This window comes from Fundulus heteroclitus, chromosome 21 (genome assembly GCF_011125445.2).
Source record: "Fundulus heteroclitus isolate FHET01 chromosome 21, MU-UCD_Fhet_4.1, whole genome shotgun sequence".
Lineage (NCBI taxonomy): Eukaryota > Metazoa > Chordata > Actinopteri > Cyprinodontiformes > Fundulidae > Fundulus > Fundulus heteroclitus.
The window spans coordinates 25,250,534-25,538,891 of NC_046381.1; the positions used below are offsets into that span (position 1 = coordinate 25,250,534).

General features: G+C 42.2%; 3 protein-coding genes and 2 long non-coding RNA genes across 9 annotated transcripts; 3 read left to right on the forward strand and 2 right to left on the reverse strand.

The window, feature by feature from the left end:
- Positions 1-16,391: 16,391 nt before the first annotated feature.
- Positions 16,392-19,730, forward strand: LOC118556814. The gene is made up of 2 exons (XR_004927388.1): positions 16,392-16,610; positions 19,359-19,730. It is a non-coding gene; the product is annotated as an uncharacterized LOC118556814 (long non-coding RNA).
- Positions 19,731-22,192: 2,462 nt separating this feature from the next.
- Positions 22,193-26,966, forward strand: LOC118556813. Of its 2 annotated transcripts, none has more exons than XM_036125188.1 (6): positions 22,193-22,227; positions 22,602-22,864; positions 23,359-23,549; positions 24,715-24,808; positions 25,174-25,376; positions 26,233-26,966. In XM_036125188.1, exons 1-6 carry the CDS (start codon positions 22,195-22,197, stop codon positions 26,424-26,426), a joined length of 978 nt encoding a protein of 325 aa, XP_035981081.1. In that variant the 5' UTR covers positions 22,193-22,194; the 3' UTR covers positions 26,427-26,966. The 2 variants fall into 2 exon arrangements, with proteins under 2 accessions (XP_035981081.1, XP_035981082.1); XM_036125189.1 differs by having other exon boundaries at positions 25,177-25,376.
- Positions 26,624-29,104, reverse strand: LOC118556977. The gene is made up of 5 exons (XM_036125759.1): positions 28,755-29,104; positions 28,238-28,431; positions 27,692-27,839; positions 27,017-27,221; positions 26,624-26,928 (listed from the first exon to the last, which is right to left on the reverse strand). Exons 1-5 carry the CDS (start codon positions 28,857-28,859, stop codon positions 26,624-26,626), a joined length of 957 nt encoding a protein of 318 aa, XP_035981652.1. The 5' UTR covers positions 28,860-29,104.
- Positions 29,105-40,393: 11,289 nt separating this feature from the next.
- On the reverse strand, positions 40,394-200,157 carry LOC105920646 (E3 ubiquitin-protein ligase HECW1). 4 transcript variants are annotated; one of them, XM_036125185.1, is made up of 30 exons: positions 199,600-200,153; positions 166,336-166,393; positions 151,275-151,596; positions 147,093-147,200; positions 138,559-138,653; positions 128,065-128,140; positions 125,167-125,336; positions 112,439-112,581; positions 112,203-112,303; positions 107,122-108,041; positions 105,400-105,976; positions 101,659-101,757; positions 98,214-98,367; positions 96,924-97,009; positions 96,413-96,519; positions 95,758-95,943; positions 92,822-92,956; positions 92,136-92,250; positions 78,632-78,728; positions 78,292-78,375; positions 76,342-76,448; positions 65,896-66,010; positions 65,687-65,800; positions 65,443-65,595; positions 58,980-59,078; positions 58,490-58,619; positions 57,411-57,557; positions 54,930-55,044; positions 54,645-54,843; positions 40,394-43,784 (listed from the first exon to the last, which is right to left on the reverse strand). In XM_036125185.1, the coding sequence occupies exons 2-30, from the start codon at positions 166,360-166,362 to the stop codon at positions 43,673-43,675; spliced, it is 4,893 nt and encodes a 1,630-aa protein (XP_035981078.1). In that variant the 5' UTR covers positions 166,363-166,393; positions 199,600-200,153; the 3' UTR covers positions 40,394-43,672. The 4 variants fall into 4 exon arrangements, with proteins under 4 accessions (XP_035981078.1, XP_035981077.1, XP_035981079.1 ...); XM_036125184.1 differs by lacking the exon at positions 166,336-166,393; XM_036125186.1 differs by lacking the exons at positions 101,659-101,757; positions 166,336-166,393 and having other exon boundaries at positions 199,600-200,154.
- LOC118556815 lies at positions 45,045-48,409 on the forward strand. The gene is made up of 2 exons (XR_004927389.1): positions 45,045-45,162; positions 48,120-48,409. It is a non-coding gene; the product is annotated as an uncharacterized LOC118556815 (long non-coding RNA).
- Positions 200,158-288,358: the final 88,201 nt, after the last annotated feature.

Below are 288,358 nucleotides of genomic sequence, written 5' to 3' on the forward strand. Positions count from 1 at the left end.
AGGGCCCCAGGAAACCCCCAACAGCCACAGTTGTCAAAGCTCCCAGGAGCTGTGGTGAGGAGCCCACGGCAGCCAGGTACGCCAGAGCGATTCCAGCTATGGGCTCATAGACCTGAGGCCCAGAGGCACCCCGCCCCCCAGTGGAGCCCCAACAGAGCCATGGAACCCAGGTCCCTCAAAGCAGCCGCCAGGAGTGAATCAGCACACACCCGAGCCCCAGACACCAAAGACCACCAACGTAGCAGCAGGTCAAGGTGCCAGCCAATGGAGGGGAGCCGGGCGGGGGGTGGCGGTTTTTGGCTCCACACTTAATGGAGACCTGAGATGCCACAGCAGAGGGGGCAGTCCAAAACCCAACCTGACAAAAGAAAAACAGAAAACCAGCTAAACAGTTACATTCATGCGTTCCCACCCTAGTGCCCCCACATGCAGACACAAGAATTTTTTTATTCAAAAAAGAAGCTCTAACCCCAGCCCCAGCTGACCCCCCGGACCAAACACCCATCCCCAGCCCAGACCCCGGCTAGGTGGCCCGCTCCTCTTCCAGGCGTCAAACTCCAGATTGCAATCGAAGAACAGGGGTGTGAAAAAGATCCTAGGTCTGCCTCCGCCTGCTCAAATGTCGTGTTGTTGCATGTTGTTGTCAAGTGCATTAAAAACTGAGAGGGCTGAAAGGTGCAGCCCACAACCTCTGCGGAGGGCAGACAGTGCCAGCACATCCCTCCACATACCCTACCCAGAACCCTCAGTGTCTAAATCCCCCCCCCCCCCCCCCCCCCACACACACACACACACACACATCCTCCCCATTCCCCAGCAATGTCCCCACTCTTCAGGGTCCTATATATGTGGCAACGTGATGGAGCAGGCAGAGGGAGGCGCCTGGGGATGAGGAGGAAAGGACTGGGGAGAAACATATACTCCCAGGAAGCCAGCTCCCCCGCTGACTCCAAAACAGGGTGCCTACCTGGAGAGGGAAGCACCACTAGCTGCGGCGCCAAAATCTGCAGGGTATGGGGCTAGAGAAAAGCATCAAGGCCCGAGAGCCAACCGCAAACTGGAACCAACTCCCCAGGCTAATTAATAGCTTTTACTCAGGCCTATTACAATTTAGATTTTGCATCCTCTTGATGACCAGAGAGCTTAAGGTTTTATCAATTGTTCATGTATATGGACTTGTTAGGTGTTAGCAGAATGTGAGTCTGCTTGGGTTTTCATTTGCTCCTTTTACACTCCTGTCATGGTGAGAAAGGCTCACAAGCAACTGCATTTCATCAGACTGCTCAGGAAGGCAGGCTGAGCTATCACCATGCTGGCCTGCAGAGAGTTGGTGGAAAATATTGTTACCACTGGTATCACAGAGTGGTATGGGACAGGTAGAAAGGAAGGCTCTCCAAAGGATCAGCACTACAGCAGAAGGAATGGACTTCCATCCACAGACATTATACATGCAGACAGACAGATGCACAAAGAGGCTAGACCACATCACTGTGGACAAACTTCATCCTGCTCACTTTATCTATAAGCATAGACCTCACCATGATCAATCTGAGGAAAAGCAGAGCAGACGTTATCATCGCTCACACAACTAGCTATTTTGCTGACAGAGTTAGACTGATGGCTGTTATGACTTAGGATTTTTTTTTTTTTTTCAACTTTCTGGACTTGTAGTTTAAGCTCTGTCACCTCCCTGTCCACACTTCGGTCAGCTCAGTCGTCAGCCCACACCAGTTCCACTACCAGTAATCAGTGCTCACTGGTTCCCTAGCCTTCTTATGCCTGCCTGCCTGCCTCACTCACAGATCCTCTCTGATCATTTCACAGCACTTCACATCTCCTCACTCATGCCCTGCTGCAGTTTGAAGTTTGAATATGGAGATAAATTTCTGCCAAAACGTTGCACACAAAAAAGAGTTTTGCACACAAAACTTGTTTTGCACACAAAAAGATGTTTCACACAAAAAAATTGTTTTGCAAACTGTTCGCCAACCTTGCACTCAAAATATCATTTATAAGTTTTCCTCGAGTACAAAACGGTCTGTGCTCGAACAAAACGGTCTCTGCATGCACAAAACAGCCTCTGCTCGAGTACGAAACAATCCCACTACCGCTGCGGTAAACTTGTGCCAAAAATCACGTGATGCATTGAGTTGTTGTTGTTCAGACATCCCGACAGCAGGGGGCGCACCCGAAAGAAACTGAATTGCGTCAGTTTGGCTGAGGAAGAAAGACGTGATATCACAGCTAACAGCATCAGCCATAGACATCGGCCGTTTCTCAATTCACGAGAACGCGAGTCCGTACTCGCGTTCTCGTCAAGTCTGTTCTCGGTAAGAACACAGGAAGATCGGACTTGACGAGAACGCGAGCACGCAGCACGTATTGTGCATTGGAACAGAAGTATAATCGTGACGTCATCACACCCGCAGCGCTTGAGCATTCCTTTAACGTTCAAAACTATTTATACACTACACCATCATATCTTATTGAAAACGTTTTTTTTATTTAAATTAATTTCTAAAAAGTATAAAAAATATCTAAAATAATTACAGAACTGTGGGTATAAAACCAGCAATAGCGGGAATTTCTTTGTTGGGAGTTGTAATCGTTGTAGTTGCAGAGGCGATTGAATCTTCTTTAAAAATCAGCACTTTGTAGAAGCAAAATGAGCAATACGAGCAATGTTGCTGTTGCTTCGGTCGTTGGTCAGCTTTACCAGCAGGCTGAAGAGGAGGTGATGCAGTTGAGGAGGAAAATCCGAGCAAGGAGAAGATTGATGCAGCAGAGGCTCAGAAGGCAGGCTTTGCTCACCCATCTATTGCCATCTGGTAGGCATTTTAAGATTGACAGCCTATTTCCTACTTTATCTTTATCTTAAAAAAACCCCATTGATGATGATATTAAAAACGTGATCAGGTTGAAATTGTGACTATTTTTCCTATATTAATAAAAATGAAGACCCAGTTTTAACATTAATAACAGTAGGGTTAAGCTACTTTATTGTACCTCCTGACCTTCACAGCATTGATCATTAAGAAAGGAAAAAAAAAACATTTTTATGTCTGTCCACCTTTATATGGAGGACCAAGTCTTCCATAATTAAAAATAAATACAGAAATAAATAAATGCTCAATAAATAAATATGCATACAATTATGTGCCACCAAAAATATAATAAACAAATAAATGTAGGTAGAAAATAAATTATACAGTGAGACAAAATGTATATATCTCCTTTAATTAGCCACTTTATTTATTAATTACTTATTTTTTTAAGTATTTATTTATGTGAATGTTATAATATTTTTGTCTGTTTTATTCTTTCTTTGTATTTTTTTGCCCTATTTATTTCTCCGATGCTATTTATTTCTGTTTGTCCTTTTTACATTTCTGTTTGTCGTTTTTACATTTCTGTCTGTCCTTTTTACATTTCTGTTTGTCGTTTTTACATTTCTGTCTGTCCTTTTTACATTTCTGTTTGTCGTTTTTACATTTCTGTCTGTCCTTTTTACATTTCTGTCTCTCCTTTTTACATTTCTGCCAGTCCCTTTTACATTTCTGTATGCATTTCTGCCTCATTATGCAAATGAGGAGGGCTGTGTCTTAAGGGCTCAACTTCTTCCCATTGGTTGGTTAGCATTTTATTGCATCGGTCAATCTACATGGCTTTTCCAAGCACTAAAGAATTGTTTAGTAATGTCAAACTCAACTTTTCGGTGGTTTCAGATTCGGCTTTCCAGATCAATAACTCATCGGCGGATGATTTATTCTACAAAACAGACACCTCTCCGCAACCACCGCAAGGCAGACACTGAGCTACAACCGTAGTTTCCTCAGAACGAGTCCGTGGGCCAGAATCTGTGGGACGTCTCCTTAAAAAGTTTCGTATGAATTGTCCGACGGCAACTTTCTTGCACTTGGATAAGTTGCTACACATAGCAGTGATCTCAAAACACCAATAATCCCACGTTTTCACTTGCACATTAATAAGTTATTGCTGATAAAAAATCTAAACGGTTGCGCTCCCGTCCGAGAGGTCACGTGATTCGATTTTTGCTGCTCAGCCAATCAGATCGCTGTATTGTCAGCTGAGTGCGTTCAATCTGTAAGGTGTAGTGAACATTTGTTTCCAGACGAGGAAAGCCCAATAATAGCATTTTCTGGCACCAGTTGGCAAAGATCTTGATGGCAAGGAAAAAGAAATAGCCCAGACCATCCATCATCCATTTTCTAACACGCTTATCCCTGCTGGGTTCGGATCGGTGCCGATCTCCAGCTGTCAATGGGCGAGAGGCGGGGTATAAACTGGACAGGTCGGCAGTCCATCACAGGGCAGAAATAGTCCAGACTTTTTCTCATTTTGCTGTGATATCACCAAGACCTGCTGCACTAGGATAGCACAGCCAAACGACTTATCCCCGGCAGAATTTGGATCCGTTTTTGTTTTCCATTTTCTGTTCACTCTGTTTTCCCAGATATATATCTAAAAAAATTCTCCCCTACAAAAATAAAGTTCCACACACAACACACCGTTTCATAAATGTTCCATTTATTGACTATGAGGTGTTAAAGGGGAAGTCCGGTCAACAAGGAAAAATCAGGGTATCATTAGCTATAACTAAAACTAATACGTTTGTGGTTATTTAATGAACTTATCTTTAATCAATAAGAAAATAAAAACATAAATTGTCGTCTGAATCACTGTGTATGGGGGCTGACATTACTGCCCATATTTGGGCAGTAAGGGGCGTTTGACATCACATCCTGGGGCGTGGAAAAGCGGAAGCGGCGACAGCATTTCTCTCCGCTTTCCATGCAAAGTCAATAGGAGCCGTTCTACACAGCTGCGATCATCAACAATTTTTTCGGATTTCCAGAGGACTTCACCACTGACATTCCCAAGAGCTTTTGCTGAAGCAACAATGCCCACGTGCATGGCCATCGGATGTTCCAACACAACTGGTAAAAGTGGAAAAAACATTGCTTATTTCAAGAGCCACCGGGCTCGGCGCTGGATTGCCAACTTGAACAGAGCGGATTTGCCATCTAACTTCTGGCCAGAGAGAAAACACGTCATATGCAGCGACCATTTTGAAGAAGAATGTTTTGAACATGACATGAGAGCGAGGATTTTCGGTAAGTTATTTTTTATTTTAGAATTTTTTATTTAGAATTTGCGGGGATGGTTACCGAGCAGAGGGGCGGAGGGATACCACATGTGATGTGGTATCCCTCCGCCCCAGCATGTGCTGGAACGCTCTTATATTTTAATATTTATACAATAATGACCACCTGCCCTACTAGAGGGCAAATATATAACTTAAGTCACTTCAGCGATCTCTCCTCCGCTGTGTGTGTGTGTGTGCTCCGCTGCAGCGCGGGCAAAGCCGTGCTGCGGCGGAGCGTGCGCACACACACACACACAGACACACACGCGCGTGTATACATATGTACTGTAGGACCCGACTGAGCTTGCACTGGAAATAGGTACGCTGGATTCCGTCAAAAGTCCGGTTTCTGTCAAGAAACTCTTCTAAAAAAATCCATATTGTTATCAGATGATGATAGCTCCACGGAGCTCCCATCACTGTCACTTAGTACTTCATCACTCTCTGCTTCGTACAGAGCACCAGTCGTCACCATGTTGGAAAATAGTGCGCCGTGACAAACAGAGCGTTGAAACTTGCTCAACTGCGGGTCCGCCGAGTGACGTCAAAAAATGGGAGGTGACAGTACTATTCTTGACCAAGATGGATTCCTCCACATAAACATGATTAAATGAAAATTATTCATAATTACAAAAACTTATAATTTTTTGCACAGTATGTAGTAGTTTTATAATTAAAGTACTTTCAGCAGTTTGAATTCTGATTTTGACCGGACTTCTCCTTTAAAATACGCTGGATATGGTGATTAACTGTCACATTAATGAACAGCGACATCTGCTGGTCGTTTAAAATACCTGTCCTGAGTGTCTGTCCTGCCGCAGTTAAATCTCTCTGACACTCAATAGATGACTTTATTCCGAGTAAACCCTTCGTCCGTCCGTCCGTCCGTCCGTTGTCTTCCGCTTATCCGGGGTCGGGTCGCGGGGGCAGCAGCTTCAGTAGGGAGGCCCAGACGTCCCTCTCCCCAGCCACTTGGGCCAGCTCCTTAGGAGGAATCCCAAGGCGTTCCCAGGCCAGCCGGGAGACATAGTCCCTCCAGCGTGTCCTGGGTCTTCCCCTGGGCCTCCTCCCGGTGGGACGTGCCCGGAACACCTCACCAGGGAGGCGTCCAGGAGGCATCCTGACCAGATGCCCGAGCCACCTCAACTGGCTCCTCTCGACGTGGAGGAGCAGCGGCTCTACTCTGAGTCCTCCCCGGATGACTGAGCTCCTCACCCTATCTCTAAGGGAGAGCCCAGACACACTACGGAGAAAACTCATTTCAGCCGCTTGTATCCGGGATCTCGTTCTTTCGGTCACGACCCAAAGCTCGTGACCATAGATGAGGGTAGGAACGTAGATCGACCGGTAAATCGAGAGCTTCGCCTTTTGGCTCAGCTCTCTCTTCACCACAACGGATCGGTACAGCGCCCGCTTCACAGCAGATGCTGCACCAATCCGCCTGTCGATCTCCCGCTCCATCTTCCCCTCATTCGTGAACAAGACCCCAAGATACTTGAACTCCTCCACTAGGGGCAGGACATTCTCCCCAACCCGGAGAAGGCACTCTACCCTTTTCCGGTTCAAGACCATGGTCTCGGATTTGGAGGCACTGATTTTCATCCCGGCCGCTTCGCACTCGGCTGCGAACCGCTCCAGTGAGAGCTGTAGATCACGCCCTGATGAAGCCAATAGGACCACGTCATCCGCGAATAGCAGAGACGCAATCCTAAGGCCACCAAAGCGGATCCCCTCAACACCTTGGCTGCGCCTAGAAATTCTGTCCATAAAAGTTATGAACAGAATCGGTGACAAAGGGCAGCCTTGGCGGAGTCCAACTCTCACCGGAAACGAGTCCGACTTACTGCCGGCAATGCGGACCAGACTCTGACACCGGTCGTACAGAGACCTGACAGCCCTTATTAAAGGGTCCGGTACTCCATACTCCCGGAGTACCCCCCACAGGATCCCCCGGGGGACACGGTCGAATGCCTTCTCCAGATCCACAAAACACATGTAGACTGGTTGGGTTGCCCCCTCCAGAATCCTGCTGAGGGTATAGAGCTGGTCCAGTGTTCCACGGCCAGGACGAAAACCACACTGCTCTTCCTGAATCCGAGATTCGACTATCCGACGGACCCTCCTTTCCAGAACCCCTGAATAGACCTTACCAGGGAGGCTTAAGAGTGTGATTCCTCTGTAGTTGGAACACACCCTCCGGTCCCCCTTTTTAAATAGGGGGACCACCACCCCAGTCTGCCAATCCAGGGGAACTGCCCCCGATGTCCACGCAATGTTGCAGAGCCGCGTTAACCAACACAGCCCCACAACATCCAGAGCCCTAAGGTACTCAGGGCGAATCTCATCCACCCCCGGAGCCTTGCCACCGAGGAGCTTTTTAACAACCTCGGCAACCTCAGCACCAGAGATGGGAGAACCCGACCCAGAGTCCCCAGGCTCTGCTTCCTCAATGGAAGACGTGTTGGTGGGATTAAGGAGGTCTTCGAAGTATTCCGCCCACCGACGCACGACGTCCCGAGTCGAGGTCAGCAGCACACCACCCCCACTGTAAACAGTGTTGGTGCTGCACTGCTTCCCCCTCCTGAGACGCCGGATGGTGGACCAGAATCGCTTCGAAGCCGTACGGAAGTCTTTCTCCATGGCCTCTCCGAACTCTTCCCACGCCCGAGTTTTTGCCTCGGCGACCAGCCGAGCCGCCTGCCGCTTCGACTGCCGGTACACATCAGCTGCTTCCGGAGTCCCACAGGCCAAAAAAGCCCGGTAGGACTCCTTCTTCAGCTTGACGGCTTCCCTCACCGCTGGTGTCCACCAGCGGGTTCGAGGGTTGCCGCCACGACATGCACCGACAACCTTGCGGCCACAGCTCCGACTAGCCGCCTCAGCAATAGAGGCGTGGAACATGGTCCATTCAGACTCAATGTCCCCCGCCTCCCTCGGGACGTGTTTAAAGTTCTCCCGGAGGTGGGAGTTAAAGCTCCGCCTCACAGGGGACTCCGCCAGACGTTCCCAGCAAACCCTCACAGTGCGTTTGGGCCTGCCCGGTCGGACCGGCTTCCTCCCCCGCCATCGGAGCCAACTCACCACCAGGTAGTGGTCGGTGGAGAGCTCCGCCCCTCTCTTCACCCGAGTGTCCAAGACATGCGGCCGCAGGTCAGATGAAACGACAACAAAGTCGATCATTGAACTGCGACCTAGGGTGTCCTGGTGCCAAGAGCACATATGGACACCCTTATGCTTGAACATGGTGTTTGTGATGGACAATCCATGACGAGCACAGAAGTCCAACAACAAAACACCACTCGAGTTCAGATCAGGTGGGCCATTCCTCCCAACCACGCCCCTCCAGGTCCCACTGTCATTGCCCACGTGAGCGTTGAAGTCCCCCAGCAAAACGAGGGAGTCCCCAGGAGGGGCACTCTCCAGTACCCCTTCCAAGGACTCCAAAAAGGGTGGGTAATCTGACCTGCTGTTTGGCGCATAAGCGCAAACAACAGTCAGAACCCGTCCCCCCACATGAATGCGGAGGGAGGCCACCCTCTCGTTCACCGGGGAAAACCCCAACGTGCAGGCACCGAGATGGGGGGCAACAAGTATGCCAACCCCAGCTCGGCGCCTCTCACCATGGGCAACTCCAGAGTGGAAGAATGTCCAGCCCCTCTCAAGGAGACTGGTTCCGGAGCCAGAGCGGTGCGTCGAGGTGAGTCCGACTATCTCTAGTCGGAACCTCTCAACCTCCGAGTAAACCCTGTAGCTATAAAAATTATAAATATATATTACATCTAAATATATGTATATATTTATATATGTATTAGTACTGCTTTAATTTAAAACACAGAAGTTTCGATGAGGGCAGAAAATACAACGAAAGTTTCTCCATGCCATGCCTTTATTTTGAAGGGCACCGGACCGGCGGGCTTGAAAGCCACGCCCACTTCTGAAACCGAAAATTGAATGGTATTTCCGTTTTGGGGGCGAAAACAAAAAAAAAACAAAATCAAGCCATTTAATGGATTTTGGTTTTATGTGCAGAAACCACAAAACGAGAAAACGGCCGTTTTTGTGTTTTTTCTATGTTGAATTATACCGTTTAATCAAACTGATAAAAAGTACCTTGGTCAAAAAAACGGCCCGTTTTTCGATTTCGCCAATGCTTTTTTTCCATTTTCTTTTTAAGATTGAAAGACGAAGACGCTTTCACGGCTGGCCCGGAAGTGCAGGAAAATATTTCAAAATAAAAGCCTAGATGTACACGTAACATAATACAAGTCTGAAGAAAAATAATGAAGCGGAGAGATTTCTTTTGAATAAAAAGAGGACCTTTTTAGGTTGCAACATGATAGTTTATTGTAGATACGTGAGCTTTATTACATTATTGTGTGTTTTATTGGTGGAACATGAAACACAAAGGCTGATCAAATGCTGTATACAAAAATATGGAAGCAAAGTTTATTTGAAGATTTTTCTCATCAAGCAAAACCCACCTTCACATAGGATTACTGTCTATATGTGTCTTGTTTTTAGTGAACAGTATATATTGTTGAAGCTAACAGAGAAACTGTGAAGGTATCAGTAATGTAATTGGTGCATTACGTAGTCATTATACTATATACAGGAAGTAACGCGAGAGTTCACGCGTCAGATAGACGAGAGTTGTAACATGTAAGTTCATGGTTATGTGTGTGAATAAAACCTGACGACAAGTCGAGTTCAGTAAGCTGTGTCGGCCAACAGTTTATTTGACATGGTGTCAGAAGTGCTCTAGGAGAGAACACAAGCAATGGCAAAGTTCAAGCCTCCGGATAATTTCAACTTTGAGAAACCGGGAGAGTGGACGTCGTGGAGACAGAGGTTCACGCGATTCAGGTCGGCTTCCAAGCTAAGCCTGGAGGATACAGACGTCCAGGTTAGCACGCTAATATATGCAATGGGCGATGAAGCCGAAAATATTTTCAAGACGTTTACCTTTACGGGTGAAGAGGATGAAAATGATTATGAAACGGTGTTGGACAAGTTTGACGAGTATTTTATACCAAAACGAAACACAATACACGAAAGGGCATGCTTTTACCAAAGGCAACAGAAACCAGGGGAAATGGCGGAGACGTTTATCCGAGCCCTGCACGAACTGAGTGAGAACTGCGAGTTTGGCGATAAGAAAAACGAACACATAAGAGACAGATTGATCGTGGGAATACGGGATAAAGACTTGTCCAGAAAATTGCAGTTAACTTCGGATTTAACCCTCGAAAAGGCAGTGCTTATGGTGAGGCAAGCTGAAGAGGTGGCACAACAGATAATGCAGCAAGAGCAGCAGGCTCCACTGGCGGTGCAAGCAGTGAAACAAAGGAGGTTCGTGAAGAAAGGAGGGAAACCGCAGGGAAAGAGGAGAGAAGGACAGCAGCACGGCTACCAAGGGGAGAGCAAGTGCAGTCGGTGCGGTAAAGAAAAACACAAAAATGCAGCCAAATGCCCAGCATCGGATTCTGAATGCAGAAAGTGCGGGAAGAAGGGGCATTGGGAAAGAAAATGCTTCACAAAGACTGTGAGGGAAGTAAACCAAGGGAACGAAGAGGATGAAAGTTTCTACTTAGGTGCAGTGAGTAAACAAAAACAAAGCAGTGCAGAGCAATGGACAGAGCAGATCCATATAGGGTACACACCAGTGCGATTTAGAATAGATACAGATGCTGACGTCACTGTAATGAACATGGAAACATTCAATGCACTTAAACCAGAAAGAAAGCTGGAGCCACACCATGGCCCATTAGAGAGTCCAGGAGGAACATTGGACATTATGGGACAATTTACAGCTAGCACATTACACAAACAGAGAAAACATATTTTCAATATTTATGTAGCTAGAGGGCCTACAGTTAATAACTTACTGGGCAGGGACACAGCAGTAGAGATGGGGCTGGTAAAGCGAGTACAGCAGGTGAAGGCAGCAGCCGTCCACCAGGGCACGATGAAGACGGAGCCGGTGAAGATTCACCTTCGTGATGACGCTGTGCCACACGCTGTACACACAGCCAGGAGAGTCCCACTGCCACTCCTACCCACAGTCCAAGCTGAGCTACAGCGCATGGAGGAACACGGCGTGATCGTCAAAGTGACACAACCCACAGAATGGTGCGCACCAATGGTGCCAGTCCTGAAGCCGTCAGGTGCCGTCCGAATCTGCGTAGGGCTCCAGAAGCTGAATGAAAATCTGAAGAGAGAAACTTACCAGCTACCTACCACAGATGAGACGCTGGCCAAGCTGGCGGGCTCCACCGTGTTCACATCCCTCGACGCTGCCTCAGGCTTTTGGCAGATACCGCTGCATGAAGAAAGCAGAATCCTAACCACATTCATCACACCTTTCGGGAGGTACTGCTTTACCCGCCTTCCGTTTGGGATAAACATAGCCCCGGAGATATTCCAGCGCAAGATGCATGAGCTACTCGAGGGCCTGGAAGGAGTCGCCGGGTACATGGATGACGTGATTGTGCATGGAAAAGACAAGGCCACACATGACAGACACTTGCAAAGCACACTTGAAAGGATGAAGCAAGTAGGCCTTAAGCTGAATGAAGAAAAGTGTGTCTACGCACAACCACAGTTACGCTTCCTGGGCCACATCGTGGACGCCAACGGGGTTCAAGCAGACCCAGAGAAGGTGAGCGCCATCAGGGAGTTAGATGCGCCCACCAATGTACATGAACTGAGAAGTGCATTAGGCATGATTAATTACATGAGCAAATACATTCCAGACATGGCAACCGTAGCAGGTCCACTGTACGATCTCCTAAAGGGGAAGATGGCCTGGACATGGGATCAGCCACAGCAGCGAGCGTTTCAGCGCTTGAAAGAAGCCCTCGTCACATCGCCTGTACTGGCCCACTACGACCCACAGAGACCGACCACAGTGTCAGCGGATGCGAGTAGCTACGGGATGGGAGGAGTCCTGCTCCAGCTGTACGGAGAGAGCTGGAAACCGGTAGCGTACTGCTCCAGGAGACTATCAGACGCGGAAACCAGGTACACGCAAATAGAAAAGGAGTGTTTGGCGGGAGTATGGGCCTGTGAAAGGTTCCAGAAGTACTTGGTAGGCATGGACAAATTCAGACTCATAACAGATCACAAGCCACTGGTGCCGCTGATAAACAGCAAAGACTTAGACACGGTGCCTGTTAGGTGTCAGAGACTCTTAATGCGGCTTATGCGCTTTAATGCAAAGGCAGAGTATGCACCGGGCAAAACGTTGGTCATAGCCGACGCACTGTCACGCAGCCCGCTGAAGGAGAGACACAGCACCACAGAAGCGGTCATTGCGTGCCACGTGAATGCAGTGACCCACAGCTGGCCTGTCTCGCAAAGCAAGCTGGACAGGATCAGGACAGCCACGCAGGAAGACCCACAGCTCCAGCGTGTGAGAAAGCTGATCAGGGATGGATGGCCGAAACGAGTGAGTAGCACTTCACACAGTGTTAGAGACTTCTATGAGATGAAAGACTCACTGTCTGAGTGTGAGGGCCTGATCACGCTAGGCTGTCGCATTGTAATTCCTCAGGCCTTGAGAAAGGAGGTGATAGACCGCATACACGAGGGACATCAGAGCCTGTCTAAGTGTAGAGAACGTGCACAAGAGACTGTGTGGTGGCCAAAGATGTCAGGGGACATTAAAAGAAAAATTGACACATGCCACTTTTGTTAGACAAACAGACGCACTCAGCGCAGGGAACATTTACTGTCAACACCCCTGCCTGAGAGACCTTGGCAAAAGATAGCCACAGACATTTGTGAATACAAAGGAAAACAATACTTAGTGATATCAGACTATTACTCACGGTATCTAGAGATACTACACTTACCTACCACAACTACAGAACAGGTAGTGAGGTCAATGAAGGCTACGTTCGCCAGGTTTGGCATTCCTGAGCTGATAGTTAGCGATAACGGACCCCAGTACACCAGTGATGCTTGGAAAGAGTTTTGCAGGCTGTACGACATTGAACATTCCACATCCAGCCCGCACAACCCTCAAGGTAACGGGCATGCAAAACAATGACTGAGGTATGACCGGATGGCTTGTGGTCCACAAAGGCAGTAAATGAGCGGCCCTCCAGAAAATATCTAAAATGGCGTGTAGCCAGGTAGAGAGCGAGCAACTCTCTATCAAAAACGCTGTATTTCCGTTCATTGTCCCGCAAAGTACGGCTGAAAAAGGCAAGCGGCTGCCAAACACCAGAGACACGCTGCTCCAAAACCGCCCCCACAGCCACGTCAGATGCATCAGTTGTCAGAGCGATCTGAGCTGACTGGGAAGGGTGGGCCAGAAGAGCAGCGTCGGCCAAAGCAGACTTGGCGCCACCAAACGCCTGGAGGCGTTCAGGGACCCAGTCGATGCTGTCGGTGGCTTTTTTCTGTTTGAGCGCACCGTAAAGCGGCTGCAGAAGTTGTGCTGCTTTGGGGATAAAGCGGTTGTAAAAATTAACCATCCCCAAGAACTCCTGCAGGGCTTTAACCGTCTGGGGGCGGGGAAAATCGGCCACCGCCTGAACTTTCTGTGGCAATGGGACCGCACCACTGGCAGAAATGCGGTGGCCCAAAAAATCCATGACCGGCAACCCAAAGTGGCATTTTGCGGGGTTGACAATCAGGCCATGTGCCGCCAAACGTTGAAAAACCTGACGTAGGTGGGACATGTGCTGTTCGGCCGAGCTGCTGGCCACAAGGATGTCGTCCAAATATACAAAAACGAAGGACAACCCACGCAGAACGGAATCCATCAACCGCTGAAATGTTTGAGCTGCACCTTTAAGGCCGAATGGCATGCGTAAAAACTCAAACAGGCCAAACGGAGTGATCACCGCGGTTTTAGGGATGTCCTCAGCTCTCACAGGAACCTGGTGATAACCCCGCACCAAATCCACTTTAGAAAAAATGGATGCCCCAGAGAGATGGGCAGAGAAATCCTGGATGTGGGGGATAGGATAACGGTCATTCTCTGTCACGTTATTTAGACGACGGAAATCCCCACAAGGCCGCCACTGGCCGTCCGACTTGGGCACCATGTGCAACGGTGACGCCCAGGGGCTGTTGGAGCGCCTCACGATCCCTAAACGCTCCATGTTGGCAAACTCCTCCCGCGCAACCGCCAGCTTTGCCGCGTCAAGGCGGCGCGCGCGCGCAAACACTGGAGCGCCAGTTGTGGGGATATAATGCTCTATCCCGTGCTTTGTGTCTGTGTTTGAAAAATTGGGGAGAGTCAGAGAGGGAAAATCTGACAATAAACGCTGGAACGCGTCCCCTGAAGCTAAAAAATTAGTGTGTACTAACGGCCCAGCTCCTCGCGTTATACAAGGCAGTGAGGAAAAAGACACAGCGTCAATTAAACGCCGGTTTGCAACGTCCACAAGCAGGCCGTGAGCACAGAGGAAATCAGCTCCTATGGTGGGGACAGAGCTCGCTGCTACTACAAAGTTCCACTGGAAGTCACGTCCATTGAAACAGACAGTCACCAACCTTTCTCCGAATGTTCTGATGGGAGAACCGTTAGCGGCGGTCAGCTGGGGACCGCAGCCTTCAGCAAGCCTGTCGGAGCCCGCCGGGGGAACGAGGCTCTTCTGAGAACCTGAATCCACCAGAAAATGCCTCCCCGATCGCGAATCCTCAATAAAGAGCAGCCTCTCCTTATCGCCAACGGCTGCGGCTGCTAGCAGGCGTCGGCTTGGTCGTTTCCCGGCGGCTTGAAGCTGCAGGGCGGGAGGCAGCGCCGCGCCCTGACGCCGAAGCGCTGATGGTAGAAACAAAAAACCGGTCTCTGGCGTTTCCTGGTGGCGATCGCTGCCATCACCGATGGCTGATCGACCGCTGAAGCCGGCAAAGGCTCAGAAGAAGAAGCTGTAGTTTCCTTGGCCAGCGACTGGATGGTGAAGGTCCTGGAAGCCAGGAGGATGCGATCAGCTTCCTCAGCCAGCGAGCGGTAATCCTTCTCCCGCAGCAGGGACGAGTTAGCCAGAGCGATCCGCACCGGAGCCGGGAGTTGTCGCAGGAACAGGTGGATGAAAAGAAAACCGCCTTCGTCGTCACCCAGCAAGGACAGCATACTTTCCATGAGCTCCAAAGCTGAGCCATCTCCTAACCCCGAGAGAGAAAGCAGCTTCTCGGCGCGTTCTGCGTCGGACAGGGAGTAACGGCGGAGAAGCAGGTGTTTGAGCGCGCTGTACTTTCCGTCCGCGGGAGGGTTGCGAAGCAGGCTCATCGCGCGCCTGGTGGATGGTGGATCCAGCGCTGAAACCACATAGTGGTACTTTGTGTCGTCCGATGAACGGAAATACAGCGTTTTTGATAGAGAGTTGCTCGCTCTCTACCTGGCTACACGCCATTTTAGATATTTTCTGGAGGGCCGCTCATTTACTGCCTTTGTGGACCACAAGCCCCTCATCTTTGCCATGTCCAAAACATCCGACCCCTGGTCCGCACGACAGCAACGCCACCTTGCCGCCATTTCTGAATTCACGACTGACATTCAGCATGTTGCTGGCAAGTCCAACTTAGTGGCTGACTGTCTGTCTCGTGCGCTGATCTGCCCAGTTTATGTCGGTATCGATTTTTCTGCTATGGCTGCAGACCAGCGCAGTGATGCAGACATCCTTGCGCTACAGACTGGGTCCACGGGCCTCCAGCTGGAGGAAAGACAGATGCAGGAAGGTGGTCCTCCTCTGATCTGCGATGTTTCTACTGGCTGTCCCCGGCCTCTGGTTCCTGTTTCGTGGCGCCGCCGGGTTTTTGACACGTTACATTCCCTCTCGCATCCCGGCATTAGGGCCTCCGTCAAACCCCTGTGAGCCAACATGTCCACATCTGATGGCCTGCCCAGCTCCAGACAGCCGATCGCTGTCTCTGGTGGACCTCCACCGGCTTCTTTTGCTGTGGCCGTTAAGATTCCGGATTTCTGGCTACATGATCCGCAATCATGGTTCTTCCACGTCGAAGCACAGTTTGCTCTTCGTGGGATCACGTCGGGGTCACCAATGTGGAGGAGTGAAAATGACGACACAAAGGATGTAGGTTTGAACAGCTCTTTACTCGACTCCAACTGAGAGCAACTGTACAGAAACCGTATATATATACACCAACGAACAAACATATTTCTCATCACTACAACTTCTCCACTGAGTGAGAGTGGAGCCCCCTAGTGGTCCGCCACAATAAGACAAAGTTCCACTGAGATTCTCTTTTGTCCAAATTATAGAAAGATCACAACAAAAATGTTCTGTGTGCTTTCTTCTTAGACTGGCTAGTAATTTTTTTTAATTCATATTAATGATTATTTTTATCTGTGTATGACAAAAAATATTTAGTTTCCAATACATTGAGAAACCTAATATACACTATATTGTATTGTATAAGTATTCACTCACCTGCCTTTGACTCTTCTGGGAAGGCTGTCCACAAGGTTTAGTGAATATATAGCGAGATTTTGAAGGGCTTTCACTTTGAAATTCCACATCAGATGTGGATGAAATTTGTTGCGCAACATCTGGAGGTGTTCTACTGTCAGGCTGAAGTGACAGTATCCCCTGAAAATGTACCGTTTAGTAACAACATTGCCAGAAACTTATGTGAAATTGACTTAATGTAGAGATTTTGGAGGGTTTAATTTAGAAATTCCACATCATGTATATGGATTTTGATGAGTAACATGTCAAGATCCTAATCTGTTATCTGTAAGTGAAAGTAGTCACTTAGAAAAACCAATTGTTTTAATATCCCTGTGCAAATTTTCACTTATCTGAGTCATTGCAACAGCAAGCCTGTTTAAGGCTGTTGGCTATTTTTTTTTAGTAATTATTCAGGCTAAACAGTGACTATGACCAAAATATATATTTCCATATTCACCAGCAGGCTTGAATAATAAAGAAGTATTACATAAAGCTGTGAGAAATTATTTCAACTAACTGAAGTCCACATGTGTAACAAAACAAAGAATAGAATAGGTTGATACACGTCAAACACATTGCTTTTATTTTGGAAAGTAGTCTCAGGCATTGCTACCGTAATGCATGGTGTTCGCATGACCTTCAAAATGAAGGGAGGGCTGGCATGACTGCCGTGTCCACAGTGGCGGCTGGCTTGACCGCAGTAAACTCAACCATGTTCATTGGAAAATCGCCTCACTTTTCTTAGAAAATATCTTACTCCCCCTCTCACCTGGGATATTTGCGCTGAGATTTGTATGGATGACAAGCCTTGTTTTGTCGTGTCTAAAATCAAATCTGCGTAAGGTTCTTAAGACATTTTATTCTGAAAAATGTGGTGCTTTTGCAATGCAGAAGTGACCACTTCCGGTCTCGGAATATGAACAAACGAGCCTCTTTTTCGTTTACGTTTTAAACCATTTTTGTTTTTTCTTACCCGAAATGGAAAATGAATTCCAAATAATTTTTCAAATTTCAATTTTCGCTTATGGACAATGAAAAAGACAAACGCTTTGTATTTCGATTTTCTTTTTTGTATTTTAAAACAAAAATCAAATGGCCATTTGTTTTTGTTTTTTCAATTCCTGCTTCTGAAACGAAAATCCAATGACCAAAAGATACACTGACCGTACACGGACCCTTGCGGTGGTTGCGGAGAGGTGTCTGTTTTGTAGAATAAATCATCCGCCGATGAGTTATTGATCTGGAAAGGCGAATCTGAAACCACCGAAAAACATTTCAGATCCCAAATGGTCCGTGTATCTTTTGGTCATTGGATTTTCGTTTTAGAAACAGGAATTGAAAAAACAAAAACAAATGGCCATTTGATTTTTGTTGTAAAATACAAAAAAGAAAATCGAAATACCAAGCGTTTATCTTTTTCACTGTCAAAAGGGGAAAAGTAAAATTTGAAAAATTATTTGAATTTAATTTTCTATTTTGGGTAACAAAAAACAAAAAAGCTTTTAAACAGAAACGGAAAAACGGCTCGTTTGTTCATACTCCGGAAACCGGATGTGGTTCCTACTGCCTGAGACTACTTTCCAAAATAAAAGCAATATGTTTGACGTGCATCAGGGTATTTTATTATTATTATTTTTTACACATGTCGACTACAGTTAGTTTACATAATTTATTTCAGTTTTATGTAATATTCCTTATTATTGAGGTCTGCTGATGAATATGGAAATATATGTTCTGGTCATAGTCACTGTTTAGCCTAAATAACTACTAAAACAATAGCATACAAGCTTAAACAGGCTTGCTGTTGCAATGACTCAGATAACTGAAAATTTGCACAGGGATATTAAAACAATTGGTTTGCCCAAGTAACTACTTTCACTTACAGATGACAGATTAAGATCTCAAGATGTTACTCATCGAAATCCATCTACATGATGTGAAATTTCAAAATAAAAGCCCTCCAAAATCTCCATGTTAAGTCAGTTTGACCTAAGTTGCTGTCAATATTGAATGGTTTTTAGTGTATACTGTCACTTCAACATGACAGTAGAACACCTCCAGATGTTGCTCAACAAATTGCATCCACATCTGATGTTGTCACTGTTAATATTCTGAAAGGGTAGCATGCAGCTATTGTTGAACAAGAATGTGATCAATGTAAAACACACCTTAACATTCAGGTTCAATTAATACTTTTCTTTTGATAACAGATTTGTTACTTTTAAAAATGTGAAAGTGGATTAAAAACATAAAACAACCGTAAAGTTTATCAAAATTATGTGTGTGTGTGTCCAAAAAAGCTGGACGATGCTCTTATGTTGTAGTTCAACAAGCCCGATATTCATAAAACTTTGGTCATCCTTTGTGATATGGCTTCTCATATTGAAAATAAGAGACAGAATCTAACTGTTGTATCTTAGAGTCATAGGCCTACTTACTTTCGCTGATTCTTGGACATCCTTCTTTCCCGGAAAAACAAGGCTTTATGCGATACATTCATTCAGCCAATAACAAATAAGACAAAGTTCCACTAAGAGTCTCTTTTGTCCAAATTATAGAAAGATCACAACAAAAATGTTCTGTGTACTTTCTTCTTAGACTGACTAGTAATTTTTTTTAGTTCATATTAATGATTATTTTTATCTGTGTATGACAAAAACTATTTAGTTTCCAATACATTGAGAAACCTAATATACACTATATTGTATTGTATAAGTATTCACTCACCTGCCTTTGACTCTTCTGGGAAGGCTGTCCACAAGGTTTAGGAGTGTGTTTATGGGAATTTTTGACCATTCTTCCAGAAATGCATTTGTGAGGTCACATACTGATGGTGTACAACAAGACACGGCTCTCAGTCTCCACTATATTTAATCTCAAAGGTGTTCTATCGGGTTGAGGTCAGGCTCTGTATAGGCCAGTGAAGTTCATCCACATCAAACTCTTCCATCCATGTCCTTATGGACCTTGCTTTGTGCTCTGGTGCTCAGTCATGTTGGAGGAGGCAGGGGCCAGCTCCAAACTGTTCCCACAAAGTTGAGAAAATGGAATTGTCCAAGATGTCTAGTCTGTGGAAACACTCAGAGCTCCGTTCACTGGAACTAAGGGGCCAAGCCCAGCTCCTGAAAAACAAACCCACACCATAATCCCCCCTCTGCCAAACTTTACACTTGGCACAATGAAGTCAGACAATCACCATTCTCCTGGCAACCGCCAAACCTAGACTCGTCCATCAGATTTGCAGATGAAGAAGCGTGATTTGTCACTCAGAAGAACGTGTCTCCAATGCCTTGCATTGCACTTAGTGATGTATGGCTTGGACGCAGCAGATCAGCCATGGAAACCCATTCCATGAAGCTCTCTGCACTGTTCTTGAGCTAATCTTAAGGCCACATGAAGTTTGGAATCTACGCTGTATGCACTTCAGTATCCACTGAACCCGCTCTGACAGTTTACGTGGACTAACACTTCGTGGCTGAGTTGCTGTCGTTCCCAAACATTTCCATTTTCTCATGATACAGCAGTTGACTCAAGAATATTTAGGAGCGTGGAAAGTTGACAACTGGATTTTTTGCCAGCTGGCATCCTATCACAGCTTCATGCTGGAATTCACTGAGCTCCTGAGAGCAACCCATTCTTTCACAAATGTTTGTGAAAACAGTCTGCATGCGTAGTTTTTATACACCTGTGACCATGGAAGTGATTGGAACACCTGATTCTAATAATTTGGATGGCGGAGCGAATACTTTTGCAATATAGTGTATATAGTTATTTTGGAACATCATATCAAATCTTAATGAGCTTTGTTGAGCAGCATCTGGAGATGTTCTACTGTCACTCTGAATCAAAAATTTTCACTTAAAACGTAAGGGTTAGTAGCAACATTATCAGTAACTTAGGTCAAAGTGAATATATAGCGAGATTTTGAAGGGCTTTCACTTTGAAATTCCACATCAGATGTGGATGAAATTTGTTGCGCAACATCTGGAGGTGTTCTACTGTCAGGCTGTAGTGACAGTATCCCCTGAAAATGTACCGTTTAGTAGCAACATTGCCAGAAACCTATGTGAAATTAACTTAATGTAGAGATTTTGGAGGGTTTAATTTAGAAATTCCACATCATGTATATGGATTTTGATGAGTAACATGTCAAGATCCTAATCTGTCATCTGTAAGTGAAAGTAGTCACTTAGAAAAACCAATTGTTTTAATATCCCTGTGCAAATTCTCACTTATCTGAGTCATTGCAACAGCAAGCCTGTTTAAGGCTGTTGGCTATTTTTTTTTAGTAATTATTCAGGCTAAACAGTGACTATGACCAAAATATATATTTCCATATTCACCAGCAGGCTTGAATAATAAAGAAGTATTACATAAAGCTGTGAGAAATTATTTCAACTAACTGAAGTCCACATGTGTAACAAAACAAAGAATAGAATAGGTTGATACACGTCAAACACATTGCTTTTATTTTGGAAAGTAGTCTCAGGCATTGCTACGGTAATGCATGGTGTTCCCATGACCTTCAAAATCAAGGGAGGGCTGGCATGACTGCCATGTCCACAGTGGCGGCTGGCTTGACCGCAGTAAACTCAGCCATGTTCATTGGAAAATCGCCTCACTTTTCTTAGAAAATATCGTCTTACTCCCCCTCTCACCTGGGATATCTGCGCTGAGATTTGTATGGATGACAAGCCTTGTTTTGTCGTGTCTAAAATCAAATCTGCGTAAGGTTCTTAAGACATTTTATTCTGAAAAATGTGGTGCTTTTGCAACGCAGAAGTGACCACTTCCGGTCTCGGAATATGAACAAACGAGCCTCTTTTTCGTTTACGTTTTAAACCATTTTTGTTTTTTCTTACCCGAAATGGAAAATTAATTTCAAATAATTTTTCAAATTTCACTTTTCGCTTATGGACAATGAAAAAGACAAACGCTTTGTATTTCGATTTTCTTTTTTGTATTTTAAAACAAAAATCAAATGGCCATTTGTTTTTGTTTTTTCAATTCCTGCTTCTGAAACGAAAATCCAATGACCAAAAGATACACTGACCCCAAATGTACAGCGTTCTAATTCTTCCAGTCTATTAGCAGCTTCCCGTAAGAGGTCGGACACTGAACGTCTGCCTGCTGAGTTTGACATTACTAAACAATTCCTTAGTGCTTGGAAAAGGGTCCGTGTATCTTTTGGTCATTGGATTTTCGTTTCAGAAACAGGAATTGAAAAAACAAAAACAAATGGCCGTTTGATTTTTGTTTTAAAATACAAAAAAGAAAATCGAAATACAAAGCGTTTCTCTTTTTCATTGTCAAAAAGGGGAAAATAAAATTTGAAAAATTATTTGAATTTAATTTTCCATTTCGGGAAACAAAAAACAAAAATGCTTTTGAACGGGAACGAAAAAAGGGTCGTTTGTGGTCGTTTGTTCATATTCCGAGACCGGATGTGGTTACTTTTTTGTGGCAAAAGCGCCAGTGAAGTTATAGCTGCCCGGGGGAAAATAAATACTTGCTGCTGCGTAATTGAGCTTAAGCAAGGACATGGAGCCATATGTTGTTTTCAGAAACAATAAAAGAGTCTCTCTCAGAGAAGAAGACATGACTGCAGAAAAACTAAGCCGGATTTTTCAGGTAAAAAATATTTTCAGATGTTGCTAGCTACGAGCTATCGCAAACGTTAGCTAACTTGTGGATGGATTCTTGTTCGGCTTGGGTGTTACCTATGTTTCAGCCGTGAAAAGCCGTAAACAGCAAACATGCTACATGCTCAGAAATCCTACAAATTATTTGGTGAGGCTTGCCTAATGTTAACCCCATTAAACTTAGTGGAGGTGTTTGCATTTACTTTACTGAACAGTCAGAAATCCATCTCATCGTGGATTATCCCTTAGCATTAAATACTCTCTATATATTTAACATTTATGAAGCTGTCCTCTAAGTAGTTACTAAAAAAATATTAAATAAAAAAAACACTTCACATATTGCACTTATGGGTTTCTTCACAGGTCACAGCTCATAGTCTTTACATGACTGACGATGCTAATGTGGCAGTTTTTCCTGGAGCTTCTGGTGCATTCAGCACATTGGACCTTAGTCCAAGAGGTCACTATGAGGTTCACGGTGAGGAGGACACCTCATGTGCTTCACCATCCACTCAGCGCTTCACATTCATGCGAACCTCTGCAACTACTCCTGGTCCAGCTTTGGAGCGTGCTGCCTTAGCCCCACCACCGCCACCCAGAGCCACTGCCTCAAAAACTTTTCAAAGGTAACTTCTTAGATGATAAAGATGCAATATATAATTTTAGATGTAACAATTACAGTAAATGGAATAAAAAAATATTATTTGCAAAACAGGTGCTTCACTCTGGATGATATGATCAGCTCCAGTTACCCTTGTTTGTATACTTTTTACTTATGGTGCAATAGTTATTACTGTATATTTCATTTATAACACACATTTAAATTTCCTAACCTCGGCCCAAACAGTGGCCGAGGTTATGTATTTCCATTTTCTGTCATCAAGCTTATGCAAAATGTTATCAAAGTGTTTATATCAAACTTTGTGTATTATTTGTGCCTAATCCAAGGAAGAGATGATTACCTTGTCACAACAATCAACCCTAAGATACTATAAAAACCGAATGCATTTTATAGTTATTGTTGCAATACATAAGACCATCACTGTTAACTAGGATTACAAATGTTACTTGTGTCATAATAACATTTCATATTTTAATATTTCATATTTTATTCTTCCAGATCAATTTTTCTTGCTGAGGTGGTTGGTGGGAGGTTGAGTCCGAGCAGAATGGTGGTGGTCCGGTTTTTGGAATGTGAGGCTACCCTTCAGGGGATCATCGGAAAAGTGCAAGATGCGATAGGAAGTCATGACCCCATCGTATTGACTGATGCACAGGGCAACGCAATCCTGGAGTCTGAAGGAACAACAGGTGGGAACATTAATTTTATTTTCAATAAAATTTTATTTATATAGCGCCAATTCATGTCATGTCATCTCAAGGTACTTTCCAAAGTCAAATTCAATCAAATTATCCAGATTAGGTCAGATTTTACAGATTAGTCTGAAAGTTTACTCTCTAAGGAAACGCAGCAGGTTGCATCAAGTCTTGACAAGCAGCATTCACTCCAACTGAAGAAGAGCCACAGCCTTTCCATGTGTTTGATATTCAGGAAGAGCCACAGTGGACAGTCGTGTGCATTGTTGATGGTTTTGCAGCAATCCCTCATACTGAGCATGCATGAAGCTCTTAAAAGCTGAATGATGACAAGCAATGCAAATTGGAGAACAGTAGAACTCAGTTGAGAGAGAAATAGGCCCTGATGTCCTCCAGCAGCCTTAGCCTATAGCAGCATAACTATAGAGGTAGCTCAGGGTAACATGAGCCACTCTGATTATAAGCTTTGTCACAAAGGAAAGTTTTAAGCCTAGTCTTAAAAGTAGACGGGGTGTCTGCCTCACGGACCAAAACTGGGAGTTGGTTCCACAGGAGAGGAGCCTGATAGCTAAAGGATCTGCCTCCCATTCTACTTTTAGAGACTCTAGGAACCACCAGCAGACCTGCAGTCTGAGAGCGAAGTGCTCTGTTAGGAACATACGGGGTAATCAGACCTCTGATATACGATGGAGCTTGATTATTAAGGGCTTTATACGTTAGAAGAAGAATTTTAAATTCTATTCTTGATTTAACAGGAAGCCAATGAAGGGAAGCTAAAACAGGAGAAATATGATCCCTCTTGTTGATTTTCATGAGATTCATGATACATGTCATCTCAAGGCACAAGTCAAATTCAATCAAATCATACAGCTTGGTCAATAACGTTTCCTGTCTAAGGTTTTAAGTAAGACTTAATTGACTTAATTTAATTTATAACCGCAAAGTTACATTGATCAGCTGATTCATTGATTTTTTTTCCATAACATGAAACTATAATATGAATAAATAAATAAAATGAACAAATGCCTATAATATATTAGATAAACTGTTTACTACGTCTTTTGTGATTTAAAATTTGAGTGGACTTGATTAGTAATGACTACTTAATCAATACTCAAGTTTTAATGTTTTTTTCCTGGTTTTCACCCCCACTGTTAAGGATCACAGTACTGGAAACAAAATGCACGAAAGATCCTTGCAGTACAAGAACAGAGCTTCCAGGTGTTGCAGGGCAACAAAAGGAGGAGAATGAGGTAATCTTGAGTATTAATTTTTCTTATCTGTCCAAATATCTAAATGCAAAGCATTTTTTTGTTTTTAACTTGTATATCTTCTAACTTTTGTTATTCAGACTAATGAAGCTTACCGACTCTTTGGCCTTTAATGATTTTGTATCTTAGTGGCTTCTATAATGTTTAGGAGAAACTTTGATTTTGCTACCACCATAAAAGCTGCTGAAGCACAACCTGTGTGTGTGTGTGTGTGTGTGTGTGTGTGTGTGTGTGTGTGTGTGTGTGTGTGTGTGTGTGTGTGTGTGTGTGTGTGTGTGTGTGTGTGTGTGTGTGTTAGAGGGCGGGTGAGAGACCATGGTTGTTCATATAAACATGTTTCCTTCTAGTAGCAGCCGAAAAGATGAAGAAGCTGCAGGTATTGGAGAGGTCACTGAGAAGATAGAAGAGCTTCTACTGGCATCACAGAATCTACCTGATGTCACTGCATCAATCAGAGAACTCACCAATCTAGCTGCCACTCAAAAAGTAATCCTGACTCCTTCCCAGCTACATACCATCAAACAAGGGTTCTGCTGTGTTATTTGTATGAGTAAGTACACAATAAATGTATTTGGATGCTTTTTGTGCAGTGTGTTCCAGAGTTAGAATTTTCCAAATACTTATGAATTACTATATGTTCTAGTTATGGCCATCTAAAAAAGAAAGCATTGTCCTCCAGTACATCAATAACATTTTAACCCAAGGCTTAGACTGACTATGGTGCAAGTTGCGGTCCTGATCCAAATCCGGCTTTCCACAAACCCCCACTCACCTGGAACGCTGGTTGCTGAAAAGGCTCTTGTGAGAACAGAAGTTTATGTGGTCCTTTCCTTTATGTGTTGGCTATTCCTCATAAATGATTAAATACAGCCATGGTTTCCATTCTTTTAGGTTTCCATTTTCTTTAGGACAAAACTCGTTATCCGTATGCACAAACATCCTATTTCATACTCCAAAAGCCTGTCTTTCCTTGTGTTTCTGTCTTGAGGTTTTGTTCAAATTAATCAAGCTACCTAAGTTGGTGGAGAAAAACTTTATTGTGTCTGGTGGCCAAAGTTTCCTGTTTGGCTTGTGAAGTTTAGGAGCTCGATCCACGGAACGCTACGGTGTCTTGTCAAACCCCTGTCTTGCGTAATTTACTTTCAGCGCCATACAGCCTCAGTAGCCGGACCCGCAACCACATGCAACTGATAGTTTGATACATTGACTTTTAAATATTTGGGCTCCTTGTGTTGCCGCAAACGTGTCTGCACCGTATTCAGTGTGAGCCTTGCATAATGTCTTATGGACACACATACACCAAATGACTAGTTATTCTATTTTTTTCTGTTTATGTACAGCACTTTGAATCGTCTTGTTACTCAAAAGTGCGATATAAATAAACTTGCCTTGCCTTTGTCTTTCAGAGTTCATTGAGGAACCAGTCTTCACACAGTGTTGCCAGAGCATTATTGGCTGCAAAACATGTGTGGAACAGTGGCAGGAAACCTCGGTGCACTGTGCAAAATGTAGAGTGAACACTGCAGGCAACAACATATTGGAAGTGAATGGTCTGTCAGAGGCATTTTCTGTTCTGAGTTCCCTTTTTCAAGAGGAGTAACTATTTGCACTTTAACACCCACCAATAGGTTGTAAAACACGTTTATTACAGTTTTTTTGCAAAGATTAAAACATGTGGGTCAGAGTTTTAGTAATGATGACAATTGAATTACACGCTTCACTGTTTAATGTCATATAAATGTTTATTGTTCTTATTACAAATTTACAGTCTCTAAGTTAAATAGAGCTACTGGCTTTTCACACATTGCGCTGAGTTGTTGTTATAAGACAGAGCAATGCCTGTTTGTAGGGAGCAAAATCATTGTTGACTGCTCGAGACATTAAGTTGGAGATATCAGAATATTGTTCAGCAAACTGGTGCTCAACTGTAATCTTCTCCTGTTCAGTTGAAAATGGATCAACTCCAAAAGTTGAATGTCTCGTCAGTGAGGTTCCAAACTGCAGATTGTAAAGGTCTGCTGCTTCACCCGAACGAGGCAACAGCTCCTGTGGGATTTTTCTGGGACACCCACAGCTAGCCAAGTTATTTGGTATACCTTTATCTGAAAAATAAAGAACATACAGTTGGTCTTGAAGTTTATGAATGCTGTTGTCATTATTATAAATCTTCAGAACACTGTCTTATTTCACCTGGAATGCGATGAGCATTCCATGACTCCACCAGCCTTGTAAGACCAATCTCACACAAGCGGCCAGTCAGGTTGGACACACAATATCGCACAAGACTGTCATTCATGTCTATTTCCTCTTGATCCACCAACTGCAGAAGAGCTGTCTTCAGTGGATAGTTGACACGATTGTTGACTTCTGGCCATATTCGTTCAACTATGTGATTCTGAATTTGCAACAAAGATGTGTAATCAGTCAATTTGTTCTTGTGGGTAAATCAGTCAGAAAGCAATGGTAATGAAGAATTACCAGTGAATCAATAGATTTAACAACTCAGCACACATTATAGTCATTGACCGCTGAGCCAATGATTTTATCAGGAATTCACTTTAAGGACCATTTTCCCAAATGGACTGTAACATAAAAATCACAGTGCTTCTCAGATAACTACAATATAAAGGTTGAATTAAGTCCAACGCTGTTGCCACTGCAGTTGTGTATTATTAAGCTGTAACAAGATTTACAAAAGAAACTTCTTTCGACCATAGATAATTTAATGATTAATTACCCTAAAATTGGGAAAAGTAAGTCTCAATTTGTCACGTATGCAAAAAGATAGTTTGCTGCTGATGAAAATCTAATAATAAAATCACACTCAAGTGTATGGTAGCAACCTAAAAAACTATTGAACTAAACCTGTGTGGATGAAGTCTGAAGATAAGGCATTCGCTCCTGATTGTGGCGGTGAGATGACAAAAGCTCCTGCATGAAGAGCGTCAAATAAAACTCCTTGCCATGATCCACTCTCACCTGGTCCCACATACCATAATCAAGTACTGCAGGCCTATTGGATGAAAAAAAGTTTCTTGTATTTTGTGTAAAAACTTTTCAAAATTAACTGTTGTCAGTTATTCTTAGCATAATATACTTCATAAAAATGCAAATGTTAAACAGTTATTAAGATAAGATAGAACTTTATTTATCTCACAATGGAGGTATTTACTTGTGACATTGGCTCTTATAAGCAACAGAAGGTGCACACAGGAGGAAAAGGTGCATGAAGAATATACTGTACATCCAGATATATAAAGTGGACAGGAAAATAAATAAATACAATTTCAGAATATCAAATAGTTATTGCACAGTTGCACAGGGTATCAAATAAAGTTACATATTTTTGTATGAATAGTATTCATGTGTATGTTATCCCTTTAGTTTCCACTATAATGCATTCGTCATTACCTGAAAACATCTTCATAGATAGCAAGGTTGTTTTTTATAGGCATTGTGGAATGAGCAACAATCTTTTTGCTGAAACCATCGATGGCTAAAACATGGGTCACCCCAAACATAGCCAGTTTTTCATTTTGGTCCATATGAATCTTGTGACCCATGTAATCAGCCTGGTATGGTATGGGGTTGAGATTGCGGGCACCCTAGAGAGAGACAGGAAAAGGATGTAACTATTTCACAAAAAAAAAAAAAAAAAACATTACTCCATATACACTACGTCAGCTGCAGAGTTTCCAAACATGTTTGAATGTCTTTTTGTGTCTCTGTCAAAAAATAACATATTTAGGGCAGCCTGTTCTGATATATCTGTTTATTATAAATAGCTGTACGATTTCAATCTCATGCAAGCCAAGTACCTGCAGCTAAACACACAGCAATAAAGTTAAAGAAATGAACATGCATCGGCTAATAGTTACACATAATTTGCACATGTGTATGTAAAATATTAAAGATGGGATAGTAAGACCTGACGTCTTGCTTCATGGTAAGGCTGATGCATAGTTCTGAGTGCTGATCCAATTCGTGTCTCTGCAGCATGCATTCCTTTCATGGCAAGATATCCCTTCATCATCCTTCTTCCATATGTAGGTCCAGTCTAAACAATAAAAAATAATTTGCACATTCCAAAATCTTACCAACTGATGTATCATTAAATTAGACGCCACATTTTCCATTTTGTATAATGGAATTGATCAGTTATTCGGATGTTGATAGTCACTATAAATATTGGAAGGCTGAGGCACTTTGTTTACTATTTGTAATACACAGGGATAAAAGATGCCAGTCAAATTTGATAAGACACAAATCCTAGACATACAGTAGAGGTGCGTGCGTGTGTATGTTACTACTTGTTCCTTCTCAAATTCTTTCTCTCACATCACACACACATCCTGTAGCAAAAGGGAAATAAAGCAGGATCATACCTCAGTTATAGCTTTTGCCACCTCCAACTCCAAATGTGCGTCAGGGAGTCCTATCATACTCAAGCCATTTTCATTGCAGAATCTCCTGACGTTTCTTGCAGAACATCCTCTAGCTCCCCCACTCACCTGGCCTATTTGCGCTGCGATTTCAATGGATGACAAGCCTTGTTTTGCCATGTCTAAAATCAGATCTCCGTAAGGTTCTAAAGACATTTTGTTCTGCTTTAACACTGGCAGCCTGAAAATTTTGGCGCTTTTGCCACAAAAAAGTAACCACATCCGGTCTCGGAATATGAACAAACGACCACAAACGACCCTTTTTTCGTTCCCGTTCAAAAGCATTTTTGTTTTTTGTTTCCCAAAATGGAAAATTAAATTCAAATAATTTTTCAAATTTTATTTTTCCCTTTTTGACAATGAAAAAGAGAAACGCTTTGTATTTCGATTTTCTTTTTTGTATTTTAAAACAAAAATCAAACGGCCATTTGTTTTTGTTTTTTCAATTCCTGTTTCTGAAACGAAAATCCAATGACCAAAAGATACACGGACCGAAAAGCCATGTAGATTGACCGATGCAGTAAAAATGCTAACCAACCAATGGGAAGAAGTTGAGCCCTTAAGACACAGCCCCTCCTCATTTGCATAATGAGGCAGAAATGCATACAGAAATGTAAAAAGGACTGGCAGAAATGTAAAAACGAGAGATAGAAATGTAAAAACGGCAAACAGAAATGTAAAAAGGACAGGCCGAAATGTAAAAAGGACAAAAAGAAATGTAAAAAGGACAGACAGAAATGTAAAAACGAGAAACAGAAATGTAAAAAGGACAGACAGGAAAGTAAAAACAACAAACAGAAATGTAAAAAGGACAGACAGAAATGTAAAAAGGACAAACAGAAATGTAAAAAGGACAGGCAGAAATAAATAGCATCGGAGAAATAAATAGGGCAAAAAAAATACAAAGAAAGAATAAAACAGACAAAAATATTATAACATGCACATAAATAAATACTTAAAAAATAAGTAATTAATAAATAAAGTGGCTAATTAAAGGAGATATATACATTTTGTCTCACTGTATAATTTATTTTCTACCTACATTTATTTGTTTATTATATTTTTGGTGGCACATAATTGTATGCATATTTATTTATTGAACATGTATTTATTTCTGTATTTATTTTTAATTATGGAAGACTTGGTCCTCCATACCTTTACAGTGATTAATCTACAAATTATGTGCAGTTAGTTCAGCCCATTTTTTCAGTGAAATGGTAAAAATACCAGAGAAGGGAAGCCATTTGTTACATTTACTATATATTTTACCTTGTCTTTCTTGAGAACTATAATAATCTGCATGTTAAACAGGTATAGTTTTATGCATAGAAAAGGTGACAAAAAACAATTATGGTAACATTTGGCATTTTTTATTTACAGGAAGAAAAGGAAACAAAATATGTGAGGATAAACACTTCTGTGCCAATCCTCCAAATATTTTTTAATGAAGGGGACCTGAAACCAGCCTTCTAGCTAAACAGGGCCACCATCGTCCTCCTTCAGCTGCTGCCCATCAGAAGGTCCATGGATGGCCACAGGAGATAGAGGTGCTGGTGACCCTCTACTGGCTGGACTGTGGCGCATCATATAGGGAAACAGCTTGCCAGTAAGATCTCTTACCTTCTTGTCCTTAAATAAAGCCAGCAATGACACACAATTGATAGATGATATTAATTGGATAGAAGATTAAGACATATCAGCATATTACCTAAATTACAAGTTAATTTTATATTTGGTACAGGTCAAGTGGAGGCATGCTACAACAGGCACCATGCCAAGGCGAGAAACATCACTGAGTGTGTCTTTGATGGTCTGAAGACACGGTGGCGTTCCATCTTCTTCAGGGTGCTGGAGGTCCGCCTGACGTTTGCCCCAAAAGTAATCACCGCCTGCTGCATCCTCCACAATATTAGTATAGAGGCAGGGAACCAGCTAGACGTGGAGGATGAGGAGGTTGATCCAGAGGAGGATGACCATCCGGCGGCTGAAGACAGGGAGCTGCTCCAGCTGGCTGCATGTTTAAGTGAACATGACTACATGTGACCTAATGTAGATCAGTTGTAGTAGTCATGTTCACATGCTGCTTCATTGAATTTTTTTTCACCACCTGTAAATATACATAAAATAATGAGTAAATTAATTTCCATTCCAACTATTTTTAATTGTAAGTTTATAGGCATTGTCTGTTTGTATAAGATCTTAATGAGTTATTTCTTTGTTTTAAACCATGTTAGTAACTGTTAATAATTTGTTGAATATATTACACCTTCATTCTGTTCCAAAGATAAAACATTTGTATAAAATAAATGTCTGTTTTTTCATATACTATTATTACTATTATTTTCTTTCCCTCTTTCTCCTCTCAATTATTCGTGTCCTGACTCAGAAGAAACTCACTTAGATAAGAAAAACATTTGTAGAATGTATTTATTTATTTATTTTATATGCTGCTGTCGTCCTAGGGAGACATTTACAATTTATTCCAGCAAGTATTGAGTTAATAAAGCAACACACGTCAGTCAGATAAACACAAAACAAATAAATCATAACCAGCGGTATTATGCACACTACTTTTTTTAAATTACGCACTAACTCTGTAAACAGGCCACATAGGGAAGCTTAAAAGTATAATGTTCTCGCCTCAAACGATCTGAAAACGTACTTTTGAAGAACAGCAGCAGCAGAAAAGGGAATTTTTAACTTACCGCTGTGCGCTCTGTCTGCGCTGTCTCGAATCAAGCTGCGGCCGCGGTGCATTCTGGGCAAGCGGACAGTCTGAAGAACGCACAAGTCTGCTCTGATGCATGCTCGATAAAGAGGGCGGGCGAGAACAACATCCGGGGAATTCGTCGCGTTCTCGATTTGGCGTTCTCGGCAATGGAACAGTGCTCGGGCTGAGGCTGATGACGTGTCACGAGCACACGAGAACGCTCAAGAACGCATATTGAGAAACGGCCATCATATACGTAGACGCCCCATTGTACGCTGCCGGCCGCTAGGCCGACGTGCCTACAGGGCGGCCATCTTGGGTCAGACCACAGATCAGACATCTGCTGTAAAAATGAATAGGAGGCAGCTCAGATCTCATTTTAATCATATGTGCACAGTAATCGTGACCTTTCAGACAGATTACACATAATTATTCAGAACCAAAACTATTTAAACTGAAGTCAAACTGGATGAAAAATGTACACGCACTTACATATTTTGCAGTTACATATTAATCTAATATACACATAAATTATACACACATAAATATCTCTCTCTTTCTTCCTATATATATATATATATATATATATATATATATATATATATATATATATATATATATATATATATACACACACACACTGTATATATAGGCTATATACACAGACACCGATCTACAGACAACAGCACTGATCTACATAGGAGCCAACCTATATACAGACAAGTGAGAGCAGAGGTGCCCATAACAGCATTTAAAAATTGTATAATACAAACCGCAATCATCACTAAAAAAAATAAAATAAATATATTATATTAAAAAAAATCTGGGGGAAAAAAATCAACAAAAAACCTAATAACGCATCTTAGAATCAAACACATTACAAAATCTTAGCAAAAACTGTATAATCTTTTTTTTATAATCTTTTATCTCTGATCTAAAAATGCTGTGTAACGGACTTTTGAAAAATAACATGTTTAAACCATGATTTAACTCTCCTTTCAGAATTCAACGTCTTTGGAGAGACGTGTGGTGCGCAGGAACTAACATATACAACAATGTGCTGCACTCAGGAAAGGACAACAGTTTGCTTGACCTGTCAAACATGTTAGATAACTTCTGTTATCGCTATTTATTTGTCTCAAGACTACAACTAAGTTTTCACACCATCAGCAGTGGCTGGGATGACCATTCACTCAGAACTAAGGGGAATCTAACAATCAGTTATGGGAGATGGGAAGCAGAACCAGAAATCACAGAGGTAAGATGGATTTTTTTTGTGCTTGCTATTATACAGTTTCTCACATTAATGCGTATATTTCAAACCAGAAATGAATTTATCTGATCTCTCCAATACAACAAAACATTGAATACATCAGAGAGGTGGCATTGAAACTGTTTTCTTTGAAATGTATTTCTTATTAAAATTAATGGATTTTGGAGTCTTTTTTTTTCCAATCCTTAGCTCCATGAATTAAATTATATTCAGTAAGTTGTAGCAACAGAATCATGGCCTCTTTTTTTATTCTCTATATATCTCCATCTTTCTTGCAGGGACTCTGCCTGCCTCATATTGACTGGGACGACAGTGGACTGCTGGATGACCCACACTGTGGGGTCATTTTTCCTGAAACTGGCGAGATAGATATATATATATATATATATATATATATATATATAGATATATATATATATATATATATAGATAGATATCTATATATATATCTATATATCTATATATATATATATATATATATATATACTATAGAGATCTATATCTATATCTATCTCTCTATATCTCTTATTATCAATAATTCTCTAGCGAGCGCGCGCGCGCGCTCTACTCTCGCGCTCGCGCTCTCTCTCTCTCTCTCTCATCGCCTATCTCTCTCTCTCTAGACGCTGCGCCTCTCTGTTATATCCTCTATCTCGCTCGCGCTCGAGCTCCTCTCTGTCTCTATGTACCCCAGCTACTCTCGCGCATCGCTCTCTCTCTCTCTCTCTCTCTTCTCTCTGCTCTCTATAACATCTTTCTCTCTCTCCTCTCTCTTCTCGTTCTCTCCTCTCTCTCTTCTCTCTCACTATCTCTCTCCTATATCTCTTCTTCTCTCTCTTTCTCTCTCTCTTTCTCTCTCTCTTCTCTCCTCTCTCTCTTCTCTCTCCGCTCTACTCTCTCTCTTCTCTCTCCTCTCCTCTCTCTCTCTCCTCTCTGTCTCTCTCTCTCCCTCTCTCTCCTCTCGTCTCTCTCTCTCTCTCTCTCTCTCTCTCTCCTCTCTCTCTCTCTCTCTCCTCTCTCTCCTCTCTCTCTCTCTCTCTCTCTCTCTCCTCTCTCTCCTCTTCTCTCCTCTCTCTCTCTTCTCTCTCTCTCTCTCTTCTCTCCTCTCTCTCTCTCTTCTCTCTTCTCTCCTCTCTCTCTCTCTTCTCTCCTCTCTCTCTCTCTCTCTCTCTATCTCTCCTCTCTATCTCATCTTATATAATATATATAGAGTGAGAGCAGGAACAGGAGCAGAACCAGAACCACAGCAGGTGGGCGGAGATGATGGGAACTCGGGCTGGTAAGGAAAAGGTAAGGCGAGCAGTCATGAGCAGAAGTTAACGGTAACCAACAGAATGAACCAACGAGGAAGGACTGAATGCAGGGAGCTTAAATAGGGAGGATGACAGGTGTGATGAGTTCTGGCTTGATTAGTGGCTGACAGGTGTAGATGATTACTGAGGTGGAGAGGAGACTGGGATGTATGGAGGGTGAACAGTGCCCTGAAATGTCCATGGTGCAGCAAGCAAAGCTGCAGCATGACAGAGGGTTTACCGCAACATGACATGTTTAATTAACAAAGGGTGGCATTTGTTACATTTTGTCTGATCAGAAAGATTGTCTGGATAAGCAGGATGTTTACAGATGTTGGCAGCTTCATAGCTACTTCTGCTGGAGGGAATGTGGAGAACTCATGGTGAGTCACGCCTTGGTCTTTCCATCCATCCTGCCCTTCTGGAAGGATGTGGATGTAATTATTTCACAAACTCTGCGTATCTCTAGTACCAGCTTGTGTCTCTATACCTCAGGTGTAAACCAGAAAATATGATACCTAACTTCTGAAGGTCGATTAAAAATGTTGGCTTTGAAAGCACATAACCCCAACATTTTTCAAAGTTGTTCAAAGACATAATTCTTATTATTATTTATTCATTATCTCTTAAAACAGACTTTTTTTAAAGAACGGTTTTTATACATCTTTATTTATTTATTATCATCATTATTATTATTTTTTTCTTCCTTCAAATTTTTATTGTGAATATAATGTAACATGCTCCTTTATGTGTCTATTTATTGTCTTATAATGGAATTTTTATAGTACTGTTTTTTGTGTGAATGCAGTGTGACGCATAGTTTGGACTATGTAGCAGCCAGAGTCTGTAACCCAAATCAAATTTCCTTTGGGACAATAAAGTTAATCTAAATCTAAATTCATCTGCTCCTTTTGTAACATCCAGGACCTCTTGTTCTGTTGGCTTTTATGTTCTTGGTTTCATTCTTTTTATCAAACAAAAGGAGGAATTGTGAACTTAGATAAAAAGTAAAAATAACGAAAGAAAAAAAAAATCAACAGTGTATTAACAACTGAAATTTTCACAAAGACTGCCTTATAAAACACATTTTCTTATGAGGAAAATGTTTCCAAGGTTAGGGTTGATTATTAGGATCCTACCTGGTTTCACATGTAAAATAAATCCCCAGAGCAGCAGTGCAGTAACAAAGTGATCATTTTATTAAGGTTCATAAACAGTTATATGGTATGGTGGAGCGTTAGCACAGCCTGAGTATTTAGCAACCCGTAGTCACTCATTTTAGAACTGCACCTTTCAAAAATCTGTACAGATACATAACAGAGGAAAGTAGAAACATAGGATTCTGCATGTCACCTCCCACAAATATTCTATCCATTTAGTCAGGCTTTCTTTAGTTGAATTCTGATGTTGAAAAAGTTAAATGAATAGTAAATCAATAAAGTAATGGTGCTACAATTATCCATCCCTTTACCTTACTGTAGAAACCCCAAATGCCCTGTAGCTTAAATATTTATTGTCAAAGCGTGTACAGGTAACTGATAGAGGTAATCACTCTTTGCCCACAATGATTATAAGTGTTCATGATATGCAATGTGTGTATTCAGCATATGAACATTTCAAAGACAAGGCTTTGTTTTTTTACATGGTCATCAAAGAGCATCCATTCATCTCTATTGAATACCTCAGCTGGATTTGCAGTAGTGAGAGCTGGGACAAAATTAGACAACTCTGACATAAAGCCCCAACAACACAACTGAAGGTGCCTGCAGTGAAAGCAGCAAACAACAGCAGTAGATATCTGAGAGCTGATTACAAAAAACGACCAATTCAGCACAGAATAACGAGAAAAGACAGACAAAGGAAAGGCCAACTCCTCTGAGCCTTCTAAGTACATCAGCATCAAAAACACAGCAAAGAAAACATTTGAGGGGAGTTTCAGGACTCCCCCTAATTCTATTTACCAATAAGTAGAAAAGATTGTAAGACAAAAAGACGAGCAATCCAACAGGATCGTAGCTTTTTTCTTGTGGATGTACAGTAGATGTGCATTGATAAGGCCTTAACAGCCATCAATCACAGCAAGAAGGTGTGTGTGAGATTCGTAAATGAGCATTTTCCAATTTTCATAAGCGCTTGACCTAAAATAAAACATGATTTGATAAAAATATTTTGAATATCGTATTTATACCCTCCAGTAGCCCTAATTTTAAAGTGCATTCCCACTTTCTGCTGCGGAGAAGCAAACTAAGCCTCCTCCCCTGCCAGCTGCTCCCTGGGCAACAGGTCAGATGATCCATTTTTGGACAAAGGGCTCATCAATTGAACAAATCTGGCTTTGTGTCTCTGCATCTGTACACAGCGACAACAGTGTGGTTCAGGTCGAATAAACTGATTGTCATCATGCTAAATACAGCGGGAATTAGCTGTCTATATGAAGAGGTTATTAAATGCCTGATTAAAAGAAACCAATGGTAACAGTAGGGTGTGATGGAAGGCAAACTAGCCGTCTACCACAACATTTTTGGCAACACAACCCGACCACTCTAAGGGCCAGACTAACTGTCTGCCTGGGACAGCTGAGTTGCTCTGGCATGAGTTTTTGACTGGTTGTATTCTCATAGTAGTCTTTTTGAGTAATAGGCATCCTCAAAAAAACATGAACATCAATATTGTTGAGGAACATTCTCAGTTTACATTTTTCTGAATTAGAAACAAGTTCAACACCAGGATGGGCACCTCGTGGGAGTGGTCCACTTTAAGGAGCTGACATTTCCAATCCAACCAATAACGAGACGTCAGTCGTAGCATTCACACTGCTCAAGTTAGAAAATGTCGGGCTCAGTACGGAAGGATGCTCATGTTTGGCTGTCAGAATCCTTAATCGGCTGTTGGTGAGCCTGTCTCACTGAACCAGATTCTAGTTAACCACAGAAGACTGGCTTACATTTCTTTTACTAGGAAATATTTTTCTGATGAAACCCTAGGACAGAGTAAACCACCTTAATGCGTAGCCTTTGGAAAATCTTATAATTTGTTAATCCAAGTCAAAGCATTAATCTAGGGATTTCTTGGCGAGTTGCTGTTTAATCTTAGAGACGTTGCTTTCAAACCATTTAATCTCAAACTAGCTCGGTACCCAGTCTTTTGTGAAAACACTTTTTAAGTTCCTGACCTAGCTGTGCTTTCACTGTATTGTCTATAAAAACTGGTAGTACACTGTGATAGGCAGGGAATTAGATGCACCAAATCAGATAATGGTATTGGCTAATTGACAGGCGTCAAGTAGCAACTGACCAATCAGTGATCAAAATTTGTCACACAGTGAAATGCCTCTTTCCTGCAGAAGCTGCAGGCTTCCCCTGATAACATGGCCAGAGCTTTTCATTATGAACTCATTGCTCTCAGAGGAAATTTGTCACAATTTGGGTTTTGTCTTGGTTCAGGTTATCTGTTTTATTTTAGTTTCTGCTTTTGGGTTCTTTCTTGTTTTGGCTTTGGTTTAGACGTGTTGTTCTGTTTAGATTACCTGTTATTTACCTGTCACTTTATTCAGCTCGGTTTGTTCTTCCCTCAGCAATCAGTCAGCTCCCTTGCCTTGATTAGTTCCACCTGCTCACTTATAATTAGTCTTCACTCCTGTTCACCTGCTCACTCCCCTATATAGTCCTGACACAAACCTCTGCAATCTGCCAGATCATTAACGAGCCCACGGTGAGTTTTGTTCCCGCATTCCTTTCATTATTGACCTGTTGATGCAAACCTGAGAGCCTTTTTGATTCTGAGCCAGCCTGTCCCCTGATCTGTTTTGTCCTGCCCTGTCTGACTGATTGCCTGTTTTGCCTACCCGAATCTGCCTGAGGAATATCCTAGCTTGCTTTATCCCTGTCGGTACTTCTGCCTGATTTTGGACTGCCTTTTGTGTACCGGATTTTGGACTGCCCTGTTGATTGTTGAGCCTGCCTGTCCCTGTTTCATTATTAAAATCCTGTTTTTGCTTATACCTCGCTTGTTTGGTTGAATACTGGGCTTGCCTGATTCACGTTCCTGACAAATTTAGTTAAAAAAAACATTGGTAAAAATGGTTAAACGTTGTCAATGGGGACGTGTTATCCTAAATGTCTATAGGGTGAATTACCGTTTATTCTTCTTAAAACGAAAAAGGAGTCTAGAAAAATATAAAAGATGGATAAAGACCCGCAGCTGATTACAACAGTGATTGGTGGGAACTACTGCAAAAGAAAACAAAGAACTTCAGCAAATTTGTATCTAAACACACAGTTTAGATGTTTTGGGTTTTGTTTTAATACATGTGAAGCACAATGGGGAGTCTGCGGTGAGATTTAAAGCTGCTACCTCCTTCAGAGAACTTCCAGTCTTTTAGACTGCCACTCTGGCCTTCTGTAATAAAATAACGTCTCTGCAAAGAATATGTACTGAAAAGACAATTGACTACCACTAAATAAGGAGACATTTTCTAGCGTTTTTTTTGACAGACTTTCAGACACACCACTGATGCCCTCCACTGCCCCATCTAGACATACCAGCACTGTGAAAACTGAATCAAATGCTTATGTGGATGCTTAACATGGTGCTAAGATTTCACACCATACATAACAACATGTTGCCATGATACTGTGTAAGGAATAGGCACCGACGCTACTTTGCATTATGTAGCCACCAATTGTGCAACACTACCACCAATCTAATTTGAATATCTTGGCGGAGCTGTACATAACCCTTCAAAAGTATCATTACCTCCTTGGTCTTGCACAAGGTTGGCCCATTAGAAATCTCTTGGCTCAGCTCATGTTTTCCTGTCCTTTATAAGTGACAAAGAAAGTGTTACAAAAAACAAACAAACAAACTGGGTTTCAGTTTGAAAATGTTTCCTTCCTGCCAATTACATCTAGATTAGCTAGTTTAAGGGGAATGCGCAGCAGTGGCACCGTGACACGTCTCATCAATAAATGCTTGTCAAATAGTGCCTTTAACTTCCACAAGAGACATAGTGCTGAAGTGTTTCATGACAAGACATGGTGTTTGACTCCAGATGCTTTTACACCTTTTAGAAGACACAATTTATGTTCCTCAAGCAATGCTCTTTCAAAAATCTGACTTTTCTTCCTAAGAGCAGTTAGCTATGTTAAGATGGCTTTCTTTTGCTTTGAAATGCATCCCTGCATAATTTTTAGGGCCACGCAAAACATCTTTTTACATTGCTGCAACTATTTTGGGCCACTTTACTATATTTCAAAATCAAAAGCAGTTAGAAATACACTATATTGCCAAAATTGGTTCACTCATCCCAATCTCTGAATCAGGCGTTCCAATTCTCTCTATGGTCACGTGTATAATGTTCAACACCAAGGCTTGCAGTCTGCTTCTACAAACATTTATGAAAGAATAGCTCCCTCAAACAGCTCAGTGAATTTCAGTTAGTTACTGTCAATAGGGTCCGGTGCAATAAGGCCAATCCACAGCTAAATATTCCCAAGCCGCTATCAGTGGTATCAGAACAAATTGTATGTTTATAGTGGGCAGCTGAACTTTTGCAAAGTCAAGAGCTATAGACCTTCAAACATTGTGCCTTTCAATTAGCTCAAGAACAGTGCACAGAGAACTTCATGGAACAATTTGACTGAATTTGACTTTGTATAGTGCCTTGAGATGACATATATCATGAATCGGCACTATATAAATTTAATTTAATTGAACTGAATGGGCTTCCATAGCTGAGGAGCTGGTTCCCTGGGTTTGGACATTGTCAGAAGAACAGTACTTGTCTGACAAACATTTTATAAGTGTATAGTTTGGTGCTGAAGGGATTATGGTGTGGGGCTGTTTTTTTTTAAGAGTTGGGCTCAGTCTCTTAGCTCCAGTGAGAGAAACTCGTAATGCTTCAAGACAGCAAGATATTTTGGAAAATGTGATGCTTCCAACTTTGTGTGAACCAGATGGCCCTTTCTTATCCAACATTACAGCACGCAAGTGCACAGAGCAACTGGACCGTCCTGCACAGAGTCCCAACCAAAATCCATTCAAACCACTTGGGACGAGTTAGACCAGAGACTCGACCCTTGTTGTCCAACAGCAGTGTCTAACCTTACAATAGCTCATCTGGAAGGATAGTTAAATATGAACATATCACATAAACTCAGTACGAACATTGAGGAAATCCTTCCCAGAAACAATGAAGCCATTTTAGTTTTAAATGCCATTTATAATCACGTGTGTGAAGGCAAAGGAGCAAATACGTCAGGCAATATAGTGTATTTTGGGGACAAAGAGCTACAGATTTACCAAATTCAACTTATTGACTTAAGTCCAACTCAAATAAACTTCAGTGAGATGAAGAATATCAGTGATGCGAATGACACATGGACATCTGAAACTTGAAAAGACCCTGAAGGGAAGCCATTTTTCTTTCCAGGCCCTCTTTGCAATGTGACTGTAGGATGGTGAGTTCACTTTCTCTTCATTCCTGAGACCATTAATGAAGGTTCCCAAGAACTTTACATATTTAAAGCATTAAGCTATAATCAGGCATGATGGATAAAACAAGTACTCACTAGAGTCGAATTCACCCGACTTGTGTGGCAGAATAACAAGACACTCCCAATCAAAATAAGCATATGAAATATGTGAACCAAGACGCACGTTATGACAGGTTTGAAAACCCAGTAACCCCCCAGACCACATTTGAGGCAGTAAGTTACTGAGGCACAGTTTCATTACTCAGATAAACATGTAAGCAAAAACCTGGGGAGGAATGCAGGGGCTACACCGCAGTCAGTCACTTTCGGAGACAATATCAGCAGAACAGTTGGAGGAAAGATCCCCGCCGTTGCATATATTACATTGGTTTGTCCACAAGCCTCTGTCCATGGTGGTTGAGATTAGAAGGTAAGACCAGTTCAGGAAGTATGCCCATTAATCTTGAACATTTGGGCATTCACATGCAGCTTTGTAAGAGTTCAAAACATCTGATATGAATTACATGTTGGAGGACCTGCTCCATGTAGTGAGCATCATCAGTCTGAGTTTAAACAGTCGTCTGTGGAAGACCATAACGTGAATACAAAGGGTTCCCAGTCAAACAGCGAGAGCAGAGAAGCTTCTTGTTCATGGTTTCTGATGTTCCCAGAGACAGCTTGGGATGGTGCATAGGAACATTCACAGCCATCTGCTTACTTGGATGATGTGATCCCCCGAGATTCTATAGAAGGTCTCAGAAGCCCTTTAGTTGGAAGTGATGGCTGCTTTTATTGATAAGAGACATGATATCATGGCCCCTTAGAGGAGGACCGTTGCAGAGGACATAATATTACTGCTCCCTATTTAGACGGAACCAACAAAGATGATCCAGAACCAGAAGCTGCGTGTTCAGATATAGATCTTCCTGCTTGACACCTGTTCAGCACATGAGCTTCAACAGTGGGTGTATAAGTTGGGTTCGTAACCATCCATGAAGACCAACTATAACAGACGATGTAAAAAAGCCTTTTCCTGAATGGGCATCCATTTCTGACATAATAGGAGCAGATGGATGACTATAAGTGTGAACCAGAAGAGAGGGTTCAAATCTGAGAGGAAATCAAATCTGAGAGCAGAGAGAGCAGGGCATGTTCAGGATTCTTTTAAGAGTCTTGAGTGAGATCAGAGAAAATATGGATTTATGCTTCTAATTTAAAATGTGTTTTCCTGCATTTAGACGTATATGAACGTCCATGTACCAGGATTTGGCCTTTTGATGTATGTCACTCAGTAAGACTGTTCTGTGTCATATATTCATGTCTGTCTAGGATGTTGCTCCTTCTGGTGTTATTGGCTGTTGCACTGAACCTCTTAGCATACTGACAAGACTTAAAACCAACATTTGATCGCTAACTGGGAGCAGAACTAGGGAGAAGGTCTGTTAGGGTAATCCCAGTTTTCCAGGGATTTATTTTAGGATGGATTTTTCTTCATGTTTAAAGCGCCTTTCAGGATGAATTAATTTCCACCCCAGTTTTTTTAAGAAAATAATATATTTATTTGGAATTCTAAACTAATTAGTTCCTTTTATTTAGAATATGTAGCGACGTACACCTTAACCAGACTCTAAGTAAACTCAGGGGCACTATAAATACCTCTAGTCAGTATGATGCTGAAGGAATATTCATTACACTGCTAAGTGCATTATCTCTGCTGTGCAATATCAGAGTAAAATGAATGTCTTTTTATAAGTGAAATCCGAAGCTCTGCATATATGATAGCCTGAAGTTTACATCTTCTACTGCTAGGATAGAGAAATGGTTCCAGTTTTCCACCTCGGTTCCTGTTTGCAGTATATTTTCACCAAGGAACAACAACTGAAGCTTGCCCCGGTTCAACAGTATGTGGACATTGCAATAACATTTGCAATCTGTTATTAGTGTTCAGTATTCTTTCCTTTTTTATATTAAGCATTTGTTCAGTAAAATCTGATCGGAGATGTTGATATGAAGAGGAATCTTGACATTTTTTCTTTATATTTTTCTTTTCAGCTTTTTTTCCTACCCTCTGATATATTTTTCAAACCATAAAATTATTAATAATTTATTATAATTTATTATCAAATTTTCTGAATATTAAAGATACATTCAAACACATTGTATGGCAATGTCAACAATCTCAGATTTGTAAAAGGCTTGTCTGAGGCCTCTGATGATAGTTTTTAGAGATATATACATGCTCTCCTCCTGTTTTTCACACCATTGTTTGTTCCCGTGAGTATTTTGGTGCTTTGCATTTTGGTTCATGCAAATAAAAATTTCTGATTCCCCTGTACAAAGCTACTCACTGGGAAAATATGGACTGAGTGAATGTCATATAAACAGCCAGTGAGGTGTCTCATTCCCTCTTGCATACACAGACCTGTGGTCCTGCTGTGACGTCCCGTGGCTGCAGTCAGGAACGTCCTCCTACTGAACTGATAGACTAACACGAAGAACCCTAACAGTGACGTACATAGATCCACATCACAAAACTCCTGTTACACCTCACAAATCTTTACAAGACCGCAGCCAGCATGGGCCGCTTTTCTTCCTTCAGCTTCCGGACCGAGCCAGCGGTACACAGAGAGGGGGCACACTGTTTGACTTCTATGGGTCACTCCAGGCCAAAAGTGCTTGTTTCCTCCACAGCGATGAGCAGTTTCTCATACAGCGTGGTGTATGATGGATAAGGAGGCAGGTCGAGGCGGTTGAAACAGGTGTGAGCCCTGAGAAAGGAAATGAAAGACAGACAGCAACTGGCATTAGAGATGGCTAGGAGTTATTGTTGATTCATTCAGAAGAACCTACACGGTGATTCACTACACTAGGGGGCGACAGTGCCGCAGGAGTTAGGGAGTTCGTCCTACAATTAGTTGCCGGTTTGATCCCCCGCTCTGACTGTCTCAGTCGTTGTGTCTTTGGGCAAGACACCCGAATTGCCTGCTGACGTATGGCAGCCTGGCCTCTGTCACTCTGCCCCAGGGCAGCTGTGGCTACTAACATAGCTCACCGCCGTCAGGGTGTGTGAATGGGTGAATGACTGATTTTAGTGTAAAGCGCTTTGGGGTCACCGGACTAGTTAAGTAAGTAAGTAAAATTTATTTATATAGCACTTTTCACAGATAAAAATCACAAAGTGCTTCACAGTAAAATACAAATACAAATACAAAAAAAAAAACAAAAAAAAAAACAGTTTACAGCAATACTAAACAGCATTTTAAAACAAAATGGAAAACATACAAACGAAACCATAAAACCCACATGTCTAATCAAAAGCCTGCTTGAATAGCAGCGTCTTTAGTTGCGTTTTAAAAGAAGCAACAGAGTTCAAACAACGTAAAGAGAGAGGCAAAACATTCCACAGCCTCGGAGCCACTGCCTGGAATGAGCGATCCCCTCTAGTTTTAAAATAAGTGCGTGGGACCACTAACAATGATTGGCTTAATGACCACAGACTATGGATCGGAGTATGGAGCTGTATCAGCTGAGAAATGTAGGGAGGAGCTAGACCATGCAGGGCTCTGAAAGTAAGGTCACGAATTTTGAACTGGATTCTATACTGGATCGGTAACCAGTGCAAAGCTGCCAATACTGGGGTAATGTGATCTCTTTTGTTTATGTGAGTTAAAAGCCTTGCAGCAGAGTTCTGGACAACCTGAAGACGGTTTAGCTCCTTCTTGCTCAAGCATGTAAAAAGACTGTTGCAATAGTCCAACCGTGAGGAGATAAAAGCATGAATAATCATTTCCAATTCACCCTTTGACACCAATAGTCTTAATTTGGAGATATTTCTGTCACGAATTAGAAGGGAGATGAATCCGGAATTCAACCAACACACTAGGAATGCTCTTTACGGAGATTTATTAGAGGGAAATACAACGGGCAAACAGACAGGATCCAAAAAAAAGGGGTAAGGCAGACATCCAGACGATACTTGACAGGCAAACACAAACTGGGCAGAAAAATACAAAACGTGTTACAAAAAATTAATCAAGACGCTGGGAGCTCTTACCAGGAAAACAGGGGATGCACGCATGGTATGAATTGACGACGACCCGACAACAAACTAAGGAGGGAGTGAGGCTTAAATAGACGGATAAACAGGTGAGCAGACTACAGACGAGTGGAAAGGAAGCCTGGCTAATTGCTACGGGTGGCGGCGCTGGACTAATGGCTACGGGCGGCAGGGCCTGACTACAGGCTACGGGCGGCAGGACCTGACTACAGGCTACGGGCGGCAGGGCCTGACTACAGGCTACGGGCGACAGGGCCTGACTAGAGGCTACGGGCGACAGGGCCTGACTAGAGGCTACGGGCGACAGGGCCTGACTAGAGGCTACGGGCGACAGGGCCTGACTAGAGGCTACGGGCAGGGCCTGACTGCAGGCTTCGGGCAACAGTGCTTTAAAGCTGCGGGGAGCAGGCACAGGACACTGAGTCTTTGAGCTGCGGGGAGCCGGCACTGGAGACAGTCCTTTAAAGCTGCGGAGAACCGGCACTGGACGCTCTGCTTTAAAGCTGCGGGGAGCCGGCACTGGACGCTCTGCTTTAAAGCTGCGGGGAGCCGGCACTGGAAGCGTTGCTTTAAAGCTGCGGGGAGCTGGCACTGGAAGCGTTGCTTTAAAGCTGCGGGAAGCCGGCACTGGAAGCGTTGCTTTAAAGCTGCGGGGAGCCGGCACTGGAAGCGTTGCTTTAAAGCTGCGGGGAGCCGGCACTGGAAGCGTTGCTTTAAAGCTGCGGGGAGCCAGCACTGGGGGCTGGGCTTTAAAGCTGCGGGGAACCGGCACTGGAGCTGAAATAGAGGGTGGGTCCTCCAAGACCCCTTCTTGGGGCTTGGGCAGAAGCGGTTCCTCCTGGAACCCTTCGTCGCCCGCTTGTGGCGGACCCTCCTGGGTCTCCTCGGCGCTCGCTGGCGGCGAACCCCCCTGGGTCTCCTCTGCGCCTGCTGGCGGCGGACCCCCCTGGGTCTCCTCGGCGCCTGCTGGCGGCGGACCCCCCTGGGTCTCCTCGGCGCCTGCTGGCGGCGGACCCTCCTGGGTCTCTTCGTGAGCCTTGGGCAGAAGCGGACCCCCCTGGGTCTCTTCGTGAGCCTTGGGCAGAAGCGGACCCTCCTGGGTCTCTTCGTGAGCCTTGGGCAGAAGCGGACCCTCCTGGGTCTCTTCGTGAGACTTGGGGAGAGGCGGACCCTCCAGGGCCCCCTCTGGAATAGGGGCCGGTCGACTATAGAAAGCCTGGAGGGCCGATCTATAGTGCCCCTCTACCTCCTTTAATTTAACCTCCAGCTCCACTGAATAATGGCTGAAAAGGGCCTCTCTGAGGCATTTAATTAAAGGGGCAAAAGTTCTTATCTTACTCTCCAGTGTTAGATAATCGGCGTCACGGACGCCACCAGGAGGCGCAATGGGCTGCTCAGCTCTGGGGAACACGGGAGTCCGGTCCACAGGGCAGGAAGTGGGAGAAGAAGCAGCGGGGAGCGTGGGCTGTGGCTCAGCGGAAGACAATGCCTGGGCCTGATCATCAATCCGCTGGCCGTGACTGGCGGAAGAGTGGCAGGCAGACGGGCGCTTCCTCCTCCGACAGCGGGAGGACGGACCAGACCGGGAGACCGATTCCTCCCGAAAGGACGGGACCAAACGAGACCGCGGCGACCCCCGCTGCTGCTCGTCCAGAGCGAGGAACAGAGCCGGTGTAGGTACCAGATTGACTCGGGCTACCAGATTGACTCGGGTCCTGCCCCTTCTGATGACGTCACTATACATAGTTGGTTTAACGTTTGCTCAATTGCGCAAAATATTGAAATTGGTCTGGACAACTTACTAAAGTAATTATAGCGGGGTGTAGGTTTTATTCGAGAGCGGGATTGCGTTTGTAAATGGACAATTTTACGAAGAAATTCGCCATTGTCCATGCGCCTGCCGATGACGTCACCAGATTCTCCGTGGGCCTTGCGCCTCCCGATGACGTCACCTTATGGCAACGCCACTCAAACAAACTACATTGAGCCCGCGGTCTGCATTTGTAACAAATCAATTTTGTTAAGTTAATTTAGCGGTTTCTTTTTTCTCAAAAGCTTGAACAATGTACCAAATACCACAATAAAAAAAATAATCAAATTCATCACAATCTCATCTGGAATAATAAAAAAAAAACGTGATCAGAAAGAACAACATCAGTACAAAAAGGAGGAATGAACGTTTTGATTTTAAAGTGATGAATGCCGTGATAAAATTTAATTTGGCTGCTGACTTTTATTAAAAATGAAATGAGTTTATGGTTTAGTTTCCATTCACAACTTAAAAAAAATTGGAGGAATGAAATCTCTCTAAGGTTGTAACTTTGATCCTGCAAAATTACATTGCAAAATGATGTTAAAAGTTTTCATGCCTTGACTAATTTACGGGAAAATAAATAACCATAAATTAACAAAATAAAATTGATTTGTAAATGGAGACTGCGGGCGCAATGTAGTGTGTTTGAGATGAGTTGCCATATATTGACGTCTTCGAGAAGCGCAGACCCCGCCCCGAGTCGATCTGGCAGCCCGAGTCAATCTGGTACCTACACCGGGTCTGGGAAAAGGTCTGGGCGGATCTCCCGTATCACTTCCGCGTCGACCTCCATGAACAGAGCTTCTGGTGAGTCCTCCGCGTAAGCCGGCATGCAGAGCGCTAAACCGGGCTCACAGAGCATAGCTCTCCCTGAGCGGAGAGAGTGTGTTGGCGAGGGATTCATACTTGGTCGGGTCGTTCTGTCACGAATTAGAAGGGAGATGAATCCGGAATTCAACCAACACACTAGGAATGCTCTTTACGGAGATTTATTAGAGGGAAATACAACGGGCAAACAGACAGGATCCAAAAAAAAGGGGTAAGGCAGACATCCAGACGATACTTGACAGGCAAACACAAACTGGGCAGAAAAATACAAAACGTGTTACAAAAAATTAATCAAGACGCTGGGAGCTCTTACCAGGAAAACAGGGGATGCACGCATGGTATGAATTGACGACGACCCGACAACACACTAAGGAGGGAGTGAGGCTTAAATAGACGGATAAACAGGTGAGCAGAATTGAAAGTAATTAACCGAAGGCGGGAGCAATACAGAACTGACAGGACACTAGATCACAGAACTAAAATCAGAACTAATACAGGGACCAGAATAACTGATGAAGTAAAAAGGCTAAACTGGAATTCAAAACAGAAATAAACCCAGAGGCAGAAATAAGCCACTTAACCAAAACAATAAACATAGACCGGATAACCTAAAACAGTACAAAAGCTGAAGAAGCCAAAACCTGATAGCTGATCAAATAAATAAACATGAACCAAAACCCAAATCATGACAATTTCTTAGTTGGAAATAACAATTTTTAACTAATTGTTTGGAATGGTTCTCCAAGGACATTGCTGTATCAAACACAACACCTAAACTCCTGAGGCTCGGCTACAGACGAGCCTAAGTCGGCAATATATTGCTTTATCTGAGGGATTTTACATTCAGGTGCGATAATTAGTGTTTCTGTTTTCTCTGAATTTAGAAGCAAGAAGTTGTCACTTAACCACTGTTTAATACTAGTCAGACAGTTAGTTAAGGAAGACAATTTATGAAATTCAGTGTCCTTAAATGAGCAATAAAGTTGAATATCATCAGCATACAGATGGTAAGATATGTCACTGAATTTACTGATTATGTGACCTAGTGGAAGTATGTATAAAAGGAACAAGATGGGTCCCAAAACAGAACCCTGAGGTACCCCACACGACAACTGCATTGTTTCAGACATGATTTGGTTTACGTAAACACTAAAACTTCTACCAGAAAGGTAAGATGAAAACCATTTTAAAACTGAACCTGACATCCCAACCGAATCATGGAGTCTATTTATCATTATTGTATGGTCAACAGTGTCAAAAGCAGATGAAAGCTCCAGGAGAACCAGAACTGTATATTTCTTAGAGTAAGCTGACATCAGAATGTCACTCGAGACTTTCAGCAATGCAGTTTCTGTGGAATGTTTTTTACGGAAACCGGACTGATATTTGTCAAACAGCCCATGGTTCTCTAGGAAAGTAGTGAGTTGTTCAGCTACAACCTTTTCTAAAATTTTTGAAATAAATGGAAGTTTGGATATTGGCCTGAAGCTCTTAGGTTGTAATGGATCCAAACTGGGCTTTTTCAGTACTGGTTTAACAACAGCATCTTTAAAAAAGGTAGGAACGACACCAGTTAAAAGTGAGGTATTTAGCATATCCACAATACAGGGGCCAATAGAATCAAATACTTGCATAAATAGCACAGTTGGGAGGACATCCATAGGACAGGATGAAGGTTTCAGTTTATGTAGAAGAGAGGTAATGTCATGTAAAGTCACCGGTTTAAAGTGTGACCAAGAATGAACTGAAGACAAATCACATACAGAGTTCTGAGTAAGTGAAGGAGAGATGTTTGCCCTAACATCTCTGATCTTACTTACAAAGAAGTGAAGGAATTCGTTACAGTCTGATTTTGAGGACACTAATGGTTTGGGGGCAGGAGGAGAAACTATTGCATTAATAGTCTCAAACAAGATTTTAAGGTTTTGCTTCTTAGAGGATATAAGCTGAGAAAAAAAATGAGTTCTCGCATTTCTTAGCATCTCATTTAGGGTAGCTATTTGTTCCCTCAGTTGCAGCCTATGAACCTCAAATTTAAAGGACTTCCACAAACGTTCAACTTTTCTACAGATTCTCCTAAAACACTGTATAGTTTCATCAACCCAAGGACATGGTTTTTTACGGGAAACAATGTTTGATTTCACTGGTGCCACTTTATCTAAAATGGTTAGGCACTGGTTATTAAAAGACTGGATAAGAGCATCTGCATCACTGCATCCCATCAGGGAGCATGCATCAAACAAAGTAGAGAACTTCTCCCCAGCATCATGAGTAATGATGCGCCTCTGTGCCCTAATTCCCAGGGGCGGAGGATCAAGAAGAAAGTTAATGTCAAATAACACACAACAGTGATCACTCACATGAACATCTTCAACACGAGTATTCACTACATCAAGACCAAGTGAGAAAACAAGATCTAAAGTGTGACCCTTTATGTGTGTGGGCCCAGAAACATGCTGTATAAAATTAAGAGTCTGTGATAGACAGGAGATCTGCAGCTGTGTTACTTGTGGTGTCATCAATATGCAAGTTGAAGTCCCCAATAATTAAGACCTTCTCCAGTTTGATGATGGATGATAAAAAGTCTGTAAAGTCAGTAAGGAAGACGCCAGCCGGGCCAGGAGGACGATAAATTAATACACAGTAAAATGTATAAAAGGCACTGATTTTAAGTAACTGGGATTCAAAAGAGGAAAAACTTTCAGACTTTATAGCTCTGCACATGAACCTGTTTCGATGCACAGCAGCAAGCCCTCCACCGCGGCGCGCTAAGCGGGGCGTCCCACTAACAGAGCAGCCAATGGGACAGAGCTCATTCAAATGGACAAACTCATTTTCCCTTTGCCACGTTTCGGTTAAGAACATAAAATCCATATTTTCGCTGGTAAAAAGCTCGTTAAGAATAAATGATTTGTTAGAGATGGAACGAGCGTTGAGTAAGGCAAACCGGAGCGATGACGGAAGGCCAGCATCCACAACAGCTGACGGAACTGACCGTAAACAGGTAGCTCAGTCACGTGATCTCCACCTTGGTCGTGCAGTCAATCGCTGGCTACACAGCACAGCAAACATTGGCGGTGGAAAGTCCGCGCTCCCACCTGAATGCCGCCAGGACAGACGACGCGCTCCTCCAAGAGACAGTGACGCCCCGGGACACCGCAGCTGGGGAGCGTCCCCTGCCGCATCCTGTAAGGAAACCTGCCGCAACCACCGGCTTTGCCGTCCACACTGAGGCCAGAGCACATCCCTCCAAGAGGATCGTCGTATCTTGACCTGGACGCCGGCTCTACAGCCCCTTTTCTTCAGTCTCTTTTTCCGGTATCCAGTACATCTGGACGTAAACAGAAGCCGGTACTCAGGTGAGGAAGGAGGACACACGAGCGGGGGTGGAAAAGTTTGTTTGTAACTTTCCCAGCTATCAAAGAGACCTTCCATAGACTCTCTGATATCCAACAACAGGCGGCGGTCGTACGTCCGAGCAGCAGAGACATAATTGTTAGACGTTAGGGCTGATATGGTAAAAAAATATACTAATAAAAACACTAAAAAGTGAGACAGGTCCAACGCAGCAACGGCCAAGCCAAACACAGGCGCCATCCTCAGCGTTCCTGTACAAGTACAAGCTATTTACCATTTACACACTCAGAGCTTCACAAACCAAACTGATCACACAGCTCAAAGAGCGTCCCAGGTAGCGCTGCTTTCTCCTCTTCAGGGAAACCCGATACACTGAGTTTTTGCTGAGTTTGCTCAAACTCAACCTACTCTTCACAAAGAAGATGTTCTACTCTAAGGTCAGATCAGCTTATCCTGTAAAGCATGTCATGTGCTAAATCGAAGGATAAGGAAAAAGCCGCAGTCAACTGGAGAGCTGGTGGTACTAAACAATGTTAAAGCAGTCAAACTGCAGTCACTTGTCCCCACTGGGCTCTTCCTTGAAGTGTCCGATCATCCTACTTCTCCACGGATCAATATACGCCACCCTCCACAAGTATTTACATCCCTTTTACTTTTTTTTACTCATTTAGTGATTGTTTATTGGGATTTTATGTAACAATCCAACACAAAGTACAGTTGTCATGATTTGTCTTAGGATGAACTCGGACACAGCACGCACACACAGAGCAAGTTCTTTAAAGTGAGTTTATTGAACATTGTGGATGATGATGATGAGAGGAACCAGAGTCTTTTAACTGACGGAGATGTAGGGTGCAGAAGCTGGCCGACAGGAGGAGTGCGGAGAGACTGACCAGTAGGGAACACCGGACCCGAAGACTTGAGACAAGGGCGGAGCACTTGAGACCAGAACGAAACACAAGAGCCGAGAACTTGAGATCAGGACGGAAACCAGGAGTTGAGAACTTGAGACCAGGACGGAACACCAGAGTCGAGGACTTGAGATCAGGACGGAACCCAGAAGCCGTGAACAGGAGTTGAGAACTTGAGGCCAGGACGGAACACAGGAGTCGAGAACTTGAGACCAGGACAGCTCACCAGGAGTTGAGAACTTGAGAGAAGGAAGGAACAGTGTCTTGGGTTGAGGCTGGGCTGGAACAGAGCTGAAGCAGAGTCTCTGGCAGTGACTGAACAAAAATAAATCTGAAGCAAGGTCTCCTGGCTGACTGAACAAAAAACACAAAGCTGAAGTAAGTCTTCTGGCTGACTGAAACAAAAACTGAGCTGACATAGGGTGCTGGCTGAAAACAGAGCAGGAGTAGAACACTACGGACCAGCAACGAGAACAGAATGAGGTGAGTATATATAGAGGTGAACACAGGTGGCAACAGATCAGTGATAATTGCAGCCTGACAGGTGGAACCAATCAGGCTGCGCAGGGAAGAGAGAAAGGAAGGGAGGCTCAGCATGCAGCCTACAAGCTGCATCCTGACAACAGTAGTACATAATAGTGAAGTCCAATGAAAAGGATATAACAGATCGTTTTCAGAAGTTTTCACAAACACAATTCTAAAAAAAGGTTTTGAACCGTCTCTGTCCTCCCGACATAGACGGATATCTCTCCCTCTCAGGAGAGAGCTGTGTACATGAAGGGGCGGAGCGATATTACACACTCAGTCCGCTTTATAATCCAATGCGCCTTATGGTCCAAAAAACACGGTATTACAATAAATTTTCTGTTAGTCATGCACTTTATAAATCTGGCTGTTGCTTATCAAGTACTGGCGTGGAGAAAGCCCTTGCAGTTTGCCATAAGCCCTGCAGGGGCAATAATGTATGGAGCTAAACCAGTGACAGCTTGCAATGACATTAAAAAAGAGATTTGGCATTGCAAAATCAAAAGTGAAAAATTAAATAGTGAAAATAAAAAACAAAAATTAAACAAAGCAAAACCAAACATTGAAAAATCGATGTCACTACAAGCTGGCACTGTTTTGCCTTTGGGGGCGGGGCTTATTTGAAGGCCCCTTCATGGGGCTTGATGTAGCTGAAGGAACTCTGCAGTATCACTGAAAACATCTCTCATTGAAAAAAAAAAAAAAAAAAAAAAGGTACGCCTCAGTTGGCAACTGTCTCCTGACAGCTATCTCGTTCCCTATGTAATCCTTGTCTCCTGTCCCTCTCAGGTTGCCTCATGCTTTGGATCCCGCTCCAAGCGCTCTCTCGTGCTCTCATGTCCCAAGTCAAGCCGCCTGGCTTTCATTGCTCTGGATCCTGTTCCAGGCACTCCCCTTGTGTCCAAGTTAAGTCTCTTCACTCTCTCTGCTAGGACCCCTCCCAGAGGCTCCCTTGGTGTTACCAAGCCGGGCTGAGGACCTCACTGGATCTCCCTGGTTCCTCCAGCTGTCAACAGACCATAACTCCCACCACCGCTGCTCGGACCCCGCTTGAGCTCCACCGGCCTGCCCATCAGCCGCTCGGTCACCAGGATTCATCACTAGGATTCGCCTGCTAGTTCGTCTCTCTGCCCCACTCCCATCGGCTCTCGCACTGTTTAACCCCCTTCCTCTCGTCCCCAGATTGAGCAAGTCCCGGTCTCGCCTCTCTATCTGGCGTTGCTTCGTCGTGATTGATCCACACTTTCACGCTGTACAACTGTGTGTTAAAATAAACACCTTAAGCTGCTTTTTGCCTCCCGAGTGTGATCTGCATGTGGGCCAAATACGTCAAAACCATGACATATATATATATATATATATATATATATATTATAAAATGAGAATATCATCATAAGTTTTTACTTTCTAACATTGTTTTAGTTTTCAATATGTAATTTCTCAATGTTTAATTTTTCAATGCCAAATCTGTTTTTCGACGTCATGGCAAGCTGTCACTGGTTTAGCTCCATATCAATGCAGAAGAAGCAGCTCTGGTCAGGTGAGACATGATTGAACTCCGTGGCCTGCATTCAGAAAGCTACGTGTGGTGGAAAACAGATACCATACATCATCGTGAACACATTATCCACATGATGAACCTAGGATTAATTTTTTTTTTCATTTAACTGCCTTTTATTGCTATTTTTTTTAGAATTTTGTAGTGATAGATTGAAAACACTTTATAAAAATAGATATGACTTTTATCATAATGGTAAATTATAAAGCAAAAGGTGGTTTCACAAAGTATTGCCTTAGAGTAGCTGAATATGAAAGTAACCAAAGTTTTATACTGTAGAAATATTTTAACTTTAATCATTACTTTGTGCTGGAAATCACAGGTATTTCCCCTGAAATGATGTATGAAGCTTAAAAGTGTAAGAAAATGAAGCCCAAAGCTGAAAGATGGCCTAATGAATCTCAAAGCCTTTTTAAGATCGTAACCACATTGTTTAAGGATATTGAATATAATACGGTTGATATGTGACCTTTTATCAAGCACCCATTATCCTATAGTCCCCTCCCCCAGCCCCACTCACAGATTTTGAGGATTTGCTCCTTCTTTGCTTTACATTAGCAAACTAAACAGGTGACATACCTGGGTAGAGATGTGACTTTGCCCCACTTCTCAATGCAGAAGCGTCGGAGGCCATTGGAGCCCCTCAGGGCTGCAAAGCCTTCGTATGGGACGCTGGATGTCCCGGTGACAAACTGCAGCAGGCGGAGGCGTTGCTCGTTGGTGAACCTCTCCACTGCTGCCCAGAACCAGCGCATCACTATGTGGCTGTCATGGTAACCTAGCAGGGACAGCACACTACTTGTAAAGCCATTCATTCTCTCTGGTACTTGGTGGTAATCATGGAGTGAACAGGTGACCACGTACCTCCTCTGTACTCCGTGTGGCTCCTCCAGTCACTGAGATCAATCTCCACTGTCCCAGCGATGACCAGCTCCAGCTCCCGCGCATCAAACACTGACACTAGCCTGGAGTCTACCACCTGTGCAGGAAACATCAAACTTCATCTGGTTCACCACAATCCTTATAAGCTTACTGTTTTATTGTTATATTCTTTTTCTTTTATATTTTTTGTTGTTAAGGCACAAATACGTACCTTCACTGTATGTATTGTCACACAGATGTAAACCCTTCAATATTTTTCCAAGAATTATGACAATTCTTTGAGGTGATGCCACACTAATAATCTATTCTATATGTTACATGCTTGAGAATGTCCCAAATACACTATCAAGTTTGAAGTTGATTTGGTAACATATTTAGTAAAGTTAGAATTTTCTTAAGTAATGATCTTTCGTCAGCAAAGCTTCCAGCCAGTTCTCATCATTTATTCCTGGAACATTGTGGTGAATTCTTGATTACTTTTCCAAACTTTCCCGAAAGTTAAGTAAGGTATTTAGTGGACTATAGGAGGTCCAGGAAGACTAAATATGCTCCTCTGCATACATGGGGAGGTAGTGGAGCATGTGGACAGCATAAAGTTCCTGGGCATTCACATCTCCTCTGACCTCTCCAGGACTGAGAACACCCCCCACCTGGGGAAGAAGGCCCAAAAACAGCTCTTCTTCCTCAAGATAGGGATGCTGTCTACAAGATCAGGACACAGTTTATGCTGCACAAGTCCATAGAAGGGCCAGATGTATTGCAACAAATCCCTCTCACCTGGGCTATGCACTATTCGACTCGCTTCCATCAGGTAAACACTTCAGAAACATTAAATCAAAAACTAATGGATTCAAAAACAGCTTCTTTCCCAAAGCTGTGAGGGCTATCACCCCCTGCTAAGAATCAGCATACAACCAGCCCAGTTCATACTCTGTCATATGTTTACAAACATGGTACTGCCCAGTTGTTGAGCCCTCTTCACCAGGTGGGATGTGTTCACAGTCCAGGAGAGGTCGGAGGAGATGTGAATGCCCAGCAACTTTATGCTGTCTACATGCTTCACCACCTCGCCATGTATTCAGGTGTTCAGAAAGAGGTTCCTTCTGCTGCTTGGGAAGTCAAATCATGCAAAGAAGCTGTTAAAAGTGTCTGAGAGAGCTGGGTGATTGCTGAGTTGCTGGCTGCTGTGCTTGTAGTCTGTGATGGTCCTGCTGCCTTTCCACATGTCACGTGGGTTGTTGCTGCTGAAGTGGTCCTCAAGGCTCTGCTTGTATCTGTGCTTTGCCTTCTGGATGTTTTTCAGCTCCCTTCTAGGTCTTCTTTAGGCCAGTCTGCCTTCTGACCTGAATGCTGCATCCCAGGCCTTCAGCAGTGACCACACTGCTGTCTACCCTTAGTTTTTGGTTAGGTAACATTCTGATTGTCTTTGGTAGGACAGGAGCAGTACAAAAGCAAATATAGTACAGCCCATGATGATGTGTAGTCCTCCAGATCAGCATCCTCTTTAAACACCTCCCAGTCCGTGTGTTCAAAACAGTCCTGTAAGGCTGAGCAGGCCTCTTCAGTCCAAATCTGAATGGTTTTGATGACAGGTCTGGTTCTGCAGATTAAGGGTTTGTAGTCAGGAATTAGGTCCACAAAAATGAGATCTGATGATCCAAAGTGAGGAGTTGGTGCAGCCTTATATGCTCCTGGGATGTTGCCATAGACCTGGTCTAATATACTGTTGTCTCTGGTCGGGAATGTTATGAATTTGTAGAAGTTGGGGAGGACAGATTTTAATTTAACATGATTACCGTCTCCACCTACAATCGCAGCTGCCTCTGGATTACAGTTCATTTGACCGCTGATAAAACAATAGAGCTCCTCCTGGGCTCACTTAGCCTTAGCTCTTGGTTGTATGTAGTCTGCAATGATAATAACAGAGCTGAACTCTCGAACTACTTTAAATGGTCGGCACTTCACCTCCAGATATTCCAGCAGAAGGTTCTGACTGCTTTTGTATTTGTGCACCAAGAGTTATGAATTTACATTGCCAAACTGACACCTTTGCTCTTCCCTGCAACTTCAGTCCTGTCGGCTCTAAACATAGAGTGGCCTGTTAAACACCCCCCATCACCAGGTTTTTGCCTAAATAGATTAAATGCATTATTATCTTAGCCTGTATAAAGTTCTGAATTTGAGAACAAAACAGATACTTAGAACATTGTCTTTTGCTTTATCTGACATTTAGCAAATAGAACTACTAATCTGAACTAAATAAAAGCAGGGGGAGTTTAGTCTAGTTTGTTGTCAGACAGTGAAGGAAAACGGTGATGTATACAGTGTTTTTACATCCATCCATTCATTTTCTTACTGGCTTTATCCCTCATGGAGTCGCGTGGGGTGCTGGTGCCTATCTCTAGCATTTCCAGTGTTTTTACAGTGTGTGCTAATATTTGAGTGTTTTACCCTCATGCTTACCTCATAGAAACCTCTAACCAGCGCCTCTGTCTGCTGCACCACTCCCCTCTCCACTCTCCACTTTGCCATTCTCTCTATGTAATCCTTCTTGTTCTTTTCCGTCACCTGAAGGTGGGAGCCCCCTGACTTCAGCTCCCGCTCTGTTACCTAGCAACAGAACGCATCATTTTAGAAGGCAACTTTAGCAAACTACTATCCAAACATAGTACCAACTTGGAAGCAATGTCCCTCCAACAGATGAACATCTTTTTAACCACTGATCTCATTCTACCATGACCACAGAAACCTGTTGGAATGAACAGTTGTGTTTAAAATAATAGCAGTGTGTTTAAAAACAGGGATTAAAGTTTTTCCTTTAACAATGTTTCATTCTAAACACACCAAAGTATTGGGAACACTGCACCTTCTATTCTAAACCACAACATGAAAAGAAACAGAGAACAATTTAGAATAATCACTCTGCAGAACGTCAGGGAAGAGGAATATTAATGTTGTTGAAACGTATCAGTAAGGATTTTTCGTTACAACCTTCAACATTTACCTATGTAATTGAAAAGTGCTTCAGGTTCCTGGGAATCACTGAACGTCCACAATGACTGGACGGCATTCTGCCAGTATTCTGCATTTCTTGACTTGCCTCAGAAACAACAAGTTTTCCACAGGATTACACTAATCTCTTGGCAATGCCCAAAGTGTGTCTGGGTTAGCGTTATGCATTTATAGCGTGGTGAGTTACACTTTAACATCTCACCCTCCATGTTTTTTCTGTTGAAAATATCTACTTTGTTTATTCTTTTTCGTTTGTTATAGATAGATATTGTAATACACCCAATCGTCAACATAAAAATTGTCTCATTAAAATGAAAACAATTTGAAAAATCAATGTATGTCTATGCACGTGAGCAGAGTCTTTCCATGCACCCTGTCTTCTGAAGGTAACCCCTGCAGATCAGTGACCGTAATCTAAATGGATTAAACTAAGCGTGTCTTTGATTACAGAAATTATGTTAATTTATTTCTCTAAAGGAGTCTCTTTACTTAATATATGTCAGTTGATGCTTGCAGATATGTGAGCAAACCTGGCCAAAAACTTCCTCATTCACAGTGAAGGTGAGGTCCAAGATATCAGTAATGTCGTTGTCTTTCATCCACTGGAGAGATTGATGGAACTCCTCATCCAGGTACTCCAGATCAGACAAGTCTGTGGGCCTGTAGGACACAGACTGTTCAATCAAACAATCCATACAGCTGAGAAGCTCATCCACATGATATGCATTATGTTGTGGGTCTGGACCGTTAAAATCACAAACATTTTCCGCTTTTGCAACATCTTATTCTATAAACCTTGTAAATAGACATGTATCACTTTGTCAAGCTGCAAATCTGGGCTGAGGTACTATATACTAAGAAGTAGGCGGTAATTCCTCGGTACTGAGAAAAGAAAGCGGTGGTCTGTTCACTGGGGTGCAACAATAATAAGTAACTGCAATCCCTCCTAATTGTTATGTTTAACCTTGTCAATGTGGTACATGTTGAAGGATAATGACGAATGAATATTGTTGTACTGACAGTCTGAGCAGAGCCTTGTAGAAGGGTCTGGTGAAGAAGGCGTCCAGCAGGTACTGATGGATCAGAGCCAGGCCCAGAATACGGCCACTGAAACGGAACCTGAATCAAAAACACACACACATTTAGATTAGATGGTTACTAAAACAAGCCCGCCAAGTAAAACTAAATCTTTGCAAGCAGACAGGCTAAAAAAAGGATGGCATGCGTAAATCCCAGACGGTACATCAGATTGATCATGTCAATGTTATCTGCTCCGAAGGGGCCAGCAGCCATATCCACTGAAACCTGCTCATACAATGTGTTGCGGAAATATTGCCATTCGTACATGTTTTCACATTTTAGAAACCCCAAAGTTGTACTGGGCTTTATGGAACTGTTGTGTGATAGACCAACACAAAGTATAGCATTACTTTGAAGCGGAAGCAAAATGATTCATGATTTAAAAAACCTTTCCCTATTCATTAAAAATATGTCTTTAATGGAGAAGCAGCAAGGAGAATGCAATGATTGAAAGCTATGAGAGGTTTAGTTTGGATTACTTTCTTTTGTTTGTAGGGGACAAACATGTGGAGGAAAACTATCACAGCACATCCCCCTAAACACACAATGGCCACAGAGAAACATGGCAGTGGCAGGATCATGGTGCAAGATGATATCTTCAGCAGGAACATGGAATGTTGTCAGAGTTGCTGGGATAATTGATGGAGCTAAATATAACGTAATCCTGGAAGAAAACCTGTCAGAGGCTGCGAAAGTCTTACAACCATGGTGGGGGTTCACCTTTCAGCAAGTGACTCTAAACCTCTGACCAGAGCAACACTAGAATGGTTTATTAGAGTGTAATACACTAGGAAGAGTAAATTAGAATGGCCCAGTCTGAGTCCTGACCTGCATTCAAATGAGAATCTTGACCAGAACTGAAAACAAATCTTCATACCTGCTCTCCATCCGACCTGACTTAGCCTGAGCTCCAGCTGAATACAACAGATTCAGTTCAATTTAAAAACACACAAATAATTATACATAAGGTGCTATTTGATGGGTTTAGGAGATGGACAGCCCTGGAACAACAGTTCTCCTCTGAGTCCTGCAGCCTGGATCCAGAGGGAAGCCACTGACACTCAAACAGAATAAGTGAAGGCTCTTGTAAAATCTAGTGATCAGAGTCATAAGACATGGAATTAGATGCTGTAAAATTTTCAAGCAGATTTAGACTGTGTTCATTAGATGTTTCTGGGTTCTGCAGTCTGACAGAGTGACACCAGCAGACAGGATTTGGTGCAATATGGGAAGAATTTCCTTCCAAATAATGTAATCTTCACAGTTTTTCTCCAGTTGGGGGAAAAACTCATCAGATTATCATCCCAGGCATATGCTGTAAACTCCTCCATAATCTCCACAGGCTCCCCCCAGGATGATGGTGGTTACTGCCCCAGGCCATCTGACATGATGTTTGTATTTATGTTGTGCTCCACATATAGCCCTCCACACCACCACTGGCAGTCGCGCAGAGCCAAGCTGAGATGTTGGGTGTGGCTGGAGAGCAGGACTGTGTCATCAGCAAGTCTGATACTTTGACTGCGCAGATGTGCAGTTGTCCATACAGCAGATGAAGAAAAGAAGAGAATGGACACAGCTTTGTGGAGAGCCTGGTGATAAAAACGCTGCATACTGTAGTCTGGCTGTGGAGTTTGAGGTTCTTAGATGCTTGTGGATCAGGATGGATACATCTCAGTGAGGCCCTCTCCACCCTGCAAAAGGCCCATCATCACTTCAGTTACCTTGGTGATGTACCTTCATCATCATGATGGTGAGAGCTACAGGTCCAGGACCATCCAGGCCTTGGCTATGATCTCTTCTTTGGAGCAGGCATCAGTGTGAGGACTGTGCTGCTGGTCGCAGATCTGAAGCAGATGCTGTAACATCCTCCTCCGGCTGCTCTGCTCAGGGCCTTAGATGTTGTCTGGTCCTGGAGCAGTATTCATTTTAGTCCTCTGGAGGGCTCTCACCACCTCCGCTGTGATGTTAAGAACGGAGTCAGGAATGGATGAGAGCAGAGCAGGTGGAGAAGTCACCTGCTGCCATGCTTCTGAGGCCCGAGGCCAAATATGACTTTTTGTAAACGACTGCTGCACTTTTCTTCACTTTTAAGTTGCTGGCTTTGATGACTGCCTTCACCTCTCTGTTGCCTTTTCAGTTCCATAACCAGTTAAGCAAGGATTTCCTTAACTCTTTACTCACCCAGGGTTTATTCTTAGAGGAGATTGTGACCTGTTTCGTGGGGATAATATCATCCACACAGAAAGTCTTCTCTTGCTGGACAATAATCGAAGGGTATTCTAACACTGGATTCCCAATCAGCCTCCAGCCTATCAATACCATCCAGTGTCTACAGTTTGATACTCTACACAGCTGAGTATATAAGAGTATGCAGTATTCAAAGGTGGCCAGCAGGATGGAGAAGGTGAAAAGGAGACATTCTTTAAGCATTTAGGATTGAACCATATTATTAATTCAGCATCCCCCCAGGAAGCAGCACAGTTGGCAAACGGATAATCCTGGAAGAAAACCCGTTCAAATGTAGCAAAAGGCTGAGCAAAACGTTTCCATGCCAGCAGGACAACATACAGCCAGATCTACTAGGCTTTGATCGCAGCAGATTCATGTTACAATGGCCCTATCAATGTCCACTGCCAAATTTAGTTGAGAATTTGAGGCAAGACTTAAAAAAACTCTGTTCACAGACTATTTTAATCCAATCTGGATGACCTTGAGCTTTTATATGAAGAACAAGGGTCAAACATGTAAGCCTCGAGCAGTGGCAGGAAGTTCAGATGCACAGCACACCTTACATATTGGAAATACAAAGTGAATACATGGCACGGTAACACGCATTTGAAGCTAAATCTTTGTCAATGGATGCAAATTAGTCAACTGATTATCTACTGATTTGCCTTTTCCGATCACTTCTCCGTTACCTTTGAATGTATAATTTCCAGTGACTCATTTAGCCGAAGGGACATCGTAAGAAAAGGACAATGCCACAGAAAATTTTATTCAAGCTTACTCTGCTACTTCAACCTTGGGCTGCAACTCAGCTGATGAGCTAGTAGATAACTTTCAGTCTAAAGTCTCAGACATCATAGACTGCATTGCTCCAGTTAAAGTGAAGTTTTTTTCCGGGAAGAAAAAATCTCCGTGGAGAAATGCTCCAGCAGTTAGAAGCGAAAAAAGGGAGTGCCGGAAAGCTGAACACAGGTGGAGAAAGAACAGACTCCAGGTTCACTATAAAATCTATAAAGAGAGACTTTACAGATATAACTTACAACTGAAAAATGCAAGAGAATCTTTCTTCTCTGAGATCATTAAGAAAAACATTAATAATGCTCGTGTCTTATTTTCCACAGTCGACAGGTTAACAAATCCTCCTGTGTCCGTGGCTTCTGAACTCCACTCCACCAGGGCCTGCAATGAATTTGCTAACTTCTTTTCTGAGAAAATCCTAAAAATTAGAGGATAAGTTTGTACATCCACACCAACTCTAGAACCAAAGCCGTATTCAGCTGGGACTTATCCTGACAAAATGTCCCAATTCAGCCAAATAAACCACAAAAGCATAGAGCAGATCATTCAGCATCTAAGTTCCTCTTCATGCTGCCTTGATGTTCTACCCACAGTTTTCCTTAAGAAAGTTTTACCTGTCATAGCGTCTGAGTTGACTCAGATAATAAACACGTCCCTTCTATCAGGTGTTTTCCCCCAGTCCCTAAAAACAGCAGTTATTAAAACCACTGCTGAAAAAGAACAATTTAGACAAACTTCTACTCCAGAACTACAGGCCCATCTCAAACCTCTCCTTTATCAGTAAGATTATTGAAAAAGCTGTATTTCAACAATTAAACACCTTCTTAACAACGACCAGCCGCTTTGATGTTTTCCAGTCAGGTTTCCGTGCTCACCACAGTACAGAGACAGCCCTTATCAAGGTGTTTAATGACATCCATATAAATACAGACTATGGAAGAACCACCGTGCTGGTACTATTGGACCTCAGTGCAGCATTTGATACTGTCGATCACTCCATTCTGTTAGACCGTCTAGAGAACTGGGTCGGCCTCTCTGGTACAACTCTCAACTGGTTTAAATCCTACTTAAAGGACAGGGAATGTTTTGTATCAGTAGGTAACTTTACATCAGAGATGACAAAAATCACATGTGGGGTTCCCCAAGGGTCCATCCTGGGTCCCATCCTTTTCAATATCTACATGCTCCCCCTAGCTCAGATAATAAAAAATAACAACATCAGCTACCATAACTATGCAGACGACACACAGCTCTACATCACCATGTCACCAGGTGACTATGGACCAGTTCAAGCACTGAGTAAATGCCTAGAAGAAATCAATACGTGGATGTGCCAAAATTTTCTTCAGTTGAATAAAAACAAAACAGAATAACATTTGGACCAATAGAGGAGAGATCAAAAGTTAGCACACAGCTTTAGTCGCTTCAGCTAAAAACCACTAATCAGGCCCGAAATCTGGGAGTAGTGATGGACTCAGACCTGAACCTCCAAAAGCACCTAAAGACAGTTACATGGTCGGCTTTCTATCACCTGAGGAACATTTCCAGGATTAAAGGACTAATGTCTCAGCAGGATCTGGAAAAACTAATCCATGCGTTTATATTTAGTAGAATTGATTACTGTAACAGTGTTTTCACAGGTCTGCCTAAAAAGTGGATCAGACAGCTGCAGCTGATCCAGAACGCTGCTGCCCGCATCCTCACTAAGACTAAGAAAGTAGAGCACATCACCCCAGTTCTAAAGTCCTTACACTGGCTCCCTATATCTCAGAGAATAGACTTTAAAATACTTATGTTAGTCTATAAATCCCTAAATGGCTTAGCACCTACATACATTACAGACTTGTTATCAGTGTATCAACCCTCCAGACCACTCAGGTCTTCTGGCTCCAGCCTGCTCTGCATACCTAGAACCATAGACATAATATAAGAGTAGACGCGTCATTGGGCTGGTTCTGCCTATGCTGCGATGCGTCAGAGCGTCCGCCATCTTAAATGTGGCAAATCTGCAGTTACTCAGTCACTTAAACAGTATCAGAGGGACTTTAATCTCTGAATATACTTTGTATTCGTAGTATTTTTTTTGTAATATTACAAGTTTATTTTCGTATCCCTTTAGCTTCATTCTCCTGAATTTATTATCCTAAAGAATAAAAGTATTTAAAATAATGTAACCTGGCTTTATTACTCCAGGAGTGAAATAATTCTGCAAACTGTGATTATTCTGGAAATGTTCCCCCTTAATTCTCATAATATGACGTTTTTATCATAACATTATCACTTTTGTGTTTGTTTGTTTATTTTTACTTTATTGACCAAGGACTGACTGTTAGGTTAATTAGCTTCTCCAAATTGTCCTTAGGTGTGAATGGTTGTTTGTCCTGTTTGTCTCTCTGTGTTGCCCTGTGACAGACTGGCGACCTGTCCAGGGTGTACCCTGCCTCTCGCCCAGTGAACGCTGGAGATAGGCACCAGCAACCCCCGCAACCCCATGAGGGATTAAGCGGTTTGGAAAATGGATGGATGGATGACCTAGGACTTTTTTTCCTCATATTATTAATTTCACCTCTTTAATACTCACCCAAAAAGTCTGTTCCTAAAGGTTCACATGTGACACGGTTTTATGAAATAATGAAGACCACAAGGTTTAGATTTAACAAATTGATCCCTATATTCATAACACATATACACACACAAATATATATATATATATATATATATATATATATATATATATATATATATATATATATATATATATATATGGTGCAGCCTTAGTTTATAGAACGCAGATACAAGTAGAGAAATCAGCCAGAATACATTTCCATGCAGCACAGGAATGAGGCATCTTCTCTGATCCACGTTCACAATAACAGAACTCAACTTTTTTCTGCCACATACAATATGGCGATGACGTTGACGTGCGAACCTGTGCCCTATGACGCGTCTACGTATATATGTCTGTGCCTAGAACCAGAACTAAACAAGGAGAAGCAGCATTTAGTTCCTATGCTCCACTTATCTGGAACAAACTTCCAGAAAATTGTAAAGATGCGGAAAGCCTGAGTTCCTTTAAATCAAGATTAAAAACACATTTGTTTAGGATTGCCTTCAACTGTTCTAGTTAACTGAATCACCACTTTTTTGTTCTATTTTCTATCTACATTTTATTCCTACTTGCTTTTATTCTGTTTTAATTTGCAATATTTTAATCATGTAAAGCACTTTGCATTGTCCCTGTACTGAATTGTGCTATATAAATAAATTTGCCTTGCCTTGCCTTACAGGGTCTGATTATCTACAGGGTTATAATGTTTTGCTTGAATCTTCAGTGAGTGTTTTCTGTTATTAAACCCCAAATTGCGTAACGTATCCTCACCATTCCAGATGGTTTTCGACAAAAGCTGACATGGGACTAATCTGAACGGTGTATGTGTCATTGGCTGAGTACTCGAACAGCCCGTAGTACGGATTAAAGAGCTCCTGGGACAGCAGGAAGAAAAACTCCCTGGACGGACCACTGTAATCTAGCCTGAAGATGACAAGACAAAGACAGAAGACTGTCATCAGCTTCAGATCAAAAAGTTATACAGAGCTGTATGGAGTGGAGAAACAACGCCTACCCCTCCTCCCCAAGGAAGGTGACATAGAGTTTGTTCCTCTGCAGCTCTTTGCGGGAATACGTCATCACTTGGTTAAAGGTTCCCTCCAGCAGGTGTTCTCTCCGGATCAGCAGCCTGCAGGAACACACCAAACACAGTACTTCCCATGACCCCTTTGCATATCAACTGTATTTTGAGGTCACAAGGAAATCATGAGTGCTTGCTCTTACTTGATCTTGCCCGGGCCCTGGCCGTAGCCTTTAGCCTCTAGCTTCCGGTAGAAGTTTCGAAGTTTGGCTTCAAAATCTCTGCGGTACGGAGCTGGGGCCCTGGCTCTTTGCAGGCCTGCGGTTGTACATATGGAACAAAACTACAGTCAAAAGGAGAATATTTGATGTTCAGGGTGTGATGGAGGTTTATGAATCTTATCAGACATTAAAGACAATTTGCATGCTTTAAGCTCTCCAGGAAGTGTGTTTGGTCAGTTTGGCCACACGAAATGTGGAAATATTCTATCTGTTGTGTCTGTGTATTATTTTATCTGTGAGCATCCTGAACTGGTGCATGTCTAAAATAAATATCACCATGGTAACACATGGTGACAGTGAAGATCCTTGATTCCTGATTAGCGCTAAACAATTAAAGATATTCTATACTCGATAAACCCTCCCTCCTGACACCAGGCATGCTTTTTTATGGCTAGTTCAGCTCAGCCAGTAATTTTATTTATTTAGACTAAAGCTGTTTTAAATGTGACACAGACATCTTTGTACCTTCCACGTTTAAACAACTATTACAGTTTTCCTGCTTTGTTCAAACCAAATTGTACACAGGAGAAAACCATCAGTAAAATGTTCATTGTTGCTAAGCTTCATGAGCTGGATCAGAAATATGAGCAAGCATGTTGCTTCCTGCCAATTGCTGCAAAATTAGGTTTTTGTTATGTTCCGGGATTCTGGCTGCATGGTGGGAGCTCCTGTGCGCCCTTACCACCGTTTACCACCAGAGGGCGACAGGTTCCGGTTGGAGTGCGGTGCATCATCATCCACAGCTGTTCGCGATCATCTTCATCAGTGGCTCAGATTTAAGGAGTTGGCCGCCAGCCCAGCATCGCCTGAGTGTTAGCCAATCATGGTATCTCTGAGCCCCCTGAGCCTGTCTCTGTGTTTTCTAGTTGTCTTTGAACTTCCTAGTAATTATCTTTGTTTCTTCCGTTGCCTTTAGGCGATCCCTTGGTGAGATCCTAGTTGATTTCCTGGTTTTTGAACCACCCTCGTGACGCCGTGGAAAGTACCCACAGGTTGCCCGAGTTCTCAGACTCACCTCTCCGTTGTTTGCAATCATTTCCTGGACTCCACGGCTGGCGGCCGTACCACTCCTCCGTTTTTTCCACTGCTCCCGAGCCTGCCTGTCCGCCTCCCGCCGCACTCCTCTGATGTTTCTGGACCCACCAAGGACTAAGACGCCTGACATACATTGTTTCCCCTCCAAGACTCCGTTCCTCTACTTCAAAGTAAGATCAGCCTGTTTTCTCAGTGAGATTTCCTTTCTTCCCACAACCCCTGAACTCACCACTCTGCTCTTTCCTCATAGTGAACCATTGTTGCCGTCACTGTCGTTTCCCCAGGACCAGGCCATCCTGATTCTCACCGATAATTGTGTGATCATTATTAAATCATTTAACACTGATCCTACCTCTCCTGTTTTGTGTTCTGCATGTGGGCTTGCTAAAAGAAAACTGAACCCATCATGACAGAGCACTCAGGCCCCCAACTCAGCCCAGCAGACGCAATCCGGAGATCCTTAGCCGAACAACAATCTATATTGCAAACCCATGAAAACGCTTTAAAAGAAGTAAGGAGAATCCAAACTGAAACTAACCAACAACTATCTGAATTAACCCGTTACCTTCGAGGTTCAGCCCCTCAAGCTTCGGCTCCAGCCTCCGACTCAGCTCTAGCTTCAAACCCAGCTCCGGAGATCCAATCCACGTTTTCTGATATCCGTCCACCTACGCCCGAAAGATTTTCAGGTGACCGGAGCAAATGTAATGGTTTTCTTCTTCAATGCTCAATAATGTTTATTCACTCCCCGAGAAGCTTCCCTTATGATAGCTCCAAGATCGCATACGTCCTGTCCTTGTTGTCGGGACAAGCCTTGTTATGGGCCGAAGCTCGTTTCCCAGATCCTGCACGCTATGGCTGTTCATTTGATGATTTTATAAAAGAGTTCAGACAGGTGTTTTGTCAAGATGCTGACCAGTCAGTTAATTCCAGAGAGTTCTGGAATATTAAACAAGGAAATAAAACTGTGGCAGAATTTTCCGTGGATTTCCGCATCAAGGCTGCAGCGACAGGCTGGGAACCAGCCGCGCTTAAGAGCGCATATTACAACGCGTTAAATGACAATATTAAGGATGAGCTGGCTACTTTTGAAGAACCTAGGACCCTAGAGGAATTAATCAGTCAGACCATCCGATTGGATCACAGAATCCGGTCCCGAAGGAGAGATGGGGGTCGTGGGAGCCAACCATTCAGACACTTTGGTGGCTCCGCTTCTCCCTCGGCATTTTCTCCGCCCCCAGCCTCTCAGGATCCCGAGCCCATGCAGTTAGGTCGAACTCGCCTGACCCCTGAAGAGCGCCAGCGGCGCATGTCAGCCCGACTTTGCATTTATTGTGGAGCCCCGGGTCATTTTCTGGTCAATTGTCCGGTTCGTTTAAACCTTCCGGTCCGCCAGTAGCGGCGAGGAGGTTGGCGGACCATCCCAGCGAAAGAAACTCTCCTCGCTTACTGTTGCCCGCAACCATATTGATTCAGACCCAGTCATTTTCTTTATCCGCCCTAGTCGACTCTGGTTGTGAGCAAGATTTAATCGACGACTCCCTGGTTAAACAAATGAGAATAGAGACCGAACCACTACCTGTTCCACTGCGAGTTACTGCTTTAGATGGAAAAACGCTGCCACACATCACACATAAAACCAAACCACTCCACCTTATCATTTCTGGTAACCACAGTGAGTTTATTTCATTTTTTGTATTTTCATCAGCCAATTCCCCCATAATTTTAGGTTTCCACTGGTTACAACTTCACAACCCACAAATAAATTGGACCGAAAAACACCTGGAATCCTGGTCCACTTCATGTCACTCATCTTGTCTCCGCTCAGCTGTTCCCCCAGGTCCTTCACCGGCTGAGCCTCAGGAGGCGGACCCGGTCGATCTCTCCACAATCCCCTCTGATTACCACGATCTCGCTCCTGTGTTCAGTAAGTCCAAGGCTCTTTCTCTCCCTCCTCACCGTCCATATGATTGTTCCATAGATCTCCTGCCGGGTGCTCCGTTACCCACCAGTCGCTTGTACAACATTTCTCGACCTGAAAGAGAAACTATGGAGAAATATATAAAAGAGTCCTTGGCAGCCGGTATAATCCGCACCTCATCTTCCCCTATGGGAGCTGGATTTTTTTTTGTTGGGAAGAAAGATGGATCCCTGAGACCCTGCATAGACTATAGAGGGTTAAACAATATTACAGTTAAGAATAAGTATCCCCTGCCATTATTATCATCGGCCTTCGAACCAGTACATGGTTCTACAATTTTTTCCAAGCTCGACCTGAGAAACGCCTACCATCTTCTGCGTATACGCAAGGGTGACGAGTGGAAGACCGCATTTAAGACCCCTATTGGCCATTTCGAGTACTGCGTGATGCCATTTGGCTTATCCAATGCGCCTGCATTTTTCCAAGCTCTAGTAAACGATGTTTTAAGAGACTTTCTGAACATCTTCGTTTTCGTATACCTGGATGACATTCTTATTTATTCACAGACGCTGGAGGAACATAAACGCCACGTTCGCATGGTTCTCCAAAGACTACTCGAAAACAAACTATTTGTCAAAGTTGAGAAGTGTGAGTTCCACAAGCCGTCCATTTCCTTCTTGGGTTTCATATTAGGGGGCGGACAGGTACGGCCAACGGAGGAAAAGATCCAGGCAGTACTGCAGTGGCCCACACCCGAAACCCGCAAGCAGCTCCAACGCTTCCTCGGATTTGCAAACTTTTACCGCCGTTTTATCAGAAACTACAGTCAGACAGCTTTACCACTAACGGCACTAACCTCTTCCAAGATCCCTTTTAGTTGGACTCCGGAGGCAGAAGCGGCGTTCTCACGCCTCAAGGCCCTCTTTGCCAACGCACCCATCCTGATTCAGCCAGACCCGTCCCGACAGTTCATTGTTGAAGTCGACGCCTCAGACACCGGAGTTGGTGCAGTTTTATCCCAGATCTCTCCTCGCGACAATAAGACTCACCCATGTGCCTTTTTTTCCCGCAGACTATCACCTCCAGAGAGAAACTACGATGTGGGAGATCGAGAGCTATTAGCTATAAAATTAGCCCTGGAAGAATGGAGACATTGGCTGGAGGGAGCAGAGCATCCGGTGCTGGTCTGGACCGATCACAAGAACCTGTCCTACCTTCAGTCTGCCCGGAGGCTCAACCCACGTCAGTCACGCTGGTCACTGTTTTTCTCTCGATTCAATCTCTCCATCTCATATCGCCCTGGTTCCCGTAACATCAAACCTGACGCACTTTCCCGCCTGTACTCACCTGATGATTCTGAGAAGGCTCCTGCCACCATTCTCCCTCCCAGTTGTACTGTCGCCACCGTTACCTGGGAGATCGAAGGCATCATTAAACAAGCTCAGTTGACAGAACCTGCACCCAACACCTGTCCACCCAACAAGCTCTACGTTCCTGTCTCTGTCCGAGCCCGTTTTCTCCACTGGATCCATGCCTCCAAATTCTCTGCACACCCCGGAATCAGCCGTACCATAGCACTTGTCAACCGCAAGTTTTGGTGGCCCTCTGTCCATAAAGATGTCAGTGAGTATGTCCAAGCCTGCACCACCTGTTCTAGAAATAAAACCTCTCACCAACCACCATCTGGCCTTCTGCAACCTCTCCCCGTTCCCAAACGGCCATGGTCTCATGTATCTATAGATTTTGTTACCGGCCTACCTCCTTCCAAGGGCATGACCACCATCCTCTCTATCGTCGATCGTTTCTCCAAGGCCTGCCACTTCGTTCCTCTCCGTAAGTTACCCACAGCTTTTCAAACCGCTCAACTTCTGATAAAACACGTTTTCCGACTCCATGGCATCCCACAGGACATCCTCTCTGACCGAGGTCCTCAGTTCATCTCCCAGGTTTGGAAAAGTTTCTGTTCGGCTCTCAATGCATCTGTCTCACTCTCTTCCGGCTTTCACCCCCAGACCAACGGTCAGACCGAACGGCTCAACCAGGACTTGGAAACCACCCTCCGCTGCTTTACCTCCACCAACCCCTCTGACTGGGCCCAATTCCTTCCTTGGGTGGAGTACGCTCACAACAGCCACATCTCGGCAGCTACCGGTATGTCCCCGTTCGAGGCTTCCATTGGTTATCAACCCCCTCTTCTTTCATCAGAGGAAAAGAATATTTCAGTCACCTCCGTCCGTCATCACATCCGTCGTTGTCAGAAAGTCTGGAGCACCATTATCCGTAACCTCAACCAAACTGCAGACAGAAATAAGCGCATGGCTGACCGTAAGAGGAGACCAGCACCCATATACATCCCAGGTCAACAGGTTTGGCTTTCTTCACGTGACATTCCGCTCAAATCCATTTCCAAGAAACTCTCTCCCCGATACATTGGTCCGTTCCCCATTGAAGCCATAATCAACCCGTCTGCTGTCCGTCTCCGTCTGCCCGCCTCCCTCCGCGTCCACCCCACCTTCCACGTGTCCCAGATTAAACCTGTCCAGACCAGCACGCTCTGCCCTCCAGCCGAACCCCCTCCACCCCCCCGTGACATTGATGGTCATCCTGCATACACCGTCCGTCGGATCGTGGACTCCCGTCGGCGAGGTCGCGGCTGGCAGTACCTCGTCGATTGGGAGGGTTACGGTCCGGAGGAACGATCCTGGGTCTCGGGTTCTTCCATCTTAGACCCTTCCCTTATCTCTGACTATCGTTCCTCGTTGCCGTCCAGTTCGTCTAGGCCGCCAGGTGGCGACCGTTGAAGGGGGGGTACTGTTATGTTCCGGGATTCTGGCTGCATGGTGGGAGCTCCTGTGCGCCCTTACCACCGTTTACCACCAGAGGGCGACAGGTTCCGGTTGGAGTGCGGTGCATCATCATCCACAGCTGTTCGCGATCATCTTCATCAGTGGCTCAGATTTAAGGAGTTGGCCGCCAGCCCAACGGCGCCTGAGTGTTAGCCAATCATGGTATCTCTGAGCCCCCTGAGCCTGTCTCTGTGTTTTCTAGTTGTCTTTGAACTTCCTAGTAATTATCTTTGTTTCTTCCGTTGCCTTTAGGCGATCCCTTGGTGAGATCCTAGTTGATTTCCTGGTTTTTGAACCACCCTCGTGACGCCGTGGAAAGTACCCACAGGTTGCCCGAGTTCTCAGACTCACCTCTCCGTTGTTTGCAATCATCTCCTGGACTCCACGGCTGGCGGCCGTACCACTCCTCCGTTTTTTCCACTGCTCCCGAGCCTGCCTGTCCGCCTCCCGCCGCACTCCTCTGATGTTTCTGGACCCACCAAGGACTAAGACGCCTGACATACATTGTTTCCCCTCCAAGACTCCGTTCCTCTACTTCAAAGTAAGATCAGCCTGTTTTCTCAGTGAGATTTCCTTTCTTCCCACAACCCCTGAACTCACCACTCTGCTCTTTCCTCATAGTGAACCATTGTTGCCGTCACTGTCGTTTCCCCAGGACCAGGCCATCCTGATTCTCACCGATAATTGTGTGATCATTATTAAATCATTTAACACTGATCCTACCTCTCCTGTTTTGTGTTCTGCATGTGGGCTTGCTAAAAGAAAACTGAACCCATCATGACAGTTTTCCAGCATGTGTTTAACAGTAAAGCAAGACAAAATGGGCTAGCCAGTCTCTTTCAGATGTCTGAATAGAAAACTAGTTAGACATCATGAGGATGGTAACTGTGTCCAATCAATGCCCACCTGAAGAAGCTGTTTCCCTGAGGATCGGAATAATTAAGCTCCATCATACATCAGAGATCTAATCCATATGTTCCTTCATATTTGCATGTGCTAAACTAACAGAGCACTTTGCTCTCAGACTGCAGGTCTATTGGTGATTCCTAGAGTCTCTAAAAGTAGAATGGGAGGTAGATCCTTCTGTAATCAGGCTTCTCTCCTGTGGAACCAACTCCCAGTTTTGGTCCGTGAGGTAGATACTGCTGCAACTAACTGTTTTTCTGTTTTTTATGGCAAAGAAGAAGAGTTAAGCAATGGCTCAGAGCTTCTATGTATGAATATGTTTCTCTAGATGAAGCTACTGAGGCAGCTACTGTTACTATGAACTACTTTTTTAACTACTCCCCAGTCCAGCACCCTTATGTTGTTTTTAATTATTCACTTTTGTCTCTGCTCCGTCTTCTTCAACCGTCAGTTGGTCGTGGCAGATCGCTTCTCACACTGAGGCTGGTTCTGCTGAAGGTTGCTTCCTGTAAAGGGCAGGTCTGCTCTCCACTGTTGCTTCATGCATGATCAGAATAAGAGATTGCTACCAAGCCATAACACATGTAATTGACTATCCACTGTTGCTACAGGCTCGTTTCAGGGAAGTGATTGTTGCAAAGTTAGGAGCTTGATGCAATCAACTGATTTTCCTTAGATATAAATCTTTTTACTATTTGGACTAATGGATTTAATTTGACTGCACCAACTTATGACTAGGGCGGCATGGTTAAACACTGCCTTGTGCTTGCACATGAGCGAGTCCTCTCTGGATTCTCCAGCTTCCTCCCAAGGTCCAACAGAATGGTTAACTGGTCCCTCTGGATGGCCCTTAGGAATGAATGTGTGCCTGGTTGCTTGTCCCGCGTATCTCTGTGTTGCCCTGTGGTGGACTGGTAGTGTGCCTGGGGTGTAGGCCACCTCTCGCCCCATTATCGCCCCATTATAGCATAGATACATCTATTTCTAACATCTGCAGTGGAGGGGAAACCAAACTTTATTCATGCTATATACACATGGCTTAGTAAATTAGTGATGTGTTTAAGCTGAGCTTTTGAACTTGGACATATTTTAGGACAGGTCTGGCAAAACTCAAGATTTTGCATATATCTGACTGCAGTGGCGGCTGGCCCATAGGGGGCGCTCGGGCGCTGCCCTCCCTAGATGTGGAGGGGAAGAGTCAAAATATATATAGATTTTAAAAGTATTATTAATGTCAGTTTTTACTTAATAGTACGTGGCTACATGTAATAATAATTATTAAAACACTTCTACTAATGGACTCTATCAATTGACTCTCATTTAAGAGTGCATTCCACCAACAGAACGTATCATTTCTCTTCTTCTACACTTGTGGGGCTGTGACTCAAGAAGCCCTACAAGTGTAGCGAAATAACCAATCGTATACTGTTGCTAGGGAAGATTTATAAATATTTGGCCAATCAGCATCGCCAAAATGAATGGGTTTGGGGCTCCTGGAGTCATAGCCCTAGCTGCACGCGTGACGTCACGAGCTACATCCGCGCTACATCCGGGTCACGGTGGTCGCCAAAAACAGTACTGTTTTTGCTTACCAGCGTGACAAAACGGGTGAATTAGAGCGTACTTTTAGTTTATTTTTGGAACCTAAACAATGCCTACGACTTGTGCTCCTGGTTGCACACAGAGGCAATCTAAATCGTCGGATGTACGTTTCTTTTGTTTACCGAAGGACGAAGAAAGAAGAAAGAAATGGATAATTTCAATGAAAAGGATGCAGGCAGACAATCCTAATCGACTGTGGGAGCCATCATACCATGACAGAATTTGCAGTCTACACTTCATCTCCGGTAAATACAACTTAATTTTGCACTAGTCATTGTTCTAGTTAAATCATTATATAAATAAAAAAATAGGATATATATTTAAGTCAAAACGTAAACGTTAGTTTCGTAATAATATACGTACATGTACAATGTATGCAAACCCTCTGGCATGAGTCTGTGAAAGGGATTAATAAGACAAAACCACCAAAATAATCCTTTGTGAACAGTGTTTTTTTATTAATTAAATGCTTATTGCGGAATCATAGTAGTTTTCCGACCTTTAATATAAATGCATGTACTGGGTTAGGCAGGGAAATCTATTGGCCAGCCCCACCAAGATTTTTTTTCACCAGCCGCCACTGTCTGACTGTTTTGGCAAGACTTAGAACTATTCTATTGGTCTGGACGATGTGTGATCAATTCCACCATTTCCACATAACATTAAACAGTGGAAGATCATGACATGAAGTAAGTCAGCAGATTTAAACAGTGTGCAGCTGTGGACTGTTATGTGTAATTGAGATTTTCTGCCTATTAAATCCCGTCTATTTGGTCTTTGAGCCATGTCATCATGGAGACATGCCATGATCTAGAACCACCTTTAAGAAGGGGAACTTGGCACGCCTAGGTTGTAACAGTGCAGGTGTCATCCATGATGGGTTTTTGGACAGCGGAATGTTTCAGCTGGAGATCAGCAGCGTGCACGTCAGCATAGACCCCTGTGGAGGGCTACACCCGGCTGCAGTACTGGAGGAGTGGTAGCTGAATGACCTCTGCTCTACAGGTGGAGGAAGTCTGCAATATAATTTTGATCTGTGGAGCTCTGCACAAAATTGCTTCAGAAAATAAATAATTAGCTCTTGATATTGCGGCTTAATGTAAGATGTGCAGCTTGATGAGCTGTCAGATGGGGACAGGATGTTATCCAGTGTTTTTAAAATGTGACTTTAAATAACAGGATATTACACATTTATAGTGACTTTACTTTTGTTAGAAACTATGTTTAAGGATTTGCCTTTCATGGAGTCAGCGACCTTCTGTTTTGGTGTTGTCACTTTAAAATCTGACAGAGATGTGTCTTTAGGGTCTTTTATTCCATGTCGCACATTCTGTGGGCAACATCACCCTTTGTGATAAACAAGTTGTCCACTGGGATTGGCCGGTCTCTGCATATCTTGTGAATCCATTGTTGAACTGGTTGATTATTTGTGTGTTTCGCTTTTAAGTCCCTTTACGGTTTTCTCTCCACCACTGTATGACATTAAATAGATTGAGCGTCAGACCTGTAGCAGAGTAGGTACTGTCACCCAGTCTGGGTCAGGAAATCTCCTTGGGGTTTCCCTTTCAACAGAAGGGAGAAGAAACTCAAGACCAGGGGTCAAAGAGTCCGTTTAGCGTAGCTGAATCTTCCCTCCTTGCCAATAGGCTCAGCAGTTGAAGATGAAAGCCTGTATTCATCATGCCCTGGTTTGCCCTGGCGGTTCTTCCAAATCATGTTTTTCCCAAAGACAATAACACAGCAAATAAAAGCATAATTACAAGCTACACTTCCCTACTGTGACCCAGTTTCCTTTTTTAGAACGACCCATCAACACACACACACACACGCACGCACGCACGCACGCACGCACGCACGCACGCACGCACGCACGCACACACACACACTCTTGTGGTCTCTAATAGATGTGCCGCAGCTCATTAAGAACCTCGGGTTGAGAAAGCCAGCTGGCTCAGCTGAACAGTGATGATTGCTGGTATTTGCTTTGTGTGCGTCTGCTAGAGTGAAGCGCAGAGTCTGGTGCTGTCAGGTTGATACACGAGCAACTAGAAAACCCACCAGGAGAGTTCTGTGGGGACGAGGCAGGCGAACAGCGAGGGGAGAAGCCGAAGCCGGGATGGATGGGATGAGGGGGGATGTACGACATGATTTCCTCTTCAAATAAACTGCAAAGCAGAAAGAGATGTGACGTTATCACAAACAACATTTTAATATCAAGACCGACATTTGAATGCAGGTCACTGACTTTACCACAACATTTTATCCTGCTACAATGTTCTCACGGTAACACACAACACCAGGCCAGCAAAAATAATCGGTTCAACATTTCTGAACCGCACAACTGCTCTATGAAGGAAGGATCCCAGAAGATCCTCACATCCCCTCCATCGCTCACACCAGCCGCACCCAGCAGGTTTAAAGTCCCCCTGGCCCCGTAACACATTTACAAGTCATTTAGTCCATTTGCAATATCCACCTTCATCACTTTAAAATAACAACTCTGTTTTTACACACTTCTAAGACTTGTTTCATGTATTTTTTATGTGCATCTTAAAGTGTTTATTTTACTGTAGGAGCAGGGAGCCCTGTCAAAGAAACATTTCTGTCACCATCTGGCAAAGACAATAACGTTTACGTTCTATTATAAAAAGTCACACATCACTGGGAGTTGTAAGGACAGGCAGGAGAGGAGGTAAAGATTAACCATCGTGTCTGATGCAGGTTTAACTCCAAATTACTTTAACTGCTCCTCCTGCAGAGCTACATTTGAACCTGACAGCTTTGTTTGATAACTAGGATGATTTTGTAGTGGCTGTAATCGACTTGGAATCTGTCTGGATTATTGGCTTGAACTGACCTTTGTTAAAGTGCCTTGTGTTGACAATGCATTTTGAACTGCTGCTATGTAAATTAAATGAGTTGAGAAACTGAACTGAATTAAATTTGCTACGTTTTTTGTACACTTTAGTATGCCACAGCCCCAAGTCTGTAAGAAGTAGTTGACTGTAAGGTGACTTCTAAATGACAAACGTTTTTAGTCTTTGCTCTAACTTCTGCACAGTTTGGTGGTCTGACTCTCATGTTTTACTTCAGTTTGTAGCATTAGGTTCTTGGAACAATAAACATTGTGTTGCCAAAATCTTAACCAAGGGTAATGCAGCTTACATTGTAGGGCTGCATGATATCTGGAACACAGCTAAATCATATTCTGTTGCTGAATCACATATTTTCTGTCTCCTTCCTTTCTTTACAATTCAGCAACTCCACCCCCCTGTGAACTTTGTGTCTCAGCCATAGACAGACATCTGGTGGGTACATTACTGGCAGTTAGAGGTTACCCAACTATTGCTATTTAGAGGGTGACTGCTGAGGGGTAGAGTGGGACCTTTTGCACAGTCAGTCGCAATAGAACTCTAATCTTCATCTGGCCTTCAGATTAGCTCAAGAACAGGCTGTAGACAACTGTATGGAATGGGTTTGCATTGCCAGGCAGCTGTCTTGCATCACTGAGTGCAATGCAAAGTGTCAGATGCAGTGGTTTAAAGGATGACACTCCTGGACTCTTCGGCAGTGGAGATGTGTTTTCTTGACTGATGACTAATGTTTCTGTCTGGAAATCCAGTAGACAAGCGGGTCTAACACAGAGAGTGGCACTTGGCTGACCGGTCTGTATCAAGTGTAAAGTTCGGATTATGGAATTGGGCTGTTCTTCATCAGTTCCAGTGAAACTAACTCAAGGCTTCAGCATACCAAAATAGCTCAGGCTGATTTCCTACCCCTGATTTTAAGGGGGCACTTTGGGGATGGCACATGAATGTGCACCAGCGGACAAAACAAGAGACATAAAGACATAGATGAGCCAGGCATGCGGTACGAGATAAACGAGGGCGGTTTTCAAATCTAAAGCAGCACTGGACAGTCATACTCCTACACCTTAAATCTGTGACCAGATACTGATTTCCACCAGCTTTGTTAATCTGACTCTTGTTCACTTTCATGCAGCTTTACCTTAACAGGATAACAAGGTCTGCATCACAAGACAGCTTCTCCACACCCTGAGTACCTTCTGTCCGGATGTAGTGGATCTTTTCTCTGATAAATCCAAAAACACAAGAATACAAGATCATCATTTATCTGTGGTTAGATATCATGAATTGTGTTTAGCTCTTATCGTATCTGTGAATTGAGCCATTTGGACTCATTGTTTCCAAATATCCACGTAACAATGGAGCTAAAACATTTATTCTCCTTCATAGCATAACCCTAACCTTAACTTAAACAAAAGGTACAATCCTCTCACAGCAACCCTAACCCTAACCCAACTTACAGTGCCATTGACCATACTTACCTTAGTGCATGGTTTCTGCTTAGACTTGGCTGTCGCTCCTGCAACATGTCAAATATGTTGGACTGACGCAGGAACGCCACTATCTTGTCATTGTAAGCTGTGAGAGACACACACAGAGGAGCCTTTAGATGTTAAACACTTTGCCCTGAGTGATTAGAAACTGCTAACTGGCTATTCAGTGACTTCTGGAAAGAAAGCAAAAACAGCAAAATTCATGACTAGTTTATAGTGGATAAGCTTTGGAACTGAATTGAAACAACTTTTAACTCAAAGGAAGTTTGAGAATTCACTAATTCATAATTTTAAATCTGAGATTTACAGTGCTGTGCAAAAGTGTGAAAAAATGCTGTTCAACAGTTGAAGTATCCATGGCTAATTTTCATCAGTTAATAAAATGCAGTGAATGAACAGAAGTCCAGTCTAAATCAAATCAGTATCTGGTGAGACTACCCTTTGACTTCAATTCTTCTAGGAACACTGTCACAGTGTTTTTTGAAGGAACTTGGCTGGTAGGCTGTTCAAAACATCTTGGAGAACTGGCCACAGATCTTGTGGGGATGTAGCCTTTATCAGATCCTTCTGTCTCTTCATGTAATCAACTCGATGATGTTGAGATCAGGGCTCTGTGGGGACCATACCACCACTTCCAGTACTTTTTGTTCATCTTTACACTGAAGATAGTTCTTAATGACCTTGACTGTATTACTGAATTCATTTGGGGCCAACCATACATCTCCCTGATGGTACTGCATAATGAATAAGTATCTGCCTGTACTTCTCAGCATGGAGGACTATGTTAATCCAAACCCTATCTCCAACTCCATCTGCAGAAATGCAGCTCAAAACTTCAAAGGAACCTGCACTGTGCTTCACTGTTGCCTGCAGACATTATTTTATAGCTCTCCAGTCCTTCGGCGAACAAACTGCCTTCGGCGAACAAACTGCCTTCTGCTACAAACTGCCTTCTGCTACAGCCATCCCTCCATGTTGGAGGGATGGCTCTTTGGCTGCAACTCTTCCACTTCTGGCCAGACTTCTCCATATTGTGTACCTGGGTCTCACTGATTTCTGCCATTTGTGAGATGATGGCATTGCAGGAAATCTTTTGATTTCAAAAGAAAATAATCTCAATTATTAATAATCTCCCTACTGAAGCTGCTACCCCCGCGACCCGACCCTGGATAAGCGGAAGAAAACGGACGGATGGACCGACAGACGGATAATCTCAATGTGCTTTCCATCTGCTATGCTAAGTTTGCTTGGTCGACCACTGGGGTCTATGATCCTCAACGTTGCCCGTTTATTGGGGTTCTTTAAAAGAGCTTCAACAGCAAATCTTGAAAACCCAGTCTGCTTTGAAATCTTTGTCTGGGAGAGACCTTGCTGATGCACTATAACTACCTTATGTTTTGTTGCTGTGCTCAGTCTTGCCACAGCGTATGACCTGTGACATCAAACTTCATCGCCATAGCGGCCCTCATGACTACAGACCGGTGGCACTGACATACCATATCATGAAGACCTTTGAGAGGCTAGTCCTGGAGCAGCTAAGGCCCATGGTCTGATCCACTACAGTTCGCCTGCCAGCCTCGCCTGGTAGTTGAGGACAGCATCATCTTCCTGCTGAACAGTCTACAATCATCTGGACAAGCCGGCGAGCACTGTGAGAATCATGTTCTTTGATTTCTCCAGTGCCTTCAATACCATCCGTCCGGCTCTAATGGGTGAGAAGATGACTGCGATGCAGGCGGAGGCCCCCATCGTGTCCTAGATTGTTGATTACCTGACGGGCAGACCACAGTATGTACGCCTACAGAACTGTGTGTCTGACAGGGTGGTCAGCAACACTGGGGCCCCTCAGGGGACTGTCCTCTCCCCCCCGTCACAGCACACCTCTGTTTTTTTTTCTCCACACTCCTCAAAACCCTCAGACGACCAGCACTCCTCTGGAGCTCCCAAGGAGAGGGGGGGGGGTCTCCTTCCTCAGCAGCAATGTGACTGAAGGCCCTGTAGGAGCCATACATGGGGCCTGGAAGAGGCCACGAGCTGAGTGAGAAATGAGCCTTTCTGAAACTTAGTTCCTCCCTGGCATCGGGAGAAACTGCCAGCCGATTCAAAGATAAGTCTCTCACTTCTGCTTAAAAACAGATGCCAAAGTGAAGGAATCTGTCTATGCCACCTTTGTTTTGCTTTCTCAGCGGACCCCAGATGGAGCTGGTTCCAGGCAACACAGAGCTGAAAAGCCGGCACAGGAGCCACTTCCCTATAGCTGAGGAGAAATCTGCTTAAATCGAACTGCAACAGTGTCAGAGACTGTCCATATGGTGCTGTAGAGCTAAGCGCTAGCCCGCCAACAACAAGCCAACAACTTCCCTCCTTGAACGCTCCTTCTGTGAATGGCCAAACTGGACAGAATTGACACGAGACAAAAGACAGGTTTGGACAGGGAGCTGAGGGTGAAGTAAAATGGTTTATTGGGAAATGTCTGTAACTCGTTGGACATATAATGCTTTAGAACAAAAGGCTAACAGGTAGCTCACGCTAGCCTTAATGCTATTAGCCTCTCTAACATTCGGTCCCGGACATTTCAAAAGGAGTTTGTTTAAAGCACAAAGCTTAATCGTTCGGCTCTGCCATCCTTCGATGGTGCTATGAGCCTTATCCCCGCATTACTATCGAATATTAATGTTGGTGTAAAGGCAATTTTGATAACTTTATGCTGTAACCTTTTAGCCACTGATTTGCTACAGCGACCCTAGACGCCCGGAGAATCGCATTACCAAACTCGGCCATAAGGTTTAAATGATTTTACTGGGCAAATCAGTAACCAGAATGTTATTTTCTCAAAATAATGTTCTGGTTAACTGGTGCTTTGCATTGTGAATGGGTTGAAACACATGTCAAATGTTGTTCTGAATTAGTTAAGCTAATTTAACCACGATTCACATTCTTTAAGGTGATCTTTGGTTCTTTAACTTGAACAAAATATTATTTCGTCAAATATTGTTTTGCTTAACTTGGGCTTTGCATTGTGAATGGATTGAAACACATGCCAACACATGCATGTGACCACCCTGTCAGACACACATGCCAGTCGGAGGGGCCAAAGGGGTCGGGTGCATTGTGTAATGGGTAGCAGTAGAGGGCGGGGACCTTGGCGTTCCGATCCTCGGCTGCAGAAGCTGGCTCTTGGGACGTGGAATGTCACCTCTCTGGTGGGGAAGGAGCCTGAGCTTGTGCGCAAGGTTGAGAGGTTCCGACTAGAGATAGTCGGACTCACCTCGACGCACCGCTCTGGCTCCGGAACCAGTCTCCTTGAGAGGGGCTGGACATTCTTCCACTCTGGAGTTGCCCATGGTGAGAGGCGCCGAGCTGGGGTTGGCATACTTGTTGCCCCCCATCTCGGTGCCTGCACGTTGGGGTTTCCCCCGGTGAACGAGAGGGTGGCCTCCCTCCGCATTCGTGTGGGGGGACGGGTTCTGACTGTTGTTTGCGCTTCCGGCCAAACAGCAGTTCAGATTACCCACCCTTTTTGGAGTCCTTGGAAGGGGTACTGGAGAGTGCCCCTCCTGGGGACTCCCTCGTTTTGCTGGGGGACTTCAACGCTCACGTGGGCAATGACAGTGGGACCTGGAGGGGCGTGGTTGGGAGGAATGGCCCACCTGATCTGAACTCGAGTGGTGTTTTGTTGTTGGACTTCTGTGCTCGTCATGGATTGTCCATCACAAACACCATGTTCAAGCATACGGGTGTCCATATGTGCTCTTGGCACCAGGACACCCTAGGTCGCAGTTCAATGATCGACTTTGTTGTTGTTTCATCTGATCTACGGCCGTATGTCTTGGACACTCAGGTGAAGAGAGGGGCGGAGCTCTCCACCGACCACTACCTGGTGGTGAGTTGGCTCCGATGGCGGGGGAGGAAGCCGATCCGACCGGGCAGGCCCAAACGTACTGTGAGGGTTTGCTGGGAACGTCTGGCGGAGTCCCCTGTGAGGCGGAGCTTTAACTCCCACCTCCGGGAGAACTTTAAACACGTCCCGAGGGAGGCGGGGGACATTGAGTCTGAATGGACCATGTTCATTAACCTCTATTGTTGAGGCGGCTAGTCAGAGCTGTGGCCGCAAGGTTGTCGGTGCATGTCGCGGCGGCAACCCTCGAACCCGCTGGTGGACACCAGCGGTGAGGGAAGCCGTCAAGCTGAAGAAGGAGTCCTATCGGGCTTTTTTGGCCTGTGGGACTCCGGAAGCAGCTGATGTGTACCGGCAGTCGAAGCGGCAGGCGGCTCGGCTGGTCGCCGAGGCAAAAACTCGGGCGTGGGAAGAGTTCGGAGAGGCCATGGAGAAAGACTTCCGTACGGCTTCGAAGCGATTCTGGTCCACTATCCGGCGTCTCAGGAGGGGGAAGCAGTGCAGTACCAACACTGTTTACAGTGGGGGTGGTGTGCTGCTGACCTCGACTCGGGACGTTGTGTTTCGGTGGGCGGAATACTTCGAAGACCTCCTTAATCCCACCAACACGTCTTCCATTGTGGAAGCAGAGCCTGAGGACTCTGGGTCAGGTTCTCCCATCTCTGGTGCTGAGGTTGCCGAGGTTGTTAAAAAGCTCCTCGGTGGCAAGGCCCCGGGGGTGGATGAGATTCGCCCTGAGTACCTTAAGGCTCTGGATGTTGTGGGGCTGTGTTGGTTAACGCGGCTCTGCAGCATTGCGTGGACATCGGGGGCAGTTCCCCTGGATTGGCAGACTGGGGTGGTGGTCCCCCTATTTAAAAAGGGGGACCGGAGGGTGTGTTCCAACTACAGGGGAATCACACTCTTAAGCCTCCCTGGTAAGGTCTATTCAGTGGTTCTGGAAAGGAGGGTCCGTCGGATAGTCGAATCTCGGATTCAGGAAGAGCAGCGTGGTTTTCGTCCTGGCCGTGGAACACTGGACCAGCTCTATACCCTCAGCAGGATTCTGGAGGGGGCATGGGAGTTTGCCCAACCAGTCTACATGTGCTTTGTGGATCTGGAGAAGGCATTCGACCGTGTCCCCCGAGGGATCCTGTGGGGGGGGGTACTCCGGGAGTATGGAGTACTGGGCCCTTTAATAAGGGCTGTCAGGTCTCTGTACGACCGGTGTCAGAGTCTGGTCCGCATTGCCGGCAGTAAGTCGGACTCGTTTCCGGTGAGAGTTGGACTCCGCCAAGGCTGCCCTTTGTCACCGATTCTGTTCATAACTTTTATGGACAGAATTTCTAGGCGCAGCCAAGGTGTTGAGGGGATCCGTTTTGGTGGCCTTAGGATTGCGTCTCTGCTATTCGCGGATGACGTGGTCCTATTGGCTTCATCAGGGCGTGATCTACAGCTCTCACTGGAGCGGTTCGCAGCCAAGTGCGAAGCGGCCGGGATGAAAATCAGTGCCTCCAAATCCGAGACCATGGTCTTGAACCGGAAAAGGGTAGAGTGCCTTCTCCGGGTTGGGGAGGATGTGCTGCCCCTAGTGGAGGAGTTCAAGTATCTTGGGGTCTTTTTCACGAAAGAGGGGAGGATGGAGCGGGAGATCGACAGGCGGATTGGTGCAGCGTCTGCTGTGAAGCGGGCGCTGTACCGATCCGTTGTGGTGAAGAGAGAGCTGAGCCAAAAGGCGAAGCTCTCGATTTACCGGTAGATCTACGTTCCTACCCTCATCTATGGTCACGAGCTTTGGGTCGTGACCGAAAGAACGAGATCCCGGATACAAGCGGCTGAAATTAGTTTTCTCCGTAGTGTGTCTGGGCTCTCCCTTAGAGATAGGGTGAGGAGCTCAGTCATCCGGGGAGGACTCAGAGTAGAGCCGCTGCTCCTCCACGTCGAGAGGAGCCAGTTGAGGTGGCTCGGGCATCTGGTCAGGATGCCTCCTGGACACCTCCCTGGTGAGGTGTTCCGGGCACGTCCAGGCACCGGGAGGAGGCCCAGGGGAAGACCCAGGACACGCTGGAGGGACTATGTCTCCCGGCTGGCCTGGGAACGCCTTGGGATTCCTCCTGAGGAGCTGGCCCAAGTGGCCGGGGAGAGGGACGTCTGGGCCTCCCTACTGAAGCTGCTGCCCCCGCGACCCGACCCCGGATAAGCGGAAGAAGACGGACGGACGGACACATGCCAAATGTTTTTAACTCCATTCCATGTTTTTTTTTCTTTTGGAATCAGAACTGCAGTGAACCAGAATTCACTGAAGTATCCTGATTATGACCAACCATTTTTGTTATGTATTTTGTTTTGCATGTAAATAGTTCCTTAGCTTAGGTTCTTTTTATCTTCATTTTGCTTAGTAGTTTAGTTATGTTTCACTTGCTTAGTAGAGAGGATTTGTTAATCGAAATATTGTGTTAATTCAGATAAACAGCATTACATAGTGATGTTCTCTGGATGCTCATTTTATTTCTGTTATTAAATTCTTGGACTTGAAAGGAAGTTGTCACTCCTTTATTCAATGTGTGTGCAGGGTTTGCTGTTAAAAGATCGCTGGTGCTCAAATTAATCTCTTTCAACCATTGTCTTGATATGAGATTAAGAGCTGATCATCACCAGACAAAACTTAACAGACAGAGGGTTATTTAATAAACATTAAATAACATTAAACAGTGTATATTTGCACAACAATATACATATACATATATATATATATATATATATATATATATATATATACACATATATATATATATATACACACATATACATATACACATATATATATATACACACATATACATATACACATACATACACATATATATTTATATATATATATATATATATATATATATATATATATATATATATACTGGGTGCGATTTGCTGGGGGGGATGGGGTGGATCTACCCCCCCTCTGTTTGTGACGTCCCCCCCTCTGGTCATTCATGTTTTATCCCTGGGGGGGATACATTCCTAAGTAATATTATGGATTTTTAAAAATTTATATAAAGTAGGGCTGTCCGTTTTAACGCGTTAACTTAGTTAACCACAACGCCGAAATTTTTTTGTCGCCGTTAATTGCGCGTCAAAACACATCGTTCACAATGTTTTTTTCACGCCGTTCTCTCCGGACTGTGTTTCTTTTATCCTCTGCGCTTTCCATAGTTTCAAGAGCTCTTGAGACTGTAGCAAAACAGACCCGCGCTCACTGTTGCACAGACTGTTTATTTCATGCGACTTTGGGCTTGTTTTATTCTGAAGGCGTTTGTAAATTTCATGAGTCACGGGTTGTGGTTTTTTTGGGACGTTTCTGAAAGTGAAATCGCTTATTTGAGCTCTAAAATAAGTGACGAAACAGCGGTTATTAAGAGACCTGCCTTCACTAGACGCTTTGAGTGTATCCAACTGAAATATCCCTCCACCATAGGAGCCGACGGTAGTAAAGGCAGACAGAGCAACTCTGCACGTATTTTCTGCAGTTTACGGTGCAATAACCGGTGATAACTGCTGAAAGTAGATTACTTGGTGCAGATCACCATTTTGAGCAGACATTGGTTCTGAAGATGAGTTTTTAACATGCTGATAACATTGCAGAAACCCAACCCATAAACCGCACTTTAATGCTTATTAATTTGTTTTCTCTGTATTTGACAAATTAAGGCTGAATTACATTGCCAAATGAAGGACCTGGAGTTACTAAACAGTTGCTAAACAGTCTCTTTCAGGGTACTAAGCTCCTGCCCAGTTGCAAGCAAAGTGTAAGACTGGAATGACCTGGAAATTTAAAACCTTTTTCCAGGCTTAAACTATATGAATATGGATATAAACAGCAAGCAAAAATATTGTTGCTGGTGTGAAAGCTCAGAATTAGATGTGTGAGAGAGAGAGTGAAAAAATGAACAATAAAACTTATGACTTTATTGAAATGCAAAATTTTTATTAATTTATATATATATGCCTAATACCATTTCTATCTTTGTTTAAGAGGCAAAAAAATATATCGTCATTGTATTTATTTACAAATTTATTTACACATTGTGTAAACATCAGGGCGTCATGATTAGTCCAGAGTTTAACATTTGGCACTAGGATGTTTTCATTCCAATTCTGAAAAGTGCTTGAAAAATAACAAAATAAAAATATTTTTTGTACAAGCATGTATTTTATTAGTGTCATTTATTGCAAAATTGTATATTAAAATGCCCAAAAAGGCTATTACACTTTCAGAAATAAAAGGATAAAACATGCAATTAATTTGCAATTAATCTCGAGTTAACTATCGACATTATGTAATTAATCGATTTAAACTAAAATTTTGAATCGTTTGACAGCCCTAATATAAATACATGTCTTGTGTCCTTCTTATTTGTTAATTTAATTTTTTGTTGTCTGTTTTTAAAGAGTATTAATATGTTTTCTGCTCAAAGCGGTTAAAGTAAACTAATACCCACTCCCAAAGTATTTTGTTATATTTCGGCCCGAAAAATCAACAGAAAAGGTCAAGAGTAGATGACGGGACAAACAGCCATGGTAATGTTACAGGACTAACTTTGGTGGATGATGAAGATTTGCAGGCAGCGTCACAAGACAAGAAGCAGCAGCAGCTGATTTCTCCACCCTTCCGCCCAGGACAGGTTACATGCTGTCTCCAGCCAGACCGCATGCAGGCCACATAACCTTGTTGTTATGTTCATTTATAAAGATCCCCCCCTCTGTTTTTTTTGCAAATCGCACACCGTGTAACAAAAGTAATTTCCCTCTGGGATTATTAAAGTATGCCTGATTCTGATTCTGATCTGTGGGTAATACTCTCATTTTGATGCTCTGGAGTCCCCAAGACTTAGAAATTGCCCTTTTAAGACCGACCTCTTGTTAAATGTATGTAGATTAGGGAATGATGTGTATTATGTCTTTGTGAGATCCTTTAGCTCACTTTATGCGGTCAGACAGGTTAGTTTGAAATTATTCTATGAAACACGCATCTGGCAGTAGTCAAGACAAGGGGAAAATGAAACAAAAAATGTGGTTTATCATAGTTCGGAGAGATGATATTTTCTCATAGACGGTGAGAAATGGTCAGATGGTTTAAATAGCTTAAAGAGTCTGTAAATAAATTAAACCATTATTTAAGTTTTGGTTTTACTCAGGTTCTCTTTGTTAGCGGTTAGCCATTCATTGTAGCTCCGTTGCTTTCATGGTATACTTTGAACATGGCTGGGAGTCGCAAGAAGGGCACCGCGTTCAGGTTTATGAGAAGAAGTGGAAGGCCTCAGTAGAAAGAAATAAGACCAAAGTGGATTTGGATAATTGTTTTCACACAATCTCCCTGAAGAGCAGGGTAAGACGGTCTTGTGCATGAGCAGTTATTCAAAAAGGGACTTGGCGAAACCTCCGGAAAAATCACAGACCCTACCTTTAAGTGTGAAAATATCAAAACTAGAAGAACTCTGAGAGAGATAGATACATTTTCACAGCACAACATGTTTTATACAGTTGAACCCAGAAGTTTACATACACTATAAAAAGGGACAAGCATTTTCCTCTCACTGTCAGGCATAAAATCTGAATAAAGCTCTACTGTCCGTTAGAATTACCAAAATTATTTATATCTTTTAAAAGCCAGAATCTAGGGAGTGATAATTGTTTAGACCTTGTTTTATTACTTCCTTGAAGGTCAGAAGTTTACATACATTTTTGTTAATATGTGGGACCCTTGCCCTTAAACTGCATGACTTGGGTTAAATATTTTGGATGTCCTTCCACGAGCTTCAGACAAAAGTTGGCAGGAACTTTGGCCCATTCCTCCTGACAAAACCGGTGGAACTGAGTCAAGTTTTCAGGTTGCCTTGCTTGCACATTCCTTTCAGCTCTGCCCATAAATGTTCAATAGGATTGAGATCAGGGCTTTGTGATGGCCGCTCCAAAACATTGACTTTGTAATCCTTAAGCCACTTTGAAGCCAGTTTGGCTGTATGCTTTGGGTCATTGTTCATTTGGCAGACACATTTGTGCCCAAGCTTCAACTTTCTTGTCCATGTCTTGAGATGCTGCTTCAGAATTTCCAAATAATGTTCTTTTCTCATGATGTCATCTATTTCGTGAAGTGCAGCAAAGCAGCCCCACAACATGATCCCGCCACCTCCGTATTTCATAGTTGGGTGTTATGATCCCTAGGTTTTTAGTATTGAGAGGTCCCATCATCCTATTAGGTCCTTATGCTACCTCTGCTCTAGTCTGCCCCTTATGTTTCCCCATGGTCCTTGTCTTCGTCTATCCTGCCTGTAAGTTTGTTGCATTGTTCTTTAATAAATCACCTTCAGTTCATCATGCGACTCCCGAACTCTTTCCTGCACTTTGGTCCACAAACAACAACCAAAGGCCTGAAAGACAGATGGTGTTCTCAGGCTTCTTCCTCCAAATTTATTGATGGTCATTATGGCCAAACAGTTCAAGGTTAGTTTTGTCAGACCACAGGAGATAACTCCAAAACTTCATTTCCTTGTCCGTGTGTGTATCTGCAGACTGTAATCTGGCTTTTTGTGCTGCTTTTGGAGTAATGGCTTCTTCTTGCAGAGTAGCTTTTCAGCCCATGTTGGTACAGTTCTCATTTCTTTGTGGATAATGGCATCCTCTGACTAGCTTCAACCAGCATCTTAACAAGATCATTGGCCTCAGGTTTTTGGTTTGGTGCACATTTTGGACCAAAGCATGTAAGACGTGGTGGGTTTTGTCTGTGAGACAAAACCCACCCTCTGCCTGAGCAGTATGATGGCTGGACGGTTCCATGGTGTTTATACTTGCGTATAATTGAACAGATGAACATGACACCTTCAGGTGTTCAGAAATGGCCCCTTAAAGATGTACCAGACTTTTTCAAGTCTACAATTCTCTTCCTGATACCCTGGCTGATTTCTTTTGACTTTCCCATGATGTTGCACAATGAGTCAGAATGTTTTAGGTGTGCCTTTAAAGGAATTACACCTGTATTTATTTGTGTCTGGTTAAGAATACTGCTTGTTACGCAACGTATTATGAGTTAAAAGATGTAATTTGGTAATAACAATTGACTAATTGATTGTGGGATCGAGCAAGTCAGGTTGTTTTTTGAAGTGTTATGCCAGAAGCTGTTGGAATATGATTATTATTATTAATTTTAATTTGGTATTATAATTTTAATAATAGGTCATTCAAACTCAAACAGTAGCTATAACAAAATATGGCTCAAATGGTGGTGAGCCATATCAATTAGCTGTTATGGACTCATTTATGCTGGAACAAGAGGCCTGATCGGTTTCTGTCCGATGAGATTTATCCAGCAGCGTTGATAATTCAAATTATAACTGCAATTAGAGTTTAAACCCTTACTCCTTATCACCAATCCAATGATAGTGTCTCTGTATTTATGTCGGATGTTAACTCAAAAAAGAGGCAACTCTATATTCTGAAAAAAAAATTTTGCAAAAAAAAAATGCAATTCTAAATTGGAATGAACAAACCTTAATAATTCCACACGTTGTCTTTATTGAACCAAAAGCAATTCCATGTTACAGTAATTATTCTGATTCCACAACCTTGGAAGCTCTACTCACTACTAAACTAAACATGCAAAATATATGTGAAAATAAAGATCAAAAATGGATTAAAATAAGAGGTAGCAAATCTTAGTTCAACTCAGTTGTTTAAACATCACATTCAAGACGTCGGCATTTGACGTTGCGGCATTGAAAGGCAGAGACAGCTCTGAGAAACTGGATGGGCGCCTCAACGTTATCAACAAGCTAGTTACAGCTTGGCTATGCTGCACCTTCCCAAGATGGCGACTATGACGACACGTGACTCTTACGCATCACCTTGCGTGATGCGTAAGGGGAGATCTTAATGACGTAATCAACGCTTACGCTAAGGTGGGGTGGTACCTTGATTAAGAGGTGGCCTGAATGAGAAATTCAAAGAAAATGCGCAAACTAGAAGAAGGGTGCACAAGGAGGTTGAACTGATAAGGAGAAAGCAAAGAGAGAGGAAAAAAGATGGAAAAATCGGCTCTCGGCGGAGCCACTTATAAGAACCACATATCAACACAGCCAAAATCACTTACAAAATGTGTGCGCATACATCAGAAATATTCAGCAGTTAAAACAACTCCGTCTTGGAGTAAACAAGCATTAAAATAAATCCTAATAATACTGCCCTGGCACAATTAAATAATCTCACCTTATGGGTGAAAGAGAAACAAAAAAAGGGGGAAATCTTTCTTTACTCTGACATTGCCCCGGCTAGGGTCCGGGGGCGCTCCGAGTCTGCAGATCTGGTTCAGCTCAGCGAGCCGGTGCGACGGCCAGCGGGGGAACGAGAGGAGAAGTCCCTTCGTCTCTCTCTCTTGGCTTCTAGACGCTTTGTTCAGCCAAAACAAAAGCGTGGTCCATTTTACGATCACCGGGAGATAAACGGCTCTCAGTCTTCGATCAAAGTGGGTTTGAAAGTACTTCTTTTTAAGTCAACCTCCTGCATCGGCAGTGCAGGGACGAAGTTGCTTCGGTAAATCTTGGTCCAGCGAGAAAATTGAGCATGTAGCACGTGGGGAAAATCCCAACGGAATGAAACAGCTGTGTGTCTTCCTAGTCTGGCGGGGCACCAAGTAAGAAGGCAGAATGCAGCGTGCGGCTGCATTATATTCTTATCATCATAGCAACGTTATCTCGTCGCTTCGTCATTAGGGTCGGCGGCCATTTTAGGCCGTGTTGCATGATGGGAGTTGGTGGCCATTTTGACCACATTGCATCTAGGAAATGCAGTCTGTCACGTCCCGAACTGACATTACAGTAGGAATAAGTAGCGAAATAGGGACAACCCGTAACGACTTTTCTCTGCCAACGGCACAACGAGGGCGTGGAGCCATTGCTAAGCAGCAGCTCCTCCAGCATGTGCACACTAGTGTATGTCAACAGAACAACATATCCTGCATGTAAGTGTTGATATCAGAAAATTTCATTTACCCAAGATGGAGCCATTTAGGGCAAAGAACATTAAGGAAATTGTTTCCTCCGGAGGATTGTGCACGAGCTTGAGGTGAGTGCATATCGAGGGTTTCTCATTGGGGAAAAAACTGTTAGGGGCGGGGCTTACAGATCACACTAAACTGTTCTCCTCACTCATGGTTCGAATTTGTGCAGGATAGTGCCTTTAAAACATCCACAGGTGTGTCTCAAATCAACTCAAATGTTGTCAATAAAGCTGTTTTCAGAAGCTTTGAGAAGAAGACAGACATGACATCATCATCATCTGGGCATTCCCAGATTGTTTAAAGGCATAATGGTTTTAGTGTATGTGAACTTCTGAATATGAAGAAAGTAAGACATTGTTTTGTTAAAAATAATCCTTCTCTCGTTGTTCTGCCATTTAGCTAATAGAGATAATTTTGGTAATTCTAACGGCCCTAAGACAGGAAAAGTTTATTCAGATTTCATGTCTGATAATGAGAAAAGAAGCTTATGTTTGTTTTTATGTAAACTTCTGGTTTTAACTGCATGCAGTTATTCCACCGCAAGGACTAAATGTTATGGGAGTGCTTACAGAGAGCGGTCAGCTGCTGCGATTCAGTTTGATGGTGGCTGCGTATGGCCGCTACCAGACTGTTACCGGGCCGGGTCGTCAGAGAAGCCCCACGGCTCCTGGACACTTCAGAGGCCTGAGTACAAACACAGACAGGACGTACTGTTCACTGACACACTGACAGCTGTAGACTCACCTCAGGGGCATCAGGTTCCTTCTCATATGACGGGTAAAAAAAAACTATTCTCATGTTTCAATACAATTTAGTTCTAGCTAAATGAGATTAAGCTGACTCCAGCTCATTGGCATAACTTACAAGCAAAAGTGTAACAGTTTATTCAACATTTTAAACAGACACACTAAAAGGAAAACCTCATAAAGTTTTTTTTCTGTTGGAAGACCTATATTCAAACTAGCTAGGCGTTGATTTGAGGTGCAGTCCAGGAATTTGGAGTTGAGTAAGTATACTTTTGAATTATATTAGAGAAAATACATAATAAATTCCCATCTCTGCTCTCCATTCATGTTTTAATCATTAAAAGTATGTCTATTAACCATTTCATGCTGTAAAAAGAACAGCTGAAATCAATTTAGAAAAGTCCAAACTTGATATGACATGCCCAAGATGAGTGGATGGAAACATCTGACCAGAACTGTACTGATGCTAAACTGTGATGAGTGACAGCAGAACTGGTTGCTGTGAATACCTCTCCTGCACTGTAGCTACGGAGTCTCTGCAGGTGCTGTCTGTGGGCAAGGTGGCCTGGCAGTCGGCCGTTCTGGAGCGGGATCCGGGGGTCGATAAAGGTGGTGGCTCGGCTGTTGTGATCCACAAAGAAAGACTGGAGGACAGAAGGCAGAATGATCTTTGACAGGAAGTTCTTCTTAAATGATCTCAAGTGCTACAAAATAAGCAAAGCTGGGGCAGACTGTTCCCTTTTAAAACAAAATTAGTTCCACTGCTAATGAGGCAATGAGTGACTAGCTTTCTGAGACTGAATCATATCTTGATTGTACTGATTAAGATAATGTATGTCAGGCCAGTACAATCAGTATCACTATCACTTTATGTTGTTCCCTTAGGGAAATTCTTCTTACAGCAAGATGGGACAAGAAAACATAGAAAATACCCCCACACACAGAAACAATCACATAATGAATTTAGCAACACTAAAATCAGTAAGCATCCATGTACAAGTATCAATTAAAACAGGCTAAATGACAAATCAAGCCCGATAACCTTTAAGATATAGGTTAGAATGATGGCCTGGCTAGTAAAGTGTCTCCATCAGTTTGTTCTTGAGTTAGGATGCCTGAATCACCTCTACATAGAAGAAGAAACAGAATGCAGGCCAATCAGCGGATGACATGCATAATATTCTGTATTTCAACAGCATATGCATTGCAAGTCACCATTTAAGTTTTTTGCCAGATGTTGCATCCTCATTAAGATGCTCTAAATTATTGGAAGGACCTCATCTAGGGACTGTATGTTCAAATAACAAGAGTTTACTTCAAACACATGAAAATGAATCCTTGCAAACCTAAAACATCGTAGCTCCTGCAGTTTGATGTTCTAAACCATATAACGTTTCACTTTGACAGTGCACTAACATACTTTGCTAAATACAGTATATGTAGATGCACACTGTTGTGTCAATATGGTGAGTTGTAACCGATCTCTTGTGTGCATATCAAGACAAAACCATTCTAATCAGACTCTGGGACTGCGTGTTCTGTCCTTGTCCAGTTTTTGCCAAGCTAGTACAGCACTGTGCTTGGCTTAAGGTGTCAACATCCTGCCCGGATCTAGTGATGCCCATACCAGTGGCAACCCTGCTGAGGATGTATAAAAACCCCTGAAATAGATCATGAGTCTCACTTTAACTTAAGTACAAATATTCAGCAGGGAAATTACCTGTGCCCATATTCACAAAGAATCCTACGACTAAAAGTAGCTCTTAGTGACGTAATATTTGGAAAAATCTTATAATTTCCCGAATTCTAAATTTTTTCTTAGAATTTGACCTCTGTAAGATAACAGTTATTCACAAAACATCTTAAGCTTTAAGAGAGCTCCTAATATGACAAAATGTTAGGAGTAGTGAAGAGGACTTTTAGCGAGGCTAAGAGAAGATGGTGGAAGCACAGAAAGACTGGCTGATCCACCGGTTAAACAGTGAAGGAAATGAGCACATAAACTGCTTTAACAATCATACAATATTACAATATTTAAATAAGATAAACTTTATCATCCTAATAGGGGGAAATTAATTAGTTTCAGTGGCCTGATGGATTATCTAACATACTGTTATTGAGGATAACTAAGAAAAATGTTGGATAATCATGAATAAATAGTGGAAAAATTTACAAAAAATATATAAAAGATGTGAGAAAGTATTTTCTGTATTGGATAATCATGTCAGTAGCCTAAATGGTCACGTGTTATGCCAACTCCTTGATTTTGATTGCTGTACACAACGCTTCCCTGTCCAGGCTGGTGCGTAAAAGCACCAAGATGCACAGAGAAGAAGGCGTATTTGTCTGCGGCAATACGATTCAAAGTTCGCCTATTTGTGCCGTGATCCGGGGACCGATTTAACTTTTAACAGGTGTACCTATTATGAAAAGAAAAATTACAGATAACTAAAAGTTGATATAACAACAAACAATACAAATTGGAGAACAGTAGGAGAACTCAGCAGAGTGACAAAAATAGACGCTGATGTCATTCAGCAGCCTAAGTCTATAGCAGCATAACTACAGAGATAGCTCAGGGTGATCTAAGCCACTCCAATTATAAGTTAAAAAAAGGATGTTTTAAGCCTAGTCTTCAAAGTAGACAGGGTGCCTGCCTCACGGACCAAACCTTGGAGTTGATTCCACAGGAGAGGAGCCTGATAGCTAAAGGATCTGCCTCCCATTCTACTTTTCGAGACTCTAGGAACCACCAGCAGACCTGCAGTCTGAGAGCGAAGTGCTCTGTTAGGAAAATACGGGGTAATCAGAGCTCTGATATATGATGGAGCTTGATTATTAAGGGCTTTATACGTGAGAAGAAGAATTTTAAATTCTATTATATTAAAATTGGAGAAATATGATCCCTCCTGTTGATTTTCATCAGAACTCTCGCTGCAGCATTTTGGATCAGCTGAAGACTTTGAACTGCATTTTGTGGACTTCCTGAGAGTAAAGAATTACAATAGTCCAGCCTTGAAGTAACAAATGCATGGACTAGTTTTTCAGCATCACCCCTGGACAGAATGTTTCTAATTTTGGCGATATTCCTGAGGTGAAAAAAGGAAACCCTGGAAACCTGTTTAATATGGGATTTAAATGACATGTCTTGGTAAAAAATAACACCACCAGACTGTTGCTTAATCCCACAGGATTAAACAACACTATTAATCCTGTGGGTCTGGTTGGAGCCAATGAAACTGAACAATAAATCTTTCACACTGAACCAGGTTATTGTAAATAGCTTTTTCCCTTAATGACTGAAATCATAATTTCATATCTCTGATTTACATTTACTACAGCCATTTTAGCTGGACATTAAAATTTGTTTGATGATGTGAAACATTAAAGTTGGACAAAGCAGCAAAAATAGGAGAAATGTAAGCAAATAAAGGAGGAAGCCCACCTTTCCCTGGGGGTCAGTCTTGATTTCCCAGCCTCTTGGCAGCTCCAGCTGTGTGTCTGCAAACTTGTTAAGGAAGACCACCAGGTCCCTGTTATGCTGATAGCGCTCAAAGTTCCTGGCATCACGACGCACCTTCAGGATCATGTGCTTCACACAGCTGCTGGTGGTGAACATCCGGTAAGCTGCCTGGGGGGGGGGGGGAACCCAGGTAAACATTTCCGAGTCAGGGCCTGCTTGAGTATACGAGAGTAAAACTACACGTCGTGTGTTATGTGATTAGGAGAATCACTGCTTGTGTTGGTAGCAGGTGTAGACATATAAGAAACCTTTATCCACTTGATCACAGCGAAACCTGTCTACTTGAGGAGAAACACAACCCCCAGAGTAATGCCATGCTATAGCCTTACCTAACAAAAATTCATCCAAAAGCAGAAAATAGTGTTTAAGTCACTGATGAAATAGATTTAACGGGTTAATTCAGCTTTAGCAATTCCCCAGAAGCTGTAGCATTTTATTTTGCTTGATTTTCCCCAAACATGTGGTGAATTCAGGCCAAACATCTCAGTTTGTCTCTTAATCAGTTTAGCAAATTAAAGATGGAGGACATTCCTCTTTCCCTAAACCGTATCTGTGTGCTCTCATAGGAAACACTCACATAGTTGCTGTGCAACACAGTAAAGAACTCAGGGTGTGTGATGAACTTGACAGCGGGCGACTGAAGCAGAAATGTGATCTTCTGATGATTGACAGGGGAGGAGGGGCCTGCAGGTAAGAGAAGAAAGGGACAGATATTCTTGTTGGGCTCCACCCAGATCTAGGAAGTACTGATCACTAGTGATGGTTGCACTGGATTCGGTACATGTTTCAGATCTGTATCATGCAAACAAATCATCCGGGCCTCAAAAGGTCCTAGGTATTAAAACCTATCCATTTTAACACAACACAACATGAGCCTGTTCTGAATGAAGCACTAAATGTTGTTCTTAGAGCTTGAGACTCTTCCTTTTGATTGCAGCTTCCTATGAAGCCAAGTGAACTTCATTTCCAGCAGCACTGACCCCAAAATGCTTGGCTGCATCAAGTCACTCACTGTAAATTAGGTTGGATTATTCTAAAGGCTTGCATCAATCAAAGATACAGGTGAAGCAGATGTGTGCAGGAGGTACCTGTCTGAGCAGGCTCAGATTCACCGTCTGAACTCCGACTCCCACCATCCTCCTCTGTGGCCATGGTCCTCTGGATGTTTTGGTACCTACACAAAGAATCGCAGCTTCGGGTCAGATGCAGAAAGTGCACCACGGCCACATTCGACACCTCTGACACCATGTCAGAGCCTTAGAGTTCTGAAATTAAGAGAACTCCGGCTTGATGTGGATATTCTGAATGATATTTAGTTTGTTTTCTCCTCACAGGTGACAACGCTTCTTTGCAGATGGCTTGAGAAGAAAAAAGGATGTTTGAGTTCAGCTTCTAGCAGGTGTCAGCCTCCTTCCACTGTCCACGATGTGATGGCTTCACAGTGCTGCACGTTTATTACCACCTTTCACTAAGAAATTTACTAAGAACAGGAGAATTACTACGATGAGCTACAATCACTCTGACTCAGCAGAGCTACAGTATTTGATGCAACTTTTCACTTTCTTTTGAGTTTTGTGCAAAACCTCTGAGCAACCCTCGTCCTGTCTGGGTTGCTATGAGGAGCGATCATGAAAAATGAAAAAAGTTGAATAAAATCAACACTCAATTACTCAAGTGTTGGCCCAGCAACAAAATGACCTGCTAGAGCATCGTTTCAGTAATCTCCTGGAGAGGAAAGTGGTCAAAACAGCTGATATCATTGTTTTGGCTGATTTACAGAAGCTGAAGGGCTGCCAAAATGGGGAGTGGTGCTTCCAATCTTTCTGATTTTGTCAACCATGATTACTGCCCAGTAAGCATATGCTGCCATGCAGGTTTTGCCTTAAAACACAAGTAAGGAAACGGCTGCTGCTGCTGCTCCTGCACCCAAATCAACCATGAAACCCTCAAGAGCATCAAGGACTGAGGTCCAACTGCTAAGAAAAAGACCGTCTCTTTAATGATAATGGAGGACTCAGGTGAGGGGTGGGTGCGCCACCAGTGCAGAGCTCGCTCATTAATGGCAGCTAGTAGGTACTTCTGTAAGACGTTTTTGTTTGGGTGAGGAAACATTTTCACCGCACTCATTCAGAACTTTTCTGTAAAGATGAAAGTATTGGAAGGAAATAAAATCCAATCAGATCCAATTTTAACTGCGTTGACTAGTGGGACAAGTAAGAAAGATTAGCCCCAGACTTGCTGTCCACCACTGTTCAGTAAAGAGGCCATTGATTACTGCAGATTAGTACGCCATGTCTTAATCCCCATAGAAGGTAACTGAGACAGACCTGAAATGTGAAGGGCAATTTCGCCCTGTATACATGTATTTCCTTACTGACCTCCGGTTGAGCTGCTCCATCTGCTGGGTAGACCCAGAGCGAGGGATGCCATGGTTGCACTTGCCACTATGGCTTGGTCTCTGCCACGTTGTGGTCCTGTTGACATGATCCACGTAGAACACTCTGCCATGGCTGTCGACACGGGCTTCCCAGTCTGACGCAACATAGGAGACAGGAGAAAGCAGACAAGGTTTATAGCCGCATTAAAGTCCAGCTGTTTGACAGCCAATCACATTGCACTGAGTTGGACTGGGACGTTCCCATACCTAAAGGCCGTTACCATGAAGAAAACCAACCAGAATTGTCACTCAGCAGTACCCCAAAAAGGACTCTGCATTGTAGCTTTTAGAACTTGATCTTAACCTGCTGTCAAGTAAAGCAGATTAAGATTATGGTTCCATTTATTCCATGGTGTGAGGGACAACGTGTTAGACAAGTCCTACAGCCAGCCGCCAGCAGCTACAACTTCAGCTTCCAGTTTCCAGAGTTCAGGTTTGTGTTATTTTTGTTATCATCTCTTATGTTTATATAACTAAACAATTCACTGCAATTTATGGCCTTCATAAATCAGCAAATGGCCTATAATCCCTGTACAAATCCAGTTGATCCTTACAGGCCTTGGAGGTTTGCTGGAGAACATTAGTGAATGAACAGCAGGACCACAGCAGATGGGAAGATGAATGACGCTCCTCACAGGAAACTCCTGGAGGAAATCTGTGGCGGAGGTTTCCCCTCCAGCAGGACAGCATCACTAAACGTACCAGTCACTGGTACAACTGATTGGTTTGTTTCTACTCATGTCATTTCCCTTTGAGATCAATCAAATATTTCTGAACTGAAGCACATTCCTGTGCTCAAACGGCCCAGTCAAAGCCCAGAATCTAATTGTGACTCCGTGGCAAGACTTGAAAGGTTGTGTTCACAGAAGCTCTCCACATATTCGGGCTGAGGCTGAGCTGTTTCAGACAGAGGTATGGGCAGTCATGTCAGTGTATGGATGTGTAAAGATGGAGGAGACATACTGCAAAGGTAATCGCAGTGAAAGGTGCTTCTGTAAGCATTTTATTTTGGGGAGCTGAATGCAGGTACACACCACACCTTTTCGGGTTTTATTTGTCTCCCCTTGAAACGAAACATCTTTCTGAATTCAGCCAATGGGAGTCATCCTGTTGATTTAGAAGAAAGCTGTGTTGCTGTTATGCCAGAAGCTGGTTGAATATGCTTATTATTATTATTAATTATAATTTGGTATTATAATTTAAATAATAAATCATTCAACTCAAAATTCCGCTATAACACAATATAGTTCAAATGGTGGTGATGTTAGCTATAAGCTTGTAAGAATTTATACCACTAATGCATTAGTTAATTTGCTGTTATGAACTCATTTATGCTGGAATAAATGATCTGGTCGGACTTTTAACTGACGAGGTTTATCCGGCAGCTGTGAGAACCCCAATGTAACTGCAGTTAGAGTTTAAATCCTTATTCCTTATCACCATCCAATGATATGTCTCTGTATTAATATCAGATGTTAACTCCAAAGGAGGTTAGCTCTGAATTCTGAATAGCCACGCAACTGTGAATTAGATTGAACACAAAACAATGTCTATTCCGCAGTCGTTGGTTTTATTGAATCAAAAGCAATTCCCTGTTACAGTAATTCTCTGATTCAACAACTTTGGAATTCTTACTCACTACTAAAACTAAAACATGCAAAATATATATGTAGAAATAAAAGAACAAAACAAAAATAAACAATGGATTAAAATGAGCGGTTACCAGATCTTAACTTAACTCACAGTTGTTTAACACCGCCCTCAAAACACCGGCATTTGACGTATCAGCATTGACAGACAGAACAGCTTCGGGAATCTCACTGGACGCTTTGATGTCTTACAAAAGCTAGTTCAGCTAAGCTCCCTACAGTTCAGATACACGTCACCCTCCCAAGATGGCTGCTACGATGACGTATGAGGGGAGGTCCTAATGACGTAACCACGCTTACGCTGATGGGATAATGCCTCGATTCGAGAGGGCGCGGCTAACTGGGAGTTTAAACAAAGCCCGCGAATTGAGCTCGGACAAAGAGATTAAACTGATAAGAAGAAGCGAAAATAGAGAGGGGGGAAAGCAGGTAAGAAGATGAAAAGAACTGAAGCAGTGACAGTGACCCACGGTGGGGTTATTGATGAATCACAAATCAACACAGCAAAATCAATTGTAAAATGCATGCACATACAAAGAAAAACATTCAGCAAAATAATTCCAACTTCGTCGTGGAATAAAAGCATTAATCTACACCTGCAAAGTTCTAACGTCTGCCCAGGCACTTCTAAATATCCTATGGATGAAAAAGAAATAAAAGGGGAGAACCCCGTTACTTTGAGGTGGTTCCGAATGAAAGTCCCGGCTTCGGGTTCGTGAGAGCTCGGAATAACACGGCGTCCTGAACGCACCGGAGCGGGCAGCAGCAGGAACAGGCGAGAAGGCTCTTTCGTCTCTTCCTCCGGGCTCACGACCGCTTGGCTCGGCCCAGCACAAGCGTAGTCCTCTTTCGATCACTGGGAGATAAGGCGGCTTCCAGTATTTGATCAGATGGAATTAAAAGTACCTTTTTAAGTCGACCTCCTGTCTGTACAGGGAATAGTTTTGCTCCGAACAAATCTCGGTCCAGCGAGAAACTCGAGCATGTGGCGTGGGATTGCCCCAACGGAGTGAAACAGCTGTGTGTCTTCTCGGGTTGGCAGGGCGCCAGGGAAGAAGGCAGATTGTCCTGCGTGGCCGAGTTTTATCAACTTTTGCCTAGCAACGTTATCTCTCCGCTCCGTTGTTAGGGCGGCAGCCATTTTGGGCCGCGTTGCATGATGGGAGTTGGTGGCCATTTTGACCACATTGCATCATGGGAAATGCAGTCCGTCATGTCCCGAATTAATGCAGTCTCATCACGTTTGAACTGGCATTACACTGTACTTCAGAATCAGAATCAGAATCAGAAATATAATACTTAGGAAATGGTGAAGCCTCTGGAGAACCAGGGATGCCCAGTCTAATCTGGAGATTATTGAGGCTGATGCTGCTTTAAGAGTCTACATTGCTAAGTGTTCAGTGACACATGTCACAATAAACCTCTATGTTGTGCAATTCATGATACTCTTTTTCATTAATAATTGTAGTTTGGCTCTTCTGCCACAAGACTGTCTTGTTCTGAATCACTAATGACCAGTAAGCTTTTCAGCTAGCTTGGAGGCCAGTGAGCAGCACCAAGCCGCACCAAGCTGCACTTTTACATTTATAGGAGAATGTACCGCGGGAAAATAAAGAGAATGGTAGAAAAAGCACATGTGATGGAGGGATGCAGACACATGGACAGCAGGCACAGTTCCAGCACAGCAGGAAGTAGGGATGAGACTCCAGAGTAAGAGTGGGAGCTCTGGGTTCTTACTTGGAGGCAAGGCTTGGTCAGTGGCAGCAGGAAAATGGTTTGGGTCATGGCTGGGTCGCAGTACTGGAAGATGGCCAACAGGAGGGGAGAGGTCTGAGCCTACAGGACATCAGAGAGACAGGAGGGGATAAATAACCAACCGGATGGGGATTTCTAGTCATTAAAAGAGAAGAGATTTCATCTTATTGTAATTGCTTGATAGAAATGTTTTTTTCAACGTCTTTGATGTCCATTTCTTACCTTGACTGAAAGAAGTAAATTGTTGGACTGCACATCCAATTGTGGGCTCAACATACATTGGCAATGTGAAATGATCTACTGTAACAAACTGTTTGCTAGATTACTGAGGTATGTTTGCTACATAAAGAGGCACTGCTTGGAAACATTTTAGAGAACATGAAGATTTGAATTCAAAGCAGTGCCTGGCTTCATTAGCGCTGGAGGTGACAACAAAATAACCAGCGAACCATCAGTTCCTTAGCCCTACAGCTCCTCCATTAGGTTCTGACTGAAGATCTGATCTGGAGGAAGGGAAATGAGTATACATGACAGGTTATGTGGGAAAATGGGAAGATCAGATGAGACAAGGCTGATAGAAAGTCCCCCCCAAGACTAGATGTCCTAAAGATGAGAAGATGCATGACAAGAAGCGGAAACACCATTGTTTTCCCAAAGAGCAAACAACGCTTTTAAGCCAAAAAGCTTAGATGTATAGTGAGGGTAACACACGCTACATGCTGTAGGTAGCAATGTAATCAGCAGTCTACGAACGACCAAGCCCACATCACAATGCTGCCACCACTCTGTTCCAACCAGTGTAGCTTTATGACCTAATATTTGCTCATCTGACCATGGAGCCTCTCCTCAGAAGGTATTTGGCTTGTCCATGTGGGATGCAGAAAATGTTGGCCGAGCTTTATAGTGTCAGTTCTCAGGTAGCTGTTTCTTTCCTGGCTGGTACTCTACATGTAATCTTCTGACCTCAGTTATACTAATCATGATCCTGATAAGACATTGATACAATAACAAACCAATATCCACTACAATCCTTGTAAAGTCAGTTGAGTTGTTGCTGTACAGGTGAGGGCAGGGAACTGTTGAGGAAAATAAATATCTTAGTTGTATTCATATGGAAGAACTCAGGAATGTAAGGTTGTTGACTGTCTCTCCTCTTTGAGGGTAAGATAACATGCAGGGGTTTTATGGCAGGGGGGTAGGTCATTTGGCTTGACACTTGGCAGAGTAGAACAGCCTCTTTGTTCGAACAGATAGACCCAAATTTGACACCACCGCCTCCTGAAGCGATGGGAGGGTCTCACCCTTTTAAATATGTGTTCAGAGTTGTGAAAGTCAGACAGAAATCTTTTACATCGCCAGGATGTCAGCTTGTAATGAATACAACAAAATGGTAATGCAAACTTTTGTCTCCATTGGGAATTCCTAATGAATTAAATATGCATATTACAATGCTTACCTCTGATCAATGCTTTTCTCATCAACTGTCAAATCTTAAACCGGGGTAAAAATGGGCCTTCAGAGCTAAACAGGATTAGGCCTGTACTTCTAAATTAACAGAACCTACTCTGGTTTCTGTGCACATACTGTATAATCAGGAGGATTTGTTACACCTATTTTCAAAGACAAGAAGTAAAAATAGAAAACATGAAGGTGCAAATCCAGCAGGGACTGAGTATCTTTTACACCGAGGCACATTTAAATATATTTAAAAGTTAATTAATTTTAGTATTTTGCAATATTTCACTAGTCTAATCTAAAATTAGCTCTAAAGAAACTCCAAGAGTAGAAAATAAAAAAGTAGATACCAGAGTAAATAAATATTGCGCAGTGGAACATTTTCAACAGTGGAAAAGATTCCACCCAATTTACAGAACACACAACAATACAATATGCAATGTGCAATATAGTGCAGCAGCATGTGGGGACAGTGTAAACGATTAATGATCGGATCAGAACCTGTGCAACCATGATGTAAACAATTATTGAGTCAGCTGAGAGCAGCAGAGATGACAAAGTCTGACAGCAGCTGGGAGGGACGACCTGTGGAAGCACTCCTTAGAGCATCTGGGATGCAGCAGTCTGTTACTAAAAGAGCTCTCCAGCTCTGCTACAACACCATGCATGGGATGGGAGACATTATCCTGCTGTAATGCTATTTTTCTTATAGTCCTTCTGTCTCCCACCACCTGCACTGCATCCAGGGGGCATCCCAGGACAGAGTTGGCTCTCCTAATGAGTTTATCCAGCCACCTTCGCTCAGCTGCTGCTCCAACAGACCAGAGAAGATTGGGAAATGCCACCACAGAGTTAAACAAGGTCTTCAGGAGTGCCCCTGCTCTCAAAAACACCTCAGTCTCCTCAGCAGGTAAAGTCTGCTTTGACCCTTCCTGTAAAGAGCATCAGTATTATGAGTCCTGTCTAGTTTATGGTTCAGGTGAACATCCAGGTACTTAGAAGAGTCCACTATCTCCACATCAGTTCCCTGGATGTTCATCTGGGTCAGAGAGGTGGGTCTGCATCTGCGAAAGTCCACCACCAGCTCCTTTGTTTTCACTGCATTTAACATGAGGTGGTTCTGCTGGTACCAGTTTACAAAGCTCGTAAACCTCTGTGATGAGACCGACTATGGCAGAGTCATCTGAGTTGATGGAGAAGGTGAACAAAAGCGGTGCCAGCACAGTTCCCTATGGTGCTCATGTACTGCAGGTCAGCCTGTCAGAAACACCGCTCAGTGTCCTCACATACTGTGGTCGACCAGTGAGGTAATCTGGTTTCACAATCTGACGAAAAACTGATTGGCTACGATGACTCAAAGAAGATCTGGAAGAACCAAGTCGAGGCTTTCAAACTGGAAAACAAGTGCCAACTATCCAGCATGGTGGTGCTAGCATCATTCTGAGGATCTGTTTTTCTAGCTTGGGCAGCCAGACTAACTTTTACCTCTCTTCGATACGACTGAAGTGAGTCTGAAACTGCTCTCATAGAGAGCTTTTTTAACAGGCGCAAAGTAAACCAATCAGTAAAACTGTGGTTGTGACGTGAAAAGGGCACAATCAGACTTCCACTGTCAGCATTTCACAATATAATTCAACATGGCGAGCCGCGATGGAGCGGAGACTACGGCGAATGATTCTTTTTAAAACAGAAGAGCACTAGCAAACGAACGCTATGTACTGGCGGCCATCTTGTTTGTTTTTGCTGAGGGATTCTCGGGCGCTGTACGTCACTCAACATATAAAGCCCGCCCATGCCTGTGATTGGTCGGTATCAGGAAAGAGGGCTCTATGGGAGCAGTTCCAGACTAAGTCTGGCACAAAAACTGAGTCTGGCTGGGTAGGCCATTGTTTTTCTACCTGGTCCTGGCAATAGTCTTCAAGGAAGACTCCCTCCAAATTATTCAACTACACCTCAAATCAGCAGCCCGGTGGTTCTAACCTGGACAGTCACCAGATATGGACCATCTGTTTGAGCCTGCCTGTTCGATTAAGACCTTTGTTGGAAAAAATCCTCAATATGTCTACATTTGTGCATCCAATTCTTGTTTTTGAAAATGGAGTTGTACATGATATACAACATTGTCAGACATACACAACAAATACGTAGTAGTCTACTCCCACAAAAAGCAGTAGTTGAAACATCTTTGCACCTCTAAAATGAAAAGGAAACTGTACTTTGAGCACTGAATAGAAAGAAAGCCAAAAGGAACACCATGTTTAATCTCACCGATACAGTTTTTGTCACTGGGCCCAGCCGTCGCTGGCTCTCCCTGCTCCCCTCTTCTAGCCTCCTTCCATCTGCTCGTCCTCCTCTCGCCCCCTGCCCCGCCCACATCCTGGCCCTCATGCTGGACGGGGTCCGGGACAGATTCAAAGGCGCTCTCCTCATCTTCCTCTTCATCCTGGGACGAGAAGACGGTGCTGCCCGAGAGCCGGTTGCTGTCAACTGAGGACAGGCGGTTGTGGCTACAGACGCGGCCCCTCCCCTCGTAGCCTGAGTTGCTGTAGCAGGACGTGCTGTAACAGGACGTGCTGTAGCAGGAGGTGCTGTAGCAGGACGTGTCACAGAACTCACACTCGTTTTCACCTGGAGGTTTGTGGGTGCTGCCACAAACCCTGCGCCCTCCTCCAACACTGGAATCCCCCTCCTCACTATCTGGGCAGGATGGAGAGATCCTTCTCACTACTGGTCTTCCCCCCCGTCCTCCTTCACCTTCCAGGAGCTGGTTCAGCTCCGACAGGCGCTCAATGGAAAGGCTGCGGGGCAGAGAGCGCCGGCAGCACGGGCCTGGGCACTCTGGGACCTGCAGGAACACAGACACCGGCTGCAGTGATGGAACTGTGTAAGAGATACACAACACCTTGCTACGAGATCATCATCCTTGAACAATTCCACATGTTCTCACCTTAATTAGAACTGCATGTGTCAACACATTATACCAGGAGTAAATGTGAAAGTCCAAAACAAACAAGTGATCATTGTGAACTAGAGGTTAAAATGTAAGTTTTTAAAGCAATTTTTACAAACACAACTATGCAGTTATCGCAGAAAGTCTTCTGATGGAAATCTCCACCAGGATTGTTTATCCACAGACTGATATTCTAGCCTGATCTTTGTAAAATAGCTGAACTCCAGTCAAACTGGACGGAGAATCTCTGAACAGCAACTTTCAAGTTTTGCCAAAAATCCTCAGCAGGATTAAGGCCTGGAGGTTGACTAGGCCATTTTAAGACACATGCAGGCTTAGATCTAAACTGTTCTGTAGTAGCTCTGACTGGATGCTTAGGCCCAGCCTCTAACAGGTTACCTCCCACAGCGTGATGCTGCCACCAACATGCTCTACCATGGGGCTGCCGTGTCTGGGATAGTTTTCTCCACACAGAGCTTTGCGTGTTGACCAAAACGATCAGTGAACCCAGCTTTAAACTGCTCCACGCCTTAACCCTGACTTCTCTCCTGTGTTCCATGTTTAGAAATCTTCTCTAAAAAAATATCTAGAGCCTTTGTATAACAGATGACATTATGCTTACAATCACACCTAGTGGGACTCCAGTTACTAAGTAGTGATTTTTAAAGCTAATAAGATCTATAAGATTTTAATAAATGGGCTGAATATTAAGCATGCCACAGTTTTTAGATGTGTACATAAACTTCTATCCCTTTCCTTCAGCTTTGTACTTATTTTGTGTTGATCTGTCACACAAAATTCAGGAAGGTTTGTGGTTGTAACCTAATAAAAATTTGAAAAATTCAAGGAGTAAGAGAAATTTTCCAATTTACAATGTTTGTAAACATATATTGTCTCACGTCCAATTGTATGAATCAGTTGAGAAAATGTGCTGCCTGGAGGGTACTGCTCCTCACTACACTATCACACAGCCTTGCCCCTGTGTTAATTTGTTGAGATATGTAAGCATAATTTAATCCATTCAATGTGTGGGGTCTCACCTGAGATGGAGATTGTGTTGTATCCTCCTCTTCTTCCTCTTCCTCCTGCCCCTCCTCCTCTTTGGAGCTTTTCAGGGTTGGGGACGTAGCGTTGGAGTCCACAGTGGTGTTTATCAGCTCCCCCTCCTCCTCCTGGCTGGGGGGTCTGGCTGAGGGGAGGCTGTGCAGGAGGTGGTGAATGCGGATGTAGTGGGACCGCGGCGTCTCCGGCTCCCCGCAGGCCGAGGCGATCACCGTCTCCAGCTCCGACACCGGCAGGGAGCAGGGCCGGGTCTTACGTCGTGAGGGACCTTGGGAGTAGCAGTTAGAAACGAGAGGCGGGCAGGAGCAGGGTTTGCAGCTTGTTTCTCCTTCCTCTGTGGCCTCCTGCTGGGCTCCTGGGGTGGAGTCTTCCTGTAGTGGGGCCCCTTCCTCAGAGGGAGCCTGTACAGCAGCAACAGCAGCAGCAGCAGCCCCTCCATTTGCCTCTGCTGCTGTAGGGGGCTCAGAGTCTGACTCACGGTGGGTTGCCCCCTCTCCCTGCTTGCTCTCCTCCTCAGGCAGTGGAACAGGTTCCCTTCCCTGCTCTTCCTCTTCTTCTTTATCCCCCTGCTGTCCAGGCGAGGCCCCTTCCTCCAGCTCCCCCTCAGGCAGTGAAGTCGCAGCTTCATCCCTCACTGTGCTCTCCTCCTCCGCTCCTTCTTGCTCTGACTGTGCAGCCGTGCTGACTTCCTGCTGCTCACCAGGAAGCCCTTCCTCATTCGTCTGGGCTGCCGGTGTGGAGGTGTCGGTGTCAGGAGGAGCATCCAGGGGGAGATCTGGCATGTCGGGACCCACACTTAGTGTATCGTCCTCTGCTGCCCCAGCTGCATGGTTCCCTTCTGCAGGAGTTCCCGCCTCATTGCAAGCTGGCTCCATGACAAGAGAAACCTCCTCATCATCTGAGGACAGGAGGAAAACCTTCATCAGATGTTTCGTTAGAAGCAGAGGTTTTAGAGCAAACAAGAGACAAACACAGCACATGGTTTCACATTTTTTGAAGCGGTTGGTTATAAGCTTCCTCTCACCTGCAGTGGTGGTCAAAAGTTTGCACGCCCTTATCATAAGCATGGAGGCCGTACTGTTTGGTGGTCTTTAGAGACAAATTTGCTCTCTGGCATCATTTTTAACACCAAAATGGCAGCTAAAGTTGGAGTTTATTGGTGGGTTTCTCTAAGGAGCTGAAGGTTAAAGATAAAAAAAAAAAAAGATAAAAATAAAATAAAATAAAAAAAAAGATAAATAAAGATTTAAAACACATCTCTCTCTGTTGTCAGGATTAAAAGACTCACCTTGAGGCATCCAAACATACTTCATTTCATTTTGTCAATGGGCTCAAGGCATTCTCCTCCATCCAAACCTTTCTCCAGAACACATTTGGTGTGTCTGAGATCCTCTCAGTCTATGATATTGTAAAAATCTACTCACTGTGGATGGTGACACAGGCCTTCCAGTAGTGTCTAGCTCATGGGTTTGAGTGTGATGGTTATAGGCCTTGCATTACAATGCTATTCTTTTTGACAGTTGGGGTCAAATGGTTGAAAGTTTTTTCACAGTCAGGGGTTTGAACAGGAGAATTGTACCAAATGCACATTATCTGGTTTTAGGTTCAGTGAAGCCTCAACACTGTTAGAAATATGTGAAGTCATGGTTAGAGGCCGGGAAGAGGGATGTCTGGGCCTCCCTACTGAAGCTGCTACCCCCGCGACCCGACCCCGAATAAGCGGAAGAAGACGGACGGACGGACGGGTTAGAGGCAGAGGGTTAGGGCTAAGAAGGCTACTCTCTAAGAGATATTTAACTAGATACAAGTCGGAGTGGATGTATACCTTGAGTCTGTGTTGAACAGAGAAGTTTGTAAAGTTCAGTGAATCTGTATGATCATTCCAACCTGGAAAAAGAACAGTTGAAATCCCCGAAGGCCAACAACTGACATGACATTTGTGCCAGTAGTACTTAAAGGGTGAACAGGTTTCAGTTTTGCTGTTTATTCACAGTTATGGATATGGAAATCCTCATCATTGCACCTGGATGTTGCAGTGGCTGGCCTTAAAAAGAAAAGGATCAAAGCTACAGATAAAGCACTTGTGCAACAACCTACAACCAATAGCTTCACAAAGTTCCTCTAGGAAGCAACAACAGCTTCACCACACTTTCCCAAGTTTCACACTAGCTCCTTCTCTCTAAAACCAAGCCAGATAACCATTACATTGACAAAGGTTAAAATATTCTATGCATGTTTATTTTTTCTTTTTTGAAAAATGTAACTTTACTAATAGTAGGTTTATCTATCCAGGACATAATGTAAGAAAAGGATATAATGATGGACTCTGCTATGAGATGATTCATGGTAGAGTTTGCTCTCAATGTGTAATAAAGAAATCATCCCCCTGAGTGGTGATGGTGGGGTTGGACAGGTCACCAGTCTATCACAGGGGAGGTTAAATAACCATTTTTAAAGCAGCATTGTGTAACTTTTAGCCACTAGGGGTAGGGATGGGAATCGAAAACCGGTTCCTGTTCAGAACTGGTTCCGTGTTTTCCAATTCCATGAAACCGTTAGGCAGCACGCTTAACGATTCTCTTTTCGATTCCGTCGTGCTCCGGCTCTGAGCAGCAAGTTACGCAAGTTACGTCCTGTTTTTACGTAAGTTACGCAGGTTACGTAAGTTACGTCACGTTTATTACGCAAGTTACGCACACGACATCCAGTAAGCAAGTACGGCGTGACCAGGCTTAAAGCAAAACAAAACAAATGCCGCGGTCGAAAGTTTGGCTTCATTGTAAGGAAGAGAAAGATGGCAATGAGGCGCTTTGCAATCATTGCAAAGTAACATTTACATCCGCGGGAGGAAATAGATCCAACAGGCAGAAATTCCTGCGCGTACAACATGGCATACATTTTAATGAATACCGTGTTTTTGATTCTTACCGGACAGAAGCTAAAGTTACGACCAGCATGGAAGACAACTCTGGTGGTAAGTTTCATGGTTTAGTTTTGATTCGGCTTTGGTTTACTATTATTCTCAGTTTTTCCACCTTGTTTGGGTTTTAGTTATGTTTTGACCTTATTCATTGTTAATTTTTAGTTTCCTCCTTCCCTTCCACTCAGCCTTCACTTCACTCTCCTTGCAGTCAGTCACACCTGTTAGATGCATTTCACCTGTTTGTCTTCCTATTTAAACCTCCCTCTGCCTCACACTAGTGCTGGTCCGTCTTCTATTATCGTCCACTCCATGTCAGTCCTTGACCTCATCTTGGAAGATCAATTTCTGTTGTTTCGTTAAGGTTAGTCCTGCTTCGTTTAAAGACTTTGTACCTCTGCTGTTCCTGGGAAATCTGCTCTGTGTTCTGGTGTCTCCAGAGTTCAGCTAACCTGTTTAACTGCTCTGAGAAAGCTCAGCTCTGTGCCATGCCATCCAGCCTCGTTGGACTCTCTCTCCAGGCTGTCAGCTCCTGCCCTCACCTGCACCCCTGAGCCTCCGTATTTCTGTATCTCCGGTTACATCTCCCATCTATCATCTACCCATCAATTAACCTCTCAAACTTTGTCCTGCGTGAGTGTTCTGAGTTCATCGTAAAACAAAATCCTGACAGTAAGTAGCTAGTTTTACATCACTAGCTGGTTCCTAGTAAATCATATGCCATTTCTGGAAATAAACCAATTTCCTTCCTCACTTTGGGGTTATTAAGGGAGTGTGCCTTTCTCGTTAATCCAGCCATTCAATGGTAGCATGTTTAATTAGAACTACTGGTAGCTGGAATTCCTACATGAATCTAGGCATTGCAATGGATGTAACAAAACATGCTACGAAGTTGCTCCGCAGTTCAGGGAGCGAGAGAACAGTGACGCTCGTTTATTTAAATCAGGGGGAGATGAGTTTATTTCCCGAAATTGTCCAGTAATGCTTTTTCATTAAACGGATGCCTTCTCCGTTAGATTTAGAAGACTGAGAATATCTAAAGAGAGCTTAATAAGCAACTGTCACAACAAACTTACATTTTCTTGTATTCTAAACAACTCATCTACTATATTTAAGTTTGTTCTCATATTCCTTTTTTTATTTAAACAAAGATAAATGTTACTCCAGTTGCACATTTGCTGTGGACATCTTGACCTTGTTAGTTTGCAAGATTGTGTAATAGTTAAGTAAACAAAGTTGATGTTTATCATCAAACTGTTTGTTCTCCTTTTTTCCCCAAATTGGAATCGAAAAGAGAATCGAAAAGGAATCGAATCATTTCACAGAATCGAAAAGGGAATCGGAATCGTGAAAATCTTTTCAATTCCCAACCCTAACTAGGGGAGCTAGACCTGTAACTTCCAGGTTTAGCGCCCCTGTAGGCCACTGGCAACACTGCACTGTGGTCTCCCTCAAGTGTTTTGGAATCTAAAAGCAGACCAGATTGGAGTATCAGATTGAGAAGTCATGGAGTTCTTTTTCAGCGGTATGCCCGCCTCTAGTTTTAAGTCAAGTCCAGTTCTGTGTCAAGTTTGCAAGATCGAGTATTTTTGTCTCTCATCACAGGAAGACTACTCTGCCTCATGTTGGCCGACAGATTCAAGAATCCTCCACTGCTGACCATCTCTAATAAACCCACAAAATGCTGGCAGTCATTCAACTACAAGTTACTGTTGTAGTTCAGCCTGCTACCCTCCCTGAGTTTGCACTTAGCTTCAGAATCTCACCATTTATAAAAATAAGACACTGTGGTTGATGCATTTTGCTCAGATGTTTTGGTTGAAATTGGGCAGAGCAATCACTGATGCCTTACAGCTCAACAGTCACTTGTTACTATGAAAAAAAAAACATATGACATTTTTTGGATCTTCAGTATACTACCTTCATTTAACATGTGCACATCAGGATGAAAACAGTTTATCCTGTAACTATTGGAATGAAGCAACAATTTGTTTATCAGCTAAGCATTTTACAGTTCCAGCAGAACAGGGAGATAACAGAAGGATGCATTAAAATATGAATTAAACTGTTTATCATAAATGGGGATGGAAGATGGTGGCGTTAACACGCTGCTGCTGGATGGGATGATGCGGGGTGTACCTGGGTGAATCGAAGACGTCAGCTCGAAGCGGAACAGCAGCTGACCGCAGACGTGATCTGTCGGCAACCTACGACCCAGGGAGTAACTCACCACGCGATCTCTGGACACAGACAAACAGAAGAGTGTTGGAGAAGCACAAAGATGGGAGACTATAGAATAAACCGGCATCAGTCCCGGCAGTGATATTTGGGCGGAAAAGCAACAGAGGGAAGCTTCTTCACTGTGAGTGTGTTACCCGATGGCATGCTTTTCCAGTAGCCTCTGGACAGGGACAGATAACTTCCCCAGGAAGCGCTTGATGATTGGCCGACTCTTGGCAAACTTGTCCTTCACTTCAATCTCCAGGACATCCGTGGGCAGAGATACAAAGTTAAACCGCTGCAGGAGCAGGTTTAGACAGAGGACAAGAGAGTGTCAATGGCCAGCCTACAACATGGTCCTTCAGATCGGTTTCAGATATGACCAGCATTGTGGCATCGGGGGTAAAGGGGCTGAATAGAAAAGAATGTAGGCCGTGGGCCAGAATCTGTAGGATGACTTTTCGTATGAACTGTTAGGGGGCAACTTTCTTCCACGGGGATAAGTTGCTACAGATAGCAGTGATCTCAAAACACCAATGTTCCCACGTTTTCGCTTGCAGATTAATAAGTTAAAGCCGATAAAAATTCTAAACTGTGGTGCTCCGGTCCAAGAGGTCACGTGATTCGATTTTTGCTGCTCAGCCAATCAGATCGCTGTAAATTCTGCCGGGGATAAGTCGTTTGGCACAACGACACCTGTTGCCTTTGTTATCCTAACGCAGCAGGTCTTGGTGATATCACAGTAAAACGGGCAAAAGTCTGGGCTATTTCTGCCCTGCGATGGACTGGCAACCTGTCCAGGTTGTACCCTGCCTCTCGCCCATTGACAGCTGGAGATAGACACCGGCACCCCTCACGAACCCAGCGGGGATAAGCGTGTTAGAAAATGGATCGATGGATGGACTGAGCTATTTATTTTTCCTCGCCATCAAGATCTTTGCCAACTGGCGCCAGAAAATGCTATTATTGGGCTTTCTTCGTCTGGAAACAAATGTTTACAACCCTTTACGGGCGCAGCCATGATGACGTGGTTAAACGCGCTCAGCTGACAATACGGCGATATGATTGGCTGAGCAGCAAAAAATCGAATCACGTGACCTCTCGGACCGGAGCGCCACAGTTTCGATTTTTTATCGGCTATAACTTATTAATGTGCAAGTGAAAACGTGGGAACATTGGTGTTTTGAGATCACTGCTATGTGTAGCAACTTATCCAAGTGCAAGAAAGTTGCCTCCTGACAGTTCATACGAAAGTTCTTAAGGAGACGTCCTACAGATTTTGGCCCACGGACTAAATGCCAGTTTTCAGATTCTTACTGCGATAAAAATGTTGAAAACATCACAATCACATTAAATCCCAATGAAATGCAATAATGTCTGTAGATGAAAACATGTGTTAAAGTATTTATATTTTGCAAGGCAATGTAGGCTTAGATGCACAAGAATATTTACACTGTTGTGTATCTGGAGATGTGAAGCTGATAGTTGCCAAACTGCTCACAGATCCGCAACCTGGAGAACTAAAGGTTAGGACACCGCTGAGTGCCTAGACACAGCTGAAAACAGACTTTTGGGAACACATTGAATTAATCTGTTAATTAATCTGTTACTGTGTTCACAGACAATATGCAGTACACAAGTCAGAATTAATGCAAAAAAAAAAAAGAGCAGGTTTAAATTATTTTACAAGAAAGCCAGATTTTACTCTTACTCAAACTGCAAACGCACCAAAGCAACTAAAACCCAGGTCATATCAATGCCTCAGACCATCTAACAACTGATATTTTGTCCTTAAAGGAAATCAAAAGAAAGGAAAGGAAATCCTATTTGTCCAAGTCTCCACACTAGGTGCTTGGAAACTGGACCGTCAACAATCCATATCCTACAAATGCCTTTTCAATTCCCAAGAAAAAAACCTGAGAAGAAAGAGAAACTGAGAAGAGCTCAGAGCCTTTAGAGACAGACTTCATATTGTTTGGTATCAATATTCTTAAAGCTTAAATGAAACTGAGCTTAGCTGCTAGGTTTACCGGAAAACACTCGCTTTTACTGATGTTTAATGTATGGCCTGAAAAAGAACCGAAAGTTGTCATGATTTGTAAAATATCATCTACTAACCCTAACCCTACAGCTAACTTGGTCTGTGACATATAGCAACAGGTCATCAGCATAGAGAGCTACTCGATGTTCCAGTCCAGCTCTAAAAATAGCAGCGAAACATGAAGAAAATTTGAGAGCAATGGAGAGAGGCTCTATTACTATAGCCAAAAGCAAGGGAGACATAGGACATCCTTGGGGGGTCCCACTTGATAGAGGGAATTATTCAAACCCTTTAAAAGTTATTTGTCACACAAGCAGAAGGAGCAGCGTAAAGAAGTTGTATCCAAGAAATGAATTTAGACCCGAAGCCAAATTTCCCCCAAACAAGTCATTCCATTCAACCTGATCGAAAGCTTTCTCCAATATAATCATTTCAGCAGCTTGGGACGTGTTAGAAGATAGCACAACATTTAAAAGTATGCTAACGTTAGATGATAGTTGACGACGTCTAACAAACGCTGTTTGATTTAAAGAATTTATGTCTGACAGACAAGGATCCAAACGACATGCTAGTACTTTAGCTGGATGTTTTACATCTCAATTTAATTAATTTATTGGTCTCCACCTGCTTCATTCATCTAAGTTCTTGTCTTTTTTAAGGATGAGCAAGATTGAAGCCTGATTTAAGGTTGAAGACAGAACGCCCCGTTTCAGTCAATTGTTAAAGCAAGCTGGTGGGAAAACCTCTTATAAAAGTCAACCGGAAATCCATTATCCACAATTAATTATCCTAGCTGTATAGGTTTTTCCAACCCCCCTTTATTATCAGGATCTATGGTAGGTATATCTATGTTGTCCAGGAAAAATCCATTATGTTCTTATTTGCAGGAGGTTCAAACTGATACAGATTAGAATAGTAGGAAGTAAAGAAGGTATTTATTTCAGCTGGGCTGGTAGTTAGGGAGTGAGAAGAGTCATAAATTTGTGATATGAAATTTGAGATCGTCTAAGTTGGAGGGCGAGGAGACAGCTGGCTTTATCACCATATTCATAGTAGGTCCTCTTGGTCCATCTTGAAGCGTGCTCTGCTTTATCTGTAGAGAGTGGATCATAATCAAATTGTAATTTGACCCTCTTTAGCATAAGGTTCTGGACTGGGAGAGTTTGAATATTCTCCATCTGTGCTGAGAATTACATCAATAAGCCCCCGCTGTTTTTGTTTATTTTTCCAAGCCAGGTTTGTGCTGTATGAGATATCTCCCCTAATTGCTGCTTTAAATGTTTTCCACAATAGAAAGGATGATGTAGACTCAGTTTTATTATTCTCAAGGAAAATACTAAGCGTAATCAGAAACAACAATAGCAGAAAATTCTGTGGATTTCACTGCAAGTAGAAGAACCCTGTCTTTAAAAAAATAGTCAAAGGGAGAATAAGCTTGATGAACTTTGGGGAGATATGAAAACTTTTGAAAATGGAGGGAGGAAGCGCCATGCATCTATGCAGCCCATCTGACTCATAATAGATGATAATGTCTTCGACATGGCAGTGGGTGTACATACTTTCAGGTGAGATCGGTTAAATTTGTGGTCTATTACTAGGTTTAGGTCTCCCCATAGAATGAGACGATAAGCATCCAAGTTGGGAACTTTTGAAAAAAAGGGAAGTAATGAAGTTTGAGTTACTCCAATTAGGGGCATAAAGATTAACCGATACAACTAGAGTTTGATATAATGTGCCACTCACTATCACATAACGCCCATATGATCTGATCAGGGGAGAACTGGATACGTTTGCTAATAAGGATAGCAGCACCCCTGGATTTGCTTTGGAAGGCTGAGTGGAATATTCCCAACCCATGGTTTGCACATCCTGCAACAATCATACATACATAAACGGGTCTCCTAAAGGAAAGCAATGTCAGTGTTAAGACCTTTGAGATGATAAAACACCTTGGAGCACTTTATTGGGCCCCCAAGACCACAAACGTTCCAACTCACAAGCTGAATACCTGACCCACTCAAACTTCTCTGGGAGATACTTGGATGAACCATTAATCACTTGCAAATGATAAAATACATAAACATCAGTAAGAATGGTAGGAAATAAATGAGCATCCTTGTCAGAAACCAAATTAGCATTACGGTAGCATCCAAATATATATATATACCTGAAAGAAATAATTGCCAAAAAAAAAAAAAAAAAAACCTCCCAGTAAATAAAGCAAAAACACATATTTTGCCAAAAACACATTGGTCAATATTTAGACTGTGAATCATCCAACAAATTGCTTCCTACACTCTGAACAAGAAGAATTTTATGACTGGAGTACACACAAGCGGGGGACCATGCAGAAATTCTGCCTCCTGATGAACCAAAATATACGGCATATAAAAGATTACAACAGTTGAAAGCAATCTGGAGTAACACTGAGAGATGGGGAAAAAAGTTTTCCCCATCTCTAGTTTTTTTCCACTATCAAATAGTCCTTTCAATATTTACTCTGGTATTTACTCTTATCTTCTACTCTTGGCATTTCTTTAGAGCTAACTTTAGATTAGAGTGATTTGATCTTTTTTCTTTATTGCTAATAACTGTGTGTAACTGTTCGTGTGTTTGCCACTGTCACACCCGAATTTCCCAATTGTGGGACAATAAAGGATTTTTTTTTTTACAGTGTCCTGTCTGGCAATGTGGCAATAAGAATTGTTGTCTTAATGCCAAACAGAGCCCAACAGATTTTACTTTCACAGGTGGAGCAGTACGGCTTTCGCCATAGTGCTCCGCTTGATTTATGCATGTAAATATTTGTATTATAATTCATGCAGGGAGTATTTCAAATTATATGGACACTGCAATGGGAAAGTAGAAGAGGAAAGGAAAACCAAGAAAAAAAGGAGAAAAGGTGAAAGAAAGAGGAGATAAAAGGGAGAGGATGATAAAACGTCTTCCGTCTGCTTAATCAACTGCCAAGAGGGATGTAAAAAGAACAGCGCAACCAACGGATATAGTATAACAGATACAATAAAGTAGCACCTTGATACCATCGCTGAAGTGTATGTAGTATTATTTAATCCGACATATATTTATGTGGTAGCTGAAGATAAAAATATGGGCTTTTTGTATAGAAGTGAATCTCTAAATACCTGGAACCCAGCACCTGTAGTTGTTTGTGAGCGTGCAATTGTGCATGTGAAGTTTATCCAAAAGAAAAATGCTCAATAGTGGTTGTGACGAGCCAAACCCCCCCCCCCCCCCCCACCTCAAAGCACCGAGGCAGGCGCCGGTGCCCCAAAACCCAAGATGCCCAAAGGGACCCCCAAAGCAAAGGCACCCAAGAGGGGCCAACACAGGAAACCCCCCCCCCACCACCACCAATGGAAGAGGAGAGACGGCCCCGAGGAAAAAGACCCTGGGGTCAAACCCACCAGGCGCCCCACTCCGAACACTGCCCAGAGCCCCAAGACTGAGGGACCCCCCAAACCAGCCCCCGCGACCCGCAGGACGCATCCCACAGCCCACAGCCCCCCATTCCACTAAGTGATGAAGCCGATCAAAGGAGCCCAGAGAGATCAATCTGATGCGGAGGAATTCTTATTCTTATATGTTCAAACCATCTCAGTCTGGCCTCTCTGGCTTTATCTCGAAAACATCTAACATGAGCTGTCCCTCTGATGTAGTTAATCGGGGTACTTTCCTTCCTCGTCACTCCCAAAGAGGACCTCAGTGTCTTCATTTCTGCCACCCCCAGATCTGCCTCCTGTCTCTTAATCAGCGCCACTGTCTATCAGACAACATTGCTGGTCTCAACACCATCTTGTACATCTTTCCTTTCATTATTGTGAATGCAGTAGGCATTCACAATTCTTGAGATCCTGTTTCGCATTTTTACTGTTTAAAGTTTGATTTGCTTCTCCTCCTACAATTTTTCTCCGATTTCAACCATTCAACTTTTAAACTATTCAGCTTCTTCTGGAATGGATGGCTATATCTTTTTGTACTTTTAACTCTTCAACTTTTTAAAATATTCATCTTTTTCTGCAAATTTTCAGCTTTTTGGCTCCTATAGGAAATTAATGTAATTCACTAAAATTCCGCTCATTTCAGCTGCTTTTTGACAGCTTACTGCTTCAGCGTACTTTCAGCTAGAAACGCCATTCAACTTTTAAAATGTAGTCATATCTTTCAGCTATTATGTTATAGCTTTTTCATATCTTTTACCATTTTCATATTGTACCTCCTTAAAATAATTTTGGCTTTTCAAGAAATTGAGCAAATAACATGCGTTGCTATGGTCGTCAAGGTGGCAGTTATAGAGTGCGCACTCTAGAAATTCAACAAATTCTTCTTCTCCGAACAACTTCTTCTCACTCGCTTAATTTTCAACCTATCCACATAAATTATACATCAAAACGTAGGAATTTTTGTCTGGATTCAGGAAATGTAACCCTCATTGGTGTAGCATTTATAGATTTTTTGCAAATCACCTCAGAGCGACACAAACCCGAAACCTCCCCCATTAATTTCCTATGGAGCGGTTTTGAAAAATGACGTCTGAAAATCCAAAACATCACACGTTTTCGCATCATCGCTACTCCTAAACCGTTTGATGTACAGGCATGAGACTTTCACACATGAATGTCCCGACCCTTCTGGCACTCACAAAAAATAAATTTTGTGGATAACTGTTACGGTTTTGCCGCAGGAACAATTTGTTCGGGAGTAGCGAATGTGCAAAATCCTGAAAATGCTTTGGAGCTGCATTTTTCCGCATGATCCACTTTTTTTACATCGTCGCTGTGCCTACACCGATTTTTGTACAAACATAAAAATGAGCAACATAGTCCTCAAAAGCCTGCTAATACTCACAGTGAAAGAATTATTTTGATATCTCTTATACTTTTTCAGCTAGAGAGATTTGTTCTGGACCAATTTTAGAGGATTTTTGAAATTCCTTAAAAATCCCCTTTATATCATAATTTTATACGGCTAAATTAAAATATTTCCAGCAAAAACTGATAGTTTGTCTTGTTCTTCAATCCGTTACGAAATAAACGCAGAAAAAATTACGTCTCTACCATTTACGGATCAGGAGATATGGAGCGTTGTGCAAGGCAAAGTTCTCCATTATAACCCAATGGGACATATTCTGAGCAAAGTGTCTGCACTTTGGTAGAATGGCCCGCTGCAGGTGTGAGCGAGTTTCCATGACAACGGAACTCTGCTTGCCAGAGGGAGAGGCTTTATTGGGATAGAATGGCAACTTTCGACGCCCACTGCAGTGGCTGTGATTAATGTAGGACTCTGAAATTCACACAGTCACTTCCTCTTAACATTTTAAAATTTTCAAGTGACTATCAGCCATGTGTGACTTTTCTGTCCCATTTTAGATTTCACATGGGCCTTGGACTCCAACAGGACCTGGCATGAGGCCCAGAGACGACCCAATTGGCCAATACAGCACCACCCACCTGTGGGAAATGGCGCTACACACCATTTTGGTCAAATGTTGAGTTCTGGGCCCAGATTTGGTGAGGCTGAGTTGCTAAAGAAGGCCAATCTGACCCATGAACTTTGGTCACGTTTGGTGACATTAAGTATTGGCACCCCTTTTTGAGGCACTTCCCAGTACAGGATTTGGACCAAACTGACAGAGTACAATCAGCCGGTGATACTGAACACAACCATGTTAGCGGCTAATGGTTAGCATGTTGCTAACCGGAAGTAGCTCTAGGAAGCTTGTAAAAACTTCTGCTTCACTGAGTCTGTTCTTCCTTTAAAGAGAAAGCTCCACAAGAAATTTGGCCTACGTCGCATAAAGCATCTCCAAGCTATGAGGTGTCAAACATCCAATGCTTTTCAATGGGGGTTGAAACCCCTTATACTCCTTGAAATGCAGGCCCACATATGGCTACAGTATATTCAAGTTTCAAATTCTACTTCTGCTTTGTTAAACGATTCAGTGTTTAGAATGAGTTAGGAGATGTTTGGTGCCATTCTCTCAGTTTTTTCTTCTTCTAATCATTCAGCTATTGTTCTTTCATGTTCAAATTCTTCAACTTTTTCAACTTCTTCAACTTTTTCAACTTCTTCAATGCTTTTCAGCTATTTTTTCTCTTCTTCAAACAACTTCTGCATCTTTTGCTCAATCATTCAGCTACTGCATTCACAGTGCATTTTCGCAGGAAATGCAAATTTTTCTAGTTCTCATTGAAACTCTTATCACACAACCCACCTGACATTTTTCTCCACCCTTTCCAACCTCAAACAAATAACCCATCTGTAGAACTTTTTGCCATGCAACCATTTTACTGCTCAAAGATGCTGACTTCTAAATGAAGTCTAGCTTCCATTACTCTTTCACATAACTTCATTGCATGACTCGTAAACCTTTTTCCTCTGAGCTTGCCACGACTCTGCACATCTCCCTTGTTTTTGAAAAGTGGTACTAGCACACTTCTTCTCCATTCTTTGTGCATCTTCTTGCTCACTAAGATGTCGTTAAGCAGCCTAGTCAAGAACCGTACTGCAGTCTCTCCTAGACACATCCATACCTCTAAAGCAGGGATGGGCAACTTCCATGATAAAGAGGGCCACATTTTTTTCAGCACGACCATTGGAGGGCCACATGACCACGCACTTGAAATAATTGGATATGAAAGACGCTACAAATTATTCTCAATAAGAACAAATTTTAGATGAATTTTTATCTGTATGTTTACTGCACCAACATATAACTATTTTCTGCATATAAATGCATTTTAATATGTCCTTAAGCAAAAGACATACCGTTTGCTTTAAAAAAAAAATAGCAAAAAAGGAATTTAAACTCCTCCATATCAATTCATTCAGGAGCATGGAACATTTCAAATTTACAAGGAAAGAGGCATAAAACGGAACAGAACTTAACTCAAACAATAATGTGTCTATACAGAAACAGTGTGGGCTTTCTTACAATACTGTATGCTCTATAATTGTATTTCTGTTATTTTTTGATTATGCACAGCTTTTTATTCTGAAAGATCTAATATCCCATGCTCCTGAATGCACCATAGCTTGCTGACGCTCGCGAATGCATCACACTGGTCTGTGAACGTGGTGCTGTGTAGATGCACGTTTGATCTTCCACTTAAGACAAAGCTTTGCAGTTTCAAAACTCACGTCGGCTCTCACGGTTTATTGTTGTGTGTGAATGACAAGAGACCACAACAAAAAAAAATCAGCCATACCTCTAAGGAACGCAAAAGGAGGGAACGCAAAAAAAAAAAAAATCCCCATGTCCGTACTTCTTCCCATTTTGTTTGAAAGATGTGGCTTTCTCGGTCAAGTTTTCCCTTTATCCCACTGCTAGTGGCCATGGCTCTTGACTTTCTTCCTCGCTGTTGCAAAGCGGCCCGTGCCCGCTATTGTTTGGGTACGGCGCGCCCTCTATCGGTCAAAAATATAATTACAAGGTTTTTATTGTTTTTTTTTAATTATTATTATTAAATTATTATTAATCTATTCGCGGGCCACACTGAGTAATGACGAGGGCCGTGTGTGGCCCCCAGGCCGCCAGTTGCCCATCCCTGCTTTAAAGGTATATCATCAGGAACAACTGATTTTCCACCCTTCATTGTTTACTTAATCCTTACTAATCTTTACTAATGGTCCAAAAAGGTTACATGTTCTGCTCTTTGTTCCGTTTCATTTCCTCATTCAACGACTCTTCAAAGTAGGGCTGGACGATAATTCAATAACAATATATATCGATGAATAGACGTGTGGCACGATAGAAAAAAATAGGGTCGATAAAACTTCGATAGAGAGTTTTCCTTCCTTCCTTTCAGCCTATCATATTAGTTGATGCTACAGTCACTACTTCCTCTCGACCAATCGTAATCGCAGACCCAGGCAGGCCAGGCAGGTCACAAAGCGCCGCCCTCTCAAACCACAACACAGCGCACGTGAATATGTCGCAACAAGGAGCGGCGGAGGAAACGGTCCCAAAACGGGGTTTTACTAGTTTGCCAGTCTGACAGAAATAAACCACAGTGATTTGTAAAACTTGCAAGGAACCGGTAAAAACAAAGTCTGGGTAACGCCACCAACTCGTTTCATCACGTAAGTCACTCACACCCGCAGCAGCGCGAGCTGTGTCAGCCCCTCGTGGCTCTGCGTCGTCTTCTTAGGAATCTTCTGGAAGTTCTTCCAAAACAAAGCAGGTGTAGCAGCTAAACTGGGCTCCCTTCTCTGTGATAAAATGAAAAAGCGTCCAAGCGGCATAAGGACATCGTGCATGCAGTAATGTGCTTCATAGTGATGGATATGTCTGCAGCTGAAAAACCTGGCTTCAATTACTCGCCTGCATTTGTACATGACAAAACAGTGTTTAGGGTCCAGCTCATCACAGTCTGTGACAAGTAATGCAGCGCTGAGGTGACATGTGCAACCATTGCTTTTGACTAGGCTTGCATTGGAGGAAAAATGAAGGCTATCAGATAGGTTCTAATTTGTATGTTGGTGTTGTGATTGACTGTTTACAATATGTGTCTAATCAATGTTAAACTGGACAAATTCACCGCTACAAAATCAGCGGCATCACTGATTGTTTATTTCAAACTGGTGTTACCCTAGCAACCACATACCATTTCCTGTCTTTGCATCAGCATCTAGACTTCAAAGTAAAAGCATACATGGAACATTATAAACAATACAGTTGGTTCAGATGCTTTGTGCTGTGACGGATAATAAGCTCTTGGAGGTCAGCTGTTTTACACCAACTCTTCCTCCCAAACAGAGCCACAATCCTGCTCAATGTCGCCATTGTTTTAACGGACTCTGACTGGCTGACATAGGTTTTATCTATGCAGCACACTGCCCCATATGTGTTTGGCATCTTTATAACAACGCTCTGTGGTGTATTTGTGCAGGTTTGTGTAGGTAACAACTTTTCTGAAAGTGATCCCATGTGGACAATTCGATTTTTAAAAATTATCTGAAGAAGACATTGGCTTTTATAAGAGACATGGCTACGTGTGTACAAGGCCTCAGTCCCATGTGAAAGAGAAATAGTGGATACATTTTGATTTCTCTGCAGTTTTACTTGTAATTGTAGAGACATTTTTGTTGCTAATGGCCCTTATCTGTGGAGATGAACTTTCCAGAAATGGACACGCCTTTCCAAGAAAATGTCCTCCATGTGAAAATCAATGGGCTGATCTTGTTTTCCTCAAAGCAAACGTGATTGCCATAGATTCTATTGATCCACTTGCTCTGGTGCTGAAACCAAAGATGGACCCTGTCATCTCTTTTCAGTAGCACACAGTCTGCTGAGCTGCGTTTTCACTGGGCTTACACTGTGCTAGTGGGTAGGATCACGGAAGAAGACGGAGGACCTGACAATGTATCTGACAGCGTGGACTGAACTTAAAGGGGAAGAGACGGAGGGAAGCAATAGGGTGGTAAACAGGCACAGGTGGACCGAGGGATACAATCAGGCTGAAGGAAAGGAGGGGTAATGAATTGGCAGGTGCAGGGAATTAGAACCTAACAGGGGACAGAGATAATGGGTCTGACATGGGGAAAGAATCTAAGGCAACATTCACACTGCAGGTCTTGATGTTCGATTCCATTTTTTTGCTTAAAATCAGATTTTCTTGGGGTTCTAAGATATTAAATGCGACTGCCATCATACTGTTGTCTAAACTGTTCAAGACCGCAAAGCGACCCGCATGCACGGATAACAGAAGGAGATTTCATAGAGCCGTGCACTGTTTATGGATTGTTTCTAGAAGTGTTCAATAAAGTTTTGTTAAAAAAAATCAAAAAAATAAAACAACACAGATCCTGGCTCACATCGTTCCTTGATATAATTATAAAGCTGTTGAGCAATGGGAGCTGACAGTATTCAGAGACATTTTTTCGGGGGTAAAAAGATCAGAATTGAAAAAGTCGTATTTGGGTTGCATATCCCTGCAGTGTGAAAGTAACCTAACTAACTAAGAAGGATCAAATAGCAAAACTACAGAAATAATAAAGGCCATTGATTAAATCTAACATAACTGATAGCATAAATAACAGAACAGAGTTAAACTAAAGAAATGCAAGCATAAAATAAGGCTCTAACAGAACTACTAAAACTAACAGAAACGGATATGGAAGAAATATCAGAATCTAATAAACCTAAACCATGAACAGAAAACTAAACATGTAACACAAATGGGGACCAAGGGATGGACAATATAAAAGATTAACATAAATATAGACCACAGGATCCCCAGAGAGCAACCATAAGTAATGACACCCCTGGGGATCCAGGGAAACAGAAGGGCGAAAACACAGCATCCGAGAAATCGAACCTAGCTCCTGGAAAAGGTTTCTGCTTTGGAAAATCCCAATAGATACATTATGGGGACAAAATTCAGTTAAGGTCATATTATATCTATAGTAAACAATATACTGTCTTAATAGAAGTTGGAATAACTGTAGCTAATCTGTTTTTTCACAATTCAGTTTTAAAACCATAAAACAAAGGTTTTACGTTTTTCTACTTAATTTAACTATGATAATCTTAAACTAGCGAATGCCTTATCTCAATTCTATTGTATGAGGAGCTGAACTACTTTAGAACACATCTCCAAGGACAATAAGAAAATGTTTTATACGGTGAAAGTGTTGTCCACTTACTCCTTGGCAACAAGTGATTGGAAAACAGTTGTTTTACAATCAAATAATTGAAATCATGATTTGAATAAAACAAGTACATGTCAACAACTGGAAATAAGTATCTGTGTCAGAGAGAGAGAGAGAGAGTGTGTGTGTGTGTGTGTGTGTGTGTGTGTGTGTGTGTGTGTGTGTGCTGACCTCTGAGCTCCACTGGGGGTTGACTGTGTTGCACACCACTTTGGAGCGTTTCTCTTGGCCGTGATGCGGAAGTGAAGGGAAGATGCTGTGTTTTCCAGGTTGGATGGAGAGCTTCAGGTATGGGTCCGGATTGAAGAACATCCCTTTCTTCAGTCCAACAGCCTGGATGTCTGACACAAGGGGAGCAGACAGACAGACGGGCAGCCAGAAGCATGGATGTTTTGTTTAGAGTAAGCATCGATGACTGACATGATTCCAGCTTTCTAACTGAGTACTTTAAGCTGTTTGCCTCAATTGCCATGGCAGCTGTACAACAACAACAACCTTTTAATTTTTATTTGAAACAAACCACCGGAAAAACCTTCTATACTAACATAGAGTCACAGTGTATTTAGATGAGATGTTAACATTAAGCCCCTTTTACACCAGCTCCATTTGGCCTGGCTCTACTTACGTCGCTCCGCTTTGTGAACATTTTGATTTGATTGTTTTTTTTCCCCTACTGGGTTGGCTATAAGTGGAGCTGAGTAGGGCTGAAATGTGACGTGATGGGTCTGCTGTTCACTGATTGGCCATGAGACGAGCAGAATTGAATTTTCTCTGAGGACGTGGAGGGAACAGTTAAACTGAAGAGCAACAACATTAATAATAAGGACCACCATAAACGACGTGGGTCAAACTGAAATATCAGTTTACTATTTGCACACCATGAATCATGCTTAAAATTAATAAAATAATTAAAAAAGGAGACGTTAGCTCTCTATAGGCGGATGGGTTCACTGTATTTAACAACCTAAATCAGATCGCTGGATTTATAAAGGCTTTTTCTAATTTTACACACACTGAAAGCTCTTAAGTTTTTTGTCTAGATAGAGTGTGTGGTTTAATATTCATGGCTGATGATCAAACTACCATGTGCAGGAGGAGGCAGAAGGCAGATCTAATCCAAAGAGCACTACTAAAAATAATTTCACTGTGTTCATAAGTCTTGCGCTTTAAAGTCTTCCTCATCATTCTCACCATGGCTGAGGCATAAACTTCCTCAAGAAACCCTAAATTTAAACTCTGGAAGGCAAACTTTGGAGCAGATCAGACAGTCTCTCCTCCCCTCTCTGCTTTTGCGGTGCGGAGCGGGTAAAGTAGAGTAGAGCCAGTGTAGATGGAGCTGTGCGGATTGTTTTAGTACTTAAAGAACATCTCTTCAGAAGGAATGAGGGTTAGACTGGTTTCAGCCACATAAACCACTTGTATAAGCTCTTTCTATCTGACTGGTTAGAGCCAGCCTGCAAGGGGTGACACTTAATATGGCTCTCATAAGGTAACAGCAGGATTCTGCTCAGTTGTTCATTTTAAGATCTCTCGCTATTTACATACAGTAGTGCTGCAACAACAAATTGATAAAAATCAACAATTAAAAACGTTGGCAACGAATTTAATCGATTCGTTGTCACGCGATTAATGCTTCACTCGCCATGTCGCGGAGCCATTAACCTCACCTGCAGGCAGTGCACTGCACTGAACAAGTGTTTAGATGGACGCTGATTGGATTATGGATCATAAACCAGCCCACTCAAACGGAGTACAATTTCATTCTGATGAAATAATTTGTTGATTAAGCTTTAAGTTTTCATTTTCTGACAAATTCTGAGTGAAGGTACTGTATGGGAGAGAGGAGCAGGGCTCTAAACTAACTTTTCAAGAATCAAGAGTCTTTATTGTTGTTACGTAACCATAATGAAATTTTAGGGAGACACTCAGAATGATAAGAGGCAGACCTAAATTAAAAACACTTTCAGAAAAACGAGACATAAAAATCCCTAAAGGACACCTTAAAAAATGTAAAACCCTCAGAAGAAATAACATTTTTTAAATATCTAACAGCCTTTTTGACTCTTCAAAGAAAATTTTAAAAATCTTAATACAATAAACGTCCTTGGAAGAAAAATATGTAGAAGGACAAATGTGGCATGCAGTATTTACATAAAATGCAGCTTGTGCTCAAAACAGTCTGAAATGGAAAGCTGGTTTATTTAATTGTCAGAAGTCTTGTTTCTGCATTGGTTGCATTGTCATGCCCAATTATTCCCCCCTGGTTGCTCTAGCACAAGGGTGAGGTGCATTGTGCATTGACCCCACAGTTTTACAGCTTCAATATTGTTGTGTTAAATCACTGTTCATACAGACAACATTGACTATTAAATGATTGACTAACAATCTTGTCAACATAAACTTCTTTATTTGAAGCAAAGTTATTTATTACCTAATATTATTGCAACAGAACACATAAGTAGCAACTTGTGTTATGGGAGCTTATTAGCTCAATAATTTCATTTCAAATGTTAAATTTTGGAAAAAAAATAAATGAAAAAAAACAAACAAAAAATAATTCTGTCCGATTCATCAATTAATCGTAAAAATAATCAACCAATTAATTCAATATTAAAATAATCATTAGTTGCAGCCCTAATATACAGTATGTAAAACATGCAGGACTTAAAGTCATATATAGTGCCATAGAAATGTCTTCATCCACAAAAACTCTTGCACATGTTGCAATATTACATCCACAAACTTCCCCTTATTTCAGTGGGATCTTATGAAATAGACAAATACAACGTGATACAGACAAAAATGCAAGAAAACAAAACAGACACATGGCTTCCAAATGTAGTTTCAAATGCAAATCTGAAAAGTGCTGTTTATATTTATATTCATGAGGTTCTGAAATGAGCTTCACTGACTCATGTCACATATCTAGGTAGCTAGACACATTCTGCCAGTGGGAAACCCCAAAACATTTTGAACTGTTCAATAGGGTCATGCTACAGATGCTGCAGAATGAAGAAAATGGCCAGATGAGGATATGCTGTTGAGGAAAGACAGATATTAGCAGCCTACCTGACAGAGAAAAGTTAATGAGCCTCCTGTTGCCCAGTCCGTGGTTCACTTCAGGACTAACCACTGGCTTTAGTACCTGAACACACAAAAGGTGGGAGGAGTTAGGAACTGCCCCTGTAGCTAAAGAACGAGAAAAGACACTCGGTCCTTGCCGCTTCACTGAACCTGCTCCGTCTTTTCATATCTGAGGTATGAATCTTTAATGGTAGTGAAAGTGGGACACTGCAGTCAAATAATTCCTGGTCAAACAGCAAAAAAAGTCACTACATGTACATCTCTGATTAGCTAAAGTGCACATCTTTATTTCAACAGTGTCAGTGACAGTGCCCTGAGATCAATACTCTGTCTTCACTACCCTCACATTGATCCTTCAGCCAGGAAGAGGAGGGGAATGATGGATGGGGGAGGAAAAAAGGAAGTGGGGAACAATAAATACTGCTGTGTTGTGTTAGCTGCACTATGCAGTGGATGCTTTCCTCCACATCAGGCAAATGTGAGAAAAGGGCATCGTGACATTTTCGAGGTCCCCTGAATTATTTAGGACACAAGTCTTGTGTTTCCCACAACACCATAAGAATCAAAGTAAATGTTTTTGAGGGCATAAATGTGATCTGGTAAAAATCACATATCACATCAGAAGCATTGATATTAGGGATGTCCTGATACCCCCCTCTTCCCCCCTTCTACCATAACAGCATTTTTACACGAGTGGCGAGATTGTGACCTTCTGTCTGTCCATCCATCCAGAGAACCTTTGACTTTAGCTCTGGCCTTCAACTGGTTAGTACTGTTCCCTTTGTTATCTTGTGCTTTTGAACTGAGTCTAAAAGTGTAAGAAACAATTCATCCTATTATAAGGGACAACTTCTGCCTAGCGACTTTATTTCACTCCAGTGGACTCTGTTTAATTTCCATGACATGTGGAAATATTGTCCTGTGCGTCTCTTGCCCAACGACTGCTGGAGACCCCCCACCCCACAAACACAGTATTAGGGCTAAACAATTAAAACCCATTTGCAATATAATTGCAATTTTAAAAGATGCAATTTCCAAATCGCAGAGGTCTGCAATTTTTGGCTATGTAACAATTAATGAATAAGACATGTCCTTTAGTTGTCGGTAATATGTTTATAGTGGGTTTGCCTCCACATGGAAGAAAGGAGAGTTGCAGCAGTGAGATAATTAAATTTTATTATCTGTTTTAGAGTTTATATAATCATACTTTATTACCAGAAACTTTCAGAAATCTCACCACAGCATTAAGTAGTGGTCAAACTGTTTAATACATATACTTGTTTGTTGATTGCACTTTATGTTCAACAAGGATTGATTTACAAACATCTTTATCTACAGTGCTTTTGTGCTGTTTGTGGTTAATGCAAAGAAAAGTCTAAATTAAATCGGAGTTATGGTTGAAATATATCACAATTTTGATTTTAGTACAGCCCTACGCACTATCATATGTGATCATTTAAGGGAGCAATAAGTGTAATTTCATTATTTTAGATAGAAAGAACTAGAAAACAGGTATGTGAAGAATTAAAAGTAATATTTCAGATGGACTATGGTCTGACGTCACACCGCTTCTGTCTGTGTTGTTCTCCAGTCTCTTGTTTACAAAGCCAGGTGGGCCTTGGATATGAACAGCTGCCATTCAGGGCTTAGGCCCTCCTTGCCTTAAAACAGGGGTGTCAAACTCATTTTGGTTTAGGGGCCGCATACAGCTTAATCCGATCTCAAGAGGACCACACGAGTAAAGTCATTGCAAGTTTAAATAGAACTAATAAAAGTGGACCTGTTGTTGATTTTTATATTAAATGAATTTCAATTGCCAAAATACATCAAACAGATAAAAATTAAGAAACGATTTAAAATCAATTTTCCACATCTGAAGCTTAGTGCTACCATCTGCTGATTAAAACACAGCGCCCCTCGTGGACAATATAGGAACTGCAGATTTTCAATTAAACGAAGTACATGTTTTTTTCAATAATTGTTTTATCATTATCTTCCTTTTATCTCCTCTTTCTTTCACCTATTCTTTTTTTCTTCTTGTTCTTCCTTTTCTCTCCTACTTTCCCATTGTAGTGTCCATATCATTTGAGATAATCCCCCATGAATTATAATAAAACTATTCACATTCATAAATCAAGCGGAGCACTATGGCAAAAGCCGTACTGCTCCACTTGTGAAAGTCAAATCTGATGAGCTCTTTTTGGCATTAAGACAACAATTCTTATTGCAACGTTTCCAGACAGGACACTGAAAAATTAATAAATATTATTATTATTTTTTTTATAATGATAATGCATTTGGCCACCGGGCCGGACTAAATTGTTCGGCGGGCTGGAACGGGCCCACGGGCCGTATGTTTGACACCCCTGCCCTAAAACACCTCCGTCAGAGCAGCACAGTGTTGGAGCACCCGCAGCAGATCGACATGTTCTCTTCTATCAGCACTATAAAGTTATGAGTTACATACTTCTACACTAGAAATGTTCCCCCGAAAGGTGATGCTGTTTTGCTGTGTTTTTATCCTTTACAAATATGCTCACTGGAGACGATGGGTGATAAGGGAAAGGAGGGGCCGGGTTGCAGGTGGAGTGGAGGTAAAGAGAGGCGTGGCTTGTTACACATCTTGTTTTGGTCTATAGACAGAGCTCAAGCACCACCAAGTGGTGAAATATTGCTTATTGATCCATTCCATACCAAGAATGTTTGCCTAATCAGGATAGTCACGTCTGTTGAAACTCAGTTCACATAAACATAACACTCAATACTCCACATTTTCAACAAGGAAACCTAAATTGAGGTGTTACCGGAGCTGAAGACTGTTCAAACTCCTTCATTTTAAAGTCCTAAGAGAAAAAGCCAAATGTCAATCTCAACTACTTTCCTCTTCATCAGAGGTCTACTTATCCCTGCTGCAAAATACACTGACAATAGACAGCAGTCTTAAAGAACTTAAAGATTACACTGACCAAACACAGAAGTCTAATATCAGTCTTTTTTGGAACAATATGAATTACTGTGTTGTCATGCCCACAGTAAATTCATGCACAGCTTTAGGAGAGAAGCTGTTCTTGAGTCTGGTAGTTAGAGTCTGTTAGTTAGTTAGTTAGTTAGAGAAATCTTTGTTTCCTACCTTTGATAGGGAAATATTAAGTTTATTATAAAAGGCACAATATGAATTATCAGATTCACATCCAGGCAATAAGAAAACACTACAGATTATCATTATCCATGTTGGTCTCATTAGTGAATGAGGCCGAGTTTCATCAACCCTATACCGTCCAACATTTTTCCCTCAGCTGCCATACTTAAAGCACGCAGGGGTTCGCGCTGCATCTTTACGCATGATCCAGCTGCTGGATAAACAGTGGGGAAAATGCATAAATGAAGACTGTAAAGGGCTCCACGCCCACCAAAGCACCGCTGGTTCTGTGTCGTTAAAAACAACACAGCATGAAACACAGCTACTGACTCTCCTATTGATTTCAACCGGGACATTTTGGTACGAGTGGAAGGACATTAAACACAGTGATTCACATTTTGAAGGCTGGCCGCTGATAAAAGCACCTGGCTCCGAGAGGGGGGGGGGGGGGGGGGGGCAGTAAGAGAGGTGAAGCACAGAAACACAGTGCACGTATGTAAAAAAAAATGCAGAATAAATAAGAACGAAACTTATAAACAGACTAATTGGCGTTTTAGACTGTATCTGGTTAGCAGAACTGTTTTCTAATCCAGCAGCCATGAATGGTTCTGAATGAAGGATTTATCTGAGAGCCGCTCTCCCCCATGCCTCCAGCTCCGCAGAAAGCCGATTTAGACTGAGCTCTGGATGGACAGAGCTGTGAACGGATCATCCGCAGCCCAGATGGATTTTGTAATTTATTTGGTACAAACATTTACTCGCCACGTGGCAGCTAGCCCTCTGAAATTCACTCGCCAAACGGGAAATTTACTCGCATTTGGCGACTGGCGAGTGTTAAATTCGGACCCTGGTTGTGGATTTAATGTTCCTGAAATATTTCCCTAATGGAAGTGAGTCAGTGCGCTGCCTGGGTTAGTGGGATCAGTGGCAATGCATCTGGCCATTCTCTGGACTCAGAGCTACATAAACCATGTCCAGATCCTGCAGACCGCATCCCAAAATCCCCTGTGCTCTCCTCACCACCAGTGTCAAATACAAACTCATGAATATCAACAGAAGGCACCATAAGCTATACAGTACTGCTGCTTTTTTGTTCATATCTTCAACTGTTTTTATATTTGTGAGATAAAGCTCAGAATTATCCAGCTATGCCTGCAGTCACATTCTTCTCATCTGCAGAGCTGCTAAATCTGTACGGACCACTGGGACTGCGCCCACAGCACAAAGGATATCGGGAAGCAACGGTTGTTTTAAAAAAGTTCATGGGTCAACTCTATAGTGTTGGGGTGTAAATGTCAAATGATCGGATATGCCTAATTACATTCAATAAGTAGGACCATGTGAGAGAAGTCACGTCAAACAATTCAATCAAATATTAGTTTACTCAAAAACGACAAAAACACTTTAGTAACATTTTTTAAACTGGTTTGAACCAATTTTAGCAATTAACAGTTAGCTAAGTAGCAGTGTTACCAATGCAAAGGTAGCTGTTTATTTGCTAAAATAAATAAATAAATGTAAATTTTTATTATAGTGCTAAATAAAGCACCTTAAGAGCCATAATTGATAGAGTTTAAATGTCCTAAAGAATCAAATGAAACAATGCTCTCTGATCAAGTTAGCTTCCGTGTTGATGCTAAGTCCTTGCTGCTGCTCTGCAGAGCTCTAGTGTCTCCTTCGCAGTTTCTTGCTGTCTTACATGATCTCCATTACACTAAGTATTGGCACAAAACACAATTGTCTTGTATTTTCTCCTTTTTCAGCACTAAAATACCTGTCAAACATCTGTTTATATGCAGTGTGTGAAATAACTGTATGTTTTATCTAATAACGCAACATTTTTTGGGTTGTAAGCCAAGATAGCTATGCGCCTCCTGAGCAGACTAGATTGAAACCTTCTGCATTCCTAGGTTAAGGAAACAAGGTTAAGGCTACAAATTATAAGTTGCAAATAGTCTGCCCCACTTAACTGACTTTACTTTTTGACAGAGAACGCTGCTGCAGGTAAATTCGGGCTAAAACTTAGGAACAGAGAGGGAATTACCCGGGGTATCCAGCTGAGCCTCGTCATCGGTCCTCGCCTCCTTTCAGGCTGACTGGGGAACAGCAGTCCCAGCTGGAGACACATGCTGTCCATTACCCACACTCACAGATCTGACAAGTTCTGAGCAGCTGCAGGCCACATAAATGTCCCTCCACCTCCATTATGTTTCTCCAGCTCTTCCTTCCTCCATAGCTGAGGCAGAGACAGCACTGTCCACCCCTGGCCTGCTAAAGCTTGGCAGGCTTACCTTGACAAGAGCAAGTGATGCTATCTGTGCTGCCTCCTCTGTTGTGGTTATTCATATTCCTCCGTGCAGATCAGGTTCTGGATCCATCAGCATTTTCCAGGGGCCTGCAGCAGCACAATGCCAGGGCCACTATGGAAATTCAATCTCCTGCTAAACATCCTCTCAATGACTCACAGGCTTTTGAAGGACAGCAGGACAATTTTGGTTTGCCGTAAATATTTTCCTAAAATGAATCAGTTACTACTTAGCTCCTTTTGGTAAAGTTCTTTAGAATAAAACTCCAGAATGGTTGAGACCTTTAAATATGTTTATTTGTCATTTTAAATAAAGATGTGTCATACCGCCTGCCTCCTGTCTGCTGTTTTTTTGGGTTTTCCACGTTCCAGTTAGCAGCCAGTGGTTCCACCTGTGACTCTGCCTACATGTCTCTGCCTCTCACAGCCAGTAAGCGGCAGATTGTCTCATTGCCACATGTAAGCTTCACCCACTGCCTGACCTGTGTCAGGCTTTAGTTTCTGGTCACGACCTGGACTGTTCGGATTGCCGACTCACCCGCTAAACTATTCTGCTGGTTCTGTCTACCTGCCACCAGCCTGTTCAGCCCATCTTTCCTGCTGGGAGCAGCCTGTCTGTTTTGCCTGTTTTCCTGCTCACTGGTCAGGAAAGCAGGCTAGCTGACAGCTTTGGTAGCGCCCGGGACAAGACGGTACCACCACACACACAACATATGTGTCCAAAGCTTCTTTCATGCTCTGGAAGTCTCTCTCAAAGCTTTCTGTAATTTATGTTGGATATGTTCTATGTAATTTAGTGCACTAGTTTATCTTTTATCACGATGATAATAATAATAATAATAATAATAATAATAATAATAATAATAATAATCTCAACTAAGAGTTTGGCAGCATTTGTAATGTTAGATGGAGATGTAATGATGCAAAATGTGCAAATATGCAAATGTTGTGCAGAGGGTCCCTGATGATGTTACGGGCTCAGGAGCGCAACGCTGAGATGAAATGTCTTTTATGGAGGGAAGAGGAGCCCCGATGTTCCCTTTTGCTGTCCTCACCACTTTCCTCACGTTCTTCCAGTCGGAGGCACTGCAGCCTCTACACCACACAGAGAGACAGCTGGTCAGAATGCTCTCTATGGTGCTTCTGTAGAAGGTCGTGAGGATAGGCGGGGGCAGGTGGGCTCTCCCCATCCTCCTCAGGAAGTACAAGCACTTCTGCGCCCTCTTCACCAGTGACGTGGTGTTCACAGACCAGCTGAGGTTGTCCGTGATGTGCACCCCCAGGAACTTGGTGCTGCTGACCACCTCCACAACTAAGCTGTTGATGAGCAGTGGAGCGTGGTGAGGCTGGTTCTTCCTGAAGTCAACGATGATCTTCTTCGTCTTCTCCACGTTCAGGATCAGGCTGTTTTCTCTGCTCCAGCCCACCAGCTGCTCCACCTCCTCTCTGTAGTCCTGGTTGTTATCGTCTCAGATCAGGCCCACCACCGTTGTGTCGTCAGCAAACTTCACAATGTGATTGGTGGTGAACCTGGGAACGCAGTCGTGTGCCATCAGGGTGAACAGTTTGGGGGCTCAGGACGCAGCCCTAAGGGGAGCCCCTGCTGAGGGCTCTATGACTGTTATCTGTGGTGGGCAAGGAGCAACTTTAGGTCTACTGTTAGGGGGGCTAAGCTCTCTGCCAATTAAATCATTTATTGAATCATTTCATCTTGTTAAAGGATTCAGGCTAATTCTTTTAACTTTTAAAAAGCTTTTAGGTGAGTATTTATATGCATTAACCCGATCACCAGCACTTTTGTGCATGCAGGATTCATTTTGCCGTGGGTCTCCACTCTCTCTGCCCTGTTTGCTCTGACTGCATGCAGGGCTTCCAGGACAAGCAGCAGCAGCTGTGGTGGGCCTGTGAGACAACGCTAAGGGAAGTGGGAACTCTCATGGCAGCTCTCGCTGCTGCCTTCTGTCAGTGATTCCAGAACGATTGGTAGCTTTCAGGTAAAGTCACCATTATGAAAGAAAAAGATTTTTCAAAGAAAGTCGCTAAACTGGTCTGAAAAGTCACTAAATATGGAGGGGGGGTGGGGTTCTTAGTTTTGGCTGATCTACAACGCTGAAGAGTTAGGGGAGACGCGCTCGGCTAAGCTCTTCTACTATGATGGGACAGTGGTAGGACCAGGTAAATACCCCTTGCTGCCTGCAACGTTTGTCCTCTATCATGATAAACTGAAATCAGAGACATTTCCAGGGACAGGTCTTCCAGAACAGGGACTGTCCCCAGAAATCAGGGACGTCTGGTCACCTTATCCTGAGAGCAGCGTGGCACAGTAGCCATTAACCAGCTTTGCAGCCAGGCAGGAAGGAGCTGCCAGTGACTCAGGTGGTGTTGGCTTTTCAAAATAAAGTAAATTTTAACACTTCATGAGATTTAAATTAATTTAAAGTAGCCAGTCAACGGCGGCAAATCGCCGTCTATAGCAGCTCTTGCCGCCGCCTACCTTTCCCCGATTATACATCCCAAAAATCACCTTTGGATCTGTCTCCACTGAGAGCAACATTAACGAGTGATTGGGTTCCTTGTTCCAACCGAGATGCTACTTTTCCGATAAAAACACAGACTGGTGTTATCCCGAAAAGCGCAATAAAACCGTGAGAGCCGACGTGAGTTTTGAAACTGAAAAGCTTTGTCTTAAGCAGAAGATCAAACGTACACAGCACACAGCACCGCGTTCATAGACCAGTCTGATGCGTTCACGAGCGTCAGAAAGCTATGGTGCATTCAGGAGCATGGGACATTTCAAACTTACAAGGAAAGAGGCATAAAACGGAATAGAACTTAACTCATACAGTAATGTATTTATCCAGAAACAGTGTGGGCTTTCTTACAATACTGAATGCTCTATAATTGTATATCTGATATTTTTTGATTATGCACATCTGTTAGCTTTTTATTCTGAAAAATCTATAATATTACATATAATATAATATAATATTACAGCAGCAAATTACCAAAGTTTTTCAGGGGATGCATTTTGTGTTTGTCTCTAGAATCCTCATCGATGATATGATATTGTGTGTGTGTGTGTGTGTGTGATGAGTGCAAGTGAAATTAAACTGAGATAAGAGATTTCGAAAGAGCAATATGACTGAAATAAATTCAAAATGTAAATTCAATTTCAAATTCCAACCCTGTATTTTTATCATAAAAATTCGACTTGGTTCGTCAAGAAATGTTACGATCATTTTTAGAACAGAACTGTGAATAATAATATTAAGATGACTAGCCCTTTGTGATGTTCTTGGCACTGGCGCTGATTTTTCTACACTCTGCACACCTGCTCCTCTCTGCCCTGCTTGCAATTATCCTTTACTGGCTTCAGCTGTTTTCCTCTCCATATAAGCCCCGTCCAAATCAGCTTCCAGTGCCAGATCGTCTCATAGCCTGCTATCGAGTACCTTCCAGCGGTTTCCCTGTTCTGTCTGCTAACTCGTACCTGACCTGTTCTGCCTTGACCACCGAAAGTGCCTAACCCCTTAACTGATTCTGTCTGCCCACGTCTGGAAACCTGACCCGGCCCGTCCCTGGATTTCTGCATCTGCCTTCGCCTTGGATTTCTTGCCTGTGAACCTGACCTGTCTGTCCGTGAGTTTTTCGAGTCTGCCTAACCCCTGACGTCTGTGTATCTGCTAGTTTTTTGGACCTTGGATTGGACCTGGACCTGCCTTCTGGATTTCCCCTCTTGTACCTCTGCCTGGATTTGGCTCACTGGACTTTGCCCCCCAGGCCATCACCGGTCAAAGACCCCAGTGGACCGCCAGCCGCTCAACGGCTCCAACCCCTGCAAACCCCTTCCTGCCAAGCCGGTCCCCGAGCTCACAAACCCTCTAACAGGTTAGTGTTTCAGGTTACCTCTTTTCCCTTTTTCCCCCCGACTGATCACTAACCTGTTGTCTCCGTCTCAGGGGGTTACCGGCTCGAGAGCTACCCACGCGCTCCACGCGCAGCGCATGCACATTCAAAATAAAGCCTGTTACCAACCACTGACCTGTGCTGTGTCGAATCTTGGGTCCTACGTTATCGTTCATTACACCCTTACCTAATCTGATCTGTTTTATGTGGTGCTAGTAATTCAAATTAAACTAATTTTATGCAAATGGAGATTACCTTACCTTGTTAAAACATGAAAAAAATTTGTTTTAAGAATAATAAAAAAAGGTTATTTTTGAAGAATTGATCATTCACTTTTTTTTTTGCCTTTTATTCAATTTAAAACATGCACTCTGACTCTATTCTTTAAATAATCACCTGTCTTGAAAGCTTCCAAAATACATCAGGGAGACTATTTTTCAAAATTCTCCCCTCCGGGGCTCGGGCACCAGCATAAGTGCACCCTCCTACCTGATAGTGTGTGGCCTGCTACTGTAAAAAAGTTTGACTGCCCTGATATATATATATATATACACACACACACATATATATATATAAAAGATATACTTACAGAGATACATACATGCATACATATATGTATATGTATGTATAAATAAATATTTTTTTTTATTAACCCAGATATAAAATGCTTTTCACATAAATAGTAACATTTTGAAAAATTGCAGGAACCAATGCAGCTGGACTGCTTTCTCTCTGACATCTGTATTCCTCAGCTTCCGCACAACACAGAATGCTTCAGAATCCCCATCGGCATCAGTTAGAATTCACTCATCCTGCGTAGTGTTCACTAAAGCCAACAAAGTAACCTAAAACCCTGATTTTTCTGTCAGCCCTGATGTCTAAATTTTTCCCCCTTAGCAAGCCACTGTGACATCATGTGACCCAGATGTTTACTGTGCAAAGCTACATTATCAGCCCACTTTCCCTAAACTGAATATTTTGTTGAAATAGAATTTGGTAAAGGACTTGTACAGTTTTTCGACTACACCTTCTTTAAATATCTCTGTAACCAGTTTCCCCTTGCTGTAATATGACTAAATGAGCCATGACAGGTACAGCTTCATAAAACGTGAGGTGAAATAAGACTTACAGGTGGGAAGCCCTTCTTGATGGTCACACTGGGTGTAGTGGCTCTGAGGGCTCCAGTGACACCGTGGTAGTACCTGAAACAGACCTGGGTCTCAGCTGTGAAAAAATAAAAACAAATTATTTAGAACTGGCCTTTGCTCTATATTTTCTGTATGCTTATGTTCCTTTAAGACGCTGCACTACGTGTACAGTCTGTAGTCACGTGACTCCACCGCATTCAGTCTGTAACCACAGAAATCATGTACGTAGCCGCGTCATAGGGCACAGGTTCGCACGTCAACGTCGCCGCCATATTGTATGTGGCAGAAAAAAGTTGAGTTCTGTTATTGTGAACGTGGATCAGAGAAGATGCCTCTTTCCTGTGCTGCATGGAAATTTATTCTGGCTGATTTCACTACTTGTATCTGCCTTCTATAAACTAAGGCTGCACCATGTTGCAAAACTGGACACACTAAAGCTGCAGAGTGGCAACTCAGGCTATATATATATATATATATATATATATATATATATATATATATATATATATATATATAGATATATAGATATATATATATATATATAGATAGATATATAGATATAGATATAAATAATGTATATATGTGTGTGTGTGTATGTGTTATGAATATAAGGATCAGTTTGTTAAATCTAAACATTGTGGTCTTCATTATTTCATAAAACCGTGTCGCATGTGAACATTTAGGAACAGACTTTTTGGGGGAGTATTAAAGAGGTAAAATTAATAATATGAGAAAAAAAGTCCTAGGTCAATAAAGTAAAAAAAAAACAAACACAAAAGTAAAAACATCATATTATGAGAATTAAGAGGGAACATTTCCAGAATAGTCACAGTTTGCAGAATTATTTCACTCCTGGAGTAATAGGGCCAGGTTAGATTATGTTAAATATTTTTATTCTTTAGCAGAATAAATTCAGGAGAATGAAGCTAAAGGGATACGAAAATAAACTTATAATATTACAAAAACAAAAATACTACGAATACAAAGTATATTCAGAGATTAAAGTCCCTCTGATACTGTTTAAGTGACTGTGTAACTGCAGATTTGCCACATTTAAGATGGCGGACGCTCTGACGCAACGCAGCATAGGCAGAACCAGCCCAATGGCGCGTCTACGTATATAATGTCTATGGTCTGTAACAAGTGAAAGAAGACAGCGAGGTTGAGAAAATGGAGGAAATTTCAAATGTTGAAGCAGCAAAGGTGCTCAAGGAGGAAGAGGAGCAGCTATTACGTAAATTGCAGCCACATGTCAACATGCGCCTGCATGTGACAAATAACAAGACAGAAATACATCTTCAAATGTCAAATGAGTCCTTCATAGCTTTACAAAACCATATTGAGAACTTCCTGTATTCACGTTGAAACTGCATATTTAAAGTCTAACTCTTGGACTGAAAAAAAATCATGAAACCGTTGAATAACTTCCAGAACAAGGTAAACTTTGAATATTCATGTATCATAAGTGTTCAAATTAAGTTTAAATATGAAATATTGCACATTTTATACACCAAATATGGTATTCCGCGTTTGAGTGCTGCCTCCGTTTACGATTGGCCATTTCCGACGTGTGACGTCAGTTCAAGAACACAGAGAATGCGCAAAGCGAACTTGCATAGAAACACACAGGCGTTTACGTTGTACAACCGGTACGGTGAACAAGGATATATGGATGTTTTCCAGTATCTTCTTTCACACACCAAATCTGCTGATCCACGTCTACTTTGAGCAAGCGCTTTTAAAAAAAATCGGCAAACTAAGTCCATAATAAAATGCCTTCTAGGTGCATAGTTGGTGGCTGTAGTGTCGCTTATAGACCAGTTCACTGCTATTGTTTTCATCTGGGTTTTTCGCGCATGCGCGCCGGATTGGAAGGCAGAAGGCGAACACATAGCGGGCACAAACAGAGGAAACTGACAAGTTCCTGAGGTATTTTTCTTCTTTGGATAACGTATCACAAGATCGTTTCAAGAGTAAGTTGATGGTATCAGATTGCCAGATTTATACAGCAAAAGCCTGAAGGGACGGAGCGAGTCTGTGAAATGCTGGCCAAGGGTTCCGTACGGCGACATATACAGCTGCCTTATAAACACGCCAGGCAGTACACACGAGAGAGCATGGAAGCATGAAACCACTGGACGGCTACAATTATTTTATATCGGGACATAGACACCAGCAACCCCGCGACCCCATGAGGGATTAAGCGGGTCAGAAAATGGATGGATGGACGTTCAGACATGTTTGTGTAACATCAGAAAGCGGAGTCGGACACACAGCGCTTCAGCAGAGAGGACGACCCGCCCGGTAGGGTAAAACAAACATTGTTCACTAAGGATTATTTTGGTGTTTTTGTCCTATTAATCCTTTTCACAGACTCATGCCAGAGGGTTTGCATATATTGTACATGTACGTATATTAAAAAAAAATTGCCGAACTAAGTCCACAATAAAATGCCTTCTAGGTGCGTAGTTGGTGGCTGTAGTGCAGACCGCGGTGAAGTTGGTTTGACATTGGACATTCAAGCTCCGCGGAGTCAGCGGGATCTAGCTCACGGTTGATCCGGTTGAAGGACTCCGATTTCGGCCAGCGTCTCTCAACTGCTCCCTTCTCCCATACGCGGTGGGACCGTCAACAAATCTGATTTTATTTTTGTTTCTCAAGAGTGCTCCGCCGACTCCGCGGAGCTTGAATGTCCAATGTCAAACCAACTTCACCGCGGTCTAGTGGAGGCCAGAAAGTAGAGCTACATACTTGGGCGAAGGATCAAAAGGTCAGAAAGAAATGGGATAAATTTGTAAAAGAAACGCAAAAGGACTGGATGACAAAAGTGTTTTATGCAATTCACACTTCACGAGCAAGGATTTTGAGGGGTACTTACAATGGAGCATGGGCTCTATGTCTTGGGCAGCGTTACACATAGTCTCCTCAGGTTCACCTTGTTCAAACTCCTTTCTTCGTATATATATATTCGGTATCGGAGTCGCCGATGCTTGAGATGGAGTTTGTAGATGTATCAGACATTTTTTTATACATTTTTTGTACATAGAGTAAGAGTTATTAATTAAATTTAATAAATCGGTAGCCAAAGTCGGAGTGTTAGCAGCCGGATGCACGGTACTAGTTCTGTTTGTGACGTCACATTCCGGAGCAGCCCGATTGAGGAATTTTCGGGCTCTTTCGCTTTATCGAAATTACTTCCAAACGGCGCACATAATTCACATATAATATACATTTCTTTACTCTGGTGACTATTTGAATGCATCTGCGTAAAAATACATTCAGTCCAAGAGTTAGACTTTAAAGAAAATTGCAATCACTTTAAAGGGACTTGTAACAGTTCATTAACCACTTGCAGTCTGTGTGCAGATATAGTTTATATATATATATTAGTGCTGTCAAACGATTAAAAATTTTAATCGTGATTAATCGCATAATGTCGTTAGTTAACTTGAGATTAATCGCATATTTTATCCTTTTATTTCTGAAAGTGTAATAGCCTGTTTGCGCATTTTAATATGCAATTTTGCAATAAATGACACTAATAAAATACATGCTTGTACAAAAAATATTTTTATTTTGTTATCTTTCAAGCACTTTTCAGAATTGGAATGAAAACATCCTGGTGCCAAATGTTAAACTCTGGACTATAATGGCTATATGACTAATCATGACGCCCTGATATTTACACAGTGTGTAAACAAATGTGTAAATAAATACCTGTTTTCATGCCGATATATATTTTTTTGCCTCTTAAACAAAGATAGACATGGTATTATGCATAAACATATAAATTAATAAAAATTGTACATTTCAATAAAGTCATAAGTTTTGTTCATTTCTTCACTCTCTCTCTCTCTCTCTCTCTCTCTCTCTCTCTCTCTCTCTCTCTCTCTCTCTCTCTCTCTCTCTCTCTCTCTCTCACACACACACATCTAATTCTGAGCTTTCACACCAACAACAATCATTTCTTTGAATATATTTGCTTGCTGTTTCTATCCATATTCATTAGGGGTGTGCAAAATAATCGTCATGACGATGCATCGCGATTCAAATATTCGCGATCCAATGCATCGATTCTTGACGCCAAGAATCGATTATTAATTTAAAAAAATGAATAAATAAAATTGCATGAATTGTTGGCGAACATCAGCTAAAAACAAGTGGAATACAACTTCCAGTCCAGTAGATGTCGCTGCAGATGTGTTGACGCCCGCTGCCTTGTGTCACAAGCATTTCCAGCCGCGGGATACTGCGACGAGTCATTCATAAACAAAACATGGAGGAGACTGAGAACATTCGCCCGGCTCCCTCACCTGTCAAGTCAGATGTTTGGACGCATTTTGGCTTTAAAAACAAAGAAGGTAAAAACAAAATTGATATGACGCACGTAATTTGCAAACACTGTTACATCGTGATGAAATACTGTGGGAACACAACAAACTTAAAAGGCACATGCTGAGGCGTCATCCAGAAAAACAAGATGGAGTGCCGCAAGCACTGATTAAACTAACAACACTCGATTGCAAGCTAGCCCCAATTTCTACACGCGCAAACATTTGAATGTTTTCATTTCATTGGTTTAAAGGACCACTAAGGCCATGTAAATGGCACTGATTATCCTTATTTTGTTGTTTTAAGTTTTATAAATCCTAAGCACTTTTTGTCAGTGTGTCCACTCCAGTAATAGTAATGTTTGTGTCCAGTTACAGTAATGTTTATTTTCACGGCAATACCTCCAAAAGTCATTTCAATAAATACAGCTATGTATGAATTCAGTTGCTTTCAGTTACAGTACGTATCAATTAAAGACACTATCCAGATCATACACAGCCAGTCAGCCACTGGTGTACAGTGTTCAGTGAAAATATCACAATGCATTGCGATGCATTGCAATAATTCAAGTATCGTGATAGAATCGCATCGTGGCATGTGAATCGTGATTCGAATCGAATCGTGACTTCTTTGGCAATACCCACCACTAATATTCATAGAGTTTAAGCCTGGAAAAAGGTTTTAAATTTCCAGGTCATTCCAGCCTTACACTTTGCTTGCAACTGGGCAGGAGCTTAATGCCCTGAATGAAACTGTTTAGGAACTGATTAGTAACTCCAGGTCCTTCGTTTGGCAACGTGATTCATCCTTGGTTTGTCAAATACAGAGACAACAAATTAATAAACATTAAAGTGCGGTTTATGGGTTGGGGTTTCTGCAATGTTATCAACGTGTAAAAGCTCATCTTCAGAACCAATCTCTGCTTAAAATGGTTATCTGCACCATGTAATCTATTTTCAGCAGTTATCACCGGTTATTGCACCGTAAACTGCAGAAAATACGTGCAGAGTTGCTCTGTCTGCCTTTACTACCGTCGGCTCCTATGGCGGAGGGATATTTCAGCTGAATACACTCAAATGTATGTGCAGGCAGGTCTCATAAAAACCCCTATTTCGTCACTTATTTTAGAGCCCAAATAAGCGATTTCACTTTCAGAAACCTGCCCAAAAAAACCGCAACCCGTGACTCATGAAATTTAGAAGCGATTTTAGAAAAAAGAAGCCCAAAGTCGCATGTGTCCGAGGGTAAAAGAAACTTTGCGCTCACTGTTGGCAACAGTGAGCACAGCGCTGGTCTGTTTTGCTAGTTTTCTAGCACTCTTGAAACTACGGAAAGCGCCGAGGGTAAAAGTAACACAGTCCGGAGAGCGCGGCGGGGAGAAAAACATTAGGGAACGGTGTGTGTGTTTTGACGCGCGATTAACGGCGACAAAAAAATTGTTGCCGTTAAAATGGGTTTACGTTAACACCGTTAATAACGCGTTTAACTGACAGCACTAATATATATATATATATATATATATATATATATATATATATATATATATAGTTATAGTTATAGTTATATAGTTTATATCTATCTATTTATATCTATATCTATCTATATGTCTATATCTATCTATATATATCTATATCTATATCTATATATATATATCTATCTATATATATATATATATATATATATATATAGTTTGTGTATATATATATATATATATATATATATATATATATATATATATATATATATATATATATACCCTTTACCTTATAGTTTTGCAATTTGAAATGTCGTGTTTTCATCTCTTGTAAGAGGAAAATCTTCATAATTAATATGTTTGAAATTATCCATCTGTTTGTAATTAATCTATATAATTGAGTTAATGGAATAAAAATAACATTTCAATTATATTTTAACATTTTGAACATAACTGCATGTAGACTGCAAGATAATTGACCCAAGCACCGAATCCTGTGGTAATCAGCAAGTGACCCTGGCGCTTGAAGATTGATTATTTACATGAACAAACTGCAATCTGTCAGTCAAAAAAGATTTAAACCAGGATTTTAGATCCAAAATATATATTTTTACAATTAATCGTGGCTCCCTTTAAAGCAGCATTGTGTAACTTTTAGCCACTAGGGCCGCTACCCCTGTAACTTCCAGGGTTAGCGCCCCTGAAGGCCACTGGCAATACAGCACTCTGACAAAATGAAATGAAATGAAATCTCCCTCTATGTTTTGGAATCTAAATGCAGACCACATTGGACCAGCAGATTGAGAAGTCATGGAGCAAAAGGCCACACTCACCCCTCTAGATTAAATCCTACATCAGAGAGCCAAAAATATGTCTAATCAGGTGTCATATCTGTTTTTTTCTTTTTTGATTTTACTGCAACAAAAACGCTTTGTAGTCCAGGGCAGGATCTCCGGCATATTTAAGAATTTTGCAAGGATTCAGAACTTTAAACATCTCAGACTGCCATAACCTAGAATGGGTTTGACCAGAGTTGAAGACCCCTGGCATGAAGTGATTGCCGTTGAGAGCCGAGGGAATGATGGCTCAGCAGAGCTATGACTGTGTAAATCTGGCTACTCTGCTATAAAGAAATGAGGATTATTCTATGATTGATAAAAAATATGTTGTTCTAACTGCCAAAGTTTTTTTTATTTTTATAAAAAAGCAAAAACAATTTTTAGATTAAGGTGGACTCCTGCATGAGTAGATTGCCATTTTCTCTCCAATTTCCTGCTGTTGGACTTTAAAGTATGTGGCTTTGAATTAAAACCAGTGAGTAGGCTTCCAATGACTGATTACCTTTGTTTTAAAGGGGCCTATGTTGTCTATTGCAATGTGCATTGAAGTAGTATGAGTATTAACAAGAATGCCTATTCATGGGAAAATGTCCTCTTGTTGCAGGACTCTAAATGCTCTGAAAGGGCCCTTCCACCTGTGAATTACCGGCTGCTGTTCCTTTGCTCAGCTAAAACACCTGCAAGACTTCCTGTTGATGTGATTTATTGTTTTCCATGTTTGTGTACACTCACAATTCCCTATGTCCCTAAACGCAGCCGCTGAGTACTCTTTCTGACTTGTACGCTCTCTCAGAGATGCACTGGAATACTATGATACGTTTTTATAATTTAAAAGACAACAGGAGAATTGACAAGGTAATTGTTTAACACTGATGAAGAGGATGATCAGGGGTGCACGTTATGTTCTTCCTTTTATCTAACATCCTTCTCCGCCGTGAATAAAATGAAGAGTCCGCTGTTGAATGTAAACTGCTTGAGAACGGTTCTGCCTGTGACGTCTTCAGCTCTAACCTAAGCATGTCACACAGGCAGAAACCTGAAACAGGAACAATTTGGGGGAAAAAATGCTATTCATACATGTGAAAATTGGAATAAATCTTGAGATGCCTGCATCAAAGGAATGATGCAGGCATCTCATCATAAATATTTGCTGAAATTATGTTTTTCCTTAAATTATTTGGAATTATTTAATAAATATTTGTGTATTTGTGTTAATGAACTCTTGAATGTATTTCATCTCTTCTTGACTTACAAATCAAGATCTTTCCTGCTACAACAGAGTCAGTTATATTGATTTTGATTTATATGGTGGTCTGCTGGAGTTGAATGTTAGTGTTTATTTTGTGAGACACAGCAGCAGTCTAAAAATATTTTATGACGTACCTGCTTTTCACTTACACTTATTTTTTTACACATGAAGCAAAAAGTAATGTAGGATTTTAACATAACATTTGATTTTGAATTGATTAGATATGATTAATAAATTGAGAACACACACACACACACACACACACACACACACACACACATATGTACACTGGAGTTTTAGGAGGTAGCCAGAGGACGTGTTTCTTTGTCATATAAAACATTTTAGATTGGGACTACAGGAAATCAGGCGAACCTATGAAAAAGCTTTCAAAATATCTCATTTCTGTTACAGAACCTGGTGTTACAGGTAATGCACTGCAGGATTTAGTTACACATGTCGAGCCAAACTACATGAATTCAGACCCTAAACAGAAATGCACAGCATATGGGGATAATGAATGTGAAACAACCGTCATGTGTTAACCCTATTGTTTATGGATCTTTATGCTGAGTTTAACAATAACATTGCTCTCTAACAGATGGTGTTTTTGGAGATACTTACAGTTTCTAAAGTTGGAGCTGGACTCAATTTTCCAAACTATTTGTCCATTGTGAGATCCACTGATGCCTCGGTTCTTGTAGTCGAGAAAGTTTTCGGAAAGAGTCTCATCTAGAAAGAGAGATAAGACAGATGAGAACATGTGTCGTCCACCAACATAGAATTAATTTCTATTTATGTTCTTCCTGTTTATTCTGTTTAGTCAGTGTAAAATCTTAAAGGCAAGACACCGTTACGGATTCCAGAGTTCTTGGTTTCTTGAGGCTTAAATGATTTATCATATTTCTGAAGAATTCCATCCATCCATCCATCCATCCAAAATCCTTCTCCCCAGCAACATTCTCCAGCTTATTCAGGGGGATCCCAACGTGTCCCCAGGGCATACATAGCCCCTCCAGTGATTTCTGGGTCTCCTCCCAGTGGGACACCAAAAACACCAAAGGAAGGCACACAGGAGGGATCCTGGTTAGATGCCCAAACCACCTCGACTGGCTCCTTTCAATGGGGAGAAAAAGCGGATCTACTCTGAGTTCCCCCCCAGATAACAGAGCGTCTTGTATCTTGGATCTTGCTCTTTCAGACATGATCTCTAACTCAAGACCATAGTTGAGGATTGGAACTTAGACGGACCAGTAAATCGAGAGCTTTGCTTCTTAGCTCAGCTCTTTCTTTACCATAACAGACTGGGGCAGTGCCCACATTACTGCAGATGAGGCCCCAATTCATCTGTCCATCTCTTGTTTCATCCTACCATCGCTTGTGAACAAGACACTAGCATACTTAAACTCCTCTGCTTGAGGCAGAGACTGACTCCTAACCCACAGGAAGCAATCCACCTTTTTCTGGTTGAGAACCATGGCCATAGACTTAGAGGAGCTGTCTCTCATCCTGGTCGCCTCATACTGGACAGCAAACCGCTCCAGAGCATGCTGGAGGTCATGACCCGCAGAAGCAAACAGAACCACATCATCTGCAAAAGGAAAAGATGCAATCCTGAGTATTGCAAACCACACTCCCTCCTCTCCACAACTATGCCTTAAGATCCTGTATATCAACACCGCAAACAGGACTGGTGACAGTCCTGTTTGCGGTGGACTGCACAGTGGACTGCACAGTGGCAGTCCACTGCTCCCCAAGGGGATGGGTTGAATGTATGTTGCAATGACAATAAAGATTATTATTATTATTAAAGGACTGGTGACAAGGGGCAGCCCTGGTATAGTCCAACACACTCTGGGAACAGGCACAACTTTGTTTCAAAAATACAGACACAGCCCCCGCATTGGGAATACAAGGACTGCATGGCCTTTAAAAGCAGTCCAATTACCCCGTTTACCCACAGCAGATCCACAAGACAAATGTAGACCTAAAAAGCATACTCTTATGAACCCCTCAGCAATTCTGGAAGGGTAAATATCTGGTCCACTGTTCCACAGCCAGGACGAAAGCTGCATAGCTCCTCCTGGATCCGAGGATCCTCCAGGAATGGTCTACCCTCCAGGAAATGTTGCCATTGCCCACATGGGTGTTGAAGTCCCAGAGGACCACCACAGAATCCCCAGATGGCAACCCTCCAAAAAAATCATCCACAAACTGCAGAAAGACAAGGTAATCCTAACTGCTATTTGGTGCATAAACACAAACCACAGTCAGAACTTTCCCTCTTGCAGCTTGAAGTCACAAAGAGTTGACCCTCTCACTCACTGGGGAAAATTCCAAAATCAAGGTAATCAGCCGGGGGATTCTAAGTAGGCCTGGGCGATAAGCCGAAAATTTACTGACACCGTCCATGTAAGCATTTAAAAAAAAGTTAATTAAAGTTGTTTTTGTCTTTCTTTGGCTGTGTATAGGTAGGCTATGCTTATGTTCCTTTAAGACGCAGCACTACGTGTACAGTCTGTAGTCACGTGACTCCACCCCATTCAGTCTGTAACAAGTGAAAGAAGACAGCGAGGTTGAGAAAATGGAGGAAATTTCAAATGTTGACGCAGCAAAGGTGCTCAAGGAGGAAGAGGAGCAGCTATTAAGTAAATTGCAGCCACATCTGATTTCTGGTCACGCAACGGATCCATACATTAGTCTGACTGTACATTACATGAATGACAAATGGAAAAAGAGTGCTCGAGAGGGCACATTTTCCAGCCAATACTGGGGAGCTGGTCGAACAATGTTTAGGTGTGATACTGTCTGTATGGGACATCAAGGAAGAGGCCCTTGTTGCTATTACTACTATTTTGTGACAATGGCACAAACATAGCTAAAGCTCAAAGCTCGCTCCATAGATGGATGTGAGTGCAGTGTTTTGGTCACAGGTTGCACCTGGCAATCGGTAACTGTTCACATCTTAATGAAGTTATCTTTAAATAATATTGGCCACAAGCATAGCCGCTCCATATGGGTTATTATTATTATCATAATAACCCTGGCTTCAGGAGGGTACCCGGTTTCCCTAATCTGGGGGAAGGTTACCTATTATCGTGGTTGGAAAACGGAAACTTTGAATCGCTCTTAGTCTTACTCCTCCCCCGAGGCCAATTTGCCATGAGAGACCCTACCAGGAGATAAAGCTCCAGACAACATAACCCTTGGGGTCATTGGAGTACACAAACCCTCCAGGACATGAAGGTGGTGATTCAATGGAAGGGAACATAGTAAGACATAAAAATCTCATTAAACCCTGACATTATTTAAACATTTAAATAAGAATACATTTAAAAATTTCATTGCCGGGCACATCATGCTATTCAGTTTTTCCTTTACACACTGAACAGGGTTTCTTCTAGGATTTTTTTTAAACCGTGGTGTTGTTTTTTTGGGGGGAAGGGGGGCTTTTTCAAAGACAAAGAGATTACATTGATCTTTATGAAATAATTTATGGCCTTTAATACATTGCCTGCATTCACACAACAAACAGACAATTATCAGAGCCACACAAAGTGAAAGAGGTGAATGAGTGATTCAAGTTGTGTGTAAATGAAATTTAGGAATTATTTTAGCGCAACAGTTTTAATGACAAAAAAAGACTACTTCAAGAACTAGTGATGTCATATTTATTTTCTGCATCACCAGCACTTTTGTGCATGCAGGATCCATTTAGCCGTGGGCCCCCTCTCTATCTGCCCTCTTTGCTCTGACTGCATACAGGGCTTTCAGGACGAGCCAGCAGCTGTGATGTGCCTGTGAGACAGCGCTGAGGGAAGTAGGAATGGGCTCAGCTCTCGCTGCTGCTTCAATACAGTGACTCCAGAACAATTGGTGCTTTCACCTAAAGTTGCCAATAACACAGAAAAAGTCAATAGACTTGTTCCTAGTCGTTTTTTGGAAGAACAGCTCCAGAGGGGTCTGAAAAGTCGCTAAATGTAGAAACAAAGACACTAAATGGCAACACTGGCCTGTCGTCTCTACTTTTTCTTCCCTCCTGAGAGCAGCGCACCATGCGTTAGCCGCTAGCCAGCTTTGCAGCCAGGGCAGGAAGAAGAAGATTATGTTGGTTTTTCAAAACAAAGTACATTTTAACTTTTCATGATATTTAAATTAATTTCAAACTCTGATTATGGTTAGCATAAGTGTGCAAATATACACTATACATAATATAGGATGTATGCAGTATATCTCATATGCTTTACATTGTTTAAACATATATATTTTTAAAATTAATCCTTAAGTTAAAACAGCTTTGATTTTGCCGTGGCAGTGCACCATGAAAACCCTGCTGAAATCATCCAGTTGTGGTATATATAAAGTGGAACTGCAATGCTTTGGTCTGATTTTCCTTATTAATTATGTTCCCCCTTTTTACCCGTTCTGAAGTTTGTCTGAGCAACTTGTTTTGATGTGGTCTCTTTAAATCTAAATGAGGCACTTCACACCCCGACACCGTTCCAGGTTGTACAGTGTTCCACTTCACCCCGTTCAGCCATTTTTTTGAAAATGCTGTGATGTAATTATAAGAAAAACACAGTAGAGAACAGAGAAAACAGAACAGCTTAAAATATCACCCAAAATGGATATAGAGATGTCTACGCAGCATCAGGACAGATTGCATTAAAATGTACTGCATTACCAAAGTCTCCAAGTACACAACAAAATGTATTTAAGGGCTTTAAAAATTGGATTTAGCATGACATGTCCCCTTTAATGTCAGAAAATGGTGGAAATAACTATACTAAGTCACATCCAACTTACCAACAAGATACATTCCAATCCAGTCTCCAGCATCCACTTCCTCCTTGATGTCCCATGTGACCACCAAATCTTCGGACTGGCCTATGGTGTAGTGGGCAGAGCTGACAGTGAGTGTGGAGCGGGCGTCGGGTGAGACCAGATCATTGTCGCTGGTGGAGCGCTGCAATCCCAGCATGAAGGTCTCCTGGTTCAGACCGTTGACTGCGTATGTGTCCGGACCGCAGCTGTGACGAGCTGGGCCCTTGCAGCGCTGCCGGGACTGGCCACTCCGGGAGGGGGAGGCCATTGCAGCCAGGCTCAAGAGCCGGTTCTGATACAAGTTCTGCATCAAAGTACACAACAGTAAATATAGTGAGTGGATCCTTTGTTGGTATTTTAGTGTTTGTTTTCTAATTGACTAACTACAGTTGCATGCAACTACACTTTATCACCTTTTGCCACCTTTCAACCTAAACCTTCCATATATTTATTGGGATCTTAGCTGATTGACCAACACATAATTGTGAAGTGACGAGAAAATATTGTAAACATAATTTACAAATAAATATCAGAACAATGCTGCATACATTTGCATTCAGTCTCCTTTAGCGAAACCATTAAATGATAGTCACCTAATTAGTAAATAGAATCCTGTGTGCAGTTAAACTTTAAAGTAAAATCACATGGGACTGATTCAATCTTTAGTCCCACGTGTCGGACTAAAGTTCCAACTCGTGGGACTAAAGTTCCCTTCTGGCTTGGGAACCCATTGAGATCCTCTACAGTGAGCTGGGAAGCATGTCTGAGTTTCCCCTCTGGCCCTGTTAGCGTTGCAACCAGTTCTCATATAAGCAGATGGATGGATGAATTCAAGAATGTGGCAAGCCATATTAAAAATGTAAGCATATTTAAAATGGTTGTCAAGTAAGATGAGACTACAACTGATTTTTGTTTTGGCCACCTTGCAAAAAGATAATACTGCACATCATTCTAAACAACTATAATTTGAACCATGGTGACAGGGGTTGATGGAGTTAAAGAAAGTAAAAAATTCTTATATAAAATCCTCTTAGAGGTTGCAAAGACTTCAGTCTGTGGCAGAGCTTTGGCTTTCACCAGGATAACTAGAATGTTCAATTTCTGAAGACATTGAAGAAGGCGCCTGCCAGGTGGTGCGTATAACTGAAGTTATTTAATTGTTACTTGTATAAAAAAAAAATAAAAAAAAGGAAAATGTGCCCCCCCCCCCCCCCCCATTGCACCGGTGGGCCAAAGCGGCCCCTCAGTTCGCCTATGGCTGGGACCGGCCCTGGCTGGCTGCCTGCAGCACGCAAAACTCCAAACAACTGTAGTTTATTCGCTCAATTTGGGGAGGGTTTCGGGTTGTTGCCGGTCTGAGGTGATTTGCGAAAAATCTTTCAGTCCTACACTAATGAGGGTTACATTTCCTGAATCCAGACAAAAATACCTACGTTTTGATGTATAATTTCAATCTGAAAAACTCACACAGAAATAAAAGGCAATTAGAAGAATTTTATTGATACAATATTTTAAGAGTTTGGCGCTCAGACCTCGGCAGGAAAAATTCACGCTGAATTATACTTCAATATGCATAAGCAGGCGTATGAGAATAGGGATATTTCCCCCCAGGCCTGAAACAGGTGGTGGAGTGGAGATAAATCAAGTTTGTTCAGTCCATATGATGAACTGTTTGAGCTAGATGTCCAACTTGGATAAACACAGGTTTGCATGAACTGTCCATGATGAGCAAGCATGAAGCGACTGTGGAGAGGATAAACTCCCCTTTGGGAAGAAACCCCTGGCAGAACCAGGCTCAACATGACGGTCTTTTGCCAGACCGTTTTAAGGCGTGACTGGGAATTCCATAAGAGTCCAGGAGGAATAACACTCTGATAGGGACGAGGTTGAAGGAGGACCGTAGGAATGCCAGGCGGAGCTTGCTACGATGGTGGAGAAGGGGATTGAGGTGGGTTGAATCCGGACATCAGAGTCCAAACCAGACACGCGCAGCCACCGCTTGCTCGTTGAGGAGAAGGCCGAGACAAGGATGTGGAGTTCTTTTAAGATGAACCCAGGATGCTGATTGGCTTTGAGAAGGAGCAGTTCAAAGCTTGCGTCGGAGGCGGATGAGTCTCTGATTGATGGAGGTAGGCAATAGAGTTTCTTTAGTTTGAATTTTCGCTTAAGCTCCATTTGTGTACGTAGAGTGAAAATTGAGCTGTATTAACGATGACGGAAAAATAATTAACTATTATAATAATAAAGAACCCTTATTAGGTGGATAGTACTAGGCTCCGCCATGCATTTTCAATGCATAGGCGGGCGTCTAATAAACTAGAAGAGCCAAAGCTACAAATGATTTTTTGTAGATCAATACAGCTCTTAAAATAGACCAGGCAATGTCCAGACCTATAACCAATTGAGAATCTGCCAAAAGACTCGAAAATTGTTGTTAATGAATGCTCTCCATCCAATCTGAACGCTAAAGCTGTTTTACCAATAAACTAAGCTGTTTGAGATGTATTATAAAATGTGCAGAGAAAGGAGGTTTTTTAAAGTACTGACCCAGGGGGTGAAATATAAATGCATACCATACTTATATAAAATAGTTTTTATTTGGAAAAGGATCAGAAAACCATGTATCACAATCCACTTCACAGTTATGCTTTCCTTGTGTTGATCTGTCCCACAAAATCCAACAGAATAAACCTGGAAGCATGTGGTCATTAGTGTCATACCAAGAAACTCTATATTCTCTCTGTGGTGGTGAAACGTCTCATCACTCTTTCTCTAGTTAAATCATCTGTAAGAATAAGTACTATAGAACCACCATAATGGTTCCAGATTAACATTTTTACATGCTGGTATTCTGTGCAATCCCAGTTTGCCTCTCATGCATGATTAGCCTTCAGGGTGCAGGCATATTGCTGTAGCTTGTGCTAGCCAAAACATCTCCGATGTGTGAATGTAAACAATTCAGTAGTGTTTTAAGTGTGAGCTGCAGGTGCAAAGCAAGCTGATGAATAAACATTAATTCAGCCTGTTATTCAGCCAATGCTAGTACAGCTCTGTGCTGTACTTTAGTGGTATTGTTCTATTTCATCCCTACTGACCGCCAGAGGCGGTGCTTCAAGCACTGAATGATCACTCTTGCGCTTGCGCAGGTCGAGAATTAGTATCAACAAAGTCACCTGTGACCTACCGGTGATCAGCGGAAGCCTATATAGGCACGTGACAGTTCAGTAGTTCAGTCCCTTCTCATCTTCTCGCACGCAGGTTTGTTGTGAGCGGTTCCTTCTACAGACACGTGAGTTTTCTCTGTATAACCGCTTTCTCCGTCAGCTCGCTGCCAGTAGCCCCGTGATCGTTTGCGGTCGGAGCTGCGGGCGTGCTCGCCCTCCAGGGGCTGCGCGAGCGACGATTGTGCCTACAGACCTCATTGGGTGAGTCTGTTTCCTTTCATTTTTCTGAACCCCGCGGGTAGCGTCTTGACCCGCCGGTGTTGCTTGAGTTAGCAGCTGGTAGTAGCTGCTCATTTTGTTTACTCACCAGTGGCGTCCTCCGCCCGCGTTGAGTCCTTTTGTTTAACCTGATTTAAACAAGTCGGTTATCGTTCGTTTTTACCTCGCCGGTGGCGTTTTCTGCCTGCGCTGAGTTTCTTGGTTGAATCTGATTGAAACAGTTTGTTACTGTTTACAATTATCTCATCAGCGGCGTTTTCTGCCCATGTTGAGTTCCTTTGGTTGAACCTGGTCGAAACAGGTCGTTACTGTTTACATTACCTCGCCAGTGGCGTTTTCTGCCCGCGCTGAGTTTCTTTGGTTGAATCTGATTGAAACAGTTTGTTACTGTTTACAATTATCTCATCAGCGGCGTTTTCTGCCCATGTTGAGTTCCTTTGGTTGAACCTGGTCGAAACAGGTCGTTACTGTTTACATTACCTCGCCAGTGGCGTTTTCTGCCCGCGCTGAGTTTCTTTGGTTGAATCTGATTGAAACAGTTTGTTACTGTTTACAATTATCTCATCAGCGGCGTTTTCTGCCCATGTTGAGTTCCTTTGGTTGAACCTGGTCGAAACAGGTCGTTACTGTTTACATTACCTCGCCAGTGGCGTTTTCTGCCCGCGCTGAGTTTCTTTGGTTGAACCTGATCGAAACAGGTCGTTACTGTTTACATTACCTCGCCAGTGGCGTTTTCTGCCCGCGCTGAGTTTCTTTGGTTGAACCTGATCGAAACAGGTCGTTACTGTTTACATTATCTCGCCAGTGGCGTTTTCTGCCCGCGCTGAGTTTCTTTGGTTGAACCTGGTCGAAACAGGTCGTTACGGTTTACATTACCTCGCCAGTGGCGTTTTCTGCCTGCGCTGAGTTTCTTTGGTTGAACCTGATCGAAACAGGTCGTTACTGTTTACATTACCTCGCCAGTGGCGTTTTCTGCCCGCGCTGAGTGTTTTTTGGTGAACTAAATTGAAACATCCATTTCACTAGTGGCGATTTCTGTTCGGTCAAGTGGGTGAAGCGGCTCCTGGGTACGGGCTCCGTCACTCAGAGATGGAACGTCTTTGTTGTTCCACTTGTTTAGCCCCTTTGCATCCTGAGGATGGCCATGACCTGTGCCCCCCTTGTCTGGGTGTTGACCACCTCAAGGAGGCGCTTACCGAGGCTGCCTGCCCCAATTGCAGCGTTCTGCCCCATGTGGCGCGGCTGGCCCGGCTGTCCTCAGTCGAGCAGCCTGTTCCCTGGATGGGCTCTCACCAGCAGGAACAGTTGCCCCCTGGCCAGGGGTTATCCTCTAAACGCCCTGCCTCGGACGCTCCGCCAATAGCTGGGAAGAAGTCCCGCCATTCGGGGCGGGGGCTGTCCTCTACAGTGGATCAATTATCTTCAGAGTTGGCCCAGATGAAGGCTCTACTCCAATCTTTGCGACCTCCCCCTGTCCAGGGATTGGTCTCGTCTCCAGCTACTGAAGAAGCTTCAGTCCTCAATGAGGACGCCCTCTCGCTGGCGGCATCTGACACCCTCTTTCGGGGGGAACCCCAAGCACATAGCCCGCAGGTGTCGGATGTTGAATCCGACATCTCTCTGGGGGGTACGGGAGAGTCGGTGGCAACTGCTATTAAAGCTGCCCTGGCACAGTTGCAGGTGGATTCTCCACAAGTTCAGCCCGCCACCTCTAGCGCATTTTTCAGACACTGTGAGGCCGGGATGGCCACCTTCGCTGTACCACCTTCAGAGGAGTACATCAAGGAACTCCACACCTACTGGTCGGATACTCGGGCTCTTTCTTGCCCGACATCAGACGGAAGAGCTCTTGCCGCGATGCACGAGGCCCCAAAGTTTGGGTTAGGTCAGATGCCAGCTGTGGAACCTGGCATTGCCTCCCTTATTGTTCCTCCGGAGGAGGCCCTACGAGGTAGCGCCCGCTGTCCACGGCCACAGTGTCGCATTACAGACGATCTGCTCTGCCGAGCCTACGATTCAGGGGTTAGGATGGGGCGTGTTGGGAACTCCCTCTCCCATTTGCTGCTAGGCCTGGCATCTTCCCTGGAGGCACAGTCGCTTGACCAGTCCACTCAGGGCATGCTGGATGTGTCTCTCCAGGCCTTTGCCCTGATGTCAAGGGAGCTGGGGCATACATTGTCCACCCTGGTCCATGCTCGGCGCCAGGTGTGGCTGGCTCAGTCGCCACTCACCGAACCCTGCAGGCGGACACTGCGCGCCTTGCCGGTGGTTCCAGGGGAGCTTTTCGGCTCTGCTGCAGTGGAGGCTCTGGAACGCACTGCCCAGGCTTCTCGCACCAGGCAGCAGCTCGCGGGGCTCCACAGGCGTGACCGTCGGCCTGTGAATACTTGGGCGGCTTCTGGCTCAGGATCGCGGTCATCCAGTTTACCCGTTGCCCCAACCTTGCCTCGAGGTCCGGCTTCTAGGGTGACTCGAGCCCAGACAGTCCGGGCAGGGGCCCGGGCTTCGCACCCCTTTCGGGCTATGGAACCAGCTCGCCCCCCCTCTAGGCCCCCAAGGGGCCGAGGGACCCGTAGGTGAGGCACTGGGGCCGGCGGTTGGATATTTCACCCCAGGTCAGCTTCTGTACTGGGGCGAATGCACCCCAGATTCTTGGGTACTCTCCACTCTGACCAGGGGATACCGTCTCCAGTTCCACCGCCGGCCCCCGTCTCATGGAGGAGTTCGGATGACCACCATCTGCAACCCTCTGAAAGCACAGGCACTGTCCAGCGAGCTACGTACCTTGCTGGTCAAGGGTGCGATAGTGCCTGTGGACCCCCTGCTGGATCCAGGGGGCTTTTACTCAGTGTATTTTCTGGTCCCCAAAAAGAATGGGAATCTTCGTCCGGTGCTGGACCTCAGGGGGCTCAACACCTATCTGAAGGACATGCCCTTCCGCATGCTTACAGCCAAGGGGGTTCTGCAGGCGATCTCCCCAGGCGACTGGTTCACGTCAATCGACCTGAGGGATGCGTACTTCCACGTCCCTGTGGCACAGGTTCACTGGCGGTTTCTCCGCTTTGCATTTCAGGGGTGCCATTATCAGTTCAGGGTACTCCCGTTTGGGCTCTCCCTGTCTCCCCGAGTGTTCACCAGGGTGGTGGCAGCAGCTCTGTCCCCCCTGCAGGCACAGGGAATTCGTATACTGCCCTATCTGGACGATTGGCTGATTTGTGCCGCAACCCGCAGTCAGGCGATCAGGGACACCCAGTTGGTGCTCTCCCATGTGCACCGGCTGGGTTTGAAGGTAAATCTGGAGAAGAGCAGCCTCACCCCCTCCCAGGTGACAGTGTTCCTGGGCATTCTCCTGAACTCTGTCTCCATGACCGCCCGTCCTTCTCCCCAGCGGGTGACCAGTATTTTAACTATGTTGCCTGCCTCCATCGTGGTGCGGCACCACGTTTCTTAGATTATCTGAGCCTCCTGGGCACGCTTACCGCTGCTTCCAGTGTGGTTCCACTGGGGCTTCTCTCCCTGCGCCCTCTGCAGATGTGGCTGAACAGCCTGGCTCTGGACCCCACCCGTCAGGCACACAGACACAGGAGAATTCGTGTCGCGCCGCACTGTCTGCGGTCTCTGTCCCTGTGGAGGGACGAATCCTACATTGTGGGAGGAGTTCCGCTCGGGCCCCTTCCGTGCCGGAGGGAGGCTGTATATACGGACGCTTCCACTCTGGGTTGGGGCGCAACCTGGCGGGACCACGTGACACAGGGAGTGTGGTCCACACGGGTGCAGAGGGAACACATCAATGCCCTGGAGCTCCGGGCTGTAGCCCTCGCACTCCGGAGTTTTCTTCCGGGACTACGGGGGAAGCATGTGCTGGTCTGGTCAGACAACACCACAGTGGTTTACCACATCAACCACCAGGGCGGGTCCAGGTCCCCGAGACTGCTGTCCCTAACACACCAGCTCCTGGTGTGGGCGTCGTCTCGCCTCACCAGCCTCAGGGCGGCCTATATTCTAGGCTGGTGCAACGGGCCCGCAGACTTCCTCTCCCGCACATCGCCTCTTCCAGGAGAGTGGCGACTCCACCTGGAGGTGGTGGATCACATCTGGGGGACATTCGGCAGAGCAGGCATGGACCTCTTTGCCTCCAGAGACACGGCCCACTGTCCCCTCTGGTTCTCCCTGTCAGACAGTTCCTGTCCTCTGGGGTGCGATGCGCTGGCCCACGATTGGCCCAGAACTCTCCTTTATGCCTTTCCCCCATTGGGTCTGATTCCCCAGACCCTCCTGCGGGTTCTCCAGGAAGGGCACAGGCTCCTGCTGATAGCCCCATTCTGGCCAGCGAGGACTTGGTTTCCTCTGCTGCGCAGGCTTTGTTACAGCTCGCCGATGCCCCTCCCATCCAGGAGGGACCTCCTATCCCAACTGGGGGGTCAGATTCTCCACCCCGACCCGGGCCGCCCGCGCCTTTGGCTTTGGCCTCTGCAGGGTCCGACCCCACGTTCTCCCGATTCGGGGGCGATGTGGGCCACACGATAGCCTGTGCATGGGCACCATCCACCCGGGCTGCTTACACAGCCAGATGGGCAGCTTTTACCACCTGGTCTGTCAATAAGGGGCTGGACCCCATACACTGTCCCCCATACACAGAGTCCCTGCTGGACTTCCTTCAGGAGTTGCTTAACCGGGGGCGGTCCCCTTCCACCCTGAAGGTCTATGTGGCTGCCATTTCCCACTGGCACACTGGGTTCAATGGCTGCTCTGTTGGAAGGTATAGGGACATAGTGCTGTTCCTCAGGGGCGCAAGACGCTTACATCCTCCGAGGCGCCGGGTGGCTCCTACCTGGGATCTTAATTTAGTACTGGAAGCTCTTCATTCCCCACCCTTTGAGCCGATTGCAGCAGTGGATCTGGAACGGCTCTCAATGAAGACGGCCTTCCTGCTGGCCATGGCTTCCGGCAGACGAGTGGGGGAACTGCATGCCCTGTCTATAGCCGAGCCCTGTTGTCGGTGGAACCCGGATGGCTCCGGGGTGACCCTGTGGACCGATTCTTCCTTCGTCCCGAAGGCCCCCACAATGGCAGGCACAGTCTTGCCGCTTCGGTTATCCCGGTTCGAGTCCGGGACCCCTTCTGAAGCTCTGTGCCCAGTCAGAGCGCTGGAGGTCTATGTCCGCGCTACAGCAAGCATGCGACTGACCGACAGCCTCTTCGTATGCTATGCTGGCCAGCGGCGAGGTTGTGCCCTGTCCAAGCACAGACAGGGTTGTGGGGGCGATATCTGTGGCATACTCTCTGCAGGGTCAGCCCCTGCCTCAGGGAGTGCGGTGCCACTCCACGAGGAGCCTGTCAACCTCGTGGGCTGCCATGACGGGGGTGCCGCTGGAGTCCATCTGCGAGGCGGCCTCATGGTCTGTGCCGACCACTTTCACAAGGTTCTATAGAGTTAACATGGCTACGCCTCATCCTCTCCAGGGCATCCTGCAGCAACCACCTGGTGCGTCCCGCTAAGGTAGGTGCTGCTGCCGGTACCGGTGGGTTGTTCCTTTCTTTCTGCATCCCTCGGGACCTTGTTGGCATACGTCATTCGGTGCTTGAAGCACCGCCTCTGGCGGTCAGTAGGGATGAAATAGAACGATAGTTACGTATGTAACTACGGTTCTATGAATCCCGGATGACCGCCAGAGCGTTCGGTCCCTCGGTATTGCTGGCTCACCAGAAGATCGAGGGACTGAACTACCGGTGTCACGTGCCTATATAGGCTTCCGCTGATCACCGGTAGGTCACAGGTGACTTTGTTGATACTAATTCTCGACCTGCGCAAGCGCAAGAGTGATCATTCAGTGCTTGAAGCACCGCCTCTGGCGGTCATCCGGGATTCATAGAACCGTACTTACATACGTAACTATCGTTCTTGTTATTTGGAGAGTGGCAGTGTCATCTAGGACAGCCTTCATCTGGTCAAGACCTTCTACAGGACAGAGGGGGTGGAGCACAAAGTGATCTGGCTGTTCTGATCCTGTTTCTGTTCTATAGTCGCAAAATTAAAACAATTATCTCATTTGATAATTTTTTGAGTCTCGGTACATTTGCTGATAGATGCTGACAAAGCAGATGATCGTTGTTATCAGGTCAGCTAGGTTTTCATCTGAAACATCTAACAGAAAGATTAGAAAGCAGCTTCATTTCCGGCCAATCACAACACCACTAGCGGCCGATAGCTGATGCTTGAAGGGTAATGGCTTCAAACAGCATTGTCATGGTGTTAAGCTGAAGTAGCACTCCAGCCTAAAAATGACAGTCTCACAGACAGTTGTGGGACTTTATCTCCACCCCAGGAAGCTTTATTGAATTCATACATCACATCAAGTTAAAGTGGTGAAAATTAGCCAGAGCACCTGGAAGGCAGAACAATTTCAAACCCGCTTGCATAAACAAACAGCAGCCATACAGGCACAGATGGAGCATGCAGCAACCATGCTTAATTTACAGGCTGAAAACCAAACAATGAAAACAGAATACCAACAATCAAGCTGAAGTATGAAGTAACAGTATGTCTGAGAAACAAGTAATATTTAATATACATGTTAGAATAACCCATTTAAACTCCAAAACCTACATCTAATTGAATATATGTGGAATAAATTGAAAATTGTTGTTTACAGAAGCTCTCCATCCAATTTGGCTGAGCAGGGCATTGTTCTGGCTAAGAAGATTTCAGTGCCTAGATTTACAAAGACATAGCTCAAGATAGATGTAGCTCTGCTATAGGCTGTAAAGCCGCAATAAAATTGCACGTCACATTTCCAGATTTTTGTTTATAAAAAAATCTAACAAGAGATGCATCATTATAATTCTACTTTACAATTATGCACAATGTTTTGTTGGTCTGTTCCATAAAATCCAAATAAAATAAAATAAATGGAACTTTAATTAAAATAATGTGAAAATGTGACAAGGCTCTGTAAACCTTGAGGAGAGAGGTGAAGGCAGTACCTAGTAGAGGTGGGAACAAGTCATTACTCCTCAAGTCACAATCAAGTCTCCACTGTCAGGTCAGTTCCCAAGCCAAGTCAAAAGTCACTGTTAAATCGTGGGGTATAAATTTCAAGTCACTAACAAGTCATAAAGTGTCATCTCTGAAACGTTAATGTGATGAACAAATGATTTTACCATTTACATGGTCAATTTTTTACTTTAAAGAGAGTATGAAGTAATTTTAAGTAAAGACGCTCAAGTCCCGGTCAAGTGACAAGTCATTAGTCTTCAAGTCAACGTCGAGTTGTGAGTTTTTTCTGAAAAAAGTCAAGTCTTAAGTCTTCAAATCTGTGACTTGAGTCTGATATCAGTCAAGTCATCAAGTCAAACTCTACACCTCTGGTAATTAGAGTACAACATAATGATGAATCAACCCTTATACTGCAAAACATATTGCAAAATGTTGAAAAACTCTGCAGTGAACTGCATCATAATGCAAGATGTGTCTTTATAGTATAAATGGAGAACAAAACAAATAAAAACAGCCGGCTGTCAATGCAACATAAAATGACTAGATGTAATATAATGATACCAATGCCTCATGTGTTCTGCTTTTCTGTGGAGGTTGAATGGACGGCTACAGGAATTATCTTGCTAATTCATCACTGATTACAATAACTAAATCATTATGGAATCTGTGAATGGAAACTATAGGAAATGCATCACAGCTGAAAAATGCAAGGCAAAATGACAGAAATCAGCTTCCAAGACACAGGTAACCTATAATTCAGATTGAACAAAGACTAGCACGTATGTATGTGTGTTCGGCTATAATTACTACTGCCAAAAGCACTACTTTATTGTCTGTTTACTTCTTACACTGGTCAGTAATGGCACAGACACAGACAAAATTGTTGGTACCACTCTGTTAGTGAGAGACAACCCCACAATACCTTGATACTGACAAACTGAATAATAATAAAAAAAATCTACTGAGAATTAACCAATGAAAGTAAGACACTGCTTCTGATGTGTGGTTCAATAAAATCTTTTTAAAAAACAAACTAATGAAACAGGTCTGGACAAAGATGATGGGAACTCAAACTGATATATTTTGCTGTGTTAATAATTTGTAAAATGCATTATTTGGCTATTAAAAGTAAGAATTGCCCTGCGATAGACTGGCGACCTGTCCAGGGTGTACCCTGCCTCTCGCCCATTGACAGCTGGAGATAGGCACCAACACCACTTGCGACCCCACAAGGGATAGACGTGTTAGATAATGGATGGATGGATGAAGAATTGTTTCAACTGATCATGGGATAAAGTGGGTTTGATTGTTGGAACAGCATTCATTTAGACACTTAAAGCTATAGTTGGTAATCCTGTTCAGAAAAACTTTTTATTATACTGACAACATAATGTACCGCTTACAGGTAGTAACATTCAAGTACTGTTTGGGAGTGCTCAGCTGAACAGAGGCAATCACTGCAATCAAAAGATTTCTGTAACTGTTAATGACAACTTTTGACCCTGTCAACAGGTATTTTGGCCCACTCATCATGAGCAAACTGCTCCAGTTGTCTCAGATTTGAAAGCTGCCTTCTCCAGATGGTGTTTCAGCTCCTTCTATAGATGTGCAATAGGATTTAGAACAGGGGCCATAGGAGGCCATTTCAGGATGGTCGTATAGGTGTTCTTGGGTAGTTCTTGTCATGGTGCAGCTTTGTCTGCTGCACCATGCACATATTCAGGACATTTTTCACCTTCCATTCAGCTCCGGTCTATTGCTCTCGTCAGTGCGGCGGTGCGGTGGGCGGATTTTTCCCCCATTGGTGCGCTGCGTGCGACGGATAAACAGTGGGGAAAATGCATAACTAAATACTGTAAAGGGCTCCTATAAAGGGAACAGGGGTACTGACAGATCTGAGATGAATCACCTGATGTTACAAGTTCTTTAAATTACCCTTAAAAGTGCGCACCTGAATTAAAGCGCGAGGCAGCAGCCCACCGAAGCGCCACTGATTCTGTGTTGTTAAAAACAAAAGAGCATGAAACACAGCTACTAACTCTCCTATTGACTTTAACTGGCACACGTTGCTACCGATGTGAGGACATTAAACGTAGTCATTCACGTTTTGAATGGTGAACGGTGATAAAAGCACCTGCTCCAAGGGAAAGGAGGGGGTGAGAGGAGCAAGCGTATTTCTGAGGCACAGAAATACGGTGCATGTAGTTAAAAAATGCAGAATTAATAAAAACGATACTCATAAACAGACTAAGTGGCGTTTTAAACTGCATCTGGTTAGCAGAACTGTTTCATGATCCAGCGTGCAGCCATAACTGGTTCTGAATGAACCGGTCATCTGGCAAAATCTGAGCCACTTCCCGAAGCAGTCACGTGGTACAGCCGGGCAGCGAGGCTTCGGACGTCATCGTTTTCGGCTCCTCCCCTAAATGAAGCAAGCTCCAGAACATAATGGTTCTTTTCAAGCTATGCTTTATTTTTATGTCTGTGAAAATAGTGTAATAGTTGTCTCTGCCACTGTTTAATTTTCTGTTTTGTATTTTTGCTAAATTGTAAATTCAAATCAAACAATTAAATCGATTTATCGCCCAGCTGTATCACATGGTCAAATTATTTTAAATCTTTTCTAGGGGTACCATCAATTTTGTCCAGGCATGTTTCATTATTATTATTTTTTATTAATTCAAAAGCAATGTGTGGTTTCCATTAGTGAATTATCAGTCTATTTGCATTCATTATTAGTTTTGTCGGTTTCAAGTTATTAGAGTGACCATTGTGACCACAAGATTTTGTCCAATCCACCTAAGGAGCAAAACATAAATACATTCTAAAACATATTTCTACATCCCCACTAACATAACCACATATGCCAGCTAGTTGTTTATTGTCATTAACATGGTCCTAACATGACTCTGGCAGGATAACTCACCACTCTTGGCAAAACTGGTAAAGCTCATTTAGATTATCCGGTTTAGTCCCATTGTTTTTTTTAACTCATTGAGTTTATTCATTGTATTATAATTGTGCCCATGTCTTTACATAAACATCTATCCTGAATTGTAGGCAACAAGGGCACATCCTGACCCCGTAAGAGTTCACTGTGTTTTTGGAGAATGCTTTGATCCTGCGGCGCTGCAACATCCTTACCAGAATATCCGAGTATAGCACAGACAGACCGAGAGAGAGATAGATAGCTGACCATGATGGAAGCTCGGATCAGATCAGAGGCTGCTCCAGTTAGAGAGCAGCTTCAGGGCACAGCTCTGTCAGCCTTGACTGATTGGTCTAAATGCTCAAGGATTTTGTGTGCAGTTAAAGATGAAGAATGACTGTCTGCACGCAAACTGCAACTTGCTTTTGTCTGCCTGGCCCACCATGTTACCTAAATCAAAACTTTTTATGTGATTCAAAAACAATGCTCACTATTGGATGATTTGACAAACACTATATTATGAAAAGTATTCACTCTTCTGCCTTCAAACACATGCACCTGGGTGGATACCTTTATTCCACAGGGTTTAATCCAATGTTGGCCCACCCTTTGCTGCTATAACAACCTTAGTTCCTCTAGAAAGGATTTCCATAGGTTTCAGCGATGTGTTTAATAAGCATTTTGGACCATTTTTCCAGAAGTGGATTGATAGGTCAGACACTGATGTTGGACGAATAGGACTGGCTCTCCCTTCTAATTTATCCCAAAGGTGTTTTGTGAGGTTGATGTCTGGGCTCAGGGCAGAGAGGTTTTTCCACACAAAATGTGCTCACCCATGCGTTCAAGTTGAACCCATCCCTAAGTTTACCCACAAAGATGCAAACCCAGACTTATTAGTTGGATTTCCAGACAAAGAAGCATGGTATATATTTCCAGAGATCACATGACCACTGCACTAAAGTCCAGTAGTGGTATGTTTTACAGAACTACATCTACCGTTTTGCATTGCATTTGGTGATTTACTACTTGTATGCAGCTACTTAGTCATGGAAACCCCTTCAATTAAGTACTCTGTGAGGTTCTTGAGCTAATCTGAACCCTGGAGCTTGAAGGTCTGCAGCTATTGACTCTCCAGAAAGTAGACGACCTTTGTGCACTCTGCACCTCAGTATCCCCTGACCTTACTCTGTTATATTGTGTTTACAATTGCCTCTATAATGTCATAACATTAAAAAACAGCTGTGAAATGTTCTGTGGAGAGGAATAAACTCATTGAATATATTACATCCTATCATGGTACCAAGCTGGAATTCACTGACCTTCAGAAAGAAAGCTATTCTTTAACAAATGTTTGTGGAAGCATCCTGCATGCCTGGGGGCTGGATTTGATACACTGGTGGCAACAGAACTGATTGAAACATCTGAACTCAATTGGTCAGATGGTTACCCAATACTTTTGACAATATAGTTTACATTTAATATTGTTGTCTGTTACAAAAATGCAGCAAGATAAGAGTTTGAAATAAGGATGAAACACTTAAATATCAGGCCTTTCCACATAGCATGTCTGTATCACAAGGCTTCGGTGTCTCATGATGTTACAAAGAAACTGTAGATGCAAACAGAAAATGGGTGGTGAGAGCCAAGGGCAAGGGGGGGGGGGGGGGCACTGACCTTGAAACTACAGAGCTGCATCAGCATAATGACCAGGTAACCCAAAGCAGACCAAAACCTAAAGGGAAGTGGGACGAGAAGGGTGGTGTGTTACAGTGGAAGCAGCAGATGAAAGTCAAGCATGGCACACTTCCTCACATCAGAGCAAAAAAATAAACATCACTGTCATCATCATTTCATGCTTCATCTTGTTCAGATAAAAATATGAATAATCCAGAATGAGTGGAAACACAGGTGGACAAACACAGGAACAAAGACAATGTGTCCTTTTCACAAAAAACATGGAGGACACAGAGACAGAGCAGCTCACATTTATAGTAAGACACCAGGAAAAAAAAACAGCAACAACAACATGGTTACATGCACATCAATGAGAAGTCACATGGTTGGGGTTCCTGCAAACAGAACTATTTGTAAGAAATCTGCTCTGAGAACTGATAGAAGTTCACTGCATTTGCTAATTTATCCATTAAACTGTTATAACAGGATTTACAATAGAGATGTGCGTGCCAGCTAGGAGCTGAAGGTGACATTTACAGATTCCTGTAAAAGAGAAAAAAAATCACATCTCCTGGCCACATCCTTAACGTTGCAACCACAAGCTTCAATGAATGGCATTACAAAGTAGAAAGTACAAATAGTAACACTTGGGAGCCTGTTTGTTTTTTTGACAAGTTACCCAGTAAAAGTCATTGTCTCATGCATATTTCCTAAAACAAAGTCCCCAAACATGTTACCCACTCACGTGCATGAAGAACAAAACACCTGCCCTGTATTTGTATTGGGCTATCACATACAATTCCAATAAAATGCACTGAAATGTGGTCAGGACGAGGGAAAGTGACATGCTGAAACATGAAGTGGCCAGTGCGACACCGGCGGTTTCGCCACGGATCGGTCTTTTGAGGTAGAGGATTTTCACCCCCCTCATTATCGGGGGTTGTGGGTGGGTTTGTGGAGTCCTGCCGCCATTTTTGTTATCAGTTGAAGCCATTGGCTCAAGGCGCTGATCCAGAGAAGCCCAAAGCCGGCGCTGCAGAGACGGACTGCGTGTAGTTTCCGGGTGGTATGTGGGCAGCATTATTTTTCAAATGGGCTGACGTTCAAAGCAGTTACACACGCTGAACACTATCGATCAATGCTCTCAATGCACCTCCAATGCTGCCAGATTTTGCGAGAAACAAGCCTAAAAGAATCCCAACAGAGGCAGCTTCTAATCAGTATAAATGGTTGGGTTGGGTTGGGTTGGGTGCTACCACACATTTTAGCCGGCCTGCAACACTGGTGCTGTCTGCAACACTGCAGCAGCGCAACCAGGTTACTTAATAGCTCTTGTTGTGCAAGCACGATAACCAGGAAAAAGGATTTCTATCAGAAAACAAGCCAAGCCCAAACTTCACATTCAAAACCAAGCCTTAAAACCACGACTTCTGAAATTGGCAAGCGACTTTACAGGAAACTAGCCCAAAGTTGCTTATAATAAGCGGACTTGGCAACACTGCTCACAAGAAAGAGCATGTGTGTGAGATGCTTTTATAGCCGATCACGACGCTATGATGACGAAGGCATGTACTGTTTGGACAACTAGGAAAATTCTGCTGCAACAGCCATCATCCAACCACTAAGATGGTTTTAAGACAGATATTGCAGAAGTATTCAAGTTTACTTGGAAATGGGAAAATCTAAGCACCTTTAGGTCCAGTTTATTTTTTTTTATAATTTTATGGAGGGGTTTGTGAGTTAAATTTAAATTCACTTCACACAGATTGATGACTGACTAACTGAAGACACTCTTTTGTTGTATGACAGTCAGATGAAGAAGATGTTCAGGGTTGTCCGTAGTATTCTTCATATTATACCGAATCCCACAATCATCATCAGGGGTTCTGGGGTACTCACTAGAACAGAGCCGGCCTTCTTCATCAGCTTGTGGACCTTTTTTAAGTCACACCCCTGCTTTGTCCAGATGACAGTGGGTTTGATGAAACAGGTGTATGATGGAATCAAACTTGTTATTCACGCTCGCGGTAATGACACCTGGTCACGCCGATCGGAGGTCACTAAAGTTGGTGTTGCTTCGGTGTGTGAGTTTACTAAAACAATGTCGGACTCCGTAATTTTCTCTGGTCCCCTGCCTGATGTGACCAGTGATGACATGTTTAGCCGCATGTCATCATTCAACCGCTGGTTTTCTAGGTGGTGTCCTGAAAACAACGTGGGCTACATTGATAACTGGCAAACTTTCTGGGGAAAACCTGGTCTGATCTGGAAAGACGGCATCCATCCCACTTTGGATGGTGCAGCTCTTCTTTCTAGGAATCTGGCCGGATTTATTAGTTCTCCTAAATGCTAACAACCCAGGGTCCAGACCAGGAAGCAGAGCCATAGTTTAACACACCTCTCTGCAGCTTCTGTACTGTTACCCACCCATTACCCTATAAGACCAGTTCATTGTTATTGTTTTGATGCGGGTTTTTCGCGCATGCGCGGCAGACTGGTAGGCAAAAGGCGAACACAATGGCGGACGCAAACAGAGAAACTGACGAGTTCTCCACGTATTTTTGTTCTTTAGATAACGTATCACAAGATCGTTTTAAGAGTAAGTTGATGGTTCATGGTATCAGATTGCCAGATCCACACAGCAAAAGCCTGAAGGGACGGAGCGAGTCTGTGAAATGCTGGCCAAGTGTTCCGTACCGCGACATATACAGCTGCCTTATAAACATGCAGGCCAGTACACACGAGAGAGCACGAAAGCCCCTGAAACCACTGGACGGCTACAATTATTTTATATCGGGACATAGGCACCAGCAACCCCTGCGACCCCATGAGGGATTAAGCTGGTCAGAAAATGGATGGATGGATGGATGTTCAGACATGTTTGTGTAACAGCAGAAAGCGGAGTCGGACACAGACCGCGCCTCAGCAGAGAGGAAGACCCGCCAGGTAGGTTAAAAAAAAAACATTGTTCACTATGGATTATTTTGGTGTTTTTGTCTTGTTAAAATGGGTGGGGGTGTCGGCAACGTTGCAGCGTAAACACAAACGTACTAGCGCGCGTGAACAGGGGTGTAATGCAGCCGCTGTCTGGTGAACATTATTGCATACTGATTGCACGAAGAAAACTAAAATGATGCGGCGTGTTGCTGCTGCAGCACATCGACTCCACTTCTCCCGGCCCCGTCTAGCAATTGCCACCTCCCCTCCGCCGCTATTTAAGTAGAACAATAACTAGTGCAGAAATAAGTTGTATTTACTGGAGATGAAGTGTAGACTGCAAATTCTGTCATGGTATGATGGCTCCCACAGTCCATTGGGATTGTCTGCTTGCGCTCTTTTCATTGAAATTATCCATTTCTTTCTTTTTTCTTCGTCCTTCGGTAAACTAGCGCGGCAGACTGGTAGGCAAAAGGCGAACACAATAGCGGACGCAAACAGAGAAACTGACGAGTTCTCCACGTATTTTTGTTCTTTAGATAACGTATCACAAGATCGTTTTAAGAGTAAGTTGATGGTTCATGGTATCAGATTGCCAGATCCACACAGCAAAAGCCTGAAGGGACGGAGCGAGTCTGTGAAATGCTAGCCAAGTGTTCCGTACCGCGACATATACAGCTGCCTTATAAACATGCAGGCCAGTACACACGAGAGAGCACGAAAGCCCCTGAAACCACTGGACGGCTACAATTATTTTATATCGGGACATAGGCACCAGCAACCCCTGCGACCCCGTGAGGGATTAAGCTGGTCAGAAAATGGATGGATGGATGGATGTTCAGACATGTTTGTGTAACAGCAGAAAGCGGAGTCGGACACAGACCGCGCCTCAGCAGAGAGGAAGACCCGCCAGGTAGGTTAAAAAAAAAACATTGTTCACTATGGATTATTTTGGTGTTTTTGTCTTGTTAAAATGGGTGGGGGTGTCGGCAACGTTGCAGCGTAAACACAAACGTACTAGCGCACGTGAACAGGGGCGTAATGCAGCCGCTGTCTGGTGAACATTATTGCATACTGATTGCACGAAGAAAACTAAAATGATGCGGCGTGTTGCTGCTGCAGCACATCGACTCCACTTCTCCCGGCCCCGTCTAGCGATTGCCACCTCCCCTCCGCCGCTATTTAAGTAGAACAATAACTAGTGCAGAAATAAGTTGTATTTACTGGAGATGAAGTGTAGACTGCAAATTCTGTCATGGTATGATGGCTCCCACAGTCCATTGGGATTGTCTGCTTGCGCTCTTTTCATTGAAATTATCCATTTCTTTCTTTTTTCTTCGTCCTTCGGTAAACTAGCGCGGCAGACTGGTAGGCAAAAGGCGAACACAATGGCGGACGCAAACAGAGAAACTGACGAGTTCTCCACGTATTTTTGTTCTTTAGATAACGTATCACAAGATCGTTTTAAGAGTAAGTTGATGGTTCATGGTATCAGATTGCCAGATCCACACAGCAAAAGCCTGAAGGGACGGAGCGAGTCTGTGAAATGCTGGCCAAGTGTTCCGTACCGCGACATATACAGCTGCCTTATAAACATGCAGGCCAGTACACACGAGAGAGCACGAAAGCCCCTGAAACCACTGGACGGCTACAATTATTTTATATCGGGACATAGGCACCAGCAACCCCTGCGACCCCGTGAGGGATTAAGCTGGTCAGAAAATGGATGGATGGATGGATGTTCAGACATGTTTGTGTAACAGCAGAAAGCGGAGTCGGACACAGACCGCGCCTCAGCAGAGAGGAAGACCCGCCAGGTAGGTTAAAAAAAACATTGTTCACTATGGATTATTTTGGTGTTTTTGTCTTGTTAAAATGGGTGGGGGTGTCGGCAACGTTGCAGCGTAAACACAAACGTACTAGCGCGCGTGAACAGGGGCGTAATGCAGCCGCTGTCTGGTGAACATTATTGCATACTGATTGCACGAAGAAAACTAAAATGATGCGGCGTGTTGCTGCTGCAACACATCGACTCCACTTCTCCCGGCCCCGTCTAGCGATTGCCACCTCCCTTCCGCCGCTATTTAAGTAGAACAATAACTAGTGCAGAAATAAGTTGTATTTACTGGAGATGAAGTGTAGACTGCAAATTCTGTCATGGTATGATGGCTCCCACAGTCCATTGGGATTGTCTGCTTGCGCTCTTTTCATTGAAATTATCCATTTCTTTCTTTTTTCTTCGTCCTTCGGTAAACTACAGAAACGTACATCAGACGATTTGGAATGCCTCTGTGTGCAACCGGGAGCACAACAAGTCGTAGGCATTGTTTAGATTCCAAAAATAAACGAACTAAAAGTACGCTCTAAATCACCCGTTTTGTCATGTAGTAGACGAGAACAGTATTGTTTTTGCCTACCCGCGGGACCCGGATGTAGCGCTGACGTCATGCGGGATGTCAGCGCATTTGTTTTCAGAGGAGCTAAAGGAGGGTGCTGTAATGCCTTGTGCCGTCTAGCATGTCAAAATCAAGAGCTAGCTGGCTTTACCATAATTTGCGAAGAGTCAGATAGCTTTACCACAGTATAAAAACTGCATCTGGTTATTAACTGAACTGGCGCGGTCTGCGGAATATTCCTTATTTCCAGCTTGGACTCATGTCCAAGCTGGAAATAAGGAAACCATCTTTCATTCTGATTTATTAATTAGTCCCAGGCCAACTAATAACTACAGTTCTTTTGAACATTTAACCCTGTTTCCCTCATCCAAATTGCAAAGCAATAAAACCTCTTCTGTTTGTTGTTTTGTATCATCCAACGGGCCCTTACTCTCAGTTTTTGGATCAGTTGTCAGACTTCTTATCTGATTTAGTGATAAACACTGACAAGGTTGTTATAGTGGGGGATTTCAACATTCATGTTGACACAGAATGTGATAACCTTAGCGTAGCCTTTAAAACTATCCTAGATTCAATTGGTTTTGCTCAAAATGTGCATAAACCGACGCACTCTTGGCTCCATACTTTAGACCTTCTGCTGACATATAGCATTGATTGTGAAGAATTAACAGTATTTCAATCTGAAAAACTCACGAAGAGAGAAAATGCAATTAGAAGAATTTATTGGTACAACGATGTAACTTTGGTGCTCAGGCCCAGCAGGAAACATAAACGCAGATTTATATTTTAATGTAGATAGCAGATGTACTAGAATAGGGATATTTCCCCCCGGGCCTGAAACTGGTGGTGGAGTTTAGATGGATGAAGTTGGTTAATCCATAGAGGCTGGTTTGCAAGGTGATTTACTTGGGTTAAATGTCCAGCTTGAATAACAAAGTTTGCATTAACTGTCCATGATGAGCAAGCATGAAGTGACTGTGGAGAGAAAAAACTCCCCTTTGGGAAGAAACCTCTGGCAGAACCAGGCTTAACATGGCGGTCTTCTGCCGGACCGTTTTAAGAGTGACGGGAACTTCGTGAGAGTCCGGAGGAACTATACTCTGGAAGACAAGGTTGAAGGAGCAATGAGGAAAGTCAGAAGAGCTTGCTACGATGGTGGAGAAGGGGATGGAGGTGGGTTGACTGAATCGAAATCCGACATAGTAGCGCTGGTTCTTGCGTTTGCTGAAAGCAGGCTGAGAGATGATTTGGAGTTGCTTTTAAAGGTGAACGCTGGATGATGATCGAGGAGATGTAGCTTCAATCGGATTGGCTGCATCGGAGGCGGATCAGCCTCTGATTGGATGGGGTAGTCAAGAGTTTCTTCAGTTTGAATTTCCGCCTTTAGCTTCATTTCAATCTGAAAAACTCACGAAGAGAGAAAATGCAATTAGAAGAATTTATTGGTACAATGATGTAACTTTGGCGTTAAGGCCCAGCAGGAAACATAAACACAGATTTATACTTTAATGTAGATAGCAGATGTACTAGAATAGGGATATTTCCCCCCCAAAAATTTGCCGAGGTTAAGGCCAGAGCGCCAGCATAAGTAATGAAGGACTTCCTTATACAAGGGCTGCTACATGTGATAAATGAAATAATCGTGACTGGGAACGTGGCGGTAAGCATGGCAGGGAGCACAGAAGGGGACAATGCAGGAGCATAGCAGGGAGCCTAGGAGGGAATATTGCAGGGAGCATGGCAGGGAACAAGCAGGGAGCATGCAGGGAACACACAGGGAGCATGGCAGAGAATGCAGGGAGTATGGCAGAGAACGCAGGGAACACACAGGGAGCATGGCAGAGAACGCAGGGGGTATGGCAGAGAACGCAGGGAGTATGGCAAAGAACGCAGGGAGTATGGCAGAGAACGCAGGGACTATGCCACAGAACACAGGGAGTATGCCAGAGAACGCAGGGAGTATGCCAGAGAACGCAGGGAACACACAGGGAGTATGGCAGAGAACGCAGGGAACACACAGGGAGCATGGCAGGAAACACACAAGGAGCATGGTAGAGAACACACAGGGAGCATGCAGAGAACGCAGGGAGCATAGGAAGGGCAAGGCGCAAAGCAGGGCACATGTTAGCATGATGATGAAGATGAGTTTAGCAATGATGGGAATGTATTTTTAAAACCACCACCAGTATTCGAAGTAGCTTACCCTACAGACAGAGAGAGCGTTGAGCTGCTAGGATTGATGAATGTTCAGGGCGGATATATGATGTATAGGCTGATGATGTCCATCGGCCCAACTGCTGGAGAGAAGCCGCAGGGACTCCACGAGCGGCTGCTGTTGTAGCTACCCCTATCCTAAATGAATGGCTGGAATAATGACTGGATGAAAGACCACAGGATTGTAATAGTATTTTGAGATGATCTTGGAACCAGCGTGCTGACATAGGAGAACCCTCAGGCGTGACGAAAAGGGCTTTGGAATGAAGAAAAAACTTTTGACGTTTTTCAACGAATTTAAACATAGTGATGAACAGGCAAAAGGGGCCATTTATACGTGCGATAGAAATAGAACATGATCCTTTCCCTTTAGAATGTTTCAAAAATATTTTGTAATGATCGATATAGAAACGAAGGTCTGAAAGAGAAAGATGTCGGGAAGGATCGAAACAACTATTAGTTGGAGTGAATTCACCTACTCTCAAAAAGCCATAGAAGGCCATTGAGAAGGTGGTTGATAAAAGATCCTTAACGTAGGAAGAGTAAGGGCTTAATGAAAGTGAGGACAAAAGCCTTTTAAGGATAGGGAAGGTTATAGGTTTACGTGAATCAGATACGCAAAAAGAATGTTTTACCAAACCTTTAAGAAGGAGCTTAATAGAGGTGTTTTTGAAAAGACTATGCGAATCAGGGTTATGGCATTTTGAAAAGAAATTAATATACGAATATAAGAAACTTTAAAATGGAGTTTGTCAAAGCAATACGAAATGAAAGCCAAAACGGAGGTAATGAGTAATGGGTATAAAGGTATGTGGAGACTGAAGCAAAATTTTGTGAAAAGTTGCCATGCGAAATTATAAGTTCTGAGGGTTGAGGGAGCTAAACCTGATTTTATGTAAAGACTGGAGGAAAGTAAGTACGTATGAAGAGAGTGAGTTAATTGAGGATTAGTTCCTCTAGAGGGGGAACAGGAGTCGAATGGAGGTCGGCAGAAGGACAAAGATGACGGAAGGTCTGAAATTTAAAACGAGAAAGAGCATCAGCAGCATGGTTATAATGACCGGGGACGTGAAGAGCTGATATGATAAAGTTGTTAGTGACTGCTTGCCAAGTTATTCCTCTGATGAACGGCATGAGTGACTGAGAGGAGGAGCGACCTTTATTAATGGCATCAACGACTGCCGTGTTGTCGCAGAAAGCGGATATGCGCTTTCTCTTCCAAAGCGGGCCCCACAGATGGCAAGCTACTGCTATAGGGTACACCTCGCATAACGCAGATGATTGGGAGTTAGCGAAAGAGGAAGGCCACGAATCAGCAAACCACCTGTTCTGAAAGAACCCCCCAAAACCTACGGATGGGGCAGCATCCGTGAAGAATTGAAGCATGTCAGCAGATTGAATGATGTCATCATAGAATAAAGATTTACTGTTCCAGTCATGAAGTAGCCTAGCCCAGAGAGAAAGATCGGAATGGCAACCTTCGTCCAGAGAAACCTGATCTATGAGGGAGGGAACGGAATTAGCCAAGTCAAGCAGTCGGGAAATAAAGGAACGACCTTGGGGGATGATGCGCATAGCAAAATTAAGGTGACCAAGCAAGGAAAGCAACTGACATTTGGAAATTATTGATGCAGATGTATAAGACTGAGAAATCTCGTGAATCCGAGACAGCTTGTCTGCGGGCAGGAATGCGATCATGGCCATGGTTTTCTCTTCGGACAGAGGGACGCCGAGACGGTTAAAGAGCTTTTTTAGTTTAAGAAGTGATGAACTGGGCCGGATGGAGGGAGGATCTATAAGTAGAAAATCATCCAGGAGATGAAGAACAGATGGGAGATGAGTAACATTGAGGAGAGTCCAGCACAAAGCTTCTGAAATTTTGTCAAACAGGCAAGGACTGCTTCTGCAGCCAAAGGTAAGACGAACAGAAAAATAAAATAAGGACTTCCATTTAGCAGCAAACAGGTGCCATTGAGAGGGGTGAATGGGAACAATTTTGAAGGCATCAGCAATATCAGCTTTAGCCAGCCAGGCCCCTTGCCCGGTTATCTTGATCAGGGAAATAGCGTGGTCTACAGAAGCGTAGTGAAGGGAAAAGGCGGAAAGAGGGATGAGGCTATTGATGGAGGAGTGATGGCCAGAATGAGGGGCAGATAAATCCAATATGAGCCTCTTTTTCCCAGAGTATTTACGGGTAGCTACCCCTAGAGGACTCACACGGAAAGGGGCAAACGGAGAAGTTTTAAAAGGACCAATCATGAAACCCTTGGACACTTCTTTGTGAAGTAGCTGGTCTACAATGTCTGGTTCTTTTAAGGCGGATTGAAGATTAGGAGAGACGTGGGTGAGGGAGGGGGGGTTATAAACTCCGACGTGGAAACCTTGAGATAGACCGGTAAGAATGAAATTGACAAAAGTGTGATCAGGATGATGAATAAGACAAACTGCCAATTCAGAAATGATAATGGGGGTGGAAAGATGACGAGCTATTAAGGTCTGAAGGAACTATTTCTCATGAAGAGTTTGCGGCGGGGACAGACGGACTTGGGATGCGCATCCTTGCAATAACTGCAAATATGGAGAAAATTGCAATTAGGTAAAGAGCAAAGACTTTCATTAAACTTATTGCAAATGGCTCTGGATTTAAATACCTGAACATTTCTACCTCGGCGGTCTGTGGGCTGGACAAATGTAGATGAGAGCGAAGGATTAGGTTGAGTGCTAGATTTAAAAGGAATAGAAGGGCAAAATGCGCTGAGGTGACTGGTTGAATGACAAGAAGAACAGAGGATGGACTGAGTCAGCATGATTAATAAATCTGTGTCCAAGACAGACCAGTCCAAACAAACCCCGGATTGAGCCAAGGTTGCAGCTGCTTTAGTAGTGAAAGATTTGTGGTATTGGTAAAAGAGGTTATTGCCGGGGGCGCTAGTGAGCAGCGTATGGGGGGCGCTAGTGAGCAGCGTATGGAGTAGACGTGTTTTTTGTGGCTCCGCACTACTTAAGAAATAATTTCTTATTTACATTGATATTTTGCCGACATTTCGGTCCCCCGGCACGCTGACCAACTTTTTTGACTTTGAGGATGACAAAACCCAAGACAGATAAAGGAAAGAAGCATGATAAGGCTTCAGAAGAGATGACTGGGCAGCACGTGCAGGAGCTAGCTAACCAAGGAGCAACCGCAACAGAAGCTGAACCAGCGCACAAGCATGATAAGGAACCTTCCACGATCCTCGCTGCAATAAACAACATGAGTAAGACAATGAATGATAGATTTAATGATCTCGAGGCAACCCTCGCTACAACCCAGGCGTCCCTATCAAATCTTGTGGATTGGATCAAGGAGGTGGAGGATGTTACATCCAACCACAGGGGTCGCCTTTCCAAACTGGAGGAGAGCTGTGCCAAGATCCAGGCAGAGAATGAAGCTCTTCGCGCAAAAATTATCGATGTTGAAGCCCGCTCCAGGAGGCAGAATATCAAAATCATCGAGTTACCGGAAAAGATCGAGGGTGGACGTTTAAGAGAGTTCCTGATTAAGTTCATTCCGGAATTGCTCGGTACGGAACATTTTTCCACACAACTGGAGGTGGACCGGGGCGCATCGGCTGGGAAGTGGGCCGCCGGGTGACAACGCGCGCCCGCGAGCAATAATTGCACGAATTCACTATCCCCTCCGCCACAAGGATAAGCCGATCTACATCTTCCCTGATTACCCGGCGGAGGGGATGAGGCAGCGGCAGGCGTTTGATAGTGTGAAAAAGCGGCTGCTAGATGCTGGAGCGAGGTGTGGCGTCTTGTACCCGGCGCGCTTACGGGTCACCATCGGCTCTACGGATAAGACGTTCTCCTCTCCGCAGGATGCAGAGGTCTTTGCAGAAACTTTACAGAATCGCTGAACAACTGGAAGGTTGAGACTCTGTGGTATGTGCTCTTTGTTTATGATCATTTGGGACCGGAATTACATTTATAACAGTTAGATGTTTTATCATAATCTAAGTTTGTTTAATTTGAGTGGGTAAAGGAGCCTGTTTGGAGTTTGCTTGTTATTTATATGGCCTGCACGGCCCGGCTCCCTCTATCTGGTTATGTGGGGTTTCTATTCTCACTTTGTTTGGGAAAGTGGGATGGGGGATATTTTTTTGTTGTCGTTTTTTCTTGTTCAAAAAAATATTTTATGTGTTTCATTACATTGTCAAGCCAACATATAAGTGCACTGAGGCCATTCTGCTGAAATAAATCTGTGTGCAATAACATATTACAAGGCGGTGGCATAACTTTTACTAGTTGGAATGTCAAGGGTCTGGGGCATGTCCTAAAAAGGGCTAAAGTATTTTCCCACTTAAAATCCTTATCTGCGGACATTGTTTACCTCCAAGAAACACACATAAGACCAGGTAAGGAGGGGTTATTGAGATGCAGTTGGACAGACCAAATTTTTCAGTCCACCTTTTCAGGTAAAGCTCGTGGGGTGGCAATTCTAATTCGTAGAACAGTTCCATTTAAGCATATTTCTACTCTGACCGACCCTAATGGCAGATTTATATTGGTAACGGGCTATCTATATTCTTTTCATGTTACGCTTCTTAACATATATGGCCCCAATTTTGAGGACCCTGGCTTTTTTAGAAAAATATTTAATTTGCTTCCTGACCTGACTGATACACACCTAATTTTGGGGGGAGATTTTAACTGTGTGCTTGACACCTACCTGGACAGGTCGACTCGAACAAGACAGCCACCCTCCTTCTCCTCTGCGATTTTGAACACCCTTATGACGTCAGCAAACTTGTTTGATATTTGGAGACTACAGCACCCAGTGGAGAGGGATTATTCCTTCTTTTCAAATATGCATAAGTCCTATTCAAGAATAGATTATTTTCTTCTCGACTCTAAATTAATATCTAATGTTGTATCTTCCAAATACCATACGCTTTTGATTTCAGACCACTCTCCACTTTGATTGACTCTCAATCTTAATAATAAGAAACAACAATACTTCTGGCGCTTTCATCAATCCCTGTTATCAGAGGAGACGTTATGTAAGTTCTTAGATAACAAAATATCTGAATTCCTAGATACCAATGATACAAAAGATGTTACAGACTCTACTTTATGGGAAACATTTAAAGTTGTGATGAGGGGGCATATTATCTCTTTCGAAAAGTTCCTGAAAAACAAAAGCCGGAAACGGCTTGTAGAAATTGAGACTGAACTAGCAAGCTTAGAATCTAACTACAAGTCCTCTCTCAACCCTTTGATTTTACAAAACATTCTTGCATTAAAATATGAATATAACACTGTTCTCTCCAGACAGGTGCTTGATCAGCTGTTTAAAATAAAGCAGAAGCACTTTGAACCCTCATAAATTACTGGCACGTCAGCTGCGGGGCTTGCAGGCCAACAGGGCAATACATAAAATTAAGTCTAAGGCAGGAAAAATCATAGTTGAACCTAGAAGCATAAATGACTCCTTTAAGGAATATTATGAACAACTGTACACGTCCAAAGCGAAAGGAGACATCTCAAACTGGCTCAAAGATTTGAATCTCCCAAAGTTGAGTGAGGCCTCGCAGGGGGCTCTCAACGCAGACATAAATGTGGAAGAGATCCTTGATGTAATTAAATCACTTCCCAATGCTAAGGCCCCTGGACCAGATGGTTTTGGTACTGAGCTTTATAAAAGATACGCCGGGAAAATTGCTCCTCTCCTCTGGAGGATGTTCGCTCATTCTCTTGATTCAGGAAAATTTCCCCCTACCATGTATGAAGCTAATGTAATATTATTACATAAAGAAGGCAGGGAGGAGACAGAGCTTTCATCGTATCGTCCTATTTCATTACTAAATTCGGACATTAAAATATTTGCTAAAGTACTGGCGAATAGACTAAGCAAATATATTTCCTCTATTGTGCATTTGGACCAAACGGGATTTGTCCCTAAAAGGTTCTCATTTTTCAATATCAGGCGGTTAATGAACATCATGTACCATAAATACGACAGTAAGTTCAGGGGAGCTGTTCTCTCCCTGGATGCTGAAAAGGCATTTGATCAATTGGAGTGGCCTTACATTCTGACGGTACTTGAAGAATTTGGGTTTGGTAGTAGATTTGTGTCTTGGATTAAAACAATGTATGCTCAACCATCTGCCTCTGTTCTCACAAACCAGGACAAGTCGGAGCCATTTCTATTGCATCGGGGAACCCGTCAGGGTTGCCCCCTTAGTCCTCTGCTTTTTGTGGTCGCTATGGAGCCCCTCGCTATTAGTATTAGAAACCACTCATTAATCAAACCAATTCCGTTGGGAGGCATTAACCACCATATTTTATTGTATGCCGATGATGTTGTGGTTTTTGTATCTCATCCTGAGCACTCAGTACCAATTCTCCTAGATCTTATTCGGTCATTTGGTGAGATTTCAGGTTATACTATTAATTGGCAAAAGTCTGAATTTATGTCACTGGGTGCAAGCCTCCCTTCTGAATTCTTAAATAATCTTTTATTTAAGATAACTGACCAACTGAAATATCTTGGAGTTATTTTGCCAAAAGACCTCAAACAAATTTTCAAATTGAACTTTTTAGTGAAAGTGGATAATCTTCGGAAAGATGTTGATAAATGGAGAACACTCCCACTCTCAATGATGGGCCGCATAAACGCCATTAAAATGGTGTCGTTGCCTAAATTTTTGTATCTTTTTCAGGGTCTGCCTATTTTTTTAACAAGGGCCTTTTTTAAATCACTGGACTCAATAATTTTACCCTTTGTCTGGGGTTTTAAAGCCCATAGGATATCAAAAACTAATTTATATAAACCAAGAGAGATGGGGCGATTAGGATTACCATGCTTCCAGCACTACTATTGGGCAGCGAATGCGAGGGCCTTGGTATACTGGCAGGAGGGTGGTGCTCAATAGAGGGTGGCTATTGAAAAAAGCAATGTTGGAAAAATTTCTCTTCAGGCACTTCTTTTCTCAGCACCGATTTCCCCCAGAAATAGCGGGGTAAATAATCTGATTGTTTTAAACTGTTTAAAAATATGGAAACAAATTAAGGTATATTGTGACCTACCGGATACCTCAGTTTATGCCCCAACTTATCGCACCCATGCTTTTCCCCATCACTATCAGATATATCATTTAAAAATTGGAGTCTAAAAGGCCTAACTACACTGAAAAATGTGTACATTGACAAAAAGTTTGCTTCCTTTGGAATGCTGAAGAACCGCTTTTCTCTTCCAGACACCGATTTTTTTAGATATTTGCAAATTAGAAATTGTGTTCAAGTTAATATCCCGAATTTTGTATCTCTCCCGGAAGAAAATAAGATAGACAGAATGCTGTTGGGCTCCCCAGAATCAAAAAAAATTATTTCAAGCTTTGTTGGCATTTTTGCAGAGGGAAATAATTTTGCCACAGACTCCTTGAGGGCTGCATGGGAGGAGGAGCTGGGTTTGCAGATTGGGAGTGAGGTCTGGGAGGAGGGTCTTGGGAGGATTCGGTCATGCTCTATTAATGCGAAACACCAGTTGATTCAGTTTAAGGTGTTTCATGGACTTCACTATTCAAAAACAAAATTGCACAGAATATTCCCCTCAATATCCTCAAAATGTGATAGATGTAAATCTGCTGATGGCTCCTTGACCCATCTGTTCTGGTCATGTCCCAAGCTCATCCAGTACTGGTGCGACATATTCAAATGGTTTTCTGAAGTGTATAAGTGTACCTTAATTCCAGAACCCCAGATTGCATTATTTGGACATTCTCCTTCACTTAGGACCTGCTGCATTTCTGTACGAACAACTGTGGTGTATGGAATGGTAAAAGCTAAGAAAGTAATATTAAGATTGTGGAAAACTGACAAGGTTCCTTTGTTTAAAATGTGGATAAGTGATTTTACTGAGACTCTTCATTTGGAAAGACTGCGGTACGACGTTAAGGGCTCCAATAATAAGTTCTGGCAACCGGTTTTGGACCATATTGCTTAGTCTAGGACTGACCCCGACACCCGCTCAGTTTCTTAGTATGCCACCCGTGCCTTCATAGATAAGTTGTACTATCCTTAAGTGTAAATGGTAACCAGTGCAATGTAACCATTACTTAGATAATTTCCCTGGCTTGAGGTTTTGTTTCCCTTTTTTTTTTTTTTTTTTTCTCAGTTATTACATGTTTTTATTTCTATTTTATATTGGTAAGAGTATGTTTTTCCTTAGATCGTAACTTGTTAACTATGTTTATGTGTTATACTCTTGTGTACAATTTTTGTATGTTGCATTTTGAAAACTTAATAAACATATATTTTAAAAAAAAAAGAAAAAAAAAAGAGGTTATTGCCAAATTTAATATGAAGATCTGCTATTAATACGAGGTAATTATCAAGCTTGACCCTGCGATCCGGATAGACTGAGCAAATAATGCCCCGGTAGATGCTGAATGCTGCAAGGAATTGGCCAATGGTGAGATCTTTGGATAAACGGGGATCGGATGATTTGAAAATGGCAATCATGTGGCCTGCTGAGGCGACTTGGTGTTCGACTTCATAGAAGGGGAGGATGAGTGAGACTAAATTAACATATTTCCCTTGAATAATATTTGAACGGAGGCGAGGAGAGACATTACAATGCATAGGAATATATAATCTACCTGAATGGAAAGGGCGGGGACAAAACATAATAAGCAGAGTGCAAAAAGAATTATAAAAGAACATGGTTAGATACATCTTACCTAGAGCTGGTCCGGGGCGTGCGTTGGCGAGCGTGAATGTAGGAGTGGGAGGGAGGAGATCCAACTGCGAAGTTAAAGGCAGCGATGACGTGGCAGTGTGGGGTTTTTCCAGGGCTTGAAGGCGTGCAGACAGAGTTACAACTGAGCGATTTAGAGTGTCCAGAGTGGAGCAAAGTGAAGCCGAAAACTGGTCAACAGCGGGAGGGTTGGGGAAGGGTGGTGCCACTATGAATTGGGAAGCCGGCATTGTAGGGACGTCTGACGAAGGACCTGCGACGGAACGGAGAGAGGGACCGGGTGCAGCAGCGGCTTGAGTTGGTGTAGAGCTGGAGCGTCCTCTAGTGCGTTTGGATTCCGAGCAGACGGAGGAACGGATGGAGGGGGAGAAGGAGAAGAATCTCGATGAGGCAATAAGGAGGCTAATTGAGAAAGTTGAGCAGAGTCTTAATCGGAGCCTGGTTGGATACCCCTGGAGCGCCGTGCGGAGGACGGAGATGAAAGAGTGGCTAGACGGGAACTTCTTCGTGCAGGAGGATTTGAAGGTAAGTTGATTTGTGATTGATTATCGTAGAACAAGGCATGGTCATCTGAATCGAAATTCGACATAGTAGGGCTGGTTCTTGCGTTTGCTGAAAGCAGGCAGAGAGATGATTTGGAGTTGCTTTTAAAGGTGAAAGCTGGATGATGATTGGGTTTCGAGGAGATGTAGCTTGAATCGGATTGGCTGCATCAGAGGCGGATCAGCCTCCGATTGGATGGGGTAGTCAAGAGTTTCTTCAGTTTGAATTTCCGCCTTTAGCTTCATTTCCTCACAACCCTGTCCTATCTCATCATTTTTAATAACATTTGAGTTTAATCTAACTGAGTTCTCCACCCCCAAAAGAGGGTTCCATTATAGTAGACCTTTATCTGACAATGCTGCATCAAACTTTAAAGAGTCTGTCCCCCTTTTAATATCGTCAGTATTGCAGAAATACCCTGCAGATAGCAGCAATATTGTTTATTCCCATTCACAAATAGATGTCTTTGTTAATGGTGTGACTTCGTCATTGCGTTCTGCATTAGACAGTGTAGCTTCCTTGAAAAAGGTGATTATTCACAGGAAGCTGGCTCCCTGGTTTAATTCAGAGCTGCGTTCTCCAGTTTTGCATTGCATTACACTTAAACTTAAGTTTTTGCTCTCTCTCTTTTTTCTTCATAGTAGGTACACCTGGTCTGGCGTTCTGTTAGCTGTGACATCATCCAGGGAAGACAGATCACCCGCTATTACCATCTAATGTAGAACAGATTACTGGATCAATGTGTGCTTCTGTGCTTCTGTGCTCTTTTGTCTGTCTTGTTGTGTCTCTGCACTGTCTTCTGTAACCCCCAGTCGGTCGAGACAGATGACCGTTCATACTGAGCCTGGTTCTGCTGGAGGTTTTTCCTTCCCGTTAATGGGGAGTTTTTCTTTCCGCTGTCGCTTCATGCTTGCTCAGTATGAGGGATTGCTGCAAAGCCATGGACAATGCAGACGACTCTTTCTGTAGTTCTACGCTTCTCCAGGAGTGAATGCTGCTTGTCGGGACTTTGATGCAATCAACTGGTTCCCTTATATAGGACATTTTTGATCAATCTGTATAATATGATTGAATTTGACTTTGTAAAGTGCCTTGGGATGACATGTTTCATTAATTTGGCGCTATATAAATAAAATTGAATTTAAATGTTCTTTGGTACTGGACCCAGGAGGGAAGTCTTCCTCAACACTGGAACCTTCCCTTGAGCCAGGTATGGTTGAAGTGCTGCAGAGTCTAACAGAACCACCCCACACAAGACTTTAGGACTCTGGGGCTGATACCATACAGACCTACAGCCTTGTTCTGGTTCGCTTTCTCCAGCTGTCTCTTCACCTGACTTCTAGAGACAGAAAGGCAAGAGGGGGAGGCAAGGGGAGCACCAACATCTCCTGATTTGGTTGAAGACACACATGTCAAAGTAGATGCTTATATGGACGAGGAGGAAGATAAAACATCTGAGGTGTGACAGAAAAGCTCTGGGTCAAGGGAGGGGGATCTCTGGCTGTGGGCAGCAGAGGAATATGCCAAGCTTGTTCCTGAAATTAACAATTTGAAGTATGTGTACAGTTCACTGGCTCTAACCCTAACTCTAAACATTAATCATAAAGAGGTCAGTCCTAAACCCCAGTTTGTTCATCTGTCAGTGAAAGACTAGTTTGCGTGTGAAGTAAACAAAGGTGGCACTAATTATTGTGATTAGGATGTTGAGCCTCAGCAGTGCAAAAGGCTCACTGTTGTCACTTCTAACACCTTCTTTTAACCGAGGGTTGTATGAGTGTGTATGACATTTGTGTCATTATTTTAAGGTCAACGCAAATAAGAGGCTTTTATAGTGTTATAGGAAATCTACAGGACCAAAAGAAAACATTGAGCCACTGATTCATATTCAAAGACTGCTAGCTCACACCCTGCAGTATACTCTCATTCTGAGGTTGAAAACATGTAGTTTCCATTTAATGTTAACTTTATTTTTCTCATTAGATGTGGCGTGGTAAGTAAGTGAGCTACTGTCAAAAAGGTGGAATGCTCATATATAAACTGATTAGTAGTAAGACAATCAGCAGAGGAATACCCAGTCTAAATCAACAGAAATACAAACCAGTGTTAATGAGACCACAGGGAAGGTAATTAATCAATAGTATTCAAGCTAGAATTTTCCGACTTTGCTAAAATCCCTGACGTCTTATAGTTGAACATTAATGTGAGCAGAATCATATCCAGGGAGAGAATCATGGTTGCTCTATTGCTTCGTTCTGACGCTTCCATAATTGCCCCATATTCATATTCAGTATAAACATGATTTATACTTCAGTCCATGTGGGAGACAGTCAGTATTGTGTGGGGCTGGAAAGCCCTTGGAGGAAATGAGCTCATCTAGAATGTCGGATTAATGGTCTCCCAAACTCTCTGGTTAACTTGTTTCAGTTTACTGCTCAGCTCAATGTGGATGCATAACCGTAGCTAGGATCTAATCATTGTACTGTTCCCAATCAGGAAGAAATACATGATGGACGGCTTTAAAGCCACCATATCGGTTGACAAACTTTATATCAATGGACAGTTGTTCAGGGATCAGAAGATCACCCCTTGGCTTTATTAGTTACACCACAGGTGGATTTAAAGCATGTTTCACTGATTAAAATAAATAAATAAATAAATAAATAAATAAAAAAGGTGCACAGATCGGTACACAGTGATAAATGAAATACACAGCTCAAGAGCACGTTGGTACGTTGGTATGGTTGTTGTCCACGGTTGGGTACACGAGGCATGGGCTATGGTTTATTCTTTTTCACATTCTCTTACTCTTTGCACTTTCTTATTTCTTTGTGTATTTCTATCTTATTTGTCTGCTTCTTTCCTGTTCATCAGACAATCACAAGCACATCATATGATGCTACCTGGGTCTATGTATGACTATTTTCTCGAGGGCATCCACCTTCTAACTACTCACTCACACCTATGGCGAATGTAAAGTTTGTGACATGGAATGTACATGGGGCTGGCACCAGAGAGAAAAAAATGAAGATCATTAACCAGCTTACTAGATTAAAGGCAGATGTTGTCCTGTTGCAAGAAACCCACAAATCAGCTACAAATGCAAGTGAGCTTAATTCACCTGAGTTCCCTGATGTGTTTGCGGCCTGCTATAACTCTAGACAGAGAGGTGTAGCAATCTTAATCCACAAAAACGTTAGTTTTAAAATAGACAAAACTATAGATCCTGAAGGTAGATACATAATAATTAAAATAGCTATCCATAACCAGAAGCTATGTATTGTCAGTATATATGGTCCAAATATTGATGAACCCTCGTTTTTCCACCAATTCTTCCTTGCACTTTCAAAACACGGGGATTGTTCACTAATTATAGGAGGTGACTTCAACTTTGGTTTAAATAACGATATAGACAGGTTGAATACAACATGGGACTCAGCGTAGTTGGCAGTCAGTAAATGTAGTCAAACTATACATGAGTGATTTTGGTCTTTGCGATGCATGGCGATCTCTTCATCCTAATGGTAAGGAATATACTTTTTTCTCAAATGTTCACCATTCGTACTCTCGTCTGGACTACTTTCTAATAAGCAGCTCACTGCTGTCGGAAGTTTCAGAGACGGTCATTCATCCTATTGCTATCAGTGATCACGCTCCTGTTACTCTCACCTTAATTAATAAAAAATGAATCCCACAAAACAAAAGCTGGAGATTTAATACATCATTGCTTAAAGATGAAGAATTTATAAAATTCATCAAAGAACAGTGGGCATCATACAATGATCAACCAGGTACATCGTCATCAATATTGTGGGAAGCTGTGTGAAGTAAAATTAGAATTAAACCACTATATTGAAAAGCAAAATAGATTTCTAATACAAAGACTTCGAATAGAAAATTTTGAACATGGCAATAAGTCAGGAAGCTTCCTAGCTAATCAGCTTAAAATAAATAAGGAGAAAACTACTATATTTGCAGTTACAGATTCAACTGGTAATACAGTAAGTGAACCGGAGTGTATAAATAATACCTTCCGCGATTTCTACAAATCTTTATACACGCCACAGATAAATCCATCAGAGAATGATATCAAGCAATTTCTGGATAAAATTACACTTCCTAAATTATCAGATAACCAAAGAATGACACTGGACTCCCCGCTGACAACAGTTGAAACCCAGGAAGCTCTTAAAAGCATGCCTAATAAAAAGGCTCCAGGTCCAGATGGATTCCCTACTGAGGTTTACAAAGAGTTCTGGAATATTCTAGCCCCAACGTTTCACAGAATGTTGCAGGAAATACAGGAAAAAGGCAGATTGTCAGCTAATATGAATCCTGCCACCATCAGCCTTCTGCTTAAGCCAGACAAAGATCCGATGTTGCCTACCAGTTATCGTCCCATATCCTTAATTAATGTGGATATTAAGATAATCTGTAAAGCTTTTGCAAAAAGATTAGACAAAGTAACTCCTTTCATAATACATCCAGATCAAACTGGTTTCATCAGAGGAAGACAGTCATCCACAAATACACGCAGATTACTTAATTTAATTGATTATTCCTACAGTAAAAAAATTAAAACTAATATATTGTCTTTAGATGCAGAAAAAGCATTTGATAGAGTAAACTGGAAATTTTTATTTGCTACTCTACAAAAATTTGGTTTTGTCAATTTTTTCATAAATTGGTAAAAACATTTATACAGTTCTCCAACAGCCTGTGTCAGGACAAATAATCAAATATCTTCCAGTTTTTGTCTACAGAGGGGCACCAGGCAAGGATGCCCTCTTTCTCCATCACTTTTTGCCATCTTTATAGAACCACTAGCAGCAACAATCAGACAAACAAAAGCTGTAAAAGGTATAAAATGCATGAAAATAGAGCATAAGATTTGTCTAAACGCGGATGATGTATTACTTTATCTCCAGCATTCAAATAATTCTCTTTCACAAGTAATTAGAATACTACAATCTTTCTCTAAAGTATGAGATTACTCTTTAAACTGGTCTAAATCTACGGTACTGTCAATTAATTTCTCTCTCGAAAACTCCCTAAATTTACAAATGCAATCAGGAAATATTAAATATTTAGGTATTACTGTGTCGTCTAAATTAACGGATTTACAAAAACTTAACCACACCCCACTTTTAAACAGGATAGAAGAGGACCTTAAAAGATGGAAATCACTTCCAATTTCACTTATGGGTAGGGTAGCTTCAATAAAAATGATGGTCCTACCTAGAATTAATTATTTATTTTCAATGATCCCCAATAAACCATCATCCGACTGGTTTATATCTCTAGACTCTGCCATTTCTAAATTTCTTTGGAAAGATAAACCCCCACGTATTAACTTAAAGACAATACAAAAGACTAAAGACAGAGGAGGATTAGATTTGCCTAAGTTCCACAACTATTACTTAGCAAATAGGCTACAATACATCTCTAAATGGATAAAAAAATAATCATCTAGATGAGCCTTGGTTAGATAAAGAACAGGAAATGTGCAATAATATCATGATTTCAGATTTACCGTTTATTAGCTCAAATATAAAACGGCATACATGCTTCAAAAATATCAACATTAGTTTTACTCTGACTGCATGGTGGGAGTTCCTAAAAATGACAAAGTCATCCCTTATCCCATGCAGTCGTACACCTATCTGGAATAACCCTGATATCCTACAAAATAATAGAATGATAAACTTTACATACTGAAAGAATAAAGGTATTAAATATCTGGAACATCTACTTGATGGAACCGAGTTCATCAATTTTGCTAAACTAAATATGCAATATGGCATTAGTAAAAATAAATTCTTGGAATATGAACAACTTAAATCTATAATTAGAAATAAATTTAAGCATATTAAAGGTGGTTTACAAATCCCAACTAATAAATTAGAGTTGCTAGATTAACCCCCACTCCCAAAACTACTTTCTTAATCATACAAGACACTGACTAAAATAGATGAGTAAATATCTCTTCCTATTATGAAATGGGAAGAGGATTTATCAGTCAGCTTTGAACAAAACTTCTGGGCTCAGATATGTCTAAGAATTGACTAGAAACATCAACTTACAACTAATACAATACAAAATCCTTCACAGAGTACACTACACAGGACAAAGATTATTCAAGATGGTTTTGGCACAATCTAATATCTGTCCACACTGCATAGGCAATCATCCTGATAATTATATTCATGCGTTATGGTTATGCACACCAGTCCAGAGGTTCTGGACACAGATATGTAAGGACTTATCAAAGTGCCTGAGCTGTAAAATTACACCTTCCCCATCAGTTTGCTTACTTAGTAATTTTGAGGAAAGCCCTCTGGAAAAAGAAATAGTTTACATGGTTGTCACTGCATTATGTATCGCAAAGAAAACTATCCTCATGAATTGGAAAAGTAAAGAAAATCTCAGTATCAATCAGTACAGAGATCTTTTGTTGGATCATATTAATCTTGAGACAGCATCTGCATCCACATCTTTTGGGCTCCTTTGATCAACACCATTACTTAGTGGAATAGGGGGCGGTGGGTTGCTTCTTGCAGGGCGCAGTGGCTGGATGGAGGGGTTCCTGGGGCTCTGGGGGCACTCGGAGTGAGGCGCCTCGTGGGTCTGACTCCAGGGTCTGTTTCCCCCATCTGAGAAGGGCTTGGGAGGCCTACGGGTGGCCTACAGCAGCCACTTGCGGCGCTCTTGGGCAGCTGAGCGGTTACGGACGTGGGTTACTGACCTGGTAGCTGTGCTGCCGCTGGGTGGGGTCGGGGTGGGTCTGGAGGCCTGGGGTCCCTGGGGCGCGTCGCCCTCGGGCAGGGGCCCCGGCGGGGCCTCGGGGGTTCCGGTTCCGGGGGTGTGCCGCTTGGGTTGTGGGCTGGCGTGCACCCGGGTGTCCACCCCTGCACGGAGCCTCTGGTTCGCTGGGGGGCCTCGGGGCCTGTTGAGCTGGTAGGGGGCATGGACATTAACATCTCAGGGCAGATCCCCTTCCCCTTCATTGGATCGGCACTCTGCTAGTGGGGGGAGGGGAAGGAGGGGGAGTAGGGACTTACCCAGCCTGGATGTCTACTGTTGAATGTATGGTGAGTTGTTTGAATGTTAGTGTTGGGGAGGGATTAAATCTACGGGTGTGGGGGGGGGGGTGGGGGTGGTGGACGTTCTGGTGGGCTTGTGTCTGGCCCCCTGTCCCGGTCCGTGTTGTCTCCCGGTGCGGGTTTCGCCTGGGGGGGTGGGGTTTGGGATGGCTCGTGCGGGCTGGCTGGCCAGGGTCCCCCCTCTTATTTATTTATTTATTTATTTTGTGGGGGGTAAAGCCATTAGGCTTGGTGGGTGGGCTGGGGGGGTGGAGGTGTTGGTCCTGGTGGGTGGTTGGCTGGCGGGCCCTACGGCCTCTCCCTGGCCCCCGGGCTATGGTGGTGCCGCTGGCGGGGCCCCCTTCTCTGGGTGGGGCTTTCGGGGAGCGGGGGTGCCTATTGGAGTCAGTAGGGGAGCTGGCTCCTTGGGATGACTCCCCAGTCCTTTGCTTCCCATCCCCGGACTCCACCCTCTGCCTGCTACATCATGCCACCACACATGTAGGTCCTTGAGGAGGGGGCGTTACTGGAGGTTGCCACTTTCTGGTGACATCCCTCTCCCCAATTTTATCATGCATTTTAGACACTTTCACTCCAAACATTTTCACAACGCACATTTATGTAGGCCATGGTATGGGGGGGCTTATGTTGTGTGAGCCTCGCCTCGAATGGCTCCCTTCACCTCCTCTCGCATTTAGACATTGTGGGTTGTGGGCATTTGCTTGGAGGGGGTGCGTTGGCATCAGCTTCCTTCTGGAGGGGGGGTGGGCTGTGCCGTGCACCCTCTTCGGCGCTCCCAGTTTTAAACACACTTGAGAACAACATGCAACAACACCACATCTGAGCGGGCGTAGGGAGGATTGGGGTCTTTTGCACACCCCCGTTCTCTGATGGCGGTAAGGAGTCTGGGGCCTGGAGGAGGTGCGGGCCACTGTGTCCGGGGTCTTGACGGGGGACTGCTGTGGGTAGTCAGTGGCTTGCCAGGTCTGGGGCTGACGCCTCTGCTCCCCCCAGGAGGGGTGGGGGGAGCAGAGGCAGGGGTGGCTAGGGTAAGGTGGGGGAGGGAGGGGGTTTATTAGGTATTTAAGGGGTGAGGGGGGTTCTGGCTGGGTGGCCCGTACGGGTCATGTTGCCCCCCCCCTCTTTGGGGGGCCTGGTCCGGGGTGCGTCTGGTCCAGGGGTCGGGCATAGGCAGTCATATAGTTGAATTGTGGTGACCCCCCCTCTTGTGAGTGTTGGATGTGAGTGTTATTTGGGAATGTGTGTACAGCATCCTTTTTTTGTAAGTCTGTGTGTGATGAGTGGGGCACTAGGGAGGGATGGTGTGAAAGAGTTTTTTTTTCTTCCAGGTATGGGTCCGGTCCGCTCCCTCTCCCAAGAACATGTCAAGTCTCCACTAGGTGCGGAGCCCATCCCCCCATGTCCAGCCCTCCTCCGCTGCGCTGGCAGGCGCCTTGGCCCTCTGACGCATTGGTGGTCCTCTGGTTTGGGGTGGGTTCCCGTGTGTGTGCCGGCCCATTCCCGGTGGCTGCTTCGAGGGGCCTGGCCCCCTGGGGGGCGGCCGGGGCCCCCGCCGCGGGGGCGCCCCTGGGGCCTCTGGCCCTCAGGGTCCATGGCCAGGACCACTTCAGCAGGGCTGGCTGCCAGCGAAGCCCACGGGCTCGTCCCCGCGGCTCTTGGGGGCGTCGGCATTGCGGTGGCTGGAGGATTTCCTTGGAGTCGTCTCTCCTCTTTCTTGGGGGGGGGGGGTTGCAGATATCCTGTGTCGGCCCCTCCTGGGCACCCTGCTTTGGGGGCCCCTTTGGGAGTCCGGGGTTATGGGTCCCATGACCCCTGCCTCTGTGCTCGGGGAAGGCGGGCCTTTGGTTCTCCACAACCACTATCGAGCTATTTCCTTCTGGATAATTTTCACCTAAACTAGTGCACTCTCACAAACTCCCACAGGTGCAGGGTTCCAGGTAATAAGTGTTCACTTATATACAGAAAGCATGTAATTTATTTATTTATTTATGTTCTTTCATTTTCTTTTTTCAGGTATCACTTTACACATGTCAGCTTAAATAATAGTACATATGATTTACCAATGGCATCTAGGTGTTACTCAATTGTATCTGTTGCTTTATGTCTGTTGGTTGTGCAGTTCTTTTTGCATCTCTCTTTCCAGGTGATGGAGCAGACGGAGAACATTCTATCATTCTCTCCCTTTTATCTCTTCTTTCTTTCACCTCTTCTCTTTATTTTTTTTTCTCTTCTTGTTCTTCCTTTACTCCCCCATTGTAGTGTCCATATAATTTGAAATTCTCCCTGCAGGAATCACAATAAAGCTATTACCAAGCATAAATCAAGCGGAGCACTATGGCGAAAGCTGTTCGCTCCATTTGTGAAAGCAAAATTTGTCGAGCTCTATCTGGCATTGAGACATCAATTCCTATTGCCACATTGCTAGACAGGACACTGGGGGAAAAAATAAGACTGAAGATCGCTTGCATGACGTCAGCCTTTATAGAGAGAGGAAGCACCTCCTCCTGGAGCCGATATCACTTCTTCTGGCCAGTCAGGACTGGCGTAGTGTAATAGAGCTTCTGGGGGACAGCGCTGGGGTCGTGTCCCATAGTGAGATACTTCACTCATGTTTCAGAGAACCGGGGTTAATTCCTTAACCTAAAGTTCCCTCGTCACTACTTCCCCGGTTAGGTTATCCCAACTAAATGGTAAGCGGCTAGGCTTCTGGAGATTTCTCTCTGGTTGGATCTCTCTTAACAATTCTCCTTTTCTTCCCACAGTTTCTCCAGCACTGACGTTCAGACACGACAGATCGCATCATCAGAATCGATCTCTGTAGTCTGAATTTAAATAAAACATCTTAAAATGCGGGGGGGGGGGAAAGAAAAAAAAAAGGATCTAATCATAGTTGTCTGTATGAACCTCGGCTCTGCAGCTGCATTGTGATCCACTTCTGATGCCAGTTGGTAAGTACCTCCTGTACTCAGAACCTTAAAAAATTCACTTTCTACACATTAATAAATACCTTAAACCTGGAGGCTTAGCAGGTAAGGAGCACTTTGAAAGCACTTTGTAGGAGCAGTTTAAGGTCTGAGGGTAGGTGCAGACTGTTCACCATTGGTGTACAGAGAATTTGGGCCACATTACATCTTAGAAATAACTATTTGAAAGTATATCCATTACAGTGCCACTGTAATCACATACTCAGTGACTTAAAGGGAACATCTCCAAAATCCACTTTTTTAGACCTGAAATATTTTTTATGCACTTGGACTCTTTGGGAGTGCAGAAAATATAAATGTAGTCTGTTCAGGAGCTGTGTAGATATCTTTATATCCTTTTTATCTGTTTCTGTGTCCATGCAACCTACGAGATTGTCCTGTAACTAGCGGGTTGCTGGTTCAATCCCCTTGCTACGTCTCAGTCATTGTGTCCTTGGGGAAAACGCTTCACCCACATGGCCCCTCTGACCAGTGGCGGTGGTCAGAGGGGCCATGTATGGCAGCCTGGCCTTTATCAGTCTACCCGAAGGCAGCTGTGGCTACTAACATAGCTCACCACCATCAGCGTGTGAATGGGTGAATGACTGACTGTAGTGTAAAGTGCTTTGCAGTCATCGGACTAGTAAAAGCACTATACAACTACAAGCCATTTACCATATGGCAGCTTTGCACACTCTTCCACCCTTTTGTCCCAATCAGGATGGAATGAAGGAAATTCATTTTGCAGTTTGTCTGTGGACCTACAGAAAACAGATGAAAATCTGACATCTGTGAACCTCCCTGGATGCCCTGGACAGAAAGTGAATCGTGGACAGTCTGCCAGAAGAGGATGTTTGGTCGCCCTGATCTAAACCAGCTCTGGCTGTATGTTTAAGGTAATTGAAAGGTGAACTTTTGAACCAGTACTGAAGTACTAACTATGTTTTCTTTCTAGAGTTGCCCTATATTTAACTCCCTTCACCTGCCACGTGTGGCAAACTGCATAAAGGATGTCTTATAGCTTCCGTTCAATTAATCTTGGTACCTTCCTAAAAAGGCCAGATCTGTCTCACGCTCAACAGATTCTCCCACTTTTGCAGCAGGTGGGCTCTGTTTACTGTAGGGGAGCTTCTGAGAGAGAATGCTTGCTCAGGGTTTTATCTAGGGCTATCAGAGAAGTGGAATGACTACAAATGCAAACCTCACGTTTTAGATTTTTATTTCAAAAACTGTAAAACCAACATCTCAAAAATTATTGTTTTTCTAATGTTGCACCACTTTATGTTATTCAAGCACACAAAACCCCAATACAATATATTGAAAATAATAGTTGTACAAACCAAAGATGTAAAGAGGTGGAAGAGGTGTAAATAGTCTTGCAAGGCACCATAGGTGGGGAACACACAGAAGCTTCTTGTGGGGGTTTGCTCTTGTGTTCTATTTCAAGCTGTGATAGCACTAAATTAGATTGTGGGAGCTTTTGTGTTTCCCCCAGAGCTGTTGTACTTTTAGAGAAATAGATTCAGTTTACATAGGGGAAGCGCATCAAGTGCACTGGAGAGGAAACCGCTCTGCAGTCTTCATTTTTGCTTTCCAAAAATACTGCATGTTGCTTAATGACTCATTGAAAAAGGCTGTTCTGACTATTTAACTGGGAGGAGAGGTAATATGTGATAATATACGAGAGATAACACACACAGTACCTCTCCCTCCTATGCTTTAGCTGCCACAAAACAGAATACAGATATCCCATAATGACAGATACAGGAATTAGCACATGACATCATCATCCGGTTACACATTCACCATCCCTGTTGTCAACAACGCCATCAGGAAGTGATTAAGCAAAGGAACCCAATGAGGATAAAACTAAGCATGAAAACATGGCTCCTACATCATCCACAGTACAATGCCAGCACAACAGATTTAGCTCTTCAGTGTTTGTCTGAGGACACATCAGGAAAACCTGAGTGATTCTTCGTCTACCTCTTTCTAACTAGTCTTAAACCTGTCAACATATATTGAAAAAACAAAAAGCGGGTCCCCACTGAAGCCATAAAGCAACTGCAATGGTATAGTGAGCTCTTCATTTATTCCATTTACATTAATTCTTATTTAAACATTAATAACAGACATCACATCAAAGCTACAGTCACTATTTCCTCAGGACAACTTGCTCTTGTGCCATTATTCATGTACCAGAAAAGTTCTAATATGTGTGGCGTAAGAACACAAGACCTTTGGTTGCCTGAAGATGAAGGTGAGGGTGACCGCTGCAGAGCTTCCCACCAATTCAGTTCCAGCCTCTAATGATGCTAAAGGTTTTTGACTTGTTCTATAAAAAGAACCGGTTTGGCTTTTCCACGATCTTACCTCACCAGTACAGCTACATCATTATGCCACTCTAAACATCTCATGCAGTTACTATGACTTTTTGTGTAAGCTCATAGTGCACTGGGACATTTTAACTACACAAAATCAATTACTTACACCGTTTCCCAGCCAGTAGATGCCCTACTATTATGCTGTCTCCACATGACTTCACGCAGCTCAGAGGGAGAACCCAGACTGTTAGAAAACTTACTGTCAACGTAAGCTAGTGTTAGCTTACGTTGTCCTGGAGCTTTACATCTTCACTGATGCCCATTCCAGAGCTTTACTAACCTTCTTGTGTTGTTCTGCTGGAAGAAGTGGGATAGTTTGGGCGGAGGTCAACGGGAACCCGAGGTAGAGGGAGCCCAGATGTCAGCAAAGAGCCTTTAGGGCTTTTACAGCTCAACAGAGGCCACAGATACTGGACCCCCTCCCCTTTCTGGGACCAGCTGCTTACTGTTGTTCCTCTCAGATATTAACAGCCTCTTACTTGTGAAAGCCCATTTTTACATTCATGTCAACGTTTCTCTCCTCCAACACTTCAAACCAACACCTCAGCCAAATACGCTGTTGGTCTAACCCAATCCAGCTCCCAGGCTGTGAGAGCAGCGACTCACCAGCTGCTTCTGCTGCCAGCTCTGCTGACAGTGTGTTTGGCAAACCGAGCCACTGTTTTACAGCGGAGATGGCCGTCCGTTTACTCACAGCTCACCTGAGTAAAAGCGTCTGCTGGTCGGTCTCCATGTAGAGGCCCATTGAGGAAGGACCAGCTCACGTCTTCATCAGGGTACGGCTGCTGGCGCCCTATCTTTATTGAGGAGTGTTTTCACCGAGGGAAGAAAAAGATAAACCTCTTCATCCTTAAGATCTAAAACGGTACCCTGAAAACATCTGAGAACATTGATTGGATGCAAATGAAAAAGGATGTTGCTTGTGCCAGGAGAATTCTAAACTGTAGAATTTAACCTGAATCCCCGAGAGTAGCAGCGACGTATAAAAGCATACACACTGAGAAAAAGAAAGCACACCTTCTTTCAATTCAGTGCTTTTATCCTTCTAGTCTTTACCACACAGAACAGAGTTCAGAGTGAATGGATGTGGAGCCTAAACGGAGAAGTGTAATGAACTACGGCCCATAATGCACTTAACCTGACTCCGCCAGCTGTATGTCGCTCCGCCTAGCTTCACTCACATCCATCTGGGACACCTCCATAGGAATTGCCTTTATTGAAGGCAGGGTCTTATCAAAAATCCTTGCATATGATTGGATAAGCCACTCGACGTGCTATTTCAACCACTCACATCGAAGCCAACCCGTGACGCTGATGAACGCGACACAGGAAAAAAAACATTTTTTTAATGTGTTTGCGGCTCTAGTGGCACGCGTTTTATTGACAGTGAGCTGACAGGAAGAGGGGGGAAGACAGGCGGCAAAGCGCCGCGGGTCGGAGTCGATCCCGGGCCGACCGCGTTGAGGACTAAAGGCCTCCTAATATGGTCGCGCTAACTGCTAGCCGCTCCGGAGCGGACGTGCCCCGGAAAACAAAACTTGCCAAATCCGGTGGGGAGAAAGTGCGAAAACATCGTTTCCACCAACAAAAGCCTTCAGAGCCATTCTCTGATGTTCTTTTAATGAAACAATATTAGGTAGATTGGACAACACGGAAGAAACAGCAGCATCAATGTTAACACTTGCTTCCTCGACGAGCCGCCATTGCTATCAAAACAGTCTCACGTCATGGTCGCGTCTCCACTACGTCACATCTATGAAACTCCAGCCCTGCGTCCTGATTGGCCAGACAATAAAATTGGTTGAAGAAATCACTTTCTATGGGAGATGTCCCAGATGGATGTGAGTGGAGCTAGGCGGAGCAACATACAGCTGGCGGAGTCAGGTTATAATGCACTAGCATGTAGAATCACCATTAGCAGCAATGTCTCAGCGGTTCTATATCCGGCTCTCGTTTCATTAGCGATGGCGTTTGGATGATTTTATTTCCAACATGGCTTCACCTCATCGATGGTCGCCAGCTTGTTTCTCCCCAACTCTCGCCGTTCAGTCCAGTTAAGGACTGGAATCTGAAGCACCACCATTCTTTTCATGTTCCGCCGTGCCGTTGTACATCTGCTGCTCTGTTAGTGACCGTGCTCCTGTTTTCAGGACCCAGTCTGAACCATCAGACATTTGGGCCCAGTTCACAGCTGAACTCCTCCACCACCGTGTTTAACAGATGCTGTGTGGTGTTTGTGGGCAGACACATACATCAGCTGGATCCATAATTGGGAAGCTCGGCGAATGTCTTAAATATTGTCTTATTTTTGCTTCCACCTGTGAATAATTCTCCCTCCTGGGCAGAGGTGGGTAGTAACTAGTTACATTTACTTGAGTAACATTTTGAATAAAATGTACTTTTAGGAGTAGTTTTACTACACTGTACTTTTTACTTTTATCGTCGCTACTCTTATTTGTGTAAAATTTCTGGCTACTCTGTGAATAACTTCATGAATAAAGAACAGACTTGTTTTGACCAAAATGCACCAGAGACAAAAACCTAAGGTTTACGTTAACGTGAGACTTCTTGATGAGCTTTGTTGTTTTAAGGTTGTTTTCTATCTGTTGAGATCAGTGAGCCATTTGGAGGTTAAGTGAACATTCGGTAAACAGATATTGACATACTTTGCACTGTTCTAACATACTGTATACACATTAACTGCCGCATCTGCCTGGATTTATTTGGCAATAATGTTATTCTTTGTTTCATTTTTTATTTTTGTGTTTGAATACCAGAATTTGAACCTAATCTTATAGTCTGTCTGATTACATCATTTTTTAATGTTAAATGATCAGCTGCTATGATTAGTTACTTGAGAAGCCTTCTTACTGAATACTTTTTTACTCTTAAGTAATTTCCTGGCTGACTACTTTTTACTTTTACTTGAGTAAAAAAAATGCTGAAGTAGTGCTACTCTTACTTGAACACATTTTTTGGCTACTCTACCCACCGCTGCTCCTGGGGAAGGACAGACATCAAATCGTTTGGAACTGGCCTTGTTATTCTTCCCAGCCTGATGGGCTGCAACAGTTGCCTCTTTGCCTGGTATTGTGTTAACAGCATTCTGTATGATCCAGCCCAGGCCATCCTCCTGCTGTTACGGTCACGTGTGTGATGGTAATGATTTAATAAAGGTGTAATAAACCATCAGCTGCTACATTAACTCTTAAAAGTTTCTGGAAGCAGCGGCCGTGAACTTAGCCTTTACATTTTGGCTTCCTCTCTGTTGAAAGGATTACTCTGGTGCGCTTTTGTGCCTAACGTTAAACCATTTTAGAACCTGTTAAAAACCCAGATCTATTTACTGTAAACAGCAGAACTGAGAGGGGAAAAAATGTTCCCCAGGTTAACAAAACCTACAGGCATTTTATGATCATTCCACTAATTGCCAGTGCACCAGGGCACAGTGCCTTGCTCAAGCATTTAGGATGATTCTGACTAGGGGAATCCCCTCACAAGGAGGGAAGGGGAAGCCTCTCCCTAAACCCCCAGCAAAGCTGAAATCAGCAGGAAGTAGGGCAGCATCTCCAGCATAAAAACATGACGCCATTCAGCATCCTCACCGAGATGTCTCCCTGTGTTCTGGCAGGTCCACTCTCAGCCGGCCTCTGTCCCACACGACCAGGAGCAGATCCGGAGACTTCGATGGCATTCTGTGATTTGATGAAGCCAACTTCTGATGTTTAATCACGATTATCATTGAGCACCAGGAAAACCCCTGTTCGGTGGTGACATATTCTGGTCGGATGATCAAACATAATCGCCGTGGCTTAGCATTCGCGGGTCTAGAAATCTAACACTGGATGCTGTTTCCTGCTAGCGGCAGGACTCAGAGCATCCTCCTAACGGCGTAGAATGCGGGCGATGCGGCCGCTGCTGCTGCTGGGCGCCGTGATAGGCTCACAGCATCTACACCACACAGCAACAATGGAGACAGCCTACCTGGGACAGCAGAACCTGCCGGTGGATCATCCTCCACGGGTTTAGGGCGAGGGGCAGGAGGAGGGGAGGCCCGCGCTACTTTCCGCCTGGTTCCATGTCGAGGATAGAACGGAACCCGCACAAACAGCGTCGCTTCTGGGTTCGACGAGGCACGCGAGGGAGGCTGGAATCACATCCTTTCCTCTTTCCGAGGACCAGCGGTGAAGCTAGACGCAGCGTGGCGCTTCAGCTTCCGCTCACTGGCACGGTTACAACCGGAGGACCGCCACCGTCCTTCCCGCTGCTCAGCAGGGAAATGATGAGGAGAACTGGTCGCTGCTCATACGATTGTGTCACTCCGTACTCATTCTAGCGATTTAACGTACACACAGTTATGTTACTTTGAAGGACTCGTTTCCGGTCGTGTTGTCTACAGTCCACTTTGACGTAGTGGGGGATCAATCTTCAACAGCCAATCAGAAAACGTCTTTTCCACCTTCACGGGGTCTCCAGCTATAGACACTGATATGTAGCGGGCGTGCACGCGCCCATGCCCCCCGCATGTCCTCCATGGTTAACCACACACACACACTCGCTCTCTCTCTGCGGGTAAAACAGAACTCCTCAGTTTTATTTGCATAAGCAAGTGAATGAGACAAGTGTATGATCTATATTAGCAAAGGCTAAAGCTACTGACATCATGACTGTGCCTTGCTTGCTCCTGTGGAGAGAAGAAAGCTGTTTAAGTACTATTATTGCCTGGAAAATGGTAGGATATACTTTAAAATGTGCATTAGAGCCGGAGGCAGCAATATGGGCTTTAAACTTTATTTTTTATTTGTATTTGTTTAAAAAACAGATTTTTTGGCTGGGACGGCACTTAACTAATGCCAAAGGCCAATAAACACAATTACTGCTCTTAAAAACCCTAAAATCGAACTAACCCAGCATTGAGTCTACTTCTGGGCTACTTCCAAGTCGGGCGTTTTTTTTTTTTTTTTTTTTTTTTTTTTTTTGCTAAATAGCACAAAATAAATTTATTAGATTATGTCTATAAATACATTGATGTTTTCAAATAAAGCATTTTCTCAAAATGAGGAAAGTATCAAGCCCAACAATACTTTTAGTTTTTGGGGTTTGCAATCATCAAGAAGTGTTTTTTCATGATAAACCACAAAATCCATGTGACCATGATTTCCTAATAACAATAAATGGTATGATAATTGCCCATATGTGAGCTGTAGTCCTGAGGATGACACAAAGAGAAAATATTGTTTAATGAAAACTATACACACACACACACACACACACACACACACCATTGTGTTGGTCAGCTTCCCGCCAACATGGACATTGAGTACAGTTGCCACTTCTTGCTGAGTTTGCACCTCTTATCCAGATGCTAACAGGCTTGTTTGTTTATATAAATTGAGGAGAGAGCTGCTGTTGGAGGCACCGAGAAGCTCAGCGGAGACAGAGCCTTTGGTATTGCTGCTTCAAGGCAAAGGGACAATCTTCCTCCTGAAATCAGACGAGGTCCTCACTCTCCTCTTTTAAAACTCTTTAAAAAAACATTATTATTCTTTGGCTTACAACACAGCATGAGACTTTGTTTATTGTTTTATTGATTCTAGTATGGTTTTTAACTGTCTGTTCTTATTGTTATTTAGATTTTTTTATTTTAAATGTTTAATTTTTTATATGTGGAGCACTTTGTCGCAGCCATGTTTGTTTTACAATGCTTTATAGATAAATAAAGTAAGTAAGCCTTTGAAATGTCCCTAAAAGCAGGCTTGGGGATGTCTGATATATTCCTCACAGTTTTGGATAGCTGTAGTGGGTTAGTTTGGACTGAGATGCCAGTAGTAAGGGAGGAGAGTTGTGATGTGAATATTCTTGTGTTACTTTGGATGTTACCAAACGTTTGTTCCCAGGGACAACATTTAATCAATTTCTATGTAAAAATAAAAACTTTTCAACCGTGCTGGGTTTCAGGGGTTTTCTCTTTTCTGAGAAGTTTTCACCTGTCTTAAAAAAATACCCTTTCATAGGGCAAAGATAAAATAAGGGTAACCAGAAAATAATTAAGAATAAGAATTCCTTTATTGTCCCGCAATGGGGAAATTCAGGTGTGACAGTGGCAAACACACAGACAGTTACACACAATGTTTAGTGATCAGAAAAAAAAGAAAGAGTAGAAGAAAAAAAGCAACCTGGTCTAATCTAAAGTTGGCTCTAAAGAAACAAAAAGGGTAGAAGATAAGGGTAAATACCAGAGTAAATATTGAACAAAAGAAAAAACTATTTGGCAGTGGAAAAAACTCCAGCCTATAACACACAATAATAGAATATGCAATATTTACATAACGTACAATGATAAGTTGCTATAGCATTTGGGAACAGTGTAAACAATTAATCAATTAAGATCAGAACCTGTGCTGTGATTAGCATGATGTAAACAGTCATTATCTGTTGTGAGCAGCAAAGATTCTAAAGTCTGACTGCAGCTGGAAGAAACGGCCTGCAGAAGCGCTCCTTAGAGCATCTAGGATGCAGTGGTCTGTGTGCTGCCACAAGGTTAATTTCACTTATTTCACTCGTGTGTTTGAGGAGGAAAAAACCAAAGGAAAACTTCCACAGCGCTCTGATGTAAAGATGTAAAACAAAAAGATTTATTCCACAGTTTCTTGCATTATCCTTTACATGAGCAGTCAAATCTTTGATAACCTCCACAAAACAAACTACGGTTGAAAAACCGTGTGGCTCTGTCGATTCTCACTTACAGCGACTTGACCTTTTTTGGCTTCCGTTAACATCAGGCTCACCTCATTTGCATAAATTGCAAAGTGGCCAATGAAGTTATAAGGCATACAAACTTAAAATAAAACACTTAAAACGTTATGAATTTAGCTACATGCAATATAATAATGCTTCCTAAACCTCAACAAATTCACTTATTAAATTACTAATTGAACAAATAAGTTTTTACAGTAACTGAATATTTTCTACATTAACTTGGCCTCCACAGTCTGTCACTAAAAGAGCTCTCAAGCTCTGCTACAGCTCCATGTATGAGGTGGGAGACATTGTCCGTCAGTGATGTGATTTTCCTTACAGACCTTCTGTCTACCACCTGCACTAGGTCCAGGGGCACCAAGGACAGAGTTGGCCCCCCTAATGAGTTTATCCAGCTTCTTCCTCTCACCTGCAGATAAGCTGCTACTCCAACAGACCATAGAAGATGGCAAAGAAGGACTTCAGGAGCACCCCCTGCTCTCCAAAAGACCTCTGCCACCTCAGCAGATAGTTAGCTCTGACCCTTCCTGTAAAGAGCATCAGTATTATCTAGTCCAGTTTATTATTCAGGTGAAAGCCCAGGTACATAGAAGAGCATCACCAAGTTTATACATGTGAGTGTATGTAAGTGACTACATACAATAAAATGTGCTCATTGATAGCAAATTATTTGGCTTCTCCCTTAACGGTGTCAGACTCGCATCCATTGCTGTGATCTCTGGAATTAGGACAATTCCAGTATCTTTGTCCTCTACTGCATGATGTAGCATTGATAATAGTAGAATCATTTTTAATCCTGAAAATCTCTCCTCCTCTGACAGCTCAATTATGGCATCAGTAAATGAGTACGGCCCTTTTAGACATTGTGCAATAATTTCATGCTGTTCTGAGGAGAATGGGCGTAAGTCAGTGTGTAGGCCTTCCAAAGCTGTTCCTACAGTCGCTGAGATCATAACACCTCGAAGTGTACTGTTCCATAACGCGTTGAAACAGCACGTACCTAATAGTCCGTGTATTCGGTGGTGTGGTAGTGGTGGGGGGGGGGGGGTTGTGCTTGGCAGATCAACTGGGTACCAATACCTATGTTAATGTTAATCACCCTTTGACTCGGTTGTGCTCTCTCCCTGTGGTGCATGAAGGAAAACAGAGGTTGGGTCTGGGTTGAAACAAATGAAAGAAACTGCAGTGAGTACTATAATAGTCTGATATACATACACATATATATCCATATTACTTAATCAGATTCAGTCACCCTTGTTATGATGAGATGGTTAAAACAAACTAAAATAGTGTTTTGAACAGTACTCATTACCTTTGAGGAAACTCATGCCTGTTCAAAATTTAAAAAAGAAAGAAATCTCACATCACTCCAGCTTTACCGTTTTTGCTCTGGTTTGATAAAGAAATTGCTGCAAAACCTTGGCTCTAATTTTCATAGCCATGCTTGTTCAAGCTCTTAGTCCCAAGGACCAGATACAAAACTTTAACAAATTGTTAATTCCAGAAATAGGCCGTGGGCTAGAATCTGTAGGATGACTTTTCATATGAACTGTCAGGGGGCAACTTTCTTCCACCGGGAAAAGTTGCTACACATAGCAGTGAACTCAAAACACCAATGTTCCCACGTTTTCACTTGCACATTAAGAAGTTATAGCCGATAAAAAATCTAAACTGTGGCGCTCCGGTCCAAGAGGTCATGGATTCGATTTTTGCTGTTCAGCCAATCAAATCGCTGTATTGTCAGCTGAGCGAGTTTACTACGTCATCATGGCTGCGCCCGTAAGATGTTTGTATCTTACGGGCAATAATAGCATTTTCTGGTGCCAGCTGGCAGTGATCTTGATGGCAAAAAAAAAGAAAAAGCCCAGACCATCCGTCCATGATCCATCCATCCATCCATCCATTTTCTAACACGCTTATCCCTGCGTTCGCGAGGTGCCGGTCTCTATCTCCAGCTGTCAATGGGCAAGAGGCGTTGTATAAACTGGACAGGTCCGCCAGTCCATCGCAGGGGAGAAATATTCCAGACTTTTGCCCAATTTACTGTGATATCACCAAGACCTGCTGCGCTAGAATAGCACAGGTGTTGTCGTGCTAAACGACTTATCCCAGCCAGAATTTGTATTCCCTGCGCCGAGAGCGCATTCAACTGGAAGAATGAATCCAGTCAACTCCGCCTCATTTCCAACCTATTAGGCGTGGAAATGAAGATCTTTTACTTTTCCTAACGAAATATAGCAATGGTGTCGTTACATTATCGTTCAGTTAGTGTGAAAAAACTGAAAATGTAACACTTGTTAGTGCGATCATAAAGGATTGCTATGTCGGTTAAAACTCGATTGATCACTCAAAATAAAACGTTTTGAGAAAGTAAACGGCTCTGTGGTCATTTTCACATGTGTCACGAAAATATTAGCTTTATGTTATTAGATTGTCGCATGTCTGTCTGCTTAAACCAAAAATCCACCTTCCTGAGTCCATCACAGCTGTCTGCTTGTTCGTCTTTTTTCTTTTTCTTTTCTTTTTGACCCGCATGAATAGATCATATAAAGCGGATTTCACGTGTGATCAAATGAACACTGAATAAAGGTACAGCCAAAATTATCAGATTTAATAATATTTTAATTCAACCAAGAACCATATAGAGATATTAACCATATTAAGAAAACGAGATATGTCTCTTTTAAAAATAGAACAATGTATTAGGAGTTTAAAAAATCTATTTCATTTTATTAGACTGTGATTTAAAATATTTAGACTTCACAAAGCTGAAGGTTAAAACTTTTATTGATTTCAAAAATACAATACAAAATTCTACAAATTCCGAAGGGGATAACTCGTTTGGCACAACGAGTTTATACAACGCGTCTCGCCCATTGACAGCTGGAGATCGGCACCAGCACCTCGCAAACCCAGCTGGGATAAGCGTGTTAGAAAATGGATGATGGATGGACGGATGGATGGTCTGGGCTATTTCTTTTTTCTTGCCATCAAGATCTCAGCCAGCTGGCACCAGAAATGCTATTATTGGGCTTTCTTCTTCTGGAAACAAATGCATACAAACATCTTACGAGCGCAGCCATGATGAACTGGTGAACGCGCACAGCTGACAATACAGCGATCTGATTGGCTGAGCAGCAAAAATCGAATCACGTGACCTCTTCGACCGGAGCGCCACAGTTTAGATTTTTTATCGGCTATAACTCATTAATGTGCAAGTGAAAACGTGGGAACATTGGTGTTTTGAGATCACTGCTATGTGTAGCAACTTTTCCCGGTGGAAGAAAGTTGCCCCCTGACAGTTCATACGAAACTTCTTAAGGAAGCGTCCTACAGATTCTGGCCCACAGACTAGAAGACAGTTGGACCTAAAAGCAGCTGGAGACATTAGTATTAAAAAACACCTTTCCTATGCACAAATATTTAGGCAATTTTTTTTAAGTATACATATAGCGATCATTCAATCAATCGATTTTATTTGTCAACTTCAATTTGCATTGCAATCGAAAATTCAGTTTCAGTACAACCGTCCATCATATACACTTAAACATTTTGGGGGAACGATTGACTGAGGCCTTGTGTTGCCAAGGAACGCAGCCAGTCGGCCGCTGCTATCAGCACAGCCGTTAGGTGCGTTCCTCCAAACTGCCTCAGATCCCGCTTTACACGGAGTACACAGGCGCTTCCCTTGAGAATCTGTTGAAGAAAGATTTACATTGGGGGAGTGGAGGGAGATAAAAAAGACAGGTGCTTCACAATTTATGTTCCCACATATAATGTGAAGCATCCGACAAAAAACCTCATTTGCACAAGAAGCACAAAAATTTACGAGGCACATATATGCAGAAAGGTAAACATTTGAATGCTGGTCGGGTGCAGTTCGTCTGTATTTGTGAGCATCTGTATGTGTGTCTGAGTGAAAGTTTGTATTTCCGTGGGGCTCTCCAGAGGCCATTTGTCCTTGGTCTTATCCGGCCGCCAACAGTTCAGAGAAACCTCCACAGATGTCAGCAGGGAAGGTGGGGGGGGGGGGGGGGGGGAGCAGGGGATTTGTGCGATGTCGCCATAACAACTCAGGGAGAATTTGATAGTGGAAAGTCTGATTTGAAAACAGAATTTGTTAAGAGAACAAGCTGAAACCAACTTTTCCTTCATCTTTAGAGTTTTTTCGTCGCTGTCTCCTGGATCCAATTCCAATATTCCAATCGATGGGCTAGTTAACGTTCACACTTCCAGGTTTTATCCAATCTCACCTCTGTGTACCACAACCGCGGTCAGCTTATCAAGCCGTCCTTTTTGTTCATTTAAGGCCTTAGTGATCATGTCGACTGCTGCCGGCAGTCTCATCAAGGCCATGTTGACCGCCAGCAGCTTCTGAAGGTGTTGATACATTAAATATCCTCCGAGACCAAAAAAGAGGAATCCAAGTATCGTAAATCCGAATAAGTAGAGATCGTCTACGTCCTCAACAGAAAGAATTGAGAGGCACACCGTGGACCATTTCTCCCATGGGTCCAAGATGTATCCTGCAAAAAAAGTTCCATCGGGACAGGCACGTTCCCCAGTCCTTTGCTTTCCAGCTGAAAAAATTTGATCAATAGCGTTGAGAGACCAGCTGACGAGATCCATAATTTCCTTAGAGTTTTCGGTTGCTATGAAGAAATGGCACAAAAGACACAAAACGAAGCAAATAGCAGGAGAGAAGGGGAAAGTTAATAGCAGATAAGGAGCTCTGGAGAGCTGAAGAAAAAAACGACCGACCTCGAGGAGAGATAGAACAGAAAAACCAGGGGAACTCTTCCAATCAGATTTTTCCTAGTTTTTAAATACAGTTGGTCTTCCAAATTTAAATATAGTTTAATATGCTTAAATCAGGCGATGATGATTTGACCAGTCTGCTCTTGACAGTTAATCAGCATATTGTATTACCAAAGTGGCAGTACACTACATGGTTAAATTACATAACCGACAGACATTTTGAATTTTAATCACAAATAAATAAATGATAAATAATAGACACTTTCCCTTTGGTTAATGCCCCCATTTTAGACATGATTAATTTATCCTCAGTAAGTAGCACCAACACAGCTCTGGTGAAGGTCACTAATGATATTCTCATGGCCTCAGATAATTGGACTTCTGTCTGTACTTGGCCTGTTAGATCTCAGTGCCGCATTTGATACAGTTGATCACAATATTCCCCTAGAAATACTTGAACATACTGTCGGGATTAAGGGTAAAACATTACCTGTGTTGTGGCCATTTATGATATATTTTTTGGATTGTAATTTCTAACAATTTAGTTTTCTTCTTTTTGGGTAGTTGGAATATATTTAAGTTAGTTTAGAATCAAAATTTGTAATTAATTTTTATGTTTGAAAATGTTTAGATTACGTTGTTAATTGTTAGACCCTCCCATTAATTTGAGTAATTAAGAACACACTGGTGCTTGGGGCAGAGATATTGTTTGGTAAATGTCTGGTGTGTTGACGGGAGGTTTTGTAAATGATTTTTTGACCACTTTTAAAACTTCAAACAGCAAATTGAGATTATTTTCCATTTTCAACAAGTTGTAAGACATTTTTGAGTCTTTATTTTGTCTATATTTTTTCAAGAAATAAATCCCATATTTTTTACAAATCAATGAAGTAAGAAGTGCGTGCAAATCAAACCACCTGTTACCACCCACGGCCTATGTTGGAATTTTGGTTTTTTGGAACATGGAAGGCCGCGACAACCTGTCTGACAGATTTCAGTTTCAATTCAATTCAATTCAGTTCAATTTTATTTATATAGCGCCAATTCATGAAACGTGTCATCTCAAGGCACTTTACAAAGTCAAATTCAATCATATTATACAGATTGGGTCAGATTATACAAATTGGTCAAAGATTTCCTATATAAGGGAACCAGTTGATTGTATCAAAGTCCCGACAAGCAGCATTCACTCCTGCAGAAGCGTAGAGCCACAGGGAGAGTCGTCTGCATTGTCCATGGCTTTGCAGCAATCCCTCATACTGCGCAAGGAAAAACCTCCAGCAGATCCGGGCTCAGTATGAACGGTCATCTGCCTCAACCGACTGGGGGTTACAGAAGACAGAGCAGAGACACAACAAGACAGACAAAAAAGCACAGAAGCACACATTGATCCAGTAATCTGTTCTACATTAGATGGTAATAGTGGGTCATCTGTCTTCCCTGGATGATGTCACAGCTAACAGAATGCCAGACCAGGTGTACCAACTATTAAGAAAAAAGAGAGAGAGCAAAAAGTTAAAAGCTGAAATGACAACAGTCATTTCAATGTAATACAATGCACAACTGGAGAACAGAAGAAATCAGTAGAGTGAGAAAAATAGGCCCTGATGTCCTCCAGTAGCCTAAGTCTATAACAGCATAACTATAGAGGTAGCTCGGGGTAACATGAGCCACTCTAACTATAAGCTTTGTCAAAAAGGAAAGTTTTAAGATTAGTCTTAAAAGTAGACAGGGTGTCTGCCTCACGGACCAAAACTGGCAGTTGGTTCCACAGGAGAGGAGCCTGATAGCTAAAGGATCTGCCTCCCATTCTACTTTTAGAGACTCTAGGAACCACCAGCAGACCTGCAGTCTGAGAGCGAAGTGCTCTTTTAGGGACTTATGGGGCAATCAGAGCTCTGATATATGATGGAGCTTGATTAGTAAGGGCATTATACGTTAGAAGAAGAATTTTAAATTCTTTTCTTGATTTAACAGGAAGCCAATAAAGGGATGCTAAAATTGGAGAAATATGATCCCTCTCGTTGATATTCATCAGAACTCTTGCTGCAGCATTTTGGATCAGCTGAAGACTTTGAACTACATTTTGTGGACTTCCTGATATCAACAAGAGGGACAATATTTCTTCTACAAACCGGATTCCAAAAAAGTTGGGATACTAAACAAATTGTGAATAAAAACTGAATGCAATGATGTGAAGATGGCAAATGTCTATATTTTATTCGTAATAGAATATAGATGACAGCTCAAAAGTTTAATCTGAGTAAATGTAACATTTTAAAGGAAAAATAAGTTGATTCAAAATTTCACAGTGTCTACAGATCCCAAAAAAGTTGGGACAAGTAGCAATAAGTGGCTGGGAAAAGGATATTGAGCATATAACGAACAGCTGGAAGACCAACTAACACTAATTAGGTCAATTGACAACAGGATTGGGTATAAAAAGAGCCTCCCAGAGTGTCAGTATGGAGTGAGGATTGTCTTAAAAAGATTTGAATAAATATAAAAGGATATATATACATATACATACATTTATAAATATGAGTAGTACATGTACATATGAAAGTACACTAGTCATATGTACAAGTACATATGAAAAGTACAAAATACAAACATAAAAATGTGACATACAAATAAATAAACAAAATACAAATATAAAAATGTGATATACAAATAAATAAACAAATTTATATAAATAAACGTGTCTTTGTAAATATATTTTCGAGATTTGAAAATAAATATGCTTGACTTTGTATGTGGAATCTGCATTTGTGAATCTCCTTTTTCCTTTTATGTCGATGACGTAATTTTGAGACATTCCTACTGCACGCCGAGATCCACGAATAAATACCACTAGATTTGAATGCGAAGACACCCCCCACTGAACAACCAGCAGAAGCCAGTGCTGTGCAGCCACAGCTAGTCTGGCAGAGCCAACGCGCCGAATTCCCCGGATGTTGTTCTCGGCCGCCCTCTTTATCGAGCATGCATCAGAGCAGACTTGTGCGTTCTTCAGTCTGACCGCACCGCGGCCGCAGCTTGATTCGAGACAGCGCAAACAGCTCACAGCGGTAAGTTAAAAATTCCCTTTTCTGCTGTTGTTGTTCTTCAAAAGTACGTTTTCAGATCGTTTGAGGCGAGAGCATTATACTTTCAAGCTTTCCTATATGGCCTGTTTATAGAGTTAGTGTGTAATTTTAATAAAAAAAAGTCCGACGTTGAGCGGAGCAGAGTGACCCGCAGACCTGAGCAGAGGCTGATGTTAGTACGTTTTTAGTACACTTCTGTCGACCTAGTAGTGTGCGTAGTACCGCTGGTTATGATTTATTTGTTTTGTGTTTATCTGACTGACGCGTGTTGCTGTATTAACTCAATACTTGCTGGAATAAATTGTAAATGTCTCCCAAGGACGACAGCAGCATATAAAATTAAGAAATAAATAAAATCTACAAATGTTTTTCCTATCTGAGTTTCTTCTGAGTCAGGACACGAATACTTGAGAGGAGAAAGAGGGAAAGAAAACAATAGTAATAATAGTATATGAAAATAACAGACATTTATTTTATACAAATGTTTTATCTTTGGAACAGAATGAAGGTGTAATATATTCAACAAATTAACAGTTACTAACATGGTTTAAAACAAAGAAATAACTCATATTAAGATCTTATACAAATAGACAACGCCTATAAACTTACAATTAAAATTTTTTGGAATGGAAATAAATTTTCTGATTATTTAATGTATTTTTACAGGTGGTGAAAAAAATGAAATGAAGCAGCATGTGAACATGACTAGAACTGATCTACATTAGGTCAGATGTAGTCATGTCAACTTAAACATGCAGCCAGCTGGAGCAGCTCCCTGTCTTCAGCCGCCGGATGGTCGTCCTCTTCTGGGTCGACCTCCTCATCCTCCACGTCTAGCTGGTCCCCTGCCTCTATACAAATATTGTGGAGGATGCAGCAGAGGGCAATTACTTTTGGGGCAAACATCAGGCGGACCTCCAGCGCCCTTAAGAAGATTGGAACGCCACCGTGTCTTCAGACCACCAAAGGTGCGCTCAGCGATGTTTCTCGCCTTGGTGTGGTGTCTGTTGTAGCATGCCTCCACCTGGACTGTACCAAATATAAAATGAACTTGTAATTTAGGTAATATGCTGATATGTCTTAATCTTCTATCCAATTAATATAATCTATGTATCAATTGTGTGTCATTGCTGGCTCTATTTAAGGACAAGAAGGTAAGAGATCTTACTGGCAAGCTGTTTCCTATAGGATGCACCACAGTCCAGCCAGTAGAGGGTCACCAGCACCTCTATGTCTCGTGGCCATCCATGGACCTTCTGGATGGGCAGCAGCTGAAGGAGGACGATGGCGGACCTGTTTAGCCTAACGGCTGGTTTCAGGTCCCCTTCATTAAAAAATATTTGGAGAATTGGCACAGAGGTGTTTATCCTCACATATTTTGTTTCTGTTTCTTCCTGTAAATAAAAAATGCCAAATGTTACCATAATTGTTTTTTTCCATTGACACCTTTTCACAGCATAAAACTATAAATGCTTGACATGCAGATTATTATAGTTCTCAAGAAAGAAGAGGTAAAATGTATAGTAAATGTAACAAATGGCTTCCCTTCTATGGTATTTTTACCATTTCACAGAAAAAATAGGCTGAACTAACTGCACATAATTTAGAGATTAATCACTGTAAAGGTGGGCAGACATAAAAATATATATATAGTTTTTTTCTTAATGATCAATGCTGTGAAGGTCAGTAGGTGGGTGCAATAAAGTAGCTTAACCCTACTGTTACTAATGTTAAATTTGGTTCTTCATTTGAATTATTTAGAGAAAAATAGTCCCATTTTCTACCTGATCACGTTTTTAATACCATCCTGAATGTTTTTTAAAAGTCAGAAATAGGCTGTCAATCTTAAAATGCCTACCAGTTGGCAATAGATGGGCGAGCAAAGCCTGCCTTCTGAGCCTCCTCTGCCGCATCAATCTTCTCCTTGCTCGGATTTGCCTTCGCAACTGCATCATCTCCTCTTCAGCCTGCTGGTAAAGCTGACCAACAACCGAAGCAAATGCAATATTGCTGGTATTGCTCATTTTGCTTCTACAAAATGCTGATTTTTAAAGAAGATTCAATCGCCTCTGCAACTACAACAATTACAACTCCCAACAAAGAAATTCCCGCTATTGCTGGTTTTATACCCACAGTTCTGTAAATTTTTTTTTAGATATTTTTTAGACTTTTTAGAAATTAATAAAAAAATAAACGTTTTCAATAAGATATGATGGTGTAGTGTATAAATAGTTTTGAACATTAAAGAAATGCTCAAGAGCTGTGGGTGTGATGACGTCACGAGTATACTTCTGTTCCAATACACAATACGTGCTGCGTGCTCGCGTTCTCGCGTTCTCGTCAAGTCTCCATATGTCAGTGTCTCTCTGAAGCCAAGATGGTAAGATGATCACCTATTCCACCATTGTTGTGCAGAAAGATAGTGCAGCAATACCAGAATGGTGTTGGCCAGCGTAAAATAGCAAAGACTTTTAAGTTATCAGCATCAACCGTGCATAACATCGTCAAAATATTTAGAGAATCTGGAACAATCGCTGTGCGTAAGGGTCAAGGCCGTAAAACTTTACTGGATGCTCATGATCTCCGGGCCCTTAAACGTCACTGCATCTCAAACAGGAATGCTACTGTCAAGGAAATAACAGAATGGGCTCAGGAATACTTCCAGAAAGCATTGTCAGTGATCACAATCCGCCGTGCCTTCCGCCGTTGCCAGCTGAAACTCTACAGTGCAAAGAGGAAGCTATTTCTAAGCAAGCTCCACAAGCTCAGCCGTTTGCACTGGGCCAGGGATCATTTAAAATGGAGTGAGGCAAAATGAGTTTTGTGAGTCACGATTTGAACTTGGACGCCGTGTCATCCGGACCAGAGAGGACAAGGATAACCCTGCATCACTGATGGTATGGGCTTGCATGAGTGCTTGTGGCATGGGCAGCTTGCATGACTGGAAAGGCACCATAAATGCAGAGACCTATGTTCAGGTTCTAGAACAACATATGCTTCCATTTAGACGTCATGTGTTTCAGGGAAGACCCTGCATTTTTCAACAAGATAATGCCAGACCACATTCTGCAGCAATCACAACTCATGGCTACGTAGGAGAAGGATCCGGGTACTGAAATGGCCAGCCTGAAGTTCAAATCTTTCACCTATAGAGAACATTTTGCGCATGATAAAGAGGAAGGTGCACCAAAGAAGGCCCAAGACGATTGCCCACTTAGAGGCCTGTATTAGACATGAATGGGAGAGCATTCCTATTTATAAACTTGAGAAACTGGTCTCCTCTATCCCCAGACGTCTGTTGAGTGTTGTTAGAAGAAGGGGGGATGCCACACAGTCATGTCCATGTCCCAACTTTTTTGGAATTTGTTGACGCCATGAAATTTGGAAATAAAATATTTTTTCCTTAAAATGATACATTCTCTCAGTTTAAACTTTTGATCTGCGATTTGTGTTCTACTCTGAATAAAATATTTGTTTTTGACACCTCCACAACATTGCATTCAGTTTGTATTCACAATTTGTTTAGTGTCCCAAGTTTTTTGGAATCCGGTTTGTATTTTAGCTTTGTTTCATTGGCTTCCTCTTAAATCCAGAATATAGTTTAAAATTCTCCTTCTCAAATATAAAACCTTATTAATCAAGCTCCATCATATATCAGAGCTCTGATTACCCCGTATGTTCCTAACAGAGCACTTCGCTCTCAGAGAGCAGGTCTACTGGTGGTCCTGATGGAGGTTTTCCTCCCCGTTGAAGGGGAATTTTCCTCTCAACTGTTGCTTCATGCATGCTTAGTATGAGGGATTGCTGCAAAGCCATCGACAATGAAGATGACTGTCCCCGTGGCTCTACGCTCTTTCAGGAGGAGTGAATGCTGCTTGTCAAGACTTGATGCAATCTACTGGGTTCCTTAGATGGGAAACCTTTTGACCAATCTGTATAATATGATTGAATTTGACTTTGTAAAGTGCCTTGAGATGATGTGTTGTGATTTGGCACAATATAAAAAAATAAAATAGAAAACTGAAATTGAATTGTACATTTTGTGTGTCGTGGTTTGGAGTTTTATGGGCTTGTTTTTTAATGTGAAGTTGCTTATTTGGGTTTGGCTTTTTTTCTAACTTAACCCCATATCCTGGTTATTGCATCACACAGTAGTGTTATGTTGTTCAGGAATGATTCATTGAAAACAACAACACATTTGAGTAAATCAACTCAATGAATGAACTGAATTACTTCAAAAACTGATTTGTTCATTTCTTAGTTCAGGTGAGGAGTAGGTCAGAACTTCTGTGTTCTGTCATGCTTGTGAATCTGAATGCAGTGGTGACTGCCCTAGATGATTCACACACTGACTACGGCACTGGATATGGTCCTGATCCAGTGTGGCTTCTCTGCAAACCCCCACTCACACTGGGAAAACAGCAGCCGGCTGTGGCTCCGTCTTTGGAAACGCAAGAACACAAGTTCACATGGTCCTTTCTGTTACTGTTCCTCATAAATGGTTTAAAATCAGCTATGGTTTTCATGTTTTAAGGGCAAAACTCATTATTGTCATGTTTTAAGGTGTTTGGGCCACATGCAGACACAGTCGGAACACAGAAACAGTTAAAGATGTTTTTTAAAGGCTCAACAATGTTATGCACTCAAGGTGAGGTCGGAACGTCAGAGCGGAGGTAACTGCGGGAAGAAAGAGGATAAGTTAGCGCTAGTCGAACCAGGGGAACTCTTCCAGATGCTGCTCTGTTTATCGCTTGGTTGGGAGGACCTATCTGGGGAGGATGAGTGGAAAGGAGTTCTGTGACCGTATACTCTCTGATGGAGGGAGGTAGCTGAGTGACAGGCGGGCTGGCAGTTGTAACACAGGCGGGGAGCCCGAGCAGCACCACCGCGGAGGCAGACAGGAGGAGCAGCTGGAAGAACCAGGGTGAATCCAGGAAGGGAAATCTCTTGTCCGGCTTGGTAATACCAAGAGGGCTTGAGCAGAATCTGAGCAGCAGGGATTTGGAAACTGGTCCTTTAGCGCTCGGAGCCAACACGGGTGAGTAAATCCAGAACACGATGAACTGACGAAGACAGGAGACAAAGTTAAAGCCTAAAACAGGGGTTTCAAAACTCGCAGGAACGAAGATCAGGTGACAGGGCTTTGGCCTAGTTATACCACAACGGGGTAACACTCTGGCGTCTTCCAGCTGACTGAGCACTCCTTTTAAGCTTGAGAAGAGCAGCCCAATACGAGCCGCAGGTATGGGCCACGCCCAACCGTCAACTGCAGCCACCTGTGGAGCAGAGTTAGTAGAGCACGGAAACACAGAATCCTGACAATTATCCTTGTGCATGAATAACCTATTTCATCTTGCAATAACCCCTCTGTCTCCTTGTGTTTCTATGTTGCCGTTTTGTTTATACTAGTCAAGTTAGGGTAAGTTGAAGGGGTGATTTATCGCCTGACTTCTTCTATTTGGCACTTCATATTCCGGGGGCCACTGCAGAGTCTGACCAACCTTCCCCCTTGCAGAATTGTTTGCAACACCGCATGGCCTTGGTAACTAGACCCACACTCCACCGTGGCTGAGTGTACACACCGATGTTGATGACTTTTTCTTAATGATTGGGGAACTATATCCAGAGTGAGCCCTGTGTTATTCTACTTTTTCCTTTTGCGGGGTTGCTGTAGGAAATAATAAACAATTCCTGAGTTTCTTATTCAAGTCAAGTCAAATTTATTCGTATTGCACATTTTAACAGCAAGGCAGTTCAAAGTGCTTTACATAATGAAAACATAAAAACATCAAACAGTCACTGGTTGAGAGACCATTAACAAACATTAAATTGTATCATCTGCAAATATGTTGGTCAATATTCCTGTTATTATGGGCCAAAAGCAACTTTAAACAGGTGGGCTTTAAGACTTGATTTAAATGAACTCTGTGTTTCAGCTGATTTGCAGTTTTCTGGAAGTTTGTTTCAGATTTGTGTATTATAGGAACTAAATGCTGCTTCTCTATGTTTGGTTCTGGTTTTGGCTATCCAGAGTAGACCAGATCCAGATGGTCTGAGTGGTCAGGAGGGTTGATACAGCACCAGGTATTTAGTGTATTTTTGTGCTGAGCCGTTCAGTGATTTATAAACTAACAGAAGTATTTTAAAGTCTGTTCTCTGAGCTACAGGGAGCCAGTGTAAGGACTTCAGTACTGGGGTGATGTTCTTTATCTTCCTGGTTTTAGTGAAAACGCAAGCTGCAGCGTTCTGGGTCAGCTGCAGTTGTCTTACTGAATTTTTGGGCAGACCTGTGAAGACACTGTTGTAGTAATCAATGTGACTAAAGATAAACACATGGATTAGTTTCTCTAGATCTCAATGGGACATCAGTCCTTTAATCCTGGAAATGTTCTTCAGGTGATAGAAGGCTGACTTTGTAAATGTCTTTATGAGTCCTTGAAGGTTCATGTCTGAGTCTATCACTACACCCAGATTTCAAGCCTGATCACTAGTTTGAAGTTGTAATAATAATTATTTAATTACAATTATGTGATTTGTTTTTGTGTTACATAAGTATGATTACTTATCAATACATAAGTCTATGTTCATCTGTTGTCCCCTGCTTTGACTGGCAATAGGTATGAGACTAAGAGATCTCATAAACTTAACAGAACCACAAACTGGAACTCTCTGTTTAAGGATATTATTTTAAAAGATAATCAAATCTTCAGTTAGTCAAATAATCTGGTGAATACAACCTTAGAACAAAAACACATAATCAGTATCTCACTATTATACAATTATTTGGGTTGTGGAGTAACTTCATTAAGTGATAACTTAATGTCATACTAAGACCTTATCAAGTTAACATGATAAACCCTATTTTGGCCCATTTTCTGTCCAGCATTGCTAAAGTTTGCAAGCATTACTTCATTTACAGTTCACCAGCTTGGCTGAGGTCTAGACTGAAGGCATGATGCTGTCTTTCTAAATCGATGCTGTTGAAGATTAACTGCTGTCTTTTCAATTTTGCCCTGCTTCATGATCAAACTGCCCCAAGTATTAGGTGTTAAACAAATGGCAGCAAACTTGGCTCAAGAACACTTTGATAAACAGAGGAGTTCTTGGTAGACTCAATGATTGCCTGGTCAAAGTGCACTGTTCCTGAGGCCTAGCATTAAATTGGCTGTTCATATTCCATTATCTTAGATATTTCAACTCTTCTGGTATGTTCTGCAAGTATTTGATCAGTGTTGTACGTTTCCTCTAGTGACATCTGGTGGACAAGTGCTGGCTGTGCAGCAATACTGCAGTGGAATTTCCCCACAACTCCTTTTCCTCAGCTGAACTTATAATTGGGATCTTTATGGAAAACTGATAGGACAGTGGAAAAAAGACAATTGCATCTGCAAATGGGAATGGGAAGCAAATATTTTTATCTATAGATGATGGATGTACTTGTTCTCCTACAATTCCTCCTCATCTCTGCCTTTCCACCCACTCACATAATCTTGTACTCCCTTTCAGCCTGCTTCACTTTGACACTTTCCATAGCCTTGAGTGTCTGTTCTCTCCTCTCCTCCCTCCAAATCATCTTCCCTATCTTTCTGGAAGGCTCTCGGTATTAGGGCTTAGTCACTAAAATACATGGAGCAACAGCTGCCTATTCATCTTACCTCCTGAAACAAAGAGATACAGAAAATGTCAGGATCCAATAATCAGAGTCTCCTGTGAAATGAAAAATCCACTGAAGCATCAAGATTCTGTTTGGCCAGGGCTTATTTTACCAAATAAGTGTGGTTAATATTGTATGACACAAAACTAAACTGGGTTTCAAAAGGAATACAACGGGATCTATCTAATTCACTTCCATTCAGTTTAAGTCACAGCAATTCAAAACACATGTCACCTCAGGGCACTTTAAACAGTCAAATCAGTTGAATCATACAAACAGGTTGGTTTTCTATCCAAGAAAACCCAGCAGATTGCATCGAGTCACTGACTCATAGCATTCACTCCTCCTGGATGAGTATGAACAGCACATTTAAAAAGCAATTACTCCTCTTGGCTTTGTACCTATTTTGTAACATTCCAACCTGTAATTAAAATGTTTTTTTAATGTTTTTTCTTGTGATAACCCATTCTGAACAGATGTTTCTGTGCATTATACCAGCAACTTTGTTATGGCGTTCCATGTATTCCTTCCCTGCTAGTATCTAACAACCTGCTGTGAGATGCTGGATGGTTTCTGGGGCCTCTTTGGATAGCCTGCGCCTTGGATCTTGGCTGGTATGCTAGATCTGGGCATTATATATATAGAGATGTCATGAAAAATATACAAACATTTGATGTCCCCCTGGAGGACCGTCAGTTCCATCATGTTTAAATGGAAGGCGGATGGTATCAGGAAATCCTGAAAATCTCCCAAAAATAACCACTGAACAGAAAATAAAATAAATGGAGTTTATTAAAGACTTTTCTTTAAAGAGGAATTACTCTTTAATTTTATTTGTGATAAACTGATGAAACCTGGCTGCAGCAGGAGGATCATGTTGGAATAAATAAGTCATCTCCATCTACTTGTTTAAATTTTCACATTCCTCAAACTGCTGGTTGAGGAGTAGTAGCAACCATCTTTTAGAACAGATTTATTGATAAAGTCGTAGTCCAATTTATAGCTACAATTTTAGTAAACACAGTTTTTCATTTCCAAAATGTAAAACACTAAAACCCCTTCTGTTTGTTCAGCATTATCCACCAGGCCATTACCAATTGCTATGAATTCTCAGATTTCTTATGTGATTTAGTGTTTAACACTGTCGTGGAACCGGTGGGTTGAACCCCCGCTCTGACTGACCGGGAAAAACACTTACCCACATTGCCTATTAGTAGGGAGCAGAGGGCCTGGTGGCGCTGATGCATAGCAGCCTCACTGCGATGTAACTCACCATCAGTGAGTGAATGTGTGAAAGACTGACAGTAGTGTGGAATGCTAGGGGTCCTCTGGACTTGATAAAACACAATACAAACACAGGCCATTTATCATTCAGTATCACAGTACGCAGCAGAGGGCATCAACTACATTTTTACCCCCACACACACACAAACTGATCTTCTTGGGTGAATGTGACTCAGTTTCAATCGGAAGGTTGTGGGTTAAATTCCTTAACTGAACCCCAAGTTGCCCACCGATCTCTGCATCTTTGTATGAATGTCAGTGTGATTAAGTGAATATGGTGTAGCATATTTGTAGAGATAATATAGTATATTTTATGTACATATGGGTTGTGATAGTTATAGTTATTCAGATTCTGAAAGTTGTGATTTCTTTTTAATAATTTGAAAGCTTTATTTTGTTGTTTGATAACCTCCTTACATTCTGATGTCCACCAGGGCACCAACCTTCTTTCCCTTCCCCCACCTTTCTTCCTTATAGCCTGATTAGCAGCTTCTAAAATAGCATTACATATAGAAAAATTTATTTCATCAATACTACTACTCATATCCACTTTTAACATTTTGATTTCACTACTATTCCTAAATGTTTACGTAACCTGCTGACCTAAAACATAATTTCTTTATCCCTATTATATAATACCTTTCTATATTTAACTTTATTTCAATCATAATATGATAATGATCACTTCCTATAGTTGTTTTCTTGCCATAAACAAACACCTGCTATAGAATTTGAAACTAATGTTAAATTAATTGCTGACTCTGTATTATCTTTAAAATTAATTCTGGTTCCACTTCCATCATTTAGACATACCAAATTTTTAACATCCATTATTTCTTCTATTATATCCCCGTTTTGATCATTATGATTACCCCGTAATGAACTATGCCCATTAAAATCCCCACACCATATAAGCTTACCCTCTAAATACACCCCAAGTTCCTCCATTAAATTTATCGAAAGTCTTTTACATGGATTATAGAAGTTGATTATTTTAAATGGCCCATTTACTGTCCAAATTTCTGTAACAATGTATTCTAACTCTCTTCCTTTAGCCAGAAATCTAAATTGAATTCCCTGTTTTATGAGTGTTATACACCCTCCTCCAGATCCTCCCTCTCTGTCTCTTCTAATGCTTTCATATCCTTTTATAACAAAATCAAAATTTGGCTTAAGCCAACTTTCCTGAATACATATAATATCTAAATCTTCTTTAAAATCTCTAACAAATCATTTAAACTGTTGTCCATTTGCAATAAGGCTTCTAGCGTTCCATCGTAAGATGTTCAGTTTTTGTCTTCCTGTCCTCCCGCCTTCCCTTCTGCCCCTAGTCTCTTATTTATGTGCTCCCAGGATATGTTTATACCAAAAAACCTCTCCGCCCCTTTCATAATTACTTAGATTTTTTCTGTTTTTTGCTTAACTTGATCTGTACAATTAATGACATGCAATAAACAACAGAATCTTTTCAACTGTTTGCACATTTTCAGCTCCACTCTGTCTTTGTTCTAGTGTTGGATTTGGTTGAACTTTCCTTATCAATTCTTTTGGCTTCACTCTTTTAGCAGCTTGCGCATGACTTATATTATTGGTGACTTTAACTTGTTCGATCTCCATTGCTTTTCTTCAGACCTCACATCCCCCATAAGTCACTCTGTGTTGCCCTCCACAATTACAACAAGTATCCTTCACATTTTTACATTCATCATAACTATGCTCTCCTCCACATTTTGGACATCTTTGTTTCCCCCTACATGCTGCTGCGATGTGTCCATATCTCTGGCATTTATAACACCTGAGAGGCGGAGGGATATATGGCCTTACAGAAAAGCACATACACCCAACTTTTACCCTTTCAGGAAAAACATTTGTTTGAAACTCCAACATTACAGAGAAACTTTCCACTCTTTCACCTTCAACTGTTCTCATCAATCTTTTAATTTTGCTTACTTCTCCTCCATAAATACTGCGTCGGAACTTTTCTAGATCTTCTTCCACTGGAATGCCTGTAATCACCCCTCTTACTACTTCATCCTCTCCCAAAATCTTTACCTGAGTAATATTTTTTTTTTACAAATACTCTGAGTGCTCATTATTTTATTTTTCTGTTCTTCATTCCTCACTGTAACCAACAAATTTCCATCTCGAAGGATCTTAGCAAATGTCAGCTCTCCAAACTTCTTTTTTAATTCTCTCAACAGAGCTAACGGACTGAGATGAATACCTTCATCCCCCTTTCTAAACTTTATTATTAGTTTAAGTTCCTCCCGAACTATTCTCTTACAAACTACATTATTTTCATCCGAACTGTTACCTTCAAGACTCCATTTGCTACTTTGTGTCTCTGACACATTCCCTTCTCTTCTCTGTCTTCCCGACCCTCTACTACCACGCTCTGGAGTCCAGTCATCATCTCCTTCATCCTCAACCTGAGACGGCATAGTAGTCCAGTCACAAACCAGTTTTTACCAACCTGGTGGTACAGATCGCGCTACCGGTACGGATCGGGTAGTGACAAGGTCCAGTGAAAGAAGTATTAGAGGTGTCACTACCCGATCCGTACCGGCTAGAATCAAAACACAAACTAACCCAACCAGGGTGGGTGGAGGGCGGCTCAGGATGGGGGGCTAGGGTCAAACAAAACCCTACCCAACCAGGGCGAACAAAGGGAGACAGATCACCGGGGATCTTTGGAAACTAGGGAACGCTTGGAAAACTAGAAGGCAATAGAGAATGCTAACAAATTAAAAAGAGTGTCCAATAAATGCTAGCAGATGAACAGAGAGTGTAGGCAAAGGCCTAGGACTAAACAGGCGTATTTAACACACCAAGGACTGGAGGGCGTCTTAATACGCCAAGGAACTGAGAAATACTCAAAACGCCAGGGAAAAATGGTGGAACTAGGAGGCCTCTGGAGAACTAGAGCATACAGGGAAACTAGGGAGGCCAGAAAAAAAACAGAACTCATGGGGAACTAGAAAAGAAACCAAGGAACCAGATAAGACTAAGGTGCGTGAAGCAGCTCAAAGCTAGGGAGCGCAGGGGCCTATAGAACATAGGGGCTAAATCACTGGAGAACTAAGACAAGAACCAAAAAACTAAGGTGGAGACTAGAGAATATTGAAACCAGAAAGCTCTAGAATATAACTAGAGAACATCAAGATCAACTCAGGAACTAGAAAAGCTCGAAAACTAGGGTCTCTAGAAAAGCTCGAAAACTAGGGAGCACTAAATCTGCTCAAACCAAGAATACTAGAAGAATACACAAAGCTAAACTGACTCAAACAACTGAGCGCACTGGGACCTCTGAGAGCGCGCTGGGACCTCTGAGAGCACGCTGGGACCTCTGAGAGCGCACAGGCATCCTTTAAAGCGCAGGCATCCTTTAAAGCGCAGGTGTCCCTCTCCAGCTACCCGACCAGATGGAGTTGGCGGTGGACGGCCAGGGCGTGGCAGGTGGCGGAGCAGCAGCGCCTCAGGTGGAGATCTTCGGGGAGGATGACCACTGCGAGGCAGAGTCTGGAGAGAGTGTCGCGGAGGGCGACCCCGACGGTGAAGTGGCAAGGTCTCAGGTGGCCGGCACCGGAGCTTCATCTGGGTCTTTCTGATGAGGAACTCCAGCGCAGGACCCTCGAAGAACTCTGAAGCTGAGATGAGAGGTGGGTCTTACTGGACCCCCTCTCGGGACTTGAATGGAGGTGGATCCCCCCTGGCTATAGAGTCAGGAGACGTCTGGCTGCAGCTGTCAGGAGGCCGGGTCCTCCTGGACCCCATCACAGAACTTGGAAACTTGAGGAGGCGGGTCCTCCTGGACCCCCTCGCGGGACTTGGAAACTTGAGGAGGCGGGTCTTCCTGGACCCCCTCACGGGACTTGGAAACTTGAGGAGGCGGGTCCTCCTGGACCCCTTGCGGGACTTGGAAACTTGAGGAGGCGGGTCCTCCTGGACCCCCTCGCGGGACTTGGAGACATCAGCAAAGGCCGGCGGCGGCGGGACGTCAGCAAAGGCCGGCGGCGGCGGATTGCCAGCAAAGGCCGGCGGAGCTGAGATGTGCGCACCTACGCAGACCTTGGCCATGGCGTGCGCAGCAGGAGCAGAAGTCTCTGGTCCGGCCGGTAAAGGTAGGGGCGAACCCACACAGACTTTGGCTGTAGTGTGCGCAGCAGAACAATTGGACTGTTGTTTTGGCAGACTTCCTGTTTGCGGTAAGGCGTATTGTGTCACTTGCTGTTGTTGCTGTGTGAACGACGGATTTTTGCTCCAGGCTCTCTCGCTTTTTATCTTTAAACCTCTGCTGTAACATCTGTTTCCAAACATAAGCACTTTTAAAACATTTTCTGTGGCTGCTCATCACGTTTGGGAACTCCTCGTGTTTCACATGGTTTGTTATTTGGCGTGATAACAGGGCGCTAGCCTAGCGTTAGCCAAGCCTTAGCCTCATAATGGCTTCTCCGTCTCTGACTAAGTCTCCTATTTGCTGCTCTCTGTGTCAGATGTTCAGTTATTCCTCTGCCTCCTTTAGTGATAATGGTACATGTAATAAATGTAGTGTTTTTGTAGCTTTGGAGGCGAGGGTGTCAGAATTGGAGATCCGGCTCCGTGCAGTTGAAAAACCAGCTGATAGCTGCTCCTTTGCTTAAGCGGAGCTGCATAGAGTAACTTCACGTAGCGAACCTAAAGCAGTAGCACCCGAACAGCCGGGTAACCAGGCTGGCTGGGTGACGGTTCGTAGGAAGCATAGCTCTAGATTACAGACCCCAGATCACCACCAACCCCTCTGCGTTTCTAATAAATTTTCCCCTCTCAGCGACAGTCTCGCTGAGGAGCCGATCTTAATTATTGGCAGCTCCATAATAAGAAATGTGGCACTAAAGAAACCAGGGACCATAGTTAAATGCCTACCAGGGGCCAGAACGGGCGACATAGAATCCTACCTAAAACTACTGGCTAAGGAAAAGCGTAAATACCGCAAAATTGTTATTCACGCTGGCGGTAATGACACCCGGTCATGCCGATCAGAGGTCACCAAAGTTGGTGTGTGTGAGTTTGCTAAAACTATGTCGGACTCTGTAATTTTCTCTGGTCCCATGCCTGATCTGACCAGTGATGACATGTTTAGCCGCACGTCGTCATTCAACCGCTGGTTGTCTAGGTGGTGTCCAGAAAACGACGTGGGCTATATTGATAACTGGCGAACTTTCTGGGGAAAACCTGGTCTGATCAGGAGAGATGGCATTAATCCCTCTTTGGATGGTGCAGCTCTTCTTTCAAGGAATCTGGCCGGATTTATTAGTTCTCCTAAATGCTGACAACCCAGGGTCCAGACCAGGAAGCAGAGCCGTAGTTTAACACACCTCTCTGCAGCTTCTGTACTCTTACCCACCCATTACCCTATTGAGACGGTGTCTTTCCCACGGCCAAAACTTAACAGATCAAAAACTGATCTAAAAGGAACAAATCATAAAAATCTAATACAAATCCATACGGATCACTTTGAACCAAAAAATAAAATAATTAAATGTGGTCTATTAAATATAAGGTCTCTCCCTTCAAAGACTTTGTTAGTAAATGAATTGATTTCTGATAATCAGATTGATTTGTTTTGTCTCACAAAAACCTGGCTACAAGATGACTAAGTTAGTGTAAATGAGTCAACCCTCTCCAGTTATTCAAATTTCCACATTTCCAGATCTGTGGAAAGAGGAGGAGGAGTGGCAACTATCTTTCAGTTTGATTTATTAATTAGTCCCAGGCAAACTAATAATTACAGTTCTTTTGAACATTTAACCCTCAGTTTCCCTCATCCAAACTGCAAAGCAATAAAACCTCTTCTGTTTGTTGTTTTGTATCGTCCAACAGGCCCTTACACTCAGTTTTTGGATCAGTTATCAGATTTCTTATCTGATTTGGTGTTAAATACTGATAAGGTTATTATAGTGGGTGATTTTAACATCCATGTTGACACTGAATGTGATAACCTTAGTGTAGCCTTTAAAACTATCCTAGATTAAATTGGTTTTGCTCAAAATGTGCATAAACCGACGCACTCTCGGCTCCATACTTTAGACCTTGTTCTGACATATGGCATTGATTGTGAAGAATTAACAGTATTCTCTCACAACCCTGTCCTGTCTGATCATTTTTAATAACATTTGAGTTTAATCTAACTAAGTTCTCCACCCCCAAAAGAGGGTTCCATTATAGTAGATCTTTATCGGATAATGCTGTATCAAAACTTAAAGAGTCTGTCCCCTTTTTAATATCCTCAGTATTGCAGAAATGCCCTGTAGATGGCAGCAATGCTGTTTCTTCCCATTCACAAATTGATACCTTTGCTAACAATGTGACTTCCTCATTGCGTTCTGCATTAGACAATGTAGCTCCCTTGAAAAAGAAGGTGATTATTCACAGGAAGCTGGCTCCCTGGTTTAATTCAGAGCTGCGTTCCTTGAAGCACAATGTTTGGAAATTGGAGAGAAAATGGCGCTCTACACACCAAGAGGAATCCTACTTAATCTGGAGGGACAGTCTATTGTTGTATAACAAGACCCGTCGCAGAGTTAGAGCAGCATATTTTTCATCATTAATTGAAGAGAATAAAAATAATCCTAGATTTCTCTTTAGTACAGTTGCCAAACTTACCCAGAGCCACAGCTCTGTTGATCCATCCATTCCCTTAGCTCTTAGTAGTAACGATTTTATGGGATTCTTCATAAATAAAATTGATTCCATTAAAAACAAAATTATTGGCATCCTCCCAAACATGATTACCTCATTGTCAGTAAGTGAGGCAGCATTGCAGGAATCTTTAGAACCTGCACAGTGTTTGAACTGTTTAGAAGCAGTAGAGCTTTCTGAGCTATCTAAAATTTTAGCTTCATCTAAACCTTCTACCTGTATGTTAGACCCAATCCCAACCAAGTTGTTTAAGGACATATTCCCTTTGATCAGTGGCACTATTTTAGACATGATTAATCTATCCTTAGTAAATGGATATGTACCACAGGCTTTTAAAGTAGCTGTTATTAAACCTTTACTTAAGAAACCTTCCCTCAATCAAGATGAGTCAGTAAACTACAGACCTATATCTAATCTTCTTTTCTTATCTAAAATTCTTGAGAAAGTAGTTGCTAATCAACTTTGTGAACATTTACAAAGCAATGACCTACTTGAGCAGTTTTAATCAGGCTTCAGAGCTCATCATAGCACTGAAACAGCTCTGGTGAAGGTCACTAATGATATTCTCATGGCCTCAGATAATGGACTTGTGTCTGTACTTGTCCTGTTAGATCTCAGTGCTGCATTTGATACAGTTGATCACAATATTCTCCTACAAAGACTTAGACATACTGTAGGGATTAAGGGAAAAGCATTAGGCTGGTTTAATTTATGGCAAGCCTATTAGGCATATTATCGTCCGTACAATAACGCGCAGTTCCAACCCGTATTTTACGCGAGCGCGCGTTTTTTACGTCACCATGCGTTTCCAGCCAGTGACCTTGGTGCAGAAGATAAATGAAATCTTTAACAGAAATGTTATTATTTATTCTGAAAATATTATCTTGTGAATATAAATACAAAGCATACAGAAAATGCAGCTTTATTAAGTGACCTGGTTTATTTTATTTAGCTTTTAATTTCATTTCAACATTTAGTTTTACTACTTGGCTTGTGCTTTGGTAGTTTCATGTTTAAAATGACAAAAGAGATATGAAAAAGCTTATGGTGCATCTTCTTTCTGCCTTTCCCCAACGATCAGGGACCTCCTGGTTGTGTCTGGTGCTGCAGTGTTCTTATTGGGTAAAACAACTTTAAATCTAGTGGCTGAGCACATAAAAGACAACCTCCTGATAATATAATATGCAAAAAACGCCACCAAATGTTATTAACGCCACCGCACATACTAGGCCAATAACTTTTTTGTTTTATTTCTAGCAGTAATTACTTCAGTTTGTATTTTATTATGCTGCTCATAAAGCAATGTCTACACTGTGTTAGGTCATTGGCTGATCTTTAATAAATGTTTTAACCAGTGTATCAGACTCATTTTGAATTGATCTGACATTAGGTTGGTACAACGTTAAGTAGCTTCTGATGTAGTTAAGCTACTTTTAACACATTTGTGTAACTTAGCTTGCTATATTTCTATAGGTGGTAGCTTTTGTGTAGTGAAGCTTAATTTATTGTTGAGTAACTGATAGCTTAGCTTACTACACTGGACCGGTAGCTTGCCCAACACTGCAGAGCTCTGATTACCCCGTATGTTCCTAACAGAGCACTTCGCTCTCAGACTGCAGGTCTGCTGTTGGTTCCTATAGTCTCTAAAAGTAGAATGGGAGGCAGATCCTTTAGCTATCAGGCTCCTCTCCTGTGGAACCAACTCCCAGTTTTGGTCCGTGAGGCAGACACCCTGTCTACTTTTAAGACTAATCTTAAAACTTTCCTTTTTGACAAAGCTTATAACTAGAGTGGCTCATGTTACTCTGAGCTACCTTTATAGTTTTGCTGCTATAGGCTTAGGCTACTGGAGGACATCAGGATCTAATTTTCTCACTCTATAGAGTTCTACTGTTCTTCAATTATGCATTATGTGTTGTCATTTCTGCTTTAACTTTCTGTTCTCTCTCTTTTATCTTCATAGTATGTACACCTGGTCTGGCGTTCTGTTAACTGTGACATCATCCAGAGAAGACGGCTCACCCGCTACTACCAATGTAGAACAGATTACTGGATCAATGTGTGCTTCTGTGCTTTTTGTCTGTCTTGTTGTGTCTCTACTCTGTCTTCTGTAACCCCAGTCGGTCGAGGCAGATGACCGTTCATACCGAGCCCGGTTCTGCTGGAGGTTTTCCTTCCCATTAATGGGGAGTTTTTCTTCCCACTGTCGCTTCATGCTTGCTCAGTATGAGGGATTGCAGCAAAGCCATTTACAATGCAGACGACTCTCCCTGTGGCTCTACGCTTCCCCAGGAGTGAATGCTGCTTGTCGGGACTTTGATCCAATCAACTGGTTTCCTTATATAGGACATTTTTGACCAATCTGTATAATCTGACCCAATCTGTATAATATGATTGAACTTGATTTTGTAAAGTGACTTGAGATGACATGTTTCATGATTTGGCGCTATATAAATAAAATTGAATTGAATTGAACTGAATAGAACCCTTTGCAGCAGCCGGTGAAGGGACATGCGCACCCACGCAGACCTTGGACGTGGCGTGCGCAGCAGAAGAATATATACACCATTTCTTAAAGTACATAAAAAAAACCCAGCTATAAACACGTTTAGGAGTATAGAAACGTATTGTCATGTTTTGTCACGATGAACCCTCAGACTCAGACCACACACACGGAGCTCAGTTCAGTAAAGTTTATTGCGGGGGGGACAGGTCGCTGGAATGCTGCGGTCAATGCGTCGCAGACACGGGTACCTCCAGAGCAGACTTGAGAATCCTGGCACAGGGGAGACAGGATTAGTCCAACAACGGGAAGATGGGCTTACTTGATGCTGGAAGGTAGCAGGCAGACACGGGGAACTCAGGAGCTCAGCCAAACGTGGGACGATCTTTGGCTGACGAGGAACAGGAGGTTGACACCCAGGAAGACGTGAGAGGATCTCTTTCTGTGCATCAGGAGAACGAAGATGAACCAGCGAGGAACTGAAGGTAAAGTGAGACTTAAATAGGGAAACTAACAGGTGGAGATGATTCTGTCTGATTGCAGACCTAATGGGTGTGACTGATTACTAGAGGGTAAGCAAAGTGAGAGGAACTGAACTTGTAAAACAAGAAGCACGACCAAAACTAAACCCTGACACGTATTTTATTTCGAATATTCTTCAGGGTTTTTTTTAATCATTTATTTGATTTGCATATGTATTTGTGTAACGCTGGAGATAGGCACCAGCACCCCCCGCGACCTCATGAGGGATAAAGCGGTTCGGAAAATGGATGGATGGATGGATGTATTTGTGTGTTTTGTACTTAATAAATGCATTTTAAAAAAGTATGTCCTGGCTTTGTTATGTGTTCTTTGTTCCATTCCCTGTTCGGTTTTTGTAAAAAAAAAAAAAAAAAATGCGGGTAATTTTATGACGGGGTCTTCTCTTATTCATGATTTGTACACCAGAGGGCGCTAAACTCTTAATTGATAGTTTTAACTTTTTAATAAAACTAACTTTTAGTACAAGATCATTTGTATAACAAAATTCACCTTATAATTAAGGTTGAAAATATTTTTGTCCTGTTTGAACAAATAATAAAACTAATAGAGTACATTCAGACAACACATTATGCAATGATATATTCTCGGACTTCTGAGCATGTCCGATGATGACGTCAAGCAATACAATGGAGAAGGTAAAACGAATCAATTTCATAAATTTCTTCTAGAAAAATCTTAAATATTTTCTATACAATATAGTTTAGCATTCTTTAATGATTTAAGTATAGAAATAAGTATTTTCAGTACCGTAATTACATTATTTTTTTGCCGACCCGGAAGTTATTCTGTTCGCGCGTGCGCAAATGAGCTGATGGTAAGGATCATGCTACCGGTTCGGATCGGGTAGTGACAGGAGGTTCTTTCGGTTTTTTTCGATTAGGTTGAAAATATAATTAACAGCTGTAGACAAGTGAAATTCGTAATTTATACAGGGAAGGCTAATTTTAACATGTAGCATAGATAATTATTTTCCTGCAGGGCACCATTAGATGGAAATAGAAAAGTAGATAACATGTATATTTGAGAAATGTATTATATGCTCAAACTATGCGATTTTAATCCCACAGATTCACGTATCTATCTACTTGCAACATATTGATGTCCCCTTTGCTCAAACAGTGCCGATGAGTCGTACAAGGTACAGAACCATATAGCAAAAGCTGCTATGGCTCAACATAACGGTATGTAAAATAACTAGGGCTGGGCAACGATTAAAATATTTTATCGCGATTAATCGCCCTGATTAATCGCGATTAATCGCGATTAATCGCATTGTATTTACAAACTCCAAGAATGAATTCAAAAGTAGTGTAAAGAGCACTTTTATTTTAATTTTTATTTTAATGTTCTGCTGCCATATGAACAAAAGTGTTGTAACATTTGTAGCACTTATTTTATACTGGATATTTTCAACCCATCTATTGAATTTAGTGCACTAGTTGATCTTTTCTTCATAAGAGAACAGCAAGCACTGCAGCCAAAATATGGCCTTTTTTGACCTGCTGTATATTAGCCAGTCCCTAAGCTTGATGTATCATGAAACTGTTGACCTTTTGGGTTTTGTGGTTTTTATTTTATTATTACAATTAAATAATAATAATAATAATAATAATAATGTTATGTTCAGTGTTTTTTCGCTAATCCACCTCTTATATATTTCAATCCTTATGTAATTTTGTCTGTGTTGTGTGCACCTGCCTGTTGCTTTAATCCTATAAATTTCCCCGTCGTGGGATAAAAAAGGGATTAACTAATGTTATCTTATCTTAAATAACACTTTTTAATATATGTACTGGGTTCTTTCAAGGTCTTAATTACATGTTATGTGTGGGCTCCAGTAACATCCATCCATCCATCCATCCATCCACTGATCTACCTGGATGTTCCCTGGAGGACTGAAACGCCTCAGTCAGAGACGTCTGTCTGTGGGTCTGTCGGGGCAGTGAGAGAAGTTTCGTCTCCTCTCTCCGTTTCTGGGGCTCGACGTTTTCATGTTTTTTCACGTGCTTAGATAAATTTGTTGTGTTTCCACTGAAATGAACCGGCTTTTTACAAAACATACAGCTTGATTTCATTTACGGTATTAAAATAAAGCCAAACGGTGCTACTTCCCTTGTTCATGTTTTTTTGCTGCTGCGGTCTCTCTCAGCTGTTTGTTTGTTAAGTTTGTGTGAGAGCTGAGTGGGCGGGCCAGGCTGAGCCTGCGTGCTGATTGGCTGGTGCCGCTGAGCCATGTACGAGAGGGGAGGGGGAGCGGGAGAGTGCTGCCGTGACAGCGCGCTGCAGTCAGCGCGCCTGCTGACTGACACTGACTGAAAGCATGTGAGCAACATGCGTTAATGCGCGATAAAATAAATATCGCCGTTAATAGTGTAATGAATTAACGCGAAATTAACGCGTTAACTTGCCCAGCCCTAAAAATAACACTTGAAAAATATAAATTATATTTTTACATGCTTATCAGTTTTCAAGTGTTTTCTTTTATTTTTAAATATGTTTTTGGAACACGAATGTTACATTTATGGAAAGTCAAATATTTTTTATATCTCTCAAGATCTTTTGCGGTTGAAACGTGTTTTTCCTGCAACCGGCAATATAAAGACTGTGTGGGCTTCACCGGAAATGGAAGACAAGGAGAGTACACTCGTTACTACTCTGATGGCAAACCTGGACACTGTCCTGAATGTCAATACTGAATGCAAGGAGAATATTAGTTGTTTTCCAGTCTTTTACACATTTACGTTGTCACATATTGTTGTTCTTTTTTTGTTACGTGCCATTTTAAATAATTTCTGCTGACACACATTTGCCTTGTGCAGTCATTCTTTTTCATAATGTGTTATTTTAATGTTATGTATTACATTATTACCATTATTTGTTTTTCGTAGAAATGATGTTGTTACATTGTGGCTGTAATATCTTAAAGAGAGAAAGTAGAACCAATAAAGTAGTTGTAAATATATTGTAACAGCATTGTTTAACAATTGGATAACCTTGTTTTGCAAATTTGAAATACAAGCAAAGTTAATAACTTGCAATATTTTATGAGTAAATACAATGTTTCTAATTGTTCTTGAACAATGACTGGAATCAATACTAATTTTCTTTACAAAACTGATAAACGGCCAAGTCGTTTATGTTTTAACAGTCAGAATCAACTATTGCTTTTTTTGTAATAAAGCAAGCACATACAGAAACATTTTGTCCGGTTACAAAGTCATGACACAAACATAAAATGAAAGGTATGCTGTGCGAAGGTGGAGACCGGGTGGGGGTGAGGAAAGCTCAGGTGAGGAGCAGTTGCACACATCAAGCATCATGCCGGACTTTATAAATGGTGGAGGAGATGAGACCGCCGCCGTTAGGCTGGGAGGGATATTGGCTGAGCAGGTGAGATGAAGACAGTTATAGTTAGAATTTACACATTAGTTTAATTTATGTATCCAATGACTTCATTCAAAAAGGTTTTTATATAGAAAAAAAGAAAACTCATCCACAGCAAATCATTCTCTCTGGCAGTTACCAGCGCCATGTCTATAGCCGGGTTCCAAGCGCCGAAGATTATTTCTTGTCAAATAAACTTTCAAAAACCTTTTTCTTTGAGTGAGTCTTTCCAGGTTGAAGCTACATTTAAAGTTTCAAATGAATCAATCCCCTTGGGTTTTGCGAAAAAATTGATATTTAAGGTCTTTGGAACGCAGTTTATGAATCGATTGCAGTTGGTAGAATTGATATGGAATTTCTAAATGGAATAGTGGGACACCAACCAGTTTACTGGTTAAGCTGGAGTTCTTATATTAAAAGTTTCCAATGAGACATTATGGTAAACAATTATAAGAGTTGAGCCAGGTCGCCTGCAACCACGTATATTATAGTTTTCGGAATGCCACTTGTTAGAAGTTCAAAAGTCCTTTGGTTTGTTTTTACAATGTATTCACAATGTGAATAATAAGAAAAATATTTGGCAAATAAACAGAACAAAAGTGCACATACTAAATTGGCCAAAATTGTATTACCGACCAAACCTCTTTTCTATCTAGTCCTTATTAAATAAGGCAAAGGTTCTTATATTTTAGATTTGAACTTATTTATTTTAAGAGTACCATTCACAACATCAAAATCTGTTATTCGAACTTCAGCACCAGCATGTATTTGGTTATATCTGTTTTCTTAACGCTGGAGATAGTCACCAGCCACCCCCGCGACCTCATAAAGGTTTAAGCGGGGTCAGAAAATGGATGGATGGATGGATGGATGTTTTCTTAATCTGCGATAGACAGGGAATCTGTCCAGTATCCACCGCAGCAGCCCTAACGATCCCACTATAGGGATAGGCGTGCGTGTATGATAATTAATGGATGGATAAATGTGTTCTAAATGTGATGTACATTTGTCTCTAAAATATTAATTTGATTTATGTTTTATGACATTTGTTTTTGATAGGGTGTAAGGATAGATAAATACATCTCCATAATGATTCCTTATTGTTTTTTTATTTTAGATTGTTTGTTACTAATGTAATTTTAACATCCGAAAATAAGATTTAATAAAGATTTTCAAAAAAAAAGGACATATCACGTGACAGACATACCACGTGACATAACACGTTTTTTTTGCCATTTCTTTACAGTTTAATTTGTATTTTTTAAGTTGAAAGTGTTCTTGGGCGTTTTGAAAGGTGTTGTCAAATAAATTGCGTTATTATTATTATTATTATTATTATTATTATTATTATTATTATTATTATTAAAACACGGCTGGTACAAGAAATAGTGTCACTATCGCACCCTTCATTTTCGGAGTGCAATGATCCCATTTCCATATAAGGCATGAGACACACAGTGGTCCATCCCCGCCCCTTTCCGCAGGCTGCAGCGAGGTGTACTTGGTCGCATAGACTATATATTACGTATCTATGCTTGGTCGATTCTGCTCTGTCAATTCTAATCTTTCCTACTTCCTTGCTCCAGCTAATTTACCTACCTGATAGGCTGTGGAGTTACATATAACCTTGATCCTCGACAGCGATTGGCTATGAATTAATGAGGGGTTGGAAGTTAAATTTTACACAGGTTTGATCACTGGGATTTAAACCCGGGTTACACCGGCTCAAGTGTAAAGCGCTTTGAGTGGTCAGTATGACTGGAAAAGGGCTATAAAAATTCAGTTTATTGTTTGTTCACAATGGTAAACCTCTTTTTATGTGACGTTACAGAGTGTAGCTTTGAAAAAGAAGGCAATTATTATTTAAAATCCCCTACTATATTGACCTTAACAGTGTTCAACATTAATTCACATAAGAAATCTGAGAATTAATATCAATTTTGAGGGTAATGGCCTTGTGGATAATACTGAGTAAGGCTGTGGATTAATATTGGCTTTAGATAATATTACATTTTATTAACAAATGCCTTTCTTAAAACTCAAGATAACTGTACAAAGCAAAACTAAAAACCAACAACTACAAAACCATAAGAAACTTTCAAATCTTTTTTTCCAATTTCAAGTAAAAAATTTTCTCGGTATAAAATCTTTGGAGCTGATCTAGCAAGGGCATCTTATGTCAGGGGAAGCGGATCCTGATGGATAACATGCTCCACATGGCTGAAGTGTCTGCCCCTATCATGCAGCATTCATGAAACATGGGAGGTTGGAACAGTTTCACGGTTAACTTTCATCCATCCATCCACCAATTGTTTTTACCTGCTTGTCTGTGTAAGGTGCTGGGGTTGCTGATGCCTATCTCATAGGAACCACACACTCACATCTATGGGCAATTTTAAGAGACCAATTAACCTAACAGTCATGTTTTTGGACTGTGGGAGGTAGCTGGAGTAGCTGGAGAGAACCCACACATGCACAGGGAGAAGATGCAAACTCCATGCAGAAATACCAGGATTAGGACCGGAATGGAGACCCAGGATCTGCTGCAAGGCAACAGTGCTACTAACTGCATCACAGTGCATTCCTACATAAAGGTGCATTTTGCAAGTTTTGAGGTTATATATTGATTTTCTTTTCCATACATGCCCTTACAATTGCCCAGCATGTAAAATGAGTGTTTCTCTACTTACCACAGTTCAATTCAATTCAATTCAATTTTATTTATATAGCGCCAAATCATGAAACATGTCATCTCAAGGCACTTTACAAAGTCAAGTTCAATCATATTATACAGATTGGGTCAGATTATACAGATTGGTCAAAAATGTCCTATATAAGGAAACCAGTTGATTGCATCAAAGTCCCGACAAGCAGCATTCACTCCTGGGGAACCGTAGAGCCACAGGAAGAGTCATCTGCATTGTACATGGCTTTGCTGCAATCCCTCATACTGAGCAAGCATGAAGCGACAGTGGGAAGAAAAACCACCCATTAACGGGAAAAAAAACCTCCGGCAGAACCGGGCTCAGTATGAACGGTCATCTGCCTCGACCGACTGGGGTTACAGAAGACAGAACAGAGACACAACAAGAGAAACAAAAAGCACAGAAGCACACATTGATCTAGTAATCTGTTCTACATTAGATGGTAGTAGCGGGTGAGCCGTCTTCTCTGGATGATGTCACAGTTAACAGAACGCCAGACCAGGTGTACCTACTATGAAGAGAAAAGAGAGAGAACAGAAAGTTAAAGCAGAAATGACAACACGTAATGCATAATTGAAGAACAGTAGAACTCAATATAGTGAGAAAATTAGATCCTGATATACTCCAGTAACCTAAGCCTATAGCAGTAAAACTATAAAGGTAGCTGAGAGTAACATGAGTCACTAGTTATAATTTTTGTCAAAAAGAAAAGTTTTAAGCCTAGTCTTAAAAGTAGACAGGGTGTCTGCCTCACGGACCAAAACTGGGAGTTGGTTCCACAGGAGAGGAGCCTGATAGCTAAAGGATCTGCCTCCCATTCTACTTTTAGAGACTCTAGGAACCACCAGCAGACCTGCGGTCTGAGAGCGAAGTGCTCTGTTAGGAACATACGGGGTAATCAGAGCTCTGATATATGATGGAGTTTGATTATGAAGGGCTTTATACGTTAGAAGAAGAATTTTAAATTCTATTCTTGATTTAACAGGAAGCCAATGAAGGGAAGCTAAAATTGGAGAAATATGATCCCTCTTGTTGATTTTCATCAGAACTCTTGCTGCAGCATTTTGGATCAGCTGAAGGCTTTGAACTGCATTTTGTGGAATTCCTGATAGTAAAGAATTACAATAGTCCAGCCTTGAAGTAACAAATGCATGGACCAGTTTTTTCAGCATCACTCCTGGACAGAATGTTTCTAATTTTGGCGATATTCCGGAGGTGAAAAAAGGAAACTCTGGAAACCTGTTTAATATGGGATTTAAATGACATGTCTTGGTCAAAAATAACACCAAGATTTTTTACTTTATTACCAGAGGCCAGTTTAATGCCACCCAGATTAAGTGATTGGTTAAGAAGTTTATTTTTTGAGGACTCTGGCCCAAAGATTAAAACTTCGGTCTTGTCAGAATTTACATGCAGGAAATTTAAAGTCATCCAGCTTTGCCTCTATAGGCTGAATCAGTCAGTTTATGAGAAAGTGATTCAGGCCAAATCCTCTGTGTGTGTGTGGGAGTGACTCGCTGCATGATCTCATTTTCATGGGTACTTTGTTGAGTTTCTTTTGTAATCGATGCACTAGCTAGAGACCCCAGGCTAGTTTTCTTACCTCAGAAGACATTAAGCCCGTAAACAAAAGACGTGGGCACTCGCAGCGGCAGATGCTTTCCCTCTTCTCCCACAAACGTCCACAACACTGGGGCAGAGGGGGCAGACTTCTGCAAAATCCTGGAATTTTTGCTGTTTATGTCCCAGATGACATGTGGTTGATTGGTTTGCGGTTGTAACGCACCATCAAACAGTTTTTCCACATCAACTGGAATATTTGTCATTAACAGATAGTACAATTTATTATGTCACATATTTAAAATAAATATGTGAAATATATCAAGCATCATACATAAGTTAGGAAAAATTATGGTCCTAGCTCAGACCCTTGAGGAACTCTACACCGTCCGAGCATTCATAACAAATATATTCCAACATCACGTACAGCTCTCTGCCTTTCTAATAACTTTGAACCCAGTCCAAGAAAATCCCTCTAAAGCCCTGATTGATGATGTCAGACGCCTTCTTGATGTCTAACTCTCCAATACCAGTTTTCTTGTCCTATCAGTTGTAGTTGTTTCTACTGTTTCTAAAATGGCTAACTTTGTTGAACGTCCTGATCTGAAATCATACTGACTTTCATTTAACAATATTTTTAAAAAGTGTTCCAGTTTGTCCAGTACAGAGACCTGTCAGTAGTTAATGAAGAGATGCTTGTTCCCATTTTTAGACTTTATTTGATTACAAGTTACTTAAGTCAGTTTCCTTCTTCACCAATGTCATGTTAATCCATTGCAAGTCAGCTGATCATTTATTCTTCCATTTATTTACCAAATCAAGTATTTCTGTTTTCTTGAAATTGAGGAACATTGAGCTAGGATTTTGTTCTATTCTTCTATTTCTTCTTTACTGACTGTAGCAATGACCTGATTACTTTGGAAGGTGCCCAGGTCCTTCTACCCATCATGCATTGTCTCATAAACTAGACATAAAGATACTTAAAACTGTAGTTGGTAATCCTGTCCAGAAAAACTCTTTGCTATACTGGGTGGAATGGTCCTTCCATGCCAACTGTAGTAAATTAATTATGTATTCAGAAAATTTTGATTTGTATGACAGTTGCAGGCCTGTAAAAATTCTGACCAATGGGATTGGTCCTGCCCACGCCCCCTCTGCCCCTCAAGTTCCATAGGATCATCTTATCTATTGGTTGTCCCACATGCTAATCATTCTGACATGTTCATGTAACACCAGTGTCCAAGCTTATTCATTGCTAGTTTCCACTTGCTGCACACTTCTAGTCTTTATGTATCCAGTTAGCCTCAGTGTTAGCCATTCATTGTAGCGCTGCTGCTCTCAGCCTATACTCTGAAAATGGTTGAGAGTCACAAGTAGCAAACTATCTTCTAAGTGTATGACAAGAAGAGGAAGGCCTCAGAAAGAAATAAGACCAGAGTGGATTTGGCAGATTTTTTTTTTCACACAATCCCCTTGAGGAGCGGAAGAGCAGGTAAGATAGTCATGTGCATGCAGAATTATTCAAAAAGGGACTTGGGTGTTTATTACTTATATTTCCGGAAAAATCACCAACTCTATTTAGAAACTCTCAACTTTAAGCAGAGAATCCCAAATGAAGAAAAAAAATCCACTGAGAATAAATACTGCTTTCAAAACTAATGTCATTTAGAAGACATTTCTGAAGGGGCATGGTCCGGCATTGTGCTAGTTAGACAAGTGGAACGGGTTCTGTGTCAATTGTTCAACTATTAAAGCTCTGCATCCACAATCACAGGAAAGAAATCCCGTGTGAGAAAGATGAATGTGAAACATCTTCACTGAGGGCTGAACACAGTTTGCTCTTCTCCAAGACATGAAGGGCATTCAACTTGGATTTAAATTGCATCACCAATGCTTGATCAGATCTTGGTGGGATTGGTCATTTGAGGTAAAAAGCTCATTGCACAAAACCAGCAGATTGTTTGACAAAAATGTAAATAATCTATGGCTCGTCATCAATTTGTGGTGTCACATGCAGTGGCTTTGTGATTAAGTGGGATAATTACATTGCGTATGCTTAATGACCCAACGTTCTTCACATATCTACACCACTAGAAGCATTTCAGGGTGCTTTCAGCAACCATTTACCATGGTGTTTTGAATTAAAGTCTTGTCATGCCCTAATTAAGTGTGAACAGTGTAGAAAAAATATTTGTGTGAATACCATTTACAGAGCTATGAAAGAGTGTTTTCCCCTTACATGTTTCTTTTTTGTCACGTTAAAAAGTTTCAGATTATTAAACCTGAGTAAATACAACAGTTTACATCCAAATTTCGATTGTCTTCATGATGCCAACCTGGTTATTTGTAAATAATTGCTGATAACTTGTCCGACTCTTGGCAGCCACAACTGCCAACAGGCATTTCTTATAACTGACAATCTTTTACATCTCTATAGAATAATTTAAGCTCAATCTGTTATGCAGAGTTGTTTAAATTCAGCAACATTGGTGGGTTTAGGAGTGTTAGCCAAGCACTGTGGCTCGCTCGGCTTTTGTTGTCATTCATTCAATGCTAAAATCAGTGACATTTCCAGGGACAGCATTAGCCTGGAACAGATAGTTCAAAACAGGGACTCTCCCTGGCCATCTGCTCATCTTACCTTACATGTACTCTAATTTAGTTGCAAGAGACATTTACAGATTGCTCTGTATCAAGCATGCAGGAAGTTTCATCAGAACTCTAAACCATCAGGTTGAATATGTCCCCGCAAAGACAGAAGGGAGAGGAGCAGAACCACACCCAAAAAAGAAGAAAATCATTGGAGAAACCAAATAACCTCTCCACAGACGCATGGCTCGACACAGGAGAGCCAGCTCCTCAGGACAAGGCTCAGCTGTCCCCCTACACCTCAAGGATAACGGACACTCTGACAGCTAAAATTTTCATATTTTGGACAGAGAAGACGTTGCTGGTTTGAAACAGGAGTGAAGGAAGCAATTTATGTCAAACAAGAAAAATCAGAGGAGGAGGAGCTTGGAACTCCTCCCTCAGTGTCATAGATTTGTGTTAGGATGAACCCAGAATGCACACCACACACAGAGCTTTATTGAGTTTATTGAATAAAGGATGAGCAGTAGATGAAGGGAAACCAGAGAGGCAGGGCTGAACCAGTGGTATAGATGTGAAGCAGGAACTGACGGACCGGAGAGAGTTGTAGGGAGAGCAGGGCTGCTCGAGAACAGAGGTAGCAGGAGATCCAGGCGACAAGGCAGCGAGCAAACTAGGAGCTCAGAGGTGGCAGGATAATCCAGCAGCTAGCAGAGGCCTGTTGAAGCTCAGAGGTGACAGGTAAATCCAACAGTTAGCAGAGGCTTCACTTGAAGCTCAGAGGAGGCAGAATAATCCAGCAGGTAGAAGAGGCTAGAGGCTCAGAGGTGGCAGAATAATCCAGCAGCTAGCAGAAGCCTGTTGAAGCTCAGAGGTGACAGGTAAATCCAACAGTTAGCAGAGGCTTGCAGCAGAGAGTTGGCAGATTAGTCCAGCAGCGAGCAAATGCCTAACTAGAAACTCAGAGGTGAGTCAGGAAAATTAAGCAGCAGGCAGAGACTTAACTTGAGACAGAGAGGTGGCTGGATTCCAGCAGCTAGCAGGGGCAAACCAGGCTGACAGACATGAAGTAAGGGGAGTCTGATGACAAACCGGTAGGGAAGAGAAGACTGATGGAGACTTATTTAGGGAGGCTCGCAGGTGGAGTGAGTTTTGACTAATTAGGGACCAACAGGTGTGACTGATAGCTGGGGAAGTGGATGGTGAGCTGATTGAGAGGAGGAGGAGGAGGAGGAGGAGGAGGAGGAGGAGGAGGAGGAACTGAAAACTAACAGGAAAAAAGCCAGACTAAAAACTAAATCATGACACTCAGTAGTTTGCAATTGAGAAAGCCATTACGATGAAGAGTGAAATGTCTTCAAATACAAGAGGTGCAGTTTTTTTTAACTCTTTGATTAGCGTGTGTGTGTGTGTGTGTGTGTGTGGGGGGGGGGGGTTGAGCTGTCTGCCTTTTTATTTATTTAGTAAAGGATTCAGAGGATGCTTGATATATGTCACATATTTATTTAAGCATTTACTAATTCCATTCTCATTTTACAGAAAAGAGCTAAAAGAATCATAAGTAGAAACAGTACTGAGATCAAACAAATCTACCATTCCTAAACTTAAAATGTATTTAATTTTATGACTTGGTGGACCATTATATTTTGTCCAACAACATAACTTTTGCAAGTTTTGTTTAAAATACATAATAATGTATTACCATCAAATTTGCCAAAAAGATATATTAAAAGAGATTGCATTTGGAATATGAGAGGATCAGACATAAAACAACAACTAATCTAAATCATAACTAATCGAATGAAAATTGCATTTCTGTTTATGGAATTAATCTGTGGAATAATCTGTTTAAAGAAACTATGGAGAATAAATACATTTTCATTCTTAATAAAATTATCAAATGTAATATGCTGTCAAGATATAGTGAATTAGTTTGACTTATTGGATTGTTGTAGCATTACAAAATAATATATTTTGTTTCTTACTGCCTGTTTTGTCTTTAAGAAGTATGCATAAGGTTGGTGGGTCAGTGTTTAGCTGCTTTGTCAAATGACCTTTGAGAGAAGGGGTACATTTTATACGATTTTCTCCCTTCTACTCGTTTTAATAGTTTTTTTTGTTCCAATTAAAATGTATAGTTTATTTTAACTGTTACTGAATAAGGAAAATTTCTAAATAAGGTAAAAAAAACATAGAATTTTAAGCAAGAAGCTAACCGCTATCATGGCATTAGTTTTAAGCATATGCAAAATAATAATAACTAGAACTTCAAGCAGTTATTAACGGGTTTCAAGCCCACCCATGCACCGCCCCTTTGAGTATGCTCCTGGACTTCAGTTCAGCATTCAAAACCATCATCCCATAGCATCTGGTGGAAAAACCGGCACATCTGGGCGTCAGCGCACCCCTCCGCAACTGGACAATAGACTTCCTCACCAACAGACCTCAGTCGGTCCGGGTCGGACAGAACACCTCTGATGTCATCACCCTCAGCACGGGCTCCCCTAAGGGCTGCGTCCACAGTCTGCTAACAGTTGTTCTAGAGATGTGTCTGCTGCTAGAACTGTGTGTGGCATTGACCTGGTCTCCAATCTGAGCTGCTGTCAACCTGCGATTCCTGAGGCTTGGTGACTCGGATGAATTTATATATATATATATATATATATATATATACACACACACACACACACACATACATACATACATACATACATACATACATACATACATACATACATACATACATACATACATACATACATACATACATACATACATGCATAAACTATGGTCAGAGTTGTTGTAGCTGCAAAAAAAAAAGCCACGAGATGGAGCCCTCGCCTCAATTTCTAAAATGCTGCAACTTTACCAATGTTTTATGTCAAATTATAGAAAGAAAATCCTTTTTAAAAATAACGGTTTGCTCTAAAATTCTGAAAATTTTCACGGAGTTTCAAGAGTGCTTTATCTAACTACTTGATTTTTAATATGGTCATTCATGAAACGGTTTGAGAGAAAAAAAATATTAAACTTTATATTCTTTTACATGTAAATTTCAATTTCTTTTGAATAGGTCATATCCGCCTGCATTTTTACCAAACTTAAATCCATGTTTAGTCTGCATGTGCTTTACAAATAGAGGCCATTTTTATTAGCATATAACAATATTTGTGGAAAATACATTGATTTTTTTCATTTTACAAACTTTAAAAAAAGCAGTGTGGCACTTTCAAAAACTTCAATACATGCAGTGAGAGAATTTTTACACCTTATTCAAGGAATACATCCTGAAAATCCAAGATCGTTACACCACAAAATAGATTTTTGGTAATTTTTGTTTTCAAGTTTTTTTCACACCCCGCCCACTTGTTTCAATCATTACCATATTTAAAACTTTAGTTCAGGGCTATGACTGGAAGGGGATGAAGAAGGTTTTGTAAAAATCCGATTAGCCATTCTTGCGTAGTAGATTTCTTGACATCACAGCGCCCCCTAGTGATGGACAATCCTCAAACGCGGGACACGTGTGCAAAATCTTATTTGGAGTATGGTTTATGAAGGACATGTTAAAATCTGTTATGGTTCAAAATTCAAAAATCCACCGCGTTAACTTTTTTCATTTTCCATGACACGCTTATTAAGTTTTGCGCGGATCACACAAAAAATGTAGGAGGAGTTTAACAAGAAAGCCCCCTGCTGTTCACCCTGATGACACACGACTTCACCCTGATGACTTTAAATTTCCTGCATTTAAATTCTGACAAGACAGAAGTTGTAATCTTTGGGCCAGAGTCTTCAAAAAATAAAGTTCTTATTTAATCACTTAATCTGGATGGCATTAACTTGGCCTCTGGTAATAAAGTTAAAAATCTTGGTGTTGTTTTCGACCAAGACATGTCATTTAAATCCCATATTAAACAGGTTTCCAGAGTTTCCTTTTTTCACCTCAGGAATATCACCAAAATTAGAAACATTCTGTCCAGAAGCGATGCTGAAAAACTAGTCCATGCATTTGTTACTTCAAGGCTGGACTATTGTAATTCTTTACTATCAGGAAGTCCACAAAATGCAGTTCAAAGCCTTTAGCTGATCCAAAATGCTGCAGCAAGAGTTCTGATGAAAATCAACAAGAGGGATCATATTTCTCCAATTTTAGCTTCCCTTCATTGGCTTCCTGTTAAATCAAGAATAGAATTTAAAATTCTCCTTCTAACGTATAAAGCCCTTAATAATCAAGCTCCATCATATATCAGAGCTCTGATTACCCCATATATTCCTAACAGAGCACTTCGCTCTCAGACTGCAGGTCTGCTGGTGGTTCCTAGAGTCTCTAAAAGTAGAATGGGAGGCAGATCCTTCAGCTATCAGGCTCCTCTCCTGTGGAACCAACTCCCAGATTTGGTCCGTGAGGCAGACACCCTGTCTACTTTTAAGACTAATCTTAAAAGTTTCCTTTTTGACAAAGCTTATAGTTAGAGTGGCTCATGTTACCCTGAGCTACCTCTATAGTTGTGCTGTGATAGGCATAGGCTACTGGAGGACATCAGGGTCTAATTTTCTCACTGTTCTTCAGTCTACTGTTTTCCAGTTTTGCATTGTATTACATTGAAATGACTGTCGTCATTTCAGCTTTTAATTTTTTGCTCTCTCTTTTTCTTCATAGTAGGTACACCTGGTCTGGCGTTCTGTTAACTGTGACATCATCCAGAGAAGGCGGCTCACCCGCTACTACCATCTAATGTAGAACCGATTACTGGATCAATGTGTGCTTCTGTGCTTTTTTGTCTCTCTTGTTGTGTCTCTGCTCTGTCTTCTGTAACCCCAGTCGGTCGAGGCAGATGACCGTTCATACTGAGCCCGGTTCTGCCGGAGGTTTTCCTTCCCGTTAATGGGGAGTTTTTCTTCCCACTGTCGCTTCATGCTTGCTCAGTATGAGGGATTGCAGCAAAGCAATGTACAATGCAGACGACTCTCCCTGTGGCTCTACGCTTCCCCAGGAGTGAATGCTGCTTGTCGGGACTTTGATGCAATCAACTGGTTTCCTTATATAGGACATTTTTGACCAATCTGTATAATCTGACCCAATCTGTATAATATGATTGAACTTGATTTTGTAAAGTGCCTTGAGATGACATGTTTCATGATTTGGCGCTATATAAATAAAATTTAATTGAATTGAATTGAATTGACTGTGTCCCCAGGTTCACCACCAACCACATTGTGAAGTTTGCATATGACACGACGGTGGTGGGCCTGATTAAAGACGACTAGGACCAGGACCAGGACTGATCCTGAACGTGGAAAAAACGAAGGAGATCATCATGGACTTCAGGAAGAAATGGCCTTGCCATGCTCCACTTCTCATTAACAGCTCAGCTGTGGAGGTGGTCAGCAGCAATAAATTCCTCGGGGTGCACATAACACACAACCTCAGCTGGTCTGTGAACACCATGTCACTGGCGAAGAAGGCACAAAAGCGCTTGCACTTACTGCGGAAGATGAGGAGAGCCCACCTGCCCCTGCCCATCCTGGTTTCCTTATATAGGAAATTTTTTACCAATCTTTATAATATGATTGATTTTGACTTTGTAAAGTGCCTCGAGTTGACATGTTTCATGAATTGGCGCTATATAAATAAAATTTAATTGAATTTAATTGAATTAAGACTCTTTGAATGTGTATATTCCATGTTATTCTTTTGTCAAACCAAACCCCTAAAATATTAATTGTTTCACTCTTTCTGTTTCTTGATTATATAATTTTAATTTAACATCATTAATTTTCTTCGTTGAAAAGAACATTGTTTTAGTCTTATCCACTGAGAATTTAAATCCCCATTTTAATGACCATTCTTCAACTTTAAAAATAGCTTCTTGAATCTTTTTAGTAATAAACTCCAAATTCTTTCCTCTCTTCCACATAGCTCCATCATCAGCAAAAAGAGAAAAACCCATTCCATTATCTATATTTTGAAACTCTGAATCTCAAGCATACTTCTTGGTAGTTGCAAAGAAAACACATCATCTATCATTACCGAAACCAATAAAGGACTTATTATACTTCCCTGTGGAGTACCATTTTCGACACTATTTTTCTCAGAATGATAATTACCTATTTGAATATGTATTTGTCTTTTAGTTAGAAAATCTTTGATCCACTAACACATCCTACCTGTAATACCCATCTTTATAATTTTAATTAATAAACCTTCTTTCCACAACATATCATACGCATTTTCAATATCAAAAAACACTGCTACAATACTTTATTAATTTGAGCTTTTCTGATTTCAAATTCCAATTCCTCCCTCTTCAAGTTTCTGCTCCGCTTAGAAACAGCACGGGATGTGACGTCACTTTCTGTGATGTGCCCAAATATGGGCAAAATGGCCGCCCTTTTCGCAGCTCTGGAGAGTCAGAGCTCAGGATGGTGAGAACAGATCATAAAATTCATAAATTCATTAAAAATCAACGATTTGCTCTAAAATCCTGAAAATATTTATGGATCTCAGAGAGTGGTTTATCTAACTGTGTGATTTTTTTAAATGCCCATTGAAAAAAGCGTTTTCAGACAAAGAAAATTAAACTTTATAGTCTTTAACATTTGAATTTCAATGTCTTTTAAATAGTTCAAAATCGCCTGGATTTTTACCAAACTGAAGTCCACGTTTAGTCTGAATGTGCTTTACAAATAGTGGCCACTTTTATTGGGATTGAAAAATATTTGTGGAAAATACATTGATTTTTGCATTTCACCAACTTTTAAAAATTCAGAGTGTGGGACATTCAAAAACCTCAATACATGCAGTGAGAGAATTGTTACACCTTATTCAAGAAATACATCCTGCAAATCTGAGATCGTTACACCACAAAATTGATTTTTGGTAATTTTTTGAAGATTTCAAGGTTTTTTTTCACACTTTTGGAAATAGGCCCCGCCCACTTGTTTAAATCATTACCATATGTAATACTTTAGTTAAGGGCTATGACTGGAAGGGGATGAATAAGGTTTTGTAAAAATCCAATCAGCCATTCTTGCGTAGTAGATCCCCCCCCCCCAGTGTTGGACGATCCTCAAACGCGGGTCACATGTGCAAAATCTTATTTGGACTATGGGTTATGAAGGACATGTTAAAATCTGTTATGGTTTTAGAATAATCAGCAATTACATTTAGAGCTAGCTTGCTAACCATCACTTATTTTAGCGTCACTTTTCGAAAAAGTCAACATTAAAAAATCCACCGCGTTAACTTTTTTTATTTGTCCATGACACGCTTATATTTAAAGTTCGTTCGTTCTGCACCGCGGGCTTGGAACCCTAACAATAATAATAAATAATTTAAAAACACATGAAAAACAATAGGGTTCTCTGCACTGCAGTGCAGACGAACGGCTATGCATTGCATAGCCCGTTCTTTCTGCACCGCGGGCTTGGAACCCTAATAATAATAAAGCACCCCATAGCCACGGTTAACTATGGTGTAAAATCTATAATGCTGTGGGTATGTTTTATCTTTTAAGTGCATGTCCTCCATGAAGTACACTCCTGGAATAAGAGTTTTCATTTTTGTGTTGTGTCTTTGTAATACAAAATTAAACTAAGTGTACTTGTGGAACCATGTAGAATTACATGGGGAAAGTGGTAGCCAGACACTGCTGATCAAGTTTATTTGATAAGTTCATCATCCACAATTGCAGCCACTTTTATGACAAGATGTTATCTGCAGATAACTGGTGTTTGTCCCTGAGGGATCTAAGAAAAGACTTAAGTGCCTTGAATGCTTTTCTATCTCCACTTTAATGCTTTTCTGTTTTGTTGTCTGTGTTTGAGTTTTAATGTCTGTTTCTTCTAAAGCACTTGGTTGTTTTTTTAACCTGTGAAAGTTGCTATATAAATAAAATGTACTCATGTCATAAAGACATGAATCAGTTTGGTTCGGCGTGGAGACAGCACAAACGCTCTCCTGGAAGAAAGTGGAAACAATCTTACAAACACACTCCTTCAACCTTGTGCACACCCTTCCCAGAAAAGTTGAAAATGCGGTAGCTGCAAATAGTTGGTCAATGCCGTTTAAAGCCTTTGTATTAAGAGTGGGATGTCATTAAAGTAGATATGTGCCTGAAGGGAAGTGAACCAATACTTTTGCCAAGCAGAATCGTCTCCCACACACCTTTAAGCAAGGTTGTGGAGGGATTATACTTTAAGCATGTTTTGCAGCGAAAGGACTGCTAGGTGAACTTGAGTGACCTTCAACCTCTTCTGTACCTCAAAGTATTCGAGAATGAAATGTGAGAAGGTCTGGCTGGTTGTAATTTAGGGATAGCAAGCGGTGAAGCAGTGTTGTAAGGACAGTTTGGCATAATATCCTCTACAATGTTGTGAGAAAGTTATACAGTGATATATAAAATTATTATTTCAAGTCATTGACACTAAATGTGGTTTCAGTTTTTCCTCTGTTAACATCCTTTGAAACATTTTACCCCATAAATGTACGTAAATGACCTGATGTGACTGAACTGATTGTTTCAATGCAACAGGACACAAAATTCGTCCAGAAAAAAAAAAAGTTTAATTTAAATGACCTGAATAAAAAACAGAGTAAGGAAGAAGGTTGACGAATGTTCTCCTTTTGATATTTTAAATATAATTGACTATCATTGAATATTTATAATGAAACATACTTGCAGGGACTTACTTTCACAGTTATATTGAATTTTTTCTTACTAAATGTATTCCTCTAAATTTAGTCTTTTCTTTCTTTAGTCGCTGTTTTTTTAGCTCACTCTTCTGTCATGGAGAAGAGACTGTGAGCAGCCAGCATGATGTGAAACTCTTTTCTAAACATTTTGATGAACAGTAGTTGTCTGCAGAAGCTGCAAAGCGAAGATAAGCCAGGGCCAGGGAAACCAAGACAGACAAATACCTGCAATGTGTTATCTCACCTGAAAATGAGCCATGAAGATATCTATAAAGGAGCTGAGGGGCAGCCAGAGACAGAGAGAAGGCCCACATCTGTGCTACTGGATCCTTACAGACTGATGATGTTGGGATTTGACTGATTCTGAACAACACAATGAAGATATCCACACATTAATTGAATGTTTTATCTTTCTTGCTTATCTAAATGGACAAGAATTAATTAGTCTTTGTTATTATTTGTCACTGTGAAATACACAACCAGATTCTATTTGATATGATAGCTTCATTTGAATATGAACAGATGACATATCAACTAAAACTTTAGAAAAAGAAGTATAACATGATTTACAGGTTCTTGGATGAAATACATATTTGTTATTCCCCTAGCAAAAGGTGACTCAGAACCTTGTAGAAAAAAACTTTAATATAAGGGATAGCTGTAAGCTAGTTCTTGAAGCTTGTGCTTTAGGCCTTCCTCTTTACACAAGCTTTCTGTCTCAAAGTCCTCTAACAGTATGTTAGGGGAACTTGAGTGACCTTCATCCTCCTCTGTACACCAAAGTATCCAAGAATGAAATGTGAGAACATCTGACTGGTTGTAAAAATGTGGCCCCAGTTAGGAAGCAAGCGGTGAAGCAGTGTTGTAAGGACAGTTTGGCGTAATATCCTCTACAATGTTGTGAGAGAGTGATACAGTGATATAAAAAATGATTATTTCAAGCCGTTGACGCTCCCCCATTAGATTTTAGACAAGACTAAGGTTTGGACAGTGGCAAGGCAGCAAATTGAGCTCAATGTGTTTCTTTTTTGGCATGTTTTGTGTGCTTGGTGGTATGTTTTGGGTATTTGACCTATTTGGAAAAGTTTGCATGGAAAAATTTGTGGAAGAATGAAGGGTCATCAACATTTGGACCATATATACTAACACTACATAACTTTTGGTTATGAATAAACATTTTTATTATTATGAATCTACCTTCAGGATCTATAATTTTGTCTAATATTGCAAAACTAACATTTTACACACTTGTAACGTCTCTATGTAGGTTATTACTTACTTCCCCTTACATCAATTTTATTTGATGATATTTATGTTTGTCATATCCCTGTGTCAAAGTTAAAAATGTTTTAGATCCCGGAAGTTCAGACACACATGTACTACTGTACCTTTGCCCCATGCCTCTGAAATAACAGAGCAGAGGAACTTTCCAAAATGTTGAAGATTTGTAAACGCTGCCCAACTAGATATCTTTGACCACCTGTGAGCGTGCAAAAGCCTTTCTGACTGCACACCCAAGATATCTGGCTGACAGGGAATATTTCTGCCTGGACAAATTAAAGAAAGCACCTCCAAGGTGAATGAGCAGAAAACGCCGCCACAGGCTGCATTGGCACAGAGCATTTAAAGGATTCATCAATGAGCAAAGCATAAAAGAAGCACAGACAGCACGAAGAGTCAAACCAAGAGCAAGAACTACAAGGGCTCTGCACAGGAACACATGGTATGCCGTCAGCTTTTCCAAGAGAGGAACAAAGGAACAAACAGAGAGGCAGAAACAGAACAAACACCTGAAAAAATTAAAAAACAAACCAGAGTTTCTAACGCTGGAATCAAATGAAAGCTGCCATCGGATAAACTAATAGAATTCTCTAGCTTTGCTCTGTTTCTCTGCTTTCTCTCTCTCTCCACCTCTGTTTTCCATCGTTCACTTGATTTATTTCCCATAATGCCTCTGTTGTCCACCATTCTTCTCCTCCTTCCATCCTGCCCTGCTCATCCCTGCTTTCCCAAATTCATCCTCCTTCCTTTTCTCTTTTTTAGTTGTTGTACCTGGCTGACAGCAAACATGGATTTAACATACAGCTGTCAGCTGAAATGAAAAATGAAAGGAATTTTAACAGATTTTCTAAAGGGGTGTTAAACCCATGATTGTTTCCACTCAGAAGGCTTACAATTTAAAGCGACAAGTGGATTACTGAAAATCTACATTAATTTCAGCCAAGGATTACCATTTGCCTGAAAACGTCCCACATAAAGGTAAAGTTTAGGAAATATTCAGAAATGTAAGGTTTTTGTGGTAATTGATGGGAATATCTGGTAAAGACCTGTCATTTTTGAATAGTTTAAACATACTGTGTTATGTCTACACACACACATTTAGCTACGCCATGAGAACATATCCATATAATAAGTAGTAGTTAAATATTCAAATGATGTGTTAAACATATTTACCCCAAGATATTATCAAAACTTACTTCACTCTACATAGCCCAGGGGCTCAAATGTGTTGATTAAATGTTTCTGTGTTTTTTTGCTCAGACATGTCTTTCATAGTCCAGGATTTAATTGTTTTAAGTAATGCAAGACATTTTAAAAGTTCCTGTCCAAATTGACTTTATCCCCAATTTGTACTATGCCTCTCAGGATGAGACCCTTCACACTTCTCCGTTCACTGTTTGTGCAGAAGACTTTCACTATAGCTTTAGATTGAGCTATGATGTTCTTTTATCTCACACAGGATGTTTACATATAATATGCAATATGTGTATGACTCTGGAAGTGCTAAAGTGAACGATCGTATTCTGCCATTTAAAGTAGAACAGTGTATCTTTTAGCCAGTAGGGGTGCTATACCTGTAACTTTAAGGTTTAGCGCACCCGAAGGTCACTGGCAACACTGCCACAAAATGAAAGTCTCCCTCCATGGTTTGGAATCTGATAGCAGAGCAGTTTGGACCAGCAGATTGAGAAGTCATAGAGGTAATTGTAAAGACAAGGCCACATCAGTCCACTCTAGATTATACATTATACTCAGAGTCTCACACTGAAACAGAGAAGGAGAGAACAAGGCAGCACCAGGGGGCGAGGGAGAGAGACGGGGAGCTCCAGGAGAAGGACGGAGTACACAAGAGGTTCAATCATCTGATCACGAAAGGCTGCAGGAACTTCCACAGAGGAGAAGAGCTGACATGTAGGTTTGTGAACTATATTTACTGGACTTTGTAATAATAACCATGGTCATGACAAACTCTGACTTGAGGATAAGTAAAGTAGAAGCATGCAAGGTTAGCTCTTGTGTTTAAGTGGAGCTCAGACTGCCGTAAAGCGTAAGGTCACATGACCCATTCAGCCATGGATTCAACCTGGTCAAGTTACAAAGGTGGGTGAGATTTCAAGAAGGGCAGGCCACATTGAGCATCGATACGCGGCGAGCGCTGACCTGATAAATAATTTAATATATCTCAAGTTGAGCTGCACACTGGAGCATTGGGTAGCACTGTCCTGTGTTCAAGTCCAACCCCAAGTTGCCCTGGTTCTTTTTGCATGGAGTTTGCATGTTCTCCGTTTGCTTTTGACTGTTAGGTTAATTGGCCTCTCTAAATTCTCTTTAGGTGTGAATTGTTGTTCTGTCTGTCCCTGTGTTGCCCTGCGATAGACTGGCGACCTGTCCAGGGTGTACCCCGCCTCTCGCCGATTGAATGCTGGAGATAGGCACCAGCACCCCTCACGACCTCAGCAGGGATAAGCGTGTTAGAAGATGCATGGATATCTCAATTTAAGGTAATACCTAGGTCAAAACTTACATGGTACTGCATTAAGAACACTAATTCATGATCAGTTTTGAATAGGGATTATTATGTTAAATTATACAGGCCTCTGTAAAGAATTAATCAAGCATCATCCAAAGTGCTGTGCATCACTTGCACCATAGTACATTTCAAGGTAGCTGGTCTGGTAAGTGCCGGCTGCATAGTGGCACATAAGTTTGCACATACCAGTTACTCTGGCCCACAGTCCAAAACTCACTCTAAATGTCCTGAGTATAGATGGCTATGATGGACTGCTGACCTGTTCAGGGTTTATCTGCTTCTCACCTGATGGCCAGCATGGACCAGCAGGTGTAGACAAATAATGGATGTTACTGTCTACTATAATATTCCTCTTCACTCTATATTCTCATGACCAGAACCAAAAAATTGGACGCAGTGTTTAGTTTCTATGCTCCTGACATCAGGAACTATCTGAGAGGTGCAGGAACTGTTGGGTCCATTCATGTTTACTGCAATTTCTCATTTTTATCAGGCTTGGTTTGTTATTTGCTTAAATTTGGTCATGAATGCCTGTCATGTTTTTACGTCCTTTTTGCTTGTGATGTGTTGGATGTTTTCTTTTCTACATCTCTGTTGCTTCAAAAGACTTGTATCGCCCTGTGTATAAATGGTGCTTTACCTGCCTTGTCTTGACTAAAGAATCAGCAAAGTCTTGTTTTCCTTTGCACACCTACCGTGCCATTGAAAAACTGAAATTTACTTTTAGGAAGTTCTTTTTTTGTTCCTTAGCAACTTGGTTTGAATTTTAAAGACAGGGTCCACCGAGACGTCCAACAAACAGAACCAGAACCAAGAGCCTTCCAGTCTGAGAGGACTTCAGAAAAAATAGAACAGCTCTGGAAAAAGCAAAAAAGCCGACTTCTCACCAAACAAAAAGGGGCCCAAGTTGATAGAAGATGTGGAGCAGACTAGTTCCAGACAGAATGAACACCCAGTTTTACCTCTGCTGATTCTGGTATTAGAGCTAGCAGCTCCCCAGAAGTCTTCATCCTTTGAATTCATTTTGTTCCTTTCACAAACTTTGACCTCGTGTTTAAGGAAAGTACAATAACTCTGAATTCTTTCTTCAAAGCACATAGAGCTAAACAGATTCATGATAAATTATTCACCTCTAGTCAGCATGATAAATAAGATTTTGAAATTGTATTTATCTTTTGCCAATTCCCAATTTTGTGTGGTTCATTGTGTGTGTATGCTGTTTCTTATTTTTATGCACCATGTGACCATTTTTAAATTAATCCTGTGAAACAGGGTCAGATGAGTCTGGTCAGGATCTTGTTTAGTTCAAAATAGCATTCTGTGGAGAAAAGGGAGGCTGCTTTCATCTCTAACCAAAAAACTGGGGCATAGTGTTTTTTCACCTAACGTTTGGTTCCAACATCTGTTTCAGCATCAGAAACAAAGTGTTTGTTTTATGGGAATAACCCAGCAGCTTTTGTGTGGGCGGGTTTGGTGAAAATTCATGTCGCTCTTAGGGAAAGGCTGTTGTTTAAAACGACTTCTCAACCCAGTGATGCTGCCAGAGGACAGTCAGGATTTCAATAGATTTAAAATGAAACGTAATGGAGACATTAAAAATGTGGTGCAAAGCTCCAGCCCCCAAAGCTGGTCTGACAACAGCTGGTAGATGACAGCTGAAGAACATTGGGGGTCTTTTGTAGTTGAAGTCATTGTCTGGTTTACGGCTCCATTAATGTTCCTTCTGTTTCGATTAAAACAGCAGTGTTATTGGTTATGTTTTCTTTAATGGTCTTGCACCTGGAGGAACAACCTCTGAGGGCCGTGATACAATATTATTTTGCTCCACAGACTCCTCTTCTCTAAATTCCCTTCATAACGTCCCTCTGAGTTCTTCTACACACCGACTTCCCTCCTTTATCTCCCTAACACCACGGCCTCCTTTTTTTTTACCTAAGTGATGTTGGGGCAGGCCAGTAGATCAACAGTTAGCGCTCAAAATAAACACATCCAGCCTGACTGAGTGCCGCTTACTGCCGTATCAGCAGAGGATTTCACTGGTCTGATGCACTTTCTTCTCTCCCTAAAAATCATCCCCACTGTCTTGCTTTTTTGGTTTCTAACACTTGCTGTCTGTTAAGGCTTGAATTTATCTATAAAAATAAATAAATAAATAAAATAAAGTAAATCGGCTGTATCCAGGCAATCCATTCTTAAAGTATGTATTCCTAATTTGTGTCAGCACATTAAAGAAACAGCAGGAAGAAAGGCGTCTCAGAAGATAAAATCACCTGCAGTGTTGCTTGTGTTGTCTTCGTGTCACTAGAGGGCAGTGTGGTTCCGCTCCACAGTCAGCATGCTGTAGCTCATTCTCCCCCACCTGTTTTTTGAAGTGCAGAAAAGCTCCCCATATGCTCTCTGTAACATTATGTGGGTCTATCCATCTCCCTGTCTCACACAAGTGCACCGTCTTGTATTTACATAAGATGGAGAAATGTGTCTGTGTTTAAGTGTCACTAGTTGCACTCTTGGTTTGACTTGTTTTTTCTGGCAATGGCTGCAACACACAGCATCTGCTGTATTCAACTAAAAATTGCTGGTGTTCGCCGGTCTTTGTCTTCTGTCTTACTCTTGTTGTTCCTCAACCCTGGCTTCAGTGTGATAGTGACACATTAAACAGGCCTCCTACTGACAGCTTTCAAACTAAGATCTCATAAACACTTTCTTCTGGCACCAGTAACAGCTGACAGCAGAAGCTCTGATGGCCACCAACAATGTAGCCACTTAAGTTTCAACTCTACTAATTTACTATTACTTCAAACTTCATTCAGGGTCCACAGAATACACATTTTACGGGAGACCCTATGAACCCAATATAATTCATTTTAGAGATAAAAAAGGAGTTGCTGTTAATTAAGCAATTGTGTTATTCCCAAAATGATCAGAGATGTATAAGAAGCACCATTACAGCCTGGATTTGGACTTGGTACCCAGAACTGTTTCAGTGCCATTGTTTTCATGTTTGGGTTCAGAGCACACTTGTCCCGTTTCTTTCATAAAGATTAGGTATACTGATTTTATTGATGTTTCTCAAACAATTCCCTTACCACCTCTCTATAAGGGTGGTAAGGGATGCCTTAGTTTAATAACTGACAAAGGTTATCAAACCAGATCCAATTAGGTGAAAAAACAAGAACTTCAGCATCACAAGCGTCCCTTAAAACAAAGTACTAAAATTATTTCTTAACAGTACCCCTCTTTCCTTTTAGGAGAGCAAAAAGAAATTTTAAAAATATCCCTTACCCTAGACCAAGGGTGTCCAAATCCTTTGGTACAGGGGCCAAAATTGTCCGGTTAAAGGAACTCGAGGGCCAAAAAATGAACACAATTTTTTTAAACCCAAAAAAATAATGCAATTTTTTTACCTGCTCTACAAAATATGATAACTTTAAAATGTAAAAAAAGGGTTTTGCTCATTTGTCGTATTAAAAGATGGTCATCCAGTTTGCAAATTATTTTGAACTATTTAACTTGACTCTTTAACAATAATAAACTTTACTCTTTTTGTCTAGCAATATAAAAACAGTATTTGGGTCAGTTGTTCTGTGAAAACACTCGCTGTAATCAGCCAATTTTAATAATTAAATTCAAAGCAGATTTTAATGCACCAAAGTCTGCATTTGAGTAATTAAATATCATTGGATAGATGTTACAATGAAATTAAACACAATGGCAAAAGTTTGTTTATTAAAACATGAATACTTCGTGTTGAACTTAACATTTTCAATTGTAGGATTCTTACTTTTCTGTAATAATTTTGACCTAATTAGAAACTGAAAAGGTTCCATCTGCATCAGCCACCTGTGCTTGTTGACCAAATCTTTCTTGAAATGCTATTGGATGAGCTGCCCAGAATGAGTCCAGGGGGCACAAATGGCCTCCGGGCCGCACTTTGGACCGCAAAGAAAAGAGAAAAACATAACTTATTTAATAATTGAGTCTGCTTAAACTGCGGTGAGCCAACATGCGCACAGTTCCACTCAGTCAAGTTTAATAGAGGAGGGGCCAAATAAATAAGGAAAAAAACAAAAGGTTTGTTTTAAAAAGTATTTTTTCCACATGTTATTTTAATTTATTATTTTATTTTATTAATCAATGCCAATTGGGGGATATTCTATTGACATGTCTGAGCCACATGCAAACAGGACAGCCTACCTGACTATTGTTGTTAACCATGTCCATCTCTTCATGACCACTGTGTACCAATCATCTGATGGATATGTCCAGGAGGATAATGATAATGTGACAAAAACCAACTCATCTCAAATGAGTTTCTTGAACCTGACAATAGGTGACTCTACTCTAATAACCTCCACAGTCATCAGATCTCAACCTGGTGACTGTGGAGGCATCAGAAATGTTTGGCTGCAATTATGAAATCCAATTTACATCAGTTTAGTTTATTTATTTAGCACCAATACACAACACATTAACTATCATATAATGGCACTTTACAAAACAGTAACTGAAACAACTATATTCTGCTATCACATCCAACAACTTGTTTGGTCTATGTAACAAATAATTAAGGCAGTTCTAAAGGTAAAAGGGAGTTCAATCCAATGATAACAATGTGAACCCAATACATTCACTGGTAAATGTAGATCTTCCTTTTTTCCTCAGTAAAGTTTGAAGTGGCTATGTTTATTTTGACTGAGTTGTCCACGAGGAAGTCCTTGTCCATGTGCTTTTAGCAGCAGTTGATGAATCATAATTTTTGCTGCAGAACAGACAGAAAATCCAATCAATGTTTGGATCCTAGCCTTGGCACTTTGACATCCCTCCAGATTCAATAAGTATTTATTTATTATCAATACACCTGCTACACAGGAGGTTGATCCTCTGAAAGGTGAGTAGTAGACATGGCTGCAATGTTGGACCCCTTTTTAAAGAGAACATTCTATAAAACGTATACACCAGTTTTAAGATTTTCTAGAGGTTTGGAAAAATACAATGTCCTAGTTATTTGTCATGATCTGATTTCATAGGGATGGAGTGAGCCAGTCAAAGCCACAACACAGCTCGCTTCTACTAGTCTGGTTTGTTGACTGGTTGTGGTGTTTGAGTTACGATGCAAGCAAAACACTTAGATGTAGATTTTCCTCCATAATCCATAACACACACCAATAGAGCCTTTCAATGGAACCTTCCAACTCGGAGTAAATAAATGTTTGATTTTTCTGAAAGCTGTTTGGTTCAAAAGATTGAAAAGAAGCTTTGTCTGTCCACCAATCTTTCCTGTCCTGTTCCTTCTGCAAGTCCAGCTCTGCACTGGACAGTCCTCACAGTAGCACCTGGCTGGCAAACCTACCTTGGGAAGCATCCTCATCAAATAAACAACCACAGCCGTAACTTTCAGTGTGGAGCAGCGGAATCTCTGAAGAGGTGGGTAGTAACTAGTTACATTTACTCGATTACAATTACTTGAGCAACGTTTTGAACAAAATGTACTTTTAGAAGTAGTTTTACTGCACTGTACATTTTACTTTTAGTGGAGTCATTATTACTCAAGTATTTACGAAAGTAAAATTTCGGGCTACTTTACCTACTGTGAGTAACTTCATGAATAAAGAACAGACTTGCTTTAACCAAAAATGCACCAGAGAAACAAAAACCTAGAGTTTATATGAGCTTTGTTATTTTAATGAACCTGAAACAGCTCTGGTGAAGGTCACTAATGATATTCTCATAGCCTCAGATAATGGACTTGTGTCTATACTTGTCCTGTTAGATCTCAGTGCTGCATTTGACACAGTTGATCACAATATTCTCTTACAAAGACTTGATCTTACTGTAGGGATTAAGGGGAAAGCATTAGGCTGGTTTAAATCTGATCTATTGGACAGATTCCAGTTTGTTCATGTTAATAATAAATCTTCCTCAAACTCTAGGGTCACCTGTGGAGTACCACAGGGTTCAGTCCTTGGACCAATTCTCTTTACTATATATATGCTTCCGATCGGCAAAATTATCAGACAGCATGGGATTAATTTCTACTGTTATGCTGATGATACTCAGCTATATTTATCCATAAATCCTGATGAATCCAATCAGTTACTTCGACTGCAGTCATGTCTTGATGACATCAAAAGCTGGATGACTTTAAATTCCCTGCACTTAAATTCAAAGACAGAAGTTGTAATCTTTGGACCAGAGTCCTCAAAAATAAACTTCTTAATCAATCACTTAATCTGGATGGCATTAACTTGGCCTCTGATAATAAAGTAAAAAATCTTGGTGTTGTTTTCGACCAAGACATGTCATTTAAATCCCATATTAAACAGGTTTCCAGAGTGTCCTTTTTTCACCTCAGGAATATCGCCAAAATTAGAAACATTCTGTCCAGAAGCAATGCTGAAAAACTAGTCCATGCATTTGTTACTTCAAGGCTGGACTATTGTAATTCTTTACTCTCAGGAAGTCCACAAAATGCAGTTCAAAGTCTTCAGCTGATCCAAAATGCTGCAGCAAGCGTTCTGATGAAAATCAACAAGAGGGATCATATTTCTCCAATTTTAGCTTCCCTTCATTGGCTTCCTGTTAAATCAAGAATAGAATTTAAAATTCTTCTTCCACTGGCTCGTCCCCACGGCTCTTGGGGGCGTCGGCATTGTGGTGGCTGGGGGATTTCCTCGGGGTCGTCTCTCCTCTTTCCTTGGGGGGGTGGGGAGTGGGGTTGCAGATATCCTGTGTCGGCCCCTCCTGGGCGCCCTGCTTTAGGGACCCCTTTGGGAGTCCGGCGTTATTGGTCCCCTGACTCCTGCCTCTGTGCTCGGGGAAGGCGGGCCTTTGGTTCTCCACAACCACTATCAAGCTATTTCCTTCTGGATAATTTTCACCTAAACTAGTGCACTCTCACAAACTCCCACAGGTGCTGGGTCCCAGGTATTAATTGTTCACTTATATACAGTAAGCTTATAATTTATTTATTTATTTATTTATGTTCTTTCACTTTCTTTTCTCAGGTATCACATTACACATGTCAGCTTACATAATAATATATATGATTTAGCAATGGCATCTAGGTGTTATTCGATTGTATCTGTTGCTTTATGTCTGTTGGTTGTGCTGGTCTTTTTGCATCTCTCTATCCAGGTGATGGAGCAGACGGAGAAGGTTTTATCATTCTCTCCCTTTTATCTCTTCTTTCTTTCACCTCTACTCTTTTTTTTCTCTCTCACTTCTTGTTCTTCCTTTACTCTCCCATTGTAATGTCCATATAATTTTAAATTCTCCCTGCAGGAATCACAATAAAGCTATTTACAAGCATAAATCAAGTGGAGCACTATGGCGAAAGCTGTTCGCTCCACTTGTAAAAGCAAAATTTGTCGAGCTCTATATGGCATTGAGACATCAATTCCTATTGCCACATTGCTAGACAGGACACTGGGGAAAAAAATTCTTCTTCTAACATATAAAGCCCTTAATAATCAAGCTCCATCATATATCAGAGCTCTAATTAACCCGTATGTTCCTAACAGAGCACTTTGCTCTCAGACTGCAGGTCTGCTGGTGGTTCCTAGAGTCTCTAAACGTAGAATGGGAGGCAGATCCTTCAGCTATCAGGCTCCTCTCCTGTGGAACCAACTGCCAGTTTTGGTCCGTGAGGCAGACACCCTGTCTACTTTTAAGACTGATCTTAAAACTTTCCTTTTTGAAAAAGCTTATAGTTAGGGTGGCTCGTGTTACCCTGAGCTACCTCTATAGTTATGCTGTTATAGACTTAGGCTACTGGAGGACATCAGGGCCTATTTTTCTCACTCTACTGATTTCTACTGTTCTCCAGTTGTGCATTGTATTACATTGAAATGACTGTTGTCATTTCAGCTTTTAACTTTTTGCTCTCTCTCTTTTTTCTTCATAGTTGGTACACCTGGTCTGGCATTCTGTTAGCTGTGACATCATCCAGGGAAGACAGATCACCCACTATTACCATCAGATTACTGGATCAATGTGTGCTTCTGTGCTTTTTTGTCTGTCTTGTTGTGTCTCTGCTCTGTCTTCTGTAACCCCCAGTCGGTCGAGGCAGATGACCGTTCATACTGAGCCCGGTTCTGCTGGAAGTTTTCCTTACCGTTAATGGGGAGTTTTTCTTTCCGCTGTCGCTTCATGCTTGCTCAGTATGAGGGATTGCTGCAAAGCCATGGACAATGCAGATGACTCTCCCTGTAGCTCCATGCTTCTCCAGGAGTGAATGCTGCTTGTCGGGACGTTGAAACAATTAACTGGTTCCCTTATATAGGACATTTTTGACCAATCTGTATAATAAGATTGAATCTGACTTTGTAAAGTGCCTAGAGATGACATGTTTCATGAATTGGCGCTATATAAATAAAATTTAATTGAACTGAATTAATGTTATTTTCTATCTGCTGAGCATCTGGAGGTCAAATGAATGTCAACAGTAGATATTATCATTGGAGGTATTTTGCACTGTTGCACTCAATACTTGAGTAGCCTTCTTACTGAATACATTTTTACTCTTACTTAAGTAATTTCTTGGCTGACTACTCTTTACTTTTACTTGAGTAGAAATATGTTGAAGTTGTGCTACTCTTACTCGAGTACAATTTTTGGCTAATGTACCCACCTCTACATCTCTAATTCCAGCCCCCCTCAGGAGCTCCACACCTTTACTTCCACGGCCAGGCCTTACAGTAAAAAAGTAATAAATCTGTCACGTTCAGTGTAGGGTGCACTCCATAAAACCTGAACCAGAGACTGACAGGTTCATATGATTCATATGAGACAATGCTGTAACAGAATCAAACAGGTGAGTTCTAGGGGGAAATGTTCTGTCAGATGCAGTTGTTGTCAAATAGGAAAGGGGATTGTAGTCAAGGTTCTGAAAATGAATGCAGAAATGATTTAAAACTGTATAGAGGAATATATTATGGGCTTATCTGTTTCCTTGAAAACCACAGGAGGAGGCTCCAGCAGTCCTAGAAGGCCAAGGGACCCGGAGAGATTGGTGCAGAGCGGCAGGCAGGATCGGAGGAGGTGGGAGGATTGGTGCCGCAGTCCAGAGGGGACACCATGGCTGCTCTTAATGAAACCAAGAATGAGGACATGACAGGATTGAAATGTGAAGACTGAAGGTACGGTACTGCAGCCTCACAACCTGGCAAGAACCAACAATGCAACTAACCCACCACTTCACCTAAGAGTATAGAAAAGGGAAATTGAGAAAACGAGAAAAGGAGAAAAGGAAAGCTAAGGTGCCAAGAACTGTTCAACAATTTCCCCCTGGGATTATTAAAGTATGTCTGATTCTGATTCTGTCAGCTGCTTGTGATTAGGATCTTATTTATGTATGTCATGAACACAGGTGAGGGCTGGCAAGTAGACGGATCACTACCTAACACCAGAGTATCTGTTCGCATGATTCAGACCACGCCAAGAACCATCCCTTTCACCTGGTGCTCCATATTCCAGTCTTATGAACAGAATAACACCATGATTGTTGTCTTAGAGACTCACCCCAAACCCAGACTGAGCCTTCCAGCTTCTAGGGTCGTCTAGTATTCTGCAACGCAATGTAGATCATTTTAGACATATTTCTTATTATTCTGTTCAGCAGGATACACAATGTGTTTTGTCACTTTCAGATTTAATAAAAAACAAACAAAACTTAGTAAACATAGAACAACAACACAGTTAAAGGGGAGATGACTGCTGGAACCCTGCAAGGATAATGGAAGTTATATAGTCTACAGTGCTCTCAACTCTCACGCATTGACCGTGTGACACACGCATTTCACTGACTTCACACGCTCACACGCAACACATGGCATTTCACACGCAAACATGGAATTTCACGGATAAAAATCACAAAGCCCATCTGGGCTGCGGACGACAAAACTCCGCCTTCTGCTGAGCTGTTTTGGCTTCTTTCACAGCTTGTGGCCATCAGTAATTCCTGCTGCAGTTCGTGTTAACAGAGCAGCCGGAAGAGTGATCAGAGTTATGAATAATTTTAGTCTTAACTGTGGTGAAAGTGAGCCGGTAAGGTCCTGTATCGCATACACAGGCGGGGAGGGGGCGGGGGGAGCTGCTGCCAGATGACCGGTTCATTCAGAAACAGTCATGGCTGCACGCTGGATCATAAAACAGTTCTGCTAACCAGATGCAGTTTAAAACGCCACTTAGGCTGTTTATAAGTTTCGTTTTTATTAATTCTGCATTTTTTAACTACATGCACCGTATTTCTGTGCCTCCGCGCTTGCTCCTCCTCCCCCCCCTCCTTTCCCTCGGAGCAGGTGCTTTCTGGGCGTCGGTGCGCCCAGAGCGCACTGACGAGAGGAATAGAAATTTGTCTGGTCAGCGCAGCGACTGACTGAGAAACCTGTCGCTGTTAAAGGTGATGAGAATGTTATAAACAGTAACAGTCTAGAAGTGCATTGAGCTGAAAAGAGGGAGACATCAGCAGCTGGATCGTGCGTAAAGACGCAGGGGAAATTGTTGACCATAAAGGCTTGATGAAACTCAGCCTGATTCACCAATCAGGTTATAGATCTGCAATGATAAACAACCCATAGATGAATGTGTAACAGTATAATAATTCGGTCAATAACTTAAAACTACTTAATTTTATTCAGTATTATTTGAACAATTGTGTATTTTTTATGTTTTAATCCATTAACTGAACAATAAAGTATTAATATGTCTCTTTCTCTTTTTAACAAGTAATACATGTCTACTTCATTGTCTGGTGGGATAAAAATGAGATAGAGTTGACTCCACCGGCTCTTCCAGGGTCCGGTTAGCCCTGCCCCCAAACAAGCCCCGCCCCCCTCATTAGCATAATCTCACTCTTAACTTTTGATAAAAGTTGAGAGGTCTGTATAGTGAATGCTAATTACTAAAAATAGCTCATGATTTAGTATTAGTCCCCTTTTGTTCAGATTGATGATAGTTGTGGGAAAGAAAGAGGGGAGGAAAGAAACTCCATGTTACAATATTTGGAAGATCCCAGGTTGCGCTCCTGTCTAACATTCCATTTACAAGTAGAGTAGATGAGCATTAAAGCTATAGTTGCTAATCCTGTTCAGAAACACTTTTTGTTATCCTGGGTGAAAATGTCCATCCATCCTGACAGTAGTAAATGCATTACGTATTCAGAAAAAGGAAGTTGAAAAATGTTATCTCTGTTAGAGCTGCAGGCCTGTAAATCTCTGACCAATCCGGTCATTCAGACCGGAGGGCAGAGATTTGTCAGAGGATTGGTCCTGTCCTCACCCCCCTCTGTCCCTTAAATTCCGGCGGTATCGCCTTATCTATTGGTTGTCCCACATGGCAATGACACACTCATGTAACGTCAGTGTGCGTGCACGTTCCTTGTTAGTTTCTGCTTTCTGGCCGCGCATGCACACTTCTAATGTTAATGTATCCGGTTAGCTTAGCAGTTAGCGTAGCCATTCATTGTAGCTCTGCTGCTCTCACACTATAGTTTGAACATGGCTGAGAGTTGCAAGAAGCCACATACAAGTTTGTGAGAAGAAGGGGAAGGCCTCAGTAGATAGAAATAAGACCAGAGTAGAGTTGGAAGATTATTTCATGCGATCCCCCTGAGGAGCGGAAGAGCAGGTAAGACGGTCTTGCGCATGAGCAGTTATTCAAAAAGGGACTGTTGTGAAAATGTTTATTGACGTATGTAACTCTGATCATATCTTCTCTGGGTGCACCTGCATAACTTTCCCGTGTGAAAGAAGCTCTCATGCTTCTTTCCTGTAATGGGTAATTATTAATATCCATTACAGGACTTGGAGAAACCTCTGGAAAAATCACAGATTGTACCTTTAAGGAAGCGGCATCCAGAACATTTATGCAGAAGCTTTTTTTCCTTTGAGCATGAAACAAGCAGATATAAGGATGATGCTGTTGATGGCTTTTAGCAGACATACAGGTAATGGGCCAATTTAAGAGAAAGTACTGGCCTGCATGCCAGTCAGCCTCTGGTTCCCTCCAGGAGGACTTGATTGTTCAGTTCATATTCATTTTGATAAACTTTCATGTATGTTTGTAGTCTTATTTTTAACCGTGTCAGGATGAGTTAACCAGCGACGAGAAAGAGCTGTTGACTGTTGACTACTGTGCCCCAGTATTGCTGTCTAGCAACGCCTCTGGTTTCAATATTTCCTATATTCAAACCAAGACGCTGAGAGTTTTTATTATTCAGCTCTCACTGTAAGTGAGAATATATGATAAAATATTGGGCGATGAAAGATTCAGTCAAAAAGACTTAATTAAGATCAGAGTGCACTGTGCCTATATAAATTGTGAGATTTGCAGATATAAACTGGACACATGCAAAGGCGTTCTATTGGACGGCCCAGTTTGAAGCAGGTTACAGAGGTGTTACATCATCAGACTGATATATCAGCAGTTTGAGAGCAGACTGATAAGCTGCTAATGCAGACGGACTGATGAAATATCCTAAGTTCAACTTTTTTTTAATGAATGCAGCAAATACATAACTCAAAAGCTAACCACTAATTCTGCCAAGAAAATCAGTAGAACCTCCTATTTAAGGGATGAAATACCCCTAAACCTTTTGTCATGGTAAAACCACAAACTGGGACTTTATCGTGTTTTTATGTAATAGACCAACATAAAACAGCATGTAACAGAGTAAATTACCATAGGTGTGTTAGATAACATTAATAAACCAACAGCATCACAGAGACCAGGGAATGCAACAGACTAATCAGGGATAAAGTTGTGGAGAAGTTTAAAGCAGTTATGTTCTAAAACTATAACTCACAGTGTGGACAGAGCACTCTTCAATCCATCATCTGAAAATGGGTAGAATATGACATAAATGCAGACCTGCCAAGACTGGATATATTCCACTTTTACAACAAGATTTAAAGCTGTGTGTTAAATGTAGCACAGATATACGACATGGCTAGTGCTACGCAGGACACTCAGAAAGGGGTCAAACTGATGCTAAGGGGCACCTTTTGATCCTATTATGTGCGATGTGTCATAAAACAGAAAAAATAAAAAACATATTTGGCTGTAGCTGTGAGTTACAGTCTGATAAAAAGACCAGGCCAAAATGGTCGTATGGATGAGAATGACAACCACAAACTGGTTTAAATCGGAGGTAACTGGCCCTTTGTTCAGTTGTTTTGAATGAAGACATATTAACACCTATCCACGAGTCTTTGACAATTCTGGTGGCTCACAGATGAGCCCATAAGTTGAGGCGCTGCTGTCTTTGGGCACACAGAGGACCATCTTTCTATGCACATTCCAGGCCAGATGCAAATCAATAGTTTGCAGAGTCCATCCATCCATCTGTACATCCATCCATTTTCTAACACGTCTATCCCTTGTGGGATCGCGAGGGGTGCTGGTGCCTATCTCCAGCTGTCAATGGGCGAGAGGCGGGGTACATCCTGGACAGGTCGGCAGTCTATCGCAGAACCAATTGGTATTAGTTAATTATAAAAACACAGAGTTTCTACCTGTGTCCTCCCACCTGAAGCAGCTATCAGAATAGTTGTCCGTCTGTGCCAATGTGATTACATAGTCCACAGCAATGTCAAAGCAATGTCAAAGCTGTCAATGTGCGAGACCCTGGACAGGTCAGTGTGCAGAGTCAATACCCAAATTTCTCGTACTAAGGACCTTTAAGATTTCAACCACAGAGAACAGAAGGAGAACAGAAGGATGCTTTTTCAAGCAAAGTAAATACAGCGCTTTTGTTTTAAATGATTGGAAAACATAAAATATTCCTTCCATCTGATCTGTTTTTATCTTGAATATATTTCACAAAATGATCTGATCCTTCATCTCACTTTCTTAGTCTTCTACAGAAATTCAAACGAAACATTAAAGAACAATATTTTTGCTCAGAGGATCAGAGTTGCTGTAAATCTTGTTGGGTAATAACTCGCTCCTGTTTCTGGGGAAATTTGTGCTTTTTGGATTCTGCACCTGTTTGGCAACAGTAGGCCTGGATATAGGAGTTTACCCTATAGGAGTTTACCCTGTAACCAGTGGGTTGCTGGCTCAAATCCCCATTCTGTCTCAGTTATGTCCTTGGGAAGACACTTCACCCACTTTGCCTGCTGTTGGTGGTCAGAGGGCCCGGTGGCACCAACTGTCTGACAGCCCTGCTTCTGTCAGTCTGTACCAGGGCAGCTGTGGCTAAAATGTAGATTACCACTGTCAGCATGAATGGAGGACTGAATGTAATGTAAAGCGCTTTGGGGTCTGACTCAATGAAGCGCTATATAAGTACAACCATATTTACCATTTACTGTTGAAATCTGGACAGCCACTGTTCACCTGATGCTCAGCTTTCTGGGTAGAGTCAAGCTGACATTGTACTCCTTAAGAGATTCCTAGAAAATAATTTATATATCTTGCTTTTCTTGGAGTTGATTTCTTGTGTCCTCTGTACTTACAGTTTCGACAGTTCTTGTTGGCTTCCATGCTAAGCCTGAGTCACTCTTACAAGGCTCTTTGTGACAGACCTCTCAGGCAGACCTCAGACATCCTTAGCAATCAACCTGTCAGCCCACTCTCCAACAGCCTCACGCTGACGCTGTTCAGATCTCCGACTAAAGAACTGAAACCTATACTAAAGCCTACCTTATTCCCTGACCTTCACCAGGATCTCAACTTCAAACTCCAAAACATTCTCCAACAATACAATAAGCCTTTCACCTTGTAAATCTTGGAATCCAATGTTGTCCTGCTACATCTATGCTCTAACTGGCCTTTTCCTTCTCCAGGTGCCCAAAAAGCTGGCAAACCCAAGCCTCCCTGTTGCACATGGGTCATTTCTAAAAATAAAGGGAGTTTCCTCAATTCAGACATAAATAGAACAATTCTATGGCAGATACTGTAGCTACTGAGTGACTATAAGTTTAGTGCAACCTAGGGCTGTGAGATATGGCTGAAAAATGCCTCATGATATACGCCTTTCATATCAGTAAATATTGATAATTATTGAGTAATGTTTTGTATACCTATTTGAAACAAGGACCAGGGGAAAAAGACAGAATTTAAATCCTAAATTGGAATCATTGAACATTTTATTGGAAGTATTTTATATTGCTATTAATCAGACGTCTATCGCGATATATATTGATATCGATCTATTGCCCAGACAGACCTAGAGCAACCTCTTGTTCATTTGCCATGTTGAAGTCATCTAGTACTCTGGTTGCTGCTACTAAATATTTTGCTTGTACAGCACTGCAACAGGAAAATCTCATCTCCATCTGTCTGGGACAGATGCTCTGAGGAAATATTTCCTCCACATATGGAGCCTCTAAAAGTAATTTTTTTTTTCTGTGCCAATAAAATACTTAAACACTTCTGAATCTCCACAATGACAGAAAACTATGGGAATTGTGGCTTCCACTCAAATTCAAATTCAAATTTCATTTGAATACTGCTTTGACCTTTTTAAAAAGGACCTAATTTAATAATATCAGCACTAAGTATTATTAATAACTGGAAAAATGGTACAATAAAATACATTTAATGACAAATACAGTTTATAGAGAGAGTTCATGCAGGTCAAATGAAGCCACCAGTTTCAACTAACTATTTAGAGCAATTCAGAATATAATCAGCTATTTCCTACACATTTGCATTTGATGGATTGTGGAACACTGTTGCACTAATTTTGAGATACACGTGGAAAAGACCACTCTGTTGAACCGGCAGAGAAAGCCCATGTTGAGCTTTAGGAGAAGTGCTCACGTAACGTGGGTTTTTATTTCCCACATTCCTCACCAATTGAATGCGCTGAATAGAAAACTGGCAGGACTTAAACAGCTGGTCGCTGACATGCATCATGTTGTGAAAGCTCTTCAAACAAGGGGATGATGTACAGGGGTTGGACAAAAAAACTGAAACACCTTGTTTTAGACCACAATAATTTATTAGTATGGTGTAGGGCCTCCTTTTGCGGCCAATACAGCGTCAATTCGTCTTGGGAATGACATATACAAGTCCTGCACAGTGGTCAGAGGGATTTTAAGCCATTCTTCTTGCAGGATAGTGGCCAGGTCACGACGTGATGCTGGTGGAGGAAAATGTTTCCTGACTTGCTCCTCCAAAACACCCCGAAGTGGCTCAATAATATTTAGATCTGGTGACTGTGCAGGCCATGAGAGATGTTCAACTTCACTTTCATGTTCATCAAACCAATCTTTCACCAGTCTTGCTGTGTGTATTGGTGCATTGTCATCCTGATACACGGCACCTCCTTCAGGATACAATGTTTGAACCATTGGATGCACATGGTCCTCCAGAATGGTTCGGTAGTCCTTGGCAGTGACGCGCCCATCTAGCACAAGTATGGGGCCAAGGGAATGCCATGATATGGCAGCCCAAACCATCACTGATCCACCCCCATGCTTCACTCTGGGCATGCAACAGTCTGGGTGGTATGCTTCTTTGGGGCTTCTCCACACCGTAACTCTCCCGGATGTGGGGAAAACAGTAAAGGTGGACTCATCAGAGAACAATACATGTTTCAAATTGTCCACAGCCCAAGATTTGCACTCTTTGCACCATTGAAACCGACATTTGGCATTGGCACGAGTGACCAAAGGTTTGGCTATAGCAGCCCGGCCGTGGATATTGACCCTATGGAGCACCCGATGGACAGTTTTGGTGGAAACAGGAGAGTTGAGGTGCACATTTAATTCTGCTGTGATCTGGGGAGCCGTGGTTTTATGTTTTTTGGATACAATCCGGGTTAGCACCTGAACATCCCTTTCAGACAGCTTCCTCTTGCGTCCACAGTTAATCCTGTTGGATGTGGTTGGTCCTTCTTGGTGGTATGTTGACATTACCCTGGATACTGTGGCTCTTGATACATCACAAAGACTTGCTGTTTTGGTCACAGATGTGCCAGCAAAACGTGCACCAACAATTTGTCCTCTTTTGAACTCTGGTATGTCACCCATAATGTTGTGTGCATTGCAATATTTTGAGCAAAACTGTGCTCTTACCCTGCTAATTGGACCTTCACACTCTGCTCTTATTGGTTCAATGTGCAATTAATGAAGATTGGCCACCAGGCTGGTAAATTTAGCCATGAAACCTCCCACACTAAAATGAGAGGTGTTTCAGTTTCATTGTCCAACCCCTGTATGTACGTTTCTTGATTTGTCAGTCTATACTTGCAGCTTTGCTCAGCTTTCACCTCTGCTTTTTAAAAAAAGTGAAGGCAAGGCAAGGCAAATTTATTTATATAGCACAATTCAGTACAAAGACAATGCAAAGTGCTTTACATGATTAAAATATAGCAAAATAAAAAAAAGGATTGTGGAAGTGGAATTCAGCAGGAGGTTTCAAACTTTGATAACATTTTGAGGGTTTACCTTGTCATAAATCCTATACTAACAAATGTACTGCATGGCACTTTGTAGCATTTATATTAAGGAATTATTTTTGGGCAACAACGTTGTGGAGGCAAAGTTTGGTTCAACTGATTTTTTCTGTGAGATTAAAAATAAATGAATAAATTAATCCAGACAGCTAAAATATTAGGGCTTTAAATTGCATTTCAAAAGTAGTTTGTCACTAAGAGGATTAGGGCCATTCAAAAAAAGTCTATTCAGTTCTGACTTTGTGTCATGGTCTTTTTAAGGTGTTTGACCCACATGCAGAGAACACCTGTATGGAGGCCCAGCTCTACCATATTTAAAACTAAATACAGAAATAAATAAATGCTCAATAAATAAATAAGTGTCACCCTTTCCAAATGAGTAGTCCAAATAATAAAAAAAATTAGAATGGAATATCAAAGTATCAACCAGTGATCTAAAAAAGTCCTGAAAGAAAATGTCTCAAATCTACTCACTTTGTTTCAACTTGGATTGTGAGGAGATTGGCAGGGGTTAAACCATTAGGTTAACGATCATTCCAACCAAATGAGACACTGACAACCATTTAACTGAGTAACTCAAAACATTTATATGCCAAAAGAATGTTAACAATTTCCATAAAAATCGAACATTGGCACAGACTACTTACATGCAGTTTGTTCACTTTTCACATTTCTTTAATTGCAGTAATACCATCCTATATAAGTGTCCACAGGTACCCTAAATAAGGCAGTCCATTTTAGCCAAGTGCACCGTCCGTCACTTCCCCTTGGGTTGGTATTTAAATTGAACTCCAGTAACTCTGATGCATCAAAGGTTTTTTTTTTGTTTGGTGTCAGATCTGACCCAATAAAAGTAGCAACAAAAAAATGGTTTGAGATCTCCAAAAAAAATTAGGGATCCGCAGAACAATATGAAAAATCCTTTTCTATCCTACCACCCCCCAGTGGACCAGGTGGCCTTCACATATGGAACGTCCTGCATCAACTCCTCCGGTGGCTTCTAGTCCATTCCACAGAAGAACCACTCAGGCAGTAGCAGCAGGTTCTGCAGCCGTGTCAAAAAAAACAGCCTGCACACAATTGTGCAAAGCAATTACTTCAATATAAAACAAATAATGTAAAAACCCTAAACCCAACATTTTTTTCCACATTTGTACAGAAAACAACAAAATAACACAAAACAAAGTAAAATTATCAGGTTCAATGTGTTTTCCTTCATTGTCTGTCATCATGGCCAATAATCAATATTTGTGTTAAGACCTTGTGAGGGGTCTACAGTAACACCACGCACATGGTGCAGCTAGCTTGCAAATGTATTTCTTTTTTTATTAGGTTAGCACATGTGGTTGTGTTAGCCTACCTCTTACTGTGCTAATGCTTAACAACCCATGAGCAGCTAACAAAGTCACATTCCCTATCAAACACCATATCTTGACTGGTTTATATCTGAAAAAAAAGTATCCCATCCACAGATTCACAAAACTCACCAGGATATTCTTCAAAAGAAGCACTCTGTTGTCTTACTTAACCGGTTATACGACCAAACTCCCACATCTCTTGCCTTGCTCCGTGCAGACAAATGCCGTGAAAGAAAAACGCGCTAGCTCTGAGCAGAGAGGAGCTCCGTGCCACATTTCTGAACAGGTGCGATCACAGACATCATATACGTAGACGCGTCATATGGCGCAGGTTCGCACGTCAACGCCACCGCCATATTGTTTGTGGCAGAAAAAAGTTGAGTTTGTCACGATTTGGGTTTTGTCTTGGTTTATGTTATCAGATTTATTAGTTAAGTTTCTGCTTTTGGGGTCTTGTTTGGTTTTGATTTAGACATGTTGTTCTGTTTAGGTATCCTGTTTTCCACCTGTCACTTTATCAGCAATCTGTCAGCTTTCTTGCCCTGATTAGTTTCACCTGCCTTCCCTGTAATTAGTTTTCACTCCATTTCACCTGTGTACTCCACTATATAGTTCTGCCTCGGTCTTCAGTTCTCTGCCAGATCATTAACGAGCCACGGTGAGTTTTGTTCCAGCGTTCCTTTCTTGTTTGACCTGTAGATGCAAACCCGATTGCTTTTGATTCTGAGCCAGCCTGTTCCCTGATCTGTTTTTCCTGCCCTGTCTGACTGATTTACAGGTTTATCGACTTGATTCTGTCCCATGGCTATCCGAGCTTGCTTTGCCCTGTTTGTACCTCTGCCTATTTTGGACTGCCTTTTGTGTACCGGATTTTGGACTGCCATTTTGACCATTGAGCCTTGCCTGTCCCTGTTTTATTATTAAATACTGTTTTTTGCCTTCACCTCACTTGTTTGGTTTGAATACTGGGTTTGCCTGATTCTAGTTCCTAACAGAGTTCTGTTATTGTGAACATGAATGAGAAAAGATGCCTCATTCCTGTGCTGCATGGAAATGTATTCTGGCTGATTTCTCTACTTGTATCTGCCTTCTACAAAGGCATATATATATATATATATATATATATATATATATATATATATATATATATATATATATATATATATATATATATATATCGTTTGTGTATGTGTTATGAATATAAGGATCAGTATGTTAAATCTAAACATTGTGGTCTTTATTATTTCATAAAACCGTGTCACATGTGAACCTTTAGGAACAGACTTTTTGGGGGAGTATTAAAGAGGTAAAATTAATAATATGAGAAATAAAAGTCCTAGGTCAATAAAGTAAAAAAAAACAACTAACAAACACAAAAGTGATAATGTTATGAGAAAAATGTCATGTTATGAGAATTAAGAGGGAACATTTCCAGAATAGTCACAGTTTGCAGAATTATTTCACTCCTGGAGTAATAGGGCCTGGTTAGATTATTTTAAATATGTTTATTCTTTAGGAGAATAAATTCAGAAGAATGAAGCTAAAGGGATACGAAAATAATGTAATATTACAAAAAAAGAAATACTACGAATACATAGTATATTCAGAGATTAAAGTCCCTCTGATACTGTTTAAGTGACTGAGTAACTGCAGATTTGCCACATTTAAGATGGCGGACGCTCTGACGCATCGCAGCATAGTGTGGAATGTATTAACTTTGATGAATTTTTTAGTACACATTTATGAAGGTATAACATGGTTTTAATGTGCAATATATTTGCTTTGAGGCCTGTCTGTTTGTTAGAAGAATAGAATGTGAATAGATAAGGTTAAATGAGCTGTGTACGAGCAAAAGTATCAGGAGAGAGTTTCAAGGCCAGTCCTAGGCAGTGGGAAAGAACAGAAACTCCGGTTCACATGCAGCTGGAGGAAACAACGAGAAGATAGTTATTAGGGAGTAAGATAGCAATAAGATGTGTGCGTCATTCATTGTGTGACTCTGTATAATCTGTGTTCTAACTTTAATAAAACTAGCCTGAGCGGGAGAGAGAGGGAGAGTTGTTGCCCGCAGTCGGCAGGTGTATCATCTCTCCCCTTTGCAAAGGTGAAATGGAATTCTGCGTCCATGGCTGAGTTATTATTTTAAAGTCCTGGACAACGAATTAACGAACCTGGGGAAGCATGACGGCTTCAACAATAGGCAGAACCCGCCCAATGACGCGTCTACATATATGATGTCTATGATTGCAATGCATTCACAGTGCAGTGGGAAACCCCAGCACTCTTCTTCTTCTTCTTCTTTAATTTTATTGGCGGTTGGCAAAAAAACGTTTAGGTGAGCATTACCGCCACCAATTGGTATGGAGTGTGGACCAACCCCAGCACTCAACAAAAAACGTGTTTTTTCTTCAAGCAATTTAAGAAAAATAAAAAAATACATATATATACTGACAGCAAAATAACCATAACATAAGCATACAATTAATTGCCACCAAAAATACAATAAACAAATAAATGTAGGTAGAAATTAAATTATACAGTGAGACATAAATGTTTATATCTCTTTTAATTAGCTTCTTTATTTATTTGCCTTTGTAATAATTACCTTATTTATTTATTGTCCGTTGTTACTGTCTTCACCGTACCCCGTCTACAGTGAAACACCCTCGGTGGACCCAGCTCTTTTTACCCAGTCAGGCGACCCCCATTTACTTATTACCTTGAATGTAGGACACATAAAACAGACAAGTATGCTTTTAGTTATATTTTATCTACGTAAAGACAGAGAAACAGTTACAGTCACACCAGCGCTGATGGGCTCTTGATCGGCAAGAAGGCCCGATTGCTCATCACACATACATTATATAGGGATCTTGGTACATACCCATGCAAGGGCTGTACACATCCAAACTGTGACATCAGTAGAGAAACTGTGTCACCTCTGCGGTGGTATCTGATAGACATGTGCCAATCTTTTTGGGTCGGTGCCATCTAAGTGTGTCATGCAGCTCCGGGATAAACAGCTCGTTCCACTTGACTTCATTGACATCATAACACCGTTATAATCTTCAACTTTATTTATTAATTACTTATTTTTTAAGTATTTATTTATGTGCATGTTATAATATTTTTGTCTGTTTTATTCTTCCTTTGTATTTTTTACTCTATAGATTTCTGTGATGCTATTTATTTCTGCCTGTCCTTTTTACATTTCTGCCTGTCCTTTTTACATTTCTGTATGCATTTCTGCCTTATTATGCAAATCAGGAGGGCTGTGTCTTAAACCGGTTATGAAACGTCTGTTAGTTTGACTTAACTTTACGTATATAGATAGCAAAATATTAACATCGGAGTCCCTCAATCGGCTCAACTGTGAGTTAGATCCTGCTGACTCCGCGGAGCTTGAATGTCCAATATACAACTTCAAACCAACTTCACTGCAGTGCTGGATCATGCGTAAAAACGCAGCGTGGACCCCAAGTGTTGCAGCTGAGGGGAAAATGTTGGACCGGCTTGATGAAACTCTGCCTCATTCACAAATTAGACCAACATGGATAGAATAATGATAATCTTTAGTGTATTTTTATTGCTTGGATGTGAATCCAAGCAATAAAGCAATAAAGCTCACTGTCTGCCTTGCTGTGGTTGCGGAGAGGTGTCTGTTTTGTAGAATAAATCATCCGCCGATGAGTTATTGATCTGAAAAAGCCGAATCTGAAACCATAGAAAAATATTTCAGATCCCAAATGTACAGCGTTCTAATTCTTCCAGGCTATTAGCAGCTTCCCTTAAGAGGTCGGACACTGAACATCTGCATGCTGACATTACTAAACAATGCTTTAGTGCGGGGAATAGCCATGTAGATTTGACCGATGCAATAAAATGCTAACCAACCAATGGGCAGAAGTTGAGCCCTTAAACCGGTTATAAAGCATTAATTGTTGAAGCGGCAGATCAGCGAGATTTTTCTCACAGATGATGTCCACATAGCTATTTATTATTTCTGATAAACAAAATTTCGGTCTCCTACCTGCATCCAGGTAGGAGATGCATCCATAAAGGAAGATGCATCCAGCGTATCTCAGACTGCAGTAAAGTTGGCAATATATTCACAGATTCGGCCTTTCCGGATCAATACAGCAAGGCAGACAGTGAGCTACAACCGTAGTTTCCTCAAAGCGAGTCTCCCACCGCGCTGGGTGAATTACATTGGACCTATGCAGAGCTCGCTCCTCTGCAAATGCTTAGGGACCGTCTGCAAGTTGCAACCCCAGAAAAATAATCATAGAGAAATATTCAACAGCGTCACCAAGTAGAGGTGGATTATTATCAAATTAATTTCATGTGTATCTGATCTCATGTATATCATACCACATTTATTGGATTTGAAAATAATACATTTTTTGAGGAATTTTCCAAAGCCTAAATGGCAAATTGCACCTCTATTTTATTATTAGAATAAGTATAAAATGAGCAATAACTACACTATTGATCATTGTAGTGCCACCAAACTTGTAGAATACGTAGATCACTTAATCTAGATCATACTACAACTCTTAATTTTGGAAAATGTGCTAAACTAAATTTTTTTTTGATTTTTTCATTGTTATTATAAGCATATTATCACCAATAAGTACAGTATAGATCATTGTAGTGCCACCAAACTCATATAACACATAGATAATCCGATCTAGTTCATACTGCAACTCTTACTTTAGGAAAATGTGATAAATTGTATTTTTGGATATTTTTTATTGTTATTATAAGCACAATATCACCAATAAGTACAGTATAGATCATTGTAGTGCCACCAAACTTGTAGTATACATAGATAACCTCATCTAGTTCATACTACAACTCTTACCTTTGGAAGATGGGCCACAGATATTTCTAATATTCTCCATGTATATTTTGGGGCAACCAATTTTATTTCAAATTGATTGGTGGCACTACAATGATCTATACTGTACTTATTGGTGGTAATATGCTTGTAATACCAATGAGAAAATCTTAAAAAATTGAGTTTGGCCTATCTTCCTAATGTAATGTAATTTTGCACACCTGAATTCAAGCACAAGACAGCAGCCCACCGAAGCACCACTGGCTCTGTGTCGTTAAATACAAAAGACCATGAAACACAGCTATTTACTCTCCTATTGATTTTAATTGGGACATTTTGGTACGAGTGGAAGGACATTAAACGTAGTGATTCACGTTTTGAAGGCTGGCCGCTGATAAAAGCCCCTGGCTCAGAGGGAAGGGCAGAGAGAGGAGCAGACACAGCGCACGTAGTTAAACAAAATGCAGGATAAATAAGAACAAAACTTATAAACAGACTATTTGGCATTTTAGAATGCATCTGATTAGCAGAACTGTTTTCTGATCCAGCGTGCAGCCATGACTGGTTCTGAATGAAGGCTTTATCTGGGAGGTGGGGCCAGAAGAGAACAAGAGAGTGAACTCGGAAATCTGTGGGTGAAAGGCAGAACGTTAGAAGATGGTTTCACACTTTCGTCTAAACGTTGTCACGCTAAGGGGGGGCTTACCGCGGATGGCAGGAACCTAGCCGGGGGGAGTGGCGCAGAGAGATGGGCTCAGTGAATAACCTCCCGTCGAAGACTGAGTGGCAGGTGGGTGGTCCGGCGGAGCAGAGAGGGATCCGAGAAGCGGCAGCGGGAGAGCTATGTGGACAGCTGGAAGAACCAGAGGAAGGTGTGGGGGGGGGGGGGGGTCCAGTGTGAGTCCTCAGCCCGGCTTGGTACCACCAAGGGAGCATCGGCTTCTTGCTAGACACGAGGAGGGTCTGGAGCGTAGTCAGGAGATCTAACTAGAGGACGTCAGGGCTCGGGAAGTCTCTTGGGACGGGACCCAAGGCAGAGGCAGACCTGAAGCACAGGATACTAGGATTAGCGAAAGCAGAGAGACAGAGCTGTCAGAAGACAAGGCCCACTGAGTTTTACCACTCTAGGCTAACACTCTGGCATCTTCCAGCTGTCTCAGCGCAGTTCTTATAGCGCCGCCGCACGCTGCTGGACGAGCCGCAGGTGTGCGTCCCACCCAGCAGTCAACTCGAACCACCTGCGAGGAGGAGAGAAGTAAAAAAAAAAAAAGGCTGCGCTGGCAGAGGAAAGCACAGCGCAGCCTGCTGAGCCCTGACACCTTGTTCTCAGAATTCTGACTTTAACCTCAGAATTCTAACTTTAAAACTAGGGTTGGCGATTTTTTGAGAAATTTCCCCAAGTTCCTTTTTGAATAACTGTGCATGCGTAAGACAATCTTCTGCTATTCAGGGGGATAGCGTGAAAAAAATCTCCCAAATCCACTTTGGTCTTATTTTTTGTATTGAGTCCTTCCTCTTCCTCTCATAAACATGAACATGGTTTGCTTTTTGTGACTTTCAGCCGTGGTCAAAGTCTACATTGAGAGCAGCAGAGCTACAATGAATGGCTAACCACTAACCTAGCTGCGGGCTCCTGTGCCAGCCCTGCCAGCCTTCAGGGGTCCTGCACCATCAACCTTCAGACCAATTATTTTGCTGGACTCCAGGGTTTCTGTGCAGCCGCAGGCCTCTGAGGTTCTTCTTGCGCCTCACACCTCCTGCACTCTATGCCTCTTTGAGACAACCTCCCAGCTGCCCATCTGAATTCTGTTGAAGGCCAAATTGTTCACTAACCAGAGTGGTAATCAGGATCTCTTCTTGACTCCTCTGTCTCCCAAAGTTGAGTGCTGATCTTTTTACGTTTATTCTCCAGGACACTCCCTTACCTTTGCCGCTGGAACTGCTCCCTGTTGTTCTTCGTTTGTCTGACAAAAACACTTACCAGGGTCCAACTACCTTATTCTTCTAAACCATTTCCAGCCCTCCTGGTGCTCGCCCTTCCAAGCCTCCACCTCCCCAATTGCTCGGTCTGTCTGCCTGCCCACCCTCCTCCACACTGCTTTCACCTCGATTGATACCTGACAGGAAAAACTGGATCACTGGCTTCATCATAACAAACACCTTTCTTTTGCCTCAGATCAATGGATTGATTTGCCTTTCCTGGCTCATCTCATTTCATCTTTATATACAGTCAGATTGTTTCATCACCAAAACATTTTCTCACCTTCTACTTCAAGGATCTAACTGCCTGTCTCTGTCCCAAGTGGATGACCGGAATTCCATCCAGCATTGAGCCAAACCTTTTACTCATTCATATTTTCTCAATAAAACATCCTTTTGTTTACAACTGTTTATTGCTGCTTACTGAAAAGTCTAATTTTCTTAGAATTCACGTTGTGTTATAGTTTCTTCCACCTTCATATAGTACAACTGTTTTTGTATTTCTCTATTGAGATTTCAAAATGTTCATTAAAATGTGCTGTGACGCAACAGTTAAGAAATTCACGGACATTCTCTGAAGACCAACCTTATAGTAGAGTCTGTTTTTCACCACCGCTTATTTGCTTTGGTGAAAATCACAATGTTCAATATTTAGTTTTTGCATCCATTTTAATTTATTTGCACATTTTAGTTAATTTGTATGAACAAGACAAGTACAGAAAGCACAAGGAATCTGCCTTTCTCCCTGAAGGCACGGTGCACACTAAAATGAGCTTGGCTTCCCTTAATAAGATGAGAGCTTGCCTGAAAATATAATTTGTGATTTTTTTTGGATGGTTGCTAAAAATACAGACATACAGTGTACAAAAATAGGTGTTCCTGTTGCTCCGCACACCTTCATGGTGCAGTATTGACTAACTTGTTTTCTTCCCATGTAAAGTGTGAAGTGACAGAATCCTGCAAAAAAGAATTAGTGGACCCACATTAGACAAACTACCACAAACTAAACAGAAACCCTGTTCCTCAGCTGTGGAACTGTCCCTCCATATGTTCAATGTTTCCATTTCGAGAAAATGTTGACTTGTTGACTCTCTTCAAATTCTTGTTACGGCTCTCAACTCATTTTGTCACTTTTCCTCTTGTGGAAATGCTTTGTGTGAAAGGAACTCCATTGATACCTAGATTTCTATTTGGGCCAGACTAAAACCATCCTTTTCTGTCAGAACATAAATGGACACAGCTTTAGTACTGTGAGAGTGGTAGGAAAGAACAATATTCATTTACATGCCAGGCATCTATCTTAACACATGCATGTTTTGTTTGAAACCCAACAGTCTGATCACCTCCTCCCCTCAAAAAACAACACTTGTTTCTTTTTTAAATAAAAAATGTAATCGGTTATAGATGTGAGAATAGCTAAGTGTTATATTAAAGGAGTAAAATAGTCAGCTACACAAAATTTTTTTAATTTTCTGCTTCTATTCAAACCCCTTTTGCCTAGATGCGGAGGTTATCCCGCAGGTATTGCTCCAAAACGAGTCACTGATACACACTGGTATAAAAGCTATCCCTGTCATGACCTGCGCAAAGACTCCATCGGCTACAGAAAGCTTGACGGGCATAGCGACAGTAACTAAGGGGGTGGGGCTTTTGTGAAAGGTCAATTGCCATGGCTCAGACAGACCACAAGGTATTTGAAAATAAATAAAATTGAGTTAGGAAAACCTGTCATTACTGGAAACAAAAGTATAGAGGCAACATCTTCCATCTAACTTCCTTCAGATATTTAAACTGATTTACAAATAAGATAAATTAAAGCTAGTAAAGGAACTGATGTATGTCTAATGTAAGCTTAACAACTAGATCTTTTGCTCGCTAACCTAATCAGGAGCCTGGGAAACTCATAGGTCCCAAGGTGGAGACGCAAGTCTCTGAGCTTTGAGCCTGGAACACAGTCAGTGCTTCAAAGCCACTGAATGCCACTGGCAACACCTCACTGAGGCAAAATTAAACAGTCTGCCTTTGTGTTTTAAAACCTGATAGCAGACCATTGTGGAGCAGCAGATTTAGAGGTCATGGAGTTACTTGTTAAGACAAGGCCACATTCACTGCCCATTGAGAGGGAGAAGGAGAGGAAGTGGCAGAGAGAAGGAGAGGGAGGGGGAGCTCCAGTAACCGTGGGAGAAGAAGGGGGCAGATCACAGGCTTAATCTCCTGATTATGAAAGGCTGCAGACACTTCAACAGAGAAGAGCTGACATGCAGGTTTATGAACTATATTTACTGGATTTTGTAATACTAACCATGGCCATGACAAACTCTGACTCGAGGATGAGTAAAGCAGACACATGCAAGGTTAGCTTTCGTGTTTAAGGGGAGCTCAGACTGCAGAGCTCTAGGTCGCATGACCCATTCAGCGATAGATCTGACCCTCTCAACTTGCATAGGTGAGTTTTTGAGAAGGGCACCCTGCACTAAGCATTGATATGTGCCAACTGCTGTATATTGACCCGAAAAATAATTTAAAATATATCTCAAATTGAGCTAATACTTACACAATACTGCTTTAACAATACGATGTAACACATATATTAGAAAGTTTTCGTGCAAACTTAAGTGCCATGCAACATGCAACACCAAGACAAAACAGAGAACGCTTCTAGCTAATACTGAAGTCTTTTCTTTGGGAACATTAAGGTTTCCTCATTCAGCTCCAGTGACGAGCGAGAACAAAAAGTTGGAACAAAACAAAGATTTATTTGCTTTATTATTTATTTATTTGCTTTATTTAGTCCTTTTGTAAGCCATAATCTTACATAAAATAATTAACAGGTCTCTCTTGTAAATGAGTCTAAAGAGACCCGTATAAAGTATTAAATAAGTAAAACAAATAATCAAAAAAGACTTGAAGTCTTTCAATCTATGTGTATTAAATGTATATAATATACCACTTTCACCTTCTGAAATGAGTGGCAAAACATATTTTTGCCAACCTTTTCATGATATTCTAATTTTTTCACGATGTACCTGTATATCTTTGGAGGACCAAGTCTTCCATATCTAAAAATAAATACAGAAATAAATAAATGTTCAATAAATAAATAAGCATACAATTAATTGCCACCAAATTAATAAATGTAGGTAGAAATTAAATTATACAGTGAGACATAAATGTATATATCTCTTTAATTAGCTTATTTATTTATTCGCCTTTGTAATAATTACCTTATTTATTTATTGTGCGTTATAATCTTCAACTTTATTTATTAATTACTTATTTTTTTAAGTATTTATTTATGTGCATGTTATAATATTTTTGTCTGTTTTATTCTTTGTATTTTTTTACCCTATATATTTCTGTGATGCTATTTATTTCTGCCTGTCGTTTTTACATATCTGTTTGTCCTTTTTACATTTCTGTCTCTCGTTTTTACATTTCTGCCAGTCCTTTTTACATTTCTGTATGCATTTCTGCCTCATTATGCAAATGAGGAGGGGCTGTGTCTTAAGGGCTCAACTTCTTCCCATTGGTTGGTTAGCATTTTGCTGCGTCGGTCAAATCTACATGGCTTTTCCCCGACATGAAGCATTGTTTAGTAATGTCAAACTCAGCAGGCAGACGTTCAGTGTCCGACCTCTTAAAGAAAGCTGCTAATAGACTGGAAAAGTTAGAACGCTGTACATTTGGGATCTGAATGTTTTTCTCATCAAGCGAGCTCTGCATAGGGTCCAATGTAATTCACCCAGTGCGATGGGAGACTCGTTTTGAGGAAACTATGGTTGTAGCTCACTGTCTCCCTTGCTGTGGTTGCAGAGAGGTGTCTGTTTTGTAGAATAAATCATCCGCCGATGAGTTATTGATCTGGAAAAGCCGAATCTGAAACCACAGAAAAACATTCAGATCCCAAATGTACAGCGTTCTAACTCTTCCAGTCTATTAGCAGCTTTCCTTAAGAGGTTGGACACGGAACGTCTGCCTGCTGAGTTTGACATTACTTAACAATGCTTCATGTCGGGGAAAAGCCATGTAGATTTGACCGACGCAGTAAAATGCTAACCAACCAATGGGAAGAAGTTGAGCCCTTAAGACACAGCCCCTCCTCATTTGCATAATGAGGCAGAAATGCATACAGAAATGTAAAAACGACAGGCAGAAATAAATAGCATCACAGAAATATATAGGGTAAAAAAATACAAAGGAAGAATAAAACTGACAAAAATATTATAACATGTACAAAAATAAATACTTAAAAAAAATAAGTAATTAATAAATAAAGTTGAAGATTATAACGCACAATAAATAAATAAGGTAATTATTACAAAGGCGAATAAAAGAATAAGCTAATTAAAAGAGATATATACATTTATGTCTCACTGTATAATTTAATTTGTACCTACATTTATTAATTTGGTGGCAATTAACTGTATGCTTATTTATTTATTAAGCATTTATTTATTTCTGTATTTATTTTTAGATATGGAAGACTTGGTCCTCCATATCCTACATTAACCTCTTTCAAATGATTTTGCTGATCGAAAATTATTTTATTAGCTGATAAAATCAAACCAAATCTCCGGTCAGTTTTATATTAGCCACTTTTTGAAATATGTGATCAATATGTTGTCAGAAGCTGTCAATATCAACTGTTTACTGTTAATTCCAGTAAATAATAATATGGATGCAGTTTCTTTTTCTTGATTGAAGAATACAGAAAATGTATCAAACAAAGCAGTGAAAACTAAATTATGCACTGATCCATGGTTTCTGTGTATCATTACGAACATAACACATTTGCAAGCCTCCGTACATCATAAACTCGCTCTATCCCGCTTCCAGTGGTATGGCACAGATGTATATGATGAATGACCGTAAGCCTCTGACGTAGCTTAAAGGAGAAGTCCGGTCAAAATCTGAATTCAAACTGCTGAAAGTACTTTAAATATAAAATTATTAAATACTGTTCAGTAAATAATAAGCTTTTTTAATTAAGAGTAATTTTAATTTCAAGGTCCTTTTATGGGGGCCACCATCTTGGTGAAGAACAGTACTGCCTCCTCCCAGTTTGTGACGTCACTGTGCGGGATCGGCTGTAGCGCAAGTCCCAATGCCCTATCTGTCCCCTTGTAAATAAATATCCGTTTTAATGCCGAAATATTTTTTTTAACACCTTAAACAAAGATATACATGGCATTAAGCATTTAAAGTTAAATTAATACTAATTTTACTCTTTAGAGACATAAAAAGACAACAAATAAGCATTAAAGCACGGTTTATGGGTTGGGTTCTGCATTGTTATTGTTGCTTCAACAATAGCTCTCGTGAATTTTAATGGTGAAGTCCTCTGGAAATCCGAAAAAATTGTTGATGATCGCAGCTGTGTAGAACGGCTCCTATTGACTTTGCTTGGAAAGCGCGGAGAAATGCTGTCGCCGCTCGGCTTATCCACGTCACAGGATGTGATGTCAGGTAGCCATTATTGCCCATATTTGGGCAATAATGGGCAATCATGCACAGTGATCCAGACAGCAATTTATGCTTTTATTTTCTTATTGATTAACGCTAATTTCATTAAATAACCACAAACATATTAGTTTTAGTTATAGCTAATGATCCCCTGATTCTTCCTTGTTGACTGGACTTCCCCTTTAAAAAATCCACCCAGCAAGGGAACTGCAAAGATTGATTGACTGATTGGTGTTCACCAGATTACGGCATTTACCACTGAGCAACAACACCATGGCAAACTTATCCCTGATATTCGGAAGGGTTTGCGTGGTACAGATTTGTAATCAATGTACTGTGTGAAAATATTCCTGAAATCTGGGGAGGCAGCAGCTCATCATTCACTCTGCAGATAAGGTGATTGGCTGCCGACTCCTCCCACCCCAGACACAAGACTCTCTGAGACTCTCCTCTTCGGCAGGAGATTGCAGTCCATCAGGACCAAAACATCCCACCAAGAGAACAGTTTCTTTCCCCTTGCTACTGGACTTATTAACAAGTCCAGGGACCCTCACTGACTCTGTTACCCCCCTCCCCCTGACCCCCATTACTCACCAGATTAACATAAGGGGGATGTATACTGTCCACTGCAATTTATGGCCATTTGCACAAAAATGTTTACACCTGCAGTAACACTTACTGCTGTTTGCACTTTCCGTCCGTAGTTCTTAATTCTTAGTCTATGTTAAGTTTATTTAGTCTGTATTGTCACACTTAGATTTATTTTGACTTTTTTCTCACCTATTTTTGCCATATAACTTTATACCCTGCAATATACTTCAGATTTTTTGATTCCCTGTATATGTTGCATGTTCTGCACTTAAACAACACCATGTCAAATTTCTTGTATGTAAAAACACTCGGTCAATAAACTGCATTCTGATTTGTTCATTTTAACATTAGTTAAAGAGTAGTTGAATCATATTCAGAGATGGAGACCAAATACCATGTCTGAAAATAATGAGCAATTTTCTTCTGTTTGGATAAGACTCCCTTCACTTTTACTTGTGTTGGTCTTTTCTCTCCAAAATGTATGTCTACAGAGAGGAAACTAAGAGACACTATACCCTCTGCCATTTGGCCCTGCTTAGTTGCAGCACTTCTCCCTGCAGGCTGCCATCTTTATCAAACATCAACATATTGCAGGATTGATCCGGCTGCATAAAATGTGCCACAGGTTTTAAGCAGATTTGGAGTTTTGGCCTAGATTTTAACAGCATTACCACCCTGACACCCTGAGGTTTTCCCTGAGCACCTCAGGCTCTGATCTGCAAGGTCCGCTCCCATGTGTTTCCTCTGAACACAGAGTAGAGTTGTTCTTCAAGGGACTTAGGAATTTACTCCGAAAACTTGTCCTTCACACCTTCTTGACTGCAAAACATTCTTTATATCACACTGGAAAACTTTCCCATGAGAAACAATGCTAAAGCGTATCACTTGTGACTAAATCACAAATGGCTAATCCCAAAACCTGTGAAATGTTTGCCTTTTGAAGAGCTTTTATAGAGTGTGTCTTTAATTAAAGTCTTTTCTTGATTTTCTACAAAGAAAGGTTGACAACGTCATCAGATTTTCAGTTTCTGCAAACAAATATTCAACTTTTTTTTGAAAAAAATTAACCAACATGAAAACCAAAAATTGGAAAAAATCTACACATTTCTAGTTAATATAAGATATATTCTAAGTTCAATATTTTTGAGTAGATGAGATGCCAATCATGAGAGGACAGATCTGGTTTGTAATCTGCTTTAATGTTGCATGAAGGAAACAAGACAGATTTCAGACAAAGTGTTCCTCATTAGGCTTGAATTAAATAATCCCAAAATCTACTTTCAAAAAGCTTTAATTATGTTACAAGTGAAACTCCAGTATTAGTTATGTTTCCATCCTAGGATGAAGTTTTTATCTTAGTGGGAAAACTGTTTTATGTGTAAAGAGGAAATTTCAAACATAAACTGCATTTATTCTGAACAGATGGCAGAAAAAATGCCAGAGGATCAACATTTCTTCATGAAAATGTGCTTCTCTTCCAAATGTACCCGGTTTTTCTCTCCTTACAAGGACACTGGGTTTGTTTGGATGTCTCAGACTTGGTTGGAAAGCCTCTAAATGTGGGATGTTTGGCTTTTCTGGGGGTTGTACATTTATGTAAAGCGTTGACCTGAACTCTCACATTTGATCATGGGGTGCCAACCTTTTTAAAGAATGACATAACACATTTAATATTAACATTACAAAGGTTAATAGAGCCCTTAAACCTTTCCAAAGTTTTCACATTACATCCACAAATTTCAAGATGTTTTAGGGGATGTTATTTGATAGCACAACACAAAATTTTAAAGAAATTGACAAGTGGAAGGAAAATGAATCATTCTCTTCACAGTTTTTGTAAATACAGTTTTGAAAATTATGGAGTGCAGTTATATTAAGACTCCTTTTCTCTAACGCTGCTAAATAAAATCCAACCAGCTGCCCTCTGAAGTCACCTAACCAGTGAATCAGAATCACCCACCTGTTTTGTGATGGCTTCAGAGGCATGTTAGAGGATATTAGTGAATCACCCGCACCGCCTCACGAAGAGCAGGGAGCACCACAGACAGGTCAGGGATAGAGCTGTGGAGAAGTTAAAAGCAGGGTTAGCTTATTAAACAAGATCCCAAGCTTTGAGCGTCTCACAGAGCTCTGTCATAATAAAGTGTTGATTTTGCATCAAGCCGAGTATGGAAAACAGCAAACATGTAGAACAAGGTGATCGAGACAGTGAGACCAAAATCCAATAGTCTGGCTACATGCAAAATACAGTGTGTGGCAGAAAAACTACCACTACACATGATTCTCAACATACCATGCCCACTGTGAAACACAGTGGTGGCAGCATCATGCACCGGGGATGCTTCTCTTTCACATTCACAGGGAATTTGGGGGATTTTGATGGGAAGATAAATGGAAACAATAATGCGTTGAGCAGGGAGAAACTGCAAAACACTGGAGGAGAGGTTCATTTTGCAGGTGGACTTCCCCCCTTAACATAGCCTGACCTACACGGGAGTGTAAGTCAGGCTGGTAAGGCTCCATTCTCTCTGGCCTAAAACAGAGCGGACAATATGGATTTAGTTTCATGCCAAAACGTTGCACACAAAAAATGTGTTCCACACAAATATAACTTGTTTAGCACACAAAAAGATATGTTTCACCCAAAAAAACTTGTTTTGCAAACTGTCCCCAAACGTTGCACTCAAAATATCATTTATAAGTTTTCCTCAAGTACAAAACGGTCTCTGCTCGCACAAAATTGTCTCTGCTCGTACAAAACAGTCTCTGCTCGCGTACGAAACAATCCCACACCCTCTGCGGAAAATTTGTGCCAAAAGTCACGTGATGCATTAAGAGTTGTTGTTGTTCAGACTGCCCAACAGCAGGGGTTGCACCCAAACAAACTGAAACGCGCCGGGTTGGCTGAGGAAGAAAGACGTTATATCACAGCTAACAGCATTAGCAGCCCACAGGTAACTTTCAAAACTTTCCCAGTGAAAAGGTAATAGCTAACTATGCAGATAGATCATGTAAGATTTCAGTTGAAGGCACTGTTTAGTTTTATCTCTGATTTAAAAATGCTGTGTAACAGACTTTTAAAATAACGTATTTAAACCATGATTTGATCTTTAACTCTCCTTTCAGAATTGAACGTACTTGGAGAGACGTGTGGTGCGCAGGAACTAACACAAACTATAATGTGCTGCACTCACGAGAGGACAACAGTTTGCTTGACCCGTCAAATATGTTAAATAACTTCTGTTGTCACTATTTAATTGTCCCAAGACTACATGTACGTTTTGACACCATCAGCAATGGCTGGGATAACCATTCACTCAGAACTGAGGGGAATCTAACACTCAGTCAGTTATGGGAGATGGGAAGCATCCAGCATGCTGTCGTAGAACCAGAAATCACAGAGGTAAGATGGATTTTTTTGTGCTTACTATTATAGTTTCTCACATTAATGCGTATATTTCAAACCAGAAAGTAATTTATCTGATCACTCCAATACAACAAAACACTGAGTACATCAGAGAGGTGGCATTGAAACTGGTTTCTTTGAAATGTTTATTATGGTCCTTCAAAATAATTAATGGATTTTGGAGTCTTTTTTTTCAATCCTTAGCTCCATGAATTAAATTATATTCAATAAGTTGTAGCAACAGAGTGCAACGTTTGGGGACAGTTTGCAAAACAAGTTTTTTTGGGTGAAACATATCTTTTTGTGTGCAAAACAAGTTATATTTGTATGCAACACATTTTTTTGTGTACAACGTTTTGGCATTAAACTAACTCCATAGAACAAATCATGGGGGTGGCGGGACTCCACAATGCTTCACTCTCTGCAGCAGAATTACAGCAGCGCTTTTCTGTAACCATAACAGTCAAGATTTTTGTTACTTGGTGGCTTGGAAAATTAAGAAAGTACATGTGAGTCAACCATGTATCTTCTGATTTTTTAGACAAAAAATGCAGGATGGCACGACATGTTTCCCGGACTACACATTAAAAGAACAGGACATGTATCATGCACCTGGATCAAACGGCAGCTGAGGCAGGTATTGACAGAAGTATTGACTAGGAGGGCTAAAGGAGCTGAGCACGTCATTACACTTCTCAAATTTTCAAAACCATGTGTCGTTTTTCTGCCATTTCACAGTAACCCCCTGCCTTGTGTTGGTCCTCCTAAGAATATCACAGAAATTCCATGAAGGTTATGGTTGTATTGTGACAAAATGCGACAAAGTTCTTTGAATAAACATCACTTTTAATATGTTGTTTATGAGAATGATGGAACACAAAAAGGTAAGATGTCATCAAACAGCTTGTTCAAATCTGTATTTTACATAAAAAGTCAGCAACACGTCAGCCTTTTTCCAAAGGTGTTCAGTTATCAGACTTCTCTGCTTCCCTTTCTGCACATCTTTTACCTACTTTAGTCAGGTGCACACTCACACAGTTTTTTCCTGTGCAATGAGGTGTTATTAGCATTCAGGAGCCCTCACTTCCAGTTTGACCTCCAGCTAAATTGGTTTAGATAATATGAATAAACCAACCCTTTGTGTCCTGTCTGACTTTGTTGTAGTTATTTAATCGTGTTTCCAGATCTCAGCAATTATTTTGGTGGGAACACTGTTATCATAGCTGAAAGGATTGAAGGTCAGAACCACCAGGTTAAGCCCGCACTTGTAATAAATTGTCATTAGCCCTCTTGCTGAGTAAAAGTTGCAGTGTTGCAGGCAAAACTTCACTTAACTTTCAAACCCTGTGTGCTGCGGAGAATTGGTGCTAATAAAGTTTTTAGTTTCTCCAGCGGGAGCTGTGGGAAGTCTGATAAATCTCCTTAGTTGATATTATTGGAGTCAGCTTTGGTTAAAGTGAAGACTGGAAGTGCGGGAGAGAGAAGACAGTGTGGAGGTATAAGAAGTACACTGAGCAGAGTTCTGTTGCTGCAAGCATTAGGCATGAGTGGGTGCAGAGTTGGCTTTTCATAATGACTACTGCAGAAGCCACCACAAAATGAATCCTAGCTAGTTCCTCTGGTGGACTGTTTACAGCACATTGCCTCGAGTGTTCCCATCTTGCCCAGAACCAAAAGCAGTTACCC

Excerpts from the sequence above, each read along its gene's own strand:
- LOC118556813 (XM_036125188.1), top strand. The coding sequence starts at position 22,195 with ATGACTGCAGAAAAACTAAGCCGGATTTTTCAG. Across the intron at positions 22,228-22,601 it reads AACTAAGCCGGATTTTTCAG|GTCACAGCTCATAGTCTTTA; the intron begins GTAAAAAATATT and ends GTTTCTTCACAG. Across the intron at positions 23,550-24,714 it reads GGAGTCTGAAGGAACAACAG|GATCACAGTACTGGAAACAA; the intron begins GTGGGAACATTA and ends CCCACTGTTAAG.
- LOC105920646 (XM_036125184.1), bottom strand. The coding sequence starts at position 199,629 with ATGATCCACCGGCAGGTTCTGCTGTCCCAG. Across the intron at positions 98,368-101,658 it reads TGACCAAGCCTTGCCTCCAA|ACTGGGAAGCCCGTGTCGAC; the intron begins GTAAGAACCCAG and ends ATGTTGCGTCAG. Across the intron at positions 57,558-58,489 it reads ATGAGGAAGTTTTTGGCCAG|GTAACAGAGCGGGAGCTGAA; the intron begins GTTTGCTCACAT and ends TTCTGTTGCTAG.
- LOC118556977 (XM_036125759.1), bottom strand. The coding sequence starts at position 28,859 with ATGATGAAGGGATATCTTGCCATGAAAGGAATGCATGCTGCAGAGACA. Across the intron at positions 28,432-28,754 it reads ACCATGAAGCAAGACGTCAG|GGTGCCCGCAATCTCAACCC; the intron begins GTCTTACTATCC and ends GTCTCTCTCTAG. Across the intron at positions 26,929-27,016 it reads GAATGCTCATCGCATTCCAG|ATAAAGGTATACCAAATAAC; the intron begins GTGAAATAAGAC and ends TTTATTTTTCAG.